Source organism: Triturus cristatus, chromosome 1_1 (genome assembly GCF_964204655.1).
Source record: "Triturus cristatus chromosome 1_1, aTriCri1.1, whole genome shotgun sequence".
In the NCBI taxonomy this organism is placed as follows: Eukaryota; Metazoa; Chordata; class Amphibia; order Caudata; family Salamandridae; genus Triturus; species Triturus cristatus.
The window spans coordinates 35,715,926-36,004,283 of record NC_140579.1 but is presented as its reverse complement, the minus strand read 5'-3'; the positions used below and the strand labels follow the sequence as shown (position 1 = coordinate 36,004,283).

The 288,358-nt window shown below is 46.8% G+C and overlaps 2 protein-coding genes across 3 annotated transcripts; one reads left to right on the top strand and one right to left on the bottom strand.

Annotated features, from left to right (window-relative positions):
• Positions 1-51,049: 51,049 nt before the first annotated feature.
• On the top strand, positions 51,050-236,178 carry LOC146869271 (E3 ubiquitin-protein ligase TRIM39-like). The gene is made up of 8 exons (XM_085646508.1): positions 51,050-51,506; positions 68,061-68,156; positions 68,287-68,517; positions 93,506-93,528; positions 95,613-95,728; positions 122,969-123,058; positions 190,468-190,494; positions 231,815-236,178. The coding sequence occupies exons 1-8, from the start codon at positions 51,087-51,089 to the stop codon at positions 232,354-232,356; spliced, it is 1,545 nt and encodes a 514-aa protein (XP_085502634.1). The 5' UTR covers positions 51,050-51,086; the 3' UTR covers positions 232,357-236,178.
• A 9,268-nt stretch (positions 236,179-245,446) lies between these two features.
• On the bottom strand, positions 245,447-285,726 carry LOC146869270 (G protein-coupled receptor 4-like). Of its 2 annotated transcripts, none has more exons than XM_085653632.1 (2): positions 285,671-285,726; positions 245,447-247,362 (listed from the first exon to the last, which is right to left on the bottom strand). In XM_085653632.1, the coding sequence occupies exon 2, from the start codon at positions 247,160-247,162 to the stop codon at positions 246,206-246,208; it is 957 nt and encodes a 318-aa protein (XP_085509758.1). In that variant the 5' UTR covers positions 247,163-247,362; positions 285,671-285,726; the 3' UTR covers positions 245,447-246,205. The 2 variants fall into 2 exon arrangements, with proteins under 2 accessions (XP_085509758.1, XP_085509768.1); XM_085653642.1 differs by lacking the exon at positions 285,671-285,726 and adding an exon at positions 250,052-250,159.
• Between the last annotated feature and the right edge of the window lie 2,632 nt (positions 285,727-288,358).

The window sequence follows — 288,358 nt, the reverse complement described above, 5'->3', positions numbered from 1 at the left end:
CTTGTGCCAGGATCCCTCCTCACTTAGTGAGCCGGAGGCCAGCGACCATCATGGCCCAGGTGAGACCCTCGGAGCGGCCACCACCGTCCTTCCCACTAGAACTTGTGCCAGGATTCCTCCTCAATTCTGAGCCGGAGTCCGGCGACCATCATGGCCCAGGTGAGACCCTCAGAGCGGCCACCACCGTCCTTCCCACTGCCCCTTGTGCCAGGATCCCTCCTCACTTCTGAGCCGGAGGCCGGTGACCATCAGGGCCCAGGAGAGACCCTCGGAGCGACCACCACCGTCCTTCCCATTGCCCCTTGTGCCAGGATCCCTCCTCACTTCGTGGGCCAGAGGGCGGCGACCATCAGGGCCCAGGTGAGACCCTCGGAGCGGCCACCACCGTCCTTCCCACTGCCCCTTGTGCCAGGATCCCTCCCCACTTCGTGAGTCGGAGGCCGTTGACCATCAGGGCCCAGGTGAGACCCTCGGAGCAGCCACCAGTGCCCAGGTGAGACCCTCGGAGCGGCCACCACCGTCCTTCCCACTGCCGTTTGTGCCAGGATTCCTCCTCACTTCATGACCCGGAGGCCGGCGACCATCACGGCCCAGGTGAGACCCTCGGAGCGGCCACCACCGTCCTTCCCACTGCCCCTTGTGCCAGGATCCCGTCTCACTTCGTGGACCGGAGGGCGGCGACCATCAGGGCCCAGGTGAGACCCTCGGAGCGGCCACCACCGTTCTTCCCACTGCCCTTTGTGCCAGGATCCCTCCTCACTTCGTGAGCCCGAGGGCGGCGACCATCAGGGCCCAGGTGGGACCCTCGGAGCGGCCACCACCGTCCTTCCCACTGCCCCTTGTGCCAGGATCTCTCCTCACTTTGTGGGCCGGAGGGCGGCGACCATCAGGGCCCAGGTGAGACCCTCGAAGCAGCCACCATCGTCCTTCCCACTGCCCCTTGTGCCAGGATCCCTCCTCACTTCGTGAGCCGGAGGGCGGCGACCATCAGAGCCCAGGTGAGACCCTCGGAGCAGCCACCACCGTCCTTCCCACTGCCCCTTGTGTCGGGATCCCTCCTCACTTCGTGAGCCGGAGGCCAGCGACCATCAGGGCCCAGGTGAGACCCTCGGAGCGGCCACTGTAGGAGAGTAGGGTCTGCAATCCTATGATCACCCAGATTTTTTTGCTTTTGCTTCATTGGTTTACGACTTTCTCCGGCTGTGGGCCTGCCAATCAGACCCACAGCCTAGCTGTTCTCTCTCGAAATTAACACACATGTACGTTAGGTGCATCCACTAATTGGAACTGGGCCGCCTTGTCAGTCCCTGTCTCAGCATACCACAGGTATCCAGGGCATCGGTGTACCCAGGGCCTACCAGGGGCTGCAGCATGTATTATGCCACTCCTGGAATGGCCGCCCAAATCTGACACAACTGGCTGCACGACAGCTGGGGCCACGTGGTGTAATCACCCGTTGCTGTAGGTGTAGTATTCCTACACCTAACCCTAAAATGGACACATGGATTCCTATCAGTCACTCCTATGGCAGGCCTTATCAATCCTGAAGGCAGAGTGCGGGGAGTCATGTGGGATGGTGCTCTGGCGCGAGCCGAGCCCGTCGACGGCTTGCGGAACCAAGTCCTAATAGCCGTTCCATGGTGACGCGGGCCAACTATTTGCTAACTTTGGCATCGCATCACCTACACATGTCGCGTAAGGTGTCATACGAATTGGAATACGAACCCCTCGCTAGTTCTGGCGACGGGGTTAGCATTCCCCCCTTCTAGAGGGGCACGACATGGAAGTAACCCTGAACCCCGGTTCAAGTTGACTCAAGCCTCAGCATCACAAAATGGATGCTGCCACCAGACACAAGTCTGACCTCCTGCTGCTGGGGGACCTTCCAGCGAAGGGAGTTTGGACAAAGGGTTTCCTGTCGAGGGCGGTGTTAGCACCGTCCCAGACAGGGTTGTGTATCCCAGGTAGGCAGGGCTGAAAGGAAGGTGATTGCCAGTGGCACCCCGGTGCTCACTGTGCATAGCCCGGCTCAAACCAGTTTCGGGGGCACACCAGCCCCTGAGCTGGCGCGAAGCCGGACAAAGGATAGGGGTGTAACCACCCCCCTCCTGGCTCCACCCATAGGTAGAACCTAGTCACGGGCCAACCCCTTTTTCTTAGAATAAAGGTAGGAGCGAGTCCCCTTCCCAATTTGGATAATCAGATAATCGGATACCTCCGAATCACGAACCACTTTCCACGAAAGGAACTCTTGACTATTTCTGAAGACTCTCCCTTGTGGCTAAGGAGTAGCCACCCTGCTCCAGCAGGCACCAACTAAGCGCTTGCGGTTTGCTGTAAGTCTCTCCTACGGATCAAGACTGCCCAGCTCGACGAGACCCGAGTTCCCTGCCATCTCTGACCTTTTACCTCCCTCATCAGCCCAGCTGAGAGCCGTAGGTGTGACGAGACCTGCGGGACCGGCTATCTTCAGAACCTGCACGACGCTTATCTAGCACGCCCACCGAGGGACCCTCGAGTGAGTGCACCTAGGGTTTGAGAAGCCCTAAACCCTGAGCAGCTCCAGCATCGAAGTCTGTCTCCCCAGCATCCGCGAGATCTGCGTGGGGGGCCCTTCCGCTCCTTGCTGTTCACCGCGTTGTCCGACCACTTGCCGTCCGGCTTGTGGCCCTCTTCACGACGCTCCAAGATTATTTTTCATCACCAGTCTGGTTGCTCCAGACTGACACTTGCTCCCCTTCAACAGAGGAGTACCCCGGACCCTCCTGGTCCACTCCCGACGCCATCTTGACTCCCCCGCTTGGGTGGCCACTGCCAAGATCCGCTGCCCCTTCCTGGGCCCAGCATCATCGACAGCAGACACCTTCGTGGGACAGCTCGCCCTCCATCCTGGTCGCCGCCGCGCCTCCTGGTCCGAGGAACAGCCGAGTCCGACGTCACCCACTCACCTGGTCGAGGTGACTTCAGCCGGTACCCTCCTGGTACCCACACGATCGCTGGCTAGCGGTTGAGAACTGAGTCCCCTCTGCTTTCAGGTTTTCCTTCATCACCGATCCAGGCTTGGATCGCTCTGAACATCGTCACTGGCCGCCTGCCAGCAACTTCTTCTTTCAGGCTCCTGAGACTACACGAGGACTCCCGACATCTTGACGACCTTCACGCAGCCGCAGCCTCCGGGCTAGGTAAATCGAGCATCTCGGTGCTCCATCGCAGGTTCGCTCTACAAGTGTCCAGTTCCTTTTTCGTTTAGTCCCACTGATCGGAACCCTCCGGAATCAGTACCTCCAGACTCTAACCATTCGCATTTCACTGTTAGTGTAGATGGTTTCTCGTGCCCCTCGGGCATTTGTGTAAATTGTGCAACTGAAGTATTTTCCCAAGAGTTTTGTAGTGTGCTTAGCTCCCTGACTCATAAAGAGCCAGGGTAGTCTTGTTATAAATAAATACCCTTTTATTTTCATAACAACTTGTGTGGTGTCCTTTCACTTGGTGTTCAAGGGGTATATGTGATGGTAAACAGCTGGCTTAACACGCCCTCTAGAGTTTAGCCTAAGACTGCTCGTATCCACGCTACTAGGATAGCTGGTCTATAAGGTTGACTTACAACCAATCATCAATAAGGGTCGTTTGGAATGATACACAGTGATCACTAGAATAGTGAGCACTACATATCAGGCCAACTTCTCACAGCCACCACTGACCTTCCCACTGCCCCTTGTGCCAGGATGCCTCCTCACTTCGTGGGCCGGAGGGCGGTGACCATCAGGGCCCAGGTGAGACCCTCGAGAGGCCACCACCGTCCTTCCCACTGCCACTTGTGCCAGGATCCCTCCCCACTTCGTGAGCCGGAGGCCGGCGACCATCAGGGCCCAGGTGAGACCCTCGAGAGGCCACCACTGTCCTTCCCACTGCCCCTTGTGCCAGGATCCCTCCTCACATCGTGAGCCGGAGGCCAGCGACCATCATGGCCCAGGTGAGACCCTCGGAGCGGCCACCACCGTCCTTCCCACTAGAACTTGTGCCAGGATTCCTCCTCAATTCTGAGCCGGAGTCCGGCGACCATCATGGCCCAGGTGAGACCCTCAGAGCGGCCACCACCGTCCTTCCCACTGCCCCTTGTGCCAGGATCCCTCCTCACTTCTGAGCCGGAGGCTGGTGACCATCAGGGCCCAGGAGAGACCCTCGGAGCGACCACCACCGTCCTTCCCACTGCCCCTTGTGCCAGGATCCCTCCTCACTTCGTGGGCCGGAGGGCGGCGACCATCAGGGCCCAGGTGAGACCCTCGGAGCCGCCACCACCGTCCATCCCACTGCCCCTTGTGCCAGGATCCCTCCCCACTTCTTGAGTCGGAGGCCGGCAACCATCAGGCCCCAGGTGAGACCCTCGGAGCGGCCAGCATCGTCCTTCCCACTGCCCCTTGTGCCAGGATCCCTCCTCACTTCGTGGGCCGGAGGGCTGCGACCATCAGGGCCCAGGTAACTCCCTCGGAGCGGCCACCACCGTCCTTCCCACTACCCCTTGTGCCAGGATCCCTCCTCACTTCGTGTGCCGCAGGGTGGCGACCATCAGGGCCCAGGTGAGACCCTAGGAGCGGCCACTACCGTCCTTCACACTGCCCCTTGTGCCAGGATCCCTCCTCACTTCGTGGGCCGGAGGGCGGCAACCATCAGGGCCCAGGTGAGCCCCTCGGAGCGGCCACTACTGTCCTTCGCACTGCCCCTTTGCCAGGATCCCTCCTCACTTCGTGGGCCGGAGGGCGGCGACCATCAGGGCCCAGGTGGGACCCTCGGAGCGGCCACCACCGTCATTCCCACTGCCCCTTGTGCCAGGATCCCTCCTCACATCGTGACCCGGAGGCCAGCAACCATCAGGGCCCAGGTGAGACCCTCGGAGCGGCCACCATCGTCCTTTCCACTGCCCCGTGTACCAGGATCCCTCCTCACTTAGTGAGCCGGAGGGTGGCGACCATCAGGGCCCAGGTGAGACCCTCGGAGCGGCCACCACCGTCCTTCCCACTGCCCCTTGTGCCAGGATCCCTCCTCACTTCGTGACCCGGAAGCCGGCGACCATCAGGGCCCAGGTGAGACACTCGGAGCGGCCACCACCGACCTTCCCACTGCCCCTTGTGCCAGGATCCCTCCTCACTTCGTGGGCCGGAGGCCGGTGACCATCAGGGCCTAGGTGAGACCCTCGGAGCGGCCACCACCGTTCTTCCCACTGCCCCTTGTGCCAGGATCCCTCCTCACTTCGTGAGCCGGAGGGCGGCGACCATCAGGGCCCAGGTGGGACCCTCGCAGCGGCCACCACCGTCCTTCCCACTGCCCCTTGTGCCAGGATCCCTCCTCACTTCGTGGGCCGGAGGGCAGCGACCATCAGGGCCCAGGTGAGACCCTCGGAGCGGCCACCACCGTCCTTCCCACTGCCCCTTGTGCCAGGATCCCTCCTCACTTCGTGGGCCGGAGGGCGGCGACCATCAGGGCCTAGGTGAGACCCTCGGAGCGGGCACCACCGTTCTTCCCACTGCCCCTTGTGCCAGGATCCCTCCTCACTTCGTGAGCCGGAGGGCGGCGACAGTCAGGGCCCAGGTGGGACCCTCGGAGCGGCCACCACCATCCTTCCCACTGCCCATTGTGCCAGGATCCCTCCCCACTTTGTGGGCCGGAGGGCGGCGACCATCAGGGCCCAGGTGAGACCCTCGGAGCGGCCACCATCGTCCTTTCCACTGCCCCGTGTACCAGGATCCCTCCTCACTTCGTGAGCCGGAGGGTGGCGACCATCAGGGCCCAGTTGAGACCCTTGGAGCGGCCACCACCGTCCTTCCCATGGCCCCTTGTGCCAGGATCCCTCCTCACTTGGTGGGCCGGAGGACGGCGACCATCAGGGCCTAGGTGAGACCCTCGGAGCGGCCACCACCGTCCTTCCCACTGCCCCTTGTGCCAGGATCCCTCCTCACATCGTGACCCGGAGGCCAGCAACCATCAGGGCCCAGGTGAGACCCTCGGAGCGGCCACCATTGTCCTTTCCACTGCCCCGTGTACCAGGATCCCTCCTCACTTCGTGAGCCGGAGGGTGGCGACCATCAGGGCCCAGGTGAGACCCTCGGAGCGGCCACCACCGTCCTTCCCACTGCCCCTTGTGCCAGGATCCCTCCTCACTTCGTGACCCGGAGGCCGGCGACCATCATGGCCCAGGTGAGACCCTCGGAGGGGCCACCACCGACCTTCCCACTGCCCCTTGTGCCAGGATCCCTCCTCACTTCGTGAGCCGGAGGCCAGTGACCATCAGGGCCTAGGTGAGACCCTCGGAGCGGCCACCACCGTTCTTCCCACTGCCCCTTGTGCCAGGATCCCTCCTCACTTCGTGAGCCGGAGGGCGGCGACCATCAGGGCCCAGGTGGGACCCTCGGAGCGGCCACCACCGTCCTTCCCACTGCCCCTTGTGCCAGGATCCCTCCTCACATCGTGACCCGGAGGCCAGCAACCATCAGGGCCCAGGTGAGACCCTCAGAGCGGCCACCACTGTCCTTCCCACTGCCCCTTGTGCCAGGATCCCTCCTCACTTCGTGGGCCGGAGGGCAGCGACCATCAGGGCCCAGGTGAGACCCTCGGAGCGGCCACCACCGTCCTTCCCACTGCCCCTTGTGCCAGGATCCCTCCTCACTTCGTGGGCCGGAGGGCGGCGACCATCAGGGCCCAGGTGAGACCCTCGGAGCGGCCACCATCGTCCTTTCCACTGCCCCGTGTACCAGGATCCCTCCTCACTTCGTGAGCCGGAGGGTGGCGACCATCAGGGCCCAGTTGAGACCCTCGGAGCGGCCACCACCGTCCTTCCCACGGCCCCTTGTGCCAGGATCCCTCCTCACTTCGTGAGCCAGAAGCCAGCGACCATCAGGGCCCAGGTGAGACCCTCGGAGCGGCCACCACCGACCTTCCCACTGCCCCTTGTGCCAGGATCCCTCCTCACTTGGTGGGCCGGAGGACGGCGACCATCAGGGCCTAGGTGAGACCCTCGGAGCGGCCACCACCGTCCTTCCCACTGCCCCTTGTGCCAGGATCCCTCCTCACTTCGTGACCCGGAGGCCGGCGACCATCATGGCCCAGGTGAGACCCTCGGAGGGGCCACCACCGACCTTCCCACTGCCCCTTGTGCCAGGATCCCTCCTCACTTCGTGAGCCGGAGGCCGGTGACCATCAGGGCCTAGGTGAGACCCTCGGAGCGGCCACCACCGTCCTTCCCACTGCCCCTTGTGCCAGGATCCCTCCTCACATCGTGACCCGGAGGCCAGCAACCATCAGGGCCCAGGTGAGACCCTCAGAGCGGCCACCACTGTCCTTCCCACTGCCCCTTGTGCTAGGATCCCTCCTCACTTCGTGAGCCGGAGGGCGGCGACAGTCAGGGCCCAGGTGGGACCCTCGGAGCGGCCACCACCGTCCTTCCCACTGCCCATTGTGCCAAGATCCCTCCCCACTTTGTGGGCCGGAGGGCGGCGACCATCAGGGCCCAGGTGAGACCCTCGGAGCGGCCACCATCGTCCTTTCCACTGCCCCGTGTACCAGGATCCCTCCTCACTTCGTGAGCCGGAGGGTGGCGACCATCAGGGCCCAGTTGAGACCCTCGGAGCGGCCACCACCGTCCTTCCCACGGCCCCTTGTGCCAGGATCCCTCCTCACTTCGTGAGCCGGAAGCCAGCGACCATCAGGGCACAGGTGAGACCCTCGGAGCGGCCACCACCGACCTTCCCACTGCCCCTTGTGCCAGGATCCCTCCTCACTTGGTGGGCCGGAGGACGGCGACCATCAGAGCCTAGGTGAGACCCTCGGAGCGGCCACCACCGTCCTTCCCACTGCCCCTTGTGCCAGGATCCCTCCTCACATCGTGACCCGGAGGCCAGCAACCATCAGGGCCCAGGTGAGACCCTCGGAGCGGCCACCATCGTCCTTTCCACTGCCCCGTGTACCAGGATCCCTCCTCACTTCGTGAGCCGGAGGGTGGCGACCATCAGGGCCCAGGTGAGACCCTCGGAGCGGCCACCACCGTCCTTCCCACTGCCCCTTGTGCCAGGATCCCTCCTCACTTCGTGACCCGGAGGCCGGCGACCATCATGGCCCAGGTGAGACCCTCGGAGCGGCCACCACCGACCTTCCCACTGCCCCTTGTGCCAGGATCCCTCCTCACTTCGTGGGCCAGAGGCCGGTGACCATCAGGGCCTAGGTGAGACTCTCGGAGCGGCCACCACCGTTCTTCCCACTGCCCCTTGTGCCAGGATCCCTCCTCACTTCGTGAGCCGGAGGGCGGCGACCATCAGGGCCCAGGTGGGACCCTCGGAGCGGCCACCACCGTCCTTCCCACTGCCCCTTGTGCCAGGATCCCTCCTCACATCGTGACCCGGAGGCCAGCAACCATCAGGGCCCAGGTGAGACCCTCAGAGCGGCCACCACTGTCCTTCCCACTGCCCCTTGTGCCAGGATCCCTCCTCACTTCGTGGGCCGGAGGGCAGCGACCATCAGGGCCCAGGTGAGACCCTCGGAGCGGCCACCACCGTCCTTCCCACTGCCCCTTGTGCCAGGATCCCTCCTCACTTTGTGGGCCGGAGGGCGGCGACCATCAGGGCCTAGGTGAGACCCTCGGAGCGGGCACCACCGTTCTTCCCACTGCCCCTTGTGCCAGGATCCCTCCTCACTTCGTGAGCCGGAGGGCGGCGACAGTCAGGGCCCAGGTGGGACCCTCGGAGCGGCCACCACTGTCCTTCCCACTGCCCCTTGTGCCAGGATCCCTCCTCACTTAGTGAGCCGGAGGCCAGCGACCATCATGGCCCAGGTGAGACCCTCGGAGCGGCCACCACCGTCCTTCCCACTAGAACATGTGCCAGGATTCCTCCTCAATTCTGAGCCGGAGTCCGGCGACCATCATGGCCCAGGTGAGACCCTCAGAGCGGCCACCACCGTCCTTCCCACTGCCCCTTGTGCCAGGATCCCTCCTCACTTCTGAGCCGGAGGCTGGTGACCATCAGGGCCCAGGAGAGACCCTCGGAGCGACCACCACCGTCCTTCCCATTGCCCCTTGTGCCAGGATCCCTCCTCACTTCGTGGGCCAGAGGGCGGCGACCATCAGGGCCCAGGTGAGACCCTCGGAGCGGCCACCACCGTCCTTCCCACTGCCCCTTGTGCCAGGATCCCTCCCCACTTCGTGAGTCGGAGGCCGTTGACCATCAGGGCCCAGGTGAGACCCTCGGAGCAGCCACCAGTGCCCAGGTGAGACCCTCGGAGCGGCCACCACCGTCCTTCCCACTGCCGTTTGTGCCAGGATTCCTCCTCACTTCATGACCCGGAGGCCGGCGACCATCACGGCCCAGGTGAGACCCTCGGAGCGGCCACCACCGTCCTTCCCACTGCCCCTTGTGCCAGGATCCCGTCTCACTTCGTGGACCGGAGGGCGGCGACCATCAGGGCCCAGGTGAGACCCTCGGAGCGGCCACCACCGTTCTTCCCACTGCCCTTTGTGCCAGGATCCCTCCTCACTTCGTGAGCCCGAGGGCGGCGACCATCAGGGCCCAGGTGGGACCCTCGGAGCGGCCACCACCGTCCTTCCCACTGCCCCTTGTGCCAGGATCTCTCCTCGCTTTGTGGGCCGGAGGGCGGCGACCATCAGGGCCCAGGTGAGACCCTCGAAGCAGCCACCATCGTCCTTCCCACTGCCCCTTGTGCCAGGATCCCTCCTCACTTCGTGAGCCGGAGGGCGGCGACCATCAGAGCCCAGGTGAGACCCTCGGAGCAGCCACCACCGTCCTTCCCACTGCCCCTTGTGTCGGGATCCCTCCTCACTTCGTGAGCCGGAGGCCAGCGACCATCAGGGCCCAGGTGAGACCCTCGGATCGGCCACCACTGACCTTCCCACTGCCCCTTGTGCCAGGATGCCTCCTCACTTCGTGGGCCGGAGGGCGGTGACCATCAGGGCCCAGGTGAGACCCTCGAGAGGCCACCACCGTCCTTCCCACTGCCACTTGTGCCAGGATCCCTCCCCACTTCGTGAGCCGGAGGCCGGCGACCATCAGGGCCCAGGTGAGACCCTCGGAGCGGCCACCACTGTCCTTCCCACTGCCCCTTGTGCCAGGATCCCTCCTCACATCGTGAGCCGGAGGCCAGCGACCATCATGGCCCAGGTGAGACCCTCGGAGTGGCCACCACCGTCCTTCCCACTAGAACTTGTGCCAGGATTCCTCCTCAATTCTGAGCCGGAGTCCGGCGACCATCATGGCCCAGGTGAGACCCTCAGAGCGGCCACCACCGTCCTTCCCACTGCCCCTTGTGCCAGGATCCCTCCTCACTTCTGAGCCGGAGGCCGGTGACCATCAGGGCCCAGGAGAGACCCTCGGAGCGACCACCACCGTCCTTCCCACTGCCCCTTGTGCCAGGATCCCTCCTCACTTCGTGGGCCGGAGGGCGGCGACCATCAGGGCCCAGGTGAGACCCTCGGAGCCGCCACCACCGTCCTTCCCACTGCCCCTTGTGCCAGGATCCCTCCCCACTTCTTGAGTCGGAGGCCGGCAACCATCAGGCCCCAGGTGAGACCCTCGGAGCGGCCAGCATCGTCCTTCCCACTGCCCCTTGTGCCAGGATCCCTCCTCACTTCGTGGGCCGGAGGGCTGCGACCATCAGGGCCCAGGTGACTCCCTCGGAGCGGCCACCACCGTCCTTCCCACTACCCCTTGTGCCAGGATCCCTCCTCACTTCGTGTGCCGCAGGGTGGCGACCATCAGGGCCCAGGTGAGACCCTCGGAGCGGCCACTACCGTCCTTCACACTGCCCCTTGTGCCAGGATCCCTCCTCACTTCGTGGGCCGGAGGGCGGCAACCATCAGGGCCCAGGTGAGACCCTCGGAGCGGCCACCACCGTCCTTCCCACGGCCCCTTGTGCCAGGATCCCTCCTCACTTCGTGGGCCGGACGGCGGCGACCATCAGGGCCCAGGTGAGCCCCTCGGAGCGGCCACCACTGTCCTTCGCACTGCCCCTTGTGCCAGGATCCCTCCTCACTTCGTGGGCCGGAGTCCGGCGACCATCAGGGCCCAGGTGGGACCCTCGGAGCGGCCACCACCGTCCTTCCCACTGCCCCTTGTGTCAGGATCCCTCCTCACATCGTGACCCGGAGGCCAGCAACCATCAGGGCCCAGGTGAGACCCTCGGAGCGGCCACCATCGTCCTTTCCACTGCCCCGTGTACCAGGATCCCTCCTCACTTAGTGAGCCGGAGGGTAGCGACCATCAGGGCCCAGGTGAGACCCTCGGAGCGGCCACCACCGTCCTTCCCACTGCCCCTTGTGCCAGGATCCCTCCTCACTTCGTGGGCCGGAGGCCGGTGACCATCAGGGCCTAGGTGAGACCCTCGGAGCGGCCACCACCGTTCTTCCCACTGCCCCTTGTGCCAGGATCCCTCCTCACTTCGTGAGCCGGAGGGCGGCGACCATCAGGGCCCAGGTGGGACCCTCGGAGCGGCCACCACCGTCCTTCCCACTGCCCCTTGTGCCAGGATCCCTCCTCACATCGTGACCCGGAGGCCAGAAACCATCAGGGCCCAGGTGAGACCCTCAGAGCGGCCACCACTGTCCTTCCCACTGCCCCTTGTGCCAGGATCCCTCCTCACTTCGTGGGCCGGAGGGCAGCGACCATCAGGGCCCAGGTGAGACCCTCGGAGCGGCCACCACCGTCCTTCCCACTGCCCCTTGTGCCAGGATCCCTCCTCACTTCGTGGGCCGGAGGGCGGCGACCATCAGGGCCTAGGTGAGACCCTCGGAGCGGGCACCACCGTTCTTCCCACTGCCCCTTGTGCCAGGATCCCTCCTCACTTCGTGAGCCGGAGGGCGGCGACAGTCAGGGCCCAGGTGGGACCCTCGGAGCGGCCACCACCGTCCTTCCCACTGCCCATTGTGCCAGGATCCCTCCCCACTTTGTGGGCCGGAGGGCGGCGACCATCAGGGCCCAGGTGAGACCCTCGGAGCGGCCACCATCGTCCTTTCCACTGCCCCGTGTACCAGGATCCCTCCTCACTTCGTGAGCCGGAGGGTGGCGACCATCAGGGCCCAGTTGAGACCCTCGGAGCGGCCACCACCGTCCTTCCCATGGCCCCTTGTGCCAGGATCCCTCCTCACTTCGTGAGCCGGAAGCCAGCGACCATCAGGGCCCAGGTGAGACCCTCGGAGCGGCCACCACCGACCTTCCCACTGCCCCTTGTGCCAGGATCCCTCCTCACTTGGTGGGCCGGAGGACGGCGACCATCAGGGCCTAGGTGAGACCCTCGGAGCGGCCACCACCGTCCTTCCCACTGCCCCTTGTGCCAGGATCCCTCCTCACATCGTGACCTGGAGGCCAGCAACCATCAGGGCCCAGGTGAGACCCTCGGAGCGGCCACCATCGTCCTTTCCACTGCCCCGTGTACCAGGATCCCTCCTCACTTCGTGACCCGGAGGCCGGCGACCATCATGGCCCAGGTGAGACCCTCGGAGGGGCCACCACCGACCTTCCCACTGCCCCTTGTGCCAGGATCCCTCCTCACTTCGTGAGCCGGAGGCCGGTGACCATCAGGGCCTAGGTGAGACCCTCGGAGCGGCCACCACCGTTCTTCCCACTGCCCCTTGTGCCAGGATCCCTCCTCACTTCGTGAGCCGGAGGGCGGCGACCATCAGGGCCCAGGTGGGAGCCTCGGTGCGGCCACCACCGTCCTTCCCACTGCCCCTTGTGCCAGGATCCCTCCTCACATCGTGACCCGGAGGCCAGCAACCATCAGGGCCCAGGTGAGACCCTCAGAGCGGCCACCACTGTCCTTCCCACTGCCCCTTGTGCCAGGATCCCTCCTCACTTCGTGGGCCGGAGGGCAGCGACCATCAGGGCCCAGGTGAGACCCTCGGAGCGGCCACCACCGTCCTTCCCACTGCCCCTTGTGCCAGGATCCCTCCTCACTTCGTGGGCCGGAGGGCGGCGACCATCAGGGCCTAGGTGAGACCCTCGGAGCAGGCACCACCGTTCTTCCCACTGCCCCTTGTGCCAGGATCCCTCCTCACTTCGTGAGCCGGAGGGCGGCGACAGTCAGGGCCCAGGTGGGACCCTCGGAGCGGCCACCACCGTCCTTCCCACGGCCCCTTGTGCCAGGATCCCTCCTCACTTCGTGAGCCAGAAGCCAGCGACCATCAGGGCCCAGGTGAGACCCTCGGAGCGGCCACCACCGACCTTCCCACTGCCCCTTGTGCCAGGATCCCTCCTCACTTGGTGGGCCGGAGGACGGCGACCATCAGGGCCTAGGTGAGACCCTCGGAGCGGCCACCACCGTCCTTCCCACTGCCCCTTGTGCCAGGATCCCTCCTCACTTCGTGACCCGGAGGCCGGCGACCATCATGGCCCAGGTGAGACCCTCGGAGGGGCCACCACCGACCTTCCCACTGCCCCTTGTGCCAGGATCCCTCCTCACTTCGTGAGCCGGAGGCCGGTGACCATCAGGGCCTAGGTGAGACCCTCGGAGCGGCCACCACCGTTCTTCCCACTGCCCCTTGTGCCAGGATCCCTCCTCACTTCGTGAGCCGGAGGGCGGCGACCATCAGGGCCCAGGTGGGACCCTCGGTGCGGCCACCACCGTCCTTCCCACTGCCCCTTGTGCCAGGATCCCTCCTCACATCGTGACCCGGAGGCCAGCAACCATCAGGGCCCAGGTGAGACCCTCAGAGCGGCCACCACTGTCCTTCCCACTGCCCCTTGTGCCAGGATCCCTCCTCAATTCGTGGGCCGGAGGGCAGCGACCATCAGGGCCCAGGTGAGACCCTCGGAGCGGCCACCACCGTCCTTCCCACTGCCCCTTGTGCCAGGATCCCTCCTCACTTCGTGGGCCGGAGGGCGGCGACCATCAGGGCCTAGGTGAGACCCTCGGAGCGGGCACCACCGTTCTTCCCACTGCCCCTTGTGCCAGGATCCCTCCTCACTTCGTGAGCCGGAGGGCGGCGACAGTCAGGGCCCAGGTGGGACCCTCGGAGCGGCCACCACCGTCCTTCCCACTGCCCATTGTGCCAGGATCCCTCCCCACTTTGTGGGCCGGAGGGCGGCGACCATCAGGGCCCAGGTGAGACCCTCGGAGCGGCCACCATCGTCCTTTCCACTGCCCCGTGTACCAGGGTCCCTCCTCACTTCGTGAGCCGGAGGGTGGCGACCATCAGGGACCAGTTGAGACCCTCGGAGCGGCCACCACCGTCCTTCCCACGGCCCCTTGTGCCAGGATCCCTCCTCACTTCGTGAGCCGGAAGCCAGCGACCATCAGGGCCCAGGTGAGACCCTCGGAGCGGCCACCACCGACCTTCCCACTGCCCCTTGTGCCAGGATCCCTCCTCACACCGTGACCCGGAGGCCAGCAACCATCAGGGCCCAGGTGAGACCCTCGGAGCGGCCACCATCGTCCTTTCCACTGCCCCGTGTACCAGGATCCCTCCTCACTTCGTGAGCCGGAGGACGGCGACCATCAGGGCCTAGGTGAGACCCTCGGAGCGGCCACCACCGTCCTTCCCACTGCCCCTTGTGCCAGGATCCCTCCTCACTTCGTGACCCGGAGGCCGGCGACCATCATGGCCCAGGTGAGACCCTCGGAGCGGCCACCACCGACTTTCCCACTGCCCCTTGTGCCAGGATCCCTCCTCACTTCGTGGGCCGGAGGCCGGTGACCATCAGGGCCTAGGTGAGACCCTCGGAGCGGCCACCACCGTTCTTCCCACTGCCCCTTGTGCCAGGATCCCTCCTCACTTCGTGAGCCGGAGGGCGGCGACCATCAGGGCCCAGGTGGGACCCTCGGAGCGGCCACCACCGTCCTTCCCACTGCCCCTTGTGCCAGAATCCCTCCTCACATCGTGACCCGGAGGCCAGCAACCATCAGGGCCCAGGTGAGACCCTCAGAGCGGCCACCACTGTCCTTCCCACTGCCCCTTGTGCCAGGATCCCTCCTCACTTCGTGGGCCGGAGGGCAGCGACCATCAGGGCCCAGGTGAGACCCTCGGAGCGGCCACCACCGTCCTTCCCACTGCCCCTTGTGCCAGGATCCCTCCTCACTTCGTGGGCCGGAGGGCAGCGACCATCAGGGCCTAGGTGAGACCCTCGGAGCGGGCACCACCGTTCTTCCCACTGCCCCTTGTGCCAGGATCCCTCCTCACTTCGTGAGCCGGAGGGCGGCGACAGTCAGGGCCCAGGTGGGACCCTCGGAGCGGCCACCACCGTCCTTCCCACTGCCCATTGTGCCAGGATCCCTCCCCACTTTGTGGGCCGGAGGGCGGCGACCATCAGGGCCCAGGTGAGACCCTCGGAGCGGCCACCATCGTCCTTTCCACTGCCCCGTGTACCAGGGTCCCTCCTCACTTCGTGAGCCGGAGGGTGGCGACCATCAGGGACCAGTTGAGACCCTCGGAGCGGCCACCACCGTCCTTCCCACGGCCCCTTGTGCCAGGATCCCTCCTCACTTCGTGAGCCGGAAGCCAGCGACCATCAGGGCCCAGGTGAGACCCTCGGAGCGGCCACCACCGACCTTCCCACTGCCCCTTGTGCCAGGATCCCTCCTCACATCGTGACCCGGAGGCCAGCAACCATCAGGGCCCAGGTGAGACCCTCGGAGCGGCCACCATCGTCCTTTCCACTGCCCCGTGTACCAGGATCCCTCCTCACTTCGTGAGCCGGAGGGTGGCGACCATCAGGGCCCAGGTGAGACCCTCGGAGCGGCCACCACCGTCCTTCCCACTGCCCCTTGTGCCAGGATCCCTCCTCACTTCGTGACCCGGAGGCCGGCGACCATCATGGCCCAGGTGAGACCCTCGGAGCGGCCACCACCGACTTTCCCACTGCCCCTTGTGCCAGGATCCATCCTCACTTCGTGGGCCGGAGGCCGGTGACCATCAGGGCCTAGGTGAGACCCTCGGAGCGGCCACCACCGTTCTTCCCACTGCCCCTTGTGCCAGGATCCCTCCTCACTTCGTGAGCCGGAGGGCGGCGACCATCAGGGCCCAGGTGGGACCCTCGGAGCGGCCACCACCGTCCTTCCCACTGCCCCTTGTGCCAGGATCCCTCCTCACATCGTGACCCAGAGGCCAGCAACCATCAGGGCCCAGGTGAGACCCTCAGAGCGGCCACCACTGTCCTTCCCACTGCCCCTTGTGCCAGGATCCCTCCTCACTTCGTGGGCCGGAGGGCAGCGACCATCAGGGCCCAGGTGAGACCCTCGGAGCGGCCACCACCGTCCTTCCCACTGCCCCTTGTGCCAGGATCCCTCCTCACTTCGTGGGCCGGAGGGCGGCGACCATCAGGGCCTAGGTGAGACCCTCGGAGCGGCCACCACCGTTCTTCCCACTGCCCCTTGTGCCAGGATCCCTCCTCACTTCGTGAGCCGGAGGGCGGCGACAGTCAGGGCCCAGGTGGGACCCTCGGAGCGGCCACCATCGTCCTTTCCACTGCCCCGTGTACCAGGATCCCTCCTCACTTCGTGAGCCGGAGGGTGGCGACCATCAGGGCCCAGGTGAGACCCTCGGAGCGGCCACCACCGTCCTTCCCACTGCCCCTTGTGCCAGGATCCCTCCTCACTTCGTGAGCCGGAAGCCAGCGACCATCAGGGCCCAGGTGAGACCCTCGGAGCAGCCACCACCGACCTTCCCACTGCCCCTTGTGCCAGGATCCCTCCTCACTTGGTGGGCCGGAGGACGGCGACCATCAGGGCCCAGGTGAGACCCTCGGAGCGGCCACCATCGTCCTTCCCACTGCCCCTTGTGCCAGCATCCCTCCTCACTTCGTGGGCCGGAGGGCAGCGACCATCAGGGCCCAGGTGAGACCCTTGGAGCGGCCACCACTGTCCTTCCCGCGGCCCCTTGTGCCAGGATCCCTCCTCACTTCGTGGGCCGGACGGCGGCGACCATCAGGGCCCAGGTGAGCCCCTCGGAGCGGCCACCACTGTCCTTCCCGCTGCCCCTTGTGCCAGGATCCCTCCTCACTTCGTGGGCCGGAGGGCAGCGACCATCAGGGCCCAGGTGAGACCCTCGGAGCGGCCACCACCGTCCTTCCCATTGCCCCTTGTGCCAGGATCTCTCCTCACTTCGTGGGCCGGAGGGCGGCGACCATCAGGGCCCAGGTGAGACCCTCGGAGCGGCCACCACCATCCTTCCCACTGCCCCTTGTGCCAGGATCCCTCCTCACTTCGTGAGCCGGAGGCCGGTGACCATCAGGGCCTAGGTGAGACCCTCGGAGCGACCACCACCGTTCTTCCCACTGCCCCTTTTGCCAGGATCCCTCCTCACTTCGTGAGCCGGAGGGCGGCGACCATCAGAGCCCAGGTGGGACCCTCGGAGCGGCCACCACCGTCCTTCCCACTGCCCCTTGTGCCAGGATCTCTCCTCACTTTGTGGGCCGGAAGGCGGCGACCATCAGGGCCCAGGTGAGACCCTCGGAGCGGCCACCATCGTCCTTCCCACTGCCCCTTGTGCCAGGATCCCTCCTCACTTCGTGAGCCGGAGGGTGGCGACCATCAGGGCCCAGGTGAGACCCTCGGAGCGGCCACCACCGTCCTTCCCACTGCCACTTGTGCCAGGATCCCTCCTCACTTCGTGGGCCGGAGGCCAGCGACCATCAGGGCCCAGGTGAGACCCTCAGAGCGGCCACCACCCACCTTCCCACTGCCCCTTGTGCCAGGATCCCTCCTCACTTCGTGGGCCGGAGGACGGCGACCATCAGGGCCCAGGTGAGACCCTCGGAGCAGCCACCACCGTCCTTCCCACTGCCACTTGTGCCAGGATCCCTCCCCACTTCGTGAGCCGGAGGCCGGTGACCATCAGGGCCCAGGTGAGCGCCTCGGAGCGGCCACCACCGTCCTTCCCACTGCCCCTTGTGCCAGGATCCCTCCTCACTTCGTGAGCCAGAGGCCAGCGACCATCAGAGCCCAGGTGAGACCCTCGGAGTGGCCACCACTGTCCTTCCCACTGGCCCTTGTGCCAGGATCCCTCCTCACTTCTGAGCCGGAGGCCGGCGACCATCAGGGCCCAGGTGAGACCCTCGGAGCAGCCACCAGTGCCCAGGTGAGACCCTCGGAGCGGCCACCACCGTCCTTCCCACTGCCGTTTGTGCCAGGATCCCTCCTCACTTCGTGGGCCGGAGGGCGGCGACCATCAGGGCCCAGGTGAGACCCTCGGAGCGGCCACCACCATCCTTCCCACTGCCCCTTGTGCCAGGATCCCTCCTCACTTCGTGAGCCGGAGGCCGGTGACCATCAGGGCCCAGGTGAGACCCTCGGAGCGGCCACCACCATCCTTCCCACTGCCCCTTGTGCCAGGATCCCTCCTCACTTCGTGAGCCGGAGGCCAGCGACCATCAGAGCCCAGGTGAGACCCTCGGAGTGGCCACCACCGTCCTTCCCACTGGCCCTTGTGCCAGGATCCCTCCTCACTTCTGAGCCGGAGGCCGTCGACCATCAGGGCCCAGGTGAGACCCTCGGAGCAGCCACCAGTGCCCAGGTGAGACCCTCGGAGCGGCCACCACCGTCCTTCCCACTGCCGTTTGTGCCAGGATCCCCCCTCACTTCGTGGGCCGGAGGGCGGCGACCATCAGGGCCCAGGTGAGACCCTCGGAGCGGCCACCACCATCCTTCCCACTGCCCCTTGTGCCAGGATCCCTCCTCACTTCGTGAGCCGGAGGCCGGTGACCATCAGGGCCCAGGTGAGACCCTCGGAGCGGCCACCACCATCCTTCCCACTGCCCCTTGTGCCAAGATCCCTCCTCACTTTGTGAGCCGGAGGGCGGCGACCATCAGGGCCCAGGTGAGACCCTCGGAGTGGCCACCACCGTCCCTCCCACTGCCCCTTGGGCCAGGATCCCTCCTCACTTTGTGAGCTGGAGTGCGGCGACCATCAGGGCCTAGGTGAGACCCTCGGAGCGGTCACCACCGTCCTTCCCACTGCCACTTGTGCCAGGATCCCTCCTCACTTCGTGGACCGGAGGTCGAGGCTGCCGCTTTCTCAGGGGCTCAAAAATCTCCTTTGTGGTAACTTCGTTCGGTATGACCGTGTCACTCTGCTGCCTCGAACAGGAAACTGGACCCTGCGGCCCACCACTGCACATTGCTGCGCTCGCATTACAGCTTCCATTTGAGCGTTTTACTCCCTGTTTTCAGGACTGCCTCAGAAACCACCAAAAACCGGATGCGCGTTGTTAATTATAAACCTAGTAGTGGGGTGCACAGGCCTGAACTGCCGTTCCCATATGATGTATTGAACCTTACGTGCGGCAATATGTGGTTTGCAAACTCGCCCATGTCTGTCACATGCTCGGAAGACGGTTTGTTTCTTCCTGTTCCTGAGTGATGGATAAGCGGCCCTAAGTTTCACTTTTGCATCTTTAGCATTTCCTTCACCATCTTCAAGAAGAAAGTGTCTCGGAAAGTACATTATTAGCCATTTGCAGCTAGTGTGGACTAAACATGGGCTACTGTCCGATACCTGCATTGACCGGATGGGAGTAAGCGTTGCTTGATGGAGGGTGGTATTGTAGCTGTAAGTTGTGAGGGAGGGAATTCGCTGTATGGACATGTAACACACATTAGTACATACCAGCACCGTCGTGCACCAAGAACAGTTTCAATAAAAAAGTGGCACCGGCCACCTAACTTCACCTTTAGGCGTAACGTAATTAAGTGCACAAATTAAGTAGGGAGCATTGCCCTGGTTAGGATTAAATACATGATTTAAACTAAGATTAGATCTGCCAGTCTGGTAATACCTTCATAATGTAGCCTACCTGCACTTTTAGTCGGTCAACTGATAACACAGAAGGACAGCCTTGTATGTTAAGGCTTTGACAGCGGGGATCTGTGGCCTACCTGCATATCACCGGCCAGCCGTCTGGAAGAGGCGCCGCGAACACCGAGAGGGATGCCTGGAGGGAAGGGTGCCCGGAGCACCAGACAGGTGTAATCGCCCCGGGCGGGTGAGGTGTGGAGGCAGACAATCGCGGGCAAGAGGCTGTGGAGGGCAGCACCTTAAGGGAGAGCCTTGGCCCCCCAGGACGGGCAATGAATACTGGTGAGGGGAGACTGGTGTGCGAGTGACTGCGACGGGGTGGTGAGGCCGGGAAGAAACTGCGGAGGTGAAGGGTCTCGCCCCCCCGTGTGCCGCCTTCTCCCCCCTGCCCCATTGTTAGCACGAGAACTGGGACAGATCAGCCGCATCCAGGCGGACTGGCGAGGCGGAGACTGCCTCCGGTGGGGCCAGGAGTTACCTCCGGCACCTGGCGGTGCGCGGGCCCCGCACAGAGGTAGGGGCAGGAGGAGAGTCCCCTGACAGGGGCTGGGACCTGGGAAGCCCATAGCAGCATGGAGGCGGCTGACTGTTATACACTGTTTCTGGGGCATTTACTGTGAGTCTGTGAGAGGTAGTGGAAGAGGTGCACATGAAGCAGTGGTGACCCAACGAGAGCTGCGTGGTAACCGCCAGGAGAGACTGCTGGACACAGCTGTGCACTGGCCTGGAACAGCGCCGTCCAGGGCGAGAACCCTCTGCATACCCAGGCCCAGAACCATCCATCATGTGCAAGGACAGGGAACCAAGGCCGCCACGACAGGGAAAGATGGATCAGTTTGCAAAAGTCATTGCTGCCCCCCCCACCGAGGACCGCCCGACCCCTCGCTCGGACACCCTCCTCCAGGCGATCAATACATCCTGAGAGGTACTACGGGGGGAGATCGGTGCAGTGGCCACGGAGGTGTCGCTTCTGCAACAGGATCTTAGGAATTTGGTAAATAGAGTCACGGAGACAGAGACCCGGTTGGGCGAAGCAGAGGACTCACTGCAGGACCTACGCAAAGGAGTGACGGACCTGCAATCTTCCCACAAGGATCTACTATGGCGGGTGGACGATGCGGAAAACAGAGCACGCCGCAATAACCTGCGCTTTGTGGGCTTTAGAGAAGGAATTGAAGGAACGAACATGCCCGAGTTTCTACATACATGGCTTCTACGCACCTTCCCGAACGACAAATTCTCTACTTGCTTTGTCATAGAGAGGGCTCATAGGGCGCTGATGGCCCGACCCATTGCCGGAGCACAGCCACGTCCTGTGATAGCACGCTTTTTGAACTTTTTAGACAGAGATAGGATTCTGAGGGAAACCAGAAAGATCGGGGAGATCCGACACAAGAATGCACGCATAATGATTTCCCCAGACTATAGCAGAGAGGTGCAGAAGCAGCGCCGCACTTTGGATTCCGTTAAGCCAAATTGCGGGAACATAAGATCCAATACATGCTACTCTTTCCTGCGAAGCTGAAAGTCCTGTTCTTGGGCAAATCCCACTTCTTCCAGACACCGGAGGAGGCCTGGCACTGGCTGGAGAAACGCCCTGAACTGGGGCGCCCGGAAGCACAGATGCACGACGAGGGCCCCTCTGGAAGGGGTGCCAGACGATGCCCGGGCCCACAGCATTCACTACGACCGCGACAATCTCCTAGGGGGAGACTCCTGGAGACAACTCCATATGTGCCTAAAGACACAGGTAGAGTCAGATGACGCAGTGGATGCTCCTTGGACTCCAGGCTCTCAGTGGGCGTACACTCTCTCCGCCTTCCTAACCGGACACCGAGAACAAAACCAGAGATTCTTCCTCCGGTGAGGAGGAGGCTGCGGATCCCTCAATGCACCCTTTGGCAGCTGAGATCCTCGCGATGGAACGGGACACAACGGAGGAGGCTATAGTGTCACAGGGAGAACTGCCGGATTCCCACTCATGAATGGTGGTCTGCAGAGTTGACTGTGGTCTGGATTGATATTTAGGAGCCGACAAGCTGGATATTCACCCCCCCCCCTCTCTCTCTCTCTATTTTCCTTTCCTCTTTCTTTCTTTCTTCGTTACTTCTGTCAAAGCCTATAGAGACATATAGAAAACCCACGGAGCCGTAGGCGACAGCCCTGGAGTGGCTGCAGACTTGGATCCTTGACGGCTTGCTTGTTTTGGCAGGAGTGTTCTTTCCTTGGTTCTATCTCTGTCCCTGTACCCTCTTCTCTCTCCTGTTCCTTTGGCAGGATTTTGGGTTTGTTGGGGGAGCTGGAACTTGTGGCGTAAGTGGGGACTGGGAGGGCGATAGACCTCCACCAACCTAGTGCTCACTCCCCGGCGACTGGCAGGGGATGCGACCTCGGGAGGGGGAGGTGGGGAGGGGGATGAGGGGGGTACAAGAGTTATACAGTTGGGTTTTTTATGTTTGTTGGGTACAGGCAGTCACATGGTCACTCAGAGAGGCGCGCTCACCTGCTCCTTTCACCAAGGTTGTACTTTGACCACCCACTTCTATGGCCCCCGTGACTGAATGCAGCCACCAGCTGATGGGATGGAGAACGATAGCTACAGGATACTCACATGGAATGTGAATGGCCTAGGGGATAAAATCAAGAGGGGGCTGGTATCCACAGATATAAAGCGGGCCCACCCAGATGTGGTCCTATTGCAGGAGACCCACCTTAAGGGCACAAAGTGTGGGTTTCTGGCGAGGGGAGCCTACACAGTGTTAGCACATGCGGGTTACACTGCGGGTTCCCGGGGGGTGGCAATCATACTTAGAAAATCTCCCCCTTTCAAGATAGCTTGAACATGGGTAGACCCCCAGGGCACGTATGTGGGAGTGACAGGGACATGGGGTAGACGGAAAGTTACAATAGTCTCGGTTTATGCCCCTCCGAAGTTACAGGACAGGACCCTACGTGGGCTGACCGACATCCTGCTTGATACCCCGGACACACTTCATACAATGGGGGGTGACTTCAACGACGTTATGTCCATCCCCATGGACCGTTCAGGGAACCGTACTGACCACCCCCGACTACGCACTTGGCCGGGGTTATGGACATGCTGGGGCTGATAGACGTATGGCGGTACCTACATCCAGACACTTGAAGTTACTCATACTACTCAGGCGCACACAAGACGCACTCCCGGCTGGATTATGTCTTTCTCCCACGGCGGGCAATGGACACTGACTACAAGGCGGAATACATGGCACGTGTAATCTCTGACCACTCCCCACTGTTGGTTAGGACGAGAGGGAGGACCAGGGCGAGAAGTGGTAACTGGAGGTTGACGGCTTGGGACCTTCAGAACACCGAGATATTAAAGGGCCTGCGGGCCGACACGAAAGTAGGTTCGGTGCAATCGGGTATGATACTGTGGGAGGCATATAAGGCAGTACTCCACGATAGGGCCCAAAATCGAATTGCCTGGGAGAAGTGGAAAGCTCGAGAGGACCTAGCTTCCATGGAAGCCCAAATTTTGAAGTTAGAACAACGGTATTTGACAGGGCGTGACTCACAGGTACTTCAGCTCCTGACTGACACTCAACAACGCTATAGAACCCACGTAACAGAGGAAGCTAAGGCGCAGGTGACCCTCCATAGGCTGTATGATGTTGGGGATAAATCTGGCAAACTCCTTGCCTGGCTTAGCCGCAAGGAACTTGACGCCCACTGGATTGAACGTATAGTGGACCCCCAGGGACTGATGCATAGGGGAGACGCACAAATAGCACAAGCATTTGCCTCCTACTATAGGGATTTCTATGCGGCCAGGGAACTAGCTACCCCGGAGGAGATACAAGCATATCTAGCTACTGTTCAGACTCAAACCCTGGTGGCTGAGGATATAGAAGATTTAGAAGCTGACATATCGGTGACCGAACTTACAGAGGCAATATCTAAATTGTGCCCTGGAAAGTCCCCAGGCCCGAATGGACTCCCAGCAAAATTTTATAAGAAAGGGGCAGACCTCCTGGCGGTCCACTTGTTAGCTATGTTCAGAGACGCGTACCAAGAGGGAGCCTTTCCACTAGATCTTAAACTAGCCACAATTATCCCCATCCATAAAACAGGGAAGGCCCCCCGAGGAGTGTGCGTCCTATCGCCCAATCTCCCTCCTCAACATAGAGGTTAAACTCCTGGCGACGATACTGGCCATCCGATTAAGCCAAGTAATCTCGGGCCTGGTGCACCAAGATCAAACGGGTGTCTTACCATATCGGGCGACCTGACAGAATCTGCGGCGGACCTACAACTGGCTTATGGCGGTACAGGACCGGGAGGACTCGCACATGTTTCTTTCTTTAGAAGCGGGAAAAGTGTTTGACGCTGTTCATTGGCCCTTTTTAGAGGCGGTCCTGGTTAAATTCGGCATCGGCCCCAAATTCAGACACTGGGTGGGACTCCTATATGCGGACCCATGCGCTTGAGTGAAAGTGAATGGGCTACTGTCTGAGGACTTCCCCATCAGAAGGGGAACCCGACAGGGGTGTCCTCTGTCCCCCCTACTATTCGCCCTAACCATTGAAATAGCGGCCTGTCAGATCTGACAGACAGAGGAGATACAGGGGTTCCAAATCACACAGACTGATCTAGGGGAAGAAAAGATTTTGCTATACGCGGACGATATTCTGTTATATGTTACTCAACCAGAAAGTACGATCCCCACACTATTCAGGCTCCTGGGCAGATATGGCACCTTCTCGGGGTATACGATTAATTGGCATAAGTCGGTTCTGTATAGCCCACGACCTGAGGTAATGTGGCCCCCTCTCCCAGGGGCTCTCCTGGTTACGCAGACAGGTTTCACGTACCTGGGGATCTATATAACCACAGATAGAAGTCTCTCCTACCAAAAAAACATTCAGCGAGTCATAACGAATTTTACAATGGATGCTCTACGCTGGAAAACGCTCCCCCTTACGATACTTGGCCAAGCCGCCATGTTTAAAATGATAACGCTGCCTCGCTTCCTGTATGCCCTCCAAAATGAATACTTCTCTCTCCCTCGACAGACGTTCAAGACGATCGCAGCAGAACTACGTTCACTGCTATGGCTAGGGAAACAACCACGGATTGCGCTAAGTACACTGCAGCGAAACCAGTACAATGGAGGGATATCCCTATCGGATATCGAGGCCTACTATTGGACGGAGCATCTAGCGCCGGTGAATGACTGGCTCCATGCCCCGGTGGATCACCCCACCTACAGATTAGAAAGGGGCACCATGGCACGTCGATCCTGCCTGTTTTATTTATATGGGGGTTCGGGTAGGAGAAGCCTACTGCCGGCCACACAAATAACCATTGGGATGTGGGACAGGGCGACTAAGACCTTAGGATGGGCACGTAAACCGACTAAACAGACACTGATATGGAACTGTACCTGGTTGAGGGAAATCCACAAACTTGAGGGCTTTAGGGGCTGGGATGATATTGGAATCTCCACGCTGGGAGATGTAGTGGCAAAGGGGGACCTTAAACTCTTCAGGTCTTTGGCGCTGGAGTTAAGGCTACACCCCACCCAAATATTCAAGTATGCCCAACTACGACATGCGTGGAGGGCAGAGACCGTGCTCTCTGGCACCCTGACGGAATATGCTCCGCTGGAGGGTCGCTTACTACAAGAGCGGATAGCCAACAAGACAGTATCTCTGACATATAGAACCCTGAACAATAATATGCCAGACACACTAGGGAAATTGAGAGAAACATGGGAGCACAACGTGGGCGCGATGGACACAGTAGACTGGGAGGCTGCCCTGATGCATCATAGGGAGGTGGCGATTAAATCACGCCTCCGTCTCATTCAATACAAAATATTACACAGGGTATACTTCGACAGGGCTCGACTTCACCGAATAGGCCGGGAAAGTGATCCCAACTGTGTGCGATGTGGCCTCCCGCAGGGGGATTTCTACCATACCATCTGGGACTGTCCCGCCATTCACACATACTGGACACGAATATTGGGAGAGTTGAGTAAGGTGCTTGAGACTATACTTCCCCTAGACCCTAAATTCGTATTGCTGGTAATATCCCACGACGTTGACTCGAGTCGCCCACACCTAATTTTTGCATTATTGGCATTAGTGGTGGCGAAAAAGGATGTGGCACGCGCATGGGGGGCAGCACTTCCCCCAGAGCTAGATGAATGGAGAAGGGGAATGGACCTCTACATGGCGAGAGGTTGTCCCCGGAAGTTCCGTAAGGTAGGGGGGGAAGTATCACGGATTGGATGGGGGTTTGGACACTGACTAGCGAAATGTGGGCCTCTTCGGACCTCATTGCGTTCAGGGATGGAGTGCTCGGGGATATGTGTTTCTGACCCCGCGGGAGGACGGATGGAGAAGGGGGTAGACTCCCAAATGTGTCACCGGCTGCAGAGCCGGATCTTAGGTGGGTATATGTTATGGAAAAGATGCTATGGGCGGCAGGTGGGGGAGCATGAGGGTACTTGGGTGCGAGAATGACTATCTGTGACACGTTGGATGTCCCTGTTTTGGTTAAAAAGGCAAATAAAAATATTTTTTTTAAAAAAAACAGATCGAAATCCTAAACTGTTTTTTTAACCATGAACTGCTGTGTATTTTCTGCTGGGGTTTGTTGTTGCGTCATATTCTCGTGTGTTATATTTTATACAGCATGTTTAGTTTTTACATTTCCTACAACATTCGTCTACAGCTTCTAAAATTAGCCCATTTATCAGCACTAATTCAGACATCTTGCTTGCCCTCTTCTATAACATTGCATCATGGACACTAAATATTTAAACTGGCACAGCACAGGCTTAGGAGGCAAACATTTAAGAATAAAATCAACTACCAAATGGCATAAAAGTGACCTAGCTAAAATGAAAAGGGCAATGCTTGCAACGCAAATTGACAGTTATCAAAATAAGCTGCAAAATCCAGAAGTGCCACTAGCAAGGGAGACCACAAGTCAGGCTGTGCAGTGTGTTGCAGGCTCCACTCGGGCCATTATTCCTGCCTCACAGCAGCACCCTAGATTGCTGGACTTTGGTTTTGGCTTAAATAAGGAGGTTCCTCCACATGAAAGGCAGAAATTGCCTTCTTCCGATGAAGCAGCGAAGTTTTTTTCCCTTGGTTCGGGGTACAGCCGTTAATTCTCATGAGGCAGACAGCCAAGCATACTGGCTATGGCCCTCACTTTCCTTTACACCGTTGCGCAGACCTCTGAGTAAAGGGTGACCAGAGGCTATATTGGAAAAGGTTCAGCATACTCACAATACTGCGGCAGCTGGCCTAAACTCTACTAGCCACTGAGATTCAAAGTTAGCCCGAAACTTTGAGGGGCAATCTAATCATGACAAACTACTTTTAGGTGTGTCGTAGCCCCATGGCGCCTGGCTGTAGGGGAGTTGAAACTCTCAGAAGAGCGGCGACTTCCTGACTGACTTCAGGTCAATGAAATACTATTCCTGTAGCCTTCTCTCCAGCAGGACCCTGCCTTTGGCCACTTTATTGTCACTGTCACAAGCATTACCGGATGGGGATCTCCCACAGTTCGACAGATACAGAAGAGTTTTGTAGTTAAGACTACACCCGACTACATTCCAAGGTATCAAAAGGAAGAGCGTGGATGGTCCTGGAGTCTCTTCTGTGGGCATTACACCTTGCCAAGGAGGCACCATGAGCTTCTTATGTCTTTTACAGTTTTGAAGAGCCCATCATTTTAGGATACTACGAGGGACAGTCACTCGTTGAGCGCTCCTCTACCCACCTCCCGTACCATGTTAGATTTCAATACGCACAAGCAGGAAAAGAATAAGAGTATATGGACCGCACATCTGTTCTGGTGCATCGTATATCACAGAGCGCAGACTAACAGCGTGTTCCACAAGTTAATCCAGTGTTTAAGACAATGAGGTTGGGACGGACTAAAGCCACCAAGAATCAGTTCTGTTTGCATTTTACACCATTCACTGATGACAGAACCATAAGGACTGTAAACCCTTAGTCGTCCTCTTCTTGGTCTGTGACAGTATATGGTGGGGGCAGACTTGATAAAGAAATGTTCTCTCTCACTGGACAAATTTGTGAGAAGTTGGCCTGATATATGATGTCACTAGTTCTAGTTTACACCTTGTATCAGTCCAAACAACCCTTATGGTGATTGGTTGTAAAGTCAACCTTATAGACCAGCTATCCTAGTGGTAGCATGGACAAGAGCAGTCTTAGGCTAAACTCTGAATGGCATGTGAAGCCAGCTGTGATACCATATATAATCCCTTGAATACCAAATGAAAGGACACCACAACAGATATATATATAAAATAAAGTGTATTTATTCTAGTCAAACCCTCAGCACTCTTTATGAGATTCGAGGTAAGTACAACACAGTCTTATTTAAGCATACATAAGTCACACAGGTAAGTAATACAGTTAGGCCCTAGGGGCCACGCAAACCATATACTAAGTAAGTGGTATAAGAACCACTGTCACAAACACAGGTTAGGCCAAGGCCTAGGGAATCGCTGGGGCTACACTATCCTATCAGTTGCTAGGCAGTGGGAGGCCCACGGGATTCAGGTGCAGAGTGGAAACACTCACGCGTAATACGTTAAAGTCAATAGAAATAGTAAAGTTTAGAACTAAAGAGTTTTAGGACACTTCGGAAGGAGCTAGGAGTTAGAGACTTGGAAACTAGACCCTTGGATAGTCAATACCCTTGTGAGCACCGTAGTACTCAAGTTACCTAGCCCACGGGCTGCGGGTGCATAGGTGTGAACTTGCGTCGGGTTTCGTCGTCGACTCCTATGAATGCCTGAAGAAAAGATGCTGACAGGCAGTCAGTGAAGAGTGTCCGGTGGATCCCAAGGATGGAATCAAGAAGGAAGATACCTGCAAGCAGAGGGGACAGAGTCTAGGTCACCAGCCAGGAGCCAGGAAGGAACCAGGAAGGAACCAGGTGATGTTGTGAAGATGCAGGTGAAGAGGTGAAGCTTGTTGCAGCAGCCACGGGTACCAGGAGACGTCGAGGACGACCAGAACCAGGAGGCGAGCTGTCCCACGGGGGCTCTTGATGTCGGCGGCGTCGATGTCGAGTTTGGACCCAACAAGCCTTGGCAAGCGCAACCCACGCAGAATGAAGGATTCGCTTCTGTTGCAGACCAGGAAGGACTGAGGTGCTTCTCTTTCACAGGGAAGCAAGGGCCAGTCTGGAGGAGCCAAACCAGTGGTGAAAAGTCAAGGGTTCGTCGTCACAGAGGTCCCTAGCCAACAGGCAAGCAACCGGACAGACGCGTCGAGCAGGAAAATGCAGAAGGGCCCCGCGCAGAACTCGTGGAGTGTGGAGGGCTGATCTTCGGTGCAGATGGTGCTCGGGTTGGGGCTTCTCAATCACCAGAGCACAACTTCGAGGGTGCCTCAGAAGCTGCGCTGGAAGCAAGTAGCCAATTTTCCCAGGTAGCCGGTCTCTCGTCGCCTCAACGGATCTCAGCTTTGCTGTGGATGTGGATCAGGGTCGGAGAAGTCTGGAAGTCAAGGCGCTGGTCGGGCTCTGCAGTCGGTTCCTCGTAGAACTTAGGCAAAGCAAACGGCAGGTCGCTTGATGGTGCCTGTTTGCACAGGGTGGCCGCTCCTTGGCCACAAGGGAGATTCTTCAGTCTTCTTCCGTAGTCGAATGTCGAAGGTCCAGAGTTTCTGTTCAAGTTCAGTTATCAGGATAATCCAAAGTCCTAGGGACTCAGCTCCCACTCTTATACTAATCTGGGGGGCTGGGTTACCTGCTAGGTCCCTCCTATGGGTGGGACCAGGGAGGGGGGTTGTTACACCCCCTTCCCTTTGTCCAGTTTCGCGCCAGGACTGGGGCTGGAGTGCCCCAGCACTGGTTTGAACCGGACTATGCATGGGACACCGTGTGTGCCCCAGGCAGTGTATCGTTTCATTCATCCCTCCCTGCCCCAATACACTAAGGCCTGTCTGGGGTGCTGCTAGCACCTCCCAAGGCAGGAAACCTATTGTCCAAGCCTCCCTCGCTGGAAGAACTCCCAGCAGCAGGAGGTCAGACTTGTGTCGGTGGCAGCAGCATCCATTTTGTGATGCTGGGGCTCTGGTTAACTTTAACCGGGTAGTAGGTCTTCAACATGACTTCTCCCTCTAGAAGGGGGGAATACTATCCTCATCGCCAGAAATGGTGTGGGGGTAATATTCCAAAGTGTTAGACACCTTACACGACATGTTTTGATAAAGCCAAACCATAGTTACTATAACTGCGAGGATTATAAGGCACTTTAAGAGTATATGGTAGGCGATATCATAGAACAGCTATAAGGACATGGCTCTGAAAGCTGCAGATAGGCTCAGCTCATGCTAGAGCACCATCTCACATGTTACCAAGCACTCTGCCTTCAGGATTGTCAAGGCCTGCCATAGGAGTGACTGATAGGTTACCCATGTGTCTATATATAAGGTAGGTATAGGAATACTACACCTAAGCAAGGGGTGATTACACGACCATGCCCCAGCTGAGTGATCAGCCAGTTGTGTCATAATGGAAGGCCAGCCAGGGGTGGCATAATACATGCTGCAGCCCCTGGTAGGCCTAGGGTACACCTATGCCCTGGGTACCTAAGGTACACTGTACAGGGCCCTAGAAGGGGATCCTTACCAATTGGGTTATGTACCTAATGTACATAGTATGAATTTAGAGAGAGAACAGCTGGGCTGTGGGTCTGATTAGCAGGCCCACAGCCACATCTAAGTCGAAAACCAGTGAAACAAAAGCAAAAAGTGGGGGTGAACATAGAAAGCAGACCCTACTTATGCAATACTTAATGTAGAATGTGCACAAGAAAGAGCCAGGGATAGTACTTTGAGATAAAAAGATGGGTAAAACGCATCATCAAGATAACTGCCTGAAGGAGTCGTCTTTTTTTTTATTTTTATTCAAGTAGGAACAATTTGTTACAATTTCCGCAGTTAGTTTTTTACCGTCAGAAAAATACTAGAATAAGAACCCATCTTCTTCACTTATGGGCAGTTTAGCACAAGCTTCGGGTAGAAGGCATTAGTGCACTCAGGTTTAAAAGTAGATTGAAGTATTCCCATGAGGGCTGAAGGAGGCAGCCTGAGAACAGGGTGCTCTGTGAGGGGGTAGTTATGAAGCGTTGAAGGCAGCGGAGGTCACATAGCACAAAGCACTTTTCATAAAAAAAAACACGGGAGAGAGCGTGAACGTTTCTGAGATGAAAGTGGGTGGTTAATGGAGGTAATAGTTTCGTACATGCTACGAGTAAATGCTCTGTGAAGAACAGGAGCATTAGGTAAACGCACATATAAAGGGCATGGTCACGGAGACGCCGGTCTCGCGATGGTCTGCTTTACCTCCCTCCTGCAATGTGTCCTAAAAACACCGAAAACACCACATGCTTCTCAACAATGAGTGGACTGCAATCTGCTCCTTACGGCAGAAGACGGCTCCCCTGCCGCTACCTGGCATATGGTGGCAAAAGGCCCTCTTCAGACCACAACAGATGGCAGACAAGGACAACAGTCGGCCGTCAGCCCTGACAAATGAGGGGGCAAGAAGCTTTGTTTGCCAAGCAACAAAAGGCGAGAAGTGCAAAAGACAATTACAAAAAAAAATCATGCATTATGTGGGTCATGCTGAAAACAAAAATTTATTCATAACGTTGACGGACTACAATGCAAGAAATGACAGCTTAAAACTTCAACACACCAACCTCTGCACAAATAACAACTAAATTAGTTTTATTACAGGAAAACGAACCATGGAAACACGTGTATAGGCATTGATGTAGACAGCTGAAAGAAAGACAAGGCAATGTAACAGCATCTGAGCATCAATCTGAAAAAAATGTTTAGTCCATGTAATTTATTCATAAACAAGGACAAAAAAACTTGTCTTTCATTAGTAACATGATCCAAGGGAAGAATGCAGATGCCACAATGCGAGCCGCTACTCGCTCCCGACACCAAAACGCTATGGGAGTGAACATTTAGACAAAAGGTGGGACAAACACACGCCTTTGGCCAATTGCGTGCTTTCATTTTTGAAAGACACACGCAATGGCCAATGAAATCTGTGGGAGTTACCAAAATCACACGGACAATTTTAGGGGAAGTTTGGAGTGCTCACAAGAAGCCTTCCATAGGGCAGCGCATGCGGGCTGCGCTAGGCTCGACCTAAAAAATAAAAGTGGAAAGGAAATTACACACAAAATAAAATATTACAAGCAAATCTTTATTTTCAACTTGTTTTACTGAAGGCATTTTTAAATCTACTATTCCGATAAACAGCGATGCAGCAAAGGCAGGTTCAACAGTCATTATTGTTGAAAGAGCAATCGACCTCTACCACGATAATCTGGAGCGGCGAATTTAAATCGGAGCTCAGAAGTGGAATGAGGCCGTCCTGGGAAGAAGGGCAGTGTTTCTGTTTTAAATAACAAAACCAAGTGAATGGAAATGATGTGCTGGTCTTTCTAATCTGACCATGCTTCACTCACAGAATGACTCCTCCGCCACTGTACTCCATTCGCTGAAACAAAATTAAGAGAACACAAATTAGCGAAATGCACGATGATCTGCATTATCAAGTGGAACTGGTGCGAGGATGGCACCCAAGGTGTGCCTATATAACATTAGAGCTCTGTTCTACTGTATACGATTGTCAATGCCTCTGATTGACCAAACAACAACCACTTGTGAAACACCCTGATGTAACTGGGTAATAGGATACAATGGTATATTTATTGCTCAAATGTTGAATCTAAGGAAGATTGTAGTGGAGATGAACAGGTGTTTATTTAGGAGGACAAATAAACATACACCATCAAGTACAAAGCAGTCTACCACAAGGCTTCCCGCCACTTAGTATCAGACTGCTATTCAGTCGAAACACTCACAGACACCATATGGATGTATGCATCCACACACAAACACACACACATCCAAACCAACTCTCCATAATAGAAATCTATCTCATTTAATAAATGAGCAAACATTGAAAGCAATCAGCTTATCTTTCTTGTCCCATTGCTCTGAACATTAGTTGCCTCGCAACAGTCTCTTCTCTACATAAATTGTACTTCTGAATACTCCCTATAACCATTGCTTTCTTCCTATTTCCACACGATAACATTAACTTCAAAATCACTGTACACTTCCTAACCTCCTTCCTGCACATTACAACATTCCAGAAAAGAGCAATATTCCAAAACAGGTTTCCATCCTGTAGCTTAACAGAACTCTCTCACTTTAACCCACATGCTTAACCCTTAACTCGCAACCAGATCTACATATACAATTACCCAATCACCGAACATTATGCGACTAATTCAAAGAAGAGTTGAAAGGGTTAACATCCTTCTCCTTAGTAACAAACATTGCTTCTGGGTGGTGGGTTTCACCATGCCACCAGACACTGATGGTCAGAAACTACTACTTATTTTTAATTAGGTGTCTTTTGAGTTTGTCTGCATTCAACATCTACACACTAGGTAGCCGAACTGCTGTGATGTTCATGCTTCAAGTGCCTATGCCGAGGTATCACAGAAGTGCCTATGCCGAGGTATCACAGAAGTGCCTATGCCGAGATATCACAGAAGTGCCTATGCCGAGGTATCACAGAAGTGCCTATGCTGAGGTATCACAGAAGTGCCTATGCCGAGGTATCACAGAAGTGCCTATGCCGAGGTATCACAGAAGTGCCTATGCCGAGGTATCACAGAAGTGCCTATGCCGAGGTATCACAGAAGTGCCTATGCCGAGGTATCACAGAAGTGCCTATGCCGAGGTATCACAGAAGTGCCTATGCCGAGGTATCACAGAAGTGCCTATGCTAAAGTATCACGGAGTCTGTTGCTCAGGGCCAAGCCCAGGGGACCAGCTCCTCCACACTAATTAGCTAATCTCGGTGAATAAAGGGAGTGTCAGAGCACTGGGTATCCACTTCTGAAGTAGGGCAGAGCAATGTTCACCTCAAGGAATCAAATGATCAAGTCCAGCTGGCCCGCTACAACATCACCAATAAGAAACATTACTAATTTATAATCCTAGTTGTACATCATGGGTATGTATATTCTACACATTCTTAAGCTCCATGGCTGAATGTATGGTGATCACATCTCTGCAGGTTACTACAGACACTGTTTCAAGTTGATGAACTTTGTGCGACAATCTGAGGCTTTCTGGGTCTTTAAGTCTGGTTTTGTTTCTATTAAAATTAGACCAACACCTGAATGATGATTTGTGGGTCAAACATTCAGGACTGGAGACAGAGTTTGTAATCCACTCGAGTGGAGTGGTAGCCCTAGCCTAAATGGTGGAGGTTGGGAAGGCTTTGAATTCAGTGAAAATGTCAAACACACAGAACAAAGATTGAAAAACGACTTTGATTTTCTCTGCTATTTATAAACAGACCAATAGAATAGCAAGCTCCTCGCAGACTAGAGACAAGAAGCATAGCCAGGCTTGCAGACAAAAAATAAAAAGTAAATTGTGCAAGGTTGTCTGACCTGTTCTGGAGTCAACCAATGGCATAACGCCTGGAAAAGGGAGGAACCAATATCAAATCTCCGAAATCAATATTTCTGATGAGAGGCACAGCGACCTACTTTCCCTAATAGAGTGAGCTCTAGGCCTACCAGGGTCTGAACCTGATGGCCTTTTAATAAGAAGTAGTAATGCATAAAAATACAGCCTTAGCAACGGTCTACGTATATGAGGCCAAGCATAAGATAAAAGCATTTAAACTGAACTTTTGATTTTATAATATTAAAGTCAATAGATTATTTCCTTAAAATTCATTTACCGTTTATTGTTTTAATCAGTAAAATAATTCAAAAATGTGCACAGTGAATAATATATTTTGTTAAATCACCCAACCAAATGAAATGTTGCAATTAGCATGCCATAAATATTTCAAAAGTACATCTTTCACAGTGTCATAAACGTAGGACAAAGAAAAATAATGTAAGCAGGATTACACCACTCTACAAAGACGATGAAATGGTCGGTTAGTCCAGGCCACTTCAAAAGAAAAAGAAAGAAGCTCAAACAAATTAAACCCTAAATGTCAAAACAACTACCTTTGGACAACTAGCTTTCGAAGATATCCCTGAGGTCGACTGACCCCCCTGACGGAAGCACGGGCATCCCAAAATATTTTCCACTCCATCTCTTTAAAATCAGCTCCAGTAGTTCTGGTGTTAATTTGCTCAGCTGTTCTTCAGGCTAAAGCCCGCTTACAGCCCAGTTTTACAGGCAAAGTTCTCATTAAGAATCTAATAATCTATTGAGCTGGGAATTATTAGAAGTTTCCTGATTTATTTTTTTCAGCAGACCACCACACATAGTCAAGACATCTCAGCAGTTGGTGTTCACTTCTGTCGTCAACTAGGCGAATGATAGAGTTTGCGAGGCCAGGACATGGTCTGCTACAGCCCCCCACTCATGCTCCTCTATCAGATGCTGCTGAGTTTGGTTGCCTTCAAGTTCTGCACACTTGGCAGTTTAAATACTGATATTTGACAGTGAAATGCAGAGCCAGATGGGCTGTGCTGGGGGAATCTGGGACTCAATTTACCCAGTTTGTTAAGACAATACATCAATACATTAAGGTCAATATCTCTTCATCAGGATGGAGTTCGAGCTTGCAGGCAGGAGTGACATAACAACAGCGCTTTTCCCGGAGTGGGATGACATCTATCTGGGCCCCATCACTCAAACCATGAGTTGTCACTATTGACTGTGAAGCATTTTTAAGGCATCTCCCCCAGCACGTCTGCTGTCATCACCGTGAAACTATAATGGTACAAATATTTGGTGAAACCGGCTTCCTTTTCCTCTCGCCATTGGTTCCCCCAATGATCTTGGGAAAGACCTTGTGTAGCTCGGGATCCAGCACTATAAAATATGTGATGCCGTTGAGTAAGGGAGGAGACTTTCTTGGCTCACAAACAAGAGATGATCTAGGCATGTTAACATATACATATTGTCTACACAAACTACAGTAATACAGTAATACATTATTGTTTAGGAGACACACATACTCTGCGCCAACATGCAGAGAGAGACTGGTAGGTTCTCTGAGAAGGTGGTGGTGGAGGGTCTCTCAGGCAGTAAAGAGGTAAGTGAGCACCGCCCAACGGCTCCTGGAAAGCAACTACTGTTACGGACAGTTTACCACCCAAAACCCCTTCTGTAGACCTATCACTCAGTTTGGGAACCTCAGAGGCTGCATGTTCAGACTCCCGCCAAAGTGTAAGCCAAAAGCAAATGAAGCAGCAAAACGGATACGCCTTCGATATGCTCAGAAACACCTACATAGACACTCCAAAATTCTGCCTTGCAAACCTTGACATCTAGGGAGAGCCATAATTGAGCAGTTCCAGCTACAAGGTTGCTCTGAAATCAACCTTACTGCCTTCCAGGGAGCTGGAAAGTGAACCCAGCGGTAAGCAACCACCTGACATGCTAGACCCAAAGGATATTTATGTTGTGGGATATCCGAGGAGGGCCCTGGACAGTTTGTGGTTGCCTGAGACGGAATGCCCATGCTCGGCTGTGACAAGCAAGGTGGTGATGATGGCCAGAATTGGCAAGTGGATGGTGATGTTTCTAGCTCAATTTGTCAAGGATCGGAAGAAGGGCACTGACCAGTCGCAGTGCTCTTGCCAAGGCAAACTGTTGGATATCACTAGTTTGCTGACCAAGATATTGGACGTGACAGAAGAAGCCAAGGACTTTGGAGTGGAGAGAACACACGGAAACAGAGGGTCATCAGAGAGCCAGCAGTCACCATAGTAAGTCTTAAGTTACTGTTTGGGTGGAAAGTTCGGGACTTTTGATGCTACAATTGTCAGGGCCCAATTTAGTTGTGGCACATTCCTTGTAAATGACTACACCCAAGAGCCATTGTAGAGTTGAGTATGGAGAAAGGTAGAGGGTTGTGCCCTCTTGGTTAATCAACGTTGGTAAGAAAAATGAATGTCAGAAAATTTCTGATGTTTATCAGGTGCTTGGTTTTATTTGTATTTCCATAGAGAAGTTGTGAAAAGAAAAGCCGACACGTGTTTCGCCCCAATGGCCGTGGGCTTTTTCAAGGCTGATAAAGGGGGGTTGGAGTAATTGAGATAGTTGAATAGAGTGAAAAAGTGTAGGGGGCACAGTAAGAGAGAGAGAAAAAAGAATCGGGAAAAAAAGATAATAATAATATGGGAAGGGAAAAGAGAAAGGGGAGGGTGAGAAAATGCAGACGAGAAAAGTTGTGAAAAGGAGGAAGAAGAAGAAAAAATGAGGATAAAAACAGAGTACATAGTTAAGTTGAATTGCAAAAACATATGAGTGGTGTAGGTCATTACATAAGAAAAAATGTCATATTGGAATATTCATGGACATAATGATTGCAAAATGATATATAGCTATACAAACAGGTGAAACATCATTATACTTATATATACAATATATTTTTGAACGTCCACCAAATGTCATCTTCCTCATTATAGTATCAAATATTGTGGGTCAAAGCTGAAATGTGATGGAATAACCAATAAAAAACTGTATGACTGTAGTGCTTCATTATCCCAGCATTAACAGTATAACTGCTTACCAGAGCTTCGTATTAGTCAAAAATCTTCCTATTCCTGAGAGTAAAAAAATACGTGAAATCACTATTGGTTGCTCAAGTTCGAGCCATTTAGTAAATCGCGTCTGGGCTGGGGGACTATATATAATCAAAGATTAATATCGGTAGATTGACGTTAAAGCAGGTCGTTAAAGAGCCACATAATGAGATTGTGATCATAAAAGCGATCGGCTATGAGCTTAAAATGTTGTGCGTTAGAGGTACTAGTCTTGTGAAAAGTGCTAACATAACGCCCTGCCGATATTCGCGACGTTATATCAAGTCATTGAAGGGCCACATAATGGGAATGAAAGCGTGAGAGCTATCGAACTTAAGCTAGAAAAGTGGCACGTTGAAGGTGCAAGTCCTATGAGAAGTACTTCATAGGTAGGAAAATAATATGACACGCGGCCGAATTAAGTGCCTCATTAAGGGAATATAAACGTGAAAACGGTCAAGCTTAGCGCGTTTGAAAGTGTAAGTCCTGTAAGGTACGCTTCATGCATGTAGGGTTAGCATGATATGCGGCCGGTAAAAATGCGGCGATCTTGGACTAATAATATGCTGCGTTAAGGGTGCAAGTCCTATGAGATACACTTCATTTATATAGAGTTAGCATAGTGTGCGACCAGTAATAGTGCAGTGATGGGGCGCATTGAAAGTGCGAGGCTATAAATATACAGTCCGACGCGCTTACAGAAGAAGAACGTGGATACTAGTAAAGTAGTTGAATGTCTATATGTGGCATATGTATAATATAAACAATTGGTTCTGTCGGGTACAAATTATCTCTTTAAATTACTAGTCCAGTCATTTGTTTACTTACATGAGAACATCAAAAACAACACACATAGAACGACCATCCAGGGTATTCAGAAGTTTTATAAATTACCTCATTTATAAATACCCATATTGATTTGCGTGGCTGTCAGAAACATAACATACAAGGCGTTGTAATTTGTGACAAGGTGAATATAGTGCTCAGTGACGTAGTGAGGGTGCAATATATACAGAGTGAATTTTTTGCGAAACTGTTGTTTTTAAAAAGGCCAGAAAAAGAACAACAATGTTTGAATAGCTCTGTAGGTTGAATGAATAAGTCTTGAAACAGAGTCTTTCAACTGGTCCAGGGAATATGTCGACGTTTCAACCCAGGGGGCATTACTAAGTTAGTCAATGCGGGTCTTCATCAGGACAAGTGGCGGACAGCCTATGGAAAATGAGGGTATTGGTCAAGTGTGTTGTAAAGGTGATTAGTATAACTAGTTTTGACAATAAGGCGGGAAACTCACCTAAAAAGCCCAATTGCAAACAAAGGGCGTGTGTATCTTCAAGAATACGGACAGTTACCAAATTGTACTGTACATCCAGGATTAATCCAAAAAGGGGTGACCCTATTAATGAAATGAAGCATGTTTAGGGAACCCAAGCGCTACAATTGATTAATAAAAGGCGCTTGAATAGGTGTAAGCATACGCAATAGAATTGGGTAATGTGGGCTTACCCCAGGAGGGATCAGTCATCCACGGTTACCACAGGTTAACAGTACCCAGGGAAGGAGAAGCAGCCTGTCCTTGCGTCTCTTATGCAGTCGATTGCGTGTTTCTAAATAAAAGGTTAAAAAGGAAAATCAATTCCTGCGCAAAAGGCATCTGTGCTCGTGGAGAATCTGCCTCACACGCATGCTTACCTTTTAGTCTAAATTTCTTTCAAAGAACCGGGGGGCCAAGTAGAGCGGTACAGGCAAGCGTCCTGTTACGTCCGTAGAAGTCGCTGCTATGCCACTCAACTGTAGTTAAGAACATGGACGCGTGTACGTTGCGTGGCGTCTGTGAGGCTGGTTGCTAGGCAACGCGTAAAGTATCGAGCGTGCTCTGTGGACACGTCAATGTCTCGTTCCTCAGTGGATACGTAAACATCAGAAGGCGCATGTGAGTTACGTGGCGTTTCAGTGCTGGTTGCTAAGAGACGCATAACTATGTGACGTGCTAAATCAAGATGTAATTACCAGAGTGTCACAGTATCAGATCAGTTCTCAAAGAATGCGAGGCCACATTCGCATAGATCTAACCATTAAGAACATCCTTAATTGTCAATTGGGTAGTTTTCTCTATAAACCCACGAAATTCACAGATGTGTATCAAAATGAATTACAACAAATTACATATAATCAGAACACGGAATAGTCGCAAGATCAAAGTGCAGGATACACTAAACATTGGGTTGAGACATACAGTTTCTAGGGTATTGGCGGTATGTATCCAAAGTGGATTGCAGTGGATTACAGTGACATACATGTTATATATATTCAGAACACGGATTACTCGCAGTCTAATATATGCGAAATCAAAGTACAGATTACACTAAACATTGGGTTGAGTCATACGAATTCCTAGGGTATTAGCGGTGTGTATCCAAAGTGGATTACAGTGGGTAAAAGTGACATACATATATTCAGAACACGGAAGAGTCGCAGTCTAATATACGCAAAATCAGAATACAGATTACCCAAGACATTAATTTAAGTCATAAACTCTCCTAGGGTATTGGAGCCAGTGGGAAGAGGAGGAAAGACCAAAATTGGCTAGGTTAGATTAGACCCCATCGAACACAGAGATGTCTCAACCCAATGTTTAGTGTATCCTGCACTTTGATCTTGCGACTATTCCGTGTTCTGATTATATGTAATTTGTTGTAATTCATTTTGATACACATCTGTGAATTTCGTGGGTTTATAGCGAAAACTACCCAATTGACAATTAAGGATGTTCTTAATGGTTAGATCTATGCGAATGTGGCCTCGCATTCTTTGAGAACTGATCTGATACTGTGACACTCTGGTAATTACATCTTGATTTAGCACGTCACATAGTTACGCGTCTCTTAGCAACCAGCACTGAAACGCCACGTAACTCACATGCGCCTTCTGATGTTTACGTATCCACTGAGGAACGAGACATTGACGTGTCCACAGAGCACGCTCGATACTTTACGCGTTGCCTAGCAACTATCCTCACAGACGCCACGTAACGTACGTGTCCACTGAGCAATAGACTCTCCATGACAGAGCATGCTAAAGATATTTTGCGTTGCCTAGCAACCAGCCTCACAGACGCCACGCAACGTACACGCGTCCATGTTCTTAACTACAGTCGAGTGGCATAGCCGCGACTTCTACGGACGTAACAGGACGCTTGTCTGTACCGCTCCACTTGGCCCCCCGGTTCTTTGAAAGAAATTTAGACTAAAAGGTAAGCATGCGTGTGAGGCAGATTCTCCACGAGCACAGATGCCTTTTGCGCAGGAATTGATTTTCCTTTTTAACCTTTTATTTAGAAACACGCAATCGACTGCATAAGAGACGCAAGGACAGGCTGCTTCTCCTTCCCTGGGTACTGTTAACCTGTGGTAACCGTGGATGACTGATCCCTCCTGGGGTAAGCCCACATTACCCAATTCTATTGCGTATGCTTACACCTATTCAAGCGCCTTTTATTAATCAATTGTAGCGCTTGGGTTCCCTAAACATGCTTCATTTCATTAATAGGGTCCCCCCTTTTTGGATTAATCCTGGATGTACAGTACAATTTGGTAACTGTCCGAATTCTTGAAGATACACACGCCCTTTGTTTGCAATTGGGCTTTTTAGGTGAGTTTCCCGCCTTATTGTCAAAACTAGTTATACTAATCACCTTTACAACACACTTGACCAATACCCTCATTTTCCATAGGCTGTCCGCCACTTGTCTGCCACTTGTCCTGATTGACTAACTTAGTAATGCCCCCTGGGTTGAAACGTCGACATATTCCCTGGACCAGTTGAAAGACTCTGTTTCAAGACTTATTCATTCAACCTACAGAGCTATTCAAACATTGTTGTTCTTTTTCTGGCCTTTTTAAAAACAACAGTTTCGCAAAAAATTCACTCTGTATATATTGCACCCTCACTACGTCACTGAGCACTATATTCACCTTGTCACAAATTACAACGCCTTGTATGTTATGTTTCTGACAGCCACACAAATCAATGTGGGTATTTATAAATGAGGTAATTTATAAAACTTCTGAATACCCTGGATGGTCGTTCTATGTGTGTTGTTTTTGATGTTCTCATGTAAGTAAACAAATGACTGGACTAGTAATTTAAAGAGATAATTTGTACCCGACAGAACCAATTGTTTATATTATACGTTATTGCCCATGTTCTGAGGGATACTGGGTTACCCCATTGTTACTATATCTATATGTGGCATATGGGCATGCTTCTTCTTCCTCCTTTTCCCAACTTTTCTCGTCTGCATTTTCTCACCCTCCCCTTTATCTTTTCCCTTCCCATATTATTATTATCTCTTTTTTTTCCCGATTCTTTTTTCTCTCTCTCTTACTGTGCCCCCTACACTTTTTCACTCTATTCAACTATCTCAATTACTCCAACCCCCCTTTATCAGCCTTGAAAAACCCACGGCCATTGGGGCGAAACACGTGTCGGCTTTTCTTTTCACAACTTCTCCACGGAAATACAAATAAAACCAAGCACGTGATAAACATCAGACATTTTCTGACATTCATTTTTCTTACCAACGTTGATTAACCAAGAGGGCACAACCCTCTACCTTTCTCCATACCCATAGTAAGTCTTGTTTTTTCCTTTTAAGAGTAGGCGAGAGGTTGGCAGAGTTTGCATGGAACTAACATCAAACACCTGCGTCCTCCAGAGAATCAGAGGCTTCCACAGAGCTTTTTGCTTCGCCAAAACAATAAAGCCACATGAGACAAATAATGCTTTTGTTCCCTCAACCACAACTAACAGATTAGGAGGTAGCGGGCCTGGAAGGGAAATGAGCCATCTCCCACTCAGTAGCTCATCCAAAAGACTTAATATGAAAAATTTTCTCGTGGAGAACAAGGACAGGCGCAAGGGCCTGTGATTAGTCTCTGGACTTCAATAAGTAGCTTGTGTTCTACATTTCAACATGGAAGGAAACCACCTGTTAAGGGACATCCTTTGTCAGGAGGACTGAACAGACGATGACCCTAGACCTGAAGGACGCTGACCTACAACCCACATGTTTCTGCCTTATCATAGTAGTCTGTAGTTCATTAGAAGAACCAACTTTAAGAATTCTGAACACTTCATTTGACCATTGGCCATACCCTTGTGCTTCAAGAAAGTGCTCAAGTTGGTTGCAGAGATTTTACCAGCAAAGGGGAAACAAACGATCATCTTTCTATAGGACATTCTCCTGATAGATGAGTCTCCAAACTCAAACTGTCTCATAAGACCTCTACAGAACAGCGGTTCCTCTTCTGCAGACAACGAGTTTTGTTATAAACCAGGTAAAGATGGCTCTGCTCCCTAGCCTGACCATGACCTTTCTGGGATTCATTACTTGTATTTTTTTTTTTTTTATTGATTTAGTTTTTTAGTTGCTTGTAAACATTGACACATATAAACAATAGAATTATGTGTGACAGAAAACAGTACAACATTTCCTCTGAGAGAGAGCACAATCAGATTTTGCAGGGGTACATATATACATGTGCTGAGGGTCACAGCAGAGTCAACCATCAAGGTTCAAGGCTCTGTTCCCGGTGCTCCCAATACCGGATCTAGTCTCTCCCCCTCTGGTCCTAGTTCTAAACCATAGTACTGTAGCCATGGAGTCCATATCTTGCGAAACTTTTGAGGACACCCCCTTGCCGCATATGTCACTTTCTCCGCTACCATGTACAGATTCAGACAGTTTCTCGATTCCTGTAGTGTAGGCAGTTGGGGTGCACCCCAATAGCGAGCTATATCTCTTTTAGCTACTAACAGTCCCAGGTTAACCAACATCAGCGGATGTCGCGGGAGATTCACCTCTGTGGAGATTCCCAGTAAGAGGTGTTGAGGTTCCATCTCAATCTGAGCCCCCAGTATATTATTTAATTCCTGTACTACCATATTCCAATATGTTTGAATCCTGTTACATTCCCAGAGGATGTCTATAAAGGTACCGCGTTCTGTGCGGCATCTAAGGCAATCCGGGTTATCCGCCCTACCCATAGCGTGCAGTCTCGCTCTATCAAAGTAGGTTCTATGTAGGCTTTTGTATTGTATAAGCCTCAGTCGTAACTTAATCGCCACTTCACGTGGGTGCATAAGGGCGGCCTCCCAGTCAATGTCCTCTAACGGGCCAGTGGTGAGTTCCCACTTAGTGCGAAGTGGGCCTAGGTTGTCAGGCATATTGTTAATTTGTGTTTTGTATGTTAACAAGATGGCTTGATCAGGATCTCTTCCTGCAGGAGTCTGCCTTCCAAGGGCATATTCAGGCAGCGTCTCCGCGTCCAACAATTCAGCTCGCCAGGCATATTGCAGTCGAAGATAAGCATAGGATTGAGTCTGGTGAAGTTGACAAGTGGCTTGGAGCGAGGTAAACGGGGCCAATGTGCCTTTTTCCATAACTCCTCCCACCTTGGAGATTCCTATTAATGGTTCGAACCAAACAGGCCATGGGTTCCAGTATGAGAGTATATAATAGGGGACAGCCCTGCCTAGTGCCTCGTAGAATCAGCCAACTTGATGACATCGACCCATTGACTCAAACTGTAGCCTCGGGGTCATTCCCTAAACGTAGGGCCAAATCCAAATTTTTCTAGGGCGCATCTCATAAAGGGCCAATGAATGATGTCACACGCCTTCTCAGCGTCGAGAGAAAGGAGCAGATGGGGTCTATCCCGGCCCTGTATTGTGTCCATCCAATTAGCCAGGCGCCATAAGTTAAATTGGCTGGCACGTTTAGGCATATAACCGGATTGGTCACTATGTATCAGGGGGGCAATGACTGTCAAGAGGCGCATCGCAAGAATAGTGGCCAGGATCTTTGTTTCGATATTGAGCAGTGATATGGGCCGATAGGACCCACAGTCTTCCGGTGGTTTCCCTGGTTTGTGGATTACCACTACAGTGGCTGTCCGGAGGTCTTGTGATAGAATCCCTTGTTCCTTTGACGCATGATACATCCGTAGTAAGTGTGGGGCCAGTAGGCCACTATTTAATTCAAAAAATTCCCCCGGGAGTCCATTTGGACCTGGGGTTTTCCCTGACTTTTGGCAGCCAATGGTCTCCGTCACTTTCTCAAGAGTTAGGTCCTCCTCCAGTCTGTCACTATCCTCTTGGGAGAGTGAGGGCAACGTAATTGTGTCCAAGTAGTGGGTGATTTGCTCCATACTCATCTGTGTCTTAGCGGTATAGAGGTCTTTAGAGTAACGGGAAAAGGCCCCTGCGTTGTCTGCGGGTGCGGTGTATGTACATTGGTGTTTCCGGACAGACAATACCCATCTCGCCTCCATTTCCGTCCTGCCCAACCACGCAAGTAGTTTTCCTGCCCTATCACCTGTTTCGTACAGTCGGTGCTGAACTGCCAGTTGCTGAGTCTGCCCCTCACGGGTCACCAGTGCCTGGTACTCTCTTCTAGTTACTTCAAGTTGACACAGTGTATGGCTATCTGGTGTAGTGGTATTCTCTCTTTGTAGACATAGCAGTGTGCCTTCTAGGGTAGCCAATTCTTGGGTTTCATGTTTATTTTTGTGGGCGATAATATTCTGTGCCCTGTCCCTAAGTTCTGTCTTATAGGCCTCCCATTAGGTGGCCGCCGATTGGACAGAGCCGGCGTTTTCTGTAAAATACAGCTCCAAGTCCACCTTGAGCTCTTCCGCAACCCTGTCATCTTTCAAAACCCAGGGGCTCAATCTCCAAAACTCTACCTGGTTGCCGCTCCTCCCTCCCACCTTCAACAGAAGTGGTGAGTGATCGGAAACGCCCCTAGCCAAGTATTCTATTTTATCCACCTTTGCGACCTCCCCTGCTGGAGCAAAGATGTAGTCCAATCTCGAGAACACCCTGTGAGCCCCTGAGAAATAGGAATAAGCCTGCTCAGTTGGATGGTGTCGGCGCCACAGATCGGTCAATCTGAGGCTGTTTTGGAACTGCGCCAATGCCATAGGACCATGGAATCCCGGTCTTATTCGGGTTCAATCTATCGAGGGCTCAGGTACATCGTTAAAATCCCCCCTATAATATGTGTGGCAGGCCCGGTTATAAGAGCTGTCAGTTTATCCAGTGTGCGTTGCTGTAGCCACAGAGGAGCATAGACACTTGCAAGAAAAAACTGTTTACGATTCCAACTGCTCTTCACTGCTAGATAGGTCCCATCTGGGTCCACCCATTGGTGAATGACACGAAAGGGGGGAGACTTTTTAATGAGAATCGCCACCCCTCTCGAACCCTTAGTGAAGCCCGCATGCGCCAGGGTATTATAGTGTCCTCTACCCAGGAAAGAACAGCTCGAACCCAGCAGATGTGTCTTCTGTAAGAATATTATGTTGGTTTGAAGTCTTTTAAGATAAGTGGAAACCAATCCCCGTTTAATTTTATTGCCTAACCCAGTGACATTCCACGTCAATGCCGTAAAGCTTTCCTCAGCCATTGCAACACTTCAAGTAAGTCACCTTCTTTCCAGCCCCCTCTCTGAGAAGCATCCCTGTCCATCCCTCCCTCTCCAATTTCGGCACCCATGCACATAAACAATAAAAAACTATCCCCCCCTTGTAGTGACCACATCCCACAACAGTCAGCCACATTTAGTATGCCTCCCACCCTACACTCTTCAGGCACCCGCGCCGCCCCCCAATTTGTCAACATGACAACTCTGGCACAGGCAATCCACTAAGAGGTCTGTAACCCTCCCTGTCCCCCCTATACAACCGGGCGCTTGAAGCTGAGGTATCTCTATATATCTCTGGGATGGGGTCCAGCACGAAGGGAGGACAGAGTTGAAGCAAGTGAAGAAGAAAGGCGTGTTAGCGGAGAAGGGAGAAACATTCCGCAGTCGCCCTGCTGCCCGGACTCATCAATCTGGGAAAGATATTAATCCCGGCGCCTTGGTCAGACAAAGGAGCGGAGGAGGCGACGGGGGGATGAAACGACAGACCATGGGCTGTGATCAAAGGAAACATAGGGAATAGGACAACGGGGAGGGCAGCAGCAGCAAAGTGAATCACAACAGGATAGTTACTAAACAAACAGAGGAAAAAGAAAAAAAAGCCCACTTACATGAAACAAGACGCTCGGCCGCGAGACACGCTCTATGGTGGGGAAGGGGGCGGAGCGAGGTGCGCGTGCTTGGGAGAGTGAGAGGAAAGCCAGATGGCGCCTCTGCTCGAGCCTGTGCGCGTAACCGCACGCAGTATGCCACCCAAAAAGCTGTGGTAGGCTTTTTAAAGCCCACTCACTAAATGTCTCGCCAGAGCAACGAATGTGCTTGCTCAGGCGAGACCTAAAAAGTACTCTGTTTTTGACTGGTAACCAATGAAGTTCTTTTAAGGCTGAAAAGATTGAATCCCATCGCTTAATTCCAATTAATAGTATTGTTGCCCAGTATTGTACTCTTTGTAGTCCAGCTGCAGTTTTAGCAGGGAGACCTAGATACAATATATTGCTGTAGTCCAGACGTGATAAAATCAATGCCCGGACTACTACTTTGTGTATATGCCTAGGAAGTACTTGCAAGCAAGCATTCACAATGCAACAGGTCTCGCATTTGCGAGAGTTTAAGCTATTGGCATTGTAAATGACAATGCAATTTATTGATGTGTTTTGCAAACCAACGCATTTAAAAAGGCATTGTAATTTCTAATGCCAATAGCTCAAACTCTTGCAAATGCAAGACCACTTTAAGGGAGGCCGTGCTCCTTTCTTTAGATGCTGCTCGCCATACTCAGGTTACATCGAGCTGTTTCTAAAGAAAGGGGCACAGTCACCATTGAAGTGAAAGCACGGCACGGGGTGCTTTTACAAACAAATAAACATTTGTTTGCCAAGTTCACAAATGTATATATTTTTTTGTAAAGGCGGTCCATGCCTTGCTTTCACTTTAATGGCGGCAGCGACCCTTTGTTTAGACGCGGCTCGCTATAACCGGAATACAGCAAGGAAAGTCTAAAAAAGGGGCGTGGCCACTATTAAATTGAAAGCATGTTATGGAGCGTTTTCACAGACGAAAAAAAAAAGGTTTCGTAGCACGGCCTCTAAAGTTAAAGCGGATCACGCTGACAAATACAATAAATAAAGAAGCGTTGCGGTAACAGCGGACCGCTTTGGCAAATTAAATAAAGAAGCGCGGAGGCTATACTTCAAGCAGACCATGCTGCCAAAGTAAATAAATAAAGCAGCGTGCCGCTATAATTAAAGCAAACCGCAATTACTAATTAAAATATAAAAGAGGGCGGTGTGCTGCCTTGTAGGAAAGTACGTCGTGGGTTGAATAGGAGAAAATCATTAAAGAAAACAGTGCTCATAGACTAGATAAAGCAGACCGTGGAACGCAGGTAAAAAACCTTGTTGAATAATTTGGTAATCAATTCCGGAAACTCCTAGTAGCCCATACAATGCTATACCTCTGGAATAGTGGTGTGGGCGCTCTCATTAATATGACATCCGCATTTCACAGGGAACTGTAAATCATGTCCGTTGTTCACTGTGAAATTTGTTTTTTTCAATACCACTGCATTTTGCGCAGTAAAAGTATACAAGCACATATATGAGTGTGTGCGGGGGTACATAAAAAATATATATAGACTGCAAATATATGTAGTTGTACATTTTTTTATATGTAAAAAAACTTATTAAAATCAAAAGCTCTTGGCTAATGCCAGATATAAAAGTCAATTTGAGGTTCCATATGTGGGCAAGCTCTCCTTTCGTAGTGCGTCATCATAGAATTATTAGCTGGATCATGCGAACCAAATCTCTCAAGCTACTGTCTTAAGATCTCGTTCTTTGATTTTTTTCTCCCCTTCCACTTAAAAGGCCAGTGTCACCTCAGTGCATAAGAGGTGTGCAGCACCAGCGAGCTTTGTTCCAGCGGGAGGAGCACTGTTCCGTAGAGCAAAGGATTCCACAGTAATTCTGTCAGGATGAGCAAATGCTTGGCAGGGCTGATATTTCCCACATCAGGCGATATACAAGTTATGATTGGATTCCCTCCCGAAACTAGGCTTGACTTGTGTATTCCGGATAGACACCAAGTATAAAAGGTTTAACCACTTGACACTTTCTCCGACAGTACTGGAACGCAACAGCTCTGCCAATGTGTCTCAATCCAGATCCGCCTCACCCTCGGCTCCGACAGTACTGGAACGCAACAGCTCTGCCAATGTGTCTCAATCCAGATCCGCCTCACCCTCGGCTCCGACAGTACTGGAACGCAACAGCTCTGCCAATGTGTCTCAATCCAGATCCGCCTCACCCTCGGCTCCGACAGTACTGGAACGCAACAGCTCTGCCAATGTGTCTCAATCCAGATCCGCCTCACCCTCGGCTCCGACAGTACTGGAACGCAACAGCTCTGCCAATGTGTCTCAATCCAGATCCGCCTCACCCTCGGCTCCGACAGTACTGGAACGCAACAGCTCTACCAATGTGTCTCAATCCAGACCCGCCTCACCCTCGGCTCCGACAGTACTGGAACGCAACAGCTCTGCCAATGTGTCTCAATCCAGATCCGCCTCACCCTCGGCTCCAACAGTACTGGAAAGCAACAGCTCTGCTAATGTGTCTCAATGCAGACCCGCCTCACCTGCGGCTCCGACAGTACTGGAACGCAACAGCTCTGCCAATGTGTCTCAATCCAGATCCGCCTCACCCTCTGCTCCGACAGTACTGGAACGCAACAGCTCTGCCAATGTGTCTCAATCCAGATCCGCCTCACCCTCGGCTCCGACAGTACTGGAACGCAACAGCTCTACCAATGTGTCTCAATCCAGATCTGCCTCACCCTCGGCTCCGACAGTACTGGAACGCAACAGCTCTGCCAATGTGTCTCAATCCAGATCCGCCTCACCCTCTGCTCCAACAGTACTGGAACGCAACAGCTCTGCCAATGTGTCTCAATCCAGATCCGCCTCACCCTCGGCTCCGACAGTACTGGAACGCAACAGCTCTGCCAATGTGTCTCAATCCAGATCCGCCTCACCCTCGGCTCCGACAGTACTGGAACGCAACAGCTCTGCCAATGTGTCTCAATCCAGATCCGCCTCACCCTCGGCTCCAACAGTACTGGAAAGCAACAGCTCTGCCAATGTGTCTCAATGCAGACCCGCCTCACCCTCGGCTCCGACAGTACTGGAACGCAACAGCTCTACCAATGTGTCTCAATCCAGACCCGCCTCACCCTCGGCTCCGACAGTACTGGAACGCAACAGCTCTGCCAATGTGTCTCAATCCAGATCCGCCTCACCCTCGGCTCCGACAGTACTGGAACGCAACAGCTCTGCCAATGTGTCTTAATGCAGACCCGCCTCACCCGCGGCTCTGACAGTACTGGAACGCAACAGTCTGCCAATGTGTCTCAATCCAGATCCGCCTCACCCTCGGCTCCAACAGTACTGGAACGCAACAGCTCTGCCAATGTGTCTCAATCCAGATCCGCCTCACCCTCGGCTCCGACAGTACTGGAACGCAACAGCTCTGCCAATGTGTCTCAATCCAGATCCGCCTCACCCTCGGCTCCGACAGTACTGGAACGCAACAGCTCTGCCAATGTGTCTCAATCCAGATCCGCCTCACCCTCGGCTCCAACAGTACTGGAACGCAACAGCTCTGCCAATGTGTCTCAATCCAGATCCGCCTCACCCTCTGCCACAACATGGGACAGACTCAGTTCTGCTAATGTACCTCCTGCTGCGGGACTAGCACACCATCTGTTGTCACAGTACACTGACAGGCACTGCTGGGCCAAAGTACCTTGGTCCAGACCTTACACCCCCTCTTTTACACTAGTGGGGCACAATCAGCTCTTCCAAGGTACTCCAATCCTGACCTGCCACACCGTAAGCTAGTACAGTGTGGGGACATGCTGAGCTCTGGCAATGCACCCCATCCAAAGTTGTGTTGCCCTCGGCTCTCACAAACACACATTCTCTCCCCCCTCGGTTCTGTCCTGGCCCCTGTGGCTCTCCAGCTAATTCATGGTGACACCCACACACAGCTCCCCCAATGCACCTCAGTCATAAGGTACAGCTGTTTCACTACTCACTCACACAGACACATCTCCTAATGTGTGCAGATCTTGACACACCTCCCTCACTCAAGACACATCACAGAAACATGACCACCCAGAAAAGGCAACGCAGTACGAAGGAGTACATATTCCATTAACACTTGCATCACAATAAAACCGCAGATCACCAGTGCACACAATCATATATCTGAGGCATCGCACTATAAGGGCGAGACTCATTGGCTTTGCCAATGCTTGTTTTACACGTTGCACAGCAGCAGAAGCTGATGTACAACATAGCTTAATATTAAAAAATATGCTACGATGCAGGCAACGCTGCCCGCGTCATATCACTTTTGATGTTTCACTTTAAGCACCGCAGCATTTACTGTATTTTGTAAACAGCAGCTCTGTTCGGAGCGCGGGTGGCTCTGTCAGACCAAGCCGAGGCAGGGCCGAGGTTCGCTTCTCCTCGAGGGGGCGGGGCCGAGAGCATCCGTCCGAGCTGGCCAATGGAGCAGCGCTCCGAAGACTGCCGAAGAGCACGGATATGGTCCCAAAGTGATATCAGATGTTACGCAGTTTACCACATCCTCCTCCTCGGCAGGATCATGGCTTCAGCGAACCAGCTCCAGCGCCTTAAGGAGGAGGCTACGTGCGCTATATGTCTGGATTACTTCACAGACCCCGTGTCCGTGGAGTGTGGACATGTCTTCTGTCTGTCCTGTATCTCTGCCTCCTGGAAGGGGCTGCAGACACACTTCCCGTGTCCCCAGTGTAGAGGAACTTTTTCGAATAAAACCCTCCTCCCTAACAAGCAGCTGGCAAACATGGCCGAACAGTTAAAACAGCTTCAGACACAGACCACGGCGACGGCGCCCCAAGAAGCGAAACTCTGCAAAGAGCACGAGGAGAAGCTGAAACTGTTCTGTGAGGAGGACCAGGAGCCCATCTGCGTCATCTGTCGAGAGTCCAAAGACCACAAGACTCACTGGGCGCGGCCCATTCGCGAAGCTGCCCAGGAGTACAAGGTGAGTCTTAGCCCTTGATCCCCACACAAGAGGCGCACGTGTGGCAGGCGCACAACGCCCGTTAGGCTACAAGGGCCTAGCCCGCCTCCCCTCATACCCTCTCCCCTCCCCACCCCCAAGACTATTGTGTCTCAGTCTGGCCTTCTGCAGCTCCCAGGGGGAACCAGCCTTTAGAACGGAAAATGTCAGTGCTTTAAGTGGGCCGGTACTCGCCGGTACTTCATAATTTTCTACTTATGAGTACCGGATCGTTTCCTCGGCTCAGGACAGTACCTGTACTCAGTGGTCGAAGTGGGGGGAAAAAGTAGGTGAACTGTGAGCAGAGAATGGGGGGGGGGGGGGGCGGGAATAACCGGAGGATAGGGTCAGTGGGCAGAGTCAGAGATGTGGCTAGAAAGAGCAAAACATACCAATTTTTTGTATGTTTCGTATTTCACTGACTAGTTACAGCTTATAACCTTATTTAATGCAACCAATAGATACATGTTTATTTGAGGTTTAATATATTAGTTATTCACATTAAAATACATTTACAATGTGGGATATGTTTTCAATCACAGAATGTCCCAAATACGCTTCTAAGTGGAATCATAAGCCATTTGTCTCCGAGCCATGCAGTTTCTTTCATCAGTACTTCTCCTCCACTTTTCAAACCATTTCTGAACATAAAATGTGGGTTTAAATTCTATGACAGGAGACCCCACGTTTTGGGGAGCACTATTGATTACATCATTCTGTGCCCCACGGTCAATGCAAAATTGTAGTCCTACATTTTTTATGTGCTTCATACAACAGGTCATTAACCCAGCATTAGATGCCTCTTGGTTTCCCTTTATTGTATCTAGACACAGCACTCAAAAGTGAATATATACTCCTAAAACAACCCAGACAAGTTGGATTTGCAGATGTTTTAAGCAGTATCAGATGAATGAGATACAACTATTAAATTAGTAGTTTGTGTAATTACTACTCAAGGTAGTTAGCAATGAGAATTGCAAATGTATCAGCCATGGAATTATGAGTGTAGGAAGCTTGCTCTATATATACTATACCAAAGTAAGGTATAGTGTACACAGAGTCCAGTGAATCCCCAAAGGATTACAAAGGTAAAAGTAGATAATACCTTACTCTCTATTTGTGGTAGTGTGGGTGGGCAGTAATGCTTTATCAGAGGGTAGTGGTGAGTATTTATTGTACACGCTCAGGCAAGAAATTATAGCACACACTCAAAGAATCAACTCAGACCAATTGTTTGTATAAAAACACTTCTTTAATTTAATTTAATTTTTAGAACCAAGCAGAATTTAGTAATGGTAGGTACAATTGTAATTTCAGACAGGTTGATAAGAATATGCAAGCTGAATGAATTTGACTTTGTTACAGGTAGGTACAATGCTTAAAAACAGTTGTACTTCCTTTTGGATTACTTTGTGATTACTTTTTAGGTTACTTTTTCTACTCAGTGTGATATGCCTACATATCACACTGGGACATTTCCTAGACAAAGGTAAGTAAAACACTTTTACATTAAAAACACAGTTACTTAGGTTTCCATACAAACACAACTCAACACAACTTTTTCAGAGAAAACCAGTCTATGCAATCCTAGGGAGGAAAATGTGGTTATCGGTTTGCAGGTAAGTTATCGGTCTTGAGGGTTGAGTTTCAGGGGTTAGAACAAGGAATCCCCCAGGGTCAAGGATGAACTCAAAAATCACCCGCAGCGGCACTAGGGCAGCTGGGTGCAGAGTGCTGACGCCCAATGTTAGCCTATGGGGCTAGGGGGGCTTTGGTTGGTGGCTGCTCACGGGCAGGCAACTCGGTCTTGGGAGCCAAGCTCCTAGGGTTAAGGTCTGGGCAAAGGAGATCCCAGGTCAGCACTAGGTCCACAACACAAGCGGTGCTGGTGCGGCCGAGTGCAGATTGCTTAGGAGGGGTCGGGAGCCCAATGCAATCCTATGGAGATTGCCTGTTTTGGATTTCAGCTGCAGGCTCGGACCAAGAAGTCTTCCAGGAGGAACCAACAGCTGGCAGGTAAGTTTGAGGGCTTGGACACGTAGGTGCACCTCAGGTCCTCTTCTTCAGGGTGCAGGGTGGCCGGATGCAGGGGTACCTTTTGAGGTTGGATTTTACCTTACCGGGCCACTCAAGGTTGGGGTCTCCGTACAGAGGCTGCAGGTAATGTCAGGGAGTCCTGGAGGGGTCATCCCACGGAGGACTTGGACTCTGGAGCGCTGGGGGACCTTACTGGGACTAGTGTGCCACTTGGACTCGGGCCGTAGGCGACGACGGGTGGAGTGGTGGCTCCAGGCATCGGGTTTCTTTGTTTTCAGCAGGCTCAGTCTTTCTTTGGAGATTCTTTTGAACAGAGTTGCTGTTCACAGGATATCCTTTGTTGACAGTGGTCAGTCCTCCCAGGGGTTCTGGAACTCGCTGGCTACAGGACAAGACGACTTCTGGTGCAGGACCTCCGGAAACTTCAGATGGGCTGGTAGAGCTGGGGACCAGTCAGTTCTCCTCTGCAGTCTCCTCTGCTGTGCATCTTCTTTCGTTGTTCTTCGTAGGTTGTGAGAATCTCCCTTCTGGGTCCAGGACAGCCCCCAAATCACAGTATTTAGGGAGCGTTTTAGGGGTCTCAGATTAGTAACCAAAAATCTGCTGACCTCAGGGTGACTGCACCCTTGGTGTGCTCACCCCACGTGGGGGAGTGAGCACAATCCATAACCCTGATTGGACAGTGCCTGCCATCTGCAAGATGGCAGGCACTGAAGAGGGGGCTTCACCTCACCTCCCCCCACCTGAGGGGTGGGGATGACAGAGGTGGGCACACCTTCGAGGCTGTCCTATTTTTTCCCGCCTGTCTTCCTGCCGAAAGGGAGGTGAGGCAGGAAGGGGGCCTACTCCTGATAGCAGCAGAGGCTGGGGTGGATTTGCAAAGGCGGTAAGGCCTTTGAAGCTCCCCTGCCACAGATGGCTCTTCCTGATCTGGGGGAGGTGTGAAGGCTCCCACCCCAGGGGTCCAGAAACTTGTCTCGGGTAGCAGGCTGGTGTCTACCAGTCAGGGAACCCACCAGAGGCTGGTTGTTTTTCAGGTGGCATCTCTAAGATGCCGTCTGAGTGTAATCTAGAATAAATCCCACACTGGCATCAGTGTACCTTTCTGCACAAAAACAATCCTGAGAGGCTTTTTTCTCTTTCTATGTGTGCTGCACATATAGAAAGAGGAAAAACAGGGAGAAATAAAGATATTTCTCCTTGTTGTGCCACCCATAGGGAGGCGTAAGATTTTGATGCATTCCCAGGTTTACAAGTCCTTGTAAATACGGGAATGCGTCAAAAACCATGGAAGTTGAGTGGGAATACCCACTGCAACGCCTCCCTTGTGCAGAGTAAGGCAAAGCAGCGATTTGCGCTGTGTTGCATTACTCCATATTTATGAAACCATTCAATGCCATGTAAAGTTTGCTTTGCGTGGCTTCATAAATATGGCTTGGAGATTTGTGCCATGCATTTACCACGTTCCGTGGTGCAAGCATGACGCAGGGCCCTCATAAATATGCCTATTAGTTTGGTGTGCATGCAAATCATGCATTGCTGATCCCTGGTGAGCTGCACTACTACTGCTGGAACAAGGCCAATGGAGGCACCAATGGGTGAGGCGGACTGACCTCAAGGGTCCTGTAACCTCAATGACAACGTCTCTGTTGATCTAGGGTGTGCTGCTTTGTAGGCCTGTCTGCAAGACTGGAGATGAACTTCAGTATGGATTGTGGTGGACAAGACTTAAAGGTTAACCCACACTGGCCACTGGTAGGGTACACCTGCTGGTGCTAAGAGACTACGGCTTCTATGGTCTAGTGGGGTCTTCTAAGGTCCAGTAGCAAAATTTGCTCCCTCAGGATAGTGGTCTTGTGGACTGGTCATGAAGCCTGATGCTGGTTCCCCAATTCCAAATTTGGTAGCTTTGGCCACAGTGCCTCATCCTCTCCCCACTGAACACATTTCTTCCCCACTGAGGGAAACATGCACTGCCTTCAGCTACAAGCCAATTGTGCCCTGTTATAACAGCCTGGATGTGACTCAATTCAAATTATTCACTACCTGGAAAAAATAAGAACATCCTGTAAAAAGCAAACTCTCATAGGCAATGCAAGATTATGTAAAGCATGCAAAATATAAGCAGGAACAACATGGTTACCTTTAACATTCACTGTTCAGAAATCAATGAGTGTACAGGAGAAGCCCTGTATTCATGTCCTCAATGTTTGAGGCAAAAAACACAGGTGTGCCATTGTTGCACTCGTGGACAACAAGGAATGAGTTAAGCATGGCTCAGAAGATAAAGACACTCTTCAGGAACATCTGATCTGACTCACGGAAACCCACAAGGGCTTCTCCACATTCATGTCCGGTAGCTAGCTGCTCAAACATCGACATTATGTATTCAAGTATCCTGTAAAGGATACTTTTTGAACTGTCCAGCTTGGCTAACTCTACTACCCACAACAAACTTGAGAGAGCTCTTGAGAGTAAAAGGCAAACATTATATTTTCATTTGGTAAGTGAAGGATACATCCATCTTTATTTTTTTGGGTGACACTATAGTATGTTAGTGATGCTGAAAAGCGTCGCTAAAAAAAAATCACAAACCTAAGAGGTTCCAAAGGCAAGACACATTGGCTTCACTAATGCTTGTTTAGCTATCTCATTTGCTAAATGGGGCACTTTTAATTTGATGCCAGACAGGGCTGAACTGGGAGCCCAAACCAGTCCCAGCAAAGAGGTCCCAAAGACAAGACCTATTGGCTTTGCCACTGCTTGTTTAGATATCTCATTTGCTAAATGGGGTACTTTGAATTTGGTACCAGACAAGGCCGAACTGGGAAGCCAAAGCAGCCCCGGCACTTTGTCCATCCCCTTTACATGTGTTGCGAGCGAACGCAATAAGCGAGCCTGACCCCTACGAAGGGGGCATGAGAAGAGGGTGTTCTTTTCCCAAGAATATTTAGAACAAATTACATAAATTGTGCATTCTACAACATATGTTATTATATATTCAATTGTATTGGCATGTAGAGCACAGTAAATGATGACGTTACAGTGCACCAAAATATGACAATCTTTTTGGGGCTCTTCGATGTTTCCCTCACAATCACCCTCCAACACTGCCCCTCATCTCTCCATTTTTGGGTGACACTATAGTATGTTAGTGATGCTGAAAAGCGTGCCCAGGCACAGCCAACGTTTTTCCTACTTTGTATGCACGCTGCACAGTGCAGCACACATACAAAGTCGGAAAAGGAAGAAATGAAAGCATTTCTCCTTCTGTACGCCTACTTGAAAAAGGTGCAGTTTTCTCACGCTAAACCCAATCTACTTCATTTAGTAAATTGGGTTTAGTGTGAGAAACCCTGGGTGGGTGCTAGGGAAAACCCATGCTGCACCCTTGATACGCCCCATGGCGCTACGTAAAGCGAAGCAGCGCAATGTGCTGTTTCGCATTACTTTTCCGTTATTTCCAGCACTAAACAAGTTGGGCACTACTAAGTAAATTGAGAAAAAAAGATTTTGTGCTAATTTGCATCACTTTTGAGACACATACACGGTGCAAAATCTTAGTAAATCTCCCCCTTAGTGTGCTGGACAGCCCTGCTGTTTTGTTTACTGGGAGACACTTTTTCAGCCCACAGTAATAAAACCAGCCTCCCACTCCTCCAGCCCGATGCCCATTACACCAGTCCTGCCTTGGTGCCTGGGTCTATTTGTTTTCACAGTCCGACCCTGGATGGGGTCCACAAGGGACTCCGGTGCTCGGGCGTCACAGAACTGAACACCTCTGGCTGCTTTTATGTTATATCCTTAAAAAAGGTAAACAGTATTTTTAAAAATACCGCATCTCTCCCTGAACACACAGAGCAGCGGTACACAATTTATAAAATAAAATGAGGAAATAAGGAAGATATTAAACGTTTTCTACAGCTTTTTTTGTTTGTTAAAAAGCACCAAGGTTTGGGGACAGTTTGCCAAACTCCACGCTGGAGTCTTCTTCCTTTTCTTGTAACGTCGTCTGTATGGGTGAGTCTGAAAATAAACGGCCGTGGAGATCAAGGGCGGGGCGCCAATGCATCCTGATGAGAAAGTGTATTAGTCACAGTAGGGAACAGGCAGGTAGCATCGTCAGTGAATGAGATGTAAATCATTCCAGCTACCGGGCCATCATTGGAAGCCACTTTCTCGCGCTGCTTTATTGTTCCTATAGTGCAAAACGGCTCTTACAGTGTTGCTGGGCAGGCCCCTTCCCACAGAAACAGAGGGGAAGATGGAAGAGGTCCCACCACAACCACTACAGAGGCCTTCCGCATTGTGCACCACACAGGGCTCGTAATATTTTTTCAAGTTCGGACCATTCCTTCCGTCCTGGGACGCATTTTAGAAATAAAGTAGTAGGGGAACGGACTTTGTTAAATTTAAAAAGTAGGGGCACGCCGGGCTTTCCGATCCCGCCCACTTCGACCACTGCCTGTACTCATATGGCACACGGGCAGCTGCAGTGGAATGGGAGCATTCACCAGCGCAGCTTCTGCACGACTGCCACTCGGACCCCTGAGCACCAGTGCAGCTCTACGGGCTCCGGTGGCGCACGCATCTTATGCCACTCTCCCCTGTCAGATGCCCCCGCCCCCCAGTGCAGCTCTATGGGCTCCGGTGGCGCACGCATCTTATGCCACTCTCTCCCCTGTCAGATGCCCCCGCCCTCCAGTGCAGCTCTACGGGCTCCGGTGGCGCATGCATCTTATGCCACTCTCCCCTGTCAGATGCCCCCGCCCTCCAGTGCAGCTCTACGGGCTCCGGTGGCGCACGCATCTTATGCCACTCTCCCCTGTCAGATGCCCCCGCCGTCCAGTGCAGCTCTACGGGCTCCGGTGGCGCATGCATCTTATGCCACTCTCCCCTTTCAGATGCCCCCGCCCTCCAGTGCAGCTCTACGGGCTCCGGTGGCGCACGCATCTTATGCCACTCTCCCCTGTCAGATGCCCCTGCCCTCCAGTGCAGCTCTACGGGCACCGGTGGCGCACGCATCTTATGCCACTCTCTCCCCTGTCAGATGCCCCCGCCCTCCAGTGCAGCTCTACGGGCTCCGGTGGCGCACGCATCTTATGCCACTCTCTCCTGTCAAATGCCCCCGCCCTCCAGTGCAGCTCTACGGACTCCGGTGGCGCACGCATCTTATGCCACTCTCTCCCCTGTCAGATGCCCCCGCCCTCCAGTGCAGCTCTACGGGCTCCGGTGGGGCACGCATACTATGCCACTCTCACCTGTCAAATGCCCCCGTCCTACAGTGCAGCTCTACGGACTCCAGTGGCGCACGTATCTTATGCTACTCTCCCCTGTCAGATGCCCCCGCCCTCCAGTGCAGCTCTACGGGCTCCAGTGGCGCACGCATCTTATGCCACTCTCTCCTTTCAAATGCCCCCGCCCTGCAGTGCAGCTCTACGGGCTCCGGTGGCGCACGCATCTTATGCCACTCTCACCCCTGTCAGATGCCCCCGCCCTCCAGTGCAGCTCTACGGGCTCCGGTGGCGCATGCATCTTATGCCACTCTCCCCTGTCAAATGCCCCCACCCTCCAGTGCAGCTCTACGGACTCCGGTGGTGCATGCATCTTATGCCACTCTCCCCTGTCAGATGCCCCTGCCCTCCAGTGCAGCTCTATGGGCTCCAGTGGCGCACGCATCTTATGCCACTCTCTCCCCTGTCATATGCCCCCGCCCTCCAGTGCAGCTCTACGGGCTCCGGTGGCGCACGCATCTTATGCCACTCTCTCCACTGTCAGATGCCCCCGCCCTCCAGTGCAGCTCTACGGGCTCCGGTGGCGCACGCATCTTATGCCACTCTCTCCCGTGTCAGATGCCCCCGCCCTCCAGTGCAGCTCTACGGGCTCCGGTGGCGCACGCATCTTATGCCACTCTCTCCTGTCAAATGTCCCTGCCCTCCAGTGCAGCTCTACGGACTCCGGTGGCGCACGCATCTTATGCCACTCTCCCCTGTCAGATGCCCCCGCCCTCCAGTGCAGCTCTACGGGCTCCGGTGGCGCACACATCTTATGCCACTCTCTCCTGTCAAATGCCCCCGCCCTCCAGTGCAGCTCTACGGGCTCCGGTGGCGCACGCATCTTATGCCACTCTCTCCCCTGTCAGATGCCCCCTGCCCATTGCATTTCCTGCAGCCAGTAAAGAGACGTTGCTGCTCAAGAAAACGCAATAGGCGCGTACCCATTATCACTTCGACAGTGTAGCTGCGTGTTGCATTTTCTACCCACACAGGCCCAACTAACGCGTCACTCCGAGTCGCATAGTAGAGCCTGAATTGTTGTAGCACCACGCTTGACTCCCAGGCCTTCCTTGGCCTCTTTAATGAGCTGAGTAACTCTTACCATCTCCTCATGGACATGGGTGGGGTGGTATTTTGGAATTGGTGCCGCAGCTGGCACAGTTCCGGCACTCGTCTACATCATGAAGTCCTTCCCATTTCCTGAGCCTCCTGTGAGCACCGCATAACCCTTCTCGTACTTTATTTAATTTTGCTACAGCTGGTCAGCGTGCTGATGGCGCTCGTGTAACCTGTAGAGGAAGGGGGGGCTGTGGGTGAGCGAGGTGGACCCACCTCTGGCTAGGGGCCCAGGCCACTGCACTGATCTGTTCTCTCAATGCTCCTTTCTTTAAGGTTATGGAGTCTGGGGCTGCGTGACACTCGTGCAGTTACTTAAAAGTCAAATAAAGCTTTATTCGATAGCTATATCAGACAATCATAAAAGCTCACAAGAAAACATTAAAAAGAACAGATCTGTAAATATGTTGGTTAATAATGTCCTACAGATGTACACATAGACTCTGGTATAATACATGATTAAAAAGTAAATCAGAAACGGTAAACGTATCGAGCAGTACATAGTTTACAAAAATAACCTACACATGTACGCATCGTCAATAATATAATACAAAGTTAAAAAGACAGTATTTAATTAAGACGATATTAAATTGATAATCTTTATCTGATTAGAATCGATCAATTAAGCATGCTTTTCCTTTGACTCAGAACCTCCTTCAGAAAAATTACAGTTTTAAAAACACCGTGCTCATTATCTAAATGTTTTAGTGCAAGAAGAGCAGGTCAACTTTGGTGGAGCCCGAGCGTTTTTAAAAGTGGTACTAAAACACACACACAGCCCCACACACAACCCCATATACAACCACACCCACAACCACACACACAACCACACGCTCAACCACACAACCACACCCAAAACCACACACACAACCACACACACACAACCACACACACACACAACCACACACAACCACACCCACAGCCACAACCACACACAACCAGACCCAACCACACACACAAACACATACAACCACACAACCACACACACAACCACTACCACACACACACACGACCACACAAACAACCACACACACAACCATTCACACAACCACACCTAACCACACCCACAACCACACACACACACACACAACCACACACACACAACCACACACACACAACCACAACCACAACCACACACACAACCACAACCACACACAACCACACACACAACCACAACCACAACCACACACACAACCACAACCACACACAACCACACACACAACCACACACAACCACACACACACAACCACACACACACAACCACAACCACAACCACACACACAACCACACACACACAACCACAACCACAACCACACACACAACCACAACCACACACAACCACACACACAACCACACACAACCACACACACACAACCACACACACACAACCACACACACAACCACACACACAACCACACACATGCAACCACAACCACACACACAACCACACACACAACCACACACACACAACCACACACACAACCACACACACAACCACACACACAACCAGACACACACACAACCACACACAACCACACAACCACACCCAAAACCACACACAACCACAACCACACACACACAACCACAACCACACACACAACCACAACCACACACACAACCACACACACAACCACACACACAACCACACACACACAAAACCACACACACCGCCACACACACATAACCACACACACCGCCACACACACATAACCACACACACAACCACACCCACACAACCACACCCACAACCACAGCCAACCACACACCCACACACACACCCACAACCGCAACCACACCCACAACCACACCCACACACACAACCATACCCACACAACCACACACACACACACAACCACACACACACACAACCACACACACAACCACACACACACACACAACCACACACAACGACACACACAACCACACACACAACCACACCAAGCATTGGCATTGCCAATAGGTCTCGCCTTTGGGACCTTATAAGTGTTTGGCCACGCAAAAGTTGATGTGGTTGCACCAAGGATATTGTGCTGCATAACTAAATACTTAGAAGGTCCCAAAAGCGAGACCTATTGGCTATGCCAATGCTTGTTAAAGATAGGGACTATATGTGAGAAGGTGGCCTGATATATGCTGTCCACTAGTTCTTGTGGGCACCTTGTATCAGTCCAAACAACCCCTTATGGTGAATAGGTTAAAGACAACCTTTATTGAAAGCTATCCTAGTGGTAGCTATGGAGAGCAGCCTTCAGGCTAAGTCTTGAAGGAATGTAAAGCAGCATGTTTTACCAGTCTATAATCTCTTGAATGATCAAATGAAAGGACAACCACACCATGTATATATTTAAAATATATGTTTTTAAGATAAAGCACGCCCCTCTAGTCTCTTTATGAAACTGGAGTTCGAAGTACTTAATTTACAAGTTAGCAATCAACAGTAATAGCACAAATACACGTTTGGGCCCCAGGGGCGTACCAAACCATATACCAATAAAGTGGTTTAAGAATCACGACTGAACTAGACACAAGGCCTAGAGCCTGTAGAATCGCTGGAACCACCCAAGATAGTGACACAGGGGACCCACGGGGGCCGTGTGCAGTGTGTAAACACAACCGCGGGTACCCGTTAGCTTCTATGGGCAATGTCGCGGTTGGAAATTTAAAGATAAGGGACACTTAGAATTGAGTCCGGACCAAACCCTTTTGGACTTAAGAAGTTCTAGGGCTAGCACCCACGAGAGCACCGGAGTACTCGAGTTACCTCACCCAGGGAAGCTGGGTGCATAGGTGTCTTTTGGTGTCGGGTCACGTCGTTGATTACAATGGAAGCTGGTGAAGAACTGCTGCTGCCGTGGAGAGGAGAAGTGTCCGAAGAGATCCAAGCCTGGAGCTAGGATGGAAGGAACCTGAAAGCAGAGGGGACAGAGTCTGGGTCACTTGCCAGTGACCGAGGGCAGGATGGACCAATGCCCACAGATGTCGGGTGCTTCAGGTGAGTTGACGGGTGTCTTGACTCGTCAGCCACGAGGTCCAGGAGGCATCGTCGAAGTCCATGAGCCGGATTCGAGCTGTCCCACGAAGTCTGTCGAGTGCTGCGGTGGCGGCGACCAGATTGGACCCAACAAGCCTTGGCAATGGCAAGTCTTGTGGAAAGAGAAGAAGGACGTCGGTGCAGACCAGCAAGGTCTGAGGGACTCACCCAGCAAGGGTAAGTCAGGGCACATCTGGAGCAACCAGGGAAGCCCAAGCAGAATAGGAGTTGTCTTCGTGGGGACCTACTAGCCAACGGGCTAGCGATCGTGAAGGAGCCTCGAGCAGTCGCACTGGAACCCAGCCCACGGGTCACTCATGGAGTGGAGGCCGGAGATCTTCGGTGCAGTCAGTGCTCAAGGCTGGGGCTACTCGGAGCCCAAAGCAGAACTTCAAGGATAAACAGGAAGTCGATGTACCAGCAATAGTATGCGGTACCCAGGGGTCACGGTTTCTCGTCACCCACGATAGCCACGGGCCTCAGCTTTGCTGTGGACTCAGGGTAGCCTCAGGGAAGTCAGGAAATCCACCTCTAGTGATGCAGAGACTTCGGCATCTAACGGGAGCTTTGGAATTGCAGACCGGACAGTTGCTTCTTTGGTGCCAGTCACTCCTTGACCCCAAAGGAGATTTCTTCAGTCTTCCAGTCAGGATAGAACGTCAAAAGTCCAGGATATATATTGCAGATTTTCATCCAGGGTAATCTAAAGTCGCAAGGACTGGGTTCCCATACTTATACTAAGTTTTGGGGTTGGACATACTCTAGGGACCCACCTATGGGAGGGTTTGGAAAGAGGTGTGGTTACACCCATTTCTTTTGTCCAGTTTTGCACCAGAGCAGGGGCAGGTAGCCCCTGCAACCGGTTTGAACTGGACTATGCACAGGGACACCAAGTGTGCCCCCAGTGCAGGACTTCAAAGCACCAGAGAGTGCTCCCGCCCATCCCCAATACACATCTGCCTGTCTGGGGAGGTGGTTACACCTCCCTGGGACAGGAAACCTATAGTCCAAGTGTCCCCTGCCGGCGTCTTGGTCAGCAGCAGAAGGCCAGACCCGTGTCTGTGGCAGAGGCATCCAATATAACCACCAATACTATCAGCAATTCCGCCACCACCAATACCAATACCACCACAACCAATACCACTACCAACACCATCACCACCAATACCACCACCACCAATAACACCACCAGCTCCACCATTCCCAACACCACCACCAATAACACCACCAAACGACCACCACTATCACTACAACTACCACCAATACCACCACCACCACCAATACCATCAATACCGCCAGCTCCACCACCACCACTACCACTAATACCACCACCATCAACACCAGCAATACCACCACCAATACCTCTACCGCAACCACCTTTACCACCACCACCAATACCACCCCAGCATCCAATACGGCCACCACCAATACCTCTACCACAAAAACCATCACCAATACCACCACCACCAATACCGCCACCACCATTACCACCACCAATAACAACATCACTAATCCAAAACCAGCACCACTAGTACCACTGCCAATACCAATGCCACCACCAATACCACCACCACCACCACTATCACCACCACCAATACCACCAGCACCAGTACCAATACCAATACCCCATCAATACCAATACAACCACCAATACTATCACCAATAACACCACCAATACCTCCACAACGAATATCCCACCAGCAATACCACCACCACCAATTCCGCCACCACCAATACCACCACGACCACCAATACCACCAAAACCAATACCACTACCAACACCATCACCACCAATACCACCACCACCAATAATACCACCACCTCCACCACTACCAACACCACCACCAATACGACCACCACTATCACTACCACTACAACTACCACCAATACCACCATCACCAATACCATCAATACCGCCAGCACCACACATACCACCACCATCAACACCAACAATACCACCACCAATACCACTACAACCACCACCAATGCCAACACCACCAATACCACCCCCACGTCCAATACCACCACTACCACCACCACCCCACTGATACCTATACCACAAATACTACCACAAATACTACCACCACCAATACCACCACCAGTGCCACAACCAGAACCAATACCACCACCTGTACCAATACCACCACCTGTACTACCACTTTCAATACCAATACCACTAATATCACCTACAACAATACCACCAACAATACCACCACCACCATCAATAACACCACCTCCACCACCACAAATACCACCACCATCAAAACCACCAATACCACTACCATCACCACCATTACCACCACCAATGCCACCCCAACATCCAATACCACCACCAATACCACCACCACCACCAATACCAACACCACCAATACCAACACCAATACCACCAATACCACTACCACCAGTACCACCACCAATTGCACACGCAATCGCAATTAATTGCAAAATCTTCGCAAATTAGCTGTGACTACACATATCCTTATTTTTACCCCTTAAATATCGCCATAACTACTGAAAAGATTTACACCGGATAACTGAAAGCACGACCTGCTTAAACAAATCTACCTTCCTGACAAATTTCATGTAATTTCATCCTGCAGTTCAGGTAGCCGGTTTGTTGAAAGGCCCTATGGGAATCAACATGGAAATCATACTTTTTTAACTCCCTTTTTCTAGCCCCCACTTGACGGATCAGCCTGAAACTTTCCATACTCAACAAGACTCACTATGACACTTTTTTTAAAATTTCGTGAAGGTTCATCACCAACGCCAAAGATAGATAGATAGATAGATAGATAGATAGATTGATCACCTACTGACGGTTGTCAGTAGGTAGTTATAGTTAGGACCTAGTTTCCAAAGGAAAAGCATTTATTTTGCTAACAACGTTAGCACCATTTGACGAATCTTCACAAAAGTGTTTTAAAACTAGCTTGCCACTCACTGCAGCTGGTGTCTTGAAAGTTTGAGAGTGATGCGTCAGGCGGGACCAAGAAAAAGGGGGGACCCAAAACACATTCCCCTTGTTAATTTCCGTAGGAACTTTAGACATAAACCCCCCCCCCCCCTGGGGCCAGGTACCAGGGGCATTTAAAAAATAAAGGAGGGCCCGTGCGCACCCCCTTCCAGGGGCTTATTAATACCTTGTGGACAAACACCTCCCCTGGGTTTATTTATAGTTAAATGGTTGGGGGTCTTTCGGACCCCCTGTGGACCACCCCCTCCCCAGAGCCACATTCCAAAAATGAACCGGGGGGGCTCATGGACCCCGTGCCCCGGAGACCTCCACTTACCTGGAGATTATGCCTTGCTATGGGGGGACACTCAGATCCCCTAGTGGGCCCAGGGGAACACTACCTCCCGGGGGCCATAATGAATTTGTAATGGGGGCCTCGGGGATCCCCCCAGACACCTGGGACCTCTCCCACCTCACTGGGGCCTACTTATTTTTTTAAAAATGGGACAGGGGTCGCGTGGCCCCTCTTCCGGGCCGTTCTCACCCCTGCGGTCACAAATATTACTAACTTTTTTCTCTTAAATATCTGAACATCTACTTAACGGATTTACCCCCAAATAACTGAAAGCGTGATCTGCATAGCCTAATCCACATTTCTGACAAATATGGTTTAATTCCGTCTAGTGGTTCGGGTTGCAAGTTCGACTAACAAGTCTATGGGAATTAACATGGAAACCGCATCTTGGTATAACCCCCCTTTTTCTTGGTCGCTGCCTGACGGATCACCACAAAACTTTCCATGCACAACAAGAATCACAACACACTTTTTTGGGGAAAATTAGGCGGAGATTCGTCAAACGGCACCAAAGATATAGGCAAGTCAAAAGATACTTTTTCTATGGAAAGATGGTCCTATATATATCAACACGTGGAGTTGTCTGTTGCTAACAAACCATGTGGGCAAAGTATAATTAGAAAGAGGAAAAAACATTGAGAAAAGCAATCTGAATTTCCATTGTAGGAATAAATGTATTTATCAGACAGAAAATCAATCTGAATTTCTATTATAGGAATACATTTATTTATCAGACAAAATATCAAGAGTATTTCAGTCTTCAAACCCATGACAATAATAGCAGTCTTTAAAAATTTTGTGAAATGTTGTTTATATGTAAAAGTGGCCATGGGTACACTTCCACATCTGTATCTTTAATGCATAGTTTCAACAATGTGTCAATTTTACTACAAATTATCATACAGGAGATATTTTTAAAACTCTACATATTTATCATATTTCATTGGTTGGAATTATTAAACAAGTTACTGTCTTTATCTTTTATCTCATTTGTTGGGCTGAACCTTTACTCAATGAAGAGTGGCCTGGCCAAAAATCAGCAAACCTAAGGAAGCAAACTCGAATGCACATATGTTTCCAAGATAAATGAGCAGCATTACTTATTGCTAGAAATTCCAAAGCTGGGTCACTATGCAGTTCTAATGCCTCACCTGGGCTCATTATACAAGAACTCTTACAAGCAGAAACATTTATCTGTAACATTTAGAATTTTTTAAATTATTTTCATGAGTAAAGATGTGGGGGAATGGGTGTGTGGCGGATGTGCGCCCTAACGTTTTTGCAAATGTCTGCTTAAGTCCTTATGATATGCCCTTCAGCTGTTGGTAGATCTGTGATGAAATATGAGGAACCTAAATATCGGATAAGGGGAGACTTAGAGAGAAGGCATGAGCTGGGTGAGGAGCAGAATGGCCTTCTTTGCCTCATGTGCTGAGAGGTATGCTATACATAGACAGAGCCATCTTGTCTTTGAAGTTTCCACAAAGAGAAACTGGCTAAATGTACATTAGTCTGTTGAATCGCATAGTGGCCTGTTGCATGGTTAATATGACACTGATCAATTGGTTGCTGTGTCCCTAATGACCGTGGATTGCACTTGACTGCCCTTTGGCAAGGTTTGTGCTATAGAAATACCATATACATACATATTTCATGACCCACATTAGAACGGCCAAAGATTGTGCTCATAATCTTAGTAATTGTCCCATTAGGGATACCTAATAATGTTATTTGGTTTGGAAAACGAAGTTTATTTTATTTTCAGGGCAAGCTTAACAATTGTCTGGCCACATTGCATAACAGTCTGGAGGACATTGATGTGCTTCACTGCAAAGAACAAAAAAGGGTGACAGAGCTAGAGGTAAGAGAATAGCATGTATGTAATATTTTAGGGAGTCCACTTTCTGCTTTGCAAACAATTTATGTTTGTAAATTGGTAGGATACTATGTAAATGTATTTATATTTGATAGTTTAATTCCTTTTCTTTAAGGAAGCAGTCAAGGACCAGGAGTTAAAAATCCTGATTACATTTGAAGAGAAGAAAATGTGTCTGGAGCAGAAGAAACAACAAGAGCTTAGCAGCATGAAAACAAAGCACGAAGAAAGTCTTAATACGGTCTATAGAAACATCAGTGAGCTGGAAAATCAGAAACCTGCACTGATGGACCTGATCAGCAACATAGAGGAGAAGTGTCAGCAGCAGGATGTGGAGCTACTGAAGGTGAGAGGGGCCTAGAAAGCTAAAGAAACGGAAGAGGAGCAGGATTCAGGAATCTATTCACAGATGAAGAGGGTAAGGGTCTGCAGCAGAAGATGTTTGAGGTTCTGGAGTTGTACAGGGTTATGGACATCTATAGATGCGCAAGATCAGCACTCTTCCCTCGAGTATATGGTCAAGAGAAAGGGCATTTTGGCAACAGGCAGTAGAGCTACTGAAGGTGGCAGTTCAGTGAGTCAGGGAACATCCAAACGGGTGGAGTGGGAGCTATAAAGTGAGACTGGATGATAAACAGATGTAGACTAAATGAAGGCTGTTACCCGCAAATCGAATATACAAGCACAGTGTAAGTCCTACTTAATACTTGCAGTAGTCTCTGACTGCAAAATAGGATGTTTGTGTTTGAACGGAATGCTAATATATTGAGTAATATACCTACCTCGCCAATTCACATTAGTACTCAAGTTCAAGTTTTAGTGTAAGATTTGGAACTCACATCAGGTCCACAGAGACAATACAATAAAACATTGTAGGATACAGTTTAAAAATGTAAAGCCAAATTATAAAGTTATAAAATCTAGTCAGTTCATCAGTTGGACAAAATTGACATTAACACATAGCTAAAACTATACCATCATAATCCATACAAATGTAAAAAACATTTTAAAAACTTAAAAACTCGCACACAAATAATAATAAATCTAAAGCGACGGCCGTTGTACGAACCTGATACTTCAGAAAATTAGAAGCTATGCAGGGCAAATAAATACCATGTGCTTTTAGATCTTTTATACAGTGACTACAGAAATTACAAATACTATCCCTGCTGGGCAAATGATGCAGCTAGCAATTAAGATAATTTATGGTAAAATAGCAGGGCATAATAGGGCCCAGCAGCGTCTAACTCCATGGTCAATAGTTCAAGTTAAATATTGTTTGGGCTTTCTTTGAATAAAACAATTCACTGCCACATTGAATTTAGATTTTTTCCTACAACACTGAGCATCAAAACGGCAGCATAGATTAGAGGATATCTGCTTAATATAAGCTTTTAGCTGCTGATCAGACCAGGAAAGTACATTTTCTTGGTTTAGATGAAACATTTTTAATACATGGATAAAGTTTCTATAAAAATACAGAATTTTCTTACTTCGAAGATCTTTTCATACATAACATTCGTTAATTACCTTATATCACTTCTTAACAGCCAAAAGCCCCTGTGAGTAACTGCAGAGAGACCTTGTACACAGACACTCTTTAGCTCAAATTCTAATTTAATTGCTGAAAGAACCCCCTGTGTAAAGAAAGCATACTGTGTCCTCAAAATTAACTCTCTATCTCAAGTTCTGCACATCAATTAAAACCAATGCGTAAAGCGGAGTGGATGAAATTTTCTCTTTCTTCACAGTAAATGACCAAAGGGCCTTCTCTCCACAGCACATGGTTTTCCCCAAAAAGGGATATACCTTAACTACCTCTAGTTTTTCTTCACCCTGAAGCCAGTTTTAGTTTTGTATTTCAGGGAGAATGTACTTTTAGAATTTTTTTTTTTTTTAAATGAGTACATTGAATTTCTGTAATGACAACAGAAGAGTATTCAATCCCTTCGATGTTAAATCCAGGATAACAATGCCATCGGCATATTGCATAATGGACACCGAACTGCCCCCATCTTTGGGTAAAAAGCCCATACTATTATCCAAAAAGACAGGTAAATCAGCAATATAAAGGGAAAACAACAGTGGCGCCAAAAGACAGCCAGGATGAGAACCTAAATTTGCTTAGCGGAGGGGGGGCAGTGGGCCACAGTATCTATTACCAGGCTACACATATCCTATTGAGTAGCTAGGAGCTTCCTACATTAGCCATTTATAACTTAGAAATATATCTGGTCCATTGCTCTTGCGAAATGTAGATGGTATGAGACCTAACTCTCTAACCACAGCAATTGGAGATGATTTCCCAATACTTCTCATATATTTTATTTTTATTTATTTGAAAAGTTATCTATGGCGCGGTCTAGACCCTGGAAGGGTATCAGAGGGCTTTAGAAAGGTTACAACACATAGAAGTTTAATACAATAGGTATAAAATGAGAACAGGGAGAAGGGAGGGCAAACTTGATGTCAAACATTTGTAGTGGGTCCAGGGACACTCAGGAGTGCCGTTGCTGGCAATGGCCCAGAAGATCAAGTGTAAATTCTTTTTAGAGAGCAAGTTAAGTGAAGGGGTTAGGAAGTAATTTTTTAATTGAAAGCAGTTTGACTTCATTTTTGAAGGAGGTGCTAGAAGGGTTCATTCTAATTTCCGGGGGCAGGGCATTTCAGATTCTAGGTACTAGACATGAGAAAGTACGGTTGTATGTTTTTTTCCCCGGAACTTTTGTGGTTTCAGTAGCCAGGTGCTGGTGCTTCTCGATGCTCTGCCACTACCTGATAGTTCCAGTTTATCAACTAGATACTTCAGTGTGCTGAAGTGCAGGGCTTTGTGTGTCATACAGGCGATTTTTAGCTGTGATCTTGCCTCAAAAGGGAGCCAGTTCAGTGCCTTTGGATCAGGGGTGATATGGTTGTTCCTTTTGGAGCTGGTGACCAGTCTTGAGGCCGCGTTGAGTGAGGTTTTAGTGGAGCCAGACTGGATCTCAGCAGACCACATAAGGTTGTATTCCCATAGTCTATTCTGGGTATCACTAGGGATTGCACTGCTGATTTGAGGTCGTTGATGGGAAGGAAGGGTTTTAGTTTTCTGATGTTCATGTGAAAGTTTGCTCCTCTGGTGGCTGCACTGATGTGTTCCTGCATGTTGACATTTTTGTCGATTGTTATTCATGGAGATTTTGCAGCGACTATGATGTGTGGTTTGTAGTTGAAGGGTGTTTAAGGTTTCATCCAGTCTTCAATGTGAACGTGTCCTCACGGAGGGTAATTGGGAGGAATTCGGTTTTGAGCTCGTTGAGTTTGAAGTGGTTTCTGGTTAGCTGGTTGTGTGTTTTTTGCAGAGTTGTATTGAGTGAGTGGATATCATCAGTTGATGATACTCTTAGGTAAAGTTGGGTGTCATCCGCATATATGTGGTAGTGAACATTGGAGAGTTTCACAATTTCGGTTAGGGGCTCCATGGATAGATTGAAGAGGGTAGGTGAGAGGGAGGAACCTTGAGGCACTCCTAAGGTGACTGCCGTGGTGGTCGACGTCGATTGGTTGAGATTGATTCTTTGTGTTTGGCTATCTAAGAAGGAGGCGAACCATTTTAGGACATTCCCAGATATCCCCATTCTGTGTTCAAGTAAGTCTAGGGGACTATTGTGTGGGACCGGCAGCAGGCTGCCTCTCTATGTTCAATCCATTTACAGTCATACTATGCTTTTTTAGGTCAACCCTGCAGGACTTCTTGTATCCACTCTGTGTGGGTCTGACTCCTCCCACACATTGGATTGTCTTTCTATAATGAAAGCATGCAAATGGCTAATGGTGGGTGCATGTCTCACCTTTTTTTAAATATTCACTCCCATGGCGTTTTGCCTCGGGAGCGAGCAGCGGCGTGCAGGGCGGCAGCTGCAGTGCCTCCTTGGTTTTTTTTTTATAGAGATCCTGGGAAAGCCGATGCTGCACGCTTCCTCCTGGACAGTCATCAGAATGTGTTATCAAGGCAGCGTGGCTTTTTATGTTTCATTGGGATACACAATTATTTCAATAGATAACGTCTTTCGGCGAGTGAGAAAAGAAAACTTTCCTTCTCCTTTCCTTCATGCGGGAGAGGCTGATTTCATTCCGTAACTTTCTGATGCCCCTAGGTATCCTGCCAGGCAATACGTGCCCGCCACATTTCATGAGGATGCTTGCCCACTCTTGGTTGTGTAGCATTAGCATCGCTCAGTACTTACCGCACTCCTCCCAATTCGGGCCTACTCTTTGTCCGTCCGCACCCCCAGCAATCAGCCATACTGCCCCCACCCCAGAAGATGAGGATGCAGGAGCCGGTGTGAAGCAGACTGTAGAGGTGAGTTGCCTTGCTTAATCCTTCTGGTTAGAAGCTATGCGCTTTCTTGTTTGATTATAGTGGAGTCCTGGCCTCTATCAATCTGGCTCTTGGGTCATTCCAGATGGAGTTTTTGTGGTGAGTCGCTGTGTATCACAGTGTTTCTCTCTATACAGGATCACTGAACTCGCAGGGTCGATTCCGATGCCTCTCACCAAATGACATGACCTGAATTTTTCCCTAAATAGCTATCATGTGCAGCAAGTTTCCCCCAGTTGATGTACCCGACTTGTGTTTAAATCCCACCTCACCCATTGCTAGTCCCGTTGTGCTGCCTGCTTTGCCTCTCTGTCCGTGTTGCAGTCAATCGCTCTGCAGTTTGCAGCCCATCCACCCATCTATTGGAGATTGACACCCTTAATCTGGTGTTTGCCACTCCTCCCTAGGTACAGAGGTTCTGTTGCCCCTTGTGGTGCTCATGCGCATGTGGCATAAGCTACTTGATACCCCTATGTGCTGCAGCCAAACCTCACCCGTTATATACAGCTTAGCTAACTTGATGCACCTACTGTGCACTACACTAGTTGTGTGCGGAGTCAATTTATTCTCGTGCTGGCATTATTATTGCTTGTCATGTTCTGCTCTATTTCTGCCCAAAATCTGTTCTGTCAGAAAATGGGTAAACACAAAGACATCAGAGTGCAGTGTCTATCCACTGGATTTGTTGTCTTCAGCTTTGTTCCTGTGTTGCGCCTTGGGTTTCCCGTGACCTCACTTTCCACTTCTCTGCACTTCACCTGGCTGTGGTACCACGTAAATCACTTACCTCCAACTCCTTCTGCCTTTGGGGTGAGGACAGGGTCCTCAGAAGCAGGCAAGAAAGCATTTTCCTTATTCATTTGTAGGAATCCATAATCATTTGCCAGTTATTTTAAGTAAAGGCGCAGCAACACTATGCAAATAAACAGTGTCTTTGTAAGCAAGTTAAAATTGTAATTGTAAATCGGATTTATAAAGCGCAGCTACTGCCCGAAGGTTGGCGCTATAAAGACTGAGGACAGAAGGGACATTAGTGCTGGGGACAGGCAAAAGAATAGATTATTTAGTTCAAAAAATGGGGAATTATTGTGAAAAACACTAATAAAAACTTACAATGGGTCACAGTTTAAGAGCATGCAACGGCCCTCTGCCTTCCGATAGACCAAATGCATATACATTCTGTAGAGGCAGCTCCCGGAGTAATATAGACTATATACTAGTGTCGATAGAATTTTGGCCACACGTTCTGGATTTAAAAATAGACTCCCGAACGGAGAGCGATCACCGTCCTCTACAATTGACATTAACACCAAAGCCCCTTTTATCCACTCTAATGGGCAAAAAAGATGCTAGTACTATTGAGGCTAATGTTCTAATAACTAACAATCGACGAGCTGTAAAGTGGCCGTATATTCTAGGGAATCCACAATCTATGATAAATATCTATACCATCTTTGCAGATACTATTACACCCTTTGTAAACCTACCAGCAGATAAAATTCAAATGCTAGACTTACACACCACCATGGTGGATGCTTTAACTCCGGTTGTAAGCAATTTACCCAAAGAGAGAAACGCAGGAGTCAACTATCGGAATGACCATGGAAATCCCCGGTACAACAAAGACTGCCGGGAGCTAAGACAGAGCTTATCCAAGCAATTAAAAGCAATAATTTAATTATAAGAAGGGAAAAAAGATATAATCATAAGCGAGCACTTGAAAAAGCGAAGAAAACATGGGATGATGATATCTGGACGGGTCTAATCAGCGCGGCCAAGTCCAAGGACCAGACAGGTTTCTGGAGTTTGATAGTGAAAGGGAATAAAACAGGAAGGGCCCCCAAAGATTTATTTCTTGATGAAAACAGTTGGGTTGCCCCCTTTTCTCATCTCTATTCAGAAACTAACTGTGGGCAATTTGTGATAACTAAAGATATGGAGACCACTGCAAAGGCTGCCAACTTGCATTTTAGTTTAAAAGAAACAATACTGGCAATTGAGGCAGTTAAAGCATGGAAAGCTCCAGGACATGAAAACATTCCTGGAGATTTACTAAAACACAATATCGGTGTCTGGGGACCATATATAAATTGTCTTTGTAACGCAATAGTTGCATTTTCACCGATACCGGAAACATGGAAAGGGGCAGAAATTGTTACAATTTTTAACAAGCATTGGTATAGCCGATAGGTCTCGCATTTGGGACCTTATAAGTGTTTAGCCATGCAACACTTGATGTTGTTGCACCAAGGATATTGTGCTGGATAACTAAACACTTATAAGGTCCCAAAGGCGAGACCTATTGGCTAGGTCAATGCTTGTTACAGAAGGTAAGGAACCCTTTAATGTGTGTGGGGTAGAAGGGACGGGTAGAGACGGCCTGCAAAACAATAAAGTCTGCAGGAAAATAATTGCACTAGGCTCGACCTAAATATACACGTCATTACTGGCATGTGCCTGAGAAGGGATGTGTGGTCTGCTTTGAGACCATGTATATTAAAGAAGAAGTAGGCCCAGAGCATTCTCAACAAAATAAGAATCGGTGGAGAGAGAACGCCAAAACAAAACGTTTGAGGTTCTGAATTCGAAAGAAGTTGAAAGACCCCGGGGCAGATTTATGACGTCTGGCGCATCTCTGCTAATCAGCAGAGATGCGCCAGAAGAGTTGCGACGCATCTGCCCACCCGTGCGCCACCATTGATGCGTCGCATTTACAGTGCGGCGCACCGTGGCACTCGGATGGGCAGATGCGTGACGCATCTCCTGTCGGAAAGGCGGCGCATTGCTGGAGTTGCGACGCAGCTCCAGCAAGGCTCAGGGGTGCCCTATCGTTACAATGCTGCGTCAATCCTTACGCCTGCTTCAAGCAGGCGCAGGGTTTTGACGCAGCATGGCCTTAAAAGTGACTGAGTGAAATCTTGTAGATTTCACTCAGCCACTTTTCGGAGGCGTTCCTGCACCGGAACGCCCCCCCCCTGCTCCAGAACGCCTACATGTGGCGCAGGGCTTTACAACGTGACGCATCTGCCAGATGCGTCACATTGTAAATACCCCGCAGCATGGCGCAGTATTTGCGCCGCCGCTGCGTCACAAAAGTGATGCAACGGCGGCGTAAATGAGGCGCAAGGGGCTTATAAATCTGCCCCCACGTTCCCAAATCTGAGGATGCAGTGCGGAAAATGAGCACAGAGGCATGTCACCTAATGACATACTGCAGTAGCATGGAGGAGAGAGCCTGGACTCATCCATGGCGGGATCCGCTAGACGGAAAATAGAGGGGGGAGAGGTTTAACTGACCAAAGAGGGCAGCACGAAGGAGAGATACAGTGCAGAGGCCAGAAGAGAACAGATGAAAGGAGGGATTACGAGATCCTATAAAATGTGATTAACAGGCAACCAACATGCTCATTTTAAACCTAAACCTAGTGTAAAACTATATTTGTCTTAGGACGTGCATGAATTCTTCCTAGCAGTACCAGCTACAGCGCCTAGACATGTTTGTGTAAGAGTAGCTAAACACATGTAATTAATGAGAGCGTTGTATTTGTTTATGCGCAAGAGAAAGAGTAGAAGGGAAACAGAAGGAAAAAAAAGGAAAAATGGACCAACAAAAGAAGAAATGGGTATGAAGAGAAAATGCAAAACAAGAAAAAGACGGGAGAAAAATGAAGACAAAACCAAAAAAAGGTTGAAACAAAGGGTGAGAAAATAAGAGACAAGCATGATGAAGTAAAGAGCTAGAGGGGACGGGGAAAGTATAGAACGAACGTAGGAATAATTAACCGGCTCGGTAGTCGGCACCAACAGGGAGTAGTTTACCTACAAACTGGACATACGATGGTAAAAATTGTGCTCTGGTAACAGGACGGCCATACGCACTTAAAGCTTGACGAGAGAGATGCACAGACACACTTTGAACCAGTGAAACTAGACAAAAGTTCGGAGAGAGAGGCCAGGCCAGGCGGTGCTACTCTGCAGATCATGGAAAACAACCGTTAATCACGGCGGGGGAGGAAGAGGCAGGCTGCAGGAAGAGGGCAGGAAGGGAGGCAGCTCTTTGTATAAGATGGAGACAGAATGAAGAGTCCGTGAGAAGAAAAGGCGGAGACAGGCGAATGATGTGAGGGCGGGGACTGACGATAGATATCAGGGCGAAAGGAGGGAGCGGGCACGAGGGAAGGGACGGGCGTCACGAGAGCTTTCTGTGCTGGGAGGAAGAAGAGATAAAGGAGGAGATAAGACAGAGAGCAGCACGGGGAGGGGATGGATGGAGAGATGTGGGAGGAAAGACAAAGAATGAAGGACGGTGGAGGGAGGGGTAGAGAGGGAAGCAAAGAAATGTGGCTGGTGAAAGGGGGAGGGGGAAGAGCTAAAGTGTGTGCTCCTGCAGAGGGGGGGGGAGGGGGGCCGCAGGGTGCAGGGTTTCTTTCCAGATCACACAAATTGGTGCAATGCCTGATAAATTTCACCAAAGTATCTTTGGGGAACATTAATTATTACGTTTGAAAATACAAAGAGGAAGAGCGGTAGAGTCATCATCTTGACAAGCTCAGCTCGACCAATAATTGAGAATGCAAAAAACTGCCTTTGTCGTAGTAAGTTCTGGGCCTTGAGAACTGTTGGCACAGAGTTTATTTGGTTGTGCTGCGAACAATCATGGGATACAAAAATACCAAAATATCGCATCAAAACCACCCTATGAACTTCAGATCACATATCCATGGGCAGTATATGCTCCAGGCAGTTGAATAAAAGTGCTTTGGACTTTGTATGCTTGATTCTATACCGCCCTAAGTCTGAGAACGTTTTAATTATTGCTAAGGTTCTTGCAATATTTTGTTTGTCAACAGTCAAATACAGAATCAGATTGTCAGCAAATAACTTACGTTTGGGTGCCCCTGGCAATGGTGCCCTAATCTGAGAATCTTCGTTTAGAAGTGAGGCCAATGGCTTGATAAAACAAGACAAGCCCGGCGGAGCATGGCGCGCGTGCTTGGGGGTGGGGGAGCGCATTCCAGGCGGGGGAGCGGACCCTTTGAAGTGCTCCTAAAAAGCGGATTGCATGGCGGCACGATGCGCGTGATTGTGCGCGTGCTAGCCATGCAATCCGCTTTTTGGGAGCACTTTTAAAACCCCCTTACAATAGTCTCGCTTTGCGATCGCTTACGCGATAGCAAGGCGAGACCTAAAAAGGGTAATCGATATGATCCAGCAAACTATCGCCCTATTAGTCTGATTGATATCATACAAAATTTTTTTGCTAGGCACATTTTAAGTAGACTAACAGAGGGGATTGAAGAGGTCAAAATACTTTCAAGATACCAAGCTGGGTTCAGAACTAAAACCAGCACAATTGACCAAGTTTTTAGATTTATATGTATATGCTGGAAAAACATAAAGAAGGGTATCATATACATCGCCTTTGTGGATTTAAAGGCGACATTCGATTTGGTACCCCGGAACAAACTGTGGGATTCACTGAAATGCTTAGGGGTGCCACTCGAATTGCTTGTACAAATAATAAGGCTCCATGATGAGAACTTTGCTAAAGTAAGATGGGGGCCTAGGGGAGAACTTACTAAGGCGATACCAGTGAGAAGGGGTGTACGCCAGGGGTGCGTATTGGCACCCACCCTCTTCACACTTTATGTAAATGATATCCCCCAATACTTAGAAGGCTGTAATAACGACTCGCCAAAGTTGGGAGGTAAAGTGGTACCAGCATTACTATTTGCTGATGATACCATTCTAATCCCGCAAACCCCTAAGGGACTGCAATGTTTAATGGATTCCTTTCATATGTATTGCACTAAGAAAGGTCTGGAAATCCATTCCAGCAAAACTAAATACATGTCAATAAATCCACACCGATCTTTTAAAAAGAATGTAGTGCTAAATAATCAGAAATTAGAGTATGTGCAAAGTTTTAATTACTTAGGTATCACATTAGACACTAAATTGACCTGGAAGCCACAACTGGAAAAAAAAAGGTTAATCATGCTTCTAAATTCAACCCCTATTCTGAAGAAACATGGGGAGAGCATCTTGAAGGCAGTTTCACCTGCTTAAGAGGTATTTAAATACAAAGCCCAATCAGCCGCTCTATATGGGGCAGAAATATGAGGGCCATATTGTAAAAAGAATTTCGAATTGGGAGAAAATAATTTATTTCGGAAAATACTAAGACTCCCAAATAGGACACCCCTGATCCCAGTTGTTATGGATCTCAACATCAAACGAACCGATCACTATGCTCTATTACGACCCTTTTTATTCTGGGTGAGGATTTGGCCACCCCAGAGTTATTGCACTACAAAGAAGGTCTAGAGGAGATCATGAAAATTGATCAAAGTCAGGACATCCCATGGCTTAAACATGTGACAGTGTGGTTGAAGAAGCTAGGCCTATCACACTTTTGGGAAGAGCCATCCCAGTTGACCATGGTGTGTAAGAAACTATTAAAGTCTTCCTTTTGGGCCCATATTAACAACAACGTGTTACATAGCTCTAGCTTGGGATCTTTAATATCAAGATTTCTCCTCTACAAAGATGTAGCACATTTTGAACCCTTTCTAGATGAGGTACGTCCACAATTAGCAAAATCTTTGTTTTTGAAATTTAGATATGGGGTCCTCCAGACAAACGCTAATACATTTAGATGGGGTAATAACTATGGCGATAGTAGCTGTGATTGGTGTGTGTTATGCACAAAAGAGGTCAAGGAAAATGACTTACACATATTATTTTTCTGTCCCTCATATGATATCCCTAGGAAAAGATGGATTAAACCAGTTTGCAAAAACCTGAATGTTAGACATTGTAGAGAGGCAGAACGGATACTTAAGACAGACACGTCACAATTGGTTGTCTTTAGTGTAAGTAGATTTTTATTTAATGTGAACCTTATAAGAGCCAAAATTGGATTGGAGCTATAAAAGCCAAGATCACGCAACTACAGCTTATACTCTTATAGGCTTTTTCACTTTGCACTTTATTAATTAATGGTGAATTGCTACCCTATGAAGTTAAATTTTTAGAGATATTAATCAAATTCTGATAAATGTGTGATATGATGTGCCTACGATTGAAAAATTTATGGATTTCATTATAATGTGGTTTTATTTTGAACGCCTAGCTTTTATATGATTCTTAAATGGTTTTTATTGTATTTATTGAAATAGACAAGTTTTAATGGCATAGCTGGAATGGATCATGTTAAACGTACTCAATTGCCCTAGCATGTTGTAGTAAAACTAATTGATTGACAAATTAATTTCTATGGAAAAAGTTTTAAAATGCATCTTTTATGGTTGAAATTGACCGAAATAAAGGTTTGAAATGAAATTAAATGAAAAACACTAATCTGTAAACAGGAGGAAAAACCAAATGCACAAATTTCAGTGCTTAAATTGTGCTGGTCTTTGCTGATGCTCGACACCAGCATTTAGTTTCACATGACAGTCCACATATTTAAATACACATTTAAAACATAATTCTAGCGCGTCCAATCCATTCTTACTGCTTTCTGTAGCTTTGAATGGTTTAAACTGTCCAAATGTGATGATGTTCAGTAGGAAGCGTTCATACTGGCATGTGGCAGTGATCGTAGTTCCAATAACTAGTGGAAGCTGCAGTGACCTCCTGAGCAATACATTAGGCGATCGCACTTGTTATTTGAATATGAAGCACTGTGGCCAATCGCTGTCAGGGCTTGGTGAACAAACATCATGGATGTTTTGAAGAGACAGAAAGCACCCCCAGTCGACAGAACCTCCGTGACATGGGTACCAACAGCTTGAGGGCAGAAAGCGACCACCCGCGGCAGTCCTGCAGACACACACAACAAGCCTCTAGCTTTGTACCAGCGCTCAGCAAACATGAGGCAGAAGAATTTTAAAATTCCATTACTTTGTTGCTCACATCAAAGAATATAAGGCTTTTGGGCATGATCAGCCTTAGAAGAAGCTCGTCCAACTACTAGAAAGGCAAATGTTTAATCTCTGGGACCATATTAAAGAAACTTTGCTCTGCTGCAAAAACAGGATAAGTACGATTTTGTTACTTGTGGAGCAAATTTACAGCATACCATTTTTGCTGTTGACATATTTATAAGTGGAAGCAATGTACATTCTCTACGTTTGAAATGCAAACCATTGGCTTTTGAAGCAAATGATTTTTTTATTATTTAAAAAGGAAACATGCAAATTAAGTTAGCTCTATTTTTTAAAGTTATTTATGGCATATGATTTCACAGTTGAAATACTGATGCAGCACCTCAACACAACACCAACTGAACAGATCTCAGCACCACCTTAGCACCAACGAAGTAGCACCGCAACACCACCGCCTTAACACCACTACAGCATCACTAAGCACCACCACAACACCACTCAACACCACCTCAGCATCACTAAGCACCATCTCAACATTAGAACAGGCAGGAAGAAGTTGCCAACATTGCAACGACCAAAAATGACAAGACTTTTTTTATGTTCATTCTTTTTTAATTGGGTCGTTCAGTTGTACATAATGTCTTCTTGGTTATATATAAAGTAACAAAAATGCTTATAACACTTTTTTATTATAACTTTTCAACACACTGCACAGCAGCCACAATGCTCTTAAAAACATTGGCAAAACCAATACCTCTGGCTAAACACATATACGATCCCAAAGGCCAATGCTTGTTCATCTTTTCCTTGAATTCCCTTTTCCCCTCTTTAGGAGGTAAATTCATTTCCTCTTTCCACAGAGAATGGGGTAACTGGATTCTAACTAATCTGTTTATTTCTTTATTTAGAGTTACAGTTGGCTGCTGTAGGGTTTCGGGTCGGGCACTGGCTCTCTTTCATCAACCTGACTTACAAGTAGTCTCATAGTCTGAGTGTATGCATAAAGGGCATCGGTCTCCTGGATTCTCCATTAACCATCATCTCTTCGAACACCTCTTTTACTCTATTAAACAAAACTGGTCTCCAGTGGTTACTACCCGCATGTTTCCTAAAACTTGTGAAGTTCCCATTAAACTTCCATGAGTCAACCTCTATAGGGCTGAATTCTACCAAAAAATAAATTGCTTTATGATCGCTACAGGTGTCATGGGAAATAGAGATTTCCAGAACTGAACTGTATGCGGGAAAGGAAGCTATCAAATAGTTGCTTATGGACCACTCAGAATATTACTTATAGGTAAAGGTTGTTGAGGAGTCAAAATCAACTCTACCATTCACTATTATTTTTCCTGAGTAGATCCAATAACAGAGCGTCTCCTTTATGGAATTTCATATTTGCGGGGAAGCAAGCCGGGGGAATATTTAAAGCTTCTTCTTTCTCTAGGTCAGAGAATAGGCCGATTGAGTAATTTGAGAATTTACAAATTTAAGTCCCCGACTTGTAACTCCTTATGCACACCTTTCTGGTCTACCACCGTGTTTATAAATGGAAACAAGGTGGCGAGAAGAGCATTATGCATGGGGTCAGGAGGAATATAGGCATTTACTAACACCATTGAGTCTTCCATGATTATATGCTGCCCATGGGAGAGTTTTACAGCTTGAAATAAATTTGATGAATGTGAGACACAACAATAGTCCCAACTCAAATTATTAGTCGGCAATATAGCTGCACCACTCTTGGCATGTCTACTCCTAAACGTGGCAGCCTTACAGCTCAGCACAAAGTTGCCATCCATTAGAAAGTCATTCAAACACCATGTTTCCTGGATGCAGGCCACATCGGGTCTTAGGTTTAAAAAAAAATCTATTTAATCAGAGTAATTCAGCAATCCTGCTGCATTCCAGGAAACCACTTTAAAAGTGTTATTAACTGTACCTATTAGTTGCTTGTCCCAGCACACAATTCTAATTGATGGAAGCTGATAATTCAACTCCATTGTTTCAGCTCATCTTCAGCTTTTAAAAGGATCCCTTATTCCCCTGTCTCCAGCTGGGAGACCTGCCTTTCCTCAATGCTGTGGAAAACTAATAGGTCATAGTTTCCCTCCAGCAACTATTTGTTACTACTAGTTGCTACTACTCTCACGGAATACTGGGATTATGTAAATCCCCCCACAATGGAAAAAAACCTCACTATTTTGTTGGATCAGGTTGGACACCACCTTAGACGTAAATGGTCACTGAAGACTTATGAGTGGGAGTGCATAACATTCACTATAGCAATATCACTACTTTGAACCATCTTCAATTCAAAACTTTCAATAAAAAAGATAGTAAAAAAAGACCTATTCAGTATTACATATTGATCAAATAGGGCAATAAAATCTAATTTTGAGGTAACATTTGACACAGTCCGAGACAATATTTTTTTCCACAGGCAGTGGTCCCCTGCAAGTGGACCTTTCAGTGCAGGCAAAAGTTTTAGCCAAAGGCTTAAGAAAGCTTGAGGGCACATTAAAAGAGTATTGTCTATTTTGAGAAATGTCTACATGAAATGGCTTCGACAGGGGAGGATCGACATGGACCTTAGGGTAATCATCATTTCATCATGTTCCTTCGAACTGGGTGATCTCTTCTTTATTAGTTGTTATGTCAAGCACCTCTGAGTTCTCAAAGCAAATTTTTCTTGTGTGTTATTTTGAGATTTTGTGTTGTCTTTTCTTCTTCCTTATCTATTGAATACTCCTTTTTAGGTCTCGGCTGCGAAGGCTGCGCTTGCGCAGTCTCGCTCCGAGATTTAATGAGTTTGAGTGACTTTGAGAAGAGGGGCTTGCACCCGCCCCTCTTCTCTCCTGTTCTCCATTGGCTGGCCTCTTAAATGCTGGCCAGCCACTGGAGAAGAGGTCCAGTCACTCCGTTGAAGCCCCGTCCTTTTCGGATCGGGGGGCGTGTTTTTTCGTTGCTTTTCGCAGGGCGTGTTTGTCTCTCCTCCAGCCAATGGCAAGAGGAGAGAAAAAGAAACACGCCCCCGAATCCGAAACCGAGGCTGCGTTTCTCCGAGGCAGTTCTTCTCTGCCTCGGAGAAAGGCGGTGGTGTCCCGGCGTTGCTCCCTCACCTGATCTCCTTGTTTTGCTATCGGGATCCGCACCGTGCTTTGGACGGGATGTCCTCTCCAGGTTCTGCTGTCTTGCGCTTCCCCTCCACGCTCCATCCTCGCTCGCGCAGCCCCTCCCCTTCGGCGCTAACATGGCACCCACGCAGCGCGAGGCAGGATGCGTCCATTGTGTGATCCGACTTGTTTACCTAAGCCTCCTGCCTCATTATCAATGTCGTGCGTTGTTGTGCTCACTTTGTGAGGTTCTACAATGTTTTGAAATTGTTCGCGCTTCCCCTCCACGCTCCATCCTCGCTCGCGCAGCCCCTCCCCTTCGGCGCAAACATGGCACCCACGCAGCGCGAGGCAGGATGCGTCCATTGTGTGATCCGATGCCAGCATGCAGCTCTGATATTCCAGTGGAGCAGCCATTATACAGCTAGATACAATATCAAATGTACAATTACACACCAACGGGGGTGATCTGTGACCCACAGAGCCGGCCTGGCTCGGAGGGGTCTGTGAGAGAGAAAGACGGGCTGGATTACACACATCATGGTCTTGTGCGCCACAGACCCGGCTGTACACACCCACGGAGGTGATCTGTGAGCCACAGAGCCGGGCTGGCTCGTATACTCAAGAGGGCTCGGAGGGGAGGGGTCTGTCAGAGACTGTCGGGCCGGATTTCACACAGAGAGTGGGGTGCTCCTGTGCGCCACAGAGCGAGCTCGGCTGCACACAGAGGAGGCTAAGGACACGTGAGGCGGGGGGCAGACTGGATTACACACAGGAAGGAAGGGACTGCTGCCTGCCGGTGGGGAGAGAGAGAGCCTGCCTGCCTCCCAGCCGGCAGAGGAGGAAGCGAGGCAGCCTGGTAGCCCGGAGGCAGGAATGTGCCGGAGGATTCGCCGTGCCACACCAACCGGGAACAACAATAGCCGTCCTGGAGCAGGCAGCGGAGGCATGGGGGAACAGTGATCCTGCGCACAGCTGGATGTTCACTGGATTACACAGGCTTCACCACTGCTCAGGAAAGACGGACGCCGCCTGGTGAGTGCTAGCCTCTGCTACTCGTTCACCGCTCCTTCGAGGGGCTGCCCTTAAACACCCTCCCTCGTTTCCTGGTGTGGGGAAAAGTTACTGGGAATACGTGCCACGGGAGAGTGCAAGCTATAGTGGCGGGAGACGGAAAGGTGGGACCTAGCGCCTACATCGTTAACTGTGAACCAGGGAGCCCTGGCTCTCAATCCCTGCATCCCAATTTGACACAAATGGTGTGATCCTGAACAGAATATTTAATCTCCATGTGCCTCTTAACCCTCTGTGTTGCCCAAACGGAAAGCATGGAGATTAAAAAAGAACTCGCTTTAGGCGCTATTCGGAAGGTAAATTAATAACACCGTTTGTCGTCTGGTCGCCACAATATCGTAAAATGAGGCTCTGTGTGTTTTTTAAACAGCTCGTAGAGGAGCCCCGTTTAAAGCACAACAGCGTCGCTGTTTTTTAAAGCCCGACAAAAGGTATAGGATATTGAGTGATATTGGCCCTACTCGGACACCGTAGAACCAGCCACATGTGCTGCTGCTGGCCAGATGTGATCACGTCGCTTGCGGCGGCTGTTGGCTTGGATAACAAGCATTTACAATGCAACGGTGCAAGAATAATAAAAGAATTTGAACAAAGCAGTTATACAGCAGGCAAGTAAGTCTGTTTGAGTTGCCTCACATATACCAGTTTTGGTGATGCAATGATATGCCGGCATGCAGCTCTGATATTCCAGTGGAGCAGCCATTATACAGCTAGATACAATATCAAATGTCCAATTACAGCTAAAATATCCAGCCACAATTATTATGCGCCCTTCCAACCCAAATAGCCATGCACACAGGGCACATATCCTGAAAAAGCATTTACAATGCAACGGTCTCGGCATTGTTAAAGTTAGAGCTATTGGCATTGCTCATGACAATGCCGTTTCTTTAAATGTTTTAAAAACAAACACATAAACAAAAATAATGTCATGAGCAATGCCAATAGCTCTAACTTTACCAAGGCCGAGACCATTGCATTGTAAATGCTTGTTACTTATTGTCCTTCTGGAACTGTGAGCCGTTGTTTGGATTGTGAGAGCACCCTGATGTAGATCCTTTACCCTTAAAGAAAGGGAATACATTGCTTTGCGAGCTGGCTGGCACAACAGGTACTGACAAATCAAGAGGGTTTAGAGCTTCAGGTTCAAGGAGATGTTTCAAGGAGTATATCTTGTCACTGACTTTCTTGTAAATGCTATTCTTATTGATCAACTTAGATCTCTTTAATTGGGGTCTACTCACTTGCATTCCAACATTGATGCATGGAGGCTTAGCCACCCTTTATTGATTTGGGATATAAGGACTCCTGGCACAAGTGTTAGCTGGCCCAACTTTTGCAGAAAGGGAGGTTTTTGCTTTATCTTCTCTTCTATCCACAGTGATCTACTTCCCTAGAGGACCTCTTTGGTCCTGCAAGAAGCCAGTAGACCACTAGTCCCCGGACACAACAAAACCAGCGATTTCCTTATTTTGTCAATGGCTCTCCTTTGGGGCAACCAAACTGCACTCTGACAACTCTCTCAGATCAGACTCAGGTGCAACTTTTGAGTGTTGGGAAGCCAGGCTGCCATGTGGCGGTGAGCAACCATTTGGTGATCTGGACTACCAACGTTCCCAGGCAGGCATCTCCACCTTTTGTGGCCCTAATGTTGAAACAGGAAGTCAGTCGACACTTGGAATCTCCTCTTCTATCGGGGCTCAGTGGACAGCTTCCACATGAGCAGGACACCACAGGCACAGTCCCTTCTTCACTAGCCCAATTTTGCTGCAGCCTTTCCTTTGTCGGGCCCAGGGTCAGCAGGGCAGTCCTTCTTCAGTTTTCTTGTTCAGTCCGGGTGAGATCTTGAGATCTGGTGGCCAAGGGGGACTCCTTTATGCCCAGGAAGTGCCGCCCTAAGAGGAGGTGTCTGTCATTAGCCCATTGATGACAAACTCCTGTGAAGTGTGGCTTGTTCTAATCCCAGAGTGCACTATTCTCCCCAAGTCCCAAGATGGCTGAACCTCTCTCTGTGTGTGGCTTGGTAAGTGTTTTCCTCTCAGTTCCCCCAACACTTTCCTGTCTACCTAAACAGCAGCCCTTCTTGTGTGTTCTTTCAATTTTCACTTCTAAGGTGGCTTCCTCTTTAAAGCTTACCTTTTGTCTCCCACCTTGTGTTGTTTTCCCTGCGAGAGGTGATAACACCTCCTCCCCCGGTAGTTCCTTTGCAGGATTTCCTGGGAGGCATTCAAACTTCTCTCCAGGAGGCAAGAAGACTGCCTTGAGGACATTCTTTTGTGTGCAACCTTAAATGGGCACTAGAAAACCTTGGACAACTCAGTGGCAACTTGCTAAAGTTGCACTTTGCCCACCAGGGACAGTAAATTAGAAGTAACTATTAAGTCTCTGCACTCACCAATGGGTCTACAAGCCTTTCCACAGTAAAAACCAACAATGTCAGTTTTTATTTTAAGAACCTTAAAAACATGAAACCATAGGTTAATTCTTGTAATGTAATGCACCCTACCTTTAGAGCTCAGTAGGCCTGCTTTAGGGGTGACTTACTAATATGAAAAAGGAAGGCTTGGGTGTTGCCATAGCTTGAAATGTCAAAGTCGATTTAGCAGTTTAAACTGCTCTGCGACCCAACAATGGCAGGCTGAGAGTCATGATTTTGCCTTATCGGCAAATAGTACTCCTGTCCATAAGAGGAAACTTTAACATACAGGCTCTAGGTACCCCTGGCACCTTATACTAGGGACTTGCTAAGTTATGCCAGTTGGGGATATCCCACTTCCATGTGCCTTTTTAAGAGAAAGAGCACATGTACTGAGTGATTAATAGCAGGGCTCAAGTCATTTCAAAGTCATTACACCATTGCCTAGTAGTCAAAATGGTGGCAAAATATGGGTTTGGCCCTGGAAAAAGCTTGTTTCCTCACACAGTCACAGGTATGTTTATTTCAATTAGAAACCATAAAAACTTTTAAAACATATTAACTGTACATTAGAGATTCACTGAAAAGAGAATTTTCAAGTTAATTTTGTGATTACGTACTTTCAATAGTGGATGAAAATGGATTATTAAATTGTGAATACATTTAGATGTTTATTTAAACACTGTAGGTCAGTGAACATGTATTACAGTGCACATGTATATAAATAAAAATAATCATATATAGCAACAGATATAAATAAGTGTCTTATTTTATGAATATTGTATCCAACTCAGGTATTGTATAAGAAACTTTTGAGCTGATGGTGACACTTTTACCACTGAAGCTCACGTACTAGAACTGGGACACTAGATTTGCAGATTACACACACATCTAAGCAGCAGATACTTACCTGATGCAAAAAATGACGCATTAATCTTCCTCTCCCCTTGGTTTATTGCATTATTAGGTGAACTTCTGACAAATAGGTTGAAAACAGAACTGCAAACCCTATGCAAACCCACTGGTTATGGACCTGCGGTTGTTAAGGGGGATTGAATTATTACTTTTACAATCCCACACATCTGCTATGCGAGTGTCAGACGATGCTTGCTGAGCAAGGCATGGTCCCACAACTAAAAAAGAAGGCATAGAAATTGAGATAAAATGTTGAATGGCTCCACCACACCCCACGCTCAATTAACCCTAACCACAGGGCTAAATCCTACACACTGAAGTGAATAGGATTGCAAAACACAAAAAAACTCTTTGATGACCTGCATTTGTACAAAGAAGTGGTTTACTCACTTCTGTGACCTCCCAGATTCTTGACCGCATTATACTAGGTCTATTAAATATATACTTCAAACACGTATTTTTTTTCTACTGGTGATCTCAATATATAATGTAATGAATATTGGTGCATATAGATGTGACACCTTCCACCCTCAGCAAAGTAATGAATACTAATAGTGCCATTAAAATGTTGAAATGGTTTTATTGGAGCATTTTATTATTGTATGACATTAAATCACAAATAATACTGTTGTGCTTGGAAATACTGTTCGTAGTCTCATGTGAGAGTTCAGGGCTCCTAAGGAGTTCAGGATTTAAATAATTTTAGTGTTCATAGGTTATTTGAAAGTGAAGGCTCTGTTGCGGCAACACACAGTATGTCAGGTGTGGAAGACTGGAAGTAGCGAGCGGTGTTGGCCTGCTGCAGTCTGATCATATTCGCTTGTTCTGAGACAGTATTGTCAGAGGTTGGTGGTCACTGAGTAAGGCTACACTTAGAGTTGCTGTGGTCTTTATTACCTTAGCAAGGGTGATGTCTTCTGTTTTTGCAGCTTGGCTGTCCACACTCTAGGGATGCCAGTTTTCAGGTACAGCTTCATTTATTGGTGGAGTTGGTTCTTAAGCGTGATGGGTCATCACACAGGGTGCCACATGTCATTTGACAAAGCCATAGCTAAAAGCAGTGATGGGCAACCTCATAACGTGCCTCTCGAATGGGAATATAGTGGACTGATACTTCCTGGGAGCCAGCTCACAAAGGCTACTGTCCACCTCATGCGGTACATTTTCTAGTATCACAAGTTGGTCTTACATACTGCAGTGCAATAGCTCACAGAATTGACAGGCCACATTCCTGTGGACTCCACTCATGGTTAGCACACTGGCCTTGGGGCTACAGTACCTTAATGTGTGGGATTTGCAGGTGTTCAGTACATGTTGGCTTGGGCCATTTAGCATTGTCTCTGGTCTTGGTCAGGCTTAGCAGCGCTACGCATCGCACAGCAGCTGGGTCACACAGCTTCTGAGGCACTGTTGGAGCGAGGAGATTCTAAGCACACAAGGCGGTTTAGCTCCTCTTCAGCATACTCCGGAGCACAGATCTTCTCTGCACTCCTGTGAATTGGACCCTAGCCCCTTAGTGAATGACAGCCATGGATTCTGTCTTCAGTGTGGTCCTTTTTGAACAGAGATGTGCACAGTGTCACTGAGTCAAACCTTGTACACTGGATAAGTGAGAGGGACTCACTTGAGGAATCAAATTCCATGGTCACCCAAATGTTGGGGGAACCACTCTTTACCTTTATCTTTCAGGTAGCCAGTTCTCTTTGGCAACAATGAAAGGGTTAAACTACCATCTTGTCATTTGTGTATTCCAGATAGATAGATTCTGTCCCCAGTTCAGTGCACTGGATGCAAGGGTGCTCCATCGGCCTAGTCTTTTCCATGAAGTGTGTCTCATTTTGCACTTAACCAGCCAAAGTCTTTGTTTTAGTTTGCCTCAAATCTTGACCTACCAAAACTGATCTAGAGGTTCAGCCAGGTCATTCATGGTCCTTTTTGAGAATGTTTTGAAAGCCAAGCACTGCCCCTGGCTTCATAGTATATTACACATTGAGGGGGTCTAAGGGAGCATAGCATGGAGGACTTGCTGGAATGGAGAAAACAACAATGGAGCACCTCCAACCATATTGATTTTGTCAATATAGGTGGTAACGCAACCTAAGTATCCACCTTGCATGTACCCCTGAACTCACATTGACATACTCCATGTACTCAGGGAGTTCAGCTATGATCTACTACATGGATTTACCAGGAAGTGCCTATAGGAAACCCTTGCAATCCGGTTTAGGGAAGAATACCTATACTTTACTACTTCAGTCAACTACTGCCAGACAGAAGCGATGTCATACCATAGGCATGGCAATGGAAATAGTAGTATTATTGTGAGTTCACAAAGACTGTGACAAAGTCTAGTACTCAATCAGGGAGCAGTATCCAAAAACACCTTGTAACAGGTTTCTTGCACAAGAAACAGATATTGTATAGTAGGGTTCCCATATTTTCCACCTAAAAGACATAAAACAAGGAGAGTGGAACCCCATCTGACATCCATAAGGATGAGCTTCCTCTGTGTTCCCGGCACTGATTTTGCCACCTCTCAGACCAGGGATTGAAAGGCAGTCCCAGGGGTCGCGAGGAACAAGCCAGGGGTCGCAGCTGCATTCCCTGATGACCCCAAAATTACATCTATGATTGCGTCTCCTCTCAAGTGTGTAGATTCACTGGTTTGATGATAACTGCATGAGGGAGATCCCCAGCAAGTATCTAGGACTCTAGAGTCTACAGTACTATAGCACTGGGGCATTTGTGATGTTATCAGTTGGAAACACAGAATGTATGGCCCTAGCAGAATTGTCTCATCCAGTTACACAATGAAAGAGACTACACACCTGTTTGATTAGTTTAGGTTCAGACAGTTGCACTGGTAAATCCCCTACTAGCTGGACTACCTCTAGAACCTTAGATGTGATCATCTCTGGTTGTGAGTGTGTGGGTACTGATGACGCCGTATTCTTATCTACCTTACCATCGCCAAGAATCCTCTCAGGTCGCTAGGATCTTTTTATCTGCTAAATAGTGTAGAGGGGAGAAACCAAATTTTAACACATAATCAAATAGTTGGATTTAAACTCTAAAAGGACCACTGACTCCAATTCTCAATTTTAGGAATTTATTACGACCAAGAATACCTGCACATACAAGCACCTCAGTACAAGGTGAAGAAAATAAATGGGCACTAATACAAAAGAAATCCTACGCAGGAGTCTCATCCAACTCAGAATAAGAAGAATAATCAATTACAGTAGCATCAGAAATGCGATAATTACTCCAGTCTCTACATTAGAAGTCAATAGCTTAAAAGAAAAATCAGTTAGTCTATCCCTACTCTATCTCTAAGGTGACATCCCTACTTAGCATTTTCCCTCCCAGGCAAGAGAATAAAAGGTGTCAAAAGTGAAGACTTCCTTGGAAGTACACTCACTTAGTCAGAGCTCGCTCTAAGATCCTCCTTCTAGTTTCCCATCTAAGCCTCAACTGCTCAACCCTCGGGGCACTGTCCCTAATACAAAAACCCAAAAACATAGAACACGCCCTCCGGCACACCTCTTCAGCCAGGTCTTCTTCCAGTACTTTCCCAACGAAACTTGCATCCTATCCAGCGGTGGTTAGCTTGACCTTGGATCTCAGGCACCATCTCTGCCGAAAGTATCATCCCTAAATTCCGGTGTACTCCCATATTGGCTTCTCGTACCATCCTAACTCCTAAAACAAAGTGTTAGTCTCTCTAACGAGCTAAGTGCCCTTGCACTTGCAACAAAACATGAGAACAAGAAACTTTCCACTTCTCTAAGGTTTTCTAACATCCTTGAAACCCAAAGCCTTACCAAGGGAAATCTATTTCGGCCTACAGCATTTAGCTAATATAAGAAATGAACAGGCCTTTCTCTTTAAACGTGTATGCGATCAGGCCTTTGCAAAGTTTAAACACACATTTTATAATCACTCTCTAATTATTGATTTCATTCCATTCCATATATGAGTAAGTAAACTACACGTGCAGACTTTAATATGGTGGAAGTTTAAACCTAATGCACCGCACTACATGAAAACCAATCATTATGCATTGAGTAAAATACATTGCAGTAAACTACGATATTGCTCTTCATGAAAAGCATGGTTACATTTCTAATCACACTATTTTAGGCAGATTCGAGTGATACATTTCTGAGTCACACCTTAATACAATTTCGATTAATATGTGGGTGCGGACTAACAGTGAATATGATGCACCCCTACAATTTTCTGAATAACGTGGCGCTCTATTAGTACCAGTTGTTTACCTGTGACACTTTCTTCTTCACATTAGTAGTATTTAACTGAAAATTAATTAAGGTTCTCACTGGGGGGAGGGGGGTCCACTGTGTGACCAGTTACTAACCAGTACAACTGTTTCTCCACAGCTCTGTCCACTTTTATTTGAATGATTAGGGGCAAAAAGTATTTTTTTACACATTTTATATCCTTATCTATAATGGTCAGTCACATCAGTAGGATTAATATATTCAGGTAACCCTTTCTAAATGGGGCACATATTTCACAAGATCACTACACTTTGGTGCATAATCCTCAAAATCAATAAACTTTGGGGCCCACAACAGTCCATGAGTGTCACTACTTCACCATAATCCTACCCCCATTTCCCAACACGTACTTGGGGACTCCTAGATTATTATCTGTGCCAGCCCCTCAATGCAATAGCTACTATTGCTCTTTCCAGTGCCACCCCAACCAAAGTTCACAGTTTTCAGCTGATTGGAGGAACCCAGACAAGCAACATTCCCCTCCTCTGGACATGACGAGCCACTCCTGCTCCGTTTGCTGCTGTCCTGCGGTTTTAAATGACAAAGAGTGCTTACAAACTGCCCCTTCTTCGATATCCAGCAACACGCTGGGGCCCAATGACTCCTCTGACTCCAGAATGGTGCTGTTTCCTCCATGTTAGTCAGGGAAGGTACCAGAGCCTCACAGGTACCTCTCCATGATTGCCTGTTCTTGGCCCTCCTGCTCGAGTTACTGCTGTTAAGAGAGCCCCATGGCATGGGGAGCTGTGCCTCCAGGCACCTGGGAGTCTTAGTGTACGTCTTTGAAATGCATCCCCTGTTTGGTGGTCCCTTCTCAGGAACTAAATCAGTTCAGGGAAAGGAGCGAGGGGTGAGGGTCAGAGGGGGGCAGTGTGCAAGGATCCAGGGTTTGGAAAAGGCAAGGTCAGCATGGGCGTATCAAAGGGGAGGAGCTATGAGAGGAGACTCAGGAGGGATTGCAGACTCTTCAGTAATATCTCAAAATGTGAAGAGTTGCCTATCACTGGAGTGGTAAATCCTCTACACTGGCAGGTTGCTGGGGCAGAAGGCTACACTCTCAATGTGAACCCAAATCCTGTGAATAAGGAAGCTCCCAGAGGTGCTGGTTTCTGATGTCTCATGCCATAAGCCACATCTGTAATATCTTGTTGTGATATATTGTAGTCTCTGCCTTAAAAATGTCATGCACATTAGTCATCTGAAATACACATTTGTATACTATTGGTTGACCTTACGTTTCTCTCCATGTCTTTCTTTCTCTAGGGTGTCAAGAGCATATTTCACAGGTATGATTCTCTTCTCAGTTGTCAATCTAAATTTTTAATAAATGGAATACAATTACCCGTGGTGTAAAGATACATCTGCGCACCTGTGAGTCAAAGATGGAAGGGTTTATTAACAAAAGAAAAGTCAACATCTGTGAATCACAGACTCGGCCAACCAGGACTGTCCTCCAGTAAACTGTAATTGAGCAGACTCCCAAAGCAATTTCTGTATGCACATTTGCCTTAAACAATGGAATTGCATATCATTTTTTTAGCACTGCATTACTCTGAAATAAGACCACCCGGTTTCCATGTTTTATAGCCGTTTAGTAGGCTAGTAATTTGTTAGCCTGTGTCCTGCTTAGACACAGAAATTGACATGCAACTAAATAAATGATTCTTAGCTAAAAGGTTTTCAATTTGAGGACATTGTTTTTCAGACTGCCATCACACATTGAATATTGCTGATGTATGTATGAGAAAAGAGTTTCTGGTACTGCCACTGATTTTTCAACTATGTTCTCTTCTCATATCATCATACTACGCCTGCTCGACCTGCTTCTTCTAAAAAGCTTTACTATTAATTCTGATTGTCTATTGTGTCTGCAAGTAACACCATGGTTCTAGCAATATATTATGAAATACAGAACCAACAGCTTTACTCCCGTATTCTGTCTCAGTTCCCTGACCAATACCATCTGAGCCCCATGCATCCATGCACACTGACAGACAGGTTCACCCAGACAGTCCCACATGCTCCTATCAGTTACTATGCAAATTCCACTTGCACTATTTCACTGCCCCAAATGTATGCCAGGGATCTAGAACATAGAATGCTGTCACATTCCTAATTTGTCACTTAACACGTATCTACTTACCCCACTCTCACGCTTAATCGGTAAGGGGGCAGGACGAAACAACTGTGCATAGTTTGAGTCCGCTCGAATGATGATAATTAGTGAACTTGCGATTAGTTACTTAGAGCTGTCCTTTGTGCAACTGGATGTCATTATAGCAGTTTTCTGCTCTGGAATACACCATGATATCCTTCTTTTCATACTGTTTGTGAAATATACCATTCACTGGGCCGACACCACCCTTGCAGAATGGACATAATGTAAATGGTAGATACACCAGCTTTTGCAACCTAGAGTATGTGTGTCAGGTGTCCTTTCCTCCCTCAGAGAGTCTTCAGTGCCACATGGTCAATATACAATGATTCATGAGTGTTGGAGTCATTATGGAAAATCCACCTTGTTCTCTGTATATCAGTTGATACCACAGGCCTTCCAAATAGAGAAGACATACACTGAAGGGAATGCGGATATAGCTTACAGTCTACTACACATAGGATATGTCTGATGGGTAGAGGCCAGTCTGTAAAACTCAATCAAGGTTAGTTCTAGGGCAGTTCACAAAAGTAACCAATAGGGGTTTGCCACTCTTGATTCTTGAAAGAATCTTGATAATCCGAAGCACAGTTATGGAGACAAGAGAAAAACACGTTTTAAAAAAGAAATACAAGATCATGCCACCAAATCAAGGGTCACAGCTTGCTTCAGTTTAACTATGACTGCGAGATTCTAATATTAGTGTATTCCATATGATCCAAATCAAGACAGAGGCAGTTCCTATTTGGAATACTTTGGCAAAGTAGAAGACATCATAGGGAAGGAGACTCTCTAAACTGTTTCCATAGTCACCAACTTACCCAAACTGAATCTTAAGCCTTGCACAAGCCCTTGGTCTACTGACCACAAAGGGCAAAACACGTATTAGGTGAGCCTGGCAGTCACAAGAGAATTCAGAACAGTTATACTGTTCACTGTGTGCATGTATGCTGACATAACCGGAGCCCCCCCAGTAGTATTTGAAAAGTAATATAGCTATAACTGGCTCCTTTACTACATCTTGTTCTTCTGGGTAGTCTAACATTAGACCATCTTCACATCTGGAACGTCTCTGGTTTCTTCTCAGCTCACTATAAAGTCGACCTCTTTCACTGTCTCCTAGAGATACCACTTGTGCCTCTCATTGAATTCCTGAATAAGGTCAATGTCAATTACTCTAGTAATCTGAGTAGTGTAACGTTGTTTTTTTCTTAGGTTTGATAATATAAATCATCAGAAACCCAAGGCTAGTCCTGCTGGAACAGAGCTAACTACACAGAACTTTAGCCTACCGCTCACCTACCTGCTGGACAAGACAAAGCAAGTGAGAAGTGAGTACATGCCAGACTTTAAGATGTCTGTGGGAGGGCGGAACCTGGTTTGAACAGTGAGAGTGACAAGTTAACATATACTCATGGGAGAGAATCTCGGGTAGGTTCTACGTGGAAATGTAAGTACACTTAGTTAGATCAACAGTGGAGAATGTTTTATGTGCTGCATGTATTATATGGCATCTCAGCACTGGTAAAGTGTTCTAGTGATAGATCTCAAGTTGAGTTAGCGTCTAGCCTAGTTCTGTGGTAATTCATCTGCGTAACAGAAAGTATTCTTTTTATGGTTACTTCCACCTACATGACTTCCTCAGTTCCAGCAGCTGTTGTACAAGCTGCACCTTAAATTGATTGATTAATTAATTAATGTGTCCAAGAAAGTTTGCTGCTGTGAAGAATGAAGTACAGTAACTGATCATTCTATAATTACAAATCAGAAGGGGCTGGTCTTGATAGCATCTGGCATTCAAGGTATGAGCGCTTAAGATTGTTTCAGACATGGAGTTGCCATTGATCTAGGTGATAAGAAGGAAGAGGAAATGTTATATAGATGATGTTTTGATGGAGAATGTGGATTGTATTAGACTGAAGAGAAAAGTGTGTACTTCACTATTGGATGGTGGAAATGAGAGTGCAGGCTTCAAGGGATTTGGATATTGGGTCATAAAGCAGCCCAGGAGAATAGTTGAACATCTCAAGGAATACAAATAAAAAATAGATGTGCCTTATAGGGTTGAAAGCTGAGATCAGCTCCAACAAATGCAATGAGTGTACACTGAATGTTTGGGAATTTAGAAGTTTGAGTGTTTGGACCTCAAGGAAGGCTGTGTCTATTTATGGAATTATGCCTTCGGTGACAAGATTGAAGAAAATGTTTTTAGAATAAATTGGACTATATGGAAAGCAAAATTGTCTATGACATTTGTTTCTTGTTGTAATTAAGTTCTCAATGTCTGAGACATGAACAACTATTAACTCCATTAGCTTTATATGACAGCAAGCCTTTTCTGCATGACTTCAGTAGCGACACCCAATTGAACCAACTTTTCCTGCCAGACAGACAGATTAAAGATGGCTCTTTATCCATCTTGAATACTTTTTCAAAGATCTTATCCATATGGATAGAACTGATTACTAAAATGCATCCGGTTCCCTTAGAAAATGAATTAGCGATCATTGCCTTAATCCAACATTTTATTCAATAGTTGGCACCGACCAATGTTGCTAACACAGATCTCTTTAGAGCTAAAGCATAGAAAACAAACTGGAATATGTTATTCAGCAAAGATGCTCTAACAATTAATAATTCCTCAGTTCCAACAATGTATCAAAGCTATGTGCTTACTGGATCCTGCTCAAGTTAGCCTCTAACCATCCCAAGCACCAATCTAGGAACAGTATCCATACTTGTTTTTATTTATTAGCCTTTATTTTATTAAGGAAATAGTACAATATGCAGCAAACATAGCTATATTGCCAACCAACAAAGGCCTAAAATTCGATAATATGCAAATAGAACTTAACTTTAATATTCTATAAAATGCTTATCTATACCATGAAAGTGAACAACTTGCTAACTATAAGTAAATCAGGAAAAAGGCGAAAGGAAATAGAAAAGGTGTCAGTAAATGATACAGGCCTTCTAAAATATGCAATACCTACATCAAATTAGTAATGTAATGTTACAGAACAGCAACAGTTTTTTTTAATTATGTGTACAATTCACCAAGATTGTCAATGTTTTCAAGGAAGTTTATCAACTTCATCAACTTCCAATTTTTATGGATGGTTGAAGACATGGAGGTTCTTGTTAGATAGCCCGTCAAAGGCATCCGCAGTTTATAATTTTTATAAGAAATTGGGGCAAGGGGCAACTGATAGTATTAATGTCATGCATGAAACATATCTCATTCCACAATGAATGAAAGGATACATTGGAATTATCTTTCCAGTTTATTGAAATTTGTTGTAAAACAATTGAAATAAATATGTCCAGTACTTTACCTTTCATTGGAAGAAGTTGAAAACCATCAGCAATAATGTTTTGCAAAGACAAAGGAGCATCAATTTGAAATCTAATCATAATCATTTCCCACACATCTTCCCAAAAAAGGTGAAATAAACTACGTTCAAAGACCACTTGTATAAAATTACCAGTAGAAGAAGACCATGACCAACTTGAAGTGGGCACTAGAGTATGACATTTTTTAATGGAAACTGAAGTATAGAATGCTTGATTATAAGGAAAGTTTGGGTAACATTGCTGGCACATGAGATAGACTTACTCATTGTCCAAATCTTGCTCAAGATTAAGGGTGGAAATTATTTTTGGATCACTGTCTCCCATTCCATCTCTATTTTGCTCTTAACAGTAACAACATTATTATTATTCTGCAATAAATATATCATTGAAGCTTTAGGTGGTAAATTATAATGACATACATCAATTGTAGTCTGCGCCTGTCTGCGTCCGACCAGGGCCATAGACCAGAAATTCTGCTCTTCATAAATGTGGCTAACCTACACACCAGAAACGCTTAACCACATCAACAGGTTGCAGATAAAAGGTTCTGCCTATGCGGGAGTCCCCAACAGTTTGTACTACATGTAGCCTGATGGTTGGTTTCCATCTTTTACCAGCCACTATTTCTAAGCACCCTAAAGAAACACGCCCCCAATAAACTGCTGATATATCTATTGAATTGTAGATCCCTTCCCAAAAGCAACATTGATTGGATGTCCAGCAGCCGGCTAAAACTTAATGTCGACAAAACGGAGGTCCTGGTGGTTGGCAATAAAAGCTGTAGGTTGCAGGAACACTCATGACCAGAATATATGGGTGATCGTTCTAAGCCAGATCAAGGATTGAAAAGCCCAGATATCTAGATAGACAATAAGCTTACGATGGAGGCACAAGCCAAAAAAGTGGCAGGTTCATTCGATGGCATTTTAAGATCTGTTAGGAAATTCCTGCAGATGCTACCTTTTCCCACAAGAAGGGTAGTGGTAGAGAGACGTATAAACTCTCACCTTGATTATATTAACCTCCTGTATTTTGGGAGTCCGAAATTTGTGCTCAAGTGGCTCCAAGTGGGGCAGAATGCCCCCGCTAGAATTATTAAAAAAACACTGATGCATCAATCAGCCAGACCAGCTGTCATAGCCCTGCACTGGCTTCCAGTTAAGAAAATAATCTACTTCAAGGCTCTCTATATCACAAACCAGGCCATTTATGGAAAAGGTGAGGAAATTCAAATAAGGCCCCATCTTTCCCATTGACACCATTACGCTGTTGCCCTTACTCAGGCACCGCCAACCTTCGTAGCATTTCTCACATATTCTATTCTACAACAGTTTACACGACCTTCCCTTCTATCTCGAAACAACTAATCCCCGAGATCACCATCTATTGACCCTTGGTGACCGTTCTCGGCCTCTCCAGTTGTTTTACAAATCACCATCTGTAACACGGAAACACGTCCTGTCGTAAATTAATTTCACCAAGGAATGACTATGCCACCTGACCTATAGGGTGAGGTAGAGAACACGACCCTAGGGAAGGAATTTCTATTAGCCATTATCCTGTATCTTGTACAAAGAATGTTTTCTTGTGGATGATTTGTATTTTTATTGCACATTGAGGGGGTTGTTGCTTTAGGGGATTCAAGCGCTACAAAAGACTGTGAGCCACGGATTAAAGTGGCAGTCTCCTGAGAACCTACCACTGATGTACTTCTAGGACAACTGTACCTAGCTGCAGGTAATAAATTGAAGTTCCTATGCCAACAGCGTGTTCCGTGTCTCTGTAATTTGGAAGGCGAACTCAGAAGATTTCAGACGTACCCTGCGCCGCCAGGCTTAATTGAGCCCGGTTCTTCAAAAGCTCATTTATCATTCAGTCTCTGCATAACCCGTGCCCCAGGAAGGGGTCTTCACACTAGCAATCAGGTACTTCTGGTGGTGCCAAAGATCAAGGGCCAGATGTACGATATGCAAAATTGTGCCTTGCAAATTGCGAGTCTTTTGCGATTCGCAATTTGCGAGGTGCAATTTTGCATGTACAACAGTGTGTTTGACACTTTGCGATTCCCAATTGGGTTGCAAATTGCATTGTTCATTAAAATTAATGAGCCTCTCGCAATTTGTGAGCCCATTGAGAATGGCTGACCCTCCCAGGTATGATGGCCTGCTGGGCTCGTACATGTCTGGGATTGCTTTTAAATAAAGCAGTTTTTTAAAAATGCAGCCCGTTTTCCTTAAAGGAAAACGGGATGCATTTAAAAAAAAAAATGTTAGTTTAATTTTTCAAGGGCTGTTAGTGGTGCCTGGGACCACTGCCTGTCCTTAGAAAATATTTTTAGAGACAGTCACAAAGTGGAAGGGGTCCCTTAGGGACCCCTTCCAAATTGCGACTGCATTACCAACCTTTCGAAGAGGGTGGTAATTTGCAAGTGTTTTGCGATCGCAATTGCGGTCATAAAACATTCGTACATTGATTTGTGGATGCCCCTTCCTAATTGCGACTCGCAATTCCTAAATAGCGAGTCGCAAATAAATTGTGACTCGCTATTTAGGAATTGTCCAAAGCCCATTCACATTTTGCATGCGCAAACGGGTCGCAAACCCGTTTGCGCATGCAAAATGAGGTCGTACATCTGGCCCCAAAAGAACAAGAAGTGGAGGTTGCTCTTTTGTATTCCTCACCCCCAGGCTCTTGAACGCTCTTCTGGGTTCCCTTAGAAGTCAGCAGTCAGAAGGTGTTGTTTTGCTACTAGTACTAGGAAGCCCATTTGGGTAGCCATGCACCATACAAACATAACTGAACTGAATTGAATTGAAGGTAGAGTGAGCAGACATTGATATAGGGGAAACTTGCAAAAGCTCATAAATGACTTCTTTTAACCTATGGATTTGTTTCAGACAAGAATTTGGAATCTTATACTTATTTTGTAAGTGGGCAAAAGAGAGCCATTTACCATTATCAAATAATTTGGCTAACTAAAAAAATCCCTCTTTCAGCCCAACTTAAAAAAAAATTAGGTTTAGTATTAAGTTTAATATGTTTATTATATCAAATCGGTATTATCACCTGTATAACCATTAGCAGTTTTGATACAATCAACACGTTTTTTTAAAACAGGCAAAGATAAGAAAAAAGGTCTTGAAATCAAAACAAAATCAGTCCGAGAAAAGGGGTTAGTAAAGGATTTCTCCAACTGAATCCAAATCAGAGAGTCATAACAAGGTGAGTTATTTCACCAAAACTAAAGGCATAGTGATATTAGGAAAAAGTATGACATTTAACTCCTCCTCTCTCCTAGGGTAATTTTTATTTAGATAGTGGGATTGTAGGTTTTTTACGTTGCCACAAAAATCTAGTTAACAGAGCATTAATTATCTCCCAAAAACTATTTAGATACTTAACAGGTAACATTTAAAGAAAGTATAAAACGATTGGTGTAATCCTCATTTTAATAAAAAACAATCTACCCCACCAAGATAAATGAAGTGGGAACCATCATGAAAGACTCATTTTTTTCCCAAAAGATAGTGTAAATTATATCTTAAAGTATGATTGATCAAGAAAATCATACACCTAGGTATTTTATTTTATCTGCACACCAATTTAGATTATAATCTTCAAACAAATCTTTAAAGCAAAGTGTACTTAAATGAAGAACTTCTGATTTGTTTGAGCTAAGTTTATATTGAGAAACAAGAGAAAGCTTTCAAACTCCTTCAAAAAATGCATCTAAGGAATTTCCAGGATTATGCATATAACGCAGGATATCATCTGCATAAGCAACTTCAACTGAGCCATGTTGAAATCATTCAAAATTAGAATGTTGTCTAATCTTGGCCAAAAGGGTTCAAGGGATAAGATATAAAGAAGAGGAGACGATGGACAACCTTGTCTAGTGCCTCTTTTAATGGGGAAAAAGAGGACCTAATACTATTGACAAAAAGAGAAGCACATGGAGATTTATATAAAAGAGAACATAGTTAAAACGTTTGCCTCATCCTATGTCATTTAGGACTCTTAACATAAAATTAATTTGCGTCGATAAATGCTTTTCCAGCATCGAAGCATAATGTGGCAAAAGGGGATTTCATCAGATTAGCTTTAATGATAAAATTTAAAAAGTCTCTTCACTAGGTGAGAACTCTTTTCCCTGGCAGCCCATTTAAACAGTACAGTGGAGCTGTCAAAGGGGGAGTCAGTCAGCGCACGGCCAGCGTTCAGCACAAGCCATGCTGCCAGTTTCGCAACTTGCTCTTCGGTCAGTCACATGACAATTTATACTGCTAACAATCAAAAAAGGGGAGACTAGGAGTAATTTGAGGTCCAGCATCCATGCTCCCATCCAGAAGTATGCATACAAATGGAGGGTCGCTGATCCTATAGAGAATAGTAAAAAGGGCTTTGCTCCTTGTGAGACCAGAGCTGTAATGCCCCTGGGCCCCGCAGGAAGGCTCTTTGCCAGAGGTCTTCTTTTTTTACCCTTATGATGAGTGAAGTAACGTGGAGGTAGGGTAGTATGTATATTGAGATGTATTTTAAAATTACCTTAGGGGTACCGTTAGGCTTTATTCAGTGGCCCTCTTGGCAGGGCTAAAAACAAGAATGTGAGTGTTGTCAGTGGGATATTATGAGCCGTGATAGTTTCAAGGATCCATGACTTTTCTTCAGAGCCGACAGATAAAATATCCGTACTCTACACCAAAGTGGGTTAAGAGGTAATCTTTAGAGATAGCTGAGGTTTGTTATACCTATGTGTTTGTAGAATCCCTAGCTAGATCTCAAATTACAACCCAGCTGGTGTTTTGGTAAATGTACCATAGATCAGGGCAGAGAACCGCATCTTTTCTGTGACTCAATGGGGTCCCACACAGATTTGCGTTCACTACCTACCCCTCTCTACCCATCTTGAGGTTACATATCCCACTTTGGTGAAGGTTAGGGAATATTTTATTTGTCAATCCTGAAGAAACACCAGGTATTAGGTGAGAAACATTTTGACCTTAGTAGATTTCTGCAGATTCACACAGCACAGCACAGCCCTGATTAGCTAGCTGAAAGAAAATTTGCAGCAGCCATTTTACATCTCGGGGGAACAGTCTTCGGGACTCAAATGTAGGTTGCAGTCTCTGTGAATGGATAATATTTGAGGTTCCATGACCTGTTGTGTATTTTGGAAATGAATGGGAAGCATGTGTAGTGTAGGGGAAAATACCCTAATTTGTTTTTGTCTAACTGCGAGATCCGCAAATCCATCGCATGGCTCAGTGAGGCCCCCATGTAGCTCTGCGAAGGATCAGTGGAGCTAGCGTGACCCCCAAAAATATATGAGTGCTTTTACACCCATTCTTACTCTCATAGAGCACTGTCATATCATCTAACAAATCCATACAGGCACTCTCACACTCACACTTACACATAGAAACACTCTCACACCCAATCAGACACTCAAGCAACCAGTCACAGGTGCAATCAGACAGTTACGCACCCACTCACAGACCCACTCGGACACTCACACACCCAATGAGAGACTCACTCAGAGACTCATGTACCCACTCATGTACCCACTCGCAGACTCACTCAGGAACCTATGCATGCACAAAGGCCCACTCAGACACTTTCACACCACTCACAGGCCCACTCAGATACTGATGCACCCAGTCAGAGACCCAGTCGGACACTCATGCACCCTATCGCTGACTCACTCAGACACTCATGCACCCACTCATAGACCCACTTGGACACCCATGCACCCACTCAGACACCCACTGACAGACCCTATCAGAGACTCATGCATACACTGACATACCCATTCAGAATCTCTTGCAGCCACTCACACACCCATTTATACACTCACACAGCCACTCTCATAGGTTACACTTTTTGCCTGGAACATGATGTGATTTTGACTAAAAGTGCACTGGGTCCCTGCTAACAAGGTTCCCATTGCCAGAGTTGCTTCCCAAAACTATACCACTATTGGCACAACTTCAGCCACCATAAAAGTCTCTAGTATATGGTACTCCTGGTACCTCGGGCAGTGGTACTGAAGAAGGTCCTCTAAGACTACAGCACGAATTGTGCTACCCTAGTAACGCCTCACCTAGATCATGCACAATGCCATTGCAGGCTGTGTGTTGTGCACATATCCCTGTATGCCATGCCCACAGACACTGCCTCAGATATAGGTAAGTCCCCCCTACCACAAGCCTTACAGCCCTAAGGGTACACTGTATCCCAGGTGTAGACATATTTGCATGAGTAGATATGTCCCTACGATCACCGAGTCCATTCTTGGAGATTGTAAGTGTGCAGAGAAGCCACAGAGAGTACATGGCTGGACCCCCATCATTACGGTTTCCCCAGCTCCATGATGGCTTCACTGGAGCCTAAGATGTTTGTTACCAAACATCTTGTCTTAATAAATACTTACTGATGGCAGTATTGGATTTATTAATAAATGCACACAGAGGACACCTTAGAGAGTCCCCATAAAACCTACCAGCTACTAGTGTGGATTCTGACTGGTCTTCACCTATCTGCCACCACTAGACATGTTTCTGACCTCATGAGGTGAGAGCCTTCACTCTCAGAGGCCAGGAACAATGACTGTTCTGGGCGGATGTGCACCTCCTCCAGGCTATTATTGCATTCCAGGGTGAGAAGCTTCAAAGGCAATGGAACCCAGGCTCCTCCAGTTAGGGGAGGATGCCAACACCCCTGTCCAGAGCCCATGGAAGGAGGACAGATGTAAAAATTTTACTTTTCCCACTCCAGTCTGTACAACACTAGGGAAATCGTTGGACTCCGAAGAGGTCAAATTTACTATCCCTACTCCACTGTGTGCAATAGTGGTGGGCTCCGAAGGGGTACATTTACTGTTACCGCTCCAGTCTGTGCAACAGTAGGGAAAGCATTTGACTCAGAAGAGCTCAAATTTACTATTCCCACTCCAGTCTGGCAACAGTAAAGAAAGTAGTTCACTTCAAACACTTAACATATTTTCATAATGAATTGACCAAAAATATAAAACTCTTTATATAAAAATTATATACACATACATTTAAAAACAATTTTACAATTTATAAAAAAAATAATTGATATCAAATTTAATAAATGTTATTAATTTTATAAAGTATAACATTACTAGCATATTAAGTAATCAATAAAATAATAAGTAATAAAATAAAAATTAATTGTTCATTATTACGTAAATAACTTCACACCCTATTCACCTACAAACACAACAACCTATACCTATTATATAACATAAAAACATCTAATTATTAAACAATCTTTATAATATAAATCAATTAGATATTTTAATAGCAATTAATAATTAATTGGTAATTATTACTTATCTTCCCATCCTGTATCCTAGAAACCCAACAACCCGAACCTAAAATATACCTTACAAAATATAATAATCACACAATTTACATAATTATTTATTAATGAAATGATTCATATTAATTTAAAATGTATTATTAATTAATTATACCTAATTAACTTCCCACTCTGTACCCCTGCAAACATCAGAACCCGCTATGACACTATAAATTGCCATTAACAATTAAATAAAAAATTATAAATAACTAAAAACCATATTTAAAAATATCAACAATTGTACTACCAATATATAACACATACAACCTAAAACACAAAGATTAATAAAAAAACAATATTTTATTACAAGTATAGAATCGAAAACGATATTAAAATTACAGGTATTCTTAAATACTATACTAAAAACAGAGATATTCTTGTAAATGATAATACTTACCTAAAAATAGATAATTTTGTCCACGATATTTCTGAATCACGATATTAATGTGTCACGATATAAAAAACTTGATATTTGTGTAGCTTGATATAAATGATCCGATGTTATGTCCAAGTTCCGGTTTGGTGTCTTACGCTAATGATACGCAGATTTTGTTGTCTATGTCTGAGACCAATTTTAATCTTCAACAATTTTTTCAATCATGTCTATTGCGAGTGGCAGACTGTATGGAGTTAAGTTTTCTGAAGCTGAAGGTGCTAACACTGAGGTCATGCTTTTTCATTGTTCTGCCTCCCTGTGGTCCTGTGCCTGGTGGCCCCGGGAACTGGCTACTTTCTCTTCACTGGTGATGAAGACTAGAAATCTGGGACTTAGATTTGATAATGAACTTTTTTTCTCCGCAAGCCCGCAGGTGAAGGCCATCTCTGGCTCTAGCTTCTTGATCCTTAAAAGCTTAAAAATTATTTTGCGCTTGGTTCTTTAGTGTACTAGAAAATGTATTATACACATTCTGATCACTTCTCACTAATTATGCAAATATTCTTCCCTTGGCCTTCCTGAGCACTTCTAACAACCTGTTTGTTCAGACCAATGCAGCTCACTTGCTCCTGAATATTCCTAAATGGGACCCAATCTCTTAGGACTTCAGTACACTTCAGCGGCTCCCGGTTAGCAAGCCTATCTCTTTTAAATGTTTGTTGTTGACATTTCATGCTTTTTACAACAAAGGCCCTGTTTATCTTAGAAGGAGAATTCAACATCATGTTCCTTCCAGAACCTCAAGATCTGGCAATCAGTTGCTGCTCAAGGTGCTTTTAAATCAGCAAAGCAATAAAATTATCATCTTCACAATGTATTAGTTTAACATTGCCAGAAGACCAAAGTGTTAGATTAGCACCATTAGTGCCATGTATATTTAACAGTGATAGCGGAATACCATTAGCTGTAATTTGAGTAAAACACCACCTACCTTCTAAATCACTTTCCTGAGATAGCACAACAATTTGGAGAGATTTATGAAATAATATTGCTTCCCAGTTCTTTTTTTACCCATGGCTGGAGAATAAACTACACTAACCTACCCACCAAAGTTAGTTTCAGGTTTTGGGATTCATTGCCATTTAAACAAGTCTTCTTAAATTAAATATCTGCATATAATCTACAAGGATGAAATAATAGTCTTTGACGTTTACTGGGGACGTGGTGTCCCTTGGCATTCCAAAATATTATACACTCCATCTTACAACATAAGTACGAGATGGGAAACCATCACTACATTGCTTAAGTTAAATAATTAATTTGTAATTGAAGGATGTTGGACTTGGCCCTTCTGGCAGGTTCACCCCTAAACTTTTAGCTTTTTACTGTGACCTGGTGTTAGTGATTTTTGGCTTCTGCGCACTTTACCACTGTGTCCCAGGGTAAAGTGCGTGCGTGTAGTGAGGTTAGCCTGCCCTCCCATAGGAATGCATGGGGGAATGTATGTGTCCCTGGTAGTTCCTGATGCGTGGGGAGTGCAGGTGCGAGTTTGGTATGTGCGGACTCGTGTGATGAAATGCTGCGCGATGATGTGTGCGGTGTCCATGTAGCTAGTGTGGAAGTGCCACTTCTAGACGCTGGCATAAATGGGCAGTGACTGCCTGGCGCGTGATTGGCTGGCTGAGGTCATGTGATGGGCTAGGGAATCCCCAGAGTCAGGATGAGTCACCCAGTGGTGAATGGGGAGATCAGCAGCCAGATGGGTGGGAGGAGTACACCTAGGACCTGAATAGGGCTGGGCTTTCCCCACACAATGCTGGCTCCGCCCCCTGTGGTGCGACTGATGACCCTGGCCTGTTCTCTGAATAAGGAGAGGGGCTGAGCAAAACAAAGTGCTCAGGAACCAGTTGTAACTGGTTCGCCCCTTCCCTGCACCTTGAGACAAAGGAAACCTGTGTATAAGAAGGGGCTGTGACCCCATGTACAATGTTCTTCTTTGCTGATCCTAACTGGGGGGCCGTTGCTGCTGCTGGGCGCCAGGAGAGACCGCCACTGGGGACTGCCTCCCTGCCTGGAGGGCCCTGTGAGCTGGCCCCTGGGCCCAGCCCTTGCCCCCCTGCCCTCCTAGAAGACTTTGTTCTGGAGCCTTGCCTGGGAAGAGCGCGGTGTCTTTCCTGGCCGAGAAGCGCTTTATTTGGATGGACAGAAGAGCGCCCTAGTTGGGAGCAGCAGCGCTGGGCTGCAATAGTTCCGAGGGAACCCCGACGTAGGGATTCCCCCGCTTGTTGCCTCAAGTTACAGCGGGTGCCCACCCCGCATTGTGGTGTTCGTTGGCGGGTCCCCACCCCGCTTATTCCCATATATTTGATCTTAAAACGATGGTGGGAGCCCACCCCGCGCTTTGGTGTGAGCAGAGAAGAAAGAGAATCACCGCCGCGGCCGGGCGTACCAGCAAGTCAGGCGCCTGGTGTTGGGACGTGGGCGGGGCTTAACCAGGAAGCGGACGGGAGCCTACCCCGCGCTCCTGGGATCGCCGTCGAGAAGAAGCGCCGCGTTCAAAGACCCCGGCGGGAGCTCACCCCGCACGGGGACATGCTGCAGCAGAGGCCTGGAGCTTGCAGGCTCCACGTCTCCCCTGGCCCAGAAGAATCCAGGCGGGAGCCTACCCCGCCTGCCTGTGGCCCGGACACGCAGGAGGAAACAGCGCAACACTCGCAGGGCTCCGGGTGGTCCGAGAGCCCTGCATGCTGAGGAGACCGGCAGCGTGGAAGACGCCGGCGAGGAGACCGCGCGGAGACAACGCGGGAGTCCCAGGTAAGCGGGACTCCACATGGTTGTAGTCTCTGCCCCCTGTCCCCCCACAGCGGCGCCGCAGTTGCGGGCCGCTCCGACAGGGGCAACACTGAAGAAAGCGCCCCTTCGCCCCCGGAGAGGCCTTAGTATCTGAGAGCGCTTGTGGCACTCCAACAAGCAGGGGCATTTGTTTTTGCTGATAAGAGCGGCCCCGGAAGGCAGCGGGCCGCTCCAACGTTGGCCCCCACATTTGTTTAAGAGCCGAGAAGGCTCCAACGAAGGGGGCATTCTTGGTTTAGAGCCCCGAGGGAGGCTCCAACATACGGGGGCATTTGATCTTGCTGAGTCCTAGCAAAGGACTCCAACGTTTGGCCCCATCATTTCTTTAAGAGCCCAGAGAGGCTCCAACGTGTGGCATACACCTTCCCAGAGCCTAGGTGGCTCCTGGGCTACACATTTGTTTTAAAAGGCACAGTGGTGCCCAGGCTCCTTTTCCCAGCTTCCCAGCACTTAGTGGGCAGCTGCAATGTTTAGGTGGTGGCCTGTGCGCTTTGGCTTGCGCAGCCTGCGCAGTCTTGCCCTGACTCTGCTGGACAAAGGGCGTTTGAGCCCCTGAGAGGCCAAGTTGGCCTGGGGACAGTTCTGCTGTGGTGTACCCTCACCTAGGGTACCGGGTTGTTCTTACATGTGTAAATTTGCGCCTGCGCATTGTCTTTATGCTCATTTCCATTCCTAAACTGTTTTATGCATAAGAGATTGTTTTTGCTAGTAGAGATTATACTAGTGAGTTCATGGTCCCCAGCGTGATGTGACCCTAAGGTGTTTTAGGATTGCGTAGGGTGTACTTACCTTTTACCAGTGGTTACTGGTTGTGCGCTACATTTATTATTTGTTCTACCTTTCTACATTTATAATTTGGTGATTTGTGCTAATTCTGACAGTGGTCCATGTGTCCCTGTCTTGTGTAAATAGTCCCCTGTAAATTCCGCCCAGTGCCAGTTGGCACAGTGTAAATTGTGTGAATATTATCTAATGTGTTTGGTATAATACAAAGGCTATTTTGATATAATACCTTGTGTGGAGTTTCTTTTGTGGTGGGCCTTGGGTGTTGTTGCTGAGTGCGCGCGCAAACGCTTTACACATTGCCTCCGGGATAAGCCTGACTGCTCGTGCCAAGCTACCAAGGGGGTGAGCAGGGGTTATCTTTGGCGTGTAACTCCCCAGCCCTGACTAGAGTGGTGGTTTCTGCCTGGCTTTGGCGCAAGCCTTAGCCAACCAGAAATCCCATTTCTAACAAAGGACATTCCAGAAAGCATATAAAAAGGATAGATGGAGGAAGACAATGAAAAAAATATATAAAACACAGGAAGTCAAATATCCAAAGATAAGGACAATAAAGATAACCTTAAAAGCAAAGGGAATTACCATAGGGCGTGGAGAAGACCACATGAAGACCGCTACAGCTCAGCACCCACTGTAACAGATGAGGACCTTTACTAGGAAACAGATTATACAACACATTATAGGGGTGCTACCAAAAGCAAAAATGAAATTGAGCAATTAGAGAGATTATATAATAACCCATAAAGGAAATGAAGCAAACAATCTTAAGTAAGAACTAATATGTTACACATGAATAACAAACAGAATAGGTTTTAAGCGTTTCCCTGTTTAGAAATATCCATCTCGCATCTCTTTGACTACAAATATAGTCTTGAAATTTAACAGAATCAGAATATGTAAGATTTTCATTTTGTGTATCTTTGAAAAGGCAAGGGTGCACAACACTGTATCTAGCATTAAGATTTCTCAATGCAGGTCTCAAGTCTAAACATTTTTTAGGTCTTACAGCTGTTGCTCTCACAACATCTTGAAAGTTAAAAATATTCTGCCAATACCAGCTCAATGTCTTCTTTTCTCTGGCAGCTTGAACAACTGTTAAAATATTTCTATAGTCCAGAAAAAAAGGTTAATGCACTTGGCTCTAGAGTTACTTTGACTATTCATTGCACTCCTCTCGACTCAATGAAGTCTCTCAATATTGACCATTCACTGTTCATGGAATGTCCTTCTCCTTTTTAGACAATTTAGTCATACCATCCTCTACATTACTAATTCGTTGCTCCATTTCAGTCATTCCTGTTTCTGCAACAGACCATGTGTCACCAGACTTTGTAAAGCTTTATTAGTCGCCTCCATAAAGGGTCTCAATGCTGTAATCTCCTCTAATTAAACTTCATAGAGGGGTTATCAGGAGACTTAACAGAGTGTGGGTCTTTTCTGTGGCTTATTAGCTGTCGCAGAATTAACAGATCTGTCTTTTCTAATCGGAGTTTAAAATCGCTCAAATTTGACCCAAAGGTATCAGAGCGCTTTACATGAGCACCAGTTGCGTTACATAAGGACACATTCATTTTTGGTAGGCACAGGGAGAATAAGTGATTTGCCCAGAATCACAGGATGCTGAGTGTCCTTGCCGATACTCGAACCCGGTTCCCCAGATTTGAGGTAAGCCACCCTAGCCGTTAAGCCATATCCTCTCTGGATAGAGGACATAGGAGAATGGATAGGCATTTTAACTGCACTGTTTTCAAGTTTATTTCCTTCAGTGAAAGTAGATTCCATTTTATGAGATGGATATTTTGTAGATTTCTTAATACATGGTGATTGTGAAGGTTTATTCGAGATTAAAGACATATTTCAGTTATGTAAAACAATGATGCCAGAAAGGCCTTAAACAGCAACCCAGCACACCTAAATACCCAACTACTCAAAAACAATGGAGGGAGTCGTGGAAAAAGGCAGCGCTGCAAGAAAATAGTGCGTTAATGTAGAACACATACGTGAAACAAAACACATTTCAAAATATGCTACATATAAAAAAGTTAATTTTTTTTAAAAACAAGCTGCAAGCATTGTCTCCAGTGTAATAAAGCAGTTATTTAGTTTAGTTTCAATAGATCTTCATATTAGTAACATGCACTGCTCATTTCACTTCAGTGTTAGGTTATATGTTGCAACAAAAAAAAAAGAATTATTCATTTATCTCTTTCAGCACTTTCATCTGTGGGAGCACTCATTCCTCTTTATAAAGACTTTGCAACTCCCCACATAGGAAGGAGCCTTTATAAGCCATAAAATTGCATTACAAAATGAGTTTTAACGTTTCTTTAAAATGTGCTTTATTTGGTGCTTTCTATTACATCATTAATTACCATAGCATCATGTTTTAACAGAAAGTGCGCCTTTCATCTCAGTGCGCACTTCGGTCAGCCGATATGCTCCCGTCATAAAAAAAACATTTTTTTTCCTTTCAGCATTTGCGACACAGTTCTCTGTCTTTATTTCATGCTTCATTAAACTACAGTTACAAGCAGGGTGCAATATTCATTCTCCTCAACTTGTCCTACTAAAATGATGTAATTACAGAACAACCTGATATTTGAAAGGAGCAGGTCGCGTCGCTCACAACTTGCTTCTGGAAAAGTTTACTGTCTTGTCATCTTCCAGATTAATTATTTCCCCTCATCTTCTGCCACAATCGCCTTTCTGCTAGACTTAAAACTGCCCTCAGGAAAGTAAACAAAGCAGGTCCTCGCCGTCAAGCGCGAGCCTCGCTGGCTGCGTCCCCCATCCTGGGCTCCCAAGCCAACTGTGAGAAACTGGGTTTCGGTTGCAGGACACCCACCACCCCACTTTTTGCCTGGATTTTTGATGTAACTTTGACTGAGGTGTACGGGGTCCCTACTATCCAGGTTCGCAGCACCAGTCTTCTTTCCCTAAAAATGTTCAGCAATTGGTACAGCTTCAGCCACCCCTGTAATTTCCTAGTAAATGGTACCCCGTGTACCTAGGGCATGGGTACTGAAGAGGGCCCACTGGATCTGAAGCATGTATTATGCATGTATTATGCCACCCTAGGTACCCCTAGGAACCCCTTACCTAGACTATGCACACAGATTGGGTGTCTGGCTGTAGAAAAATCTGAGGAGTCGACATGGCACACAGCCCCGTGTGCCATGCCCCCATAAACTCTATAAGGCATAGGTGAGTCACTCCTACTGCAGGCCTTTAGCCCTAAGGCAGGGTGCACTATATCATATGTGAGGGCATATCAGCACGATCAGATATGCCCAAACAATGTCCAGTCTATTCTGAGATATTTTAAGTGCACAGGGAAGCCACAAAGAGTACCTGGACTGGATACTTATCACAATGAGTGTCCTAGCTCCATGATGATATCAGTGATTTCTAAGGTGTTTGGTACCAAACATTTTGTCTTAATACTCTCACTGATGCCAATGGTACATGTATTCATAAATTCACACAGGAGACCCTTTAGAGGGTCCCCTGAAAACCTACGAAGCACTATGACTTGTTTTTGCCAGCCTGTCACCACCTGACATGTTTCTGACCTCATGGGGTGAGAGGCAGCGCTCTCAGAGGCCAGAGACAAAGCCTGCTCTGGGTAGAGGTGCTGCACATCTCTTCCAGGACGGGATGGCCTTTCTTGGCGGGAAGCTTCAAAGGTGATGCCGCCTTTGAAATCCAACCCAGAAACATCCAGATAGTGGCGGAAGCCAAGCCCCCCCTCCTGCTCCACTTTTGGCTGGAGGAAAGTCGGGAAAATTAGTTAGATTAGGAGGAGGGCTCCCACTTAGGCTTTACTCTTCCTAGGGTGGGGCAGGTGATCTGTGCCCCTCTCCTGAAATTCCACCAGTTTGGATTGGTACAGAAATAAACTATCAGGGCTTAGGTAGTGCCCCTTCCCACAGGAAGTGGTCACTAGAGAGTATAGACATCCTAAAGGTAAGTAGCCCATTGGCTATTAACTCTCTCCCCTTGAAAAGCCCCTAAATTCAGTATTTAGGTGGCCCCCCAAGACCTGAACATCAGATTCAATGGACAAGAGAAGACCAGGACAAAGAAAACCCTCAGCTTGAGAACTGAAGCCCTTCTGCAGAAGACAAATGTGCCAACCCCTGTCTGCTGCCTCAAGAACACGAAAATCACTGCCTGCTGTACCGTCCTGAACCTGAAAGTACTCCAAGAACCCCGGAGCACCTCGAGCCTTCAAGAAATTTCGTCGGCGGCCTGACCTACCGGCATCATAATGATGCCCTGTGTTCTTGGTCTTAAAAATGACTTAAAAATCAATACTATTTTTATAAATTGATCTTGGATTCATTTTTGAGTGTGTCTCATTTATTGCCTCGGTGTGTACAACAAATGCCTCGCAATACCCTCTGATAAGCCTAACTGCTTGCCCACAGTACCACAAAAAAGAGCATTAAAATTACCTGCCTTTAGCTCTGTTTACGATTTAGGGATTCACTGGACTCTCTGCATAGTGTACTTAGTTTTAGTACACTATGGTGCCGATTCCGATCCGGGTCGGAAAGTACTCCGACCGAGCCGGATCCGGAGTCCTGCAGTCCGACCGAGCGAGTACGATGCGGCCGTATGTTGCCGAACTCGGTTCGGCCGGACTCCCATAGAAGTCAATGGGAGCTGGTCGTACGACGCGTACATGGGCTACCATTGGCTGAATGGGTACGTCTCGCGCAAGGACGCCCCCTACAGTGGGTACGCATCAGTGCCATCCGCACCGTACATGCCTGTGTTGGGGGGACCCTTGGTCTCCCACTGTGTCCAAGTCTTAGGGCTGTGGGTGACATTGGGTCCGACGCGGACCCCCAAAGGCAACCACCCGGACAATTTGCGAGCCGCTGTCCAACGCGTGCATCGTACTGGATCGGACGTGAATCGCATCCATTGCATGCCACGGTTAGCTTACGACCGAGACGTACGGAGCGGTTCGGACCCAGAAACGACTCGGTCGGTGAATTTCACGTAGCTCGCATCGCACTTGCTCGCTCGTACAGCTGTACGATCGGGGGGAAAACACGCGGACGGCTCGTAGTATTTCCGGCCGGATCGCGTTTGGTGCCCTTCCAACCCGGATCGGAATCGGCCCCTAAATAGAGAACCACCTTCCTATTATTACACCAACCCACAGTCTTCATACTGAACGATTTAAGAATGGAAGTGCATAGCTGTTATCTTGGTCACTAAAACTGTTAGATTTATCAGTGGCTTTTGACATTGTTGACCGTGTCATTATGATAAAAGACATACACAACATCTGATGGCCTTCTTCCGTTGCATCCCCACCTCATAATATCTCTTACTGATTTCCCCAAGGGAAAAAAAGAATCCCTCTTCTTTGTTATCTATGTCGTTCCACCCATTAAACATATATATACATAAAGCTAGACTGATGACGCACTTGAGTGTGAAATTTCCATCTTTCTATTAGCACTTGACAGGAGGATGAACCAAATCTGCTTTAATATGAACCCCACAAAGATGTGTTGTGAGCTCCGAAGTCAGACTCATTTTTAAAAGTATAAGTTAGCCTGCCTGTCTTTGGCCCACATTCAGCATTTCAAATATTTTTCTCAGAACTTGTGAAAGTGTAATTTCATCTAAACAATACTTTGTTATAATATCAGGTAACAAAAGTTTGCCACAAACTATAAGATATTTGCTTTCCATAGTTAGATACTACAAGTGTAAGATAAACATGTAGTCTGATTTGACAGATTTTCATCTTGCTGCTTTAGACCAGTTTTGCAATGTAGGCTAAACACCATTGGTCAATTTGAATTGACCACTGAAATAGAGCAGCCTTCACACCAGGTAATCACTAAATGTCCTGACAGACTGCCAGAGCATCCACGCTTATGCGTAGTGCCAATTCAGTGATGAGAGGAACTGAGCCAAGCTGATCGTGTGCTTTCCTTCTGAAGGAACAATCTCCCTGCGGAAGATGGATACTCAAAGCTGGTCCACTGGGAACAAGTATGCAGTGCATGGATCCCCAAGAAACTCAAGAGGAAAGTTCGCTATTCTATGCCCTCATTGTGTAGCGCATAAAAGTAGCTTTAGGGTGGTATGCTATTAGAAGCATTCGAATAGTCCTTGATTCCGGGACTGGAGGGATTACACTTCTGCCTTCAGGTGGGACCGCAGCTATCACTAGCGGGACTAGTCATATACCGCCCTCCCGGCGGGGATGAGCCCAACTTGATAGCTCTGCTGGATGTGATAGTGCAGAGCTCCCTCCTTCATCCTTATTTCCTCATAGTTGGGGATTTTAACATTCATATGGATAAGGAGGGCTACGCCCCTGCATAGACATTGAGGGCCACTTTGAATGCTGCCAATCTGAGACTAATCAATGATGGCCCCACACATAGAGCGGGTCATACGCTTGATTTAATTCTCTCCAATATTAAAAATGTGACGATGGCAGCGGCACTGCCTGTACTCTGGTCAGACCACTTGCTTATTCCATTTAAAATAAATTTAGCGGCTGATAGACCTGCGCCAAGCATGCGCGTTTTTATGAGGAGACAATGGAAGAAGCTAGTCCCTGCCAACATGGGCCCAGTATTGGCTCAGAATAAACCTATTTTAACCTCGAATGCCAACACTGATGCACAGCGGTTTAATGACTGGATTGGGAACATGGTGTCATCCATTGCTCCAGCAAAACGCACAATGTCTAAGAGGGAATCCCCCTCTGCTCCCTGGTTCTCGCAGGACCTTAGAGAAGAGAAAGCAGCGTGTAAGAGGCTAGAGAGGCAATGGAGGGCAAATTACGGGACTCTGGAAAAAGCACAATTCAAGGAAGCCTCCCGCAAATTGCAGAAGGCTGTTAGAAAGGCTAAAAAGCAGTTCTTTGCGGCTTCGATTCAGCAGGCAGAACACTCAAGCAAGGAAATCTTTAAGGTAGTCCAGTCCTTTTTCAAACCCAGGTGTATTGAGAGGGAGATACCGCCGTCGGTCACGATGTGCGATAGCATCTCTGTCTTTTTTGACCAAAAAATTAAGCGAGTCTATGAGTCATTTGGCCCAGAGAGGAGGACGGTAAAGACAGATCGGTCTGTCAAAGAGATGACCAGTGATTCTATGATTCATTTTCAGCCTATAGCTCTGTCCTCGGTCATGCAGGAATTAAGACGCTGTAAGTCAGGATCACCTGACGACCCATGTCCTCCCAAGCTTTGGAGCACAATGGCTGATTTTGTGGCTCCCACTATCCAGCACATCTGGAATACGTCCATTTCCCCCAGGGTGTTCCCGGAGATATGGAAACACGCCACCCTCCTCCCATTAAAGAAAAAACCTAATGGGGATCCCACGGACCTCAGTAATCTTCGTCCAATTTTTCTGCTGGCTTCCCCCGGGTAAAATGCTTGAGAAAGTAATCCAGCGGCAGCTAAGTAAATTTATAGAAGAAAATAGGATTCTGCCTGAAACGCAGTCAGGTTTTAGACCCGGCTTTAGTACCGAGACAGCGCTGATTGAGGTGGCAGAGTCAGTAAGGTGGTCGATGGATTCGGGAGACACAGCTATGCTGGTGCTCCTGGATCTATCGGCAGCTTTCGATACAGTCGACCACGCAAGGCTGTTAATGCGACTGGCAGAGGTTGGCCTCCAGGATCAAGCGCTGGGCTGGATACAGTCATATCTGTCTCAGAGAACCCAGAAGGTGGCACTGTGGACCGTTTCGTCAGCACCTAAGGTTCTCAGTTGTGGTGTTCCTCAGGGTTCGGCACTCAGCCCATTATTATTCAATATTTACCTGGCTCCACTCTTTACGTTGATTGCCAATTGGGGGATCAAGGCAATATCTTATGCCGATGATACCCAACTGGTGTTTCCATATTCGGAGGTGTCAGAGGCGGCCTTGTCAAGTTTCAAGGGCTGTCTTCAAGATGTTGCGTGTTGGATGAACACCAACAAATTAAAACTTAACGCAGACAAGACGGAGGTGATTTTCTTCGGTAAAGGCTCCCCTCCCCCCTCTGAGTTTTGGTGGCCGACGGCAATGGGACCGGCCCCTTCTCCCAGCCAAACAACAAAAAACCTGGGGGTGCGTTGGGACAATCATTTGTCCTTCGCCTCGCATACCCAACAGCTAGTTGGGTATTGTCTAGGCAAGTTGAGGAATCTTCGGAAGATTCTGCGACTTTTACCAGAGAATTGCCGAAAAACAGTAATCCATGCGACAGTAACATCAAGGCTGGATTACGCTAATGGCCTCTATCTGGGCTTGCCAAAGTACCTAATTCAGCGTTTACAAATGGTCCAGAATGCGGCTGGGAGACTGTTAATGCGTATTCCATTCAAGCATTCAGTCTCTCCGCATCTTCTTTCACTTCACTGGTTACCTGTAGCCAATAGGATTAAATTTAAGGCACTTACGCTGGCCTTTAGATCTCTGTATGGTACCTGTCCAAACTACCTGAGAGTTCGGCTGCCGCGATACTCTCAGGCCCGCTCCCTTCGCTCCAACTACCGTCTTCAGTTAGCAGTCCCTCGAATAAAAAGGGCTCGGCTGGGAGGAAGAACCTTCTCGGCCAATGTGACGGCGTTATGGAACTCACTGCCCCCAGAGCTTCAGCAGGCCCCCTCCGAACCCTGCTTTAAGCAGATGCTGAAGACTTGGCTCTTCACCCAACCACGCTAATTGCTTAACCTGGTATCTGTATCAATGCCTGCGTTTAGCGCCGGGACACCTCCGTGTGAGGTAGCTGTTCGCGCTCTGGAAAATGCTGTATTATTATTATTATTAAACATGTTAGAACTGTTCATTATATTCTTGCTGTTAGCAATATGGATGAATAAACACTTTTAAATATGTAGCGTCATTTCTGAATCCAATGCTTAAGTGTGCTATTCTAAGAATAAAATTGGGTCTGCATTTCCCCTGTGTTCCTCAGCCACTTAGGGGACTGTACCTACCGTAGAAAGGTTAAAAATTGCGTCCTCTGGGATTATTTTTAGTATATTGTTTCGTTCACACCTTCTTTCATATGCCAAACCCCGACTTCATACACACACTCACCATTCATAAAGGTCACCGCTCAACTGGTGGCTACAATGTATTGGCACAAACACCTATGGTTCATTAGGTAATTATAGTAATTTATTAAAACCATTTATTATTTTATACAATAATTAAAAGAAAAAAAGAATTTGTTTCAAGTTAAAACCATTTTTGTCCATAGAATCATCATGAAAAATATGTAACAATACTAAAAACAATTAATCACATTCACAATACTTCAGAAAATCATAACACGAGAGTTAAAACAGACAGTAATGTTTGTCATAAATCGCCATAATCCACAGTTCAATTTATGTACAAACACCCTGATGCCTTGTGTATCATCAATATCTAGGGTGATGTTCGTATAGATGGATTTGTGGCAACAGAGATAGGCGATGACGCGTTTAGAAGGCTTTATCTCATTCCGCCTTCTTTATCAAGACCGTTATATTATGTACTCCCGTCCTTTAAAAATCTATAATGTAAACATATATATATATAACTATAAATAATAAACTTACATCTCATTGTTCTTAAACATCAATACATTTCATGAATTCAATCAAACAACGCTTCATAAAATTACAGTCAATAACACCATAGTCTTTGTATAAATGACCACAATTTTTATAACAATGAAAATGAACAAGAAATTGAAAAAAACTTTGGTGCCAAACCTGCAGGCCACCAAGCAACATCAGTGCCTTTTCAACATGACAAAAGCCCTACACAAATACCCTTACTCACTCGAATCCGTAATCTGTAGCCATTCCAATTACTAAGAGTACATATATATATATATATCTATATACACATGACACTACATCCACTCATAACACTCCAATATACTCTTTTGCTATTGCTATTCACCTCCTTTCCTGCTTGGTGAAAAGGCACTGATGTTGCTTGGTGGCCTGCAGGTTTGGCACCAAAGTGTTTTTCAATTTCTGTAAGGTTATTATTTATAATATATATATATATATATATATATATATATATATATATATATATTATCTACTGGCGGTCGCCAGTTTATAGTTAGGACCATGTTTCCATAGGAAATCCGCAACATTCTATTTGGAATAACTTTGGCGCCGGTCGACGAATCCTCTCGAAATTTTCAAAACTAATGGGGCGCTACGCTCTGCTCCTACCCTGAAAGTCTCGGGGGGATTCGTCAAGCGGGGGCTGAGAAAAAAGGGGGGTCCCAAAACGCGTTTTCCCCATGCATTTTTCCATAGGACCTTTAGACACAGCTACAGCCCGAACGGCTGAACAGAATTACTTGAAATTTGGCAGAGAGGTAGCCATAAGGTCAAGGAAGTGCCTTTTGTAGGTCTGGTGTAAATCTGTACAGTAGGTCCTGAGAAAATAGCATTTAAATCAATATATATATCTGTAAGCGCGCTCCGTGCGCTTACCGTAAGCTTACCGTACGCGTACGGTGACGTGCGCGAGCTCAATTCTGATTGGTGGTTACATGACTGTAAACATTCGAATCGGTCGAAATCAGGAAGTGTCGGCCGCCATTTTCTGTCTCTCGCACTGAGAAACAAAGGTGGAGAACGTGAAACGGGGGCAACGAAGAGAGTTGCAGACCCCCTAGTGTTTGTCAGGGGGTCCAAGAAGGACCCAAAAGTCCGAAAAATAAATTTAATAATTTTTTTAAAAAATCGCGGGGTACGGTACGGTAAGCTTACCGTACGCGCACGGCAAAAAAAAAAAAAAAAAAATAAATAAAGAAGTAACAATCACATTTATTAAATAAATTAAAGGACCCACAAGGGAGAAAAAAACAAATGTTACTGTTTAAAAATAGGCGAGGCGCGCACGGCATGGACTGCGGAACATGGGTGCTCGGTGTGCGAAGCGCACCGAGCGCCCACAGCGCGCGCACGGTGCGCGAAGCGCACCGTGCACGCAGGGTGTGCGCATAGTGAAAAACCAGGAAAAAAAATAAAAAATAAATACATAACTTAGCATTTAAAAAACCGTACAAATTTACTGAAAAAACCATAGGTTTCACACACGTTATAGTTAGGAATTATCATTTACAAAACCTTGCAAATTCACTTAAAAAACCATAGGTTTCACACATGTTATAGTTAGCTGTACATTTCACTCGTAAAAAACCAATGAAATTCCACGTTATAGTTAGATCAGGTAACTATAACTTGCGCGACCGCAATCCACAATGTGTAATTTCAGATGTCATCATTGATGTCATGAGTGATGTCACTGACCATGTCATGAGTGATGTACTATGTGACGTCATCAGCAGTTTATTGTGGGCGCGCAAGTTATAGTTACCTGATCTAACTATAACTTGGAATTTAATTGGTTTTTTACGAGTGAAATGTACAGCTAACTATAACATGTGTGAAACCTATGGTTTTTTAAGTGAATATATATATATATATATATATATATATATATACATATATGTGTTTACATTATAGATTTTTAAAGGACGGGAGTACATAATATAACGGTCTTGATAAAGAAGGCGGAATGAGATAAAGCCTTCGAAACGCGTCAACGCCTTTTACTGTTGCCACAAATCCATCTATACGAACTTCACCCTAGATATTGATGATACACAAGGCATCAGGGTGTTTGTACATAAGCTGAACTGTGGATTATGGCGATTTATGACAAACATTACTGTCTGTTTTAACTCTTGTGTTATGATTTTCTGAAGCATTGTGAATGTGATTAATTGTTTTTAGTATTGTTACATATTTTTCATGATGATTCTATGGACAAAAATGGTTTTAACATGAAACAAATTCCTTTTTTCTTTTGAATCTTGTATAAAATAATAAATGGTTTTAATAAATTACAATGATTACCTTATGAACAATAGGTGTTTGTGGCAATACATTGTAGCCACCAGTTGAGCGGTGACATTTATGAATGATGAGTGTGTGTATGAAGTCGGGGTTTGGCATATGAAAGAAGGTGTGAACGAAACAATATACTAAAAATAATCCCAGAGGACGCAATTTTTAACCTTTTGTCTTAACCCGAGTCCTTCGAGTGTCCAAGGGTTCCTCACTTTTTTTGAAAGTGCCTACCGTAGAAAGCACTGACACAGAGCCTTCAGAAGTGCTCAGTAGGTTGTGTGGGGCAACAAAAGCCTGGCCTTCCCTATTTAGTAATGGTGCCCTGAACTAAGTCCCTGAACCCGTGTGTCATGAATCCAAACCTTGTAGATCTGGGCCGTAGTGCAAAGATATGCAGGAGACAGACTTTATGGTCACAGGATGTTCACCTTCTTTATTGCCCTCAGCTGGCTGGTCCTCATAGCTGGTCCGACCAGAGGACTACTTATAAAAGGAAAAAGCGGTGTTTTGATTATGGACGCCCATTCCGTGTTTGTACTCTGTATACTAGCTGATGTGATAAATAGTTGATTCGCTCATGACAGCCGGTGCAAAGGATTTCTCCATACCTAGGAATCCATCACAAAAAAACAAGCCGGAAAGGCAGTGCTTTTATTCAGAAATCGGGGTGTAAACATTGTCTATTTAAGGCCACCTTTGTTCCTGATAGAAAAACTACAGAGTTTAAATGCTTATATTTTGGGTTCTATAGTACCAATTTGTAGGCCTGGGCGGTGAACTTCGCTCCGTTTGTGGAGTTTTCTGCACTCCGCAATCCGCGCATCTTGCGGAGTGCAGAACACTCCGCTTCGCAATGTGCAGCGGAGTTTTTTCACCTTTTGCGATCGTGAACAGTAAGATCGTGATCGCGAATGGTAAGTTTGGGAGTGCGTGCTGCCACTCGGGTAGAATTTCTACCTGAGCGTCAGGAATACCAGCACAAACTGCAGTTCGCATTGCACTCCGCCACTCGCGGAACTTGGCGTTTTTTTTTTGCAACTTCGCTGAGTTCCGTGTAGCAAAACTTCACAAATTAAGCACAGGCCTACCGATTTGTTCCCATCTACACATTTTGTGGCTGGATGCGCCCTATAAAATCTGAAGCCATGGGCCTCATTGTCCCAGGTCTCCTTGCTTTGCACTGGTTATCCGTGCCCGAGAGATTGTGGTTTAGGTCTCTTAGTATAGTATACCTGTATCAGCTTCGCCGCGACGCCTCTCCATGACTAGTAGTCTCAGTCTCTATTGACCGATGGTAGGCCATATGTATTAAGCAGTTTTGAAGTCAGAAAAGTCTGCATGGGATGGAGACTGGAATAAAAGCAGACCTCTACAGTGACAGGGATGAGGGTCAGCTGTCTCTCTCACGCCTCTATCCATGTATTTGTAGCCTGTTCGGTTGGATTCACAAGCGGGATTCCACCCCTTTAATATTAAATAAGGTAGCAGTCACATCAGTGGTGAGTGTTCATAATCAATTTAATATAATAATATAAAATACCATACTGCATCATAACACAAACTATCATCTTTTGTGCTGATTGTCAGATTCCTGCTTCCTTTGCATGTCACTTCTCACATATATAATCTATTGCAGACGGCAGCATCTTTCACACTACTGTTGCAGAAAATATAATGCATGTGATGGCAAAATATTGTCACCACAATTTATGTGTGTAGTCATAAAAGGATCTTCAGTGACCCCACCCTTAACAATCTGCTACATTGTTTGAGCCCCCTCTAACAGCTTCATCTGTGTTTGATACCCCGTAGAGCAGGCATTTTATCTACCATCTTGATATGCACTCTGGTCACTTAATATTAATGCAATTGTCCTCAAATGATTGTCGTGAATAATGCTTAACTTTCTTTCTAGTCTCCCCAGCGTGTCACCTGTGGACAGATTATGGTCATATTCTTCTGGGTGCCCTGGCTATTCTTCTAGCAGCAATTTGTGGATATATGTGTAAGTATCCAAAGTACAAAGCTATGATCAGCGATGCAGATGTGTTGCAGAGGGGAAGGAATTGGAGCCCTTTCTGTATGGGGGATGGGGGATGTCTCTTGTAGGGCCTATGGCAGCAGCCTTTACCATTGAACTTTTACCAGCAGTCTTTACTGCGCAGGTATGTACTACACAGTTAAGTATTTATAGGTTCACCACAAAGTACTTTATCAAGCAGATATGATGTTTGTATGTTTTAGATAAGAAAATATTCCTGTTATTAAAAAAAGAAGGGTTTCAGGTGTGGATAGAGGTAAAGAGTGTTAAGGGTAATTATAGGTTTATGCAGTGGGTAGAAGTATAGGGAGGTAAGGGTGATATTAAGGTTTAGGAGTGGGTAGAGGTAATGACAGGTAAGGGTAATTTTAGGGTGCAGGGGTGGATAGAGGTAAATGGAGGTAAAGAGAAGTTTAGGGTGGGGAAACGTAGTCACTTAAGTGAGATTTTATGGTTTGAGGGAGAATAGATGTAAAGAGAGATACAGGTAATTTTAAGTTTCATGGATAGGTAGAGGTAAAGAGAGGTAAGGGTAATTTTGGGGTTTGGGGATGGGTATAGGTAAAGAGAGGCAAATAGTAAATCTGTATTAATGTCTACGTCAAACAGCTGAAGCTGCACTAAATTGTTTGGTGCTCCCATCAATAGAGCTTGTCTTTGTATTTGGTTGGGGGGCACGACCCGCTTACACTCCGGCCTGTTATAAGGATTTACCTGAGATATCAGAGCACAGAGTAGAAGAAGGGAGAGGAGAGAGGCATTCACCTCGTCTCTATGATTCTGGACACCCAGAGTTTCAAAAGACATTGAATTTAATATGGCAATACAAAGAAGAGAGAAGATTTTAAGATTCATTTTAAATGCACGTGACTAATTTTCATTTGGAATGATTTTGCACTTGAACTTTATACTTTGAATGTAACTGTGTGGCAGTAACACTATTATAGCATGATTATAAGGCTCTACAGTCAAAAGAGAAAATATGACTCCAGTCCAGGTGCATTCTGGGTATTGTACTATGACATGCTACTTTATCACGTGTGTTGGGATTTAAAAGCAAATGATTATCGTACATTTTCACCTGCTCAACTGTGATCAAGGCTTAATTGAGAAGCCGAAACGCGTCAGGAAGAAAAATGTGGTGTCTTCTGTACTATGAATGTAACACTTGGTCTGTTTCCAGAATTGGCTTTGGCGCTTCTTTGTGTATGGATTATGTAACGGAAGCTCTGTCCCGTTACTCAGCTGAAGCCACCCTGCAGGATTGGGGGTGCCCGTCGATGGAGGTGCTTGTGTGTGTGTATATATATATATATAGATATATATATATACACACACACACACACACACACATATAAAATGCCTTTTTTAGTTTGCTAATAATAATGTATGCGCCATTTAACAAATCTTCACGAAACCGTCAAAAAAGTGCTGTTTTTTGATCAGCTCTGTCCATGAAAGTTTCAGGGTCCAATAAAAAGGAGGCTGGTCACCCAAAATGCAAAATCTTCCTGCATCTTACATTGATTATTCAGGAATGCAATAGTGCAAAAACGGCTGAACGGAATTACACCACGTTTAGCAGAAAGCTAGATCTTGGTCCAGAAAGCATGATTTATTAGATCTGGTGTAAATCCATTCAATAGATTTAGAAAATTAGGGTTTCAAAATATTGGTATATCTTGATGGTCGAGTTCATGTGCCTGGAGCCCCCTCCCTAAGGCAATTTGCCCCCCTGGGATCCCATCCCCTGGGGCCTGGTGAATTTCTTGAGGGTCCTCCTCCACGAGCCGATTACAGGTCGAGGACCTCATGCCTTGGGGCCCAGGATAGTTATGAAAGGCGAGAGGGGTTTGCACTCCCCTCCCGAGCTGGTTACAACCCCGTAAACTCCATCCTTTGGTTGCCCGGCATACTTAGGAAAGAGGAGGAGGCATGGGCCCCCCTACTCAAGCCGATTATGGCCTCGGAAATCCCATCCTCTGGGGCCTGACCCAATCTCTATGTCCAGAGAGTACACCTCTAGGAAAGTGCTTCCTTGCCCTCTCCTTTAAACAAATGTTAGACTTGGGGGATGGGGACCGGAGCCTTTTGAAGCTAGTGGAGGAGGCTGCATGCCCCCCTCATGAATAAATATGTGCCCCTAGGGATGGGGTCCCCTGGGAGAGTAATGGTTTGGGGAGAAGGACACATGCTCCCCTTACCACTATTATAAATAAAAATGAATAAAAAAAGAGCAGCAGGAGCCACTCATTTATTAATCTTTGGTGTGCCCCATAATGCCCTGGGGCATTTTAACATAATATATTGTGATGTCCCTAGCAGAAGCAGGGGCAGCAGCAAATATTTTTCATGTTTATTTTTCATATTTGTTGTGGGGTCCAACCGCATGCTTAGCATGCAAGAGAGCTGTGTACTGTGGGGTGTTCGCTGCTTGCGGAGGTTGCAAGCAGGGCCTTGCCTGAGTAAATCCAGGACCTGCAAGACTAAATGCGTGCTGCGCTTGCCACAAGGCTGTGTGGAGTGTGGGGTTGGCTGGGGTCGCGGGTAGTTAGCCACATGCCACATGGGTTGTAAAAGATAATAAAATATTACTTTATCGTAATAAAAACCTAGAAATGTACTGAAAAGCTTATAGGATAAGTTATAGTTAGAAATGATAACAATATGTTCGAGGCATATGAGCTGCAGATTACACACTTTTGCATAGATTGCCATCTGGTGTTGGGCCCGGATGTTTGCAGTTGTTTTTCCTCTTGGAAAGTCTTTGGAAGTCACAAGGTCGGTGACACCTCCTTTGGATCGTATTGCGCATGGGCTTCGGCTCCATCCTCAGATTGTTTTTTTCCGCCATCGGGCTCGGATGTGATCTTCGCGCTCCGGTTCCGAACAGTTTCCAGTTCTCCAATCGACGCGCAATCCTCACCCAAATCCGCGGTATTGTTTCGATCGCGATCTTCACACTCGACGCGGCTCTCATCGAAAAGACCTTCGATTCCAGTCGTCGACGACGGCCTTCGGGCCTACCCAAGCTCCGGTCCTGGCTAATGGAAAGGACTCCCTTCAAGAAGTGCCCTCGATGTGGGTCCAAATTCCCCCACATCGATCTCCACGAAGTATGTAACCTCTGCCTCTCCCCTGAACACGAGGCTCAAGACTGTCTGGCGTGCAAGTCCTTCAGGTCCAAGAAAACCATTTGAGACCGAAGGGCACGAAGAACTATGGCACACTCGTCGACGGCGATTCCGGACGACATCTTCGGGGAAGGCGTCGATGCTCCAGAAGAACACCACACCGACGAGGGCCTCGTCAGCACCTCCGAAGCCGACGATTCAGATGTGGAGGACATCACTCCGGCACAGAGGGTCGTGAGTACCAATCTACCCCCCCACACCCTCTCCGGCACTGAAAAAGGCTTCGTTACGCCTTCGCCTCCGGGCCTAAGCAAGACCAAAGACATTGCTTCCCACACCACTCCTTCAGGACCAATAAAGAAGCCGATTAAGCCTTCTGGCGGCTCGGGCTCGAGCCAGCCCACCATCGGTGCCGACAAACACTCCTCCGCACCGGCACCGAAAAAGAAAATGGCCTCCGCTTCGGCACCGAGCCCCGCACCGAAACACTCGGTGTCGAAACCCAGCTCCAGCTCCTTGGTACCGACACCATCTTCGGAACCGATAAAAGCACACAAGGCCACCGGCACTGAGACTTCGAAGCCAAAAACCATCTCGGCGCCCACCCAACAATTAGCCAAGCCGCATAGTTCCAAACAGCGAACTAGCACAGACAAAGCCAAAAAAACAACGGCCCCAACGCTTTCGGCGCCGACGGACCAACCAACCTCACCAGAACTCTTTACACCGGATCCATTGCAAAAAACATTAACCAAGGATCCCAAAACCGGACATTTGATGCTCTGCATCAAAAAGAGACAGCTGGAAAAACCTGCTCCGCCTCCACCTCCAAAGAGGAAAGACTCTGCTACCTCCCCTTTCAGAATACCTTCCCCACCTCCGCCTCCCCCTCCACCTTCCCCTCCTCCACCTTCTCCTTCTCCACCACCACCTCATCATTCCCCAACACCCTCTCTGGATCATGATGATCAAGGGGACGTGCCCCATGACTTGCCTACAGGGGACCCCACTCCCACAGGCTCCCCAGACCCATGGGATGACTATAACATCACTGACATTCCTAACGTCCCACAAGATGATCTCTACCTTTCCAGACCATCCCCACCTGTAGACTCATTGGGGTTCAACCATCTATTGCAAAGGGCTGCACACTATCACGGGGTAGATCTCCATACCGACCCCGTGGAGGAGGATTTCCTCCTCGATACCTTTGACACCACACATAGGACCACCTCCATATTACCTATGCTCAAGGGAGTTATAAAACATGCGCCGGAGGTCTTGAAAAGACCCAGTCAGAGCCAGGGTCATTAACCCGCGCATTGAGAAGAAATATAAAGCCGCCCCTACAGATCCCTCCTACATCAGAGGGCCAGCACCACTAGATTCCCTGGTAGTGTCCACAGCACGTAAAAGTGCCAACTCCCAGGTGTCAGGAGAAGCACCACCACCTGATAAAGAGTCTAAACTATTGGACGCATCAGGCAAGCGCACTGCATCCCAAGCTGCCAACATATGGCGCATCGCTAATACACAAGCGTTATTAGCAAGATATGAAAGGGCCCATAATGACGAACTAGAAGCCATAATGCAACACCTCCCTGATAAATACAAAAATAGGGCCAACGAGCTAATTCAGGAGGGCAAAACCATCACTAATACCTCCATCCTTTGTGCCCTAGATGCAGCAGACACAGCCTCCAGAGCCATCAATACTAGCGTCCTCCTCTGTCGCCATGCCTGGCTAAGGATTTCAGGTTTTAAACCGGAGGTAGAAGCCTCCATCCTCAACCAGGAACATCTGTTTGGGCCAAAAGTGGATGAGGTCCTCGAAAAGATGAAAAAGGACACAGACACGGTAAAATCTATGGGAGCCTTAAAATCCAACCTTCCCAGGCGGTCCTTTCGCCGTTCTTCCTTTCGGAGCACATCCAGAGGCTACTCCTCCGACACCGCTTCCACTTCATATAAGGCCCCTACCCAATTTACCTTTACAAGGGGTTACCAAAGAGGCGGCTACAGGGGCAACAATAATAAAGGCAGAGGCAAGACAAACACCGCCCGCTCTGCCTCCACACCTACCCAATGACTTCCCTCCACTCCCCCCAGACCATCCCACTCCGGTCGGGGGCAGACTCCAAGATTTCCTTCCTGTCTGGGCTACCATCACCTCAGACAAATGGGTAATACAAATAATTTGGCCAGGCTACTGTCTAGAACTAATATCTACCCCCCAAACATTCCACCCAGACAACGCCCAATGTCACAGGAACATCTAACACTACTAAAGCAGGAGGTAATGTCCCTCCTACACAAAGGGGCGATAGAACACGTTCCTACCAACCAACGAAATATGGGGGTCTAGACGAGACTCTACGGCCCATCCTAGACCTTCGGCCCCTAAACAAATACATACACTCAGACCATTTTCACATGGTAACACTTCAGCAGGTACCGCTGCTTTCCCAAAACGACTTCCTGGCCACTTTAGACCTAAAAGACGCTTATTTCCACATTCCTGTGCACAACGCTCACAGGAAGTTCCTCAGATTTGTAGTGGACGGCCAACACTACCAATTCAAAGTACTCCCGTTCGGAGTCACAACAGCACCACGAGTATTCACCACGTGCCTAGCAGTAGTGGCAGCACATCTGCGGAGACAACACTTCCATGTCTTCCCATACCTGGACGACTGGTTGATAAAAGCCAGTTCATACAACCAGTGTGTACAACACACGTGTACCACTGTCCAGCTACTTCACCAACTGGGATTCACAGTAAACCACGCAAAGTCCCATCTACAACCGTCCTACATAAAACAATACCTCAGTACCACCATAGACACCTCAAAAGCACTAGCCTACCCCAATCCGACCAGGATTACAAACACTCAGGCTCTACGCGCCAAATTTATGGCACTACACTCCCTCCAGCTTGAGTGTTTATGCAACTAATAGGGATGATGGCCTCTTGCATATTCATAGTACCTCACGCAAGACTCCAGATGCGTCCTCTCCAAGAGTGCTTAGCGCGCCAATGGAACCAGGCCCAAGGTCAATTAACAGATCTGGTGTTAGTAGACGGTCGTACCCATCGCTCTCTGCAGTGGTGGACCACCACAAACCTTTCCAAAGGTCGACCGTTCCTGGACCCGGTTCCCCAGATAGTACTGACAACGGACTCATCGCTCTCCGGCTGGGGAGCTCACCTGTTACATCTCACCATGCAGGGCAGATGGACACCTCAACAAATGTTACTCCACATCAACCATCTGGAGATACTAGCCATCTTTTTAGCCCTAAAATCTTTTCAAACACAGATTTCAGGCAAGGCAGTCCTAGTCCGCACAGACAACATGACAGCCATGTACTATATTCAAAAACAAGGCGGCACACACTCTCCACAGCTCTCTCAGCTAGCACAGAGCAAATGGAGATGGGCCATACCCCAGAAAATCTTTCTCCTAGCTCAGCATGTCCCAGGAGTCCAAAACACTATGGCAGATCTGCTCAGCAGACAAACACAACAAATCCACGAGTGGGAACTCCACCCGCAAGTTCTTCACCCGTACTTTCAAATGTGGGGGCATCCACAGATATACCTCTTCGCCACCCACGAAAACTCCAAATGCCCAAGCTTCGCCGCCAGATATCCACACCCATTGTCCAAAGGAAATGTGATATGGATGAACTGGTCAGGCAGATTTGCGTACACTTTTCCGCCTCTCATACTCATTCCACTAGTGGTGCGCAAACTACAACAACACTCCCTCACACTAATCCTAGTAGCTCCAACTTGGGCCAGACAACCATGGTACACCACACTGCTGGAACTATCTGTAGTACCGCACCAAAAATTACACTTCTCTCCACACCTCTTAACCCAGAACCATGGAGAGATCAGACACCCGGACCCATCTCAGCTCAACCTTGCAATCTGGCTCCTGAAATCCTAGAATTCAGTTACCTAAATCTTCCCCCTGACTGTATGAACATCATCAAAGAAGCTAGGCGACCCACCACTAGAGCGTGCTACGCCGCCAAGTGGAAACGTTTTGTTGTCTATTGTCACAACAACACCATCAATCTCCTAGATGTGTCGATTCAACACATCATAGGCTCTTTACTCCACCTACAAAGGTGCAATCTAGCCTATACGTCCATTCAACTGCACCTCGCAGCCATAGCAGCTTATCTACAAAACAGGCAACATCTATCACTCTTTAGAGTACCTGCCATTAAAGCCTTCATGGAAGGCCTTAAAAGAATAATTCCCCCCAGACTACCACCCTCACCTGTGTGGAACCTAAATATCGTTCTCACCAGACTAATTGGGCCTCCCTTCGAACCACTACACAAATGTGAACTTTAATTCCTAACATGGAAAACCGCCTTTCTTGTAGCCATCACTTCCCTCAGAAGGGTCAGTGAGATACAAGCACTTACCATTCAAGAACCTTTTCTACAAATGCACCATAACAAGGTTGTTCTCCGTACCAACCCAAAATTCCTCCCTAAAGTCATTTCCCCCTTTCACCTAAACCAAGCTGTAGAACTCCCAGTATTCTTCTCGCAACCACAGACAGTTGCAGAACGAGCTCTTCACACACTAGATGTCAAAAGAGCCTTACTCTACTACATACAGAGAACACAAACTTTCCGTAAGACCAAACAACTGTTTGTCTCTTTCTCTCCACCACACAAGGGCAACCTCATCTCCAAGTCGGGGATAGCTAGGTGGATTGTCAAATGGATTCAGATTTGCTACCACAAAGCCAAACAAACGCTATCCGTTCCCCCTAAAGCCCACTCTACACGTAAAATAGGGGCTTCAATGGCATTTTTAGGGAACATCCCATTAGATTACATCTGCATAGCAGCTACATGGTCAACACCGCACACTTTCACTAAACACTATTGTGTAGATGTGCAAACTAAGCAACAAGCTAGTGTGGGCTAGGCTGTACTCAAAACATTATTTCAAACCACTGCAACAGATGCGGGTGGTCGCCGCTAAGGATGGGTACTGCTATATAATCTATGCAAAAGTGTGTAATCTGCAGCTCATTTGCCTCGAACGGAATATGCTACTTACCAGTATGCATCTGTTCTTGGCATGTAGAGCTGCAGATCTATACACGCCCACCCGCCTCCCCGGCTACCCTTATTTGTTCCAGTTTATCTTATTTAGATACAACACACATGGGCACCTTCACTGTTATTACTACGTTCCATCATTTCCCTGCTGGCGAAAAACAATCTGAGGATGGAGCCGAAGCCCATGTGCAATCCGATCCAAAGGAGGAGTCACCGACCTTGTGACTTCCAAAGACTTTCCAAGAGGAAAAACAAACTGCAAACATCCGGGCGCAACACCAGATGGCGATCTATGCAAAAGTGTGTAGATCTGCAGCTCTACATGCCAAGAACAGATGCATACTCGTAAGTAGCATATTCCTATTTTGCATTAAAAAACCTCAAAAATTCACTAAAAAAACAGAGGTTAAAGTAACTTCATAGTTAGGTGAAACTTTCAGTCAGAAAGAAATATTTTAAACTTAAAAGACACAGAAATTGAACAAATATTGTAATCAGTGCTATCTATAACGTGAGCCCCGCCATGCACTGCTTAGGACCTCAAACATGACATCACTCATGACATCTATATGACATCATTGATGACATCTCAAATGTGTTGTATAGAAATGCGGAGTAGAAAGCTAAATTATATACTATTATGAGTTATTAAATTGTGTGTAAATCCCTTATTTTCTCTTCAAGTGGGTGGTCTGCGCCAAAGATAGTAGTCGTATATATTCAACCTTTCCTTTTTTGGAAGTTTGCACATATTAAACAGTTTGAACATGCATGCTAAATTAAACATGACAGAATTGTTGTGTTGATTGGAAATATGACAAGAAAAGTGACATTTATGTGTCATATTGTAATCCATAGTTCTTGTGCGCTTCACATGTAAGTGCCAAGTACCTTCATTTAGAATTTAAAAAATGCATTTCAGATCTTGAATCTTTACAGATCAGTCCTGGAGCTCTGAAAATTACGCCAAACCCAATGGCAGAAATTCTTTTTGGTGAAGTCTATGTCCTAGAGCATTGGGAATTTAGGGAGAAGGATCCCGAGTTATCTTGAAACTAAAATACCAAGTACCAAGAATAATAATTTGCAATGTCCGTGGCCAAAAGTAGACTGCAAGAGTGTGAAAAGCATGTGATCTACAGCAAATATGCTGCAAAGATACCTTTCAGTCTTAAAGATCGATAAAGATCAGACCAACACCATATTCAGGGTAATGACAGATTACAATTCTGCATCATGCCATTAAGTTAGCTACTTAAAAAGGATAAAGCACCATTCCTTCTCTGGCCTACATTTTTCCAAATGAGTTAGATTCTGCAGTTGATAAGTAAGTGAACGTCGCATGCACAATCCATGGCATGGTTTCACTTTTGTGGTCTGTTAATTTGCTACTGGTGTCTTACATGAATGCACCACCATCGAGGTGCATTGAAGTGTCTTTCTGGCCATTGTTGATAGAATGAGTGCTTTGTTGAGCAGAGATGGAAGGACTAACAGCAATAGCTTAGCAAATAATGCTCCCTCTAGACCTATGTTCTAATTTCCAATATTCAATCAAAATTTTAATAGAAGATCTTAATCAGCATGGGCTAGCACACAAAGGACAACAATTTATATCTTTTACTTCTGTTTATTATATTTTTGTATTATCCTTTTTTAATATATAAATATAATAGAATTTTATACATATAAATCAATCTTCATTAATGACATCATTATATTTTACACATTTTTAATGTCAATTCCTTAATGCACAGTATATTATTCCATAAACAAAACAAGAACACACAAGCAGAACCCAGGGAGAAGAACACTGCACATTCATACTCTTCATTCATACAATCACATACCATACATCCCTTATAGATAAATCTCAATAGTTGTCCCAATTAGCGCATTTTAGTTGTAGAGTAGTCCTTATGACCCCCAACAGGGAGCTACTACAAAAAGTTGTAGGATCTACAAAAAAGGCTTGGTCAACGTGTTTCAGTGGCACGAGAAAGCATAGGAACAACCTTCATCAGTACCCGCTACTTCTCATATTGCAAGTTCTCACAACCTGGGAATTCTATTTAAAGGAATAATATTAATCTACAATGCTTGCTGTTTATGCTGTAAGAGGTAATCACAGTATTTTCCTTTTTTCTTTTTTTCTTTTATCTGACGATACCCGTGAGAGTCACCTCAATGTCCCACTAGGTACGGGACAGAGCCACGGTCCATCCGGTATTTATTCAGTAATGTTCCATATATCTTTAAATAATGAATTACGTAGCGGTCATCAGGGTATTTCTATTTCATCTGCACCCAAATCTGGGAAGGACCCCCAAAGAAACAAATACACGGTTTTACGATTCTTCGTGGTGTACCATTTCTTGAAACATCCAAATCCTTTAGTAGCACGTAGGCATCCTCAGATCATCCTCCCGTCAGCAAGTGAGTTAGATTCTGCAGTTGAGAAGTAAGTGGACATCGCATGCACAATCCATGGCATGGTTTTACTTTTGTGGTCTGTTAATTTGCTACTGGTGTCTTACATGAATGCACCACCATCGAGGGGCATTGAAGTGTCTTTCTGGCCATTGTTGATAGAATGAGTGCTTTGTTGAGCAGAGATGGAAGGACTAACGGCAATCGCTTTCATAAAAGCTGATGATGAACAAGGAGTCAATTGCAGAGATATTCTTTAAACAAAGGCACAGCCTCACCATTTACAATGGGCAGTTCCATTGAGGACCGGGGTCGGTACTGATTTGCACGAGGCAGGCCTCTGTCTAGAGTGCTGCAGTGTGAAAAATGATGAGTTGGAATGCTGCTCCAGTGATTGTCTGCGGTTAGACGATTTGCAAGAATTCCTTTCATTATCATTTGTATATTGTATGTATCATAAGTGGCCAAGGGCTCCATCCAAGCTGTTCCTCATTGATGAGGCCGGAACAAGTGTAGGGTTGCTCGTGTTTCCTTCTGTAAGATGCTTTGCCTGGTGGTTCGGCTGAACTGTTCTCATGAGGAGAAGGGTCAGTACAGTTTTGCATAAGGTGCAGAGTTCCAACATGAGTGTCATTGCCTCGCCAATGATTTATATTTAAAATAAATAAATAAACAAACGAAGTACATCATTTCTGGGCATGACTCAGTGTTCAGAATACCGAGCTAGCCAGAAAGTCCAGATGATGGCTCATTTAAAACCTAAAGACCAGCTTGGATTCCAAGACGTAGGATACATTTGCTTGAACATCTTTCCTTTGTCAGCCAGGTTGTACAGATTAAATGAAAAGCTTGTGGCTGGATTAGTATAGCCTTTACAAGAACTGTATTATTTATCGGGAAGAACTAAATTCCCTTGTCCTGATCAATCTAGCAGATTGCTTAGCAACTGATGAAGGCATGACGCAATCAACATTTTGAAATTGAGAACCCCAGATGCAATATCTTTGAATTGAAAAATATTATCGTCCCAATAGCTTACAAGTAATATTTTTTTCTCTCAGTCCTGTTCTACCCAGTTTTTTCTAATGGGGTTAGCCCCACCAGCGAGGTAGTAAATTGCTTCAACTTTTCTGAGATTGATGTGCATTCACATCCAGCATAAGTGTCATGAAAGAAGCTGGAATCCCAGACTACTCATTTTGTCCTTTTTCCATCTTTAAGTATTTCTCTTGCTATGTTTGGGGTGAGACTGGGTTGCATGATGGGGCACTGGCCAAAAATGGAACTTTGAATTTGATCCTAGATTTTGGTGTTGAATTCAATCCAATGATACTGCTGGTGTTCAGCAATAGTGAGTGGTAGCTGCTGAAATGGAGTAAGCAGAAATGGCAATGAGTAACTTCTCAATTAGAGTTTTATAGGGCATTGAGATATGAGTTCAGCCACAGTGGGGGTCAGTCTGAGACAGGCAATGTGTGATTCACTACCCAGTGAGTCTTTGCTCAGATTACTAACAAGGATGAGGAAGTAGAAGTAATAAATAATTAGCTAAAGGGTCGGACTGGTCCAGTGGTTTGAAAAATCCTTTTTAGAAGGAGCTCTTTGTGGATGCTATGCAGTTCTAGGAGACTAGATAGAGTATGTAATTGTTTCAATGTGAATGTGTAAACTCACAGTCACCCAATAGGATCTTGGAACCGAGAATGGAAATAAGATGCCTGAGCAGAGACAATAAGTAAGCCTCTGGTAACCGAGGTTTAACAGAACACAAGAAATAAAACCTAAACAGAGAAATTAAAGCAATATGGTTTCAAGTATTTTTGGAAAACTCAATAGTTACTTTGAGTGTAGTGAGAATAGTAGGAAATTTCAGGGATTGTCCACAACCAAGAAGGATTTGCCACTTATATTGTTGTGAAAATTCTAGGGGCCATAGACTACACAGGGCTAGTTGGTTTGAAAATAATATGGTTATGTACTGAAAGGCAATACAGCTTGGTCATGTAAGTGAATATCACAGTTTGGCAACACGGACTCAAGATGAGTTGGGGGTTCTGAATAATCTGTAGACTAGAAAGTAAATATTTATGAAATTCAAGGTACAGAGAGTTGCTATAATCCAGCTGGCAGGAAATACCTAAATCTTTAAACGAAGGCAAAGTGTGCTTCCGCTGGACAAGCAGTGATCAGACATGCCTCACTAATATATAACTGACAACCTAAGACAGTAGAATGATCCTGGATTTCAATAAGCAAGCACTAGCAAAGCCAACTGGTCTGTCCTTGGCAGTATTTGTTTTGCAAACTTATATTGAGTTTTTTGAGTAAAGTATTGTAATGTATAAAGAACAAATCAAGCCATTTACTTTGCATTATTAGAAAACATTATATAAGTTTATATATAAAACAAATTAAAATATAACTAGTGCAACCATGTAACCTATGTTACTTTTCAATCTAAATAGTTTGCACAAACATAAAATCATCCTGTTAGTAATTGTGCGATGGAAATGTGCCTTTTAGCTGTTTCATCTAGGGTGGCTCCTTGATTCGTTAATTCAAATGTTAGACAATGGTATACAGCACATTGTGATAAAACTAGGATTTTGTCTGATTGTTGATATCAGGGTTAGCTTAATAGTTAGTGTAGCTGTTGCTTTTCTGTTAATACATTTCTTATGCAGCTGTTTTTAGCTGAGATTTTCTTTCAATCAAACCCATGCAAAGTAATGTGTTATTAGAACATTGGAATGTGGAGCGCTCCATTGAATACAATGGAGTGCTCCATGCTTCTATGGGCCGATAAAGGCCCGCAGAGCAACATTCCAATGTTTTACAAAGGCCTCTCGAAGCTCGAGGGGAATTAAATCCCCTGGATCTTCGAGAAGCCTTTGTTTAATTTGTTAGAACATTCTGCCCTCTAGTGGCAGAATGTTCTAATAGCCTTATAGCCCTTCGTAGCAGAGCTATACCGCTATTAAAGTCCCGCTGCTTTTGTTAAAGTCCCTCGCCTTCGGCTCGGGCCTTTAACGCTGCAGCGGGCCTTTAATAGCCGGTATAGCCCGCTACGGCGGGCTATAAGGCTATAATATGGTCCCTGATGCTGTACTCAAAGTTGGAGCAATCTTGCCATATTGTCATTTTGAGTGTATCTTTTGAAACTTTAACGCTAATGGTGCTAAGGTTAATTGCTTGTCTGCAAACAGTTTTTGTAGGGATTTTGAATAAAGTAAACAAAATGAATATTAGTTTGTGATGTTATTAAAAGGAGTGATGGGTAAAATACTTCTGTGTAAGAAATGATGTAATACTTTAGTTGATGCCCTGTGTCAAGCAGTTTGTCATGTTAGTTCACATACATGGAGTGATTCATATGGTGCTGATTCAAGTGCTCATGTACGTGGTGAGACAAAGGGTAATGCAAACAAATGATAAGTTGCTACTGAGGAGATACCTAGCGTATTATACTTTATGCAATAATATTCATATAGCTTTGTGCTGTATAGGAGGACGCATAAGGTATTTAGAAATTCTGAGTCATTAAAGTGAGTAAATAGTAGTTCATGCAGGATACATTAGAGGTATAAGTTGCTATTAGGACTAAGTTTACGCGTTTGTGAGAATGGTATTAATTAGGAATAAGAGTAGATTTTTATGACACGAGAAAGTACTTTTTTGGCATTAATAGAATTTTATCTGTAGTTTGAGCTGATGCTTGTGTTAATAGAAATTGTTTACTGATTATTTTAATAACTGTTTTAGTGTGTTGAAATTACCTAGAAATGGGTTGGATAGGCATCTGGTTTGACGATATTGAATTATGACATATGTGTCACTGCTGTCATAGTAATTGACTGTAATGAAGTGGGTTATTAATCAGTTTAGATGGTGGTCCACCTCAAGGAATAATACCACAAACATGCCAGGGTCAAACCCAATTTAAATCATTTAAACCAGCTCTCAACCCCCTGGTAGCTGGGCACAGAGCAGGCAGGTTTAACGTAAGAAAATGTGTAAAGATTTAGGTGCCGATTCCAATCCGTTAAAACCCGGGTACGAACCGTCGGACGGAGCGTTTTTCTCCGTCAGACTCGTACCCGGGAAAAACACCATACAAACATGCAAGTACGATTCGTACGGAAACACCATTTCCGTACGAGTCGTAAAAACCACCGACCGACAAAAAAATACCCACAATTCTGATCTGGGACACCGCGGACGTGACGTCCGGACGGAGTCAGGCAGCGTTTCACAAACCAGCAAGTACGATTCGTGCCCACGTCACTCCACACGAACAATATTTTACGGCAGCCAAAAACTGCTGGGAAATCAGGATGACGCGCAGAAGGAGCACCGGTACGTGACGGACAGCCATGGACCCCAACATACGTGTAATCCCGGCCCTCATAGCAGTCCACCTGGTGTACAGGAACCGACGCAGACGCCGCAGAAGGTCAGAACCACACCCAGGGGCAAAGGGGGGGGCAGGGGCAGGAAACATAACCCCCACCCCAGTTCAAAATCATACATGCCCTGTACATACCTGACCCCCAGGGCCTGGTCACTTCGGGGGTGGGTGCGTGTCCACCAAGGCCTGCGTCCGCCACAACGGAAGTGGACATGGACGCGAACGTCAACACAACAATTGTGGTACGCACCGTACCCACGCCTTAAGAGCGTGGGTACGGGTCGTACCACACCCACCCCTACGTCACCCCAACAATGGCATTACGGCCCGTACCCAGGCCTTTGGGACGTGGGTATGGGCCGTACCCCCATTGTTGTGGTGACGTAGGGGTACGTACCGTAACAATCCGGAGTCGGCTCATACGCAACTTCTTTGATTAGTGGTGAGTTGCAGTGTCTGAGTGTGCACGCATTGAGCCTTGTGTGGCATGTGTTGCAATGTGTGGGTCCATCTGCATGTATGGCAAGTGAGTCAGAGGAGTGTTTGGATGTGTCACTCGAGTGATGGTGTAATGAAAGAATGTCTTTCCTGAGACACTATTTTCACCTAGCATGTTGACAACCTTATACGTGTCGAGTACATGCCCATGCATGCGGATGTGCTTCTTTTGGCTCACTTCTTGTGTGTCTCTCATCCCCAGGTATTTGCGCATGCTGTCTGCTGGTGGCATTGTTGTGCTCCTGCTATTCCTCATGAATACAGCAACGTGTGCTGAATCAGCGTGTGGAAATATGGATTTTTATGGTCGGTTATGTCCCCTATCTTGGACCCCAACGGTTTCATGTATAAGTCACTAGTACATGTATGTTCCCTCCAGTTCCAGTTATGAAGACGCAAATACATGTGCGTACACCGTCAACATGTCCTCTTTCAGATCCGCCATGAATGGGCCGGATATTCTATTCCTAAGTATGAAAGGCCACCGGCTTTATATGGTTCATTTATCCCATTTTACAGTCCAGGCGAGTAGGCCCTGATTCTGCCACCAAGCCTTTTCTTGCCTTCTGCCTCTGAAAGCTCCAGTCTGAGCCTGCATCTGTGACCATGAACTTTGTCTTACTCCCTGCGCGGCTAACGGTGCCTGATCCAGCCCGTCGCCTGCCAAAAACTGTATTTCACCTTCGAGATTATCTCCTTCGCTCCTCATCCGATGCATTCCTTTCTAGCAGTTTAAGTAAACATTCCTCCAGCTACCGTGCAAAGGGGCCAGGCCTCGCTGCCCTCATGCAAGTAATTCATAGCCCCGTTACCATGGAATATTCCTACCCCCTCGCATCTAGTGTAGACACTTAGACGCTTGTACACGCACTAACAGTCAGTATAGTCAGTATAGAATAAGATTCTATCCTAAGAGACCTCTCTTTTTGGATAACACAGTTCTTTAAACATAGGATATTAGATATGATTTGGGATTAGGTTGACATAACCCCAGACTTTTGTCTCCACATGTAGAGCTAAATGTCAAGTCCCATTCTCCCCCTAGTTGCACGTCAACTCACACGTCATGCTGCTGCGCGCGCATCTCTGCCAAGTATTCTTGCTGACATTGCGAAATTCTTTCATGGAACCACCCATTTGTGACATCATACCTAATGACGTTCTTTAGTTACGCCTAGTTACACCCATTTTAGTTACGCATGTATGCCTTTATCTCTGTTATCAACTGTTACGCCTCCTGCATCTGTTTTACTGTAATGCCTTTTCTATAAAAATGATTACCTGTCAATAATATATGTTCCTTCCTTCCTGAACTTTCGTGGTGATGGAATAGAAGGCCCATAATTCGAATTATGTTCCTTTGTATAGGAATAAAGCCCGTTCCGAACCTCTAATACCATGGATTCTGCCTCTTATTTTATTGAGCTATTCTTATTAATGTTCCGCATCAAATTAAGTTCCGGTAATTAAATTATTTACCACAAGCGTAACATGCACGGACATGTAGAAGAATCTCCTTAGGGTAAGGGATGCACCAAGGCTTTTTGGGTGTGGTATTTGTTTGGAATGTGTGTGCACTGCTCCTGTTCACATTTGGTTACTTTGCATACATGTAGAATCACCATGGGGCACATGACATGGAGCTGGATTCACCTGAATTGATAGTCACACTTGGTGACAGTCATCTGTAATTTTATTGTGGATTGTGATGAAGGCATCAATGTGTGTAACACTGCCCTCGGAAACATACGGGATGCACCGGGTTGACATAGTGTGGGACATCCCCATCAGAGGCTCAATGGTGAATAGCAGCCTCTCCGTGAGCAGAAAGGGGTGTATGCCTCAAACCCGTCACTTGTGTGCCAGTTCTATGGATTTCCTGCATCTGTGGTGCAAAGGGGGGTGCCAGTGTAGGTCCCACATGTTCATCCACATGACCTGTGCATCTGTTAATATAGATGCATTTGCCTTCCGGCAAACATGACTAATAAAGGTGTCCCTCAGCCTCCAAGGTGCCTCATCTCTGTCAATGCAGGTCTCTTGCCACTGTGCATGCGGCATGTCTGGCATAGTTATCACAGATTGTGCATATGAGTTTATGTGTAGAGTAGCAAGATGCAAGCTGTTTGTCAGGGATTATGATATGTATTGTGCATGATGTACATGGCTATGTAGGTATTTTGGTATCTCAGTCCCCACAACGGCCACTTTGCTGCATGTGCATCCATTGTCTGTGTGTGTGCCATGTTGAACCAGACACTCCTTCCTTATCATACACCTTTTGCAGTAGTCCTTTTTGACATGCTTGTGTTTGTGTGCAACTTGTGGCATGGTTTTCAGGACATGGCGCCTGCTGCTGCAGGCCCTGCAGCAAGGGCACACAGAGTTTCTGTATTTGCCCTCACACACACTCCTCTAAGACGCACCCCCCTTCCTCCCTCCACCCATTAATTTTGGTGTAATCTGCTTGTGTGTGACACAGTTGCGGTGGCAAAGGCTGGACCCTCTGCACATGCTACGTGCACATTGCACGTGCCTCATGTCCTTGCATGTGCCACATCACGCTACACCATGATGTTGAGGCCACCCACCAAGCAATGTCCATCCAATACATCTGTTGCATGCACTCAGGCATGCACTCATGGCCCACACAACACCTTTGCATATTGAGTGTGCAACTCCAACTGCCTACACAGCGCTGGCACGCCTTCCAGGCCCTGTCACACCAACCAGGTCATGTCCCTTCTACTCCACACCGGCTCTGTACCTCAACAAGGCCATGGGAGTGGTACTCCAGGCCTCTGCATGTAGTATGGTGTCGTTGTGGGACACATGGCACAGGTATCATGTCTCAGCGTGTCAGTCTACAATGTGTCCAGGATCCCCCTCTACACCATGACATGCGCACTGCATCTCATCATCATCTGGTGTCCCATTGCCAGCCAGGTGCTCCCCACCCTCCCCAAAGGCGCAGTCCTTGCCAGTTCTCATTTTTAATAATGCATGGTATCCATTGGCAGATGGCTGAACATCGGCCACCTGATGCTGGATTTGTACACGACTGAGGTGTTCATCTGCGGATTGTCCCCTTACAGCTGGGTCAACTGCTTGTGTCCCACCCGCAAGGGCCCTGCACAGGCAGACAGTGTCCACGCACACGAGCTGGTGTGCATCATGGATTGCTTGCTCACATGTTCTATGCTGATCACCAGCATCTGTACCTCTGGCTTCAGCACACTCTGCATTATGCACAAGATCCACAGTTAGATCCACCTCAAGGCAAGACAGACCATCCCCCAGGTCAACTACTACATCCGTGTCTAATCCTACCCTGCACTCTACGGAGAAGTACGTTACAACTCCCATGATACTTGTCCACATCCAGGGTGCATCTGCACAGCTCTGCTTCAACATCCGGCAACCCAGCCACATCACCGTCCAACAGAGATAGCTGCAATGGATCACTGTCAGCTGCAGGATGACCTTCACAATCCACGCTCGCACTCAGGATGCAGCCCACCACCGTGACCCCGACACAATCTTGTGACATTGTCATCCAAGACACCATTGTGCCATCTCCATGCATCGAATCTTGGCCTGGCCAACATTCTCCACATCCACCTGACTCCAGCATGCAGGACATAGTTCTCCCACCTGGCTACACATACCTGGGACTCCCACCCCAGGACACTCCACATGATCCCTGACCTCTGCTCATGACTGTTGCTCTTCGAAATAGGTCTGTCCGCACAGTTGTGCAGGCACCCCCTCAGCTGGTTGGGCCCATCACGGGTGAGTATGGTGCTCCATGTCTGTATTGGATGGTACATTGTGACCCATGTGTGTCCTGTGACAGACTCAGACCCCAGGGTATGCATGGTTGGAGTTACTTCAAAACTCAGGCATGGTTTGACTTTCCAACACACACATGTTATGGAATAATGCAAAATCATCTTGTGATCTTCATGAATTTTATTAGTGGTGGGGTACGTGTTTGGGGGGATGTAAAGAGGTGCTCGCCGGGTGTCTGTAATCCAAAGTTCACAGGGGGAGTTGGGATCCTTGCCATTGGAAGTCATCAGAGTCCATGCCACAGTCTTTGTCAACATTGGTCAGACAGTGACCAGCAAGTCCATGTGGCAGAGAATGTTATTGGACGAGGTGATGCTGTTGCGCCAGAGGGTCAGGTGCCAGGCCAGGTGACCTGGGAGATGGTGATGGTCCGCTGACTCTCACGGTCTTTTGCGTGGACGACCCACTTTCCTCTGGGGACCCTCAGAAGCAGGCCGTGACGATGTCTGTGACGCTCCGTTGGACGAATCCTCCTCCTCCTGATCCCTCCCTGTGGCTGGTGTTGATCTTCGCCTGGTGGCACAGGTAGGGTTGCCCATGTTTTCGGCAATCCGACGGAGTGAACGGCTCATGTCCGTTTGCACGGCCACGAGCTCAGCCAGTCTTGCCTACATCCGTCCTTGGTGTTGCTGTTGACTGGCATATTGCTCGGCCTGCCGGTTCTTAATCTCATTGAGGGTCTCCACTACCTGGCTGATGCCCCTGGTGTCACGCCGGTATGTGTCCAGGATGTTGCGGATGTGTGACATAACGGGTTCCTCAGCTGTCTGGTCAGGTTCGCGCCTCCACCGTCCTCCACTCCCACCACCCCTGCCCACTTGAGCCTGGCCTGCCGTTGTGGGCACATCGGGTCTCCGGGACCCCTGAGGGATGGCATTTGCGGGGTCGCCTGCCTCGTCCTGGGTGCCCGTAGTACCTTGTCCCTCCCGGTCAGACTGGCTGCGTTGTTGTGTGCGAGCAGGGCTCCTGTGTGTATCCTGGGATGTGGCAGGAATGGGGGTGGTAGTTGGCACAGATATACCTGACGCAGGTGCTGGGGCACCAGAGGGGCCAGGTTGGTCGGGGTCATCCACGGAGTGGTGAGAGTCGTCGCTGCCGGTGGGATCATCGTCACACCGAGCATGGTCCTGTGACTCTTCCCCCCCAGTGTTGGGGGGAGATCGACGACGTTGCCCTGTGTGTGAGAGAGAGACAATGTTAATGGTGTTTCATGCGACATCCATGTTTCATACATATTCAAGTTGGCACAGTTCCTCTGGGTAGTTGGATATGTCTAGCATTCCTCTCACAGTGCACTTGTGGATGGGTATGTTGTGGGAGACTGATTGATATGTACTCCTGGTTATTTGGCCTGTCTAATGAGTGTTGGGATGCTTATTTGGCTATGGATCGGTCTTATTGTGTCACATATCCATTGTGGGAGTGCCAATTTGCATTGGCTGCCCCGGGGGTGTGTGCTTGTGTAAGGGGGGAGGGGTGTGTGACCGGGCATGCTGTTGGGTGTGGTGTGATTTGTCATTGGGTCTACCAGGTGATGTGTCTATCCCCTCATGGTGCATGCTGGCATGACAGTGAATGTGAGTTCCTGTGGTAGGTAGGTGGCATGTGGAGTTGGTGTTTGAGTGTACAGTGGTCACAGGATTGCCTTGTGCTGTCTACAGCAGGGCCAAGTGTCATCTACCTTGTCTGTACTTGGCAAGTCCCTGTGCATTGTGCATGGTGCATGGGTATGTCCCTTGGCCACAGCTTTCAACACTTTTCCTATGTGTGACACACTCTTTGTTGTTGCATCATTTGTGAACGCAGTGAGCAGTGTAGCGAGCGTGCGTAGCGAGCGATGCAGAACCGGCTTACGTGTTGCACTGTACGTGGGCAAATGGTGCTTTTTTCATATCTATTGGAGAATGCAGGTAGGTAACTTATGCATTAGTGACTGGGTTCTAACAAACACAGTGAGTGGGTATACTGGGTGTAGGCTTAGGTTTGTGCCTGCAGCAAGGATCTACTCGTGCACAGTTTGACACATGGCCCAGTGATTTCCAAATGTAAAAGCGGTGTTTCACGCACTGCCAGACCTTGTCAACATGCACACAGTCCACCTGCTGACGAGCGGACATGCCCACACCACCCAAGGGTGATTTTGTCTCCCTCTGTCTCCCTCTCTCTGTCGCCCTCTGTCGCCCTCTGTCTCCCTCCCTCTATCTCCCTCCCTCCGTCTGTCTGTCCCCCTCTGTCACCTCAGCCAAGCTTCCTGGACACACACACTTTGCAGGTCTTTCAAAGGCCATTGGCTTGTTCATGTGGCTTTGTTTAGAATCTCCCGGCCCCCATTGGGCAGAGTGTCTCTGAGTCTGCGCTGCTGCGGCGGTGTGTGCTGACACTCTTTCACAGTGATGCCTCTTCATTAGCTGCTGTTATGTGCAAATTGGGCCTTCATACCCATGTCACCCTGCGACGCGGCCACCATTTGAGGGTGACACTGTACAGTGTCGGGACACACTGTTTGTATAGCTCTGCCCTAGGCCATATGGGCTGAGGGCATTGTTGTCTGCTTCTGAGTTGCACAATGTTTTTTGGGAGGACCACCCTCCCGGCATCACAAACATCCTGTCTTGTGTTGGTGTTTAGTGTGGCCTGTGACTGGGCATGGCCTTGCTTGGTGCATGGGGCATGGAGCCGCTAGTGGCATGTGCGTGTTTTTGGAGTGTGGTTGTGTCCGGTGATGGCTTTGGGGTAGTTGCGTGCATTATTGTGAGTTGGGTTGTTGACGCGGTTCCCCCCATGTGAGGTGAGTTGTTTGTGTACTCACCAGGCTCTGGCACTCCTTCTACTCCGTGTACTCCCACTGGCGGCAGCATGCGCATCACGTTCTCCTCCCAGGGACGATAGTGTACCAGTCTGCGGGGCGGGCCACCTCCAGTGATGTTCCCCCGGTTATATTCGTCAGTTATTTTGCGGCGGCCCGTCCTCCGCAGATCGTACCGCCTGGCTTGGCTTTCATGCCTGGTCCTTCTGATGGGCGCAACAGCATTCACCCTCTCGACGATCCTCTGCCACATGGCTGATTTTGCTGCTACGCTGGTCTGTCTGACCAATGTTCCAAAGAGCTGTGGCTCGACTCTGATGATTTTGTTGACAAGGATCTCCAGCTCCGCTGTTGTGAACTTTGGATTCTTGTCTGTGGGCATGGTGTGGGGTGTGGGTGTGGATGGTTGTGGGTGTGTGGGTGTGGTTGTGAAGGTGTGTGTGTGAATGTGATGAGGGGGTGTTTGTGAAGGTGGTTGTGTGAAGGTGTGCAAGTGTAAGGTGTAGTCAAGGTTCAAGTATGGTGCTGTGGGTTGTCTGTGGGGTCTGGCAGCAGTGGGTCTGTTGCAAAGGCTCATGGTTTGTGTGTGTGGGCCCTTTTTATTGGTCCATTTGTGGGTGTGGCTGTGTTTGAACTTTGGGTGGGTGTGTTATAAGGAGTGGTTGTGTTTTGGGCCTCTGTTTACCTGTTTGGCTGTTGCAGGTCAGTGTATTGGATGTATTTTGGCTTGTTGGACGTGTTTTGTGGTGTTGTGCGATTCGAATTGACTCTCCTTGTGGTGTTTTGCAGTGTCCTGGTTCAGTACGTGTGTTTTTCGCGTCTGTAAGGTGCGTACATCGGCCATGTTGTTGTACAGTGCTCACATTTGCTAAGGCTTGGTACGAGTCGTACATGCGCAATGCTGGGTGAGGGTGCTGCTGTAGGGGCCTGGGGTAGGGTGCGTACAGGCACGGGCAGGGTGTAGGGGCCTGGGGGTACATGCCGTACATATGGAAACCGAGGGTACGGCGCGTACATGGGGGGCTGGGGGTACAGTGTGTATCCCCCACCCCATGTAGGTACGGAGCGTACCCCCACCCCATAGGTATGGAGCGTACCCCCCCAGGTACGGAGCGTACCCCCACCCCGTGTAGGTACGGAGCGTACCCCCACCCCGTGTAGGTACGGAGCGTACCCCCACCCCGTAGGTACGGAGCGTACCACCCCCTAGGTACGGAGCATACCCCCACCCCGTAGGTACGGAGCGTACCCCCCCCTAGGTACGGAGCGTACCCCCACCCCACCCCGTAGGTACGGAGCGTACCCCCCATAGGTACGAAGCCTACCCCCACCCCCCTATGGACGGTGCGTCCCCCCACCCCGTAGGTATGGAGCGTACCCCCACCCCCGTAGGTACGGTGCGGACCCCCAGTGCTACGTGCTGGGGGTCCGCACCGTACCTACGGCGGTGGGGGTACGCTCCGTACCTACGGGGTGAATGGGGTTCACTCCGTACCTAGGGGGGTACGCTCTGTACCTACGGGGTGGGGGTACGCTCTGTACCTTCACGGGGTGGGGGTACGCTCCGTACCTACGGGGTGGGGTGGGGGGTACGCTCCGTACCTAGGGGGGGTACGCTCCGTACCTACGGGGTGGGGGTACGCTCCGTACCTACACAGGGTGGGGGTATGCTCCGTACCTACGGGGGGTGGGGTGGGGGTACGGCGCGTACATGGGGAAGCTGGGGGGTTGTTCGGCGCATATGCGGGCACATGTTTGGACGTCTCCATGGTTGCTATGGGAGTTCGCTCCGTACGGTGTTTTTTCCATACGGTTGTGCATTGGGACGGACTGGACGGATCGTACTTGCGCGCTCGGACTTCAGTTTCCCGATTTGTACGTAAAAGCGTCCATGTCGGACACTTTTTCCGACCCGAGGACGTGTCGGGGAAATTTCCCAATGCGATTCGTATGGATTTTTTGACATACAGATCGTACTTGCCAGTTTGTACGGGACTTGTACGATTCGTACGGGAAAAAATCCGGATACGATTCGTACGGGGAATATTTTTAACGGATCGGAATCGGCACCTTAGTTGCAAAAAAACTGTTAAAAAGTCAAAACACAACATATGTTCTAACAATAGAGTAAGAAGAACAATCAACTAATGATTGACGCTGCGCACTGTGCTAAGTGTAACTACGTTACAAACAGTTAATCTCATTAACAAAGTTTCAAAAACGCAAAACAATGGTGTTCGTTTAAACATATATTTTTTCAGCATATATGTAAAGACAACATCAAATTACAACATCATGAATGTATCAACAAATATACAAAATGGTAGACATCTACCATGAGCAATGCAATAATTAGATATACCACATAATATTTCAAGTAATCACAAGTAGATGTTTTTGGTGAGCCCAATGCATTTCGGGACTTAACTGTCCCTTCGTCAGGGACAATCTGCGGAGAAAATACATATATTACATGATCAGTAGAAAAAATGGTTATTATGTTTATACAAGAAGATCACATGGTGGAGAATCGTGCGGTTAACATTATACATGGTAGTAATCCATAAATCACACGTGTGGTGGATAGACCCTCCGTTAGCTGAAGGGAAAATATAAATGCAGTCACCCAATAGCGTGAATGTAGAGGTGATAAATGTGACTCTAGAGGAGAGAATGAAGAAAATGGAAAACCATACAAAGCTGGAATAAGTAAAAACAATGCGGAGTCAGTGCCTGATGAAATGTAGCTAAGGAACCTCACCTCAAATATTATGTTAGTGGATCCATGAAAGGAGCAAAAAATGAATGCAGGCTGACTGTTACTGAAAACCAAGGAAAACAACACAATGAGTGCAAGTGCTCGTATTACAATTGCGCGTATAAAAAGAAATAGAGGGATACAACTTACCAACAAGATAAGGTGGTGGTCAATAATGTAAAATAACTGAAAAAGATATGGAAAAACAATGTGATCAGAGAAAAGGAAAATAAGAGGTATAACGTGCCTCTGATAGAAACGCGAAGGAACAGAAACAATACTCACTAGCAAATATACTAAAACACCGAAGTGCTTTTAACAACGCGTTGTCCAGGCAATAAGTAATGCGGAATGTGTGCTGAATCAATCGCTCGAAGGAAGCATATGGCAGCAAGTACGCTTGTTCCGTCTCCGGAAAGAGCACTACAATGTAATGACAATTTATAGTTAAGAGCTAATCCTCACGAGTGGGCTTCACAACTCAAACGGCTATATCAAGAACACGGCTTAAAGCCGTAAAAACTACTTACACGAGAAGCACAACGAGAAAAATCTGGTCCGGTCCACGCGGTAGCGTCCTGTTGTTGCAACGGGATATTTACTTATGAGAATCACGCTCCATTTTAAACAAACGGAATGACGACACGAAAAGAGAACTCATAGCAACTAAAAGAGGACTTACATGTAGCGCCATGATTGAAAGGGTAAATAAACCAATCTAAGAAAGAAGACTGGGTGAAAAAATGAGAAATAAATTACTAGAAAGGCATCTGAAGAAAAATGAATAAAGAAAACCAAAAAAATACTCAATAACAGAAGAGGACTGTAAGAAACATACGCGTGCTCAATCGGTGTATATAAGTGGTTTACTCAGTATGACGGCGAAGTGTTAAAGCAACGCACCATGGCCATATTCATGAAGCTGATGCTAGGTTGAATAAAATAAATGACACATAGTGAAAAAGCCTGTAGATAAATCGCTACTAGCGTCTATAATGAAATAAGTGAAAGGAGTAAGTGTATAAAGATGTATCTGAAAGGTCGATTAAGTATGGGGTGAAACGATGTAATATAAGTAAAACAAACAAGTAACCAGTCTAGATACGTAAAAAAACGTATGGTGTAATTATGAAAAATGAAATAGATAGGATATGAAATCATGACATAAGTATTGAGAGTGATTAAAGGTGTTTAAATAGCCCATAAGCCACAAGGAAAGGAAGATAGGACTAAAATTGCAAGGTAACTTATTGACGATGTGTCCCAACAAAAATAGTAAGCAGTCACTAAGTTCCATTAGGAACTACACATGGCCATGCAAGTGCTGTATTTATAGAAAACATGAAAGATCTAAACGGTCATTAAGCCCATATGGGGCCAAAGTCTGCAGTTTCTGAATCCAGAAAAGCTCTCTGCATAGAAGTAAATTAGTGGTGTCTACGCCTGGTTTGACATCAATAGACTCAATGATCTGAAAACGAAGTTGAGAAATTGAGTGTTTGGCTTCTAGCCAATGCATAGCAAGGCTGGAGGTACTGTTCTTGTTCCTGATCCTGGATTTGTGCTCTGTAATACGTGTTTTTATTTTTCGCTCAGTTTTGCCTACATAGGCCTTGCCGCAAGGGCATTTTATACAGTAGATGACGTGGGTAGTGTTACAATCACTGTTGTGTTTCAAGCATATGTTGGAGCCAGACGTAGGATGAGTTAGAATGTTCCCTGTGATGACGTTGCTGCAGTGGATACATGAATGACATTTGCGAGTACCATGATAGACAGTGGGTTTATCTGTGGTTTTGGAGAATTTCAATAGATTCCGTAAGTTTTTACCTCTTTTGTATGCAAACAAAGGTTTCTCCGAAAAGATATGTTGGAAATCTTGTTCTTGTTGTAGCAATTCCCACCGTGCCAGAATAATTTTCTTGATTTTGGTTGAAGATGTAGAAAAATTGCTAACAAATACCAGTCTTTTAGAGACGGTCCGTGGTTTCTGTTGCAATAAGTCTGTTCTTGGAGTAGACATAGCTCGTGTAAGGCATGTATGTAGCACCTCTTGTGGGTATCCTCTTGACGAAAATTTATCAAAAGTAATTTGTAATTGAAGGGTGCTGTTGTCAGAATCAGAGCAAATTCTGCGAATTCGGGTAAATTGAGACAATGGTAAATTATTGATGAGATGACGTGGGTGAAAACTTGTAAAAGTAAGAAGACTGTTGCGATCAGTAGGTTTATGGAAAACTGTAGTATGAAATTGATTCGTAGATGTTTTGGTGACTTGTACGTCCAGGTAATGGATAGAGTCCTTGTGAATGGTGTGGGTCAATTGAATGTGAGTATGATTCCTATTGAGTGTCTCTATCATAGAAGTGAAAGACTGTACTGAATCACCCCAAATCAGGAAAATGTCATCTATGTAGCGACAATAAAGACGTATTTTAGACCACCATTCGGTATTAGAAATGATATGATCCTGTTCGTATTGTGCCATGTAGATGTTCGCATAGGCAGGTGCTCCTGAAAAGCCCATCGAAGTGCCATTCAATTGGGCGTAAAATTTGTCTTGGTATTGGAAATAGCTGTTATGTAGACAGAACTTTAAGAGCTGCAAGATCAGAACCTTCTCAATGTCAACGTCTTCCATCTGGAATAATGCCCATTCTACCGCTTCAAGGCCTGCTGCATGGGGGATAGAGGTGTAAAGAGCTGTGACATCAATAGTGCACAAATAGATAGAATCCTGAGGTTCAATGGTAATTTGTTGGAGCATCTGTAAAAAGTGAGTGGTATCTTTTAGATAAGATTGCCAAGATTGCACGAACTTCTGTAGGTAATGGTCCAAAAATTTGCCAATGGGGTCAAAGATGGATTTGCAACCAGAGACTATTGGGCGAAACGGGGGATCTTGAGGATCCTTGTGTATTTTAGGGATCATGTACAAATGAGGGCGTTGTGGGTTAGATGACGATAGAAAAAGACGTGTGTTGTTATCAATCCATGCTTGTTCAAGGGCCTCATTGAGAATAGAATTCAGTAGCTCCAAAAGCAATGTTGTAGGATCGCTTGCTAATTGCAAATAGGTGTTGGTATCAGAGATGTGTGCCAATACTTTGGAGTGGTAATATTCTGTATCCATCAGCACTATGGCTCCTCCTTTGTCTGCCGGTTGAATTGTAATCAAGGGGTTTTTCGACAATTTTGACAGAATTAGACGTTCATGTTTTGACATGTTGTTGTGATGTTTAGGTTTGTAGTTTAGTTTCTCCAAGTCTTTGTTGACCAATGTCTCAAAGCTGTCCAAGGTTTTATGAGATGATGGTGGCATAAAGGTACTCTTGGGTTTGAATTGATGATGAGGAGACATCTCATCTTGTGTGGTATCTAATGCAGCATCATTGAAGAAATGGAGTGCGCTGCTCATCTCTTTTTTGCGCTAACAATAGAGTAACATGTAATGTGAAAAAGTGACAATAATTCGATAAGGGGAACTGTAGATAGGATTTTTTAAAGATTTAATACAAAATGTCCAGAAAAAATAAAATGGCAATCAGTTGTCACTATGCGCAGTTGACTGAAACCTAAGTGCAATTTCAGACTGACCACAATGGATATTATCTACTGACTTAGTCAGTAAAATAAAAGTCAAAATCCTCCAGCAGAACAAGGTTTGAGGTTGTATCCGATGAAGTCCCCTTTAATCTGGATAGCTGTTGGACATGGTCACACGGAAGCCATTGATTTTGATGGGAAATGCTCTGGTAGAAATTCATATTTCGAGACCAATGAAGTGCTCTCGTTGGGTGGATTCTTTTCACAAATTCACCCAGTCCAAATTTGTAACTTTCAGCTTCATTATTGTAAGCGAGCTCAAAATCCTCCTGTGGGGCAAGCCTAAAGCTAAATCCTATGGGGTACTCTCAAAGTCGGACAAAGTTGATGCAAGATTCTGCTGATGCTCCGGAGGTCAGGAAGTCCCAAAAAATGTAAGTCTCAACTTTTCAGATTTGCAGGCACAACTCCTCTACATGACTTCAATGGCACTCAGTACCCCATGGACAGCACTTAGCGGCCAATACTCACTCCAGCAGAGACACCAGTAGGGTCCAGTCCAGGTCCAGTTGCTTACTATGTCTCCTGCAACCTGTTGTATTCCTTTAGCATCAGAGTTCAGCCAACTGACCAATGGAGTCCACTGCTCAGTCCTAGGTACTTGTGGGAGCAGGTCCAGCCCTTCAAGTCTAGATACAATTCACGGTCAGCAAGTCAAGTCAAGTCATCTTCTGTTCTCCCACAAGTTAAGAGAGTGTTCCAGAAAGCTGAGGGTAAGTTCCTACTTTTGTAGGAAATAATAGCCAGTGGGTGGGCTAACACTCAGAGGCGTAACACAGGCCCCTGCAGCCCCCCACAGCCCCTGCTGTGCGGGGGGGCCCCTGAGCTGCAGGGGGCGCCCTCAGCACAGACTGAGCTACAAATTACTGCCATTGAACGCGGCCCCTGTAGGCTGCCAAACAATGCTGACAACAGCAGTTTTCCTTAAAAAGTGGTGTTGCACCAGTTTAAATGACTGGTAAAGTGAAACGCGAACTTGGATTTTTGTAGATATTTACAATATATGATCCACTAATCCCTTTAGTCAAATTAACGATAAGCCAAAAGCACATTTGCAATAACAAGTATGCAAAAACTTTTACTCCACAGACATTTGTAAGCTTTATAGCACACTGTGAAATTCCTGGTTATAAAAGTAAGCCTATATAAAAAAAAATGTCTCTTAGTGGAAACTGAGCAAATTTACCTTAGCCATCTTTTGTTAAAATTCGTCCTGCCCCTATTGTTCTGCCGTCATGTCTGCGAAATCCGCACAGTCTCGGGCATCTCATTCACTTACACTCAGCTACAGCACAAGCATTATTTCACCAAACTAATAAAATCCGGAAGCAGGCCCATGTTTAAAAAGCAAGCTACCCCATTTCAAATGGTTCGATCGAAGGTAGATCGGTCACCCACTAAGACACTTGGGGCCCAATTACAAGTAAGACACATTTCGGCTATTAAAATTGCTTGAGGCGTTGGTTGCAAGGGCAATGAAGACTGTGCCCTTGTCCTTGCTTTTGTCAGCATGTAATACTCCCCCCAACTAGGACACATTTTAATCCTTCCCTCCCAAGCAATATTTTAGTCTCCCAAACCCATGCATGCACAGTGAGGCAGGCACCATGGGGTGCCAACCACAGGGTGCACAACGTTCCCCGACCACCCCTTTTTCAATGGAAGCCTGTCTTTAAGTTCGGAACACAGGCTTCTATTGAAGTCATTGGGAGTCCGACCAATCATATCCGGATGCATCCAAATCGCTCAGTCGGACTCTCCCGATCCGAGTCGTTTGGAAAGCATTCCGGAACCGACTCTGTGGGAATGCTGTCCTAACGACATGGTAATTGGGCCCTATTTCGGAGCATATCAAAGTATATTGTCTCACATTGCAATGCACTATATTACGTTGCATACATTTATTTTTGCATCCGTTTTGCACATCACATGATTTGATTTACTTCTTCTAGCAGGGAATAATAGACTATGGGCCTAATTTAGATCTCGGCGGATGGAATACAACATCACAAATGTGACAGCTATCCCGTCCGCCATATTTCTATCTCCAATGGATATAATGGGATTGTAATATGGCGAGCGGGATCTCCTTCACATTTGTGACGGAGTATTCTGCTCCACCAAGATCTAAATTAGGCCCTGTGTTTGGTTCCAAGACAACACAAGGAGATGATGGATGGAGCGCTGAAACTTTTCAAACTCTAACCCCCCAGTCACAGATCTAGGTTGAATCCATCATCATTCTTTAGCACCCTTGGCCACCTTAGTTCAGACCCAGCTATATGCAAATCAGTCTTGACCTTGTGCCTCATGGGAACAGTACAGTCCGAAATGCCAAGCCAGGTCTTCCCTGAACTGGAAACAAGCATCCTGGGACCGGTTTCTGGGTAACACCCTTCATCAGCCATGCTAGCTTGAATCCAGTAGCAAAGTGAGCAAGGGACCCACGTCTGGGCCTACCCTGCCAACTTAGGGCAAACAAAGCAAACACAAGGAGATGATGGACGGAGCGCTCAAACTTTTCAGACACTCGCACCCAGTCACAGATAGGGAAGGGAATTAGATCAATTACCTTCATCTTTAGAATGGGGCAATATAAGGAAGATGAATCCTCAGCCGATCGTATTATTCACCATCAGAGCCTGTATCTCTGCATCAGAGTCATGGGTCTTTATGAGCACATAGTGTGATCTTCAAATGTATCTTCTCTGTATAAATACAGCACCCAGAATCGCTTGTGGCATGTACCAGAACCAAAACAGTGTGGTATTGCATCCCACTTCTCTATAGCGGTGCGAGCCAGGAGATTCCTGCAGTTTCACCTCAAAGACACAGTGACGGACAGTGACAAGTAGTGTGATGCTACAGCAGTAAAGGATACTTTAAACACTTTTAGGGAACAGAAGAGGCTGTTGGCGCTATGTACATGCAAGCTCAGTAAGTATAATGTGGGGATGCTAATGACAACCAACACTCAGCAGGTTGAGCAAGTTCTGTACAGTTGTAGCGCCTAGATGAGTTTCGCAGCGTTGGACCCACCTGGATGGCTTTGATGCTTTGGTGGTCCAGGCCATGCAGACTATGGTGTCCTCTGTCAACTTGTGGCCTCCGCCCCCCAGGCCATGCAGCAAGCGGGGCACAGCACCATTGTCCTGGAAGAAGTACAGTCCCAAGGCCCATCAGGTCAGGCAGAGCAGCACCCCCGCCCCCTTGCTAGACTGCTCTGGGAGTTTAGTCTTTAGCCTATTCTCTGGTCATGTACATGCGGTCCATTTAAATTTTTTATAATGTAAGATAGTCTTTAGGAGTTTCAGGCAGGAACTAAGTAACTTTCTAAAAGTTATTTTCCTTATTTATTAAAAAGCAGATGCCTCTATTAAGAGCTTATAATAAATATTAAAATAGTGATTTAATCATTTCTCTAGCTGGTTCCTTCCCTGAGACAGCAAAATGAATGTTTAAAATTGCTTCCCAAAGAAAATAGCTTTTGGGTGATATTCATTGTGAAGATGTGCTAATGTTAAATTTCTACATGTCTCACTTTTGAATACCATGTACTCTGACTTGTGGGCTACATGGCCGACATAGGGGTGACTAATTAATATTAAAAAGGCTGGTTTATACCTGGGAAGTTGCAGTGCATGTTTTACACTGTAACAAGCTGCTATGGTAGCCTGAAGCCATGGTTGCATGTTTAAAGGGGGAGCAGAGGCACTTTACCACTGGTTAGCAGAGGTAAATTGCTCATAGTGCTAAAACCAACACAACAGATAGGGCAAAAATATGGGTGGGGGGGCAGCGTGAAAAAAGATGGTCATTTCCTACAATAAGCCTCTGGGAGGAGTTTTCACAACTCATTAAGGGGATGTACTGAAAGTGGTTAGCTGCATGTAGGCTTATTGCCAATTATCATACTGGTGGTTCAGGTTGGGAAAGTCTAACTTTTTAAAGGTCAGTTTTCCTAAATATTTATTAACAACGCACCGTCACTACTAAATTGCATTTTTAATAAACATTAAAGCTAGAGGTTGCATCATTCAATTAGCCTGTCCCAAACCAAAGATAGCAGAGGTAGGATTTTATTCTGAATTTTTGTTTTCCATATAGGACAGCTACTGCCTTTTTACAGTAAAAATAGCTTTTGGGTGCTAGTCACTCTAGCGCCATGTCAAAATAAAATTTTTACATGTACCACTTTTAAATATTAGGCAGGCACCATACCTTGTGGGCTAAAAGGCTTACTTAGGGGTGACTTATTTAATATTTAAAAGTAAGGTTTTTACTGTCTAAAAAGGTTATTTTGACAGGTTCTCTTGCAGGCTCACAAGGTGCTGAATTCAGGCTATACTGGTAGACCTGAAGCCATGTTATCTTTGTTAGGTTAGTGAATTGCACAGCATGTGCAGCAATTCAAAGGTGAAATTCAACTTTTCCATGCCCATTAGTGTATTTATGTGCACTATATATTATGTCCTTACTGGAAAGTTAAATTTACCAATTGGGTATTAGGCAATTTTATCATGCTTTATGGGCCGGAGCACACACCCTGGTGTCTGGACAGCAGCTGCCCAGTGGGGAGGGTTTAAAACCAGTAGCATCAGTCCACAAGAATATAGGGCGACTATGTAAAAGGACATTTTCTTACACTCATCATTGACAATATGGTTGAATTCTACCCAAATGGTTATTGAAGTGCTATTAATTATATTAATATGTTATTCAATTGTAAGACTACCAGTAATATGTATATTGACTGTGAGGTTATATCTTGGTAATAAATCAGTAAGTAGGGTGTGCCACAGTCCCACAGTATAGCTGCATTCGTTGTAAGTTATAATAGTTTTGTTTAACACAGCCGGACAAATTGGATATACCTATCTCATTTGCAATGTTTACAAAAACGGACATGCTAGATGTGCTTAGCAATCCAGTGTTGTTGATTACATTGACTTCTTTGTTTCTTGCAATTGTGTTTCGGGTAGTATGAATTGAAGCACTATTTCTCCTTGACTTTGGATCACAGGGGAAGGGAGATATAGAGAGAGTGAAATACAGATGTGGATGTGATCACACAATGTAATTAAAGGTGAGCTGGAGGAATGAGGTACAAAGAGAATCGGCCCATCATAGATAGTCACAAAACCTTGACAGATATTTTTCTGACACATGCAGGTAGTTATTAATATGCATCTACCACTCGAGCAGAAATGGAAGCACCTAACATCGAAAAGCACAATGCTACATTATATTTAACCATCAAAGTCATCATTGAAAACACAAAGTTAAAGGGAAGTTTGAAACCTGGCCATGCCACACACATACTAGCGATGGAAGTGTGGCTGTCAACGTCACTGTCATCACAAAAGCAAATAAAGTTAGCACATATAACACAAAGGCTCAATTTCAAAGTCAGCAAAGAAAATTCAGATCCATTATTTAAAACAGAATAAAAACCTGAAAGTCTGGTCATAAGAGCACAGGTTATCCAATAGTCTGACCTCTTTTTTCTCCAAAGCACCTGGGCATGACTTCAAAATACCGGGACACAACCTGAAAATTCTTCAAAATACGACTCTACACGCTGTAGAATACCAAAATACAACACTTATTTGCTAAATTAAAAGGAATATTTATTGCAGCAAGTTCCCATACATCAAACGGCAATAATGCACATATAAAATAAATGTATATGGTGAATGTATGTACACAAGAATACATTCATAAAAAGATAACTGTATGTACACAAAAATAAGTAATTAGAACATGGAATACTTCACTGGCTGTCTGTTTGGCATTATTCCCGCTGGCACGACTAGGGAACCCTTTGACAGTCCCGGACATCAGCTTTCAGCTCGGTATAAAGGGCTATGGGCAGTGCGTCCACTCCCAGAAGAGTTCCTGTCGAAGCGCCATGAGGTCTCCGTCTTTATACTCTTTACTAACACTTCATCTGCACTGTAAGTTCTGGCTGCACTCTGTGTGTCATGGTCACTCAACGGAGCTGGCCAGGCTCCAATGGGAGCTGAGGCAGAATTTGTCACATTCACTTCCTTGAACACTGTACGTATCCCACACTGTCTGTTCTGGCAGCTTATCTCTCCCGCTCGGTGAAATGAGAAACATAAATAATCTGTGTTCACAAGTATCCTTGGGCTTGACTGCGTTCGCAGCTGAAAAGCAGGGTCAGACAGACACAAGATGAAACCATGCTCACAAATGTAGTTAAACCAACATGGAGTCAGTGGTCAATACGCAGTCTCACAATGTATAATTGCCTGTAGCATTACACATGTAACACAGGTTGCCAAGCTGAGGTATATAATAGGAGTGTTTGCAGTGGTATGAAAGAATACAATAAACAAAATGTATCACAACATGCTCAAAGTAATACACTAAAACATGTATTGTATCATTAACAACGTACATAGGGAGATTAGGTTGTATAGCCCCAAGCACACAATTACAAGAAACTAGAGACACAAGTGAGATTACACAATGTAATCTTAAGGTTAGTCAAAGAACAGTGGTACAAAGTGAAGATGCAATGTGCACAAGATCACATAATCAGGTGAAATGTGAAATGGGGAATGAGGTACTGTGGAGAAGTGGCACAATGAGATAGCTCTCAAGATCTCACAATTACTTCAAGAGTGAGCCAGGTGAGCTGAGATACAGAGAGATTTGGGATCATAATAGATATTTGCATGGCCCTTATCATGCAGGTGCTTATTAAAATGCATAATGCAGATTAGCAGGCTTAAAGCGACTAATATTGAAGCACAATAGAGCATTGGATTGATACTTAAAAGTGAGGATCGAAAACACAACAGAAACATAGGTAAAAAACTTTTATTTATAGAAAGATAAAACAATTTTTAATACTTTTATTATCAAATAACAAATGTAATCGTCTTTAAATAATATTGCATGTTGTATAGTGTCCACTTTTGTTCCATTGAATTTTTTAAGCATTGAAAAAAATATTTATATATAATGATATATATATATATATATATATTTTTTTTTTTATTCACCAAACGCCCAAGCATATCCGGACGCACTCACTTCTGTTGAAAACCGAAGTTTATTATCATGGCAGCCAGCGTTTTCATACCGGTAATTTAAAGCTTAAGGTGCCGACGCGTTTCAACGTGTTGAACATCTTCTTCGTGGGCAGCTGCATTCAAAGTCCAAAAGCAGTCTAGCATGCTTATTTGTAGTGTCCCACCCATAGTGGGTGTAGCTTAGTGCACAGGGGCATGCTGGAACATGTAGTACCCTCAGTGGGTTGCATGAACCTCTTTGGCAGCAATTGTATTCCTTGAGTAAGGCTCCGGCATTGTTGCTGGTTAGTTGAAGCCTCAAAAGAAGTGCCGCCTCAACGTGAGATAGTTCCCACCGCAGCCTCTTTTCTTTAAGATGGTGCGCCCAGCGCGGCAGGACTGCCGCGTCAAATTTTATTCACCAAACGCCAAAGCATATCCGGACGCACTCATTTCTGTTGAAAACCGAAGTTTATTATCATGGCAGCCAGCGATTTCATGCCGGTAATTTAAAGTTTAAGGTGCCGACGCGTTTCGATGTGTTGAACATCTTCTTCATGGGCAGCTGCATTCAAAGTCCAAAAGCAGTCTAGCATGCTTATTTGTAGTGCCCCGCCCATAGTGGGTGTAGCTTAGTGCACAGGGGCATGCTGGAACATGTAGTACCCTCAGTGGGTTGCATCAACCTCTTTGGCAGCAATTGTATTCCTTGAGTAAGGCTCCGGCATTGTTGCTGGTTAGTTGAAGCCTCAACAGAAGTGCCGCCTCAACGTGAGATAGTTCCCACCGCAGCCTCTTTTCTTTAAGATGGTGCGCCCAGCGCAGCAGGACTGCCGCGTCAAATTTTATTCACCAAACGCCCAAGCATATCCGGACGCACTCACTTCTGTTGAAAACCGAAGTTTATTGTCATGGCAGCCAGCGATTTCATACCGGTAATTTAAAGTTTAAGGTGCCGACGCGTTTCGATGTGTTGAACATCTTCTTCATGGGCAGCTGCATTCAAAGTCCAAAAGCAGTCTAGCATGCTTAATTGTAGTGTCCCGCCCATAGTAGGTGTAGCTTAGTGCACAGGGGCATGCTGGAACATGTAGTACCCTCAGTGGGTTGCATGAACCTCTTTGGCAGCAATTGTATTCCTTGAGTAAGGCTCCGGCATTGTTGCTGGTTAGTTGAAGCCTCAACAGAAGTGCCGCCTCAACGTGAGATAGTTCCCACCGCAGCCTCTTTTCTTTATGATGGTGCGCCCAGCGCGGCAGGACTGCCGTGTCAAATTTTATTCACCAAACGCCCAAGCATATCCGGACGCACTCACTTCTGTTGAAAACCAAAGTTTATTATCATGGCAGCCAGCGATTTCATACCGGTAATTTAAAGTTTAAAGTGCCGACGCGTTTCGATGTGTTGAACATCTTCTTCATGGGCAGCTGCATTCAAAGTCCAAAAGCAGTCTAGCATGCTTATTTGTAGTGTCCCGCCGGAGCCTTACTAAAGGAATACAATTGCTGCCAAAGAGGTTCATGCAACCCACTGAGGGTACTACATGTTCCAGCATGCCCCTGTGCACTACGCTACACCCACTATGAGTGGGACACTACAAATAAGCATGCTAGACTGCTTTTGGACTTTGAATGCAGCTGCCCATGAAGAAGATGTTCAACACATCGAAACGCGTCGGCACTTTAAACTTTAAATTACCGGTATGAAATCGCTGGCTGCCTGTCTTTAAGTTCGGAACACAGGCTTCTATTGAAGTCATTGGGAGTCCGACCAATCATATCCAGATGCATCCAAATCGCTCAGTCGGACTCTCCCGATCCGAGTCGTTTGGAAAGCATTCCGGAACCGACTCTGTGGGAATGCTGTCCTAACGACATCGTAATTGGGCCCTATGTCTGAGCATATCAAAGTATATTGTCTCACATTGCAATGCACTATAATACATTGCATACATTTATTTTTGCATCTGTTTTGCACATCACATGATTTGATTTACTTCTTCTAGCAGGGAATTATAGACTATGGGCCTAATTTAGATCTCGGCGGATGGAATACAAAATCACAAATGTGACAGCTATCCCGTCCGCCATATTTCTATCTCCAATGGATATAATGGGATTGTAATACGGCGAGCGGGATCTCCTTCACATTTGTGACGGAGCATTCTGCTCCACCAAGATCTAAATTAGGCCCTGTGTTTGGTTCCAAGACAACACAAGGAGATGATGGACGGAGCGCTGAAACTTTTTAAACTCTAACCCCCCAGTCACAGATCTAGGTTGAATCCATCATCATTCTTTAGCACCCTTGGCCACCTTAGTTCAGACCCAGATATATGCAAATCAGTCTTGACCATGTGCCTCATGGGAACAGTACAGTCCGAAATGCCAAGCCAGGTCTTCCCTGAACCGGAAACAAGCATCCTGGGACCGGTTTCTGGGTAACACCCTTCATCAGCCAGGCTAGCTTGAATCCAGTAGCAAAGTGAGCAAGGGACCCACGTCTGGGCCTACCCTGCCAACTTAGGGCAAACAAAGCAAACACAAGGAGATGATGGACGGAGCGCTCAAACTTTTCAGACACTCGCACCCAGTCACAGATAGGGAAGGGAATTAGATCAATTACCTTCATCTTTAGAATGGGGCAATATAAGGAAGATGAATCCTCAGCTGATCGTATTATTCTCCATCAGAGCCTGTATCTCTGCATCAGAGTCGTGGGTCTTTATGAGCACATAGTGTGATCTTCAAATGTATCTTCTCTGTATAAATACAGCACCCAGAATCGCTTGTGGCATGTACCAGAACCAAAACAGTGTGGTATTGCCTCCCACTTCTCTATAGCGGTGCGAGCCAGGAGATTCCTGCAGTTTCACCTCAAAGACACAGTGACGGACAGTGACAAGTAGTGTGATGCTACAGCAGTAAGGGATACTTTAAACACTTTTAGGGAACAGAAGAGGCTGTTGGCGCTATGTACATGCAAGCTCAGTAAGTATAATGTGGGGATGCTAATGACCACCGACACTCAGCAGGTTGAGCACGTTCTGTACAGTTGTAGCGCCTAGATGAGTTTCGCAGCGTTGGACCCACCTGGATGGCTTTGATGCTTTGGTGGTCCAGGCCATGCAGACTATGGTGTCCTCTGTCAACTTGTGGCCTCCGCCCCCCAGGCCATGCAGCAAGCGGGGCACAGCATCATTGTCCTGGAAGAAGTACAGTCCCAAGGCCCATCAGGTCAGGGAGAGCAGCACCCCCTCCCCCTTGCTAGACTGCTCTGGGAGTTTAGTCTTTAGCCTATTCTCTGGTCATGTACATGCGGTCCATTTACATTTTTTATAATGTAAGTTAGTCTTTAGGAGTTTCAGGCAGGAACTAAGTAACTTTCTAAAAGTTATTTTCCTTATTTATTAAAAAGCAGATGCCTCTATTAAGAGCTTTTAATAAATATTAAAAATAGTGATTTAATCATTTCTCTAGCTGGTTCCTTCCCTGAGACAGCAAAATGAATGTTTAAAATTGCTTCCCAAAGAAAATAGCTTTTGGGTGATATTCATTGTGAAGATGTGCTAATGTGCTAATGTTAAATTTCTACATGTCTCACTTTTGAATACCATGTACTCTGACTTGTGGGCTACATGGCCGAAATAGGGGTGACTAATTAATATTAAAAAGGCTGGTTTATACCTGGGAAGTTGCAGTGCATGTTTTACACTGTACAGGTTGCTATGGTAGCCTGAAGCCATGGTTGCATGTTTAAAGGGGGAGCAGAGGCACTTTACCACTGGTTAGCAGAGGTAAATTGCTCATAGTGCTAAAACCAACACAACAGATAGGGCAAAAATATGGGTGGGGGGCAGCGTGAAAAAGATGGTCATTTCCTACAATAAGCCTCTGGGAGGAGTTTTCACAACTCATTAAGGGGATGTACTGAAAGTGGTTAGCTGCATGTAGGCTTATTGCTAATTATCATACTGGTGGTTCAGGTTGGGAAAGTCTAACTTTTTAAAGGTCAATTTTCCTAAATATTTATTAACAACGCACCGTCACTACTAAATTGCATTTTTAATAAACATTAAAGCTAGAGGTTGCATCATTCAATTAGCCTGTCCCAAACCAAAGATAGCAGAGGTAGGATTTTATTCTGAATTTTAGTTTTCCATATAGGACAACTACTGCCTTTTTACAGTAAAAATAGCTTTTGGGTGCTAGTCACTCTAGCGCCATGTCAAAATAAAATTCTTACATGTACCACTTTTAAATATTAGGCAGGCACCATACCTTGTGGGCTAAAAGGCTTACTTAGGGGTGACTTATTTAATATTTAAAAGTAAGGTTTTTACTGTCTCAAAAAGGTTATTTTGACAGGTTATCTTGCAGGCTCACAAGGTGCTGAATTCAGGCTATACTGGTAGACCTGAAGCCATGTTATCTTTGTTAGTTAGTGAATTGCACAGCATGTGCAGCAATTCAAAGGTGACATTCAACTTTTCCATGCCATTAGTGTATTTATGTGCACTATATATTATGTCCTTACTGGAAAGTTACATTTCCCAATTGGGTATTAGGCAATTTTATCATGCTTTATGGGCCGGAGCACACACCCTGGTGTCTGGACAGCAGCTGCCCAGTGGGGAGGGTTTAAAACCAGTAGCATCAGTCCACAAGAATATAGGGCGACTATGTAAAAGGACATTTTCTTACACTCATCATTGACAATATGGTTGAATTCTACCCAAATGGTTATTGAAGTGCTATTAATTATATTAATATGTTATTCAATTGTAAGACTACCAGTAATATGTATATTGACTGTGAGGTTATATCTTGGTAATAAATCAGTAAGTAGGGTGTGCCACAGTCCCACAGTATAGCTGCATTCGTTGTAAGTTATAATAGTTTTGTTTAACACAGCCGGACAAATTGGATATACCTATCTCATTTGCAATGTTTACAAAAACGGACATGCTAGATGTGCTTAGCAATCCAGTGTTGTTGATTACATTGACTTCTTTGTTTCTTGCAATTGTGTTTCGGGTAGTATGAATTGAAGCACTATTTCTCCTTGACTTTGGATCACAGGGGAAGGGAGATATAGAGAGAGTGAAATACAGATGTGGATGTGATCACACAATGTAATTAAAGGTGAGCTGGAGGAATGAGGTACAAAGAGAATCGGCCCATCATAGATAGTCACAAAACCTTGACAGATATTTTTCTGACACATGCAGGTAGTTATTAATATGCATCTACCACTCGAGCAGAAATGGAAGCACCTAACATCGAAAAGCACAATGCTACATTATATTTAACCATCAAAGTCATCATTGAAAACACAAAGTTAAAAGGGAAGTTTGAAACCTGGCCATGCCACACACATACTAGCGATGGAAGTGTGGCTGTCAACGTCACTGTCATCACAAAAGCAAATAAAGTTAGCACATATAACACAAAGGCTCAATTTCAAAGTCAGCAAAGAAAATTCAGATCCATTATTTAAAACAGAATAAAAACCTGAAAGTTTGGTCATAAGAGCACAGGTTATCCAATAGTCTGACCTCTTTTTTCTCCAAAGCACCTGGGCATGACTTCAAAATACCGGGACACAACCTGAAAATTCTTCAAAATACGACTCTACACGCTGTAGAATACCAAAATACAACACTTATTTGCTAAATTAAAAGGAATATTTATTGCAGCAAGTTCCCATACATCAAACGGCAATAATGCACATATAAAATAAATGTATATGGTGAATGTATGTACACAAGAATACATTCATAAAAAGATAACTGTATGTACACAAAAATAAGTAATTAGAACATGGAATACTTCACTGGCTGTCTGTTTGGCATTATTCCCGCTGGCACGACTAGGGAACCCTTTGACAGTCCCGGACATCAGCTTTCAGCTCGGTATAAAGGGCTATGGGCAGTGCGTCCACTCCCAGAAGAGTTCCTGTCGAAGCGCCATGAGGTCTCCGTCTTTATACTCTTTACTAACACTTCATCTGCACTGTAAGTTCTGGCTGCACTCTGTGTGTCATGGTCACTCAACGGAGCTGGCCAGGCTCCAATGGGAGCTGAGGCAGAATTTGTCACATTCACTTCCTTGAACACTGTACGTATCCCACACTGTCTGTTCTGGCAGCTTATCTCTCCCGCTCGGTGAAATGAGAAACATAAATAATCTGTGTTCACAAGTATCCTTGGGCTTGACTGCGTTCGCAGCTGAAAAGCAGGGTCAGACAGACACAAGATGAAACCATGCTCACAAATGTAGTTAAACCAACATGGAGTCAGTGGTCAATACGCAGTCTCACAATGTATAATTGCCTGTAGCATTACACATGTAACACAGGTTGCCAAGCTGAGGTATATAATAGGAGTGTTTGCAGTGGTATGAAAGAATACAATAAACAAAATGTATCACAACATGCTCAAAGTAATACACTAAAACATGTATTGTATCATTAACAACGTACATAGGGAGATTAGGTTGTATAGCCCCAAGCACACAATTACAAGAAACTAGAGACACAAGTGAGATTACACAATGTAATCTTAAGGTTAGTCAAAGAACAGTGGTACAAAGTGAAGATGCAATGTGCACAAGATCACATAATCAGGTGAAATGTGAAATGGGGAATGAGGTACTGTGGAGAAGTGGCACAATGAGATAGCTCTCAAGATCTCACAATTACTTCAAGAGTGAGCCAGGTGAGCTGAGATACAGAGAGATTTGGGATCATAATAGATATTTGCATGGCCCTTATCATGCAGGTGCTTATTAAAATGCATAATGCAGATTAGCAGGCTTAAAGCGACTAATATTGAAGCACAATAGAGCATTGGATTTATACTTAAAAGTGAGGATCGAAAACACAACAGAAACATAGGTAAAAAACTTTTATATATATATATATATATATATATATATATATATATATATTTTTTTTTTATTCACCAAACGCCCAAGCATATCCGGACGCACTCACTTCTGTTGAAATCCGAAGTTTATTATCATGGCAGCCAGCGTTTTCATACCGGTAATTTAAAGCTTAAGGTGCCGACGCGTTTCAACGTGTTGAACATCTTCTTCGTGGGCAGCTGCATTCAAAGTCCAAAAGCAGTCTAGCATGCTTATTTGTAGTGTCCCGCCCATAGTGGGTGTAGCTTAGTGCACAGGGGCATGCTGGAACATGTAGTACCCTCAGTGGGTTGCATGAACCTCTTTGGCAGCAATTGTATTCCTTGAGTAAGGCTCCGGCATTGTTGCTGGTTAGTTGAAGCCTCAACAGAAGTGCCGCCTCAACGTGAGATAGTTCCCACCGCAGCCTCTTTTCTTTAAGATGGTGCGCCCAGCGCGGCAGGACTGCCGCGTCAAATTTTATTCACCAAACGCCAAAGCATATCCGGACGCACTCACTTCTGTTGAAAACCGAAGTTTATTATCATGGCAGCCAGCGATTTCATGCCGGTAATTTAAAGTTTAAGGTGCCGACGCGTTTCGATGTGTTGAACATCTTCTTCATGGGCAGCTGCATTCAAAGTCCAAAAGCAGTCTAGCATGCTTATTTGTAGTGTCCCGCCCATAGTGGGTGTAGCTTAGTGCACAGGGGCATGCTGGAACATGTAGTACCCTCAGTGGGTTGCATCAACCTCTTTGGCAGCAATTGTATTCCTTGAGTAAGGCTCCGGCATTGTTGCTGGTTAGTTGAAGCCTCAACAGAAGTGCCGCCTCAACGTGAGATAGTTCCCACCGCAGCCTCTTTTCTTTAAGATGGTGCGCCCAGCGCAGCAGGACTGCCGCGTCAAATTTTATTCACCAAACGCCCAAGCATATCCGGACGCACTCACTTCTGTTGAAAACTGAAGTTTATTATCATGGCAGCCAGCGATTTCATACCGGTAATTTAAAGTTTAAGGTGCCGACGTGTTTCGATGTGTTGAACATCTTCTTCATGGCCAGCTGCATTCAAAGTCCAAAAGCAGTCTAGCATGCTTAATTGTAGTGTCCCGCCCATAGTGGGTGTAGCTTAGTGCACAGGGGCATGCTGGAACATGTAGTACCCTCAGTGGGTTGCATGAACCTCTTTGGCAGCAATTGTATTCCTTGAGTAAGGCTCCGGCATTGTTGCTGGTTAGTTGAAGCCTCAACAGAAGTGCCGCCTCAACACATCGAAACGCGTCGGCACTTTAAACTTTAAATTACCGGTATGAAATCGCTGGCTGCCATGGTAATAAACTTCGGTTTTCAACAGAAGTGAGTGCGTCCGGATATGCTTGGGCGATTGGTGAATAAAATTTGACGCGGCAGTCCTGCCGCGCTAGGCGCACCATCTTAAAGAAAAGAGGCTGCGGTGGGAACTATCTCACGTTGAGGCGGCACTTCTGTTGAGGCTTCAACTAACCAGCAACAATGCCGGAGCCTTACTAAAGGAATACAATTGCTGCCAAAGAGGTTCATGCAACCCACTGAGGGTACTACATGTTCCAGCATGCCCCTGTGCACTAAGCTACACCCACTATGGGCGGGACACTACAAATAAGCATGCTAGACTGCTTTTGGACTTTGAATGCAGCTGCCCACGAAGAAGATGTTCAACACGTTGAAACGCGTCGGCACCTTAAGCTTTAAATTACCGGTATGAAAACGCTGGCTGCCATGATAATAAGCTTCGGTTTTCAAGAGAAGTGAGTGCGTCCGGATATGCTTGGGCGTTTGGTGAATAAAATTTGACGCGGCAGTCCTGCCGCGCTGGGCGCACCATCTTAAAGAGAAGAGGCTGCGGTGGGAACTATCTCACGTTGAGGCGGCACTTCTGTTGAGGCTTCAACTAACCAGCAACAATGCCGGAGCCTTACTAAAGGAATACAATTGCTGCCAAAGAGGTTCATGCAACCCACTGAGGGTACTACATGTTCCAACATGCCCCTGTGCACTAAGCTACACCCACTATGGGCGGGACACTACAAATAAGCATGCTAGACTGCTTTTGGACTTTGAATGCAGCTGCCCATGAAGAAGATGTTCAACACATCGAAACGCGTCGGCACTTTAAACTTTAAATTACCGGTATGAAATCGCTGTCTGCCATGATAATAAACTTCGGTTTTCAACAGAAGTGAGTGCGTCCGGATATGCTTGGGCGTTTGGTGAATAAAATTTGACGCGGCAGTCCTGCCGCGCTGGGCGCACCATCTTAAAGAGTAGAGGCTGCGGTGGGAACTATCTCACGTTGAGGCGGCACTTCTGTTGAGGCTTCAACTAACCAGCAACAATGCTGGAGCCTTACTAAAGGAATACAATTGCTGCCAAAGAGGTTCATGCAACCCACTGAGGGTACTACATGTTCCAGCATGCCCCTGTGCACTAAGCTACACCCACTATGGGCGGGACACTACAAATAAGCATGCTAGACTGCTTTTGGACTTTGAATGCAGCTGCCCATGAAGAAGATGTTCAACACATCGAAACGCGTCGGCACTTTAAACTTTAAATTACCGGTATGAAATCGCTGGCTGCCATGATAATAAACTTTGGTTTTCAACAGAAGTGAGTGCGTCCGGATATGCTTGGGCGTTTGGTGAATAAAATTTGACACGGCAGTCCTGCCGCGCTGGGCGCACCATCATAATGAAAAGAGGCTGCGGTGGGAACTATCTCATGTTGAGGCGGCACTTCTGTTGAGGCTTCAACTAACCAGCAACAATGCCGGAGCCTTACTAAAGGAATACAATTGCTGCCAAAGAGGTTCATGCAACCCACTGAGGGTACTACATGTTCCAGCATGCCCCTGTGCACTAAGCTACACCCACTATGGGCGGGACACTACAAATAAGCATGCTAGACTGCTTTTGGACTTTGAATGCAGCTGCCCATGAAGAAGATGTTCAACACATCGAAACGCGTCGGCACTTTAAACTTTAAATTACCGGTATGAAATCGCTGGCTGCCATGATAATAAACTTCGGTTTTCAACAGAAGTGAGTGCGTCCGGATATGCTTGGGCGTTTGGTGAATAAAAGTTGACGCGGCAGTCCTGCCGCGCTGGGCGCACCATCTTAAAGAAAAGAGGCTGCGGTGGGAACTATCTCACGTTGAGGCGGCACTTCTGTTGAGGCTTCAACTAACCAGCAACAATGCCGGAGCCTTACTAAAGGAATACAATTGCTGCCAAAGAGGTTCATGCAACCCACTGAGGGTACTACATGTTCCAGCATGCCCCTGTGCACTAAGCTACACCCACTATGGGTGGGACACTACAAATAAGCATGCTAGACTGCTTTTGGACTTTGAATGCAGCTGCCCATGAAGAAGATGTTCAACACATCGAAACGCGTCGGCACTTTAAACTTTAAATTACCGGTATGAAATCGCTGGCTGCCATGATAATAAACTTCGGTTTTCAACAGAAGTGAGTGCGTCCGGGTATGCTTGGGCGTTTGGTGAATAAAATATATATATATATATATATATATATAAGTGAAATCTCCAACTTCTGAAAGCTTCTATTTTCGCAGACTTTCAAGCAGGAAACAGACATTAGTGCTATTTTTTATTTAGTGCAAATGCCGCCGTGACGCGTTTCGGGCTTGACAGCCCTTGATCACATGACATGACACCAACCATTTTCCCTTTTTAAAGTGACAGTGCAAGTAAACGACTATGAAGACAGACTATCTAGCTGTCTTTGATTTTACCCTCTGGCAGCATAATGCTAAAATGAGAGACATTTGTCCAAATATAACATAGTATGGGTTTCTGCGCCATTGTGCAATTTTGAAACTTATTGATCATTGTATAAATACAATAAATTCATCATGTTCATTGTAACCAAAATACAATATCTATTATTTACAAATGCAAATCTAACCATAAAAAATTGAATATAACGATAGTTAAAAACCTCATTATAAAACAGTAGGTAAAATTTGGGCACATTGTGTACTTGATAAAATATTTAGGTACATTATTTTTATAGTAAAGAAGACCAAATAAATACTGTAAATAAAACACACTGATTAAATGCAGTTATGTCTTTCTTCTTATTTCTTTCTCTACTATATATCCCAATTGGTGCAGAGCCTAATCAAAATCATTGACAAAACATCTCCTGATTGAAGCCCAATTGGGATACCCATACAGCTGAAACAGTTGGCATTAATATTGAGTCGTTCTATTTGTTGTATATTTAATGTGCATCACCAGTGTGAATAAAGTGCATCAGTGCGAAAAACTGTTTAAAATTAAGTAAAACAGTTATAAAAATATAGTGATTAAAAAAAGTTTCATTTGGGGAAGAAAAAATGGAATACAGGGGATCTGCAGGAATGTAAAATTCAATTGTTTGAAATTGTGCTTAAATTGAAAGTCAGCTTTACTTATCTTAATTGGCTACTTTAATATATAAGAGACCAAATTCCTCTATGAGTGCCAATTGATACTGTTCTTTATTGATTATAATACATTTAAAGCCAAGTATATAAGTCTTCCGTTGTGTTGAGACCGTTCGGACTTTTGCTATCAAACTCCACCGACAGTCAAGACCACGACAGGGGCTGCGTCGACGATGGCAGTGGTGATTTCACTATTGTTGGCTGCGGTTAGACCGTCTCCATCGGCAAAGGCTTCTCCATTGATGGTTTAGCAAATTCATTTACCATCGGCGTCTCTTCAACTTCCGCAATCAGTGGTGCTGTCGACGATCCCATCGACGATTCCGTCAGCGATCCTGTTGACGACCCTGTCGGCGAGGGAAAAAGTCATTCTGCTTCTGAAGCTGATGCCTCCACATCTGCAGGATTTCTCAAAGATTTCTCCATTACCACCTACTCATTTCCTGGATGATTACCAGGAGTCTGAAGATGATTGTCCTTATTGTCCTGTGTACAGTCCTTCACAACTCAGGGTTAAATGCCAGGACTCGGAGAAAGAAGAGGCAGAGGATGATCCATCTACTTATTTGGAGGGGGACTATTCTGTCTTGGATATAGGGCACCCCAGTTCTCAACATTTGGGTGCCTTTCAAGAGCACTACCCTTATGAGGAACAGGAAGAACAAGCTCAAGAACCATCCATTAATATCCCTGTGTCATTGGAAACTGATCTTCGGTTAATGCCGAATAATTATTACAAAAGGTTTCCTGAAGCGAACTCTGCTCTGCAGCTGCCTCCTGTTCACGAGGCTCCCACTCCTGTGTCGTTGGCTGTGCCCCCGTTGCCGAAGAGCAAGACCATTCCGCCACCTGTGGAAATTCCTGTGCAAAATCAGGATGACAATGACTAGCAACTAGAGGAAGGGGAATTGCAGTTGGACAAGGATGTCCATGATGAGTGGGATGACTATGTGGCTCCTACTCCACTTTCTTCTACTCCGCCTCAAGCCAACTCTCTGCCTGCAGATATGGGCGGGTTCCGCGAATAGCTGGAACACGCTTCTAGGTGCTTTGATCTTCCTATACCTTCCAAGCAGACGGGGTGCTTTTTTTGCAAGTGGCATGAAGTTGATGAAGATGCCAGCTTCTATACCTGAGATGGTGCCGGAATTGGACAAAAAGTACAGAGCGCCCCAGGATTCTCCTGTGTGCCGGATTGGTCACCCTCGTCTCTCACAGAACAAGAAAGGGCCCCGGTTGGACGACATCGGCAAAAGGTACTCATCCTTTGGCGGCCAATGCCATCAGAGCATCTAACGCAATGGCTATCCTTGAGAGGTATGACCACCAGATGTGGTCTGACATCTCTGCCTTGCAGATGTATCTTCCTTTTTTTTTTGTCCTCATTCTGCCAACTCTCTTGCTGGGATGGCTCATACCCCTTTTAGTCACCTTGGGAAGGGAGATGAGGGCATGTCCCCAAAGTATTCTGCAACATAAGAGGAGAGGCCGAGACCTACAGCATGTTTGGCTTAATCATTGGACCCGCTCGCCTTCTCTCTCCGTTCAACCAACATTCACCATATCTTATCTTGGCTCCTTGGGTCACACGCCATATCTGACTGGCTCATATATATAATGCTTTTAAGGCACTCAGCAAAAGATGGCACACCTTCAGCTTTTGGTAACCTACATATCTCTTGCCTCGCCAACAAAACAACATAAAAAATAACCTTGGAGGCAGCTGTTTTTAACCACACGGTTTCATCATGATTTAGCCCAAAACATACGAGGCGCAGGCTTACCTTAATCTGTTTACCAGTCACCTCACCCAGAAAGTCACATATCGAGATCCAGTAGGAGGCAATCTTCGGACACTGCAAGAACAAATGTAGATAGTTTGCAGATGGGAGCAAACAACTTGGGCATTTATAATTGATACCTTTGATCTTTGATAATTTCTCTGATGACCAATAAACCCTATGGGTGGTAAAGAGATGATTACGTTTGAGTGAAGCAGGTTTTACCACCGTACGTAAGATAGAAAAGAAATCGAACCAGATTTGCTTCACATCACAGTCCCCAAGCTCATCCGCCCATAGGTTGGAGATTTCGGTATTTATCTTCTCATCCACCTCCAAGAAAACCCTATACCAATACGAGACTTCCTTTACCCATCGATCAGTTCTCATTATCTGGTCCAGCTCTGAATCATCTTCCTCTCCTACCCAGCCCTGTGTTGCCCACCATGAACGTAGTTGATTATACTTAAATCTTGTCAGGTGTCCCCCGGTACAGTTGCTTAGCACTTCTACTAGGTTTGAGCCTGCTTTAAGGTCTGCCCAGAAGTATAGCCCCCCCCCTGTTTTAGAGGCTTACTAAGTTGATATCTCAAACATTCCGGTGTACCTGGGGATTCCCAAATTGGAGCCCGTGTTGAATAATATGGAACACCCAACCTTTTCCGCGGATAAACCCATGTTCTTAAGGCAGACTTCGGAATCTTCAAACTCACTTTTTTTGAAAGATTTCTGATCTCCGTATTTCAAAAGGAATGATGCTGACCCTGAGGAACATCCTCCAACATTGCTTCAAACAGCAGACCTATGGATAACCCATCTACCTTATTTGCGAGAATGCAAAAATTCTTGAAGTGGAAAGCATAACAGTACACCAGTAGATCAGGTAAAGCCAAACCTCCTGCCTCCAGCCTCCTGCTCAGCTTTTCCCAAGCTATCCTTGTACCCTTTGAGGCCCATATAAAACTCCCGATTTCCCCCTGTAGCTTGGCTATATCCTCTTTCTGAAAGGACAAAGGAACTCAGTTGAAAAGGAAAGTCATTTTGGGGAGGATAATCATTTTTATAAAATTCACTCGACAATAGTTGTTTAGACGTAGGTTGGCCCATTTTACCGACAGATTAGCTATCTCCTGACTGATTTTCTTCCAGGTAGTTTTGGAGATATACAATACACTATGATCCAGCACACCACATAAACATTATATCTAATACAGTATTATAAATTCGAACAATATCAGTCCAATCAGCAGGTCTTATTTCGAAATCCTTTATTCAATTTTCTTTCTTTAAAATCTGCGTAGCCAACACGTTTCGTCCTTACGGACTTCTTCAGGGCAAAGAAAAGTACAATGCGAGAGTCTTTTTTATGTATTCCCACAGAGCTGAGATCAGTAGTTGCCGCTCCTTTGTAGGTTTAATCAATTATGATCGTATTATTTTTCCTCAAGTCTATGTAATATTCTTGATGCAGTTTATCCTGTTTTAGGAGCTAGGGATGATATCTATTTTTGAGTTCAAAGTTGCAGGAGCGGACCTTCTCTGCCCCACCTTTTGATTCAACCTTAGCGATAGGGCCACCGAGGAATGATCTGACAGCACCGCCGGCACATGGGATACTGCCTCCACATCCTCATATAACCCCTGATCTACCAAAAAGTAGTCAATCCAAGAATGGTGATGGTACTTTTTACTATAAAAGGTAAAATCCATTGCAGCCCCCATCTTAATACACCAGACATCTACCAGATTAAATCCTGTTATCATACTTTTCAATCTAGAGAATGTTTTAGGAGGGCTGATATATCTAACTCTCGAGGTCCGATCTAACTCCTTATTCAGGACTAGATTAAAATCTCCTCCTAATATGATCGGGGCTGATGTCTCCATCAAACAGGATTCCAGCTTTATTAAGGCTTCCGAGTTATCATTATTTGGACCGTAGGATACTGCACAGACTATTGGTCTACCTTGGATCAGAAGTGTGGCCACTAACCATCTGCCTGAGAAATCAGATTTGTATTTAACTAATCTTATTCCAGAATTATTTCTAATAATGAGTGCCACTCCTCTGGTATTTCCTCTCTGATCTGAACACACTACCTTCTGGACCCTCCGTAACTTGTTAAAACATAAACAACACTCCCTCCTTTCCAGATGGGTCTCTGTATAATTTGCGCCTCATTGTTTTTAAGATGTTCTATCACCTGGGCCACTTTCCTCTTATTTCTCATACCATTCACGTTCATCATACTTTCGTCAAATTTGTTTCATGGGGGGCTTGAGGGGACACATGGCGATAGGCTGATGATGGTCGCGCAGGCTCTCGGACCAAGGAGTGAAAGGACTGGAAAGACAGCTTTGAAATAATGGTCTAAACAAACAGAAACAACAGTGAATTAAGAGGAGAAAGCTTACTTACCAATTAGGACTGCTGGAACACATGGGATTCGAGGTGGTGCAGCAGCGGGGGATCTGGAGGCACGCAGCGGCTTCCTGGCAGAGGACGCGTGCAGCAGCGGTGCTTGCCGGCTTCAGGGTCTGGGTTCCACAGGGCAGCGGCAGCACAAGTCGGCGGCGTACGCAGGTTAGACGCAGTCGAGGCAGTGTGGAGCAGCAGATCAAGAGGAGGAATAGGGAAGGTCACGCTCTATGTACACTCAAAGAGAGATTGTGGGTAGATCAACCTTTTCCCTGGGAAAGTCCTCAGACAGCATCGACGCAGATGGAAAGGGATCCCCCGCCTAAGGCACCTCGGGAAGAGTGTTTCGAGAGGGGGGGCACTGCGAGTGGAGCAAACGTACTGGGCTCTGAGGAGAACGTCCCTGTCAGTACACCCTCAGGAAAAGGAACCCAGGTCAGAAGCCAGTATCAATTGAGGTCAGCACTTGAGGAAAGAAGTAAAAGCAGGAGAATGGGGGAGCAGGCTGTCCGGCAGGTTGTTTCTGTCCTCCCCAAGAATAAAGGTGGTGAAGCAGGGAGGAAAACTCAAACGCGGTACGTTCATTCGTAAAACCTTTACCGTCCCTCAGCTCCTATTGTAAGATAATGGAGCAGGTGACCACCTCACAGGGGGTAAGGAGTAAGGGGGGGGATAAGGTAACCCAGATTTCTCAGTCTGCACCACTTCCTCTGGAAAAACGCTTTTCTATCTTTGCTGGGAACCTCAATCTGGGTTTGGGAGTAGTACAAACTTAAGTCCAAGCCTGGATTTAAACCCGACACCAAGTATTAACCAGGGGCTTCCCCAGGACAATGGTGATGTATTCACTGCAGAGGATACAAGTTTAAGAGATATTAGCCTTCAAGCTGTAGGAGGAACCTTGAGCTAATTGGAAAAAAATTATCTTGAGTCTGCGGCAAGATAGCTTTTCAAAATTTGAAATATCAGAGAGCAATCAGAAGGATATTCAAGAAAAGTGTGGGGTCCTGGAGGAAAAATTGGATGACACTGTCCAACGTACTGGAATTTTGGAAGGGGATGTTCGGGCATTGTCAATGACGGTGTCGGAGAACTCCAGAGATATAGAAGATCTGAAATCACAGAATAAATCTTTGCAGGGAGACATAGAGAGGCTCGAAACGCAGTCTAGACACAACAACTTGAGAGTCCTCAACATCCCGTAGGGCTCTGAAAATGGGGATATTAAGTCCTTTATTTGCAAGCTATTGAGAGAAGGAGTTTTGCACGATAGTCAGGACCTCGATCTTGAGAAAAAGATTCAAAGAGTCCATAGAGACTCTTTTAAGTTAAACCCCTCCAGGAAGACACCCAGGACAATTCTTATCAGTTTTCTAACCTATGCTGTGAAAGAGTTGGTGCTGGGTCGAGCCCTGAAAGAGGGCTCTCTGAAATTTGGCGATTTTAACTACCAAATAAGATCTGACCTCGGCAAAAGAACCGCTCAGAGGCAATAGGAGCTGGGCACTAGGATGAATGAATTGAGGAGTAGAGGTGCCCAGATTCAAATGAAATTCCCAGCAATGCTCAAAATTATGTGGGGAAATAAGATGTATATTTCACTAGACCAGGGAAGGTTGATACTTTCCTAGCATAGATGGAGGGATAATCCTTAGTGCCAAAATACACATAATCGGACCTATGACAGATAAAATTGAGTAGGTGCGAGCTAAGGAACTACTATAAGCAGTAAAGCTGTCTTTTCTTTTCTTTTCAAATCTTTAAAAATATGCATTTATCACTCTTTTGGGAAGGGGGTCACAAAGGGCGGATTATATCATCCAGGGAGTAACGAGGGGGTTTCCCAGGGGGGTGGGGTGGGGGGGTCACAGGGTGTGGGGAGCATAGGGAAAAAAGAAAGAAAATAGTCCTCTTTTTGTTACTCTCCAATTCAATTGAGACTATATATGGGCTCCGTTTAATTGGGAAGCTTGACCAAGGGTTTATGTCCAAGAAGGTGAAGAAAATGAAGAAGTCTTATAGAGACAGAGGTTGGGAGTTCAATTATGGATAGGTTAAATCTACTAAATCTCCTAACATGGAACATGATTGGTATGAGAAATAACAGATGTTTCTTCCTGAGGGTAAGAAGAAAGAAGCAAAGGAGGTGGTGCCGGAAGGAGAGGGAGCCTGTTCCGAGATGATTGATGTGGCTCTGGACATTTCATTGACGGCCTTCTGGCAGATGGCGGGAGCGGCGGTGTTGAGACTGCAGTGGTGGCTTAAAGCTACGATGTTCCTTCTGGAGGTTCAGGCCAAAGTATTAGACATGCTGTTTGATGGCGAAATTCTGCTTGATAAACGTGGATGAAGTGCTGCAGTGGATCAAGTCGGATACTAATACGGCTAAATCTTTGACTAATCTGCAGCAGAAGAAGTTTGCTTCCCTCCGGGGCAGAGGCAGAGGTCAATATCTCTCGCGCCCTGCTTCAGCAGCGTTTTCAGACATATTATCAACAGTGGTTTTGTGCTCAGTACACTTTGCAGCCCTTTCTGTAAACCTCAACGCCAGCCTACCCTAGAACAGTTGCACGTCGATGCCCACCATCAGGTGGAAGGGCTCACGACTCTAATAAGAGGCAATGAGGATCCACAGACCCCTGCTACCGTAGTCCCACTTCAATTCGGCCCACTTGCTTCAAATTCTTCAGTCAATGGAAGCCTATATCTTCGGGCAAATGGGTGTTAGAAGTATTCCGCCACAGTCATACCCTGGAATTTGTTCATCAGCCCCCGAATTCGCCTCCGCAAAGGACCTCCCATCGTCATTTCCAAGTCCTCAAGAGGGAAGTCCAATTGCTCCTTCCCAAGCAGGCAATCAAAGAGGTGCCACCCGATCACCAAAATCTGGGGTTCTATTCTCACTTCTTCTTAATAAAGAAAAAGAAGGGAAAATGGAGGCAGATAATGGATCTCAGGTCATTGAACAAGTTCATAAAATCTCAACCCTTCAGAATGTTGTCGCTCCAGGAAATTCTGCTTCTCATAGATGCAGGGGACTATATATCCTCTCTGGATCTTCTGGACATGCATTTTAATGTTCCCATTCATCCAAAACGTTGCCATTTTCTCAAGTTCGAGGTGAGAGGGTGCCATTATCAATTCAGAGTACTATCCTTTGGGATAAAGTCGGTTCCAAGAGTCTTAACCAAGTGCTTGGCTCCAGTGGCAGCCTTTCTACAGCGAGCCAGTCATCAGGTATACCCTTATCTCGATGACTGGTTAGTCAAGGGCCCTTCGCTCCAGGCTGCCAGAAGATCGACAGATGCCTGTGTTTCACTCTTTCATTCCCTGGGGCTCAGAATCAACGAGGAAAAGTCCTCTCTGACTCCTTCCAGGTCGAAGGTATTTCTAGGAGCAACTCTGGACATCATGCTTTTGAAAGCCTTACCCACAAAAGAAAGGATCTTATGTCTCCAGAAGATAGTGCCGGGTCTGTCTGCAAAGAAGTGCGTTTCAGTGATGAGATATAAGTCAATGCTAGGGATGATGTCATCCTGTTTCCCGCTGATTCCGCACTGTCGTCTAAAGATGAGACCTCTTCAGGAGCAGCCCGTCACGCAATAGATTCAATCTCTAAGCTTATTCGAGGACATCATTTCAATCACACTGGTAAGGATTTCAGCAATGTCTTGGTGGACAGTCAGAGACAATCTCTATTTTCTTTCCTCGCGACAAAACCAAATTTTGAAATGACATCGGACGCTTCCAAGGATGGTGAAGAATTGTAGATCCTTGGAAAGTGGTCGGCTCAGGAAGCACAGTGTTACATAAGCCTCTTGGAACTGAAAGTAGTTTTTCTGGGCCTCAAAGCATTCCTGCTAAGAATCAGGAAGTCGTTGATCCTGATTCGCACAGACAACACCACCACCATGTTCTATCTGCTGAAACAAGGTGGGACAAGATCTCAGGTCCTCTGAATCCTGGCTTAGCAGATCTAGGAATGTCTGATGGTCTACTGAATATCAATATAGGTTCAGCATGTGCCAGGAGTCCAAAACGATTGGGCCGATTCCCTCAGCAGGGAAACCAACCAGCGTTAAAGTGGGAACTACACGAGGATCAGCGACAAAGGGTTTTTCATTGCTGGGGGTTTCTAACACTAGATCTCTGTGCTATGTTACTCAACAAAAAATGCAGATTCTACGCCAGCAGATTTCCTCAGACAGGCTCTCAAGGAGACGTCTTCCACTTCTCTTGGGAGGGAACGTTTGCCTATGCATTCCCTCTGTTTTCCTCTCATTCCAAAGGTTATGCAAAAGATCAAATGAGAACTTTACTGTGTCATCCTGATGGCCCCAGTGTGAGGGCGACAATACTAGTTCACATAGCTGTATCGCCTATCAAGGTCTTCTCCAATCCTGTTTCAGCCAAAAGAAAACATTTGCTTTATGAACCAGGGCCAAGTGCTTCATCCTCAAATCCGCACACTACACTTGTCAGCTTGGCTCCTCGTCACACAGAATTCGTACAACTAGCAAATTCCGAGGAATGTCAGGCTATACTACAGAAAGCCTGAACTCCTTCTACGATCAAATGCTCTTTGGCCAAGTAGAAAAATGTTATATATGGTGTGCAGCACACTCTTGTGATCCTCTCTCATTGCCGACTGAGGACGGTTTTGTCCTATCTCTTGTCTCTTGCCAAAGCTGGTCTGATGCATGCGTCCATTAAAGTGCACTTAGCAGCAATCTCCAGATACAGACGATGTTCTGGTTGTTTGTCTTTGTGGTCTAACAGACTGATAAAAGAGTTAATGAAAGTCCTTTTCAGGGTCTACCCTTCAGTAAGACCTCCTCCAGTGCTATTGAAATTAAATATTGTCCTGTCGCAGCTTATGAAGTCACCCTAGGAACCAATTCACAAGTGTGACTTGAAGTACCTCTCCTGTTGCCCATCACGTCAGATACACGCATTAGTGAAATTCAGGCCTTCACAACAACGGATCCTTACTTGCAGTTCTTTCAAGATAAAGTAATTCTTCATTCCAATCCATCTTTTATTCCCAAAGTACCGTCTGCATTTCATCTAAATGAGCCCTCCTTCTTTTCAGCTCCATCTTCTCCAGCTGAGAGAGCACTCCATTCTCTGGACATTAAAAGATGTTTAAAGTTCTACTTGCAAAGGACTCAGCCTTTCCGAAAAGCTACTCAGTTACTCATCGCCTTCTTTGCCCCTAGGAAGGGTCAGGCTTTGACGCGGGCATCTATCGCTTTCTGGGTCTCGTGGACTATTCTATTCTGTCATGAGAGGGCTGGCCACCCCCTGGTTTCCAAGGTTGCCGCTCACTCAACACACAAGGTGGCAGCCTCCTCTGCCCAATTCGCTGGAGTGTCCGTGCCTGATATTTGCAGAGCGGCGACATGGAATGACGTCCATACCTTCACGAAGCATTACTTGCCTGGATGCTTGGCAGAAGGCGGATGTAGCAATTTGTCAAGCTCCTCTGCGATGTCTATTCACACAAGGTATGATCTCCTTCGTGTCTTTTCTTCAAAATATGCTACTGTTGTTATAATAAGTCATTAATATGTTTCAAATATTTTCTAATTTAGGTATATGCATATGTATACATTGGTATGAGCTCATATTATATGCTCTTTATGATTATTATTCGTATTTTGATTTCTGGGTCGCATGGTGGGATAGTTTACCTTACCCTCCACCTCTGGTACTGTTTGCTATTCTGATTCAAGCATGCGAATCTATAAAAGACACAATACTGAAGAAGAAACAAGTTACTTATCTGTACACAGTGGTTCTCCAGTATTGATATCTTTTGTAGATTTACATGCGACCCTCCCTCCTCCCCTTTCAGGTTCACCCTCCATTCCTCTCCTATTACCTTGTGGTACTCATGCTCGAAATCTGAGGTATAGTGGCCCTGCAGGGGAAGGAGACTCTATTGTCTACGCTCTGATTGGCTGGAGTTTTGATGTTTTATAACAATGGTAATAGGTCGCTAAAAGCTAGTGAATTCCTGTGGGTATTTGAATGTTGAAGTTTTGATACTGCTATTTTACTGTTACCGTGGGACTCCCACTATGACGACGGGGAAGATTCAAGCATGTGAATCTATAAAAGATATCAACACTGGAGAACCACAGTGTACAGGTAAGTAACTTGTTTCTTATTTAATACATGTATTCAACATTTTTCAAATATTTCACATACACTTCTTTGAGGAGATAGTCTGTTTTTTCTTTCATTTAGCTGGCATTTTTATTTTTACTTCTACCTATTCTTTTTTATAATTTAGCTGTGCCATTTTAGTCTATAGAGGTCCTGGTAAGGTGCTTCTGTTCATCAGAACGGGTAAGTCCTTTTGTAAGATTTTTTTTTCTAGGGTTATGAGGGTGGGGCTAGGTAAGGGGGAGGTGTAGAGGTTAGTTATAGTGTCTTTTATAGTTTTTCATTAGTGTGTAGTTCTGGGTTTTTGTACCCTGTTCTAGTAATGTATTGTTATGTTACTTATTTTATTATGATTAAGTGAAATGCATATGTATTTATTTGGAATCTAATGTTTTTTGCAGGTAGGTTTTCTGTTTTACTTTACAGGTTCTTTTCTAAGAATGTGTCCTATGGGCATTGTGATTTACCGTACTTTTTCTTTTTTTTCCAAGGAAATCTCTTTTGGATTATAATAAACCAATACTTTTTATTCTGATTTCCTTTTTTGGGGGGGTTTCCAAGGGCATTTCTGTTTTTAAACCCTTTTTTGTTTTTTAATGGTTCCCAGATACTTAGGATTGCTTCAAAGGATCTCTATTGTATTTTTCCAATATTTGATGGTTTATTATTTTTCATGACTTAAGTACAGAGGAAGATCTGCATGTACAGAACCAGCAGTTATATGTTATTGTTTGTGTAATTATTATTTGATTGGTATTTAGAAATGTGTAGTATATGTTCTGTATATATTTTATATGACAGTATGTTCTTTGAGTTTTTGATTAGTGCTGCAAAGCCATCTGTGCCCTGAAAACCCCAAGATTCTTTGCTAACTGGTACTGGTGGTAACTGACTCTGACTGTCCCTGGGCTCTGCCTAACCAGGCCCAGGCCCAGGGCTTAGAATACAGTGAAAACACCTACATACACTGGGGTACACCTTGGACTCGGGCAACACTATGATTGGCATGTCCTCCTCTATCAGACCCTAGTGCATAATAGGCCAGGAGGATCCAAACTACCTTTAAGTCCCTAGTATATAATAGGGCATGGCAGTTTAGAGGCCAGAACCCCTTTCTGCACTTGCATGTGTGCACTGCTGAGGTCAGTTAAAAAGCAGCCCTGTGTTGCAGGACTGCTTAATTGTGCCCAAACTCGACTCTAGTGTTTGGGGCAGATACAAAGTAATAGCCTACAATATTTTGGCATATTGGGTACCACCAGGGTCTCCCCTAGGCATCCCAGTGGAGGGGGATGAGGTACTTATAATGAGGGCTCTTATAAAAAAAAAGGTGCTGTATGCCTGGGGTTTTGTGAAATTCCACATTTTACTTCCCACATTGTAGTAAAGTGCTTCCCAAAATCAACTTTTGTGCTAGGAGCACTGTGGAGTGAGGATCTGCAATATCTTTAGACATTCAGAACCCCTAAAATCTCCCTTATGTGTTCCAGGGGTCAGGGGTCCAGGGGTCCTGTAGATATGGGCAGTGTCTTTATAAAATATATCTTATAAGCCCTGGTGTTGGAGAAATTGCCCAGTTCATTTTTCTCATTGCAGATCCCCAGCCACATAGATTAAGGTGGCATTCAGTTATTAATGAATAACTCCGGCCAGGGAACACAGAAAACTATAATTCAAGGACTTACTTGAATGGTATTGATAAATCCATTACTATGCTATTGTTGAATTTATCCTAAAATATACTGACAAAAAGTTATAAGACTTTCTTGCCCGTAAGCCAAAACTCACCCTTCCAGTGATCTGCCCTGATTGGTTAGAGTTTAGTGGAATAGCCAGGCTGCTTTGATGAGGTAGTCCCTGGGTTGAAAGAGCCATTCTGGGAGGAGAGGGTTCTCCTGCATAGGGCTGCCAGAGCAAGGGGGAGGGGTTGTAAGCCATGATCTCTTTGAACCCAGCCAGATGGCAAGCTTAAGGAAGGAATCTGCAGATGCCAGGGGGAGGTAGAATATGGAGATAAATCATCCTGGAGGATGGTTTATCCAGCTCTTGCCTCTCTGCTGAGACTTTAGCCATATTGAATATTGGAGAAATAGTGCTTTCTATGAGACCATTGTGCTACATATTGGAGGAAATTGTCACACTCTGTAGTGTGGCCCTGCACCATATTGGACAGTAGTGCACTCCTGTGTGACCACAGAGAATACTGAATAAGTATCTGAGAGGGGCAGTGCCTATCAGATCTGTTGCTAGAAACAAGAGAAAGAAGAAGGGTCCATGCTGAGAAGTTTGATTTGCACCAACCTGGCCCTGCAATCTGACTGACTGCGCCTACTGCACATTCTGGAACTAAAGCCCTGTGGACCTAACTTGCTTCACAATGACTAAGGAGGGGTCTCCCTGCAAGCTACAGGATAACCGAGCTCACCTGGACCATCACCACCAAGAATCACCAGCCTGGAGTACTACTAGCAGACTTGTAAGGGTTTTGTCTTAGAGCTTCCAGAACCTTGAAGTATATTTTGGACACTTTGGACCTTCACAGGAACTTCAGGAAGAAGTTCCAGAAGTTTGAAGAACTTTGGAGCAACTTTGGAAAAAAGCTTCATAAGTGGACCGACTTACCGGAGACCCTCAACCACAAGCCGACCTGCCATTCAAGTATGTCCCACTGAAAAGCTCCAAAGGTCCGACTTCCAGAGTTTGCCCGGGAGCTGGTCGAAACCCAAGCCGGTGATCTCTCACCGAATCTGGCCTGGTGAAGAGCGTCAAGATACCCCGGGAGAAAATGCTCTGTAAAAGTTTCTAAGTCTGAAAGTAGCAAAGGTGACCTGGACCAACCGCCAGAGCCAAGCCACCCACCTTCAATCACGAGCCGACTTGGATCCTTGGTTTGTTTTGCTGGAAAGCTCCAGAGGTCTGACTTCCATAGGTTTTACCGGGATCTCATCGTAAGGCAATTCCGCGAACCCTCACTGAATCCGGGCTGGCAAAGCGCTTTGAAGGACCCCGGGAAGAAAAGCTCCAGAAAGGTTTCTAAGTCAGAAGGTAAAAACTTTGACCGAGACCTACTACGAGGGGTAGCCACACAGGGCTCCAGCTTGGTCACCTGAAATTTATATTTTATCCTAGTCTAGCGTGACCAAAAGTCCCAATAGGTGCAATAGGTTTCTATGTGCTATATAGTGCTAAATCTTTAAATAAATCATATCTCTGGTTCCTACATTGGATTCTTTTAGTTTTATTTTAAAGATAAAAAAAGTCCTATTTTTTCAAATTGGTGTTTTGTTTTGTGTTGTCTTAATTATTTACTCAATTAGGGTTTTTCAATGCTTATACCGGTCTCTGAAATTGCCTTCTGATCTGTGACTGGGGTTGAGTGTCTGAAAAGTTTCAGTGCTCCGTCCATCGTCTCCTTGTGTTTGCTCTGAAGGTAAGCTTGCACACTCACAGCCCAGCTACCAAGGGTTGAGCTTGGGAATAATTTTCTGTGATCTATTCTAAGCCCTAGACTATGTTAGTGGCATTATTGTCATTGGCAGACACATATTTGCGACAACTAATAACCCTCGTATCAACAGTTAGTGAGGTTTAGATTTTTCAAGTAAATAATTTATAAATATAATTTTGTTGTATCAGTTCTATTTAATGTTGGAGTCTTTTTTAATGTTTTGACTGATATATTAAAATATTATGTTTATTATTTATATCAATAATGATTTGTCAAGTTGTTTACGTTTTTTTAATCATCTTTTTAGTTACATTTTTAGGTTACTTTGTATTTCTTAATATGCTTTTGGCTTATATTTCTAAGTAATCTACTCATTTGATGTTTATAAAAAGTTTAAATTGTGGCATGTCACACATTCTTTTGGTAAATTTAGGTGCAATTTGGCATACAGATTTGTCAATTTTTGGCAACTTTGCTCTTCTTGTAATGCTTCTATAATTGTATAGGTTGGGTTCAGCCTAGTATGGATTGGAAGGCATTGTGCCATCCTTCCACTGCTTTGTTTGTTTTAGCTTCCTGTGCCAAGGTGCTGCCATAGACATTCCACCATGGCATTTGGAATTTGGGTTGGCATCTGTGTCCAGAGCCATGCAGTCTGCCAACCTAAGTGTCTTTGAAATAATCCATTAGGGGTCTTAGTCTGTCTTCATTTTGTTGGTAGTAAAGGCTTTCTATCAGTACATTGTAGTGGTTAGCTACTGCAGACAGGGACATAGCTGCTGATATAATGTTTTTATTTCACAGGCAAATTGACTTTTCATAGCATATTCTATACTTATTGAAGATTGTTTGAGGTGTGTCCATGTGATTTGATTAAAATGGCAGTTACAGCCTTGTATGGATTTGTGAGGGTACACTTTAAAAAAATATATTTTTATTAACAAAAGCTCAAGAAACCTCATAGTACAGAGACAATATCATGAGAGCATCAGTCGCCATATACAGAGAATCATCGCCAACACATTCTCGGGTCGGGCCGGCCCCCTTGTAACCCCCCCATTGTGTCAGTAATCCACCTCCTCATGTCCTCTGTAGCGTCTCCACGGCATCCACACCCTTTCCCATTTCTTGATACACCCCCTGCTCTTATACACTGTTTCCTCCACCCTCTGGCACCAATCAAGGTCCCGCTTCTAGTCTTCCTTCAAGGGGGGCGCCAGCGCCCCCCAGTTTTTGGCAATGTTGAGCTTCACCACCCCCGCCGCTAATGCCAGCCATATGCCCACATATCTAGACCAGTACATCTCTCCTTGAATCATTAAAAGAAGCCATTTCGGGTCTAGCGGTACAGGCTCGCCCACCACCTCCGACTTTACCTCCGTTGCTTTCTTCCAGAAAACGGGTACTTCAGGACACTCCCACAGTATGTGTATAAAGGTACCCTCCTCCCCACACCACCTAACGCACTGCGCTGACTGGATACGGCCCCAGGAAAACAGATGAGTGCGAGGATAGTAGACCCAGTGTAACACCTTTAGCTATACCAATCTGAATCTGACACACATAGCCACTTCCCGTGGGCTCTGGAGTGCCTCCTGCCAGTCCTTGTCATCCAGAATACCAAGGTCTCCAACTCAAGCCTCTCTAAGAGATATCAAGGGATCCGGAGGATTATTGATCAGTTTGCAGTATATCATGGAGGTAGGCTTTGGATCCAGCAGTAGCCGGTCTTCAAGCGGAGAGTATTCTGGAATGGAGACCCCCTGTTGAAAGTGAGTGCGCAGAGCATGTAGGAGCCGCAGGTGCGTGTAGCGCTGCGAGTCGTGCATGTCGTATTTTTTCTGCAGATAAACGTGCGAGGGGCCTCCCACCGCCACACGTCTCCCAGGTATTCGATGCCAATCAGGCACCAGCCCTTAAGGCCTGACAGTGTCGCCACTTCCCTTAGTGGATCGCCTGCCCAAAGCGGAGTCCTGCCCGTCAGCCTCCCTGTCCAACCCAGAAGTTTATTGGTGTCTTTCCAACACTGAACCACCACCTTAGTATGCTCAGGCCAGTCCGGGTGCATCCGCCGGGAGCATAGAAGGGATTCACAGTTGCCCTGTGACATCGACGCCCTAGCCACCCTGTAGGCCGGCTCCTCCATTCCTACATAGACCCAATCATTGATCACCTGCATTTGGGAGGCCCAATAGTACAGCCTGGCATCTGGTACTGCGATCCCCCCATCGAAGACTCCCCTATGCAGTTTATGTAAGGCAATTCTCGGCTCCCCCCCCCCCCCCCCACCGGCTCACAGCAGGGATGGCCCTTCCTGTGCTATGTGCTTGAAAGTCATTTGTGGTATCTGAAAGGGGGTGTTTTGCATTACATAGAGGAGCAGCGGTAGCATCAACATCTTGTAGAGGGCTGCCCGTCCCATAAACGAGAGCGGTAGCGTGCGCCAGTGACTAACATCGGACTCATCTAAGGCCCCAGATTCCTCGCCAAGAAGACTTTCTGATCTCTGGTGATGTATATCCCCAGGTATGTAAAACCATCCACCACCACCGGGGCCGCGCAACTCCGTGGAACCCTGTGGTTGGGCCCCGAGAGAGGAAAGATTCCAACTTTGACCAGTTTATATTTTATCTCGAATAGCTACCAAACAACTCGAAAATGTGGAGGACCCGTGCTACAGAGTAATACGGCCGTGCCAAGTATAGTACAATGTCGTCTGCGTATAAGGAGATACGCTCCTCCCAGTCACTCGGCGCACACAGTCCCCAGATTTCGGGATCCCTCCTGACCCAGTGAGCCATTGGCTCCAACGCCATGGCAAATAGAAGTGGGGAAAGAGGGCACCCCTGTCGCGTACCTCTCCGAAGCTGAAAGGACCGAGACAGGGTACTGTTCACCCTCACTCGTGCCATCGGCCCCTCGTATAGGAGTCTGACCCAGCTACAAAAGGAGGGGCCAAAGCCCAGCCTCTAGAGGACCATGAAGAGGTACGGCCATTCGATACTGTCGAAGGTCATCAAGGCGTCTAAATGCCGTCTGCTGACATATGTCACCCTCGGTCTTGTGCAGGACTCTGTAAAGCCTACGCAGGTTATGTCTAGTACTTCAACCCGCCATAAACCCGGATTGGTCTACATGCACTAGGTCTTTAGTTACCGATAACACCCTGTCTGCCAGTACCTTTGCCAGAACCTTGGCCTACCCTCCTTGTGGATCACTATGATTGTGGTTGCCATTTGATCTGCCGGGAGGCAGGGTACACTTTTAAAATGGTTTCAATCATGGCTTGCTCAAAGTCTATGATTATTTTTTGTGAGTGGTAGTTATTTGTTTTATGTGGTTTACGAGCTCATAGTAAGGGCTACTTTGTTTATTTAGTAGACATTTAGTAGACATTTTCAAGGTCCCATCATTCATCCAACTTTGACAGCGACTTAGTTTTAGAAAGCTATCTGCTGTAAAATATATTAAGATTTGTTTTTCATTTCATAAGTTGTCATATAAAGGCGAGGGTACCTCATCATGTGTTATGCAGCGTTTGTTGCTATTGAAGTATTTATTTGATTTCATTTGTGTGCCTTTTATATTGTTTATTAAATTGCCAGGTTTTCTTGGCTTCATCTTGCATGGAAGGGCTGGAGTTCTAGCCGAATTAAAAAGATCGGGGTTTGTGGATTTTCTAATGCCGTTGTCATACATCTACTCAAACCATCTATTGGTTTGAGTGGGAATAGTAAAATGTGTCAGGATACAAATTTCATGAGGTGTAATCTGAATAAACAGTGTACGTGTGTAGAATAGCACACCCTTGAGTGGATACCTTGCACACCTTCCAGCTCTGTGTTCTTGCGCGGCTAGAAAGGTGTTGGAAACACAGAGACTTGTGCAAACTGTACCCTGATCATTACACCCATAAGTTTTGAAAGGTCATCAGTTCTTATAGCAAGTGCCTTCCATACAGGGACTCCATGCAGACCCTCCAGATATCATTTTGTTTGAAAAGTTTATCCGATGCTTCTTTCTTAACCCTTTGTTTATCAAGCCATCTTAAGTTAAGTTCAGTTGGGGTTATCCTTGTTATACTGTTGCTTTATTACAGCCTTTTACCATTTACTGCTAGTATTTTTAGTAGGTGATATTTTTGGAGCTAATATTTCTGATGTAGGAGTAGTCTTGAATGATGAGAAAATTGGAAAGTATTCCACAGAGTGAGACAAACCTGCTACTAGTACTTCAGGTGCATTGTTTTTAATTATTGGCTATTAGGTCTATGGTCTAGCAAGACAGACTTGCTTTAGATATTTTGTTGGCTGAGAAAAGTAAATGTTGAAAGTGAAGTAATGTTGAACTTATATCCCAGATGAGAGGAAACCGATAGAAGGATTTATAAAAAACATTTCAGATGTGAACCCTGAATTAGAAGATTTAGAAACAGAAAGGGCCTTATTGCGATCCAAAACCGTTGCGGCCTCGGGACCGCCTAGCCTTCAGTCGGCGGTCCAGACACCGCTATTACAATGCGACCGCACATGGTGTGGTTGCATACTCCCTTTTCTCTATGGGAGTTTGTGCTGCAGCTGTAAACCGTCCCTAGAGCAAGCTACCATAGAGAAATGGGAGTTTCTGTTAATCCCTGCACCCTGTGGCAGGCACCATAAAGTGCCTGCCACAGGGTTCAAGGATTAACAGGGAGGGCACAATAGATGCCCCCTCTGCCCCCAACCGGAGGCCACAGGGAGAAGGGGGCCCTGCTAGCGGCCCTTAAAGTTGCTTTCCGACAGGCTTTCCATGTCAGAATGCCCGACATGGAAAGCCTGTTGGAAACCGACATCATAATCCCGACGGCAGAAACGCCATATGGACTACGGTGGGGCCTCCGACTGGCCGCCGGGCTCCTTGAGCCCATCGGACATTCAGTCGGAATGACTGACCTGTTTCACTTTCGACCGAAGTGAAACCTACGATATGACTCAAAAATCTTTCCGAGTCACATCGTAATGAGGCCCAAAGTGTTCCAGGGACCCTGGGAGGAGGGGTCTTGGCCATAATTAGTTGGAAGCATTGGTAGTGGATTTTTAGGTGCAGTTGTAAGGCCTATTTAAGTGTTGACATTGGCTTAGCTTGCTTATTTGTTGTGTAAAACGAATTCAGATGCCTGAGAACAAGAACAGGAAGGGCAGATAGAAGAAACAAAGGAAGGAAGAAGTAGAAATGGAGGAGAGATTAAGGAGGAGATGAAGGAGTTGCAAAACTCTAGACACAAGGTTCTGAACTCAGCTGAGCTGAAGTTTTATTTGTGTATTTTGTGATAGCTGTTATCCATCAAACAGGAAATTGGAAGAGCTAAATTTTATCTTTGCGCAATTAATGCATTTAGTGGGAAATGTCTGCACATTAATTATCTAAATAGTAGTAGGTGACTGCACTTAGCAACTATGAGCGGCACCTGAGCTATGCTACTTAAGTTAGTTATATTTTTAATTTCCATTTTAAAATGTCACATGCCTAGTATGGCTGGAGGCGTGTTACTTCATATTGCTTGTTTTGCATGATCATGTTTTTCTCGACTGCAGATGCAGTCTCAAACTGCCTTTGCTAGCTAGTGAATAGCTTATTGTTATGTATTAGACAACTGATAGTGAGATTCTCACTGAAAGAAGAAGACTTAGTGCCAAGATGGGAGAGCGACTCGTGGGAAGAGCTGGTTGTACCCAACAGATTGTCCATCCCAAGGACATTGGAGTGTGTAGGCCTTTGTGCTGTCCTGAGACAATTCACCTACTCCCAGGATAAGATGAAATCTTAATGTTCTAAAGTGTGGGAATGGGCACAAATGCTGTTAAAGTATTGAAATTGTTAAGTCCTCCTTTGACTAGTGGGGAGATGCTGAAGGAGATGTTTGCTGACTTCGAGCTGAGAAGTCCTTTCTTGTCTCTGTTGATCTCCTCTGCTCGAGTGTAAAGGATTGGAGTCTGAGCATTCACATTCTCTCATCAGAGGGCTTCATTTGGTTTCTGAACCTGACACCTTACTTTATTCACCTAACTGTACCTCCTTTCCTGACCTTTACCTGTTTAGAACAGGGAATTTCCTTTATGGAACACACTTTTTGCATATTTTGTATTCTTGACTTCGTAATTGTCAATGTTCTTTTTTCCTGGATGCCGAAACATCAGCATTTGAGCAATTTAACTTTGTAACAATAATGCTTAAATGCTGAATGCTTAAAGGTTAATTTGACTACATTTGGTTAATAAATCCTTTGAATTTATCAAAACTTTCCAGGCTGTTTCCTGTGAAGCCCAATTGGTTTTCTCTGTCTATGGAAATGCAATTGAAACCTTAATTGAAACCTTATTGATTATAGAACATGAACATGTCTTCTTATCTTATTTTGATGCAGGGAATATCTGCCGACTCTATATAGTTTTGTTTTTAAAACCCTCATATTTAATCTTTTGTAATCTGTTCATTTTATTGTATAAGGCCTATTGACATGTTTTTTTCTGTATTTCTCCTAGATTGGGAAACGCCCAGGCGCTTTGCAGGTAACTACAAACAATCGTTTCTAAATCATCCATTATATAGGGACTCAGCTGCTGTCTCATTTGCATAGTGACTGTAAGAGACACAGCTGCTTCATTGTCCCCTATGTGAGGTACAGTATGCTCCCTCACAAAGGCTATGCTTGGCCATTTCCTCACTGTCCTTGCAAACTCTCCTTATCAGGGATATGAATTCTCATTTATTAGGGGCATGACAAACACTGTTATGTGGGCACAACATACGGTATGGTGCTTTGATGAATCCAAAACACAGTTCGCTACCATCATCTCCCTCACACCACAGACCAAGAGCAAGGATGAAAGACTGGATATTTTCCTCAATAAATCCCTACCTTTGTCCCAACATCCAATCAGTGGCATATCTTGGCCAGTAAAATTGGGGGTGGTGGTGTAAGCTTCATATTTTGAAACAATCACACTGGCATATAATGATAACATATATTTATTATAAGACATGGAGGGTGCATGAGATGGACTTAAGGGGCAGCCGAAAGGGAGAGGAATGCAGATTGGTAGTGGTACTAAGTGAGAAAAAAAGGGTATTTTGTAAAATAATCAACATTTCTGAAGACTTTCAAAACAGAGTGGGAGAGTGTGTGCATTTCTATCTGTGTGTATGTAAAATGTCTTGAGGAAATCCAACAGATGCCTCACCATACACAACTAAAAGCACCTGTACAGAACTATTTGATAGAAAATACATTCATAACACCCCACCCAAAACTACGTCCCTTCAGCCAATAATGTTACGATTCCATCGTTCTGCCTCTTGAAGACACTGTACATGGACCAACTGCAGCCTGGAAGTCACCACTAAAACTCATACAAAGTCCCTGTATAACGTCTTTCGGCTTCCGAATTCAATTTTAGGCACATTGGAAAACCCATAGTTGCTTCCTTGGATGTCAGGTTCTATAATGCACTACCAAGTATTGAATAAGAACTGGCATCTACTGTGCATTACTTTCTTTTTTTTTATTAACCATCTACTGTGCATTACTTTCTTTTTTTTATTAAAATTTCTTTATTAGTTTATATATGCAGAATACAGATAGAAAATAACCAGGAGTAATTATATACATCTGAAATCTCATGATGACATACAGTACATAATGGTAAATCAAGGAACCAGAACAGTTATCAGTACCGGCGGTGGCTGTTACCATTCCTGCAGCCTGTGTAACTGCTACCGTGGGTTGAGATCTGACATCCTCCGTGGGATAGACCTAAAAGGGACCATGTGAACTGACTGAGATCTTTATTCAGAAAAGTTCCAAACCACTGCAAAACGATCAAATTCACACCAGTCTCATGTAATCTCTTGACATGTAATCTCTTTATTTGCTGGCTATGAGAGACCGTGTCAAAAGCTGCAGACAGATCAAAAAGGATCCCCGGATCAACCTCCGATCTGATACTGTCTAAGTGGACTCAGTATTATATCTGCCTTAAAAGCTTGTTTGTGTCGAGTCCAGTAGGTTATTATTTTCCAAGAAATGTATTAGCTGCGCATTAACTAGCCTTTCAAATACCTTCAACATATATGGTAAAAAAGAGATTGGACGATAGTTAGATAGGGTGGAAACATCCATCCCTGCTTTCTTCACCAAAGGTTGAGTCAGGGCCTGCTTCCAACTAGCAGGATATTCTGCATTGTTCAAGTATAGATTACAAATCTGGGTAAGCAAAAGAGTTAGTATAGAAGCCAAACGAGAAAAGATGATATTGGGACATGGATCAAAGAGCGATCCAGATTTCACCTCTTCTGTGACCTATTCAGCTTGTTCTGAATTAAGTCGCAAAGTTGCCTAAATTGGCCACAGCTCTTTCATGAGTTCCAAATTGCTCATATGAGATCTTATCTAAAGGAGTTGGAACTCAAAAGTCCAATAAATCTTCTCCATTGTATCATAAAAAATTGAGCCACCCCTTCACATCGCTCAGCCAAGGAGTTGATTGTCTGATTTTGACTTATAGGGTTGGCTAATTCCCTTACAATTTTAAATAGTTCTTTCAGGGAACCACTATTTTCCTCCAGTCTTTTTACAAAGTAATATTTTTTATGCTTTCTGAGCAGCTTATGACAGATCTATAAGCCAATCAATCTTCAGAGTGCTTTGAGCATGGCCATAGGTACTCTAGTGCTTTGCATTTCCTCTTTTCCAACCTAAGCTCGTTAGAATACCAGTTCAGTTGTAAAATGGAGGCATACATATTTTTTTAAATAAAAAGAACTCATTGGCTGATTCAAATCATTTTACAGTAAAAACTAGGCTGTATGTGTACATTTTTACTTCTATTTTTTTTAATGATTTTTTTCTGCCGTACGCGTACGGTAAGCTTACCGTACGCGCACCCAGCGATTTAAAAAAAAAAAAATTTAATTGTATTTTTCATACTTTTGTGACCTTCTTGGACCCCCTGACAAACGCTAGGGGGTCTGCAACTCTCTTCGTTGCCCCCTTTTCACGTTCTCCACCTTTGTTTATCAGTGTAAGACACACAAAATGGAGGCCGACACTTCCTGATTTCGACCGATTCGAATGTTTACAGTCATGTAACCACCAATCAGAATTAAGCTCGCGCACGGCACCGTGCGCGTACGGTAAGCTTACCGTACGCGCTCGGAGCGCGCTTATAGATATATATATATATTTAAATGCTATTTTCTCAGCAAATACTGAACACATTTACACCAGACCTACAAAAGGCACATCCCTGACCTGAGGACTACCTCTCTGCCAAATTTCAAGTAATTCTGTTCAGCCGTTCGGGCTGTAGCTTGGACTAAAGGTCCTATGGAAAAATGCATGGAGAAAACACGTTTTGGGACCCCCCCCTTTTTCTCGGCCCCCGCTTGATGAATCCCCCCAAGACTTTCAGGATAGGAGCGGAGCGGAACGCCCCACCTATTTTGAAAGTTTCGCCAGGATTCGTCAATCAGCGCCAAAGTTATTCAAAATAGAATGTTGCGGATTTCCTATGGAATCACAGTCCTAACTATAACTACCTACTGGCGACCGCCAGTAGGTAATATATATATATATATATATATATCCAAAGACCGCTGGTGCAACAGGAAAACGAAATGCAACGGAATCCAAATTCACAGGCGGACACGGACCTTTGTTAAAGTGCTGAGTTTATTCGGTTAGGCTGTCGTCATAACGTTTCGGCTCGGCAGAGCCTTGATCACATGACAACGTGAGTTTAAAATAAGATCCAATAAATAGCAGCCACCATGGGTTCAAAGTGCAAAACCATAGACACATGACTTCCGGTATAGAAGACATAGAAAAAACACTGAATGTGTTATGACAATAAATAGCAATGTAAACAACATGTCTAAAAAATACAAATATATATATACTGATGCCGGGACAATCCCAATTCATGTGCAAAATTCGCTGATTTATAGAAAAGTAAAACAATAAATAAATAAATAAGTAAGTTAATAAAAACAAACCCTCTATTTACAATATAAATCATTTATACATCAATTCATGGCTTAAATGCCTAGAAATGTAATAGAATAGTCCATGGGCCATAATTAATTAAAAGGCCAACATAGTTCAATGTAGCTATTGCAACGAAATATACTAAATGTATGTGTATATTAATAATGGCATAAATGCCTGTTGCACCTAACTGTCAATCATAAAGATCATCATATTCACATACAAAACAGCAAAAAGTATTAAAAAGGCATGATCCTGGCTTCAAATAATTAAAGACATGTACATCACTTCTGAGGTTCCATGTGTCTGATATAGAACTTATGGTGTATATCTATGCTAAACTTGGATCAAAAAATATGTGCCAAATATGTGCAAAGAATAATGAATGAACAAGGAAAAAAGGGGGGAATAGAAACCAAACTGTCCTGCTGCGTCAAGCAACGAGACAAATCAGGACATCAAAGGTCTACAGATCATGAAACTACATCATTATTGCCCTTGGAGTGAATAAAGGAGAAAAAAGGAGAAAAAACCGGTATAGAGGATGTGATATAACATCAGAAATGGATAATCATAGAAAATGGGATATGGACTCACATGAGGTAGGCAAAAAAAGGGGGGATACAAAGTGACCAACTGCAAATGAATCCCGGGGGGCAACTTTACCAACCTTCCACATAAAATGGGGAAGTCCATAATGACTGAAATTACAGTTAAGGGTTGGTATTAGCCTGCAGCTATGGTAACCTTTATACTAGTGTGTTTCTAGATCATGGTACCCAATCTCATATCATGGTAAACATGTGTACAAATCCTCCGTTAAATTCAAACCTTTCGGATGTTTAGTATCAAGACGTAGGATGTATTGTGTTTCCAGTTTGCGGAGTCTTGTCTCTCTATTACCACCTCTTCTACTGGCTAAGACAGCATCAATGACGAAGTAACTGAGTAATCGATTGTCACTTTGGTGGTACTCCCTGAGGTGTCTGGCCACTGGGTATGTGTTGTCATGGTTAGCTATGGCCCTGAGATGCTGGAGGATTCGCTTATGCACAGCTAGTTTCGTGCTGCCTACATAGCGCAGTGAGCATGGACAAGATAACACATATACCGCAAATTCTGTTTTGCAGGTGAGTAACTTGCTAATCTGATGTTGAGTGTTGCTGAAACCATCCCGGTATGATTTCATGTTTACCCCTTGGAGGCATGATTTACAAGTTTTACACTTGTAAAATCCTGTGTTAGATGCTAGCCAGGTAGTTTTCTCAATAGCTTCAGGATTTGTGTCAACAAGTATATCCCTCATAGAGGGGGCTCTACTGAATGTAAGAGAGGGACGCAATGGCAAAACGGCACCTATGACCGGGTCATTTAGTACAATGGGCCAGTTACGATTAATGATTTTACATAGGTCCCTATGTTGTCTGCTGTAACCAGTGATAATTCTAAAAGTATTGTTTGCCTCATTGGGAGTAACAGCTACATTAGCAACAGTAGTGGTTTGACTATGGGTGTAGGGTCTTAAAAGGTCCTCCCTTGAGTGTTGCATAGATTTAACTATCGCACTCTCTATGACTTTTCTAGAGTATCCTCTTACTAAAAATCTAGCACTGCTTGAAAGCTGCGCAGCAGTTAAATCAAAGTTGTTGCTACACACCCTTCTAATGCGTAACATTTCGCCATAGGGGATGCTTGCTATTAGGTGGGCTGGGTGTGAGCTTCTGGCATGAAGGAGCGTGTTGCCAGCTGTTCTCTTGCGGTACAGTCTCGTTTCCAATCTTTCATTGTGGACATATACCTCAGTATCCAAGAATGTTACTGATGTCTGGCTCATGTTTGCAGTGAAGGCTAGATTGTGATCATTGATGTTGATGTTTTCTAAAAAGCCTAATGCTTGATTCTCATCACCTCGCCAGACAATGAATAGATCATCAATAAACCTGTACCATGCTACCACATGCTCATCCAACTCTTTCTTGAAATTTACCCTGAGGACCAGTTCTTCCCAAGCCCCCATGAAGAGACAAGCATAACTCGGTGAAAAACTGGCCCCCATCGCAACTCCCTGAAGTTGGCGATACATCAAGTTGTTGAACATAAAAATATATATATATATATATACACTTAGGACCTAGTTACTATAGGAAAATGGCAACATTTTATTCCCAATAACTTTGGCGCCGATTGACGAATCTTCGTGAAATTTTACAAACTAATTCTTTGTTGAGATCATCTCCTATGTTGAAAGTTTGGGGGTGATTCGTGAAGGGGGACTCAAATTCAGGCTACAGGTCGAACGGGTGAACGGAATTACCCCAAATATGGAAGGGAGAAGGGTCTTGGTCTAGAAAGCACACTTTTGTTTATTTGGTTTAAATCCGTTCAGGAGTTTGAGAAATATCGAAATTTACAGATATTGATATTTGGGAATTCTGCCATCTGATTGGCTGAGGCATCACGAGCACGAGCTTGCTGGTGATTGGCTGCGAGCGGTGCGATCGGTTGCAACTAGGAAGTGTTGGCCACCATTTTGTGATTCCGTTGAAGCGAGTAAGGGGAAAAAAGGTGAGAAAAAAGTGGGAAAGAGGAGGGTAGGAGCGCTGTAAGGTTTGTAGGGTGGGTAGGGTGTGCTATAGAGGGAGTGTGAAGCGAATTATTTATCCCTACCTGTGTGAAAGTGCTGTTTTGCCCACTGTGAGATGGTGCTGAGGTGAGGTGGCGGTACAGTCTGGGATGAAACCATGCGTCTAAACTGTGAGCTGAGTTCTGTAAAGTGATGCGCTCTGGGTGCTGTAGCATAGTGGGGGGTGTGGCATATCTGTGCAGGTGGGGTTAGTATGCGTTTAGAGTATAGCGGGAGTGGGAAACAAAGTACTTAGCGGTATCGGTATGAAGACTCGGGGATGAAACTGTGAGTGTAAGTCGTGAGTTTATTGCTGTGAAGTGATGTGCTGTGGGCGCTGTAGGATGCTGGCCGCTGTAGCATACCTGTGTAAGTAATGTTAGTGTGCGTTTATTCTATACAGGGAGTGTGAAACAAACTACTCATTCCTATTGGTCTGAAGAGTGGAATGTAGTGTTTTAGAAAGCAGGAATAAAGGAATAATCGTGAAGAATATAATGCAGAATGTTGCAATGCCAGAGAAGGAAAATGGTAAAATGAGTTGTGTCTAAGAAAGTGGTTGTGTGTAATAAAGGGATGGAGTTTGAAAATTATAAAGAAAGTGTCTTTATTTCAGTGCCATAATTGGACCCACTGGTGCAAGAGCTAGGGTATTCAGCTGATGCAAAGTTGAACCACTTCTGCTGCTGTATTCAAACGTAAGCTCCGGCATCGGTGAATTGTATATTATATGTTACAGTTGCATGTGAAATAAATAGCTATTGCACTTGAATGACTCTACATTCTATATAGAAAATAAAGGTAGGATACGATTACCACATGTATCGTTTAAGAAAAGAAATAAATAAAAAAGAAATTGCAAAATGTAGTCATCAAACTTTTTATGTACCTTGGCAGTGCTTTTTTATAACAGAAAATTAACAATAGTAGAATAGTTAGCAATCTGTTGTACAGTAGATTCAATGTGGTGCGTGTCAGAATTGGTACTAGTTATACCCACATTGGAACTTTGAGGATGAATACAAACATTTTGCTTCGGAGAAGCACATTCGATGGTACCTTTGTAGTCAAACCATACATTATTGTCTTTAGCTGTTTCAAAAAAACATTGTGTAGAAACTAAGGCATCGAGCTTAGACAAACTCCAATTGCTTCTGCTGTAGTCAAATCGAAGCTCCTGCATCAGTGAATTGCACATTATATGTTACAGTTCTATGTGACCTACAGAATAGCTATTAGACATGAATAAATACATTGTATAATGAAAATAAAGGTAGTTTATGATTACCACACTGTGCCAACCAGTTCCTAAACAAAGTCGTCTTTTTACATTTTTATCGTGAGGTTCTGAGCAGAGGCTGACTTTGAGTAAAATTGTGTGAAAGGGCTTTGTGAATAACAGGCAGTCAGAGAGGTGTGTGCACATAAAATAGATGTGGTTTCTAAATGGGTGTCTGGTTTAGGTTCATTTTGGAAGTAAATAGCGTATTTGCATAGGCCATACATCACCGATTCCTGGTTAGACTGGAGATGTAAGGGGGAATAATGAGGATAGAGTTCACATGTCTGAGTATACTTAGAAAGTTATTATATCAAAGTAGTAGGATTGAAGTGTATTATAAAAAATGTAAAGGAAAATGTTAAAAAAGATGGATAAAAATCCATTCAAGAATACAAGCCTTGGAGATTCCAGTCCAGAAGTGCTTCAGCTGCTTGAGATGCGTAATGTTCCGAGAGGTTATTGTTGCCATTGTGTGACAAAAGCGAAGCAATCCAATTCATATCCTCGAAAGGACAGTAATGTTCCTCGAATGTTGGAGCGGTAATTTGAATGGGCAGGCAATCTGCGATGTTGTGAAAGGTCACACGTTGCAGGAGATCTCTCGCGGCTGCGCAGAAATCCCATTGCGCTGCGATTCCTTTTTGCATTGCATTCGCCATTGCTCTGCTGCCAGAACAATCACGTTCATGGTTTTCAAGATACTCCATTACCTGCTGGATATCTGGAGCGATTGTTGAGATGTTGGCAAGGCATACATCCATTCGCCAGTCGATCAAACGATGGTTGTACGCATATTGCATAAGTGTAGGTCAATTTTATGTTGTAGCTAGCTCCGATAATAGATAGAGGCAGGCAGCCGAAAAGATTTTCCGTTTTTTTTACAGTATTGATGTAGCTTGTCGTAGAGGCGTAGTCTGTCGGACATAGTTATTACCATAGAGAGTGTAGCCATTTCTAGAAGTAGAATTGGTAGTAGGATGGCCGCAAAGAGGGTGAGCATTATGGGCACTGTTCCTGTTATTCCAGAGATGATCGAAAAAATGTCTGAATGTAGTCTGGTATTAAAAGAAGAACAGTTTGAAAGCGTGTTAGAAGGCTGTAGGAGACCGTGTTAAAAAAGTGTGCCAGACCTTGAGTGTGACATGTGTTGAAAATTGTTTAACAATTCACAAAGTGTAATGGGAGGCTCGTATTTAAAAGGGAGTGTATTTTACTTGAAGTTCTGGGTTTCTGTAGTCGATAAATTTCTTTTGCAGAAGTGAGGGACACTTCTGTTGTGAACAAAAGCACTTTCAGTTTGGTTTGTTTAATGAAATCTCTTTTCAAAGTAGGGATTAAAGGCCTAGTTGAAGTTCGGGAGTTAGTTTGTGTGGGTGGGAATAGACATTGCCACAGGAAGTTACTCGGTTTGAAACAGTAAGGACGTACAGTATGCCAGCTCACATTCCGTAGGAGTGCATGTTATTGAGAAGCAGATAACTGATGTTAGAAAGCTGTGTGAATGTTGGTCTGATTGTGGGAGTTGGCGTCCTTCTATGAAAGGACGCAAGATTGGGGGCTGTAAGCTTAGAAGCGCCGTGTAGTTATTATTATTATTAAAAAATTTTATAGAGCGCGTAGTCACCCGGAGGTATCCCAGCGCTAAGAACCCTACCTCTACAGGTCAGAGGGCCGGGAAAGGAGGGGGGTAAGGGAGGGGAGGGGGGGGGGGGGGTAGGAGATCGGGGTTCCGGAAGAGCAAGTTGCTTTTAGGGAAAAAGGTGGGTTTTCAACCGCTTCCTGAAGCGTAGATAATGTGGTTCAATTCTCAGGTCGCGGGGGAGTGCATTCCAGAGGCGGGCGGTGTGGACTGAGAAACGTCTTCCGCCTGAACGTGCCTTCTTAAATCTGGGAGTGATGATGAGATTCTCCTTGTCAGAACGGAGGGATCTAGAGGATTTATTAGGTTTGATAAATTTTCTGAGAATAGGGGGGCCTTGATTTTGTAGCAGTTTGTGGGCTAGGCACAGGGCCTTAAATTTGACCCGCTTCCTAATTGGGAGCCAGTGAAGGAGTTTTAGTGCTAGTTTGGCCGAGGCTCTGGCAGGAGTATTAGTGAGAATCCTTGCGGCGACATTCTGAATTCTCTGAAGCTTGTTCATTGTTGCTTCAGGGGCGCCCAAGTAGATCACATTGCTATAATCAAGCCTAGAGAGAATCAGGCCTTGAATTAGCAATTTTTGCGAGTTGGGGGGCAAGAGGGGCAGGATCTTCCTCAGTGATTTCAAGAGCCCGAAGCACGTCCCGGCTACTTTTTTTGCTTGCGTGGTGAACGAAAGGTCTGTATCGAGCCACACGCCTAAGCTTTTTACTTCTTGTTTAGGGTCAGGTGGGGGACCCAGACATCCTGGCCAGATGTTCGGGGAGAGAGTGGGTCCTTTCTGGCCAAGGAGTAGAACGTCAGTCTTTGCTCCGTTCAGTTTTAAGGCTGAACTGTTCATCCAGCGTTGAACCTGCGTAAGGCAGTTAGATAAATCTGCTGGTTGTTGGCTGGGATGGGATAATGACACAACTAATTGTGTGTCGTCAGCATAGCTGACGTAGCTCACTCCGAACGGGGTGATAACCTCCTCCAATGGGGCCATGTAGATATTGAATAATGTGGGGCTCAGGGAGGAGCCCTGAGGCACGCCACATTGGAGGGGAGTTTCGGAGGAGCAGGTGTTGTTTTCCCAGACCTGGAAGGTGCGCTGGGCCAGAAAGGATGACAGCCAGGATAGGGCGGAGCCTTCCACACCGACTCTCTTGAGCCGCTTAATGAGAAGTTGGTGGTTGACGGTATCGAAGGCCGCACTCAGGTCGAGGAGGATCACTGCCACTGATCCTCCTTCGTCTAAGAGTGCTCTGGCCTCCTCTACCGCTGCCAGGAGGGCGATGTCCGTGCCCTGCCCCGGACGAAAACCTGTCTGTGAGCTTTTTAGTCTGTTGTTGTCCTCCAGGAACTGTGAAAGTTTCTTGTTGGCCAGTTTTTCAGCAACCTTGCTGATCCCTGGGAGAAGAGAGATTGGCCTAAAATTGGCCAGGTTTTCGGGATCAAGGGAGGGTTTCTTCAGTGGTGCTTTAACTACTGCCGCCTTCCAGCTCGGGGGCACGACTCCCTGTTGGAATGAGGCGTTGATCAGGTGGGTAAGGGGGGGAACAATGATGGAAGCTACTTCCTTAAGGGTCCGAAGCGGGGCGGGGTCCCTGGGAGATCCGCTTTTAATGGAGTTTAGAGTATTTCCCACTTCTTCGATAGTTACTTGACCCCAAGAGGGGAGGCAGATGGATGTCCGAGTGTTCGGGGGGTCGTTTTCCTCGCACGAACTAACAGGGGGGATTGAATCAAGGATTTTTAGTATCTTTTCCTGAAAGAAGTTGGCCAACTGATGGCATTTTTCCTGATCGGCCTTAGGATCCGGGGGGTTTCTCGGTCCAGGATCTGGGGTCTTCAGAAGTTCTTTTAGAATGACGAAGGATTCTTTACTCGAGCATACTGCTTTTTCTATTCTCTCCTGGAAGAATGCGCTTTTGACCTTACGAATGGATATTTTGTAAGTTGAAAGGGAGGTAGAGTAAGCGTCTTTGTTAGCTTTGGACTTATCTTTCCTCCAGGAGCGTTCCGTTCTCTTACATTCCTGGCGTAGAGCTTTGAGCTCTGGGGTATACCACGGAGCAGAGGACACTCTTTTGGTATGCTTAAGAGTGTCTGTTTTAGGTATTAGTTTGTCTAGCAAAGATGTGATCCAGGAATTAAACTGTATATCGGCCGTACCAGGCTCGATGGAGAGCTCAGGGATGGTGTTTGAGAGAGTGGTGGCCCATTCCGTGGGTACAAGTTTGTGCCACCGTCTATCGGTGACCTGGATTTTCGTAGTTTGAGGGGTTATAATGGGGGCATCCCAAGGGATGGGGACTAGGAAATGATCAGTCCATGGCAAAGTCAGGGGTGGACTGGTGGTGATGTTAGCGACATTGGTGAGGACGGGATCTAGTAGGTGTCCCTTATCATGGGTAGGCTCATTGTTGACCAGTCGGATATTAAATGATGACAGGTCCTGAAGAAGATCTGAGGCTATCCGATCAGTGGGGTCCATAAAGTGCAGATTCAGATCACCTACGATAAGGAAGTTAGGAGCAGAGGAGGCTAATTGTGAAACCGATTCGGTAACGGCATTAAGGAATTTCCCAGGAGCACCTGGAGGGCGATAGATCAGTAGTCCCGACAGGGTGTGGGCCGGGGAGGACATTCGTGGATAGTAATGAATGACTGCCATTGTGGTCACAGTTTACACCTGTGAGAAAAACTTCTGTTTCCTCTTTAAAACAGCGATATGTAAATGGGAGAAACCACTGCTTGTGAATAAATGCGCTACTTCATATAATCACATACAACATGACAAACAACATGTACACCTAGCAGACACAACAACACTACGTACTGTGGGAACCATGGCTAGCCATGTACACAAACCAAACATGGCATGGCACCTCTGCCACACAATGCAGAATGCGGGGAGAGATGGGAGCAAAGTATGTGCGAAGATGGCAAGTAATTCTCGATTATAAAAGTATACAATGCAAAGTCTTGAGGAGATGTGCCGGACAGACTTGAGTATGCAGAGCACAGACATGTACATGTCAACATACACTGATGGTCTATTGAGTGAAGTGGACAGTGGACGCAACAATGATAGTACAGTCTGTAGGGAAGATTACGGAATGGTAGCGCGTACGTGCCTCCTCTCGCCCCCCCTCCCCAATGTTTAGGGAAGTGGGCTGGCTCGCCGTACACAAGGTTAGCGTAGGGGTATGAATAAAAGGCACGTTTCTTTGGGCTCTTCCGGATTGGCGAACGTGTCTGCCAGGTCTGCGCAGGTTACACCACCACAAGGCTGACGCTGTGAGCGAAGGTGTGTGCGTGAATGATGCTCTCAGCCTGCTGGTACTCAGAAACCGTCATGGCCGCTGTGACACATATATGCCCCACAGTTCACCTTTCGACACCGCTGAATGTGAAAGAGGGCCAACCACATGCTGGCGAAAGGTCCTGGGCCGAGGTCTGCGAGCTCGGAAGGCTCCTGAGATTAACGCTGGCTACCGCGACACAGGCACACCTAGCGCAGCCTGAGGCTCAGGAGCGTGGAGTGCTCTGTATAATAGTAACACAATAGTCCGACAGGTACCGACAGTGGAACGGTGTTTTGATACCATAGTGGATGATGTTAGAACTGTATCTGAGAGTGGAGATGAAGGTACTCCCTTCGACCAGCTGCAACAAACTCCTGGGTCCCAACAGTGGAACGGTGTCTTGATCCCGTAATTGCCGATGTCCGATATTACCTGCTGCTGAGTTTTCAGAGAACTCCCTCGGTTGAGGTGCATCACACTCTGTGCTTCCGTAGCTAACTGCTGTACAGGATTATTGGGCTTTGTTGACTGCAGTCGGTGGAGTACACAGCGGTACAGCAGGTCCGAACAATGAAACGGGGTCTTAATTCTATGATTGAGGATGTCAGAATTTAAAGTCTGTGATGATTTTGGTGTACCCCCTCCGATCAGGTGCAATCAACTCTGGGTCCCAACAGTGGAACGGTGTCTTGATCCCAGAATGGACGATGTCCGATATTACCTGCTACTGAGTTTTCAGGGAACTCCCTCCGTTGAGGTGTATCAGACTCTGTGCTTCCGTAGCTAACTGCTGCACATGATTATAGGGGTTGGCTGACTGCAGTCGGTGGAGTACACCGCGGTACAGCAGGTCCGAACAGTGGAACGGTGTCTTGATATCACAATGGACGATGTTAGAACTGCATCTGAGAGAGGAGAAGAAGGTACCCCCTCTGATGAGGTGCAACCAACTCTAGGTCCGAACATTGGAACGGTGTCTGATCCCACAATGGACGATGTTAGAACTGCATCTGCGAGTGGAGATGGAGGTACTCCCTTTGACCAGCTGCAACCAACTCTGGAACCCAACAATGGAACGGTGTCTTGATGCCATAATGGATTATGTTAGAACTGCATCTGAGAGTGGAGATGAAGGTACTCCCTTTGACCAGGTGGAACCAACTCTAGGTTGCAACAGTGGAACGTTGTCTTGATTCCACAATGGAAGATGTCCGATATTACATTCTGCTTAATTTTTACAGACTGTAACGCCCTGAACGTCTCAGGATCGTTTAACAGACACGACAATGAGGACGCAACCACTAGTGAAGGGTTAGTTGTTTTAATGAAGGCGAATATAATACAAAGAATAAACAAGTTATAGTCACTGGAATCCTCCAGGCTAAGTACGTTACCAGCCCACAGCACGGATGGTCCTAACCGTCCTCTGCATATACGCCGGTCCCGGCGTATGCCAACAGAGGGCAGAAATGAAATGGCCGACAATGCCAATCGGTAGGCTGTGAGGGGCACGAAGAGTGTTGGGGAGAATCGAGGAGTCAGGGAAACACCCAGCCGGGGTCTCTACCTGAAGGGAGCAGCCGCTCAACCTCTTCCTCAGACTGCACCGGGACGCGGAGTCACCTCCTGGTGATGCGTCACCGATACCCCAATCACAAGCAAGAAGACTGAACCGAGAGCAGCCGCTCGATCGATCCTGTGGACTTCCGAGTCTGTAACGCGGCAAACACCTCCTGGTGTGCGTTACAGCTGGCAGTCCCTGTGTCTCTGGTCGGGCTGGGAGTTACGACTCCAACCAGCAAAAGCGCCACTGCGCTTGGACTCAGCCGAGTCAAAAAGCGAAGCTCAATGGTTGACCGGTAGAGCTTCCGGGTCCTTCACAGGTGACGATGGGGCAAGACACGGCCCAGGGAGTAACGACTCGACCTACCTCCGTTCTTGCCTTACTGGAGCACCACTCCGGAACACTGCTCTTCACGAAGCAGGTACGTCGGTGTGAACACAATATCCGACAGCGTTGTACCTCCCGGTTCCTCCCTTTATAGGGCGTGTTTTCCTTGAGTTATGTAACAGCTCTCCTGTTTACATAAGGGCGTGTTTCCTTGAGTTATGTAACAGCTCTCCTGTTTACATAAGGGCGTGTGTCCCTTGAGTTATGTAACAGCTCTCCTGTTTACATAAGGGCGTGTTTCCCTTGAGTTATGTAACAGCTCTCCTGTTTACATAAGGGCGTGTTTTCCTTGAGTTATGTAACAGCTCTCCTGTTTACATAAGGGCGTGTTTCCCTTGTATGACAGGAATTCTTGACAGTACATCCTCCCTCTCAGCGGCTCCCCACGGGTCCAGCGCTGGCAGGAAAACGCCGATGGAACAAGGAGACCAAGCGCGGAGCATGAACCCCTTCAGCCGGTTCCCATGAATGCTCCTCCGGGCCATAGCCTTTCCACGCAACCAGGTACCACAGCTTCCCCCTGCGCCATTTGGACGCCCGTATGCCCGACACTTCATACTCCACCTCCGACTCCACGCATACCGGCCGAGGTGTCCCAGACGGCTTGGAGGGTGCTGGTTTGAGCAATGATACATGAAAGACAGGGTGTATCCGCAATGACTGGGGCAAGCACACCTTCACGTTCACGGGACCCATACACTTGGTAATTCGATAGGGGCCCATGTACTTGGGATGGAACACACTGTTCTTTCGAAACCTCATGTTTCTTGTGGATATCCAGACGTAGTCTCCAGTGCGGTACAGTGGCCCGGGCCTTCTCTTCCTATCTGCCGCAGCCTTGTATCTTCTCTTGGCCTCTATTAGGACAGCCCTTGAGCGCATCAATGTGTCTTTTATGTGTGCCACCCTGTCCGCTGTGGCGGGAATCCTGTCCGCTCTGAACGGATGTAGAAATGGCAAGAACCTGGGATGTTGGCCATAGTTGCTATAGAACGGAGATGACTGTGTGGAGCTGTGAGTGGCGTTGTTATAGGCTATCTCTGCAACCCATAGCAAGTCGACCCATTCTTCCCTGCCCTGGTCCACAAAACATCGCAGATACTGTTTGAGCGTTTGGTTCAGGCGCTCGGTTTGGCCGTCCGTTTGAGGGTGGTAGCTGGTGGACAGGGCGGTCTTAACATGCAGCGCAGTGCACCAAGTCTTCCAGAATTGCGCAGTAAACTGCGACCCCCGGTCCGACACGATCACCCCAGGTAATCCATGCAGTCGTACCACATTCTTTAGGAGTAGTGACGCCAATTCCCCGGCCGTAGGGACTCTCTTGCAGGGGATGAAGTGCCCCATTTTCGTCAAGTAATCCACCACCACCAGTATTGCCGTCATCCCCTGGTCTACCGGTAGGCCCACCACGAAGTCCAGTGATATGCTATCCCATGGTCTATCCGGGGTTGGAAGTGGATGTAAGAGCCCTTGGGTTCGGCCATGGTCGGCCTTCATGGTAGCACACGTAGGACACTCCTGTCCCCACCTCCTGACATCCACTCTCATGGTTGGCCACCAGAAATGCCGTCCCATGCTAGCCACCGTTTTTTCAAAGCCCAAATGACCTGCGCATGGAGAGTCATGGCACCAGATGAATGCTTGTTTCCTTAGCCTAGGCGTGGGTATCAATAGGCACCTGCCCTTCAGGGGTATCCCGTCCTTCAGCTGCCATTCTCTGTGACTGAGGAGCCACCTCCGCCATGCGAATGACCTGATCCCTCTCTTTATTCCCCTCAGGAAAGTATCCGGTTGGATAACCCCCAATACCATCCTCGGGGAAATGATGGAACGCTCGGTCGCAGGCAATGGTTCCTTAACTGCAGATTGACGGGACAGGGCGTCCGCCTTTCGGTTTTACGTCCCCGGCCGATATGTGATGCGGAAGTTGAACCCCGCAAAGAAGATCATCCACCACAGCTGCCTGGGAGAAAGGTGTCTAGTGGCAGTCATGAACTGTAGGTTCCGATGGTCCGTGTACACCGATACCACATGTCTTGCCCCCATCAACCAATGCCTCCATTCGGTGAAGGCGTCCTTGATTGCGAGAAGCTCCTTCTCCGCAATATGGTAGTTGCGTTCGGCGTCGTTGAGTTTGCGGGACATGTACGCAACGGGATGAAGCACCCCTGTGTCGTGGTTGCGTTGGGACAAGATAGCCCCCAGCGCCACATCCGACGCGTCCGCTTCCACCACGTAGGGGAGATCCGGATCGGGGTGAGCCAACACCGGCGCCTTACCAAAGGCGCTTTTCAGGGCCTCAAAGGCTTTGTTCGCTTCAGGGGACCAGACAAACTCCTTGGACTTCCTCAGTAGCTGTGTGATTGGGGCCACCACTCCTGAAAATCCATCTATGAACCGCCTGTAAAAGTTGGCGAAGCCAATGAAACTTTGGACGTCCTTCACGCTTTGGGGCACCGGCCATTCTTTCACCGCCTTGATCTTTCGTTCTGCCATCTCCTGTCCCTCTGGACTCAGCATCACTCCGAGGAATTCCACGGATGTGACGTGGAAGTCACACTTGCTGAGTTTACAAAACAGCATGTTTTCCCTCAGCTTTTGGAGCACAGCTTTGACGTGGTGTACGTGCTCCTCCACACTGGACGAATAGATGAGGATGTCGTCGATATATACGACCACGTAGATATCCAACTCCTCTCTGAATACCTCATTCAAAAAGTACTGAAAGGCTGCCGGGGCGTTGCACAGACCGAACGGCATGACGAGGTACTCAAAAAGGCCGAACCTGGTCTTAAAGGCGGTCTTCCACTCGTCTCCGTCCCTCATGCGCACCAGATGGTATGCCCCTTTCAAATCCAACTTGGTGTAGATACGAGCTTTCTTGACCTGTTCCAGAAGTACACTGATGAGAGGCAAGGGGTACCGATTTTTTATGGTTATCGCATTCAATGCCCTAAAGTCCACACAGGCTCTCAGCTCCCCATTAGCCTTCGGGATGAAGAAGAGTGGCGAGGCGGCCGGAGACTTGGACGGGCGGATGAATCCTAGCTTGAGGAGTTTATCCAGGTACCCCCGGAGATGCACGTTTTCAGGCTCCGTCAGGGCATACAGCCTGCCGCTGGGAACGCTGGCCCCTGGCACCAGGTCGATCTGGCAGTCAAACTGTCTATGTGGTGGTAGCACTTCCGCCTTCACCTCATCAAATACATCCTCAAAACTGTGATAAGCCTGGGGGAGAGCCACATCTTTTTCTGCCGCTGTAGCCACCGTCTGACTCCCGCTCTCATCTGCGTCAAGGGATTCCGTTCTTATTCCACAATGCAGGATGCAATACGGTGACGTCATTTCGATGCGATGTGTTGGCCAATCCACAAAGGGGTTGTGTTTCTGTAGCCACGGCAATCCCAATATGACGCCATATTGGGGCGCTCGGATGATGTTAAAATCGATTTGTTCCAAATGGTTCCACCCATATCTCATCGGAAGGACCCCCGTGTGCTGCCCGATGGGCCCCGTCACCAATCGCCTTCCGTCTACAGCATAGACGTCTTCGGGTACAGCTTTGGGAAGAAGCACTAGCCCTAGCCTGCATGCCTCGTTGTGGTCCATAAACATGCCAGTGGCCCCTGAATCCACCATGGCCACAACGGGTATCCACTGGTCATGCACTCCCACGTGCACCGTGATAAACAGGTGTCGTTGTCCCTTAGTGACCGAGTTGGAAAGTGAAGGGATGGATGAGTGACTCCGAGATGCCCCTTCTCTGGTCTTGGAGTCCTCTAGTTTTCCGCCGGTATGTCCACCACGGCTGTTACCGACCGGTTGGCCCGATAACGTGACTTCTTCGGTTTGGCAGGGCATTCACGTACATAGTGGCCTTTTTTGCCACAATATAGGCACAATCCTTGTTTACGGCGTGACTCTTTCTCCGTGGCTGTGAGGCTCGCTCGTATTGCGCCGATGTCCATGGGTTCTCCCTTGGATGCGGTGGAAGTTTCAGGACTTCCCACCGTCACATAGGATGGAAGGGATTTTCCTTTTCTCCCATGATCCCCCTTTCTTTCACTTAGCCTATGTTCCAGCCGTAATACCAGGTTGATAAGGCCCTCACATGTCTTGGGTTGAGGGTCAATATGAGCCACGGCGTCCTTGAGCTCATCGCACAGCCCTTGATGGAAGAGCGCCGTCTGTTTAGCAACAGGCCACTTGGTTTCCGCAACCAGCCTTCGGAACGCGTTGAGATACTGCACCAGGTCGTTGGATCCCTGTCTCAACTCAAGCATTTCACGGTCCGCCGTGTACGAGTCAGCCCTTCTGTCGAATACCTTCAGGAATTCCTCGCGAAAAGCACCCCAATCACATAAGAGGGGGTCGTCCCTGCTCACCAGAGGTACGGCCCATTGTGCCGCGTTTCCAGCCAAATAGGATATAAGGAAAGCCACACGAGCCTGACTCGTGGGGAACGCCTTTGGTTTGCACGATAAATGTAGCGCCACTTGTGTGAGGAATACCTGCACTGTGTTAGGATCCCCACTGTACCTCTCTGGTGTCGCCAAGGGGATGGCTTCCGGCATTTCCACTACTACCGCAGGGGTCTGATTCGTGAGGGAGGTGCTGGGCGTGAGCGGGTCCAATTGGATAGCATCCAGTCTGGCTTTTACATCGGCTGTTTCTTGCCTAGAGGCAGCCACTTCAACTTGCATGGCCGCTAAAGCAGCCAGCACATCATCAAGTGTTGCCATGTCTGTTATCGACCGGGAGACAGTTAGTGTTATTAAGGTCGGATATTTTGTAACGCCCTGAACGTCTCAGGATCGTTTAACAGACACGACAATGAGGACGCAACCACTAGTGAAGGGTTAGTTGTTTTAATGAAGGCGAATATAATACAAAGAATAAACAAGTTATAGTCACTGGAATCCTCCAGGCTAAGTACGTTACCAGCCCACAGCACGGATGGTCCTAACCGTCCTCTGCATATACGCCGGTCCCGGCGTATGCCAACAGAGGGCAGAAATGAAATGGCCGACAATGCCAATCGGTAGGCTGTGAGGGGCACGAAGAGTGTTGGGGAGAATCGAGGAGTCAGGGAAACACCCAGCCGGGGTCTCTACCTGAAGGGAGCAGCCGCTCAACCTCTTCCTCAGACTGCACCGGGACGCGGAGTCACCTCCTGGTGATGCGTCACCGATACCCCAATCACAAGCAAGAAGACTGAACCGAGAGCAGCCGCTCGATCGATCCTGTGGACTTCCGAGTCTGTAACGCGGCAAACACCTCCTGGTGTGCGTTACAGCTGGCAGTCCCTGTGTCTCTGGTCGGGCTGGGAGTTACGACTCCAACCAGCAAAAGCGCCACTGCGCTTGGACTCAGCCGAGTCAAAAAGCGAAGCTCAATGGTTGACCGGTAGAGCTTCCGGGTCCTTCACAGGTGACGATGGGGCAAGACACGGCCCAGGGAGTAACGACTCGACCTACCTCCGTTCTTGCCTTACTGGAGCACCACTCCGGAACACTGCTCTTCACGAAGCAGGTACGTCGGTGTGAACACAATATCCGACAGCGTTGTACCTCCCGGTTCCTCCCTTTATAGGGCGTGTTTTCCTTGAGTTATGTAACAGCTCTCCTGTTTACATAAGGGCGTGTTTCCTTGAGTTATGTAACAGCTCTCCTGTTTACATAAGGGCGTGTTTCCCTTGAGTTATGTAACAGCTCTCCTGTTTACATAAGGGCGTGTTTCCCTTGAGTTATGTAACAGCTCTCCTGTTTACATAAGGGCGTGTTTTCCTTGAGTTATGTAACAGCTCTCCTGTTTACATAAGGGCGTGTTTCCCTTGTATGACAGGAATTCTTGACACAGACCTCCTTCAGTTGAGGTGGAATAGACTCTGTGCTTCTGTAGTTAACTGCTGCACATGATTATTAGGCATGGTTTATTGTAGTTGCTAGAGTAGACAGTGGTACAGTATGTTCGAACAGTGAAGCGAGGTCTTAATTCTATGATTGAGGATGTCAAAAGTTAAAGTGTGTGATGATTTTTGTGTATAGCTTCTGATGAGGCGCAACCAACTCTAGGTACCAACAGTGGAATGGTGTCTTGATCACACAATGGATGATGTCCGATATTACCTGTTGCTGGTTTTTCACACAACTCTGTCTGTTGAGGTGCATCAGATTCTGTGCTTCTGTAGTTAAGTGCTGCACATGATTATTGGGCTTAGTTGACTAGTATTGCTGAAATACACCGCGGTAGAGCAGGTCCAAACAGTGAAATGGGGTGTTAATTATATGATTGAGGATGTTAGAAGTTACAGTTTGTGATGATTTCTGTGAACCCCCTCTGATGAGGTGCAAGCAACTCTAGGTCCCAACAGTGGAATGGTGTGTTGATCACACAATGGATGATGTTAGAACTGTATCTGAGAGTGGAGATGGAGGTATTCCCTTCTACAAGCTGCAACCAGCTCTAGGTTCCAAAAGTAGAACGGTGTGCTCACTCCACAATGGACGATATTAGAACTGCATTTGAGAGTGGAGATGAAGGTACTCTCTTCGATCAGGCTCATCCAACTTTAGGTCCCAATTGTGGAACGGTGTCTTGATCCCACAATGGATGATGTCCGATATTACCTTCTACTTGTTTTTTTCAGAAGTTCGTGTGTTGAGGTGCATCACAGTCTGTGATTCCATAGCTAACTGCTGCACATGATTATTGGGCTTGGTTGACAGTAGTCGGTGGAGTATACTATGGTACAGCAGGTGCAAACAGTGAAATCGGGTCTTGATTCTATGATTGAGGATGTCATAAGTTAAAGTCTGTGATGATTTTTGTGTACCCCCTCTGATCAGGTGCAACCAACTCCGTGCTTCCGAATCCAACGGTATGTGGCTGTGAGTTGTGAATGACCACTGGATTTGGTGTAAACTGTAGTTCGCAGGGTTCACAATTTAGATTGGTGGTGATTGTTTAATTACAGAATCCAGTAGTTAAGTAATTAGAATGTCTATTGAAACATATACAATATTGTTTTAGTATACTTGCTTCAAGTTTTTTTTATATAAGTTATAGGTTTAGTGAAATTACCAAATTTATCTTGAAAGTCCAAAGGAAGAGTGAATAGTGTAGACTGTGGAGAGATGAAATCCCAATTCGAATTGTTTTGATTTATTAATTGTAGAGTTGTGTAATTTATGTTGTTTTATTTTGTAAAGAGGTAGTGAGAAAAAGTATTGATGGTTGTGTGTGAGCACTGCTTTTAATTAACAATGCAGACAGTAGTGTTCACAATTCAGATCGAGTTGCTATTGTAGATGATGCAGTCCTGTAAGAGAAGAGAAGAGATTGCTGTAGTGTGCTCTGTCTACACCACTCATACGCATCATTGCAGGCTCCGTACACGTTTTCTTTGCTTCGTGTATTGCAAACTGTAGAGCTCAAGTCAATGCTACGTGACTGTGGGCCCTTGCTGAACGCTCTCTCTGGCCTATACTGCAGACTTCAGTGTTCCCATTTGACATTGAGTCGGTATTGTAGATGATGCAGTCCTGTAGGATAAGACATTGCTCCAGTGCGCTCTGTCTGCACTACTCATACGCATCATTGCAGGCTCTGCACATTTTTTGGGGGGTTTGTGTATTGCAAACCGTAGAGCTCAAGTCAATGCCACGTGGCTGTGGGCCCTTGCTGACCGCTCTCTCTGGCCTATACTGCAGACTTCAGTGTCCACATTTGACATTGAGTCGGTATTATAGATGATGCAGTCCTGTAGGATAAGACATTGCTCCAATGCTCTCTGTCTGCTCCAATGATATGCATAATCGCAGGCTCTGCACACGTGTTTTTTTCTTTGCGTATTGCAAACTGTAGAGCTCAAGTGAATGTCGTGTGGCTGTGGGCCCTTGTGACCGCTCACTCTGGCCTACACTGCATACAGCAGTGTTCACAATTGAGATTGAGTCGCTATTGTAGATTAGGTAATTCTGTAGGAAAAGACATTGCTCCAGTGTGCTCTGTCTGCAGCACTTATACGCATCATTGTAGGCTCTGTACACATTTTTTTTTGCTTTGTGTATTGCAAACTGTAGAGGTCAAGTCAATTCCACGTGGCTGTGGGCCCTTGGTGAACGCTCTCTCTGGCCTATACTGCAGACTTCTGTGTCCACATTTGACATTGAGTCGGTATTGTAGATGATGCAGTCCTGTAGGAAAAGATATTGCTCCAATGCGCTCTGTCTGCACCACTCATATGCATCATTGCAGGCCCTGCACACGTTTTTTTTTAGTTTGTGTATTGCAAACTGTAGAGCTCAAGTGAATGCCATGTGGCTGTGGGCCCTTGTGACCGCTCACTCTGGCCTACACTGCATACAGCAGTGTTCACAATTGAGATTGAGTCGCTATTGTAGATGAGGTAGTCCTGTAGGAAAAGACATTGCTCCAGTGTGTACTGTCTGCACCATGCATATGTATCTTTGCAGGCTTTGCAGACTCTTTTGTTGCTTCCCTGATGACAAACTGGGTAGGTGAAGTCACTTTACGTATCTGTGGGTCCTTTGTGACCGCTCTCTATGGCCTACACTGCAGACAGCAGTGTTCATAATTCAGATTGAGTCGGTATTGCAGATGATGCAGTGTTGATGGCAACACATATTGCTTCTTGTACGGCCTGTCTACAGCACGCATTATCGGTGGCTGTGCAAATGCTTAATGCTTTTGATGGGTACGGAACTGTAGTTTTCTCCCAAAAAAAAAGATATAAATATTTTGTGGGGAAGATATAAAAGATTACATAATTTGTAAAGTTTAAAAAAGGATGATAGAGTTGCAAAATATTAAAAAACAATTTGAAAAAATATAGGTTTTTAAATATTAAAATATGAAATTAACATTTAAAAATACTTCGAAATTCACTGGAAAAACCATAGGTTTTACAGACGTTATAGTTAGGAATTAGCATTTAATAAACCTTAGAAATTCACTGAAAAAAAACATAGGTTTCAGGGACGTTATAGTTAGTTGGACATTTGATTCATATAAAACCAGAGAAATTAGTCTGTTATAGTTAGTTGAGCCAACTATAACTTGCGCGCCTGCAATGCACTGCTGATGACGTCAGATATTACATCACTCATGACATGGTCAGTGACATCACTCATCACATCACTGATTACATCACTGATGACATCATCCACGTGATAGTCTGACACACCTCTTCACACTGTAATATAATCTTTGATAGACGCACTCTAAAATACTGACTACTGTTTTGAAAAGCATAGACACACCAATACCAGATACTAGATATCCCTCCACTGATTCCTATCTATATATTGTGAGCCAGATATACACTGATACAGTCACTCACACATGGTGTCACTCATCATTACATCAGTATAATATCCACTCATACATGTATATATACATTTACACAGTGCTACTGATCCAGAGTGACTCACACATCTATTCAGTCATGCCAAAAATCAATCATACACCCATGCACCTACCTATGCAGATATATACACAACACCTGCCTTATTTATACACACATCACTTTCCTTATTTATATAGATACTATCACATACTTACTCTCTTATACAATCACTAATACATGTACACATTTGTATATGTAGACACTCTTGCAATCACTGCCTTTTACGTAGTCAATTATACACCCGAACACTCACATATGGTGTGTAAAAGCATATATAGTTACTCACATATATACAACTGAGACATCAATTCATTAATCAACACACCTGTTCACACAGTCAGCTATCTATACAGCCCTTCTGAGATGCACTTTTGAATCTATAGAACCAGTGAATCGGCCATTCAGACATGTATGCACAGAGTCAGACACCACCCACACACCCACATAGACAGCCAGACCCCATACAGATACTCATACAATCAATGAAAAACACATATACACACTGATGTAGCCACTCACCAAGCCATGCACCTGCTTACACACCAAGTGAGAGACTAAGAGAGACATTCACACAGTCTAGTCACTAATCCATGCATTCAGTAACATATATTCAATCAGTGACTTATAGAGTCAGTCATGCATCTACTAAATAATGTATTTAGGCACATTTACATCAACTTATTCTTGAATAGACCTTGGCATAGATATATATGAAAAATATTTAAACTTTACAGAAACACACATTCACTGGATGATGTCATCAGTGATGTCACCAGTGATGTCATTTGAGATGTCATCAGTTATGTCAGGAGTGATGTCACTGACCATGTCATGAGTGATGTAATATGTGACGACATCAGCAGCGCATTGCAGGCGCGCGAGGTATAGTTAGCCCAACTAATTATAACAGGCTAATTTCTCTGGTTTTATATGAGTCAAATGTCCAACTAACTATAACGTCCCTGAAACCTATGTTTTTTTCAGTGAATATATATAAATAAATATATCAATATATATATATATACACACATATATATATGTGTGTATTTATAAAAATTAACAAATAGCACTATAAAATATATTTAATCAATATTCAGAACAGTATTGGAGTCTACGAAAATGACATGTACTATTCCCAGTGCCGTTTATGCAGGAGTAGGGAAAGTGTAGAACTTCAGAGGGGTTAGATTTACAATGCCTACCCTAGTTTGTGCAGCAGTAGGGAAAGTACTTGACTATGAACAGGTAACATTTACTATTCCTACACCAGTCAGCGCAAAGATATGGAAAGAGTCGGAGGGGTTACATTTACTATTCCCACTCCAGTTTAGGCAACAGTGGAGAAAGCGTTAGACTTTGGAGGGGTTATATCTACTATTCCTACTCCAATCAGCACGGCAGTAGGAAAAGTACTGGACTTCAAAGGTGTTAAAATTACTATTCCCACAAACAGTGCAACAGAATGGAAAGCGCTGGACTCGGACGGGTTAGATTTACTTTTCCCACTCCAAACAGCACAGCAGTAGGGAAAGTGTTGGACTTTGGAGGGGTTAGATTTACTATTCCTTCTCCAGTCAATGCAACAATAGGAAAAATACAGAACTATTAAGTGGTTAGATTTCCTATTCCTACTCAACTGTAAGCCACAGTAAAGAAAGTCTTTCTCTTCAAACACATTACATAAAGGAATAACCCTATTAATGTGGGAATAATATTATACTTTTAAAATAAACATTATTAATTAACATCTAAAAAATATATATGTATTCAAAAATAAAAACAATTTAATAATTCAAGTAAGAAGAAAGGAAAAAGTCAAATTACATGTAATAAATTAATCTTTCCTAACTACCAAAAAGTAATATATTAAATCTCAATTAATACTTAAAAAGCAAGTCAAACAAAAAATATCATAGCACAAACAAGCTGTCACAAATACCATGAAATTTATGAAAAAACTATACATTTTAAATAAATTACATTAATTACCAATTAATAAATGACCTATAATATAATTTATTTAAAACATACATATATATTTGTTTTCCGAACCAACTCATGCCATTAAAAGTAAAACACACCACTTAAAAATATATAGGTAATACACATATAAATGCTAAGAGTCACAAAATGAAATAGTAGAACAATTACACAATTATTGATAACTTAATTTACAAAGTTACATAGTTAGCAGTCAAACAACAAATAATGTAAAAAAAATTGAATTAGATTTAATTTTATGTAACCTACCACCCTCTATCCCTATAAGCTAGCAGTCCACATCTAAAATATAATTAAAATAAATCTGTATTAAACAATTTACATAACTAATAGTCAATTAAATAATGAATTATCAAATAATAATTGTAATATTTGTTAATTATTACTCACCTTCCCATCCTGTAGCCCTACAAATCTAGTAGCCCGCATCTAAAATAAGTATTGCACAATTTACATAATTGATAATTGTTTAAAACTCATAATTAATTGTTAATGAACTGTTACATAATTAACTTACCATCCTATACCCCTACAAAACCAGCAGCCTACACCTAAAATATAACTAAAATAAATATTACACACTTTCCATAATTCATCAATTAAATAATTGACAATCGCTATTTGTTTATTTTTGCTTAATAATCTTCCCACCCTTTCTGCCTACAAACCCAACAACCTGCTATGCCGCTATAAATTAATATTAACTATTTATATTCTAAATCACTTCAAAATACAAACTGTATGTTAAAAAGTTTATATCAATTATACAAACAATTGTAACATATACAATTAATTTTTAAAACTAAAACACATTAAAATAATTCGAAAACTATATTTTTTACATTTATATTACTGAAAACTATATTAAAACATAGATATTCTTAAAAACGATATTACTTACCTAAAAAACTATATTTTTTACTACAATATTTTTGCACCACAATACTTTTCAACCACAATAATTTTTTATGATATTTCTGTGTCCTCATATTTTGAATTCAGTGTTTTGTACAAACACCAAAAGAAATCTTTATCAGGAGAGCTCATCCCACCCTGCTCAGAGGCCGGGTCAAGACCTCCCAGGCTAATCTTGGTGCCAACTAGCCCACGCCAGTTGAACCAAGAGGGAGTGAACACTGTTAAAGAAGGATCTAGTGGGTGGCATGGGAATGTTGCCAAACAGGTAAATGTATTTTTGGAGGACCACCATTTTTTAAATTGTTAAACTCCCTGCGAGGGTCAGAGGCAGGTAGATCCACTTTGGTATCCTTTCTTCTAGCCACGTTGTGGCTCTCGCATAATTCTCCCGACAGAGAAGTGACATAGCTGTGCTGATCTGGATTCCCAGATAGCAAACAGTCTCACCCACCCTCTCTAGAGGGTGCTCCATAGAGAATTTCCCCATGGCATCAGTCAATGGCAAATTCGTGATTCCAGTTAAGGTGCCAAATTGTATACGTTTGTGCAGCATAGGCACTAGATTCTGGGCAGGGGGTTTTACATAAATAGTGACATCATCAGCATACACGTAGATGACTATTCTCCTAAATACAAAGCTTATGCCGCAAGTGACTCCATGTCTATAGCATATAAGATTAGAGGGAGTGAGTGGGTATCCCTATCATGTACCTCTTTTTATCGCTATGGAATCCTGCACCACACCGTTTACCTGCAGTCTTGCTGTGGGGGGCCAATATAAGAGCATAATCCGTGGCAGGGAGTAAGAGCTGAGGCCTATTTTTTGCAGCAGAGCTAACTAGAATGGCCACTCTACAGAGTTAAAGTCCTTTGTGTGTCTAGGAAAACCACCACCGCTGAAAACTGTGAATTGAGTGTATGGGGAAAGGCAAATAGGTTGCAGAGATTGTGCCTGGAGGGCAATTTTGTCAAACACCGTGGGGGATATTTACAAGGAGCTATCGCCGAATTAACGGTGCTTTTTTGCAGCCAAAGTTGCGATAATTCGATCGCCCCATTCACAAGCTGGTGTTAACAGCCCACAGTGCCGGTTTACCCGCGATAGCACCCGCAAAAACATCGCCTCAGAAGACCCCCACAACTATCGCTAATGAGATGCAGAGTAGGCGTTCCCATGCAAAAACACACGAAAAAACCACAACACCACTTTCACAACGAACTGCCAGATGTGCGAAGCAAACCAAACACAAGCCATAAGCTGCGGTAGCCGCAGGTATTTAACACCTGCCTCAAGCAGGTGTAAAGACGGATGACTATCTGCAGTAGGCAACGGAGCCCCACACACAGCCACACCCGAAGAACAAACGATGGCATGGAGCTACTCATCATGCAGCTCGGAGAACCAACAGGGCCACAACACCCACCCCCACCACCCCCAGGACCCGGACCCGCCCCGCCGGGGGCCACCACAGAGGCAGCGCAAAGAGAGACAGCGGACCTACCGAAAATGCACCAGTCTCACAGACCTAACGCCCAAGGAAGTCATTGCCCACTACAGGCTCAAAAGGGCAACCATCCTCCGCATCATGACCCACATCGCCCACAGGCTGACGTCGCAACACAGCTTATAACTAACATCCCTCCGCTGACAAAGCTGCTGGCTGTGCTGCACCTGTTGGCCTCTGGTACCTACCAACCAACAACTGCCAGAGTCGGAGGGGTCTCACAGCTAGCCCTATCAAAGTTCATCACACCTGTCCTGGATGCCATCCTCAACTTCATACCCCAGTACCTTCACTTCCCCAACACTGCGCAGGAACAGCTGGAGACAAAGCAAGGATTCCCAGCCGTGTTGGGGCAATCGACTGCACACATGTCCCACTTGTGCCCCCTGCGGATACTGCACACCACTACCGCAACAGAAAGCATCAGCATTCCATCAATGTGCAGGAAATAGTGGACCACCGGGGACTCTTCATCAATGTCGTCGCCAACTACCCAGGCAGTGTGCATGATTCCTTCATCTTCACACAGTCCGTCATAAACCAGCGCTCCCAGGATGTCACATATGGAACGGGACTGCTCGTTGGTAAGTGCCAAATCATCACATCACACACCCCAAAGCCACCAACACACAACGCACAACTGTGGGAATGCACACGTGACCAATCCACATACAACATGTCAAACTACACGACCACCTACCAGACACGACAACACCACTCCATGGTCATCCTGGGCTACCCCTGCACCAAACACAGAAATTTCATGGCAGCACAGCCACACAACAGCTGAACATGTGGCGAAGGGGAATGCAGCCATGTGTGAGGATGCAAGTGACCCATGAGTGGGAATGTACACAATGAAAAGTGAGGCATGGATGTGCATGACAGACATGGGAATGCAAACAACTGATATGTCAATGCAGACCACAACTGCTGGTGACTGGAGAGTAGTGGGCAGTGGAAGCAACCATGTCAACTCAGGCCGTGGGACAGATAAAGGAAGGGTAGCACGCTGCGTCCCCCCCTGTGTGCGTGTGCATAGTGGTTTGGCCCTGAGTACGCTAGGGCTGCGCAAGGGTATGGTGACAAACCCCATTGCGCAGGGCGTGGTCTACTCCCAGGAAGGCCAACGTCACTGACAGTGCGGCGCCTGCGACCCTGTGAGCCTGCTGCACCCCAGGACGCTGATCCACAGACCAGGCCTGCCCGCCCTAGCGCACCAGTGCTGCACTGCTCACCTGCCAACACCGTTGTGTGTCAATGAGGGCCCAACACGTGCGGGTGCAAGCACTAATCCCCAGTCCCATGACCTCTGCAGCCTCCACAGACCATCGCTGGCCCCCGACGCTGATCCACATCACTCCTTACTAATTTACATGCCCCACCGTCATCCTCTTCGGCCCAGTAGGTCCCACATGTGGAACAGTGTCCTGAGTCCTAAATGGCAGTGATCCAAAGTCCGTGGCACAAGACTCCCTTCGATCAGTGAGGCAAAATTCCATATCGCAGGCCTGCGACACGTGGTGCCACTAACCCTGTGCGCCATGAGTGACCGTCATCCTCCGGTGGAACATCGTTGGTGTCTGAGCCTGTGGCCTGGGGGTTGTCCTAAGCAACGGGCAGGTACGGACTTGGTGTCTGGTCTGTGGCATTCATATCCACCATGTTGCCGGGCACAGCTGGCATGTGCCCCCTGCATCATGCTATGGGGGTAGGACTCCCATTCTCACCCGTGACGCTCCACTGAAGGCACCCATGACACATGTGAGGCCCTGCTCTGCCCTCATGACCCTACTTCAGTCTCCCGCAGGTCAGCGTCCCGTGGCGGTGGGCCCGTGTCAGCCACCGTGCATCCAGGGCCACTAGCCTTGGCGACTCGCGTCATTCCCCCTTGTTGTACTAACATTTCATTTCTGAGTGCCTGATGACTATTGGAGTTGTTGCCAGCACCAGCTACTCCCTGAGGGCTGTCTCACTCTCACCTCACACACAGCCAGCACAGGCGTCACTGTATGAGTGGGCCTGCCATCACATCCTGCGAGCCAAGTATTGACTCTTTTCTCCCCGCACTGTTACAGGTGATCAAGGATATGCACTCTGCCCTTGGATGACGACACCCCTCCGAGACCTGGACACCCACCCAGAGGCAGTACAATGCGGCCCACATGCGCACCAGGGGCATCGTTGAACGCACATTTGGCGTGTTGAAGTCACGTTTCAGGTGCCTGGATGGCACAGGTGGAAAGCTCCTGTACAGCCTGGACATTGTGTGCAAGATGATCGTTGCATGTTGTGTTGCACAACATCTGTGTACGCACCAATGCCCCATGGATCCCAGTTCCAGAGGTACAGGACGAGGATGGTGACGATGGGGCAGGTGGCCCACATCCCACTGCAGCTGCGGCAGGAAGGCCCGTAGAAACTCCATCATTGACACTTACCTCTCATGAGCAGGTCACATTGTGGCCATTCATGGCACTCATGGGACGATAGAAGATGTCCAATTGCACTGCATGTGTGATTAAAACATATGTGCAGGTTACAGGTTGCACTTGTACATTGTCGTGTTCCATTTTCCTGCGGTTTCAGATGTGATTTGCCATGTTGTGCACATTTGCGAACCAGTTGTGTCCTGTGTTCAGATGTGGAGGGCTCTGATTTGTCTGCCACTTGTCTCTTTCATGAGGTGTGCCTGTCGGTTCTGTTCTTCCACGGTGCTTGGATGTTGTGGTGTACATGTTGCCCTCTGCAGTCGGCCAGGGTGCATCCGTGGTACTCCGCTGTTGATGTATTTTGTTCATTGGCATTTTCCGTATGCTGTTCTTGTGCTTTTTCCCGCATTACGCATGAGTATTGCTGCCCTCGCGCTGGTTGTCACTGTTTTCTTATCGCGCTTTGGCCCATCGCAGGTTCTTTGGAGTTGGGGTTTGTGTTTTTATCTCCGTCTAAGTGGTTGTATAGAGGGCATCGGCCGCGGATTCGGCAAACTATTGCATGGGGCCTCCTTGTGAATTCAACGTTGACACAGGGTTATTTTCCAGCGATAGGCTGCGATGTTAAGAGTTGCGTTACGCTACTCTTGCGGTAGTTATCACACGTTCTTGTGAATATCCCCCCAACATGGTTTGGTGCTTGTCTCCTTTTCACTTTTGTCAGGCAGGTGGTAAAGGGTGAAGGCTCCAGTCGTGTAATCTTCATTGCAGATTCTCGGGGCAATCAGCCGCATCAATGAGATAGGGGCACCACCTCTCCCCTGACTCACAGGGGGCACAAGCAGGTCAAGGTGTAGGGGACAAGGAATAGGTTATCAAAATGGGCTCGTCCCCAAGCCGCAGGCAATGTAGTGGCGTAGTATTCATCATCCCAGAGCAGTGGGGGGGGGTGCCTAAATTCGGAGGGGATCTGTCGCATTTGATCTTAGCTTCCGGCAAGGATGGTGGGTTAGCAGGTACAAGGTGCCAGAAAAATGTCTCCAGGCCAGCAGTCTGCCTCCCAGGGCCATGGGCAGGCCACAGTCGCATAGACTCAGGCCAGGGACCTCAGGCGGTAGCTGCTCCACTTGTCAGCAGTAGGAATCAGGCCTAATCAGCATATGGAGGTCACAGGCCACAGATGCCGCTTGACGGCTGCGACAAACAATCCTCGTGCCCCAGGAGGGAGGACAGAGCAGTGAATATGGGGCACTAGGAGACTGTCCTGGTCTGAAGCCTCGCCTCTCAGGACACGGGTAGGCCGCAGTCATGTGGGCCTAGGCCAAGGGTCACCGGAAGACAACCGTTCTCCACGCCAGCTGGGCAGACACAAAGGTGGTGGGCAGAGGCAGGCCTACACTCAGCTGCTTCAGGCGCAGTCTCACAGAATGGATTGATGCCGCAGTAAAAGCAAAGCCCTGCTCACCTGCGCTCTCTGTGTACCGTGTCTCTCCACTACAGTAGGCCCAGAGTGGTGCACAGCTCACATGTAGCTGCTGGCCTCTCAGTGACCCACCGTCCAGGTTGCAGACTGTTTTAATTGCTGCCCAGTCACCCCACAGGACGCATCCCATAGCATGCAGGTCCAGATGTCAGCCCATTTGTTGAAAAATTATTGAATTGTTTACCAGGCCGGCTGAGCCTCACTCAGTGATGGTCATCTTGCAGCCCAAGTCTCGAGGGCCCCCTTCGTTGATCCCTTTGTAATTGTTACATGTTTGTTCCCTCTTCTTATAAATTATCTTTGCTTATTCCATTGTTTGTCACAGCTCGCAGATTTTCTCTCCAGTCTTCCAGATTCTGCTTCTTGTTTGTGTTCACTTTTCAGTGTTTCTCTTTCATTCTTTAGTTCCCTTGAAGTTGCAGTCTCTTGCTAGTTCCTAGAATCCTTGTGGTTGACTTGCTTGTTTGTTCTACAGTTTTTCCTTGAATGGCTCGCTCCTGCCTCCTTGTTTCAACTCTTCGGTTCCTGTCTAGTGCTTGCTATGTTTTCTATTCTTGGGCTCTGTGTCTGGTAAGCGTACTATTTTGTCCTCGCTTGTGTGTAAGTGTATTCCCTTGTACAGGGGTTGGCTCCTGGTCTCCAGGAGGGAATTCCTAACCCATCCTTTGTTTTTTGTTAAATTTAGTCGGAAGTGCCTTATCTGTGACAGTGTGTCATTTCAGTTTTTGTTGTGTCTCCTGCTCGACCCATAAGGTCTTGTCTCGTGCATGCTAGTACAATCCAGGTACAGTAGGTTCTTTCTTTGAAGAACTTGTCCATGTCCTTGAATCACTGATACCAACCACTCATCTAATCATTCTATGAGACTTCAATATGGACCACAGCAGCCACCTTCAGTACACCTGTTCTCGCCTCCGCTCTCTGGTGACACGCTGATAACTCATACAGCACTGGACCTTGTGCTGGTTACTATACTGAATCCTTTCCCCTCTGACCAGGTCGTCATTGGCATATCTGATATTATTGCACTGCCCCCTTCTATTGCTGCTATCCCCCTTGTGCAAAATGAAAACTTCTTAGTCTAAAATAATGGAAACAGAATGAGGAATGGTCTATCCTTGACCCAAGGGGGGTCTACCCCCACTTGAATATGACAACTCTCCACATTCCACCTTACTGGAACAATCGAGATCTCCACTAATGACACTCGTGTATTGAGCGCTGATTTCCCCTAAAATATTCAGATGCTGCTTCTCCCCTCTACCTTCCTGCCTGCTTTTAGCCTCGTTAGGTATCTCCTTTGGTCCTGATCTGACCTTACTCCTGTTGGTTTATTTTCACTCGATTTCCGGAATATGCGCCCCCCTCTTATTATACTTCTTTGCGCTATTGCTACCCTAGTGGCCCCTTTTTCTACCCCCCACACCACGCCATCACCTCATCTCCTTATCATGGCTTCCATTCGAATTAAGTCTGGAATTAACTGCTTCAAAGTAATTCATCTCCCAAATCTGTCCAAAGCAGCAGCAAAAAAGTTCAAGCATAACACCATTGAACAATTTCCAGATTCCCTCTTTGTGGACCAATTCCATAATGGGCGTCTAGGGAAGATAAAAAATGACTTCATTTTCTTCACTCACGACTTCCCTTCCTGGTCCTCCAGCTTCTTCAATTCCTTCAACGTCTCCTCCTCCTCTTCTTTCACACATGGGAAGCGGTTAAAAATGTCTCCCTCCGCTTGCTTTAATGGCTCTCTCACCATTACACTTTATAATAATGGCACTGTCATGATCCAAGCTACAGACCCCTGTCTCTCTCTCTTTGACAACCTCTTCTACTCCCTTCGGCCCACCCCTGCGACTACGATCGCTCTCGATTCTTCTTCTTCTTCTTCTTCTTTTTCTTGCTTGTCTTCTTTCTCTCTTTCTCCCCCCATGACCCCTATACATTCCTTAAGACCGCTCTCCCGGGAGTCACAGGTCTACCCTTTATCTCCCCCTTCTCTTGCTCCCTCCCCTCCCATTCCACCCCCTTCCCAAATTGATCCCCCTACCTCGTCTGCTTTACCTCCTGCTTCCCCTCCCCATCATGCATCTCCCCCATACTCCATTCCCATCTCCTGCCCCTTAACTCCCCTATTCCTACCCATTTCCCCCTACTTAATCCACCTTTTTTACAACCTGATCTACCGTTCAACTCGCCTTCCCCTTTACTCCCCCTTTCTCCGCATCCCTTCCCGCTCTTCCCCTTCCCTCGTACCTTAAATTCTGTTTTTACGCCTCCCATCTCTCTACAACCTACACCCCCTCCTATGCCTCACATCCCTGCCTCCCCTGTTTGTAATTCCATCCTCTTCCCTCCCTCTGACCTTACAGTCCTTCCTCCTCCTATGCTTCACAACCCTGTTTCCCCTCTTGGTAATTCCGCCCTCTTCCCTCCCTTTGACCTCACAGTCCCTCACTCCTCCCACAACTACCATTTAGCCCAACCTCCCCAACTCTGCCTGATGCCTGTCCCCCTACATTCACCTTTCATAGCCCATGGTACCTGGCCTGCACCCTCTCTCTTCTCCCCATTCCTCTTGCCTTCCATTGACCTCCCACCCTCCCCTCCCTGTACAGCCCCTTCTCCTCTCATCTTACCGTATCCCTGGCCTTCCCTTAACCCCCCTCCTCTTCCCCCTCCACCTCTCGCCCTCCCTTTCTACTTCTCAATTTTCTCCTCCTACTTATGATCTCTATTCTTCACCTCTGCTCAACACCAGTAAAAATATCACTGTAACTCCATCCACTCCTTTCTACCACCATCTCTCCCCACCTTCGACCCTTGCACCCCAACACTCTCCCCAGTCCCCCTCATCCCCCTGTCCTCCTTCGCCTATTTCACTCCCTCCCCCACCTTTGACCCTCGCACCCCAACACTCTCCCCGGTCCCCCATATCCCCCTGTCCTCCTTCACCTACTCCACTCCCTCCCTTAACCGTTGAACCACCCAACATTCCGTGCTCAGCCCACCTATCCCTGGAAACTGAACTTGATTCTCTCATCTCTTCCATTTCCCAGCTTGAAGCGTCCATCTCACTCTTAAGTGCTAAGATATCACCCTCCCCTAATAACCTCCCGAGGAGTTCCCTGCTCCCGCGCCCCAATAAAGCCAACCACAGTCTGTCCTCCACAGGCATCGCCAACTTACTGGCTAGCTACAAGACTACCAACGTCAATCCCCCTCCACTCTCCTCTCCTAACAATTCTACTCAATTCTCCATTCAGACCATCTCTTCCATCAGAACTTACCAGCCTCCCTCTCTAGGGGCACCCTCATTCAAGAATCTAATCCCTATCCCCCTTATCAGCCCAAACACTCCCATCACCAAAACAGTTGCGTCAGAGCTACATTGTATGCTCCACAACTGCAGATCTGCAACCAAACACAAACTGGAAATCTCTGACACTATCACCCACCACCATCTCGACATGCTCTTTCTCACTGAGACCTGGTTTAATGACTCCCCTCACTCTTTGTTTGATCTTCTGATACCTACCAACTACTCTATCCTCAGAAACGACAGAACAGACAAGATTGGGGGAGGTGTTGCGATTATCTTCAAAAACTCCCTTCAAATTAAAGCCTTTCCCACCATCTTCTTCCGCACATTTGAATGCCTATCCCTAGAACTTCAAGTTCATCACGGCTCACCCTTCAGGTTCCATGCCATCTATCACCCGCGCGATAACTGCTCTTCCTTCTTGGAGGAACTCACCGACTTCATTAGTGACCAATATTCACAAAGCGACAGGCAGATCTTCCTAGTTGACTTCAATCTCCACTGGGGCTCCGTGGAAGACTCGGCTGCCAACAAGCTTGCAACCTTTCTCTGAGCCAACGATCTTGTCCAACACTGCTCAGAAATTACACACGTCAAGGGCTCAATTCTGGACCTTGTTATTTCTAAACCAGACCAGCTTACCATTGCTCCCCCTATCCATGTAGACTGGTCAGACCATTTCCTCATTCCCTTCCGTTGGCACCTCTCGCACATTATAACTCTCAGCCAACCTAAAAGGGCTTCTACCTGGTTCCGCAAAACTAAAAACATTGATCTTGAGACTCTGTGTGCTTCTGCTATGCGTTCACTTCCTAGTCTAGACCCTAACGCGGATGTCAACGATCTTACTCCCCGTTGCCTCTCAATCCTTGCAGTCGAAATCGACAATGTCGCACCACTCCAAAGCAAAAGGAAAAGACCCACCCTCTCAGCACCTTGGTTCAATAAAGCTCTCTATGACGAAAGGAAAAACCTTAGAATCTTGGAGAAACATTGGAGACAAACTCCATCCACCTCCAATCTCTCTCTTTTACGCTCAGCAAGATCCAATTACCACAAACACATCTTCCATGAAAAAGCATCACATTTCAGATCCCTCCTCGACTCAGCTAAAAACAGACCCAAAAAACTTTTCGACCTCATCAAAAACCCAAACTGTTCTCCCCAAACCATCAAATCTGAGGATGCTTCAAGAAAGCAACTGAATTCGCTATATTCTTTGATGAAAAAGTCAAATCACTGGTGGATCAGGTCACCCACACCACCCCCATTGAGGAGCGAAAATCCTTAGTCACTTGGCAGAACTTTGCCGCCATCTCAGAAGATGACCTCCTCAAATGCATCCTCGAAACCAAACCCTCCAATCATTCTTCTGACCCCATACCTAGTGTCATCGCCATTGATTTCTATACCAATACTCTCTCTTATTGGACCAAGCAAGTTAATCTCTTCCTCAGTCAAGGATCCCTCCCAGCTGTCCTCAAAATAGGACAGGTTACCCCCTACTAAAAAAAACCTCCGCAGATGCAAACAACCTCAATAACTTCCGCCCCATCACCACTCTCCCTTTTCTTTCAAAGATCACAGCAAAATGTGTTGCAAAACAACTTTCCCAACACATTATGGACAATAATCTCCTTGACGTGTTCCAGTCTGGCTTTATTCAAAATTGCAGCACTGAAACAGCCCTGCTGCGAGTGATCGATGATGCGCTGCATATACTCAATTCTGGGGAATCGTGCCTTCTGATTCTTCTTGACCTATCTGCAGCCTTTGACACTGTTAATCACAACACCCTCCTTAACACTCTTCAACAGAGAATGGGCACGAAGGCCCAGTGCTTAAATGGTTTGCCTCATTCCTCTCGGACAGATCCCAAATGATCAAGATTCGAATAGTCTCTCGTCTCCACTGGTGATTGGTTAAGGCGTCCCTCAAGGTTCCATCCTTGCACCCACTCTGTTTAATCTCTATCTGGAACCATTAGGGAACCTCCTAAGCAAATCTGGAATCCTCTACCATCTCTATGCAGATGACACCCAAATCTACCTCAAGGTGTCTTCCTCTCAAGATCTCTCACTACGCAACTCTACTCTCAACTCTATTCACAACTGGATGTTAGTTCACCAACTCATTCTCAATCCCGCCAAAACTGAATTCCTCCTCCTATCTACCTCTCTCTCCCCGCCTCCTGTTCAATCCTGGATGGATCAGCTGAATGTACTCAACTGTAAACCCATCATTGTCAACTGCGCTAAATCCCTAGGTGTCATACTTGACAAAAGACTGAACCTAATCTCACACATCAACTCCATTGCCAAGAACGCACGTTATCAGCTGCGTCTTCTGTGGGGGATTCGTCGGTTCTTCCCAGAGAAAGACCTAAAACCCTTGGTCCAATCACTAGTTCTCTCTAGACTGGATTATTGTAATTCTCTTCTGACTGGCCTTCCCAAATCTCACCTCTCCCCCCTTAAATCCGTCCTCCATTCAGCAGCTCGCTTCATTTTAGGATCCAAACGAAGTGACCACATCACTCCTATCCTGTCTTCTCTCCGATGGCTTCCCATCGAGGCTAGAGCTATTTACAAAACGGCTTGCATCACCCACAAAGCCTTGCACTCTTCCTCCCCTCGCTATCTGGCGAATAAACTGAAATTGTCCGGAGGCTTGAGACCTTCTCGGAATGCGGAAAAGTTCTTGCTTGAGCCCCCCTCCTTCAAAAGGGAAAAATTGATGGCTCAATCGTTCTCAGGTAATGCGGTGAGAATCTGGAACTCGCTTCCTCCTTTGCTCCGTGCCACCACTTCCATCTGGATCTTCAAAGCGGACCTCAAATCTCTTTTTTTCCAATGACACTTTCAGAACTAATTCCTTCATTCTCAGACCCCGCCAGGAAGTTCGTTAGTCATTGTAAATTTGTTATATTTATTTATTTTTTTGTACATTCCTTGCTTGCTGTGGTTGATATTGTGTGCATCTTGCCTGCTGTGTTTGATTCTGTGTCCTGCTATTTTTGTACGTTCTATTTTGTAACATTTCTCTCATGTAACGTAACTGGTTCTTTTGTACAGCGCTCTGACACCTTTGGGTAAAGTCCGTGCTTTATAAAAATGCATGAATAAATAAATAATTTCTCAATGATCGTACATCCTTTCAACAACCTACATCATTTGAAAATAATAACACAATATCCCCAAAAGCCTCACATGCACCTAACATCAGGAGCACCCACACATTTGACTTTTTCTGTAACAGAGAAATCTCTCACCGCCTTTAGCAGAAGCATCTTTGGATCGCTTTGGAACAACACACTGCCATGCTTCTTGACTTTTACAGCAGCAACAGAGCCTATCTCAAAACTGAAACCTACTAATCATTTACTTATCTTATTTTAATCCACCTAAAATTACTACCTCAATTATTTCATTGTTATGGTGATGTTCTTTACTCATCTTCCACTCAGAAAAGGTAAAAGGCATTGTTCAAATGCTGTGGAGAATAATGTCCGTTTTGGGCTTCCATCCAATTGATGAGCTGAGGCCCATCCACATCTTCATAAAGTACAAAATTCAAATGAGCAAATGAGACAAGCTAAGCTAAGTATGAATTAAACACAGTCTAACTGATGGATGGGGCCTGTGGCATCCACATCCCAACGGGTATATGTGCAAGCCCATATGGCCAACACAACGTCACTTTTATCAACGTTGTGGAGGCGATAGGGGCTTTGCCTTATTTACAAGGCAGTTTTAAGCCACTTAATGTGCCTTGTAATTAAGGCCCCCTTTCACGCTATAGTTAGTGTGAAAGGGATGGGCAGAGGGTGTTGCGGTTGGCGTTCCACCACAATACCCATTGATTTTGAGGCTGCCTCCTATGTACAAGGGCAGTGTACATAGGAGGCAGCGCTAAAATAAAGACCAGGTAAAACCTGGTCTTAAGTTGGCGAAACGAGGAGAAATACATATTTCTCCTCATTCCATGTGTGCTGCCTTTTGCAGCATGCATGAAAGAAGCAAAATGACATGGATTGTTTATGTACAGGAAGGTTGCCCTTCCTGTACATAAACAACCTAATACCATTTTGTGACTTTAATGTGTGCTGCATTAGGCGTCAAAATGGCATTTCAGGATTGTTTATATGCAGGGAGGAACCCCTTCCTACACATAAACAATCCTCCCCTGCACGTAGACACCCTTGCACTATGGTGCAAGTGTACCTGTGTTGGCGCTACACTGCTAAGTGTAGCACCATCGCAGGGGGAAATGCAAGGCTGTACCATATCCTTGTAAATATGGTGCAGTCCTGCGTTTCAGAAGTGGTGGAGTTAGGCGTCAAGCCATGATGGCTAACGCCTCACTCTGCCACTTCCTTTTACACATGGCCCCAAATGTTTTGCAGAAAATGTATATGCACGCAATAGCACAACCTGTGGGATAGAGGCAAACCAATGGCTCCCGCTGCAACTTCCCTTAAATGTTGGAGAAGATCTAGGAATTCATAGATGAATTCTCAGACCTCCTCACCACCTTATCCATCTATCATGCATATAGCAACATCCTTGGTAACTTATGAGTCCAAGACAACTAAAACATTAAAAAAAACTATCCAGCGGCATCATCTCACTCAATATAGTACAGCACATCACCCAACCAATACATTCCTGGGGCCACATCCTCAACCTGGTCTTCTTTACATCCTCTCCCATCCTGTGCGAGCCTCCCATACACCTGGAAAGGACCAATCAGCGTGTCATCCTCATGACCCCTCAGCGTTCACAACCAGTACTCCATGACTTCACACTACTGAAGTACTTCATGTTAACACAGATAACACATCGCATCAGCCTACGGCACGTACTGTACCAGCAGTGTCAATGAATCTGCCAACAAAGCAAAACACTCTTCAAGACAATTAAATTCTGCCTGACCCTCCTAACCCACACTCCACAGAAAGGTGCAACACTATCAACATCGTCTTAAATTTAAAAATACAGAAAATCCGGCAATACCATGACAACAGCAAGCATGCTTCTCCGGCGACAACCTGGCTGCATCTAATAATGCTTATCCTTTAAACCCAAGTATCTTGCAGTCTTCACCGACATATTCAATTCCATCAAAGTGACCACCTACGGAGATGAGGTATTACCTTTGTCTTCTATTAACGCCATCCCTGGAGAATCTCTTGCATCCCCGGTCAACCCTGTCAGTGCCTCATTCACTCAAGGCACCTTCAATGGAGTTATCAATACAAGTGAGATCTCTCCCACTGCTGGTGAAATCCACACAAGGCCCATGATATCGCCAATTACTGGCCTTTTATTAGCAAGATCATTGAAAAAGCAATCTGCGCTCAACTTCAAGATCGATCGAACACCGACTGCATATTTATCAATGCACCATGCGGCAGCATGGAGACAGCAGTCTTACAGACCAAAGGTGATGTCCTCCTGACCACGCATAAAGCTGTTTAACAATCACTATGCCATGTTGAATGGGATTTAGCATTCTTCTACCTATCTTACCATGTGGTTGGGAGGCACACCTGTTAGTTCACATGGGTGCCACACAGTCCCAGAAGATCCCAATCACCTGCAGAAATCCCCAGGATTACATCTTGATTCCCCCTCATCCTCTACATCAAAATAGAGGCCCTACTTACAGACAACAACATAAAAATCCACCAATATGCTGACAACACAAAACTATATTGGAAGCCTAGACTGGTACTGACTCCTCCGCTAACACTGCTTGAACCGAATCCAGACCTGGATGTCCAGAAACTAGCTGAACCTTAATCCCACAAAACTGATGTTGTGCTATTCCTAAACACCGCACGATGTTGAACTTGTCAGGAATGGTTGTTGCTGCTGTTTTGATTGACTGATGTTTGGTTTGATGTTGTTAATGGACTTGAGATTGCATACCTGCCTTATATCTGCTTCTGTCTGTTTTGTAGCTGAGGTGACCCTGGATCCTGACACTGCTCATCGGAACCTTATCTTATCTAAGGACGGAAGGAGTGTGAGACACGGAGACGAAGCACAATATGTGCCCAACATGCCACAGAGATTCCATCCAGTCGTGGCTGTCCTGGGGAGAGAGAGACTGAGCTCAGGGAGGCATTACTGGGAGGTGGAGGTGGGGGACAAGACAGACTGGACTTTGGGTGTATGTGACGAGGATGTGAACAGGAAGGGGGTCTATTTATCACCTCAGAATGGATACTGGACAGTTCGGCTTAGAAATGGTGAATACACTGCTGTCACTGACCCCTCCATCTTTCTGACACCCCAGTGTACCCCCAGGGCTGTGGGTCTCTTCCTGGAATATGAGGCGGGCAGGTTCTCGGTTTACAATGTGGATGACCAGTCCCTGCTCTTCACTTTCTCCGGGGTCTCCTTCCCCCCCACCCTGCGGCCCTACTTCAGTCCAGGACTAAGTGATAGAGGAAGAAATACAGGAGCACTACGTATCCGGCCGGTGACAGGGCGGGGGTAAAGAGACTGGCAGTAACACCAGGTGAGGGCGCAAAGTGTACATCATTTACTGTCACTGGCAGGTATGAAGGTGGCAGGCTAGGTGCACTGTAAAAACCTTCTTTTAATTCAAAGAAGCTAAACAAAATGAGACAAAATTGGAGGCAACAAGCTGGTATTAATGATCCCTACTAGGAGGTGTGTGGACTGTAAATAATATATTTTAGCAGTCAAAGCAAGTCCGGAGATAAAATCACAGAAAGATAGTTGAAGCTTGCAGCGAGGGCCATGCTTGTGGACAAGGGCTCGAATAAGAACACCATGGTCTGTACAAGCCTTGAAGTAGTTACCAGTGATTTGCAGAAATGTGATGCTGGGACACAAATGAGGCAAACAACCAAAGGCCTTTGGAGTGGAAGAAAATGTGGAAGGATCAAATTAGTTCATCAAGAGTATTTGCTTATTTCTAGTCAATTTGTTAAAAGATATCTTGGTCCTACTTGGGGACGAAGGGCTTGAATGGCCAGTGCTAATGTAATGGAATCAGGGAAATAGAACAAGACAAGGTACTCCGTAGGTAAACTGGACCTAGGTGAAAATGAAGATTGCTGTAATAAAGAACGTAATTATCACTACTCCGTAATCAAGAAATCAAACTCGCACAATTTCTTTTATATTTACCATTTACCATTAGGCTATTCTTGATGGAGAGGCCATGCTATAGAATGCCCTAATGTTCAATATACCATTAACTGCACTTTAACCCTCAGTCTTAACCATAGGCAAACCTACGTAGCATGATGCCCTAACCTAAACCATACTCTTTTTAGGTTAGGGCATCATGCTACGTAGGTTTGCCTATGGTTAAGACTGAGGGTTAAAGTGCAGTTAATGGTATATTGAACATTAGGGCATTCTACGTAGCATGATGCCCTAACCTAAACCATACTCTTTTTTTTTTTTTTTTTTCTAAGCTTCCACATGAACTCTGGGAGGCTGACATCAGTAATACTGATTTGCAAGAGTTATGGAGATCATCTTGTAGACTGCTGTGGGATGTGGTGAAACCGGCGTGGTTGCGTAGGAACCACATCTTTACTATCCATAGAGCATACTATTCCCCCCTTCGACTTTCTAAATTTACTCAAGGGAATATGGTGGTGTGTGCTAGATGTGGACTCCTAGCTGCCTCTGACGTCCACATGTTTTATGAATGCCCCCTTCTGTCTCAGTTTTGGGAAGCCATCTGTAAGATCTTGTCGTCTTCAATAGACTCCAAAATAACTGTACATCCCCAGTTGGTGATTTTCGGAATCTTAGAGGGGGTCTCCAGCTCGGCGAAGAAGCTAGTATTTTTCGCTATACTTCTGGCTAGAAGGGAGATATGCAGAAAGTGGAAGGACCCTTTACCTCCTTCTATCAATGATTGGTATGCCTCTGTCCTGCATGTTTCCAAGTTGGATTTGGCTAGAGCTGGGAATCCAGATAAAAGATCATTTTGGCACCTTCTTAAATGGGACCAGTGAGACTTTGGGTTTTTTTTTTTTTCCCCCAGGTCCAATGATTAAGCCATCTATCCCACTGCTTTGTATAAGCAGTGGTTTGATTCTTTTTTTTTTGGCACTTGGGTAGCACCCTGGCTGAACTTCTGAGGTTATGGCATGGCGATCGTTGGTATGTCAAGCCCGATTGCTGTGGGATGAGGCCCCGGTTCCATAACTATCCCTCCCAGTTGGTATGAACTGTGACAGCATATTGCTTGTAAGCCGATTGATTGCGCATATAGAACCTTGGTGGCATATTTCTAACCCTATTCCAAGAGCTGACATGAATCCTAGCCCTTGCCTGTACCCTAGCCTATCCTCAACATTAGCCCTTACCTTAACCCTAAAGCTGCTGATGCTACAAGTCTTCCTCCCACCTCATGCTCGTTTAACCAGCTACAATATCAGACGCTCGCTGTCTTCCATCCTGGCTCTTCATCACTAACTCTCGGTTAATGAAGAGGTCCCTGATGAAGGTAGGGAGGCCCAAGACTTAGGTAGGAGCTCAGTGCTACTCCTATGATGGACAACTACCTCTCCATCGGAAATCTCTATTTTCTTGCAAAGACTTTGAGAACCTGTGTTCCCTCCACACAAAAGAATGTAATCAGTGACAATGTTTCAGTGGGGTTTCAGACCCAGGCACAGCACAGTAACAGCTTTGGTAATTGTACTCAGTCATTCCCTGTGTGTCAGAGGAGCTCCTATCTGCTGATTATACTTGACGTTTCAGCAGCTTCTCAACCTTCCTGAGACTGTTATGGGCATGCTAGACAAGATCCTGATTGGTGAGTTGGATTGTGTTCCTCTCCCTTCTCACATCTGATTAAGCCCTGACTCTCTATCTTGGATGACACAGAACCACCTTAAACTGTATCTTGAGTTGTATAAGGTTATGCTCCTCACCTGCAAACCCTTACGGCACTGACTCAGTTCCATGCATCTCCCTCCTCACAGCTCTTGGTGTCACCCTAAACGTGTTGACCACTGCAAAGTCACTTGTCCTTCTGCCTAGAACTAGTCATGAGGAAAGAAAACTTTCACAGTGTAGTTCCTTGCTTTTGAAAAAAAAATATGGCCCTCTTTCTACAGATTGATGATGCCAGAACTCAGGCTAGCCTCTTCGTTGCAGTCCCTCCAAATTTTGCTTAAAAATATTCTGCTGTGTGATGTCCAAAGACTGGCAGCTTAATTCTATCCTTGAACTATACCACTTCCAATGTAGGTCTTGCCCTATCTATACACTTAGTGTTCCCTCAGCTTTGGGACTCTTGCCTTCCCACAGTGGTTTGAAATCCTTCACTGGCCGGTACAATCCACCATTATATCACCCACCTGTGCACCTCTCCCTGCTCATGTTATCCCAGGCTCTTTTACCACTTAGTGTAACAGCCAAAGTGTCCTCTATACAACTAAAGTATGCCCGAATATGTACATATTTTCTTCTACAATCAAACGTACCATTCTTTTGTGGACAACTGAAGTGTGGGGATGAGGGGCAGTGGCAGGAGGGGTATTGGGAACAGTTGGAGAAGGAATAAGTGACCCATCTGGTATGAGGAGCATTGCACATCAGCCCTGAACCAGGCCTCTGGAAACCCAAGACTGGACTTGCACTGATTAGGGCTCATCAACCAGGTATCCCTTGGTTCCAGTGGCACAGTGTGCACGGAACCTACGTCTGGGAATACCCATTACACTTAGGGCAACAAAAACAAAGTGATGGTTGGAATGCTTGAATTAATTTGTAGTACTGGCTATCACTCAGGCAGCATCCCAGTTCATTGTTTTTTACCAACCATCCCACCTCAGTTTGGACCCATTCATTGCAAATCAGTCTTGCCCCATCTCCTGTGGGAACAGTCCAGCCCGAACTGCCAGAATCAGGAGTTACCTACACATCTTTCAGGTGGGGATTCTACCTAGTTATCCTCGAGTTCATCTGACAGGGAGTCTGTGCCCCACAAGTGAGCTTGATATATGCAGAAATGTAATGCAAAAAACAGTGTATCAATGCCCAACTGGCGGTGTATTTCGTAATGAATGTTTCTTAGTAGAGAACGTGACACCATCAAGAATGAAGTATTCTGAGATGTTTGGTTCCTGTATTTCTGCAACAAGAGCAACACGAAGGGGGATAAGTCTGCGGGAAGAGTGATTGTGCAAAAATATATATGTATATATATACAACGTACTGGAAATGTTTTTATATATTCAAGAATTCACAAGAGCAAAAACATGTACAATTATGTAGTTCAGTTTCAGTTCAGTTTATTAAACTTTGTTTAGTTGACAAACAATCATAAAATCATACATGCAATAAATACATATCACACCAATTAAACAGAAGCTCATTGGCCGTACTACTGAAAAACGCAACAGGGTATGTAAAATATATTAAAACTGGAAAAGTGCGGAAGTGCAAGATCAAATAACCCACCCTTTACAAAGACCAGAAAGCCCATGGAGTATACACCATGGATAAAACATAAATGCAACTGATATGTTTTAAAAAGGCATTGTGCCACGTGAACGGACAGCTGCACGGAGAAATGAGCTTACGGAGAAAAGTGTCTCTTCATGCAGCAGTTTTTGAAGGTATTAAGTTGGGACACAGTGCCTGACATTTCTTGATTTCATAAAAGGGACTAAAACAGTCTTTGTATACAGTTTATAAAAAATACAAAAGAATAAAAAGTGAAACAGATTATTTGGAGGACCCATTACAGGGGCATACGCTCTCTTCGAGATTGTGTTGGTATCCACGAGGAAAGCAGATTAGGAATTTAGCTGTATCAGTCCTAAACCGAAATAACAAGGAGTGCTCCCAATTCCCTCTATTCTGCCACAGATAACTAGTGGCAGGGGCCACAGTGCTAAGATTCAAAAAGGCTTCAACAGAAGGTTTCAGGGATTCAACATTTAGGGGTCGATTCCGATCCCGAGTCGGACAGCTCTCCGACAGCTGTCCGTAGCATTACCGTGCGACCGACAAGTGTCCGTAGCCGGTCCGTCCTGTAGATGAAGTACGATGCGCAAAACTGCCAAAAACACGACCGACACTTACGCTGTGAATCAAGCCCCATTCTCCGTCTGAGCCGTAACTCCTAAAGATGAACCGAGTCGCCCGGAAGCAGTATCCATAGCAGTTCCCTGCATGACAAGTACGATGCGTACTTCCTACGCGCCGGATGGGTCATCACGCATGGGACATCACAGCATCCGGAAAACAAGCATATTAGCTACGATTCGCGCCACAAATCAATACACGGCTACGAGACGGACCAGCTTGCAGCGGGTACGAGATAGAGCAAGAAGCAGCGTGTACGACACGAACACATCATGAATCCCATCGCGCAGGTCATACCAGTACTCTACATCTATGACCGGATCAGGGACCGACGGCGCAGGCGGTAAGTCAGACACCTACAAAACAAACAAACGACACGTACACGCAAACTGGCACACACACACACAGGGGATCCACATCCTGCCCACTAACAACAGCCCACCATAAGGGTTGCATGGCCAGCACCACTAACACCCCCACCCAGAGTGGATCTGTTGCCCATCACCCCTGCCACCCCCACTCACAGGGGACCTGTTGCCCATCACCCCTGCCACCCCCAGCCATAGGGCTGATGTTGCCCATCACCCCTGCCACCCCCAGCCATAGGGCTGATGTTGCCCATCATCCCTGCCACCCCCAGCCATAGGGCTGATGTTACCCATCACCCCTGCCACCCCCAGGGCTTATGTTGCCCATCACCCCTGCCACCCCCAGCCATAGGGCTTATATAGCCCATCAACCCTGCCACCCCCACTCACAGGGGACCTGTTGCCCATCACCCCTGCCACCCCCAGCCATAGGGCTGATGTTGCCCATCACCCCTGCCACCCCCAGCCATAGGGCTTATGTTGCCCATCACCCCTGCCACTCCCAGCCATAGGGCTTATATAGCCCATCACCCCTGCCACCCCCACTCACAGGGGACCTGATGCCCATCACCCCTGCCACCCCCACTCACAGGGGACCTGTTGCCCATCACTCCTGCCCCCCCACCCATAGGGGACCTGTTGACCATTACCGCTCCCACCCCCAGCCATAGGGCTTATGTTGCCCATCACCCCTGCCACCCCCAGCCATAGGGCTCATATAGCCCATCCACCCTGCCACCCCCACTCACAGGGGACCTGTTGCCCATCACCCCTGCCACCCCCACCCATAGGGCTTATATAGCCCATCACCCCTGCCACCCCCACCCACAGGGGACCTGTTGCCCATCACCCCTGCCACCCCCAGCCATAGGGCTTATGTTGGCCATCACCCCTGCCACCCCCAGCCAAAGGGCTCATATAGCCCATCACCCCTGCCACCCCCACCCATAGACCTTTGTTCACACAAGACAAATTTACAAATCACATGACCTCTTTGCCAAATATCACTTTCTTTCAAAACCAAAGAAACACACCCAAGAATAGGTCAAAGGTTTTTTTCTAGTTATTCTGAGAACCATTAGTCCCAGTCCCAAATTTCACCACCAATCAAATCATTCAAATAAATGGTGATCTCTCTTTACTTCAGGCAGAAAACAACAGAGATTTTTCCATGGATTATAACTCATGGCAAATCTACTAAATTAACATACAAGATGCATATCCAGCTCCAAAGATAATGAATTGCTTCCTATGAATCAGCATCATAATCGCTAAACTCGCAATGCGCAACTGGTATTGTATACGCTATTTAAATAAAAAAAAACAATTTAGCATATGCATTACATTTGAATGAGCATTGCCATCAATGTGTCACCAGTCGCGTCTTTTCTATTCACAATTACATTAAATTGACTCCCTCAAATGCCGGTCTAACCAAACTATGGGCTCCAAGTCCGCCACGCGACACCTTTAAAAAGGCGACCAATAGGGCAGTAAAGCTACAATCCTGTCTTGGATACAAAATCAAGTTCAGCTCCCGCTCTCACGCATGGATGGTAATTAAAGACTAAAACACCATGACCCCAGCACCTTACCTGGCAATCCCGTTTTCAGCACGTATAAAGCGCAAACTCGTGATTTCGCGCATGAGTAACTTACTAACACTAGCAAAGCAACCAATTTGGAAATACGCTGGTCCGACATCATGTAGACTTTGCAAAGTAAATAAAATCTCACTCATTGGCTCTGCGTCTGTCCCAAACTGCGCAAGCTACGCTCATAAATGTTAAAGAAACGGTTCAACAACAGAGGGATCCATACATGTAAGGAATCCATAATAGCATGCCTTAATCCTGGAGACCTGCAGTTAAACTGCACATTTCTGGGAATGGCTCAAACCGAATAAAAAGTGAATCTAATATTATCGTGACCAGTCCACTAGCACACTATCCTGCTTTGGGTGGGATAGGCGGTTGAACACAAGTTACATTTGTGTGCGTATTTGCATAAGAACTGCCACAGTTTTAATGCTGAGTGGCTATAATCATGTAATTTTGGGGTAAATAAAAAAAAAAATTGATTGCATCTTTTCTTAGGATGTAATATTTTATTACATTATATATGGTAATATTTTATATTTTAAACTGGGAAATTGTCATGGCTTTGCATATTTGCACATATACTAGTCCATCTTTTAAAGCAGATTGGATTTAATCATGTCAATTTGGGGTAAAAAATTGATTGCACCTTTCCTTAGGATGTATTATTTTATTACATTATATATGGTAATATTTCATACCTTAAATTGCAAAATTGTCATGGCCTTGCGTATTTGCACATATACAATCCCGGTCTTAAAACTGATCGGTTTTAATCATGTAATTTTAGGGCATAGTCACGGATCGCATAATTTCTTAGAATTTACTATTTAATCACCTTACATATGATAATATTTGTGCTTAAGTTGCAAAATTGTTATGGTTTTAAATAACTGAAATAATAAACGTGAACTTGATATTGTAATTATTGCAAAATTTATTAATTAAATACAAAGTTTGCCTTTCTATGGTCCCAAATTAACAGTCTGTTTTATTTTAGTTGCTTTGCAATTTCAGGTTTTTTCAAAATTTTAAATACTTTAAAACTGTTTGTGCTGAAATATGAAACTAAATAAAAACCCTTTGCTGACTTTAGACGTTTCAATTTTCTACATTCAGATTTTGCAATTGCAGCTGTCATTTTAACATGGAGGACACTTTATGGGTTTTCTCATTGTTTTCAACTAAATACACTGTGTGAGTGGAGTTTATCTCAGTATAGAGTTTTGAGAGTACATAGGAAATGAGGGAACGAAGGAATAAGTGAGTTATGAATAGAAGTGTGGTACTAATGAGGGGTTATCACAGCAAAGGTGGGATTGAGAATCTTTTTTGGTAGGGTGGACTTTTGATTTTGTGTTCTATCTTTTTTAATCTATGTATATGATGAGTAGGAGGAATCTGATTTACTGGAATGCTGCTTTTTAAGTGAGGGGCACTGTTTTGTTACATTTGAAATTTAACTTCAGATTCCTTTTCAAGAAAAGAATACGAATTGATTCTTCATATTCTTTTCAATCTATCGGCATGTGCTTAGAGTGTTTGTTTGTTTCTTTGCTTTATAGATTCACTTGATGCTAAATGTTTTTACATTGTTTGACTGGCATTTGTGTGTAATTTTTTGCACTTGAAATTTCCATTTGTTAATGTATAAACACTTAAAGGTCTCAAATTTGGATCGGGATATCAAACAAGCAATGGAAGTGTTGGTCCAGCCTCGTATTTTATTGAAGCTGATGTTCTAGTACTGCTTTTTAGAAATGATACAGGTCTAAAAGGCACCAATCATTTCCATCAACAGCCACCAAAACCCTTCAAATGTGCCCAAACGTGGTCGTAACTGACTCTTCTCAAAAAATGTAAAGTCTAGAAGTTCATTTCAAAGTTGTAATATGTTACTTAGAGCTACTTGTTGTGTTTAGTTCTCAAATAAAATATAATTGTGTTTATTATTCCAAAATTATGGTGCAAAATGTTGAGCATCTTCCAATAAATATTTCAGAAAATATGTTTCTTAAATGCTTCAATGGCAGCTGCTTAGGCAGGTCGCTCCCCATGCCGCACAGCACCACCAGTGTGTTGCGCTCTTGAGCCCTGCTGCCGCTCTGCCGTGAGATCGAGGCCCTCCTCCACCCGCAGGCTACCACCTGCGCCTTATCCCCGGTGGCCAGTGGTAGGCCGCAGGTTTGCTTGCTTGGTTTGTTGCCCGCATTGTATTGTAATTGTGCCCGTAATATTTTGCAATTGTATTCTGTTCTTGTTTCTCGTCCCTTTATTTTCCCCATCTCTGCTGTGCCCCTCTTTTTCCCTTCTGTACCCTCTGCCGATACCGCTTTCCCGCCGCTGCGTCCCCACCCCCATTCGTCCGCTTCCACCCACCTCCCAGCTGCTCCTCCCTCCCACCTCCCCTTCTTATGGCGTCCGCTGCGCGGTGAAGGCAGCAACCCTTGACCCTGCTTAGGCAGGTCGCTCCCCATGCCGCACAGCACCACCAGTGTGTTGCGCCCTTGAGCCCTGTTGCTGCTCTGCCGCGAGATCGAGGCCCTCCTCCACCCGCAGGCTACCACCTGCGCCTCATCCCTGGTGGCCAGTGGTAGGCCGCAGGTTTGCTTGTTTGCTTGGTTTGTTGCCCGCATTGTATTGTAATTGTGCCCATATTGTTTTGCAATTGTATTCTGTACTCGTTTTTCACCCCTCTTTTTCCCTTCTGTTCCCTCTGCCAATCCCGCTTTCCCGCCGCTGCGTCCCCTGCGTCCCCGCCCCCCCGCTCCCATTAGTCCGCTCCCTCCCACCTCCCCTTCTTATGGCGGCCGTGCCGCTGGCGTGCCCCTGGTGCGCCTAAGGCAAGCCCGTCTGCGCCTGGACCGCGCCCAGCGCCAGAACCCCTGGCCCCCGCGAACACCATGACACCCGTCTCCGCTACAACTCCAGCACCCTCCACGCACTCAACACCGGCCAATCACGCACCTGCTGCCTGGCGCCCCGAAGCGCACCCAAGGACCCATCTCCTGGTGAAACTGCAGCTTCAGGAAAGGACCCAACTACCTCAGCTGCATCCTTCTCAACACCTGCTCCGCCCGCAAACACGCCATTGACCTCTGGGACCTACTCGACTCTACCTCCCCAGACGTCGCCTCCCTGATGGAGACCTGGCTGAACCCCTCATCAGCACCCGACATCGCCATAGCCATCCCAGAGGGCTACAAGATCACCCGCAGGGACTGCACCAACGGAGTAGGAGGAGGAATTGCCATCATCCACAGGAACACCCTCAGAGTCTCGACCAACACCGACGACACCCTCAGCACCGCAGAACACCTGCACTTCCAGATCCACACCGACCCCAACACCACCCTCAGAGGAACCCTTGTCTACAGACCCCCCGGACCCTGACCACAGTTCAGCGACTCCATCGCCGACTTAGTCAGCACATACGCCCTCACCTCCACAGACTACATCCTCCTTGGGGACCTGAACTTCCACCTGGAGAACAACAACGACAGCAAATCCACAACCCTGATCGACAACCTAGCCAACCTCGGACTCAGACAACTTGTCACAACACCCACCCACTCCGCCGGCCACACATTTGACCCCATCTTCTCCGCCAGCCCCCACGTCCCCTTCAACCACACCACCGAACTCCACTAGACCGACCACCACTGCATCCACTTCACCTTCAAGAAGCCCACCGCGCACCACCGCACCCAACAGATGCCTCGCCGCTGCTGGAGCAAAGTCACCGAAGACCAGATAACCACCAACCTCGCCCGGAGCCCACCCGCTGACCCCGACACCGCCGCCCGCAACCTCAGACAGTGGATCGGCGACTGCGCCAACACCCTCGCCACGTTCAATAAACCCCCCAACAATCACACCAGCAAGAAAGCCAGCTGGTACACAGTAGACCTCCAGGCCACCAAGCAAACCTGCCGAAAACTGGATAAGAACTGGCTCTGCGAACGAACACCGGACACCTACGCTGCCCACAAGAACACCACCCACAGCCACCATCACCTCATCAGATCCGCCAAAAGGGCATCCTTCAAAGACCGCCTAGACAACAACGCACACAGCAGCAAAGAGCTCTTCAACATCGTGAAGGAACTCTCCTACCCCAGCTCCAACACCAACGACATCCCACCTTCGCAAGACCTGTGTGACTCGCTGGCCACCTTCTTCCACCGCAAGATCGCAGACATCCATGACAGCTTCAATGCCACGACCGCCCCAACAACCACTAAGACCTCCGGCCTAACGACCACCACCCGCACCAACCGCATACTCATGTACCATCAAGATCATAAACACCATCCACTCCGGATCTCCGTCAGACCCATGCCCACACCACATCTTCAACAAAGCCAGCACAGCCATCGCACCCCATCTCCAGAAAGTCAACAACATCTCCATCGAGACAGCAACCTTCCCAGAGATCTGGAAGCACGCCGAGATCAATACCCTACTCAAGAAACCCAAGTCGGACCCCAAGGACCTCAAGAACTTCCGGCCCATGCCGGCGAAGGTCATCGAAAAGACCGTCAACAAACAACTGACCCGCTACCTCAATGAGAACAGCATCCTGGACCCTTCCCAGTCCGGGTTCCACAGCAACCACAGTACCGAAGCTGTCCTCATCGCCGCCACAGATGACATCAGGGCCCTGCTGGACAATGGAGAAACAGCGGGCCACATCCTCCTGGACCGGTCAGCCGCCTTCAACACGGTCTGCCACCGCACACTAAGAACACGCCTACAGGACGCCGGGGTCCAAGAGAAGGCCCTGGACTGGACCACCTCCTTCCTCTCTGGCAGAACACAGAGCGTCCGCCTCCTCTCCCTTCTGCTCCGAAGCCACTGAGATCATCTGCGGCGTACCCCAGGGCTCATCCCTCAGCCCTACGCTGTTTAACATCTACATGGCACCGCTCGCCCACGTCGCCTGACTGCACGACCTTAACATCTCCTACGCTGATGACACCCAACTGATCCTCTCCCTCACCAAAGACCCCCCACACCACCGAAACCAACCTCCACAAAGGTAGTCGCCGAATGGATGAGGAACAGCCGACTGAAGCTGAACTCTGACAAGACTGAGGTCCTCATCCTCAGATCCACCCCTTCGGCCTGGGACGACTTTTGGTGGCCGACTGCACTGGGAACTGCTCCAACACCCACCGACCACGTACGCAACCTAGGGGTCATCCTCGACTCCACCCTCACCATGACTAAGCAGGTAAATGCCGTCTCTTCCCCCTGCTTCAACACCCTCTGCATGCTCCGCAGGACCTACACCGAAATGAGAAGAACGGTCACCTAGGCCCTCATCAGCAGCAGGTTGGACTACGGAAACGCCCTCTACGCAGGAGCCACGGCCAAACTCCCGAGACGGCTTCAACGCATCCAGAACGCCTGATCCTCGACATCCCTGGCCACAGCCACATCACACCCCACCTGAGAGACCTGCACTGGCTCCCCATCAACAAGAGGATAACCTTCAAGCTCCTCACCCACGCATGCAGGGCACTCCACAACACCAGACCAGCATACCTCAGCAGACGACTCAGCTTCTACACCCCCACCCGCCAGCTCCGCCGACCTCGCCCTTACCACAGTCCCCCACATCCGAAGAACGACCTCCGGCAGCAGATCGTTCTCCCACTTCGCCGCCAAGACCTGGAACACCCTCCCCATCCACCTACGACAGACCCAAAACCTGCTGACCTTCAGAAGACTCCTCAAGACCTGGCTTTCGAGCACTAGCAGCACCCACCACCCCTCAGCGCCTTGAGACCCTCACGGGTATGTAGCACGGTTTATAAATGACATGATTGATTGATTGATTGATCGTAATCCATGAGGCAGATTTCTGGACATATACTCGGCTGTTTGCTTTGCTTTTCCTCAAAAGGTATTTTGAAGGGTTAATATTCTGTATTGAACAGCTGTGAGTATATGGAAATAATTCCTTCTGAATGTAGTGAAAGGCAATGTTAATTTAGCATAAAGACAACAATAACATTTTAAAGTGTCATAGCTTTCCTGGCTGTTAAACATACAATTGTTTTCTATAGGAAAAATTGTATTTTCACCATTGTGGTTATTAAATTATATGAAAGGATTCTATTGTTTTTCTTAAGAGTTCTCTCTACCATATTTTTATTTTTGAAGTTTTGCTAAGTTGTTTTGGCAGTTGTTCTACAAACAAGTATGTTGGCACAGCACTCTCAAAACAATACTACTGTGAGTTCTAGTTGCCCTTCTTTTTTATCATACTTATTTCTCTTTTTATTCCAGTTTTTGCCTATGTTCAGGATAGCGGTATGTTAAATTCCCGTACCTTGTGTTGTTGCTTATCCTCTTCAGTTTTGTTTGAAGTACATTTAGCATTCACACAATATTTTTGCAATGTTATCATTTTCTCACAATTATTTTTTTTGTATAAAAAAGTTAAGATTCATCTTAGTTCGACATTATATCTATGCATTTAAAATTTAATTTACACAAATATACAAATATTTAATAGCCTATTACATGTTTTCAAATATTTTCTTTGGCTTTCTTTGATATAGTGAGATACGTTACTGTCACCGGATTTCTTTACTTGGCACAACCTCATCCATTTTTCTTCCATTAGCTGTGACAACTGTTTACTCAGCTGTCTAATTGACAGTTTAGATTGTTCAACACGTCAATTAAAAATAAAATCTCACATTGTGGTTTTTATTAGTAATTTATTCTGGTCATTTGTTTAATTAAAAAGGCACATGTATTATTTCGTTGATTTTTATTCTGATCCTTTTTCAAAAAGGTTTTTCTTTTCACAATGTAATGTTAGTTACCCTTTCCGGTGATTTGTATTACAATTAAACTCTTATGTATAATTCATGTTAGATTACATTTGTGGAAAGATGTCACCTAGAATCTCTGAAACTATACCAGGGTGCTTTGTGGTACATATATACCACAACACACCCCGTTATACTGCCATGGAGAGCTACACTACTTTTACTCTAAATTGCCGAAACCGGGCCCTCAATCCAGCCCATTGCAGAGATTTAGGATTTCACTCTAAGCATTTACACAAATTCTACAATGAACAGAAGCAGAAATAATGCCTACTTTCTCTTAGGACACAAACACCCAATTCTAAATGCAAAAAACTATTCATCCTTTAACAGGTTGAAAATGACTTCAGTTCATTAGAACAGATAATAAACTACAGAAATAATAGAAAAAAGTAATAATAATAAGTGCAGTGTGTGAAGAGTCTTTGTTTTATGATAGTCCTTCACCTCTCCTTCCAATACAGAAACAGTCTGGCAGCCAGTTGAAGGGGTTTGTAAGCGTCTACAGTCGCATCTTTGCTGAGCAGGACATATACCAATGGGTTCACAATGTTCCCCAGGGTCGTCAAACCGAGGGCGATCTGGATGTACAGTAATATAGATGCCTCGAGCCTGCAGAGCTCTCCTTGGTTGTTCATATAGATGATTTCCATTAGGTGCTTGTAGAAGCTGGTGACCTGGTAGGGCCCCATGATCAAGAAAAATGTCACAACAGTTAAGATTGTCAAAACAAAGATCCTTTTTTTCTCCTCCGGCGGAAGGGACTTCACCTTTCTCAGCTTCAAAAGGATGCTACTGTAAAAAAACACCATTAGGAGTGATGGGACAACAAAAGAAAGCCATACTGTGGATAATTTAAAGATTGAATAGTTCTTTCCAGTGGGATAGCCCTCATAGCACAATGTGGAGTTCTTGTGGACAGGGTCATTCCTCAAGATAATGAACGCAAGGGCGCACACCAGAGCTACTAACACCCAGGCACAAACACTGATTTGAGCAGCTCTCAGCAGAGTGTTCCAGCTGCGGTACCTCATCACGTGGACTACACCAATGTACCTTTCCAAGGCTATGAGGCAAAGAAAGCCTTGCTTGGTATAGAGGTTGGTGACAAAGCCCAGGCCCACAGAAGCACAGGCTGCTGAGCCCAGATCCCAGACGCGACTATGTTGGAAGTAGTGAATCCAGAAGGGCAGTGTGAGGAGTTGCAGGAGTTCCGCCAGGGCCATGTTGGTCATGTATACAAAGAGCACTATTTTCCTTCGGATCCCTGAGATGAGGACCCACAACGCAAGGCAGTTGAGTGGAAGTCCGATTGCCAAAACCAAAGAGTACAGGCTGCTTAGAAAAACATCAGCAATGGCAAAATCCAAGTCACAGGAGGTCACGTTTAAAGTATTCATGCTTTAAATGTCAGCACAGATGCGATGTAGCTGGTAGTTCTGTATGGACCGATTGAAGTTCTGCAAGGCTACTTTTTAAAGTGGATGCTTTTAAGTGCAGTCTGCCAACGCAATACCGCTGGGGGTTCTTATTTCACAATCTCATGCAAGCTTTCCCTTGATGGGGTTTAATTATGAGAATTTTTCCCCAATGAAAGAATCTGCATAAAAGAAGAGAGGAAATAGGAGGAAAATTAACTGGCTTTGAAACACTTTGTTCCGATGCATTCACCATCAACCCATGTGACCATCCAAAACAAATAATGTACAGAAGTTCTCATCACCTAGAGTAAACATTTCTCATTCCCATAAGAAACATGGCCTGTAAATGAAATCAGCTTTCCACTAAGTCTCACTGAATTTGATAAAGACTATAATGATGCTTTGGCTACGAAACGTCTGGAAATGTATATTAAAGCCTTAATTTTCTGTATCCAAACTTTAATCACTCATCACTCTGCTTCTTAAACAAACCATATGCTGACCAGTGATCCTATCGCCTATTCACTCCAATAAGTACCAGTAATAGGCTGCTGGCAGGAACGATACTAACTCCAGTAAAAGCCAAAATTGATCTTTCCGATCAGCCTCATTTGATTCCGGGATTCGCAACACAGTAAATGTACAATGCACAAGATCGGTGTAGGGAATTATTTTCTCACTAGTGAAATTCCTAAGTAGTGCCACACTTGCAGGATTCAGGACTTTTGGAGTGATTTACAAACCTCTTACACTGTAGATGAGGGCTAGATAGGGTTGTCACCAATTCACTCATTTTTGCTGTGTCCATACTGCCCCTTAGCTTGCTCAGTGTGCAACAAGCATATATATACACAGGTATTAAATCCATTGGCATGAATCAATATTATAATCATATACGGATACTCTGTAATGGAGTCTTGAAAACACTGATAATATACTCCCCAATGTGGATAAACATGAAAAGTTAAGAATTACAAGTTGTCTCTTCCCAGATGCAACAGACTAGCAGAAATACCCTACAAAATGGGGTATGGTTCACTCATAGGTCTAGTGACATTACTATCAGAAGAATTCCGGAGGCACCCTTGAAGTGCTGAAAGTCATGGTACCCACCTGGGTTGCATTACATGTAGCCTTGATGGTTAGACTCCTGAATCAAAGTGATTCCTATTCCCTCAACCCGTTGCCAACATCCTTGGTTAATTATTTAGGGACCTGCGCTCTGCTCCCCTTTCCCTCACTTTCATTGAAATCCGCTGATCCTTCTTCATGATCTGAGTGACCTTGCGTTTCGGGATCCTGAGACCTGTCACTGATGGCTCAATGCGCTAAATAGTGAATTCACTATCAAGAGCGCCTCTGCCTTTGGTTTTAGGGTGGACAATTCATTAAGGGTTTACTATGTTCTATAGGGTGATACAACTCATGAGGATCATAGGTATAGCATAGCTTAGTTGCTACTAGAACAAATACTGTGAAAAATGATCCAGAAGTCTAATGCTTCCCCACATAACCTTGATTTACTCCTTGGAACCCACATCATCGTGACCTTACATCGGAATCTGCATTTGTCATTCTTAGGGTAGGTATACAGTCCTGAGGAAACCTGTTAATAATAGATTATTCTTTATATTTCTATGTGTTGTTTTTGGAACACACTAATGCAACCAGTGGAAGCTGCAGAGTAGAGGATAGCCAAGGAAGAAGGAAAGAAAGAACCATATACCAGGTTGACAAGTCATTCAAGTACAAGTTGTTGGTGGAAAACGTAGGTTTCAGGTATTTGTTATACTAAGTGATGTCTGACAATGCTAAGGGGCCGATTACGAGGGGGGCGGGGCTACCCACAGAGAATGGCAACCGCACACTGACGGTGCTACTGTGCGGGATCCGCTTAATCCTGTAATTACTATGAAACCTGGGGGCAATTTCTACCATTTGCATCCCCTTTTGGCACCGAGACGCTGTGGACAACACTTGGTTCGAGTGTCAACCCCGGAAATCCAAATATGACTGGTGGAGCCGTGAGCGAGTTTCCCAATGAGCTGCGTAGCCCGGTGGGACGACTGGGCGCGGCCTTCCTTGGCCAACCTGACTGCCACCCTGAACCGCTGCCTTTCATCAACTTGGTCTGTCAGTCCACGAGGAATGCGCAGAGATCTACCCATGCCCAACACTACCACCCATGCCATGGGAGAGCCTTGAAACGGAAAACGGAGGCCATCGGCTGGGCCCGTATTCAGCTTGGGCCTGGGCTTAACAACTATCGTGGAAGCGGAGGGCTCCCTGACACGGCACTGGGTATCGGAGCGTCGGCGCTGCTTGGAGTTTGGACAGAGGCAACCTCTGATCTGGCTAGCGCCCCCGGATTGCTTTGATTGCTGCCAGGACTGCCCTTCTCCCCGATTACACAGTGAGGACACGGAAGAGGCCTAACTAAGCCATCACTGGCACTGAACGGAGGCCGGTGGGAAAACCTCAACTGGGCCTTCGCATAAATTGGGCCGGTCTCCAGCAAATATCATGGATGTAAAGGTGAGCGGGGGGCCCTCTGGCGCGATCCTGTGACGCAGTGCGCTGATACTGCCTGTGGCTCAAGGGGGGGGTGCCCCCTTGTCTTACGGAGGCCTTCGGGTCATTCTTACTGGCCCTGCGTTTGCTTCTCTCCCTGCCTACATACCGGAACACTGGGGAAGCCTATCTGCGCCACACTCATTGAGGGGTGAGCCTTGTCTCTTACCCTTCGGCTGTGTCATTTCTTGGGGTTGAGGTTGGTTGGTGCACCCCTCCCACCATTGCCATTGCTGTATCCGGTGCCTGCAGATCCCCCTTCCAGTTTACTGAACACACACAAATAGAGGAGCTTACCTTGTGAACTGAGTGATACCGAGCCACACTGAACTGCTCCTGGGGCCTTTGCTCATGCTGCAATCGCAGTCAGGAAAACGGCAAAATATATACCTTGGCTGGGCATCTAAAAAAAGATTTCTTTACTCTTTTTAGGACTCCTAAAAATACAGTGTATACTCCATACTCTATGTTGTACAACATGGGGCCATTTCCATCTATGCAATAGTAACTGTGATATTTGTCCTGATACATTGCATTCGCTTTGATTTAAAACTTGCGGTTGAGCGAACACTTGAACACCGCAGATACGACCCCCTTTCCCCAATATCGTGTAGACTGAGGTTATCTGTCGTGGACCTCTTACTCAGTGAGCCGCTGTCCTCTATCACCAGGCCCGAAACAGTGGACCAGTAACTACGCCGATTTCTAAAGTGAACAATTTCACACAATCACAAATGTAAGTTGGTTTCTATCGATGGCGTAAATAACAAGTCAGTCACTCTACCCTGTGGCTATACCATACGTGGCTCTCCCTCTCACTTCAGCTTCACCACACGTACTGGAATGGGGCACACAAAAGGAAACATTCTGATATGCCATGAAAGGAAGTGCGAACCCAGGGAGTCTCCGACTCAGCCTCTCAATCATCCTCCATAAGCGGTGTCCCACCGACAAATTTACCAACTGTTCCTGATAAACTGGATCAAATTCTGCATGAAATAAGAGACTCACGTCAATCCATTGAACACCAAATTGGCACTCTCACCACTGGCTTCACCCTCTTGCCTGCAGATCAGAATAAACTGTCTGATATGGTTAAAGACCATGCACAAATACTACTAGAAATAGTACCACAACATAAAGACCATGCGTATCAAATATTGCAAATGCAAAAACAACTGGCCACCCTTCTCGATAGAGCCGATGATGCAGAAGGTACAGCCAGACGTAATAATGTTCGCATCATTGGAATGCCAGAGGGTTCTGAGGGCACCAACGTAACCCAATTTGTGGAAAAATGGCTGAAGAGCACATAGCCCCAGAAGGCCACTCTGCCTTTTTCTGTGTGGAAAGAGCACACCGGATCCCGACGGGCAGACCGACAGCAGGAATGCTGCCCAGACCACTAATAGCCCGTATCCTGAACCTTACAGACCGTGGTTTTCTGCTGCAAAAGGCTAGAGAAAATGCTCCAATACAATACGAGGACACTCTAATCTCTCTCTACCCAGACTATACTGTACAAGTGCAACGCCAAAGGGCATCCTACCAGCCACTTAAGCGGAAACTCCAGGCTCTCAATTTGAAATATGCCCTATTGTTTGCAGCATGACTAAAAATTATATACAATCAAAATCCCACTTTTTTTAATGCCCTGAGACAGCAAATGACTGGCTGAAGTCCACTTTTCCCTCCCAGACTCTGGACAATATTGATCTGCAACTACGACATGTCCCAACAGGGACAAATGAACCTGGACCCCGACGCAACAGATCAACACGAAAACTCCCCACCAAGAAACCATCACCGGAACGGGCCCTACTAGAACAGGAATTAGCATTGGCGGCCGCCGCCTCAATGCGCAACCCTACCAAGATAACATCTCTGGAACAGTCAGATGATAATCTGGTGCCTTCTGACTCATAGTAATGATGTTCCTTTCCCCTCCATTACCCCGCAGATTGTAAAAGACTTGGGGGCATATTCAAGGAGTTATTGCAGCGTTATCGGCACTTTATCCCAGCCGACGCAGTGCGCTGATACTGCCTGTGGCTCAAGGGGGGGGTGCCCCCTTGTCTTACGGAGGCCTTCGGGTCATTCTTACTGGCCCTGCGTTTGCTTCTCTCCCTGCCTACATACCGGAACACTGGGGAAGCCTATCTGCGCCACACTCATTGAGGGGTGAGCCTTGTCTCTTACCCTTCGGCTGTGTCATTTCTTGGGGTTGAGGTTGGTTGGTGCACCCCTCCCACCATTGCCATTGCTGTATCCGGTGCCTGCAGATCCCCCTTCCAGTTTACTGAACACACACAAATAGAGGAGCTTACCTTGTGAACTGAGTGATACCGAGCCACACTGAACTGCTCCTGGGGCCTTTGCTCATGCTGCAATCGCAGTCAGGAAAACGGCAAAATAGATACCTTGGCTGGGCATCTAAAAAAAGATTTCTTTACTCTTTTTAGGACTCCTAAAAATACAGTGTATACTCCATACTCTATGTTGTACAACATGGGGCCATTTCCATCTATGCAATAGTAACTGTGATATTTGTCCTGATACATTGCATTCGCTTTGATTTAAAACTTGCGGTTGAGCGAATACTTGAACACCGCAGATACAACCCCCTTTCCCCAATATCGTGTAGACTGAGGTTATCTGTCGTGGACCTCTTACTCAGTGAGCCGCTGTCCTCTATCACCAGGCCCCGAAACAGTGGACCAGTAACTACGCCGATTTCTAAAGTGAACAATTTCACACAATCACAAATGTAAGTTGGTTTCTATCGATGGCGTAAATAACAAGTCAGTCACTCTACCCTGTGGCTATACCATACGTGGCTCTCCCTCTCACTTCAGCTTCACCACACGTACTGGAATGGGGCACACAAAAGGAAACATTCTGATATGCCATGAAAGGAAGTGCGAACCCAGGGAGTCTCCGACTCAGCCTCTCAATCATCCTCCATAAGCGGTGTCCCACCGACAAATTTACCAACTGTTCCTGATAAACTGGATCAAATTCTGCATGAAATAAGAGACTCACGTCAATCCATTGAACACCAAATTGGCACTCTCACCACTGGCTTCACCCTCTTGCCTGCAGATCAGAATAAACTGTCTGATATGGTTAAAGACCATGCACAAATACTACTAGAAATAGTACCACAACATAAAGACCATGCGTATCAAATATTGCAAATGCAAAAACAACTGGCCACCCTTCTCGATAGAGCCGATGATGCAGAAGGTACAGCCAGACGTAATAATGTTCGCATCATTGGAATGCCAGAGGGTTCTGAGGGCACCAACGTAACCCAATTTGTGGAAAAATGGCTGAAGAGCACATAGCCCCAGAAGGCCACTCTGCCTTTTTCTGTGTGGAAAGAGCACACCGGATCCCGACGGGCAGACCGACAGCAGGAATGCTGCCCAGACCACTAATAGCCTGTATCCTGAACCTTACAGACCGTGGTTTTCTGCTGCAAAAGGCTAGAGAAAATGCTCCAATACAATACGAGGACACTCTAATCTCTCTCTACCCAGACTATACTGTACAAGTGCAACGCCAAAGGGCATCCTACCAGCCACTTAAGCGGAAACTCCAGGCTCTCAATTTGAAATATGCCCTATTGTTTGCAGCATGACTAAAAATTATATACAATCAAAATCCCACTTTTTTTAATGCCCTGAGACAGCAAATGACTGGCTGAAGTCCACTTTTCCCTCCCAGACTCTGGACAATATTGATCTGCAACTACGACATGTCCCAACAGGGACAAATGAACCTGGACCCCGACGCAACAGATCAACACGAAAACTCCCCACCAAGAAACCATCACCGGAACGGGCCCTACTAGAACAGGAATTAGCATTGGCGGCCGCCGCCTCAATGCGCAACCCTACCAAGATAACATCTCTGGAACAGTCAGATGATAATCTGGTGCCTTCTGACTCATAGTAATGATGTTCCTTTCCCCTCCATTACCCCGCAGATTGTAAAAGACTTGGGGGCATATTCAAGGAGTTATTGCAGCGTTATCGGCACTTTATCCCAGCTAAAGTCGCGATAAATTTATCACCCCATTCACAAGCTGGTGGTAACAGCCCATATCACCAGTTTACCTGCGATAGCATCCGCAAAAAACATCGCCACAGATGACCCCGGCAACTATCGCTAATGAGATGCAGAGTATGCGTTCCCGAGCAAAAAGCTGCGACACCACCACAACTCAACATTCTCAACAACCAGCCGGATCGGCAATAAGACCACAAAACAGGCAATAAGGCATTTTAGCAGCAGGAAACTAACACCTACTCTGACCTGGTGCAAAGTCGGACGACAACCTGCACCAGAAAAGGGAGCCCAGGACAGAGCCACACCTGAAGACCAACAGATGCTATGGAGCCAACGATAATGCAGCTTGGACACCCTAGAGTGCCACAACAGCCACCGTCACCACCCCCAGGACCGCCACCCCCCCCAAACTCCACCCCCCCCCCCAGACCACCACAGAGGCAGCGGAGACAGACAGCGGACCTTCAGGAAACGCACCAGCCTCACTGACCTAACACCAGACAATGTCATCGCCCACTACTGGCTCAAAAGGACAACCATCCTCCGCATCATGACCATCATTGCCCACAGGCTAACAGTACCAACACAGTGGACAACCAACATCCCACCGCAGACATAGCTGCTGGCTGTTCTACACCTATTGGCCTCTGGTACCTCCCAACCAACAACCGCCAGAGTCGGAGGAGTCTCACAGTCAGCCCTATCCAAGTTCCTCACACCTGTCCTGGATGCCATCATCAGCTTGGTACCCCAGTACCTATACGTCCCCCACACTGTGCAGGAACAGCTGGAGACCAAGCAAGGCTTCTACGCCACAGCTGTATTCCCGCACGTGTTGGGGCAATCGATTGCACACATGTCCTACTTGTGCCCCCTGCCGACACTGCACACAATTACCGCAACAGAAAGCACCCGCATTCCATCAAAAGTGCAGGCAATAGTGGACCACCGGGGAATCTTCACCAATGTCGTCGCCAACTACCCAGGCAGTGTGCATGATTCATACATCTTTCAACAGTCCATTATCAACCGGTGCTTCTAGGATGAAACCTACGGAAATGCCCTGCTCGTTGGTAAGTACCAACTGAACACACCACACCCCCAACTCCACAATCATGCAACTTACAACTCTGGCACTGCACACGTCACAGACTCACATACAACATGCCAAGCAACATGCCCATCTACCAGACACGACAGCACAACTTACTGTGGCAAACTGGGCTAGCCATGTACATGAACCAACAGCATGGCACCTCAGCCACACAATAGTGGAATGGGGGGAGAGGTGGGAACCAGGCATGTGCAAAGGAGGCAAGTGACCCATGAATGAGAATGTACACAAGTGTGGCGGAGATGTGATGGACAGACTGCAGTATGCATACCACAGACATATCCATGTCTACATGCACTGCTGGTGTTTGGAGTGTAGTGGACAGTGGACACAACCATGTCACCCCAGCCAGTGGGGAAGATTGCGGAAATGTAGCTTGTGACGCCCCCCCCCCTGAAAGCGAGTGTGGAGTTAGATGGCCCGGCGCCTGCCAGGCCAGCGTAGGAGTGTGAATAAAAAGCACGTAGCTCTGGGAGTGGTTCTCTTCCGGAATGCCCAATGTGTCTGCCAGGGTGGCGCCTCCCACCCTGCCATGAGGCCGACGCCGTGAGCGGTGTTGCCTGCGATCCTGTGCACCTGCTGCACCCCGGGCAGCTGGTCCCCTAACCTGTCTTGCCCGCCCCTGCGCACGCAGGCCTCACTGCTCACCTGCCGACACTGGCGTGTGTCAAAGAGGGCCCACCACGTGCTGGCGCCAGCTCTGAGCCCGAGGCCCGCTACCTTGGCAGCCTCCTCAGACCATCACGGCCTCTGAGACACAGGCCCGCAGTACTCCTTTCTCGTTGACGTACTCCACCGGCCTACACTGCGGTCAAGCAGGTCACACATTTGGAACGGAGTCTTGATTATGCAATGGCAGAGCACACACTATGGCTGAGTTTATATCACTATACTCCCTTCGATGTGGTGCCACCAAGTCTGTGCATAGCATTCCAACCATACGTGTCTGTGGTCCCTCGCTGACTACCGCCTTTGGCCCCCACTGCGGGCCAGTAGGTCACACATTTGGAACGGAGTCTTGATTTCTCAATGGCAAAGTCCATATCATTGTACGCCAGGAGAGGAGTAAGACGAAGACGGGGTTCAGTCCAGAGCAAAAAAGGATCATCGTTACGAAGGTGTCCGAACACTACCAGAAACTGCTCTGGTGTCACTGATTCGGTTTCACGCGAGCCAACGACACGTGGCTGTGGGCCCCTGTTGACCGCTGCCTCGGGCCTACACTGCGGTTGAGTAGCTCACACATTTGGAACTCAGTCTTGATTTATTTATGGCAGATTTTATATCATTGTACAGGCCTCATGGCAGACTGTATCCCCTTTCAGCTCCGGTGCCACTAAGTCTGTTCCCCGACATCCATGGACACTTTCTGGTTGAACTTTGGAGGTAACTGGTCTATGGACTGGGGGTTGTCTTCATCATCATGTTGGTGATACTGACTTTGTGGCAAAAACGAGGCTGTAGCATGCCACTCCTCCATTTGCCACTTCCGGCAGGCTTTTGCACTCTGCATCATACCCCGGAGGATACCTTCCACTGTCCCCCTCAACCCTCCTCTACATTTACCTTTGACATCAACGAGGACCCCGCTCAGCTCGCGTGGCCCTACCTCAGTGCACCGCAAGTCACCGTGGCGGTGTGCCTGTGCCGGCCGCAGTGCATCCAGGGCCATAAACTCTGTACAGCTCAAGTCATGGACCCTGTCTGATAGAATATTGGATGGCCTCTGGGTCGATGGACTGGGGTCATCAAGGCCATGTGTCTGTGACCCTGTGCTGTCCGCTGCCTCCGGACTCAACTGCGCTCCACCTGGGCTCCCACATCAAATCTAGTCCTGACCTGCTCGGACGTTGCATCGCACCAGGATGCACATGCCACCACCGCCAGGACCAACTCCAAACAGGTGGCAGAGTCAGAAGTGTCTTACTGCCAAACTATCAGAGTCACTCACACTGGTCATGGGTGCCATCATCAGCTTGATAGCCTGCTCAGCTCTTCAGGTGCCACTAACTCGGTGCACCACAACTCATGGACCATTCTGGTTGACTATTGTGTGAACACTGTACTTTCTCCGGCTACCACCATGATGCTTCACAGTTGTTTCTGTTATGCTGGTGTTTTCTGTTTCCGCTTTAATTGTGATCACTGGTCAAGTTGTTGCCAGCACCAACGACTCCATGAGGGCTGACTTACACTCACCCCATACACATCCAGCACAGGCGTCACTGTACATATGACCCTTGCAATAAAGGTGTCGAGCGCACGTGCCCGTAGCCAGTTCAACAAACTATCTGAGTGTGTCCGTGTGCTCATGATGTATGCATTAGGGCCCCGGGTCCTACAACATTACATTGTGCCATGTACAGCGGATGCAGCCATGTCACCGCAGGCAGCAGGTGAGACCTTGCACATGTAGCTTTGTTGTCCCCCACTCAATACGCAAGAGGAGTGAACTGGGCCGGCGTGTGCCAGTCCAGCGTGGGGGTGTGGATGATTATCTCGTGGCTCTGGGTGTGGTTCAGTACTGGAAATGCGCAAAGGCATGTGTCTGTCGCAGTGTGGGTCTCCATTGGGGAGTGTAAGTTGTCCCTGATGGGACTCAGACACCCACGTATGTGGTCTAGTTCTGCTTCCATGAGGTCGAGCCCCACTCGCACCTGTTTGGCTACCCCCTTCTGGCAGTCTGACACATGCCCTTGGAATGCGATGTATGCTTCGGTGGGCTGCTGGGAGCCAGCTGTGGTGGTAGGTGTGTCCAGCTGTGTGGTCTGTGCAGGGGGTGCCGTATCCTCGATGCAGGTGGGCTGCCCTGCTCCTGGAGGTCGATTGCCTGAGATGTCCATGAACTGTTGTAGGGCGTCGGTGTCGAAAATGTGGCGGTCCTCTTCAGCATCACTGTAGAGTTGTCTGGTCTGCTCTGCTGGAGGTGTTTGTCCCTCTGCAATGTGAAGGGGAGATGCTGGTTGACTGTGTTCCATGTATGTTGACGCATTGTACAGGTTTACATACAGACTGCACAACAATGTACATTGTGACTGTTTGGAGCTGACTATTTCATGCTGGACAGTGGACATTTGAACTACATCAGGGATGTGAGGTTGTACACGTACACTCATCTCACAGTTTCCTGCTATGCCAGATGTGATGGACCAGTTTCTACGCACAAGCGGAACCAATTGTGTCCTCTGTTCTGCAGTGTAAGTGTTGCACTGTGTACCACATTGTCGTCACTGTGAATGGGCTGTTATTGCTATGTGTGTGTGATGCATTGTGGGAGAGTTGCCCCTGCAGCTGGGATTTTGCTGCCCCTTATCCCTTGGAGCCGGTGTGCCTTTGACTTTTGTGCTTTTAAGGTGCTGTGATGTTGGTGACTTGGGTCACTTGTGTTCTTGGACGGTTTGGTTCTCTTGTGCATTGTTTACAGAAATATTGTTGACGTCAGTGGTTGTTTGTGCACGTGGATGTGTCAGAGAGTGACCTGACCTTTACGGATGTAGTCTACACTCAGCCACCTCAGTCTTGTGGCGTGCACAATGTCATGGTGATTGTACTCCAGCCATGCTGATCATCATGTAGTGTTACTTGCATTGTCAGTGTGGGTCACAAATGCGCATCTTTGCTGTGTTTCACGCAGGTGCATGTGTGTGTTGTGGAATTGGTGATGTGTGGGGTGGGACACTTTTGGGCACATGGTGGACGGGAGCCTACTTGATATTTGTATGTGTGCTGCAGTGTGCCACGGGGATCAGGGACATGATCCAGGGTCATTGTGGGTGTGCTACACATTGCTGTGCATGGGTGCCATTGTGCCCGTCTCCCCTGGTCGGTACTCACCCTATTGATGTTGTCTCAGGTCATGTCGAGCGGTGTCCGGACTCCCTACTCCTTGCACCGTCTCCACACTGATGACTGTGCCCGCCATTTGCTCCGGGTCCTCCTGTGGCGCAGGACTCCCACCTTCAGTCGCCGTTGCTGCCTTCCTGTTGGCAGCAGATTTCTGCTTGGTTTGGATTTTCACATCATGCCAGCACATCTTGACCTCCTCAACACTCCGACTGCATAAACGATGGAATGCCATTTTTCCGTCTGTGTTGCCAATAACACGGTGGAGGTGACGGACAGTTGTCGTTAGTGTTTTGTCACCTCCGTGACGACGATCCGGCTGTCATGCAGACTGTACCCAGTCTTCCTTTTCCTCTTCTCCTTGGCCTGCCCTGACCCCGAGGTTCCTTGCTGGTGGTCTGTGGGGCTCGTGGGATTTGCGTTGACCTGGGCACTCGGTCCGGGTGCATCCATGGTGCTACACAGTTTATTTTTTTGGCCTTTTGTTCTGCTTTTATAGTGCATTTTCCAGCATTACGCGTGGGAATTGCAGGCCTGTCGCTGGTTATCAATGATTTTTGTATCACGGTTGGCCTCATCGCAACTTTGTTTGCGTTTCGCATTTTTGCGGCATTGCAGTCATTTGGCGCGTTATCGTGGGACTATCTCATGGTGCCACGGGGTGAGAATACTCCGTTAACATGGCGTTGTTTTCCCGCGATAGACTGCAATGTGCAAAGCTGCGTTAAGCAAATTTTGCGGTGATTATCACATGGTCTTGAGAATATGCCCCATATTTGGTTAACAACAATGGAACGTCATACAACGACTGTTATAATTAAGGACCTGACCCAACATGCCAGAGGTAAGTAAGATACTATAAATGTATTACTATTTAGTTTTTTTCTCCCCAGATTTCTGCTAAATTTTTTATCATGTTATAGGGTCCCGCCATGAGTACAGCTCGGTTTGGAACTGCAAAATCATGTACGGCATAGGACCCACACCCCCTGCAGTTATTGCATTGCAGTTTCTTGAAGATTCATGGGTTCCTGGCTCACCCTATCTCATACATTGTAATATATTCCTTGTGCCTCCCCAGGGTATTTTCTTATAACTGTCTGATATTGAATGGCTGTGTTGGGTAAATACAAACTGCTAACGTGGAATGTACGGGGAATGGGATCAGTCTACAAACGTCATAGAATTTACACCCAACTAAATAGACGAATAATGCAAATAGCCCTTATTCAAGAAACACATCTAACCAATTCAGAAGTGACCAAAATGCGTAAAAAATGGAAAGCCCAAATATTTAATACATCCTATTCTGCCTTTGCAAGAGGGTCACTCATTTGGATCAGACATCGGGTACCATTTGTTCTTGTGGAACAGTGTATAGACACGGTGTGAGAAGTTGGCCTGGTATATGATGCTCACTAGTTAAAGTGATCACCTTGTACCATGCCAAGCAACCCTTATGGTGTGGTTGTAAGTCAACCTTTTCGGACCAGCTGCCCTAGTGGTAGCGTAGGCTAAGCAGTCTTTGAGGCTAAACTCGTGAAGCGTGTTAAGCCAGCTGTTTTACCAAATGCAACCCCCTTTTATACCAATGAAAGGACACCACACAGATATATATTCAAAATATATATGTATTTATTTCTCAAAGTAACCCCTAGTCTCTTTATGAGCACAGGAGCACAAATCGTCAAACAAGATTATTACAGAATACACAGAAGTTGCACGTTATATGGATAGGCCCTGGTGGCCACTCAAACCATATACTAAAATAGTGGTATAAGTACCACGAACAGAAAAGGGAAAAGGCCTAGGGCCTCTAGAATCGCTGGGCCTACAAGGAGCTAACGTCAGTTAGTGACCAGGAGGTCCACGGGTGGCGTGTGCAGAGCAAATAGTCACACGCGTGCTCCCATAGGTTTCAATGGGTGCGTAAAAAGTACAAAGTTACTGCAAAAGGAATCTTCCGGATGACCTAGGAACTTAAGATTTGGAACACAGGCACTAGAGATGTATTACTACACTTGGGCACAGGTGTGCCAGCTTTACCTCACCCACAGGAAGCGGGTGCATAGGCCTCGAAGTGCGTCGGGTTTCTTCTATCTGTTCCGTGGAGCTTGAAGACAAAGATGCTGCAGGCGGTCGGTCCGGGAGAGATGCAGTGGATCCAAGAGTGGATCGGAGATGTTGAAGACCTGTAAGCAGAGGGGACAGTGTTCACAGTCACTAGCCAGTGACCAGCGTGGCACCAGGTGGGTACCAGGCGATGTCGGGTGCAAACAGGTGATGAGGGGTAGCTTGTCTCCGCAGCCACGTGGTCCCTGAAGGTCGACGACGTCCAGGAGTCGGCACACGAGCGGTCCCACGCAGGCTCTCGCTGTCGGCGGTGTCGGCGACTTGATCGAAGCAAACAAGCCTTGGCAAAAGCAATTGCAGGAGGATTCGGAAATCAGCTGTTGGTTCTGACCAGCAAGGTCAGAGGGATTGCTCCTTTGGAGGGGAGCAAGGGCCAGTCTGGAGCAACCAGACCAGCGGTGTTTGTCGTAGATTTCGTCGCCAAGATGGCCACTAGCCAGCGGGCCAGCAACCGGTTAGGCGCGTCGAGTGGCAAAAATGCAGAAGGGCCCCACGCAGATCGTGGAGATGCTGGAGGGCTCACCTTTGGTGCAGATGCTGCTCGAGGGTTGGGCTTCTCAGGACCCAAAGCACAACTTGGAGGGAGCCTCGGTTGTTGCACTGGTCAGCTTGTCGTAGTCGTTCCAAGATGGCTGGCTCCACGTGTCTCGGTGCCTCCACGGGTCTCCTCTTTTCAGGGACTGTGGATCGGGCGGAGAGAGGTCTGGAGGTCCAGGTCTTGTCAGTCTCTGGGCTCGGGCTCCGGCGGGAGGCGGCGGCAAAGCAGACGGTGATTCGCTGGATGGTGCTTGCGTTAGCAAGGTGGTCACTCCCTGACCACAGGGGAGATTTTCTTCAGTCTTCTGTGCAGCAGAATGTCGAAGTTCCCGTCTTCTTCTTAGTTTCAAGTTGATTCCAGGATGTCTGAAGTCTTAGGACACAGCTCCTACCTTTATTCGGATTCTAGGGGCCGGACTACCTGCTAGGTCCCTCCCTATGGGTGGGACCAGGAAGGGGGGTGGTTACACCCCCAATCCTTTGTCCAGCTCGCCCCAGGCCCGGGACTGGTGTGCCCCAGGACCGGTTTGAACTGGCATATGCACCGAGGCTCCTTGTGAGCCACAGGCATGTCTGGTTTCTTTCAAGCCCTACCTGACCAATACACAAAATCCTGTCTGGGGTGGTGCACGCACCTCCCCTGGCAGGAAACCCTTTGTCCACACCTCCCAAGCTGGAAGGACTCCCAGCAGCAGGAGGGCAGACTTGTGTCTGTGGTGGCAGCATCCATTTTGTGGAGCTGAGGCTATGTCTGATTTTACCCGGGTTTCAGGTACTGTACATGTCGTGTCCCTCTAGAAGGGTGGAATGCTAACCCCGTCGCCAGAATTGGCGAGGGGTTAGTATTCCAATTCGTATGACACCTTACTCGACATGTTTTGATAAAGCCAAACCAAAGATAGCATTTAACCGCGAGGTTCATAATGCACTTAAGAGTATATGGTATGACGATATCTGGAAACAGTAGAAGGAAGTTGTTCCGACCACTGCAGACAGGCTCAGCTCATGCCAGAGCACCATCTCACATGGAACCAAGCACTCTGCCTTCAGGATTGTTAAGGCCTGCCATAGGAGTGACTTATAGGTTACCAGGTGTCCCATTTAAGTTTAGGTATAGGTATACTACACCTAAGTAAGAGGTGATTACACCAACTTACCCCAGCTGAGTGATCAGCCAGTTGTGTCAGATTGTTAGGCCAAGCCTGGGGTGGCATAATACATGCTTCAGCCCCTGGCAGGCCTTGGATACACCAATGCCCTGGGTACCTAGTGTACACTGGTACAGGGGCTGACAGGGTGATCCAACCAATTGGGTATGTACCTAGGGTACATGGAGTCCATTTTACAGAGAGAGCAGATAGCCTGAGAGCCTGAATGGCAGGATCTCAGGCCAACTAAGTCGAAAAACCAGCTAGACACTAGGCAAAAATTTGGGGGTAACCATAGTCAGATATCCACCTTCCTACACACGGCAAGGCGTTATGCATTGCTACAGGGCAGACTAGATGGCATTCCGATAGCTCTTGGTAGTGTATATGCACCAAATTATGAACAAAATGCCTGCCTCACTACCCTAACCACAGTCTTAGCCAATTGGGGCGTATATCAATGGGTCCTTGGTGGGGATTAGAACTATTTTAGATGTCCACTTAGATCGCTCTCACCCCCACCCCCAGTTCGGGGAGTTGTGTCTACTAAAAAACGCAGAGTTTCTACAGGCTTGGGCTGCGGGCTGAACACTACAATATGCGTGGCACCTGCAACATCCTACTAGTCGAGAATATTCATTCTATCTCCCCACCCCGCATCAATTGCACACTAGACTAGACACAATATTTTGCTCCATGTCTTTGGTATCCCGGATTTCCGAATCCACATGTCTTGGAAAACACTCTCCGATCACAATCCGCTTGAACTAACTCTTGAATGGGGGAGGGTGCCCGCCCAAATCCTGACATGGAGGTTATGGCCTCAAACCCTAGAAGACACGGTTTTCCGGGATAAAATAGGCACTGCCATTACTAATTATTTTACAGAAAACAATAATTCTGCATCATCCCACTTGGTGGAGTGGGATGCTTTTAAACAGTGATCAGGGGCACGGCAATAGGGGCAACTGTAGGAGCCCGGCAGGAAACACACAAAAACCTTACCATAGTAGAGGACACCCTTAATAATTTAGAGAACAACGCTATTACTGACCCGAGTAAACAAGTACAGCTACAAGAAGCCAGAATCAAACACGCTGAACTTCTTGAGCAACTTCGCCTTATAGATTATAGTTCATACACTCAATACAGTCATAAGGAAGCAGATAAATCAGGTACCCTTTTAGCACGTCTCAAACGCAATGCCCCCCCCCCCCCAGTCCCAATACCGGAAATAATTCTCCCAGATGGTACTGTTGTGCTTACTCAAGCAGAGATCACTCTTGCATTCTGCACCTATTACAAACCACTATACAGAGCCCCAGCTATTACATCACATGAATACATAGCAGCCTTTTTGGACGCTCTCACGTACCCGAAACGGACAACTGACGCTCAATCAGAATTAGAAGCCCCTATAACTAAAACTGACGTAAAAGAAGCCATTAAAGACCTTCCAAATAATAAGACAACGGGTCTGGATAGGCACCCAACTGAATTGTATTCAGCATATGCTGATAAACTGGCCCCATGCCTAGAGAACCTATATAAGACAGCTTACGAGAGGCGCACTCTTCCATTCACCACTATGCAAGCACTAGTTACTTCTCTCCCAAAACCAAATAGAGACCCCTGTGATATGTCGGGTTACCGGCCCCTTTCATTATTATCCACCGAGTATAAAATACTCGGTAAAATATTAGCCAAGCGGCTCCTTCCCGATCTCCCAAAACTAATCCACATTGATCAATGTGGATTTGTGCCTGGCCGCAGTACCTCCCTAAATATTAGACATTTCCATTATATAATGGAAACTGCATGGGACTTCTCCTGTAAAACCGGGTGCATCTCCCTTGACCTGCAACAAGCATTCAATACACGTAATTGGACATGTATGCTGGCAGCTATGGAAAGATGTGGCATCCCAAGAGGTTATTTACAATGGGTTGAATTACTATATACCGCCTCCACAGCGCGGGCCTTTCTGGCTCTCATATATCCCACCCATATTCAGTAGCAAGGGGAACTAGGCTAGGATGCCCCTTGTCACCACTGTTATTTGTCCTGACTCTAGAACCCCTGCTCATTAAGCAAAGAGGCCACAAATATGGGGATTATAATAAGAAATTCCATACATATAGTGTCTGCCTATGCCGACAACCTTATACTTCTCTTAAAAGATCTTACTACAGATTTAGAACCTATCCCATCTATATTCCAACAATTTGAACTGGGGTCAGGGTTAGCAGTCAACACAAAAAAATCAGATGCTTTCTATATGAGACAAAGAAATTCTAGACCCCATTAAATTTGGCAATTTTACTCTATCGACAGCTCCACAAACTTTTAAGTATTTGGGCATACAAATATTTAGATCTTCCCAAGACCTAATAGATGGAAATCTGTTGAAAACGATAGGATCCTTGCGGATGCGGATCTCTTTTTGGACCTAGTTACCTTTGTCCGTGATGGGCAGAGTGACCGTTTCCAAAATGGGAATGCTCCCTCGACATTTATATTTTTTGACTAATCTACCGATAATAACCCCAGTCAAAATCTTTTGTATTCTGGATACCCTCCTATCGGAACTTATTTGGGGTACGGGTCGTAGGAGGTGGAGTCTGGATAAACTGCAGTAGTGCCCTGAAGGAGGTGTAGGCACTCCGGACTTTCAGGCATATTGTATGTCTAGTCAACTACAATGGCTATCATACTGGCTAGCCGGGCGACATATACACAAAATTGGTTTAACACCACAGCTTCTTAATCAGGGTACTCTTCATGCGTTATTGCTGCCAAACGCTAAGATACCGCCCACAGTTTCCCCCCTGCTGAAAACAGCCCTATCATACTGAAGACAGTCACTCCAATACACTAAAAGAGTCTCCCCATGCTCTCCCAAAATCCCCCTGCTTGGGATACCTACCGCCACTGGAGTCATTTCGAAACGTGCTGCGTCCCAATGGACACAAGAAGGAGTGATGACGATTGGAACACTGTTTATAGAAGGTACAATAGCAGACCACGATAATTTTGTCGTAAATAAAGTATTACGCACTCAGAATTTCTATATGTATCAATATGATCATGCATAAAGCAAGAGGCTGAGTCTGTGGTATCAGGTTCAAAAGGGCTTTATTCAAATAACTCTAGTTAAAGGGAGAATAGTTCCATCACCACAAGGGATCAGGACGGATCTGGGATTTCTCAATAATTTTCCTGAAATATTCTCAAACTTTATTCACAGAGTACAGTATATATACATTCAATATTATACGTAAGCAGAAGCTTCAGGCAGAGCAAGAGAGAATGAGATAAGAGCATGTGGGTGTGTAAGTAGGCGTGAAGGTGGGCGTCCATGTGGGCGTCCACTTGATGATCATAGGTGAATGTCATAGGTGGGTGGATACCTGGAGGGGGTTGCGTGATCAGCTGGAACTTTACTGGAACTTTGCCTTACTTGTGCTCAACTTGAGCATGACGTGTAACTGACGTGGGGAAAGGCTGCTGTGCAATCGGGGAGTCTGGAAGTGAGGCCTTCAGTGTCAGGACGACCAGCACATCTTGTATTATCTGATATCTAAAGTCTGGGGCAGGGACTGATTTGTGACATAGGTTGCCCATCACCAAGAGCCAATGTGGCATCTATTTCTTCATTCACTGCGTAGGCCATACATGGGGGCTATGGGCTTTTCACTGACGTGAGCTTTGCAATCACACGAAAAGAGACAGAAAGGCTAGGCTCTCTCCTTTGCAGACGGGTCGTGTTTATTCCTCCTTCACCAGGCAGGAATGTGGTTCAGTAGGAGTAAGCAGATAACCGTGCTCAATACTGTCTCGGCACCTCGGACAGGGCCCCTTTGGCTGAGGCCCAAGTGTGCAAGGCCAAGGATACGCAGCTGCAGCTCTCAGAGCGTCTGAGGCCTGAAACCTCTTTTCGGTTCTGGCTGAGCCACAAACATGGGCTTTCATGAAATGACACGAGTACAGGAAAACATGATGCAAAACGTGTAGGCCTCAGTGCAGATTTGTCGTTTCTCTCATAGGAGACTGGATGATGGCAGGCCACGTTATAGCATAAGCATCATGATAGACAGGCCATGGAGGGGAAATGCATGGGTTACATGCATGTGTACATGAAGCGTTGGGGGGGGGGCACATAGGGGACACATAGGTCTCACAATTTTTATTTCCTCATTCCCTCCTTGTCCCCTAGTGGACCCTTCATGTCACATCTATTCTCATGAGACAGTCAATCTGTTCTTGCAGCATTATTTTTCCATTTTCAATGCTCTGTAAATGGGGATGTGGAACACATGCAATAGCACACAGACCGCAAACGGCCGGGCCACACTGCAGACATAGACAACAACTGAATATCATCAGTAGTATTAACCCACAGACGGTCAATACTTTCCATCCCCATGCCGATATTATTCCCCAGAGCCAACCGGACCAAGTCCACGTGCCTGGGTCTTGGTGTATGCTTTGGGCAATCTTGTGGAGCCTTGTTATTGCTTTGTATACAGACGGTGCGTTATTAGGAATAAAAGAAATGATATGTAGCACGTCCCACCCCAGTCTAAGGGCAGCTGTACATAGGCTGTCTGGCCACAAATAAAGTAGGTGTGTCGTGATGCTCTGAAATAGGACTTTCCTTTGTCTTTAAACTCTATTATAGTATTACACTCGCTGTGCCCCAAATGTACTGAGCCTTCTTTTCTGACACACAAGTTCCCTTTTACTGGCAGGACTGTAATTGAGGATGGACCTAAATTGTGTATGGGCTTGACATTCAACACTATAAAGTCGAGGGTCGCATTTCCTTGCAGATACTCTTCATTTTCTAGATCTGTACCTTTCCTTTGGGGAAGACCTTCTTCATCTGGGAAACATGCTTCATTCATGACTTTATTCAAGTTACCCCATACCCAGTCGCCTCTACACTCCTTGTCTTGACATTCTTTGGCATCACCGTTGATGGATGTCATTAAGGCAAACCATGCTCCGCAAGAACCATTATGGGAGAACGGAAAAGGGAAAAGAGGCAACACTCCCTTCACCTTCTGATACGGGGGAAGTCGGCCACAGACCCAGCAGTCTGTAGCATTGCTAGTCTGATGTGAATGGTGCAGCATCTGAATAAAGGTATTGTTGCGTAAGGCAAGTCGATAGGATAGCTCATAGGAGGGCAGATCACTAAATGTGTGCTTTATGGTATCATTAGTGGAGGAGTGTAAGAGAGGCAATAGGAGGAAAAACAGCATGTAGTATTAAGCTGATACATATTATCGTGATGCACAGAAGAAATAGAAAAATCAAAGTCACTATACATCTACCACGCAATATTTTACAGTATTTGCTTTTCATCTTGCTCTTTTTATCATTATCATTGTCCAAGATCTTATGCAAGCCAGAATACATGTTCAACCGCTTCACCACCTAGTGGACCTTTAATTGATCAAACGGGTTCTGACTTTTTAGATCTAAGTTTAACTTAGTACTCCTGCTGGGGAGTCTTCTCTAGTAAAGGGGGCTCAAAGTCTGAAAAGTTTGTGTCCTTTTTAAAAGAATCGTTATTCCCGAAGTAGCGTTTACAATGATGAAGATGAACCCATCCTTTCCGTCCTTCGACTTTAACGGCTGTCCTCGTTGTTAATAACACTAGCTTCGGCGCCTTCCACCTCGGCTCAAGAGGGCTTGATCTATCAAAGTTCCTTATTAGGACATAATCCCCAGGAGCAACGGAGTGTTCCTTGACCTGGGTGTTGTCAGGGAAGGCGGCAGCAACCTGCGAACGACAAGAGAGTAGTGCAGACATCAAGGAAGCCAGGTAATCTGTCAGCATGTTACTATCAACATCAGTAATCTTTTTAGGCATTGGAGTGCCCCACATATTCGGTGGTCTACCAAAGACCACTTCATAGGGAGATAAGCCTGTTCTAGAATGGGCTACCATTCGCATGTAAAAGAGGGCAACCGGCAGGGCTACCATCCAATCTACACCTTTGTCTGCGCAAATCTTTGCTAGTTTTATCTTTAAGGTCTGATTGTGTCTTTCTACAAGGCCTGCTGCCTCAGGATGTCGTACACAATGGAACTTCCAGGTATACCCTAAAAGAAGGGACACCTGTTTCATGAGTTCAGAGGAGAAAGGCTGACCGTTGTCGGAATATACGACACGCGGTAATCCATAACGTGGGAAAAACTCTCGCACCAATTGTCTGGCGGTAGTTACAGCAGTATAATCAGGAACTGGATAAGCTTCTGTCCACCTTGTCAGTGAACATACTACTACCAGGACATATTTGTAACCTCTACATCTGTCCATTTGCATATAATCCATCTGGAGGACTTCAAAAGGGTGGTCAGGTGGATGGAATCCACCTTGTTCCATCGGAATGCCTTTACCTGGATTGAATTGGCAACAGATCATACATGTTCTGACCTTTTGTTTCGCTGCTGCATGCAGGTGCTTGTTGAACCATATATTCTGTAAGCTGTCTAGCATTGCTTTCTCTCCTAAGTGTGCAGGACTATGTGCGGTATTTATGATCACTTGTACCATTGAATCAGGAAGAAACCATGTTGTTTTGCCCTTAGTCATCCAACCCTGATCAGTCAGTACCCCTCCTTGTTCCGACCATTTCTTTAATTCATCTAGAGTAGCATGTGTCTGTATGTCTTGTACATCCCTGGAAGGATCCCGGACTGTCATGGCTTTGGACATTGATGGTATCTGTGAGTTCGTCATGTCTAGTGGGGTCTGAGCTGTCTGTTTAGCAGTTTGGTCTGCCAGATCATTGCCTTGAGAAATGGTATCTGTGGCTTTAGTATGTGCTTTGCATTTCAGGATAGCTATGGCTGTTGGTAAATGTATCGCTTCCAGAAGGGCTTGAATAAGGGGGCCATGCTGTATCTTGGCCCCATGAGAGGTCAAGAAACCTCTTTCTCTCCACAGTACTCCGAAATCATGAACTACCCCGAATGCGTATTGTGAATCGGTGTACATGTTTACTCTCAAGTGCTTAGCTCTTATGCACGCTTGTGTCAGGGCGATGAGCTCTGCTGCTTGGGCTGACAGTATGTCTATTCTTTTAGTTTCTATGATTTCAGTAGCAGTGGTCACTGCATATGCTGCCACTAATTCTCCCGCCCCAGTTCTCATGCATGAGCCGTCAACATAGAGTGTTAGGTCAGGGTCTGGGAGTGCAACATCTGTCAAGTCTTGTCTTGGTTTAGTCACGGTATGTATTACTTCAACACAGTCATGTGGTGGAACGTTTTCTGTACTAGAGGGCAAAAGAGTAGCAGGATTCAGTATGTTGCATCGTCTGATCTCTATGTGTGGTTGAAATAACGTCAGCTCATGACCTGTCAGTCTCGCTACAGTCAGGTGTTGTGTTTGTGTCCGGTTCAAGAGAACCTCCACTGCGTGCGGTACTTGTACTGTCAGGGGGTGGCCCAGCACTATCGAGTCACTTTGTCTTATGGCTAAGGCTGTTGCTGCAACAGATTTTAGGCACGCAGGCAAAGCCTGTGCTACTGGGTCCAATGTACTAGAAAAATAAGCACAGGGCTTGTGTTTTCCTGCATGATCTTGTGTTAGGACAGATAGTGCTGTTCCATCTCGCTCTGTCACAAAAAGCATAAAAGATTTGTTGTAATCAGGGATTGCTAAAACTGGTGCTCGACATAGAGCTCTTTTTAATTCTTCAAATGCCACAGTGTGTTCTTGTGTCCAAGGGAGGACATTTGTAGAAGATGCCTCCTGTGTCGTCAACTGTATTAGGGGCTTGGCTATGTAAGCATACTGGGGGATCCACTGCCTGCAATATGAAGTGAGGCCAATGAATGCACGTAAAAAAAACTGCTCACAACTAATTCCCCTGAAAGATCACAATAAAACATGAGAAAAGGGAAGAGCAACATACCTATTTCCTCGGCTTAATTTCTAAGGGGGCTAATTTAATTTCCAAGGGGCTTAATTTCTAAGGGGCTAGCGGGAAGCGAACCTCCTCAGGGGCCAGCAGGAAGCCAATATTCTCCTCCTTCCCCCCTTTTTGACAGGAGGAAATCTGAAACAGATTTCACTGCTGTCAAACACTATCAAACCCTGTGTCTTGTCAACACTATTAATCCCTGTGTGTAGCTACTGGGCGTAAGCAAAATTATAGGAGATGCACAGCGCATTTGAAATGGCGAGAAATCCTTCTAACAAATGTACAAACCTCATTGTGTCAGCTCATAGGCTGGCCAAATGACATCTCATATGCAAATGTCCCTATTATGTGAACCTACACCAACCTGAAGTCAATATTAATGCTAGGAGGCCCTAATAGGAATGCTAAGCTTCCTAAATATTTGGAAAACCAAGTTTAAGAACATTTATTAATGTTGATAATTTCATAATTAATAATTTATCTGCTAAAGAAACCAGTCATTTTGCAATAATTGCCACCCATACAATAAGCTGCATCCCTCGCCTTTCATATTCAAACGTCTCCCATCAGAAGCCCAAACCCAATAGCCTAATTTAAAAACATGTCAACTTTTGGCGCCACCATTTACAAGAATGAGCTTAGTAAAGCAAACTTGAAAAAGGAAATCCTGTCAGATATTTTCTCATTACCCTAAATACCGAGCCTCAATTGTGGAAGCCCATTTACAACATTCTAAAAGGCAGAGTTGTCACTCTGGGGTGGCAGTCCTTATTTAAAACAGGCATTTCAAGTGTTAAGATGCCAGTGTACAGATCATAATTGTTCCTTAATGTCCAATCTGGAAACATATGACCGAGGCTGCCTGTCTATAAGAGAAGGGCAGTCATGTGATACATATTTTAGTCTTGCATAACCTTTTTTTCTTTTATTCATCTCCAATACCAATTGGACATACACTGATAACGTGTTGTCTGCTATTTTAACAGCATGATAATGGTAATATCGGGTCTGTGAAATTTAGTAATAACTAATAACATATATAAATGAGCAGTGATGCGCAATTACCGTACCTACAGCTCAGAGGCGAACATTCTGGCCTGCTTGATTTGTCAGGCTTATTATCAATAACTGATTTTCCTTTCCTGCCATACTCACCCCCCATCTGACAGAAGCTCATCCTAATGATGAGCAGCTGTCAGCTGGACTGACTGCGTTATTTCTGACACATAGGACCAGAAAAAATATTCAAAAATGAAAAACACACGAACATTTCTTTTTGGAAAGGTGTTATGACATAAAAATACATTTATTTCAACACAATGTTCCCTTATTTCCTATTTGAAGGCGCATATCTCATGTGTCTTCTCATACTTGTAACCTTTGGATCATTTTGCCAATCCAACTGGTGGCAGCTTTGGGCCACAATTTAAAATTGTCTGAATTTGAAAATCGTTTTTATATAGGCATTTAGCCCTTAAAATTTCAAGCAAGAGCATCATTTTACCTTTTGTCTAGAAGCAATGTAACATTTGCTAAAAAAATAGAACAGTCTTCCATAGACATTTCCTCGGGGCACTGGTCTTGCACAGAATCGAAAAAAGGAAGGTTTCTCGACTTTCATTTCTCAGCTGCCCTGTCTTATCAGAGAAGCTAAACATAGCCCCTCAGCGCGGCTTGAGCCTGGGCTGCCAGCCATCTGTTTTTTTATCTACTCCTGGCCCTCAAGGCTCTCCGGCTGCAGGCATTACACAGATGCTATGTCAGAGAAGCTTTCTAAGCAGTGCCTGTGTACTGCTCCTTTTCCGGCCCCCACCTTACTGGCTTCAAGGTCAGAATTCTGCTCTATTCAGCCCCCACCTTCTCCTCACTCTGAAGCTGTCAAAGACAAAAAGTCTTCTCAATTCCATATAAACTGCAATAATTCGCCCTATTGAAAGATCGGTTTTATATACAATTTGTTCTCAGGGGGTCGTAATCTTATTTTTCTAATCTCAGTTTAGTAAAAACGCTCACTGTGAATAATGTACAGCACATAACTTACTAGTACAGAGCAGATATTGGGTAGTACTTCACACAATGGTACTTATTTTATCAACCTCTAATAGGTGGGAGTCTCTGCATGTTCAGCGTGAATCAGGACCCACAACCGTCTGGACCCAGCACATTGGCTCACTGAACCACCAAGAACACAAACCTGTATTCTTGAACAACTTGCAAATTCGAAATACCCACAATTTCTCTAAACTTTTAACCGATCACTAATTATTTTTTCGTTAACACTTTGTACATTAGGGGTGTCATCAAATCACAGGTGTTGCTCCTTCTCTAGCTACACCCCTCTCAATTTCCTTTTTGACAACGTAATCAAATGTTGGACCATGTAAACACCAGCTATGCGCTGTTCTTTTGGTGGGAGGCTCAAGAACCTTTGGGCTACTATATCATTATTATATGTATCGGGGTACTTGCGGTGGCACTCTAACTGATCTTTCTACTGGGGCCACTCTTGCTAGTTCCTCTGAAAGGACGGGATAAATACCAGCAACAACAGTATTTCTTTCTCTTTCAGTCTGTTCTCTTTTTACCCGCTCCCCTTCCTCCTGTAACTTCTTTTCTTTGGCTTTTTCAGACTCCTGTCTACTTCTCTCTGCTTTGTGGAACACTTACTCTGTTCTTCTATGTGACTCCTTGCGCCAAAACTCAATGGCATCCTTCTGAGCAGGTCTACATTTTCTCTTCCATAGCTCTTCCTCTACCTTCATGATGCATTCCGCATCCCATGTTCCCGTGATAGGCCATCTATACTTTGTCTCTAAATCCTTCGTGTAATCCACCCATAGTTCTAAAAACAAAACGGCATCTAAACCATGCTTACAGTACATGAAATGTCCAGGTGTGTCTCTAGGCGGAATGTTAACTGGTTCCTCTAGTACACCTTTTCTGGTACATATCTTACGCAGTTTCGAAAACAACGGCATGTTGGAATGTAACCGAAAACAAAAATCACAATGACTCAAAAAACAAAAATCACAATGAAACAAACTTACATAAAAACCTGACACATTCAAACCTAACTGAACCTGACTAAGACAATAACATTCATACAGTTAAATCGGTGCACCTGAATACTTAGATTACTTTAATTCTTTAATACTTGATGCATGCTCTTGAATCCTTGAAAACTTGAAAACATACCGGTCTCACAAGTGAGACACGTCTTTACCGTGTTCATTAAATGAACCCGTCTTTATGCAACCCCCATGAAAAACTCACCGGGAAGCAGAACTTGAAGGCCTCAGACATTTGACGCTGCGCAGGGAATGGCGTATCTTTGGTGGATCTCTAGAAACCTCGGACACAGCTCTCTCGCAGGGTGGGCTCTGGGTCGGGACGATCCGCAATCCTCACCGCCTCGTATGGATGCCTGGTCGCAGTCCGTCTCCTTCGTTGGCCTGAGGGAGTTGGCGGGAAAACCCGCGACGTGTACACTTGAAGTCCGTCACGGCTGTAGAAGGGGGCAAAACTGGACCTTCATCTCCGGAGCGTGGGGAAGGAGATTTGTCCCTGTTCGGGCGCCATTAATGTCGTAAATAAAGTATTACGCACTCAGAATTTCTATATGTATCAATATGATCATGCATAAAGCAAGAGGCTGAGTCTGTGGTATCAGGTTCAAAAGGGCTTTATTCAAATAACTCGAGTTATAGGGAGAATAGTTCCATCACCACAAGGGATCAGGACGGATCTGGGATTTCTCAATAATTCTCCTGAAATATTCTCAAACTTTATTCACAGAGTACAGTATATATACATTCAATATTAGACGTAAGCAGAAGCTTCAGGCAGAGCAAGAGAGAATGAGATAAGAGCATGTGGGTGTGTAAGTAGGCGTGAAGGTGGGCGTCCATGTGGGCGTCCACTTGATGATCATAGGTGAATGTCATAGAATGAATGAATGAATGAATGAATGAATGAATGAAGAAGGTATTTAGTAGAGCGCACTGTGGCCAAGCGGCTTCCTGGCGCTAAAACCTGATCAAGACTCACATAAATCCATCCGAAGAATTAGGGAGAAAAAGCCTGAGAGAAAAGGAAGGTCTTTAAAGCTTTGCGAAAATGGGAATAAATGGGGATAGAGCGAATAGAGAGAGGAAGACTGTTCCAGAGCTGGGGGGCCAAAACCGAAAAGCGAGTGCCCCCGGTTCTGGATTTGCGGAAGCGAGGGATGTACAGGAGAGACAGAGAAGAAGAACGAAGGGTGCGACAAGGGGCATAGGAAGAGATGAGAGAGGTGATGAAAAGAGGAGCAGAACGGGAATGAGCCTGAAAGGCTAGACAGGCCAATTTAAAAAATGATCGGAAGTGGACGGGAAGCCAGTGAAGGGATTTGAGTACAGGAGTGATGTGAGAAGATTTGGGAAGGGAAAAGATGAGGCGGGCAGCTTGGTTTTGAATGGCCTGAAGTCGGCGAGATTGAGTGGCAGGGATGCCTACATACAGGCCATTTCCGTAGTCAATGCGGGAGATGACAAGAGCCAAGACTAAAGTTTTGAGGGCATCGATAGAAAAGAACCGTGAGATCTTCCGGATGAGACGGAGGGACAAAAAACAAGAAGATACAACGGAGCTGATCTGACTATGCATCGAAAGGTCTTGATGCCAAGGGTGCGGACAGAGGAAACGGGTGAGGGAGGGGGACCGAAAGAGAGGGGCCAATGTGCAGGGGACCAGGGATTAGAGGGGCCACCCGTGAGGACAAGTTCCGTCTTGTCCGGGTTGAGTTTCAGATGATTGGCGCTCATCCACTCAGAAATGAAAACTAAAGTGGAACAAAATTTGGGAAGGGAGTCAGGAGAGGAGGACAAGTCAAAGATGAGCTGAAGGTCATCGGCATAGTTATATACAGAGACCCCCTGCTCAAGAAGGGAAGTGATGAGGGGTTGGATGTAAAGATTGAAGAGTAGGGGGGAAAGAGAGGAGCCTTGGGGAACACCACAGGTAACCGGGCGGGAAGGGGCCGAAAAGCCAGAGAGATGGACCGCCTGGGACCTGTCCTGAAGAAAGGACGCAATCCAGGAGAAGGCCACACCCCGAATACCAGCTGATCTGACACGGTCGAGAAGGATGGAGTGGTGGGTGGATACCTGGAGGGGGTTGCGTGATCAGCTGGAACTTTACTGGAACTTTGCCTTACTTTTGCTCAACTTGAGCATGACGTGTAACTGACGTGGGGAAAGGCTGCTGTGCAATCGGGGAGTCTGGAAGTGAGGCCTTCAGTGTCAGGACGACCAGCACATCTTGTATTATCTGATATCTAAAGTCTGGGGCAGGGACTGATTTGTGACATAGGTTGCCCATCACCAAGAGCCAATGTGGCATCTATTTCTTCATTCACTGCGTAGGCCTTACATGGGGGCTATGGGCTTTTCACTGACGTGAGCTTTTCAATCACACGAAAAGAGACAGAAAGGCTAGGCTCTCTCCTTTGCAGACGGGTCGTGTTTATTCCTCCTTCACCAGGCAGGAATGTGGTTCAGTAGGAGTAAGCAGATAACCGTGCTCAATACTGTCTCGGCACCTCGGACAGGGCCCCTTTGGCTGAGGCCCAAGTGTGCAAGGCCAAGGATACGCAGCTGCAGCTCTCAGAGCGTCTGAGGCCTGAAACCTCTTTTCGGTTCTGGCTGAGCCACAAACATGGGCTTTCATGAAATGACACGAGTACAGGAAAACATGATGCAAAACGTGTAGGCCTCAGTGCAGATTTGTCGTTTCTCTCATAGGAGACTGGATGATGGCAGGCCACGTTATAGCATAAGCATCATGATAGACAGGCCATGGAGGGGAAATGCATGGGTTACATGCATGTGTACATGAAGCGTTGGGGGGGGGGGGGGGGCACATAGGGGACACATAGGTCTCACAATTTTTATTTCCTCATTTTCACTCGCACTCAAGGGGTACCTCTGACACGGTTTCTCCTCCATGCCACTATCTCTCATTCCATTAAACGGTCTGGGCTCCTGAAGGGACTGAACCTCCTATCCATGAGCTAGTCCATGCAATGCATCTAATGGGAGAGGGACGTCACCTTACTCGTTGGTTATATAGGGGCATTAGGGCACACTCGGGAATACAACTGACCCCTCTCGGGACTAAATGGATTATAGAGTTGGGCAAGCACTTAACAGACAAAGAGTGGGCTACCATACTAGAATTCCCTAAGAAAGTGTCTAGAAACGCTAATTTTAAATATATACAATACATGATTTTGCATAGGGCATATCTCACACCACACCGCCTTAATAATATCTACCTGAATGCACAACTCTTGTCCTAGATGTCAGGAGGCTGATTCTGACCTATTCCATATGTTATGGGATTGCCCGCAGTTACGGGGATTCTGGCACACAATACGCTACAGGGTGCAAGAAATCACTGACACGAATGTCTAGGTGACAGAGGACAGTTGTCTATTGGGTCTACACAAGTGTCCACAGAGGCAGAAAGTCCATTACAGATTTGCAGACATGACTATTCTACTGGCAAAACGTGCCATTACCATGCGATGGAAATCCGTTTCTCCTTCTACACCACTTCCCTGGCATGCAAAAATGATCCGTTGGGTGTCAGGATCTGACCGAGTAGTGCGCCTACGTCATTTAGACTGAAGGTGGCAGCAGAACTACAAATCCCAGGAGGCTATCGTCCTGGGAGGGTTCGGAACTAATAAACCACGTACAACGCGAGGAGCGTTGTACGTGATTCTGGTTATTGGAGGAAATCTGGATGCAGAGCGGCTGCTCTGCACATTGTTGATTGTACCAAGACTTTCCACGGAGCGACCAAACCCTTCTGGTACTGTGACCGAGACCCTCAGGTGGGGATCCCTCGGAGTTTGCCTTGTTCCTACTTGGACGGGCGGGGCCGTCAGGATACCGTGTTTCCCTGTTCCGCGGCTGTGGCGGGGACAAGGCTGTCAGCATCGCGTGAGGCTCCGGCGGTGTTCGTAGAAAGACAGCCCCAGCTGTTCCAAACTCTGACTTCCGTCTGCGTTAGCGACTGAAAGGACCGGCCGCTACTGATCGGGTCTCCGTGGGCTTACGCTCTCTCCAGGTAAGCCACGGAGGAATTATCGGCTGCTTTTGCTTTTTTGATTGCCGAAGATACGGCCTGCCCGGGAGCAACGTGGTGGAGAGTGCCGGGAACATTATAGAAGGTACCGCCTTTTTGTTACCGAACGATTTTGGGACTATTGTGAAACGAGCATTAGCCTGCATTTCCTGAGCAGGTCCAATTGTTATGCCAGTCTGGAGGCCCTGAAAGGAAGGGTGTTCTGGGCGCTCGTAGTCCTTAGACTGTATGGACTCCCCATCAGGGGGTTAGGTTCCACAACAGCTTCTTGGAGATGGCCTTTCTTTTCTCTGATTTACGAGGGTGTGTGGTGTAGGGTATGTATGCGGACCATATGTTCTTTTATGACTAGTCGCTAGTACTAACTGATTGTGTTTGGTCTTTTAGATGTTTTGTACATCGTTCCTAGCGGTGAGAGAGGAATCTTACTAGACAGAGGAAGTACAGTAGACAGTGAAGAACTTGACAGATACGGGAGAGGGAATAGCGAGAATATATGAGTGTAGTCAGACTTGTCTTGAATGCTAATCATATGTTCTTTTGTTACAGGTCTCCCTTTTCCCACGCTGCACCTACCCTAACCCTTTCCCTCACTTGATCGCCTCAACGCTCTGGATATATTCTAGTCAGAGTTTGGGGATGTCAGGAGGTGGACCCCTTTGAGCATCGCCCAGATCCTGAGGAGGACTCGTAATCGTGTCATTGGGGGCACCGCAGGAAGTGCGACTATTAGACAAGAAGAATTTCATTGTCTACGTAAAATACCCATCTCTATGGAATGGGATCAGAAGTTGAAAGCCCTGAAAGCTATAAACCCATTGTCCACTCCAGCGTCTCAGGGAGCACCCACACCTCCCACATCCATACTAGCTAACTCGACCGAACCCTTATAATGCCATATCTTTCCCAATCTCTTAATACCTAGGCGCATATAAATGTATATTATTAGTACAACTGTATGGTTTTTAAGCGAGAGAATATAACCGGTCAGGATTGTGATTACATAGGAAGCCAGAGAACCGGGGGGAGGGGGTATTTTTCAGTTTAAGGAATAGTAGTCTATAGTTCGTTGCATAAGCACGAGTTTCTATAATATGTGGCTGTTTATCCACAAATGTAATCCTAATTTACTATACTTACTACACCGTTGTACTGTACAACGTTATAATGCAGTTTTGCTCATATAAACGCTTACAACTTGGTTGTATTATCCTATCACAAGATCTCCGGTTCCACAGTATGTTTTTATTCACAGCAGTGTATCTCATATGCTATAAGAAATTAATAAACTCAATAAAATCGTATTAAAAAAAAAAAAAAAAAGGGGCCGATTAAGAGTCTGGCAATTCTCGGACCGCCAGACTCGTGTTGGGGTGGCGGTGGTGGTCTTGCCACCACCACATTAAAACCCTAGTGGTGGTGCCGCCTTGGGACTGCTGACACCACCAGGGAACCACAATTCCGAGGCAGTGGCGTGGTGGCCCAGATGCATCTATATGCTTGGTGGGATCGCCGTGGTCCCGCCAAGCATATTAGTAGTTTCCTCTCTGCCAGGGTTTTCATGGCGGTTCCGTTTCAATGAAACACCTTGATGGAGAGGAAACCAAGGGGGCCCTAAAGGCCCCCTTGTGCATCTTGCCCTGTGGATGCACACAGAGGGGCACAGAAGGTCCAGCACAGCGTGGACTTCTCAGTCCATGCCGTGCTGGAACTGTTTTTGACGTTCCCATGGCGGTGCCTATTTTATAGGCACCGCCATGGGCACACCAAAGGAATCGTCCACTAATGACTAAAAAAGTCATTATACGGCGGGCGGTCCTCATGCGGGTTTGTAGGTGCGGCAGCAGAGCGGTCCCGCCTCAGCACCATCAAACCCGTAATTGGCCCCCAAGAGGCACTGAATGGGTGCTTTGGCTCATACTGTCTAGTAATCTCCCCAATATCATTTGAATCTCTAAACTAAAAGTGGTTTATTGCTTTAAGCCCTTTAATGACCTTTCACATCCATATTTGCTTAAATAACGTGTTGTTTCAATGTTCATGTCTTTTTCTGTGGATGCCACCCTCACATGCATGGTGTGTGTGTATGTGCACACGCATCCCCCTCTGTCAGGCAATGTCATTATAAGACCCAGAGAACACAGATCCTCAAATGCAAATCTGCTGAGGCCTCTTCCCTTTAGACTAAAAAGCCTGGAACTAACTGCCAACCTACCTCCGTTTCATTGATGCAGAAGAAACATTAAAAACATATATAAAGACCTTGCTCTTCCTTGCCTCAGATGCACTCGGCCACGCCCTTATTTAAAATGATCCATCTAGGTTTACGTTGGGGTTCACAGTGTCCCATAGCATAGCGCCAATTACCAGTGACAGTGCTCTTTAGAAATGCAACATTCATTCAAAGCAAATTGCATAAAAATGTCACCGTTTTCAAATAAAATATATACATAACGTAATACAAAACAGTGTAGGGGGTTATAGCCTTTTTAGAGCGAGCTGCAAAATCGAGCTGTAAAATCTCTCAGCTGAATTACCCATTACACTCTGCATTATGGTCCGATTTAGAAGGTAACAAACCAACGGGGACATTTTGAATTTTCCCAGTTTTAGTTACTCTTGCTGTTGGCCTGAGTATTGGCTAATGGGACAGTTTGGACAGTGTCCTTCCTGCAGAGCTAAACATGAGAGCCACCGACTGTGAACTCAATATTGGCTTACTAGGACACAAACCTAAGACAGTCTCTCCACCCCTCACTCCCAGTGAATTTGGAGCTTTAACTTTCATAGAAACTGGGCTGTTAGTTGGTTCAGCTAAATTTGCTCTAAATTAAATTCTTCAACTTAATTATGGCTCCGCGATGGAAACCATGACGGACAGGATAGAGCGATGGCTGAAATTACCTCCGACAATGGCGGGGAGAGTCGCCCTAATTAAAATGGTGGTTGTACTGCAATTTTTATATTTATTTCAAAATATTCCGATAACCTTAAGACTTTTTTCGCCACTCCTCGACTCTTCGAACACCTTAATACGGGTGGTATGGGGGGGTGGGGGGGAGGACAGGTCAGGGTCAGCTGGAAAGTTAGGACACAACCTTATGAAAGAGGTGGGTTTGGTATTCCCAATTTCCGAATTCACTATTTGGTTGCCCAATGCAGTTTCTCTGGACACTGGTTCCAAGCCGACTCTCGTATACCTTATGTTCGCCCAGAAGCTGACCTTTCTTACCCTACTCCATGGTCTGCTCTGCTGCCAGTGGGTCTAGCTAGGGACCTACAAGATCTTCAAACGCTGTCAACGACTAGCTGGGCCTTGAAGCAATTGACCCGGACAACCGGGATGCAGCTTCTTTATTCTTCCTCGCTCCCACCATCTGGGAACCTCCTGGTCAGTATTACCCGGGAGAGAGCGGTACAGCGCACTTTGCCTAGATATAATTTGGCTACATTTGGCGATCTGTTCCCGGATGGCCACATATACAGATATTCGCTTTAGAGATGCCACCTTCATGGATCAATTCACGCTTTGCAGATTGCAAAGAGCCCTTAGATCACGGTCCCCTCGTTATCCTATAGAGCCCCCGGACTTCCCACCACTGACGCTTCTTATTAAGGACACTGAAGGGGGGCACTTAATGTCCAAAATGTACAAATCCACAATTGCACTACTCCCACCCAGGGACAACAAGACACGTTCGGCGTGGGAAACAGACTTAGGACCACCTAAAACCGACAGAATCTGGGGTTACTGCTACGAACAAACGCGCAAAGTCTCCTTCAATCACAAACATAAAATATTGCATTTTAAGTACATTAGACGGGCATATATTACACCAGTCAGAGTGCACCACATGGACCACACACACACACACACACCTGCCCTAAGTGCAACCCCCAGATGGCTCATTTTGCACACACGACTTGGACATGTGGGGGGATAGCTAAATTCTGGATAGAGGTGTTTAACGATTTATCTCAAATGGTAGAAATCCCCGTCCCACCCTCACCATTAATGGCTTTATTGGGATATGTAAAGACCCTCCCAAGATCTGTATGCCTCTCCTGTGCACTAGCGCTGCTGCTGGCAAAAAGAGAAGTAGCGTTGAAATGGGGAAGCCAGTACTTGCCAAAGGTGAAGGATTGGTTAGCATGTCATATTGTAATACGAACAGTGAGGTGTATGCACAGCTGCGACCCCCGAGGTCACGGCCTTTAGACATATGGCAACCATACAAATACTTACTGGCACTAACCTCTGTGGGCTTGCAGACAGATCTTGACCTACCAGAGGGAAGCCCCTAGAGGAGATGTGAAGGGACTAGTCGAGGTGCAGGGAAGGTTGGGCCAGACATCAGATGTGGTTTCTCGAAAAACTGCATAATGCATCAATTGTAATGTATGTATGTGAATCGACTAACACAAACATGCTTGTTTCCTTTTGTTTTTCGTGGTCTGTTTCCCAGATTCAGAGGGGCACTCAGATGAGAAACCTGCAAACAGCGCACACTGCAAGTGGCAGCCTGATCTAGCTAAGCAGCGGGGAACAGGCAGAGTCCTAAAGTGGGCCCAACTCCTGCTTGTAAACAAGATAGATGTGCTCCACTGAGGAGCCCGGCTGCACAGTGAGAAGGAATAACGGGGCATATGTACAAGGAAATGTTGGGGTGCAAAGCTGCACCAAATTTGGCAGCACCGCGCTCTGATATTTCCAAACGCAGGGATGCATTGTATTTACAACACAGTGCACCCCTGTGTTTTCCCTAGTGCAGGCGCTAAAATTAGCTGCACCAACGCAAGCACCCTTGCACCATAGTGCAAGGGTGCCTGTGTTGCAGGGAATGATTGTTTATGTGCAGGAATGTGTCCCTTCCTGCACATGATTAATGAATAATGGTGATTGTTACTTGTACGTGTGCTGCAGAATGCAGCACACATAGAAGTAACAAATAGTCCTTATTTAATGATTGTTTATGTGCAGGAAGGTGTCCCTTCCTGCACATGATGAATGAATAATGGTGATTTGTTACTTGTACGTGTGCTGCAGAATGCAGCACACACAGAAGTAACAAATAGTCATTATTTAATTATTGTTTACGTGAAGGAAGGTCCCCCTTCCTGCACATGAATGAATAATGGTGATTTGTTACTTGTACATGTGCTGCAGAATGCAGCACACATAGAAGTAGCAAATAGTCATTATTTAATGATTGTTTATGTGCAGGAAAGGACACCTTCCTGCACATAAACCATCATTAATGACATATTGCTCTTCCTCTCATAGAAAAAAGCATAAACGAGGAGAAACAAAAGTATTTCTCCTCGTTTCGCCATTCTAACGCCTGCCTGTGCATGCCGTTAATTTGACACATCCTTGTAAATCTGGGGCAGCGTCAAAAAGCAACGGGTGTTGCGATGGAGCACCCACAGCAACACCCATTGCACGCCCCTTTCACGCAAAGTGATGTGTGTAAAAGGCCATACTTACAAGGCAGCGTTAAGCCATGAAAAGTGGCTTACCGCTGCTTTGTAAATATGGAGAAGGGCATAGCGGCACCAGAACATCGCTAAAAGTGACATTCTGGTGGCGCTATTCCCGGAAATGATTCTGGAGATGCCCACCCTCGTGTCCTGACGACGGTAATCACTTGAAGGGTGTGTGGATGGGTGGGAGCCGAGAGGCAGCAGGAGTGAGGAGGCGGCTAACCATGGAGAGGAAGGGAGAGGTGTCCAGGAGGACTGCGCCCTCAATGAAGAGCCTGCACAGCAGGGCCGCAATATAGGGTCCAACATCCCCTACACTTGTGAGGCTGAACAGGATATACCCGAGTAGGTCAGCAGCATGCCTGAAATGTAAGAGTCAAGATACCTCATTGGGACATTTGGAGGCAGTAGTGGCCAGATTACGGCTTGTGTCGGCCACTGGTATAGAGACCTCTAACAAACACTGTCTTCTAGAATCAACCCCTAAACCCAAGAACAAAAAATGCAATATAGGTTTGCGGTGTTGGGGTTGCTCCTGGCCAAATGGAGGCTTGCAAGACATTGGTAGCCCCTCCAGCAACTCACAATTCAAGCCTGGGAGAGGGATTTGTTGGAGTGGTGAAGAATAAAGGAAGAACGTTACAGCGCAACACAACTCGAAGTATGGAACAATGTGACCAACGCACTAACTCAACATCTGCAGAATGACACGTCATCACTGCAGAATGACACGTCATCACTGCAGAATGACACGTCATCACCGGTGATCAGGGGAACTCCCCGCAGAGGGAGAAAGTAACTCTGGTCCTGAAGATAACTGACAGATCTGGAGATGCGGCGAAGATGGCAGACCCAGAGCAGGCCGAGGATGGCATTGTTGGTGGGATGATTGGAGATTTAGTCGAATGAACTGTGATCGATGCAGATGTTCTTGCATACATGAGGGACATGGGGGGAGCATAGGAGCTAATCGCAATGATCAGATCAGGATTCCATATTTGTTGTATGTTTGCAATTGAACGCCAGTCCATGCACATGTTCATGACGAAGGCAAATGATGTATAGAGAAGTTTTTAAAAAGTTGGAATGAGCTCTTGTGGGATGAGGAGCACAACAACAGGAAGCTCTTGAACGGGACGTTTACCATCAGGGGTGGAATGCGTGATTCTCTTTCCAGCTTTGCTATTTGTGTCAGAGGACACGTTTGCTCATTGATACGCGTACGTCGGAGTGTGTGCAGCCACGTTTTGAGCCTCTGACACCTGCCGAGGCCCTTCTCCGTGCCGCTGCTGGCTGAGTCCACCCAATCCCCGCTATTTTTTCCACCCCGTCCCCACGCCCACTCCCGGCCTTCTCCGTGACGGTTGTAAATGAAGGTGAACTCCGCACCGCACCGCTTCCTTCCTGTGCTTATTTATGTCTGGGTTGTCTGCCTTCGTTTGCGGCCTGAAAATAGACGATCGAAGCAAATTCTAAAGGGGACGTTTACACCTGCACGTGCACCGAGAATGTGACAAACTCCTGCAGACAAACGCATGCGTGGTGAGAGTCTGGCCCACGGGAGCGCGCGCACACACACGTGCAAAACTAATACCGAAAAACGGAGAATGCGAGGGGTGATGGTCTATATCCCCTCATCCATCCATCCAGCCAAAGAGGTGCGGGGCTCTGCCGCCCCGCAACCAGGCATGCGATGCCCAATGGACTAAAACGGTTCTGCTTCCCCCACGCCTCCCCATCGCATGTCTTAGTCCAGGCTCCTGCACACACAGCTCTTCAGCTGGTGCATTTACTGCTATTGTTTCGCCGGGAGTACTCCCATCTTTGATAAGGGCTGATAGACCGGTCTTGGGGATACGAGTTTGAATGGGATCTTCCACTCCATAGTTCCTGGAAGTAGAGGGTTTTAAGACCTGGGACTCTGTCTCATCAGGGGCGAGCGTTAATATTTCGTGTTGGAGGGGAGTGAGCCCTATCCTATATAATAAGTAGTTATCTTTTTTGTACTTTCGCTAGCCAGTTTCTTCCCCGTTGCACCGCATGGATTCTGCCTCCTCAATTCCATTGTTCATCGCGGCTCAGGTGCAGTTCTCTGCTGCGGTTTTCTTTGGATGTCCGATCTTTGGTATTTTATTCTTCCCTGTGGCTGTCTCTGTCTGTAGCCTTTCTCTTGCCCATTTGCGGGAAGGGATAAAGGGTATTCTTTGTTGGTTAATTTTAATGCACTCTAGATTAATTCAAATTTTATTCAAGATTTGGTATAATATGCAAACCTAAAGAGAGGACAGCTCCAAAACGGTAAAAAAAAATAAAAAAGAAGAAATATATTATCCCAAAAGTGGAGGAGTGAAAACGGGCGGTTCGGGCAGTCACTTTTACAAGACGAGTTTTACCTCCAATGCTACAAATACATCGGTTTTTTAGATTGAAGCCCAACTCCACCCAATTGTGCAATGGCTCGCGATACACAGGGTTTTAAGTAAGTTCCAGTATCAAGATGTCCACCTACTTATGTCCATGGGAGCCACGGTCAGTGCGGTTCCAAAAAAAAAAAAGCCAAGGGGGGTGACCCCTGCCCTGCCTCTTCCTGTCCCGCACCGCAGGGGCAGCGCTTTATGCATGATGGACACGCCCCCCCCCCCTCATCGTCAGCGGCAGGTGCACCCTGGGACAGGAAGTCTTACCAGGGTGGATGGAGAAGGTGAATCAGCCCCCCGCAGGAGCAAATAACACCAGAGCGTCAACTTGTTCAGATAAAAATGGGAACGTAGCTGGTATGTGAATAGCAATTTATGGACAATCCTCAATATGCCTTTTTTTTGTATTAAAAAAATTCTATCACAATTCTGTTAGCTTTAATAATAATTTAGGAATTATGTTTATTGTTTGGAAATCATTTTGATGCAATATATGCGGAACACTGGAATTATACAGCAGGAAAGCCAAATTACGCGGTAGTGTTGAGTTAAAATCCGCAGATTTACAGCAGATGATGGATTATGTGGCAAATGCAGCAAATTTAAAACTATGCAAAAAATGCCCCAGCCGCACAATCGCATTATTTGGCCAGGATATATGCTTGTATTAACTGTTTAAACCTTGAATTTCAAACAGGAACAACTAGGAGCTTTTTGTTGAGTTGCAAGGGTCTTTCCCAGCCTTAATTTAAAACTATCCACCATTTTGGTAAGTGCCTGGCCAGGTGGAAGATAGAGCATGCATGTAAGATGGGCAGAACCAGTGGGAAATGTGAAAGGCAGGGCAGAGCCGACAGTCAAAGATGAGGGCTCGCAGGAGAGCGGTGAACCCATCCTGCTCACAGCACTGGCAGCAAAGATGAGGGCTCGGGGGAGAGCGGTGAACCCATCCTGCTCACAGCACTGGCAGCAAAGATGAGGGCTCGGGGGAGAGCGGTGAACCCATCCTGCTCACAGCACTGGCAGCAAAGATGAGGGCTTGCAGGAGAGCGGTGAACCCATCCTGCTCACAGCACTGGCAGCAAAGATGAGGGCTCGGGGGAGAGCGGTGAACCCATCCTGCTCACAGCACTGGCAGCAAAGATGAGGGCTCGGAGGAGAGCGGTGAACCCATCCTGCTCACAGCACTGGCAGCAAAGATGAGGGCTTGCAGGAGAGCGGTGAACCCATCCTGCTCACAGCACTGGCAGCAAAGATGAGGGCTCGCAGGAGAGCGGTGAACCCATCCTGCTCACAGCACTGGCAGCAAAGATGAGGGCTCGCAGGAGAGCGGTGAACCCATCCTGCTCACAGCACTGGCAGCAAAGATTAGGGCTCGCAGGAGAGCGGTGAACCCATCCTGCTCACAGCACTGGCAGCAAAGATGAGGGCTCGGAGGAGAGCGGTGAACCCATCCTGCTCACAGCACTGGCAGCAAAGATGAGGGCTTGCAGGAGAGCGGTGAACCCATCCTGCTCACAGCACTGGCAGCAAAGATGAGGGCTTGGAGGAGGGCGGTGAACCCATCCTGCTCACAGCACTGGCAGCAAAGATGAGGGCTTGCAGGAGAGCTGTGGTAAATAAAATTCCTTTACCGGGACTGAATTTGATACAGAAACATTATAAAATAGCTCAGTAAAATGAGAGGCAGAATCCGTGATATTAGAGTTTCGGAATGGGCTTTATTCCAGTAATCGATTATAATCGGATGCTTCAAGTTCCATCACCCCGGAGGTTCAGGAAGTGAAGTACATACTTTATTGACAAGAAGTAACTTTTATAGGACATACATTACAATGAAGCGAATGCAGTAGGCGTAACAATTGATAAGGAAAATGACGAGTTGTCTGCGTAACCAGAAATGGGTGTAATAAAGAGTAAAAAGGAACATAATTGGTTATGATGTCATACATAGGTGGATCTATAAGATAATACTTGGCCTAGATGCGCGCGCAGCAGTATGACGTGTAATTGACGTGTAACTAGGGGGTGAAGGGGACTTGACATTTAGCTCTACATGTGGAGACAAGAAGTCTGGGGGGTCAAGTCAACCTAATCCCAAATCATATCTAACATCCTATGTTTAAAGAACTATGTTATCCACATAAGAAGGACTCTCGGACAGAATCTATTCTATACTGACTGTGCGTGCATGTACAAGCGTCTAAGTGTCTACACTGAATGCGAGGGGGTAGGAATATTCCATGGTAACAGGGCTATGAATTACTTGCATAAGGACAGAGAAGCCGGGCCTTTTGCTCAGTAACTGGAAGAATGTTTACTTAAACTACTAGGCAGGAATGCATCGGCTGAGGGGGAAGCAGATAATTCGAAGGTGAAATACAGTTCTTGGCAGAGAATAGGCTGATGTCTGGCTTCGTGAGCCGCGCAGAGAATGAGACAAAGTTCATGGTCACAGATGCAGGCTCAGACTGGAGCTTTCAGAGGCAGAAGACAAAAGGAGTTTTGATGACAGAATCAGGGCCTACTTGCCTGGACTGTAAAATGGCATAAGTGAGCCATACAAAGCCGGTGGCCTTTCATATTTAGGAATGGAATATCCGGCCTGTTCATGGCGGATCTGACAGAGGACATGTTGACGGTGGACGCACATGTATTTGCGTCTTCATAACTGGAACTGGAGGGAACATACATGTACTTGTGACACGCACATAGAACCGTTGGGGTCCAAGATAGGGGACATAACTGACCAGAAAAATCCATATTTCCACATTCCCTCC

Bases quoted from the DNA above. Each gene is read 5' to 3' on its own strand.
- LOC146869270 (XM_085653632.1), bottom strand. From the start codon at position 247,162: ATGAATACTTTAAACGTGACCTCCTGTGACTTGGATTTTGCCATTGCT.
- LOC146869271 (XM_085646508.1), top strand. From the start codon at position 51,087: ATGGCTTCAGCGAACCAGCTCCAGCGCCTTAAGGAGGAGGCTACGTGC. The intron at 123,059-190,467 runs GTAAGTATCCAA...TATTTCTCCTAG, and splicing joins AGCAATTTGTGGATATATGT to ATTGGGAAACGCCCAGGCGC. The intron at 190,495-231,814 runs GTAACTACAAAC...TCTGTTTTGTAG, and splicing joins AACGCCCAGGCGCTTTGCAG to CTGAGGTGACCCTGGATCCT.